The sequence below is a fragment of the Cuculus canorus genome, chromosome 9 (assembly GCF_017976375.1).
Source record: "Cuculus canorus isolate bCucCan1 chromosome 9, bCucCan1.pri, whole genome shotgun sequence".
Classification (NCBI taxonomy): Eukaryota; Metazoa; Chordata; class Aves; order Cuculiformes; family Cuculidae; genus Cuculus; species Cuculus canorus.
Window position 1 is genome coordinate 11,918,255 of NC_071409.1, and position 272,046 is coordinate 12,190,300.

A 272,046-nucleotide genomic window follows, 5' to 3' on the forward strand; every position below is an offset into this window, starting at 1 on the left:
CCAACGCAGCGATGCTGAAGACTCAATGGGGATGAACAGCTGCAGGCGGGGCTGATGTGGGATCCTGGGCCATGGGCAAGGAAGGGAATTCCAGTTGGAGCTGCTTAGATCCTAATGATCCATCAGGGAGTAAGATCCTTTTCAGTTATTTTTAAACTCATTACAGATCCAGAGGTGACATGCCAACACCCAAAGTTTCTGTTGAACCAGTCTGTAATTTTTCCCGTTCTCTTCTTCAAATCAGTTATACTTTCAGTTTTGTGACAACAGATACACCCTTTTCACCATGTTGAGGATCGGGTACTAGAAAGGTTTTCCATAATACCTCCAAGATTGCACGATAGGGGAAGCAGTGAACACTCACTCTGTGTTCACAGGTACAACAGAAACTGTTTTCTGCACAAGCAATGCCCAGCCCTGGGTGGGCTGATTCACCGGCAGCATTCTGACTACAAAGGCCTGAAAAACTGGCTGGAAGTCGCTGTGGCAACATGTTATCTCACAAGATTTACGATCCATCCTGCTCCAGGCGAAGTCAGAAATAACACCATAGCCATCACTCCGGATATTACTGCATTTTTTTACTCTACTGCTCTGACATTCACAGCTGAGAGAGAAATGAAGACGGTGACATTTACACTTTTACCCCCAGCTCTGACAAGGAGCTTTCTGGGGGTTTGGTGTGTGGGGATTCGGGGACGGGGAGTGCAGGCTCTTGTTAATTCCCAACTTGCAATTCTGTCTGGAAAATAAAGTAAGCTTGTGCGCATGGATGAATACCTGTGCAAGCCCAGGAGTGGAATTTCAGTATCCTATGTCCTCTTTCCCCTTGGGAGAGACATGACCCCTCATTAGTGCCTGGCCCTGCACGCTTATGGAGAGGTTAGCAGTGATGGGAGCCAACACCCCAGAGACCGGCATGTTGAAGCTTGTCAGAAATGCCAAGGGCTGCAAGTGTCTGGGGTGGCTGCAGTGAGGCTGTGGTTCCCAAAGCACAGCTCTTTGGCACCATAGCCTGATCCCAACCGGTTTGCAGGTGGGATGACCTGCTTCCTGCATGCCTGTGAAACCAGAGCACCCCCATTTTGGGAGAGTTCTGTTTCCGCAGGACTCGTGGGAGGTGAGGACAGGTCCCCCAAGCTTTTCTACTAAAGATGTCCCACATCACACAAATAATTACACAATCTAGTGCAGGGGAAGGGAAGGGAGAGGATGACAGGAGGAACCTGCAGACAGGTCTGGTCTCCCTTCTAGTTCATTGTGGTGGCAGAGCCCCAGAAAGAGTGAGAGATGCATTTGTGACTGGGGACAGATGCTGACGAAAAGCCATCTTCAAATAACCATACTCAGTAGCAAACAAAACACTGTGTTAGCAAAAACTCTTTTAACATTGCAACCTACATTTCCTCAACCCTACGCTTTCCGCAGACCACTGTGAGCTGCCTTCTGGCTATGGAGTCAGAGCAGTCAGACTGGCCATTTTGCAGGCAGTCCTGAAGTCCTGGGGCCCTTGGAAGGTAGAAGGGTGGTAGATGACTCCCTCTGCCTGGCCCTTGCTGGCTGCAGGGGAGCTGCAGAATGGCAGCTCTGCCACTGCATGTCCCTCTCTGCGTGGTGGTGGGTGGAAGTCTCCAGTAACACAGACCAAGCTGGGACTCCCTGTTTGCCATCACAACCCTCACTGCTCTGCTGGCAGCTTGTGGTGGTGAGCCTGCTCCAGGCAGTCAGTCTGTCCAGCTGACAGAGTGCGGTACCCAAGCTGACTGACAAAATTTGGGCACAACCACAGCATCCCTTTCACCACCACCCAGTGAGGGCTGCAATGGCCAGGTGACAGCTGGTGATGAGCAGGGGGTGGCACTGCCATCTATGTGACCCGTGCATAGGCTGCTCCTGGTCCTGGCATCTCCCACTTCTTGCACTCATGTACCGTAAGGAAGAACCCACTGCTCGGTGCTTTGGTGGTACCAGGCCAGCACTTACATCCAGCACAGGGAAGCACCACTTTAAGTCTGCAGCACCCTAAGGCTGCACAGCAAGCCCCACATCACTGTTGGGAAAGAAGGAAGAGAAACCAGTGCTGTGCTCCTGAGTGTTACCTCCCCAAGGAGGCATCACCAGATCGTGTGTGAGTTGTGCTTAGGATTCCCTTCTTGTTTGCTGGGAAGATGTTTTCTTTTCGAAGCTATAGTCTACTAAGTGCCAGCAGCTGCACATATGCTTTGCTGCAAGGCTCCTTGTCTTCAGTCCAATCTCAGTACAAACAGGGTTTGACTTTGTAGCTCAGCAACTAAGCCACTCCAATACTGAGTATCTCTTTAATTGTTATATTTAATCCAAATGGGTGAGAAGCCCCATGCTCAGCTATTTAACACTGCATGGACAGGAGTGGTCCTTTCCTCTTTTCTGAGCAGTTCTGTTTCCGAATTGCCAGGCCAGGACCGCAAGACTCAGCCAGACTCACAGGGCTGAGATGTGAGAGGGAGCCTGGGCCAGACCTCTGCCAGGACATGGGAGCGGAGGCATGGGCTTGGGACCACCTGTCCCAAAGCTGTGCGAGTTCCTGGCTGACAAATGAATTCATTTACCCAGGAAACCCCTGCACACTTCACACAGACAATACGGCAATAAAGGGTTACTCAATGCTGGTCTCAAATGCAGCATTCACCACCCGCCTCACTAGGAGCAAAAAGTTCTGAAGTGGGTAGGACTTGACTTCCTCATTAAGGCTGAGAACAAGATGTAGCAGATGTAGTTAAAATTACCCCAGCTCTGAGGCCTCCCACCACACCAAAGGAGTTATTTTTAACTTCAGGTTGCCCAACGGATGCTGCCTGGTGAGATCTGTTTTGTCATTGCCAACAATCTCTGCCTGTCAGGAAATTTGGGAAGAGAGCCCTCTCTTCCAGCCCACTGGGATCAGACTAGACCCCAGGGGTGGGTACCCCTGTGAACTGACTCCACAGCTCCCACTGAGGCAGCTCTGGGAGCGCAGAGGGCCAACTCCTTTTTGCTATGCTTTGTTCTTTTTAGTTTTCAAATAAACTTTGTGGGTTGAAGCTATTCCAGGAGCTGCAGTGGCACTGTGCAGGCAGGACCTGGAGTGCACTGAGTGGCAAGCACAGTCATGCAAACCCAGAGGGGATTAGCTTTTAATGCGCTTCTCAGGGTAAACCCTGAAATCGTGGGATTGCCAAGATCCCAGCATGAAAACTAGCCGGCTTCCTGACCTCCTGACCACAGATCAGCTACCAAACTCTCCTGCTGTAAGGAAAACTTGCACAGAAACCTAGGAACAGCCGTGATGCACAGGAGCACCCTAGCCATTGCCTCCCCACTGTACACAGCCACACAGTTCCCTACAAATCACACTGGAGAGTAGCAGCACCGTTGCACCTCCTCCAGCCCTGACACGGTGGCACAGCTTCAGAGCTCCGTGGGTACTTCATGGAGAAGAGTTCAGACGACTCTAGAAGAGATGCAGTGTAGACATGAATACAGTTATCACTGTTTGGCTTTAGCTTTCTGGCTGGGAATGAATGTGGTACAGTTAAACGTCTGTTACGTTCGCTCTCAGGGGTCTCTGAGCTAGACTGAGATAACTCAGCTGCGCATTCAGTCTTTTCCATATCTAATTTCACTGACATCTGTATTAAGCCCCAGCAGTGTAAAACTGGGAGCTGGCATCCCAAGCAGAATTACATGATTTTTTGTGTTAGCACCTTAGGGCTACATTTTCAGACTACAAGAATTTTTCTTGTAAAGGCTCTTTCTGCTCAGTCACCTGCAGCAAACATTGTTACCCAGGTGTTTTGCTCTGCTTTGTGCGTTAGTCCCTGTGTGTTAGTCCCTGTGCCTGCTGGGTCTCTTGTGGTTCATACGCTTGTGTTTTGTTCCAAAGAGAACTCTGCACGCTGGAAGATGAGGCAACACACCCTGCACCACAAGATGCAGCCACCACCGCTAGGACTCTGGAGAAGCTCACAAAGATCTGGAGGCTGACAAGTCTCTCCAGGGTTTTCTTTGGGGTCTGTCAGTGACTTGTAATCGCCGCCACCTCCCCCGCCTCTTCAGAGCTCAGTTTCTCTTCCTGCTCCCTAGGAATAATCCATAATAATCTTTTGTAATCTGAGGGAGTCCAGTACAGATGCCAGCTTTAGAGCTATGAACACTGTGCAGGGGTTAGGTGTATTTGTCACAAGATGCAGGATACATCTGGTACTCGTGTAGAACTCCTGCACTATCCAATATGGACATGTAAGACCCAAGACTGCAATCAGCCTCTGAATGCAGCCCCATGTAACAGGCATGAACCTCAACAAATTGGTGGGCTTGGGCGAGGCTGTGAGCAACCGGATCCAGTGGGAGGTGTCCCTGCCCATGGCAATGGGGTAGAACTGGATGACCTTCAAGGTCCCTTCCAACTCAAATCATTGTATGATTCTACGAAATTAAAAAATACCACTAAAGAATATGAACTTTTCACCTTAAATATTTTAAAAAACAAAGAGAGGGAGCCTCTGAAGTTTGTTACCACTCCTGCATATGTTCATTAAGCCAAAGGAGTTTGATCACATCACAGTATGTTATTACAGCACATGAGATCCCGTCTTTTTAACTTCACTAACAATGGCTATTTCAATTACTTTTTAGTTTTGCCTTTCAAGCTTAAAAAAAATTAACTCTTTCCAAATTCCCTATGAAAAGCTCTTTTACATTTTTTTCTTTTCTTTTCTTACAGTACAAATCAAATGTTTTTCAGACATGTAAACAACCATCTCAGAAATGAAACTGCTCTTAATGCTATTGTTACAGACATTCTGTTAGATTTATGTCATGTTAGATGTATTTCAGCTCAGTGATTCCTTCGCTGAAAGTTATTATTGCCATTGCCTGCACTGCAAAGGTGCCTGGAGGCCCCGGTCAGGGTTACGGCCCTTCTGTGCCAGGTGCTGTACAAATATTTCACTGTAACTCTGAGGTCCCTGTTAAGAATGGCATTCACTGATGTGACTTTAACCCTCTCTGCTTCCCTCTTCTCAGCAGTGATCCTCACAAATTACAGGAGCTGGAGTGAAACTCTTCTCCAAACTAAATCTGGAGTCAATATTCAGTTACTGTTGAAGAGAAGAGAAATGCTAATGCTACTACAGGCAAATCCTGACACCTGCAGTCCTGTGCACAAAGCTGCTCACACTCATGGGAATGCTTGTAGGAGTAAGAAACTCTTGTGGGAAAGGTCTGCAGGACTGAGTTCCCAGATTGCTGAACTCCTTTGCAAGAAAGAATGCAAGAAAAGCAGACTGGTTCCTTTATTCTAAGGTTTCCTCAGTATAATTCTAAAAAAGAAAGGGACAGGGTTAGTTGCTCAGTTTCAGCATTTTGAGTTCTGATTCCCAAATTAAAGAAGTCTCATTCAGCCTTGGGCTACTATGACCAGGCCCGGAAAAGTCTGTTGGACACTCCGTCATCAGGAGGCAGAGGTTTGCCATTACAGCATGGAGGGCCGCTGTTTTATGGTGTGAAGGCTGCGTCCTAGGCAGGAATTCTGAAGATTGTGTTTCCCCATTGGCATAAATTATTCTGAAAACACTTCAGAGCAATTGCAGTTTAAATAATGACGATGGACGGATATTCAAGGTGAAAAAACCCAAAGGATTATATGAAATAAATAGCAAAGACTCAATGTCCCTGCACAAACATCGTGTATTCCTGCCTAGGAAGCATCCCTTGCAAATTACTGCCCTTTAGGTTATGTCAGATGTTTAAATGAACCTACAGTGCTAAAATACAGTACTCTGAAATGAGGTTAGAAAAATTTAGAAAGGACTAATGGGAGGTGTGTACAACGCTTTCTTTGAAAAAAATTTCCCAGCTGGGTAGCCTGGGAGTGTGAGGCCTCAATAGACATAGAGCCGATCAGAAATGGCAGCAGGCATGTGTGTCATGATCTGCATGCGCAGCCACCAGTAATAATCCATGGGGTGGTAGCGGGTGTAGGGGGCTGTGGAGGTGAGTGCGTGGGCAACGCTTTCGATGACTGGCGAGGTGTCTGTCGAACCGCTGTTGCAGTACGTTTCCATCTTGCTGACCTGCTCATCGAAGTACTTCCTGCCATAGTCTTTGCGCACTATCTCCGGGAGCTCGTCCCACATTTTGTCGGCTATGGCTTTGATCCGCTCGGGGCTGTACAAGTTGGTGGCAGCTATGAAGTTGCCAGGCTCCACAATGCTGACCATCACTCCCTGGGGCTGCATTTCGTACCGCAGGCAGTCGGAGAAGGCTTCCACACCAAACTTGGTGATGCAGTACGGTGAGCGGGCAGGACTGCCCATCCGACCCATCATGCTACTGATGTTCACCACGCGACCTAGGTAGAGGCCAGGCAAAGCACAGCTGAGCTGCGGTTCCTGATCCAGAGCAGCACCTGACACCCCTCACAACAGATTCCCAAATGTGCATCTACCCGCCCGCTGCACACGCCTGAAGGCTGTCTGGCAGACCTGCTCGTGGCTCTGTCCCACCACTGCTGTCCTATGCAACAGCCTTCAGGCAGGAGAACAACACCACTGCTTGTGCTCCCTGGCTCGTTATACCTGAGGGAACAGGCAAAGCTCAGTGCCTCAGGAAAAACAGGAGGAGCTGGAAAGAGCCTGCCCGGTGGGAAAAAGGATGGCTCAGCAGCACAGGACAACATTCTTAATGTCTGTAGATGTCTCAAAAGCAAAAAACACTCTGATTTAGCTGGGTAGATGGCCCCAGTACAGGAAAGCTTTTGCCTCCTTGTGCCAAGACCCGTGCAAGCTTCCGGGTCTCTGCTCCCTTGCTGTATAAACCCCACTTCCAGTAATTACAAGCTCCTCAGGCAACACAGCACACAGCTGACAACTTTCCTCCAAGAAGCACATCATAGCACACTGCTGCTGCCCACCCTGCCAGCACTGGCACAGTTGGCTTTTGTATAGAGGAGAAGACTGCTCCTGGCACTGGGATTTATGGTGAACCGCAACTTCTGAACAGGTAAATGAAGGCATGATGGATTAGATCTTGCACACAATGTTGCAGGAGAAGGCAGGACAGATAGGAAAAGAGAAACCATAACTGGATTTCAGGATTGCTGCCTCACTATGTGACTCAGAGTGGTTAGGAAAACTGTCACTTTTGTGTATGCTGTAGGTCATGTTCTGTCTGCAAAGGTGTGAAGGTGACCAATGGTGCAGAGAGAAATGTAATAGACCTCCTGACCTCTAACACAGCAGGAGATGGGACAGGATAAGGGACCTGCTCCAAGAAGTGCCAGTCGGGAGGAGATCACTCACCCTTTGACCTCCGTATGAGCGGGAGGAAAGCCTTGGTGGTTCGCACAGTTCCCCACAGGTTCACTTCAGCTACCTCCATGTAGGTGTCCATGCTGGTGAACTCAACTTCCCCGAATGTGGAGATCCCAGCATTGTTAACCAGCCCCCAGAGCCCTAGAAGACAAGATCAAGCAGAAAGCTTTTTCTCTGTGAGACTAATAACAGCAGCTTGAGGCCTTGCTCATAGATTATTGAACCACACAACAGAGCTTTTCGTTATAGTTTGTAGTGATGGAAGCCAGACAGAAGAGAGTCCAGAGTGAAATTCAGTCTCCTGAGCAAATATAACCACAGTCAGGATCTGCCTGTACTGCCCAACGCTGAAGTCACAAAGTACCATGAATAAGGGTTCCTGGGAAATTCTGAGCCAGCAAACAGAGAACAGCAGCCTCATCTAAGCTGTTCTCCTTGCCATTCGCTTTTTATCCATCATAGTTTTTTAAAAGAAGCAAAATAAAGTCTCTAAGTGCAAATAATAAGAATAGGAAAGACCTTGTAAAAAACGAGTAACTCTTTCAAAGTAAAATTCCTTGTGTCACCATAAGAATCAGAATATCTGCAATGCTTGTAAGGGGGATGTGGGCATGGGTGGACACGTGTGGGCACTTACGCCATGGGCTCTCCATTTTATTCTGCTGCAACCGAGATGGCAATAACTTAAGCTACCAATTCATTTGGCAGGGAAAACAGAGACTTAAAAGGAATTTGGAATAAAACGAACTCAAGTCATATAATATTCTAATTGCACAGGAAACAGACTGAGAAAGGTCTGGGATGGCTTATCTCTGCTGTTTAGAAAAACTCACTGTTATCTGTTGACTGTGTCCAGATCTGTGTTCTCAGAAGTAGCTCAGAAAAGGCAACTTCATGCTAGCCTATGCTTGAGAATACAGGGCTAAAAACTTAATTTACACACAAATTCCATATATAAATATTAAAGATAAAGAAAAATGAAAGAAAAATATTTATGCAAAATCCGAAATAAAACATTAGTGGTTGTTCTGCTTTTAAACAACTTTCATGTGTTGAAGTGTGAATGTTCTTTAGGGGAAGAATGTAGTTCATCAAAGGGTGGAATGGTTTCAGGAACGCATGAGCAACCAGTATTTTCACAGTACTGAGCAGAATTTGCTGTCATCACCTCAGCAGAATGAGGTTGGCTAAAAAAGTCAGTTACAGTTACCCCTGAACTCTGAAATCTGTACTATATAGTGATATCTCTAGTGGCATTCATGACACTCAGCTGGCTTCATAGGAAATCCTTTGCAACACCTCTCCATTTCTTTTGCAAAAGTTTCAGGGAGACATTTCCATTGTTAATGCTCAACCTCTGGGCACTGGCCAGGTTTTACAACATAAACGAAGTCACAATAAACATCAGGGCACAGGAGTAAAGCACTAATCCCAAGGCCTTGAACACCACCCTGATTTCTGCTAATGTCCCTATAGGAGCTAGGGGAGAAGCAGTTTTCTTTGTAGATGCTGCCTTAGAATCATAGAATCACTAAGTTGGAAAAGACCTTTGAGATCATCAAGCCCAACCGTACCTGTCCACTACTTAATCATCTCCCTAAGCACTTCATCTCCTCGTCTTTTAAACACCTGCAGGGATGGTGACTCAACCACCTGCCTGGGCAGCCTCTGTCAGTGCCCAATAACCCTTTAGCAGAAGAAATTTTTCCTAATACCCAATCTGAAACTCCGCTGGTGCAGCTTGAGGCCATTCCCTCTTGTCCCACCACCTATCACTTGTGCGAACAGATCAATACCCACCTCACTACAACCTCCTTTCAGGCAGCTGTAGACAGTGATAATGTCTCCCCTCAGCCTCCTCTTCTCAAGGCTAAACAAACCCAGTTCTCTCAGCCGCTTCTCACAAGACTCGTTCTCCAGCCCCTTCACCAGCTTCGTCGCTCTTCTCTGGACACGCTCCAGGACCAAAATGTCTTTCTTACAGTGAGGGGCCCAAAACTGAACACAGTATTTGAGATGCAGCTTCACCAATGCTGAGTACAGGGGCAGAATCACTTCCCTGGTCCTACTGGCCACGCTGTTTCTGATACAAGCCAAGATGCTATCGGCCTTCCTGGCTGTTGACCAACACCCCCAGGTCCTTCTCTGCCAGGCAGCTTTCCAGCCACTCTTCCCCAAACCCATAGCGCTGCATGGGGTTGTTGTGTCATAAGCGGGAATATGCTTTCTGACACAGCACAACGCTGAAACAGGCCATCTGCTCAGCACTGCTGCTCCTCAAAGCTTTGTGCCTTTCAATCGTATATGCTCAGCTCTTGAAACATGCCTTGAAAATGCTCTCAGAGCCCAGCTGGGGGAGCTCCTGCCACTGTGTGACCTCGACGCCCCCGGCATCCACCTACCTTTCTCTGAGTCCTCCAGGCTGCTATTCACGTGCTCTACTGCTCGGTCCACTTCTTTGCTGTCACAGACGTTCAGCTGGATAGTTCTCATTCGATCACTGTTCATGCTGTCCAGATCCTTGGAGCCACCCACTCCCTTGTCCTAGAGGGGAAGAAAGTGCTGGTTTGAATCTGGCCTAAGAGCTGTGAGTAGTATCAAACGCATGGCAGTCATCAAATCAAGTAAAAAAGTGCACAGGGCAGTCACAGAATAATCAGGACAATAAGGAAGGGGAACAGACAGGGCTGCTCCTATAGAACAAACACCATTGCTCGAGCATCTCCCTCTGACCATGAGCCCTGCCACTGAGTCCGCTGCTTCAACCACCAAGAAAGCAGCCAGAGCTGGATCTGCCCCAGCAAGGCAACTCCTGCCCAGTACAAGCTCCAGAGATCAAGCACTGCTGCAGTGTGGCAATGTGCTGCCATCCTCATTTTGGCTTGTACACACAGCACAGCAAATAGCTTGGTGGGGGTATGGTATAAAATAGCTGGTGAGTGGCTGCACATGTACGTTGCATGTGCTTCTCAGTCACGTTGCCAGATCTGGGAGCGACAGTCCTAGAAGATGGACTGCCTGCCCACTGCTCTCTCCCTTCAGCTATCTATGCATACAGCTCCCACTGCCTGGAAACCTACCTACTGACACCAACAGACTGCAGAGTCTGATCATCAAGCGCCTGGACAGCTTGCCTGTTAGCAACTCCCCCCAGCATCTTTTCCAGCAGCTTGCTCTCTTCTCTGCCTCTCCCCACGAGCTTTTTCTCATTTCCACTTCCCATGTCCGCTTCTTTTTTCTCAGCTCAGAAGAGCAGATTCCCCCAGAATACACATACCCACTCCCAGCCCAACCAGCTCACTACAGCCGGGCTCTGAGATGCCTTCCACAGGGGCCAGATGCTGCCAGCAATGAGGCTGTCAAACTGAGAGTATGTCCTTTTGCAGCAGTGAAGTCTGGCTATAGTGCTTCCAGGACAGATATGGGATATTAATATCACTTGAGACTATCCTTGAGTCACTCCCATGGTTATAAGCTACTGGACTGTGCTGGCTACTCCAGGGTACTTTTTGTAGAGGATGGTGAAGTCTAGCTCTGAAAACAGTCACTTTTTGGGAAAACTTCTCTGTCTTCACTGTAAGAAGCACCCTATGTCTCCTCAATATCATCCCTCATTAGACGTCTTTTCGTCCTCATTATCAGCCTAGCTATGGAGTGTGTCCCACAGGATTATCTGACGGCCACTCAGCCGTTCTTCCCCCACCACTGAACCCCCCAGTTCCACTCAGTGTCTCAGCACCAGCAGTCGGAGTGCTCTTCGTTCCTGACTGATGAGGCTTTTTTGGATAGCTTTTTTCCTCTAACCTGGAATGGGCCAGATCTTCACAGCAGGGCTGGTTTTTTGTCTTCCAAATGACATTACATTGTTCTAAACACCTCCAACCACAGGTACTCCCTGTCAGAATCCTCCAGCAGTCAGCTGCCAGTGAGATGGTGCTCATCTCTGCAGCCTGAATCCCAAGCAAGAATTCCCTTCAGACACCACGTTTTATATACCACACGAGGTGGCCTCACATCCCCCTGTCTCTCTGCCACCTGCCTTTGAAAAAACCTTCTCCTGGCTGCTCTCATCCTTGGGCTTATCCACTGTGCTCAGACAGTTCAGTAACTTAAGTACCTGATGTCTCCTCTGTCTTTTTCTCCACCCTTCCTTATTCCACTGCAGACTAATACCCATTAGTGTCTGTCCTTAGGAGAAAGCATCTACTGCACTCTCTTCACACGGAAGCACATTGCATACAAAATGGAGCAGTCAGCTCCATACACAGCTTAGCAGGTTATTTTTCCACATTGATTGAAATCAGGGTTTTGTGCTAAGTTTGTTGCTCACTCAAAAGCACTGTGGTGCCCAAGCCACTCTGCACAGCAAAACCTTGAAAAGCACACAAGTGGCACTGTGGGAATGCCGACAGGGAATCAGCAAATGTAATCATGCAAGTCCACTGGAAATAGCAGATATGACTAAAGGGAAGAGGAAGAACAATAAAGCCAAGGCTTTTCTTCCCCTGATCAGAGGTCTGCGAGGTGCTACAAAATCTCTGGGCCATAACAACACACCAGCCTCAGAGGCCTCATAAGCTCTGCTGGGACCTTCACACCATCCTCTTCTTCCTCCCTTACAGGGTTGGCTCAGCAAGCCAATGTCCATCCTGCCTTACCACCAACACACCGCTGGGGGCTCAGACACGGACCCTTGGAGCTGTGACGCTGGCCAAGAGTTGGACTCTGGGTATTAACCCAGACCCATAAGGCCATTCCCTCAGCTCTTCAGAAAGGATAGATGGGCAGTGTCTAAGTCAGGCACACTGTAATTTTGTCATGCTCTCCTGTCATGGGATGCAGCCTATCGACAACCCTTAGCCCTACAGGCAGCAGCAGAGCTACCTTCTCATGCTACACCAAGAGACCAGTACATCTCTGCTGTCAGCCCCACGGTCCGCTGTCCACTGTCCCCACAGCAAGAGGGCCCAGCTCTTGCATACTGAAAAAGCATGTCTCTGCCTCACCTTCCTCTTCCACGGTCACCCCTTGGGGGCCAATGGCTTCAGCTTGTTATCTTTATCAGTGTGCTCCTGAAGTGGTAACACCCTGTGGCTCTCAGCACTGTTGCTCAGCCTTACAATAACTGGCCTGCACGCTGGCTTGCTCAGATGTCTACCTTCTCATCCTCCTGCAAGCCTCAAGAGGCCTGAGTACACAAAGCAAAGCAAACAGGGGGTCTACCACGCTCCTGACAGCCGTGACAAACATCGCATATGTCCACTGGTAACAAATACTAATGGAAAAATACCTTCTTCATCTTATGTCAGCTGGCTCCCCAGGCTACTAACTAAAGAGGAAAACATAAGACAGCTGCAGCGTGATCATTCATTGGATCCAACCTACCACTGTCTTTTGACAATGAAGCATCAACACAACTCTCACATGAATATACTTGCCAGTGAAAATTTTAGGAAGAAATAGCACACTGTTCACATAGATCCAGCCTTGGGCTCGCCTCAGTCATGACTCTAAACACCTTTCTCAGGTTTCCTTCAGTAAAAATACAGTCAGGCACTCAGGATCGGGCCCCTCTCGGAAACCTTTTCCAATGAAGAGTCAGCACTGCACATATTTTTAGTCTGCAGTAAGGATGTGACACTCCTAAAAACAGTGCACACTCTGAGGACACGATGGCTCCCCAACCTGGAGTACGCTTCCATGTGCAGGTGTGCTGTGAAAAACAGTCCCGTGAAAAATAACACTGACATTTCACAGTCATTTCCTCTCTGTTCGGGCTAGGTCAAATACACCCAAACAAAGGATGATGCTTCTTATTTCTACCTCTGCTTTTACCTAGTATCTAAAAACACAACACATTTTTTGTACCCCTAAAATCTGCACGAGCAGCAATTACACTCTGATCCGAACTCCGCTTATGGTTTTGCTAGCATAACCTGTGGTACTATGAAAAATCAGCTCAGTCTCCTGGAGTTGTTTTAGTCCTACAGAGCAGTTCTACATAAAGTATAGGGCCCGAAGACACATAAGAGGCCAAGCTGTTAACTACGGAGCTCTGGCTTTGTATAGTGTTTTTTGGATGAGAACTGCTGTTACCAGTCTTGCTGTAGTCACACGGGGTTTGGAATATCAGATGTGAGTCCAGCTAAAGAAGCAATATCTATTTACACAGTGATACAGCAAAGCTTTCTGTCGACTTTTGGTGAGGAGATAAACATTGATCAAAGCCTAAAAAGTTCTGGCATGCTGCTGCATGTCAGCTTACGCTAAATTTCTCAGAGGCCAAGATTTTCCACTAACATGTATTCAGCAGAATGAGTGCCGAAGACACTGAAACGGAAGAGAGGATTCAGTGACAGTTAAAGACATGCTCACTGAAAATCAGGTCTTTCTGGCAGCTGAGACAGAAGAAGTTAAACCCAAAAGTAAATTTGCAGCTCTGAAATTTATGGCTCCTTTCAACACAGAGATATTTTTCTAAAAGCTATTTTTCTAAAAAGTGTTTTTTAAGTCTTCAACTTCTTATATTCTCTAATGTTGATCTTCAGTTACAAAAGCTGAGTAGAAACATCTGCCAAAAAAAGTACTCATCTACTCTCTCTCTTCTTGACACCGTTAGAAAAGCAGCATTTTATAAGATGTGCCTTGTTCTTCTGCGAAGCCTGTAGAGGGAGCCCAGCTTTACAAACAAACCCTTGACCCAAAGCTGGGACTCCACAAGGGGCAGAACTGTCGAAACACAAACTTGTCTTTCGAAAAAACGCAGCAGAAAAAAAAAATAAAATTTAAGCAAAACTTAGTAATAATGGAAAAATTAACAGCAGAAAGATAACACTGAACATTAATAACATTAAAAAACACCTGGCAAATTCCCTTTAAGTATCTATCAGATACATGAGCTAAAAGATTAGGATCAAAATAACTGACACACCCCAGGATATCCTGAGGAGTAAGTTTGTTTCTGTTGGGAAATGGCCACGTAGCTCAAAAAGGTTAAGGCTTCACAAGGAGAGGCTAAAGCTCTCTCCTATTCTTCATGACCAGGCATCTCTGACTGCCACACAGAGCACTCCTGGAAAGCATTCCAAGCTCCATTGCTAAGCTAGTTGTGGCCCAATTTTGCACTCATTTGCACAAGCAGAACTCTATGGCCTTCACAGCAATTTCAAGAGACCCTCAGAACACTCTGAGGCACAGTTGTACTCATGAACATATGAAAAATACGCTCATAGCACGTGCAATAAAATCACTGGTGGCTTGGTATACATCAAGGCCAAAGGTCCAGGTTCAACCTGATCCCAAAATTTGCTTATGGATAAGCCTATAAAATTAGATTTGGGGTTCCAGTCCATCAGATATGGAATAGACTACAATGTTGTGATTCAAATAAGAATTTCCCTAGACGCTGTTAAGACCTGATTCTGGTCTAGACCAGGTTATGCTCTACGAAATTCCAGCACTCGTGTCTTTCCCTTTGGATTACTAACCATCCTCCCTGTCCTTGGCAGAAAGCTGTGCAGAGCGGAGACAAAGATTGGATTTGCTATGTGTCTGTGCACACACCACAGGTGAAGAATAGTTTTTGTTTTCCCTACCTTTTGCAGGCAGCCAGCGTAGATAATGAAGCCTTTGGAATGCAGGTGCTTGGCCAAAGCAAATCCAAACCCTGAGTCACAACCTGTTATAAGCACCGCTCTGCTGCCAATCTGCAAAATAAATCAGAACAAAAAGCACTGAAATTGAGTATTTGAAATCAGTGATTGGGAGCACACAGAACAAAACTATGCCCTTGGCCAGGAGCAGTCTGTTCTAGGGACGTTCTCTACTCTCCTTGCCAGCTACTGCCACCCAGTGCCTTCTGAAGAAAAGAAACAGTTTCATACCAAAATCACCCCAGTGAGGCAGGATCCCTGTCTTCTAACACAAAGACAAGTTCAGCACCTCTGGCAACGGGTTCCCAAGGCAAAGAGACCAAGCAAACCACCATTCTCTGGCAGTTCACATCCATCTTGAAATCTGCAAATATACCAGACAGTTCCCAAGACACGTTTTCCCTTCAGTATGAATGGTTCCTGTATGTTTAAAGCAGGCAGGAGCTCACTCTTCTGTTCCATGCAGCCTGTGGGGCATGGGGGAGATAGCTTGACTGAAGAAAAGATGAGTTAACCTTACTGACTGCTCCTGCATCATTCTCTAGCACGTAAACTACCTAGCGCTGGGTTTTAAAAGCTAAACAGAATCAATTTGGTTCCATATTTGAAATTAAGACCAGTTGGTCATCAGTCTTTTTGTTTCGTTGTTTTTTCTTTTTCTCATTTTTCAACTTACAATTTAAATAGAAGTATATCTCTTTCCTTCCCCAAATCCCTTCTTTTAAGCCAAAGAGAGGCAGCAGTTAAGCAACATGTTAAAAACTGCATGGTGTATCAGACATTCCAGCAGCAACAAGTGCATGTGCAGCAACATAGCTACAGCTAAGCAACACACTGAGCACTTGCAATTCATTCCAATTTGTCTTTTTTAATAAACTAGAAACTTGGCTTTCCCCAGCACACACAGGGACTGACCAGGGTCACACTAGAGGCCCAGCAGTGATGCAAGGGCCGTATCTGAATTCCTCTGAGACTGTGTCCCAGAGTTATAAAGCAAGATGTGCATGCTTTAGCACTGCTACAGTGCTGAGCTCTGTGCCACAGGGCAGGCAAGAGGGCAAAACATTCCCCTTTCTTTTGCCTGGCACTGTTCATGGAACGCTAGCACCTTCAAGGAGGGCTGTTACAGAAGAGACACTCTCCAGATCAGGAGGTGAGGACACACCAATTTATTCATGTCTCTTTACACAACCCTTGTACAGAAAGACTGCTTTATTGAGAAATGGTCATGCAAATTGCCTCTGCTCTAAGGTGGAAGATTTCATCTGCTGAGTGAGTTCCAAAAATAGAAAAAAACCCACTAGTCTGATTGTTTATTTCCATCCTTAGCAGCATGTATCGTGCTACGTCAATGGAAGCTCTGTGCTCGGAAAGAATGTAGAGTATGCTGGAGAGGTCCAGCTTGGAGTCTTTCTAGCAAATCAGAAAGAAGTATTTGGTCAGCAGGCATCAGGGATTTTAAAACCCCAGCTCAGCAGAACCAGTTCCTGGAAACCACAGTCACACTCACCTGATCGACTTCACTGGCATAAGAGCGGCTGCCACATGAAGACAGGAGAGGGAAGCAAAATCTTTGCACAGGTCTGTTAAGTAAAAAAAAAACAAGCAGAACAATCAGGCATGGAACATCTTGTCCGTTTCCTGGTGCTGCAGTATATACATGAAAAGGAAAGTAGTGTTGCCTATGTACATTATGTAGATTGTCATTTGAGAAGACAGAATTCACTCTACAGTTCTCCTTAGTCTGAGCCTGTTTCCTACAGTATGAAACATTTGTTTCTCAAAAGACCTTGATGCTATTTCCAGCTATAGAAGCTGTCTGGATACTACCAAGAATTCTAAAATAGTTCCTGGTTTGGAGGAACAGAGCTGCTTCCACCCACAAAATGGGCAGTACAGTGTTTTCATTTCCAACAGCAACAACACTCTCACTTAAAGAGTTACACAAAGCTGGGGTATAGGAAGTTATTTATTTGTCTGATGAAAGTATTCTGCTGTGGCATTGCCTAAGGTCACATTTGCTTGGATCCATCTCACTGCTTTATGCACATCTCCACCCTTCTGTCATTTTGAATGACACTTCCTCCTCTGCAGTGACTACCCATTAGATACTCCTATGTCTTATATCCTCTCTTTTCAACTGTTTAAAGTAAGTGACACTGTGTCTTTGAGCAACACCTGCCAAGCAGATCTGAAGCTCCTCTATACACTATGCCTGACTCAAACCATGTTCACAAAGACAGACCAGAGCAAAGGGTGTAAGTAGTTATTTAGAAAAACTACACTACCAGCAGCAGCACACTGTCTCGGGTCTTGCCACCATTCATCGCAACTGAGCCTAGACAAGACACCGGAGTGACCCTCACCTCTGTTCTTGCCAGCCACCTCTCTGGACTGTATCGGCTTTTTCATTTTCATTTTGGACACTGATTATACCCCCCCAAACCTTCTGGCCTGCCCCTAGACTTGCTGAAATTCATCTGCCCTCTGCCACTTCTAACAACATCTGTCCTTCAGGGAGAGCTTATCTTCCAGGCTGCTCTTCCATCTTCTAAGTGAATTTGCATAATCATTAAAAATTATCTCCTGCCCAGACATCACAGGCGTTCACAGGGTGACCTGTGCTATACTGAATCACAATCTCTGGCCTCAGAGCTGTATCTTGGGAAAACAAGGCTAGAAAAAGGGTCTGCTAGGGCAGAAGCTTTGAACAAGATGGGAAAGGAGCTGATTTATATTCAGGCAATGGTGTCCCCTTACCTTACTGCAAAAGTTTAGCTCTTATTCTAACTTGGAGTGTCACAAGTTAAATTAGCTCTTGAAATAGCTACAGCCAATTTAATTGCTCCAGAAGTCAGTCCCCAGGCAAAGTCTGTATTAACATCACTGACCTACAATCCTAGCCTGGAGCTTTTATCTCAACAATAAGCTTCTCGGTGCGTCTCAAAGTGCCCAGAGACATTTATAACATTTCTTTTAGTTACATGAGCTCATTTTTTGTTTTACAGTGTCATGTCTGGTCCTGTTGTTTCACTGCAGAGCATTGATTTGTTGCCCTCTATTCACAATAACCTGTAGACAATAACTACCTGACATTCTGCCTACCTTGACCTGAAGGCAAGGCCATAAAACAGATGCCAGCTGCTGATCAGCAGGAATGTCATCAGAGGAAACAGCTATGATGCGTGTGTGATATGAGGCCCCCCCCCCAGTACATTAATGCACCGTGAGCCATTTTTGTCATTCCACATGACTGAATTCTAGAAACCACAACTGAAACTTTTAAAATGCACAGATGGCCCTCAAATTGAATCTGGGCTTGTAACCATGCATTCGCTTTTGTTCAGTTACACCAAAACAGGCCATCCTCAGCTTGAAGAAATAAGTATATAAATGCTACCTCAGTGCATTAGGATACCAGTATAGTGACAACACTGCCTGTTAGATGAACAGTTGGATTTCCATTTCAGGTTTAGCATCTTGTGCGGACTTCAAAAAACACAACACGTTTTTGCCCTGAGCACAAAATGCACAGATACAGAGTAAGCAAAATAAAAGAAGAAAAAAAGAACATGCTGAAATTTCTTTTCTCAAAAATCAATGCATTGAGTTTTTAAGGCTACAGCAGACTCCTGCTGGTCCAGCTTTGGTTTGTGTGGAACAAACAGGAGATAAAAGGCCTATGTCTGTTTGCACAGGAAATCTCTAACAGCTCAGCTATCTTCAGGCTCTATAATTACCTGTTACAGAAGCCACCTTTGACACTGATGGTGTGGACACCACTATCAACAGCAGTAGAACAACACTGGAGGCGGCAGTTCCTGCTTAGCAGGCCATGAGCCAATTTTAAATGGCTTATATACAATTAGTGGTGCATACATCATTGTTTGGGAACTCCACTCTAAAGCAAAAACAGTGAAAGTACTCAATTTGCTCTGGATTTGGACTAGTAGAGTTCTTATCATATATCAACACTAAAGGTGGGGTTTTTCTCAGAGCTAGGAATTGGAATCAGAGAGGCACTTTTCTGTTCATGTTCAGAAAAAAAGAGCTTTATTACTCAGCCCACCTCCAGTTCTCACTAAAACCCACCCTCTCAACTTTCTCTCATTTCATGTGATTCATTGCCTCTTCAATGAAGTCATAGAAATACACAACAGTTCCTTGCACTGCAACAAGGCCTACTTGCTGATACTCAGAAGTAAACCCTTGTTTGACACTGAATTAATGCTCTACTCAACCCTCTTTCGACTGCAGATGATTGTCCAAGTAAAATAAAACACATTGCAAACCTTTTCTTGCACACAGAGTCCATGTCCTCTGTGCTCAGCTCAATGACTGGGCACTGGAAGAGAAGCCAGGCAGGCTGTGGAGTCTCTGTCCTTAGAGATAGTCAAAACCCACCTGGACACAGTCTTAGGCAGCCAGCTCTAGAGAGGCCTACTTGAGCAGGGCCAGATGGCCTCCAGAGGTCCCTTCCAACCTCAATCATCCGAGGATTTCGTAAAGAGTTCCACTGAAATCAAACGAGCCCTCGATGTGTGCTTTACTCAAGATCTCACTCTTTCTTCACCAAGTTTCTTACCTGAAGCAATTCCCTGGGTCCTTGAAATTCAGGGCTTTCACAGAGAAACTCAAGAGAGGCCGGGACAGCTTGGTAGCCAACATGTTTGCAATCAGCAAACTCTACCAACACCAAAACTGTTCTCCCTTAGCTCTGCAATACAAGATAGCACCTCTGTTTTAGTTACTCAATTATTTTGTAAGTCATGCTGATTCCACGTGTTTTGACAAGAAAATAAAGTCCAAAGGAACTCATCTTTCCCCCTTGCAGTTCCTCCTAGTGAGATAAATAGCTCAACCTTCAAACATCTTAAGACGCTTTTAAATAAAGAAAAAGATTCTAAGTAAACTGACAAGCAGAGAGGCAATGTCAACTTCAATGCATCTTTAAGTGCATTCTTTGAAACAGATAAAAACTAAGGTACTCACATGAAATATATCATTTCAAGTGAGCTATGCAAAATAATTTTAAACTAAAACACAACTTCAAGTCACAGGTGATGTTATGTTACATGTTCCCAAAGTAATCCTTGGGCTTTACAGCTGGTTCAGCCATGTTATTAAAAATATATTTCTCTGTAATTAAGTACTGGTGGTGCTGGACTGTGCACTAGGCATCGTCGTTAAACTCACTATGGGCTGAAAACACCTCGAGAACAAGAGTTAGTACAGAAAGTTAATTTCAGTCATATTGATAGAAACATAGAATGGTTTGGGTTGGAAGGGACCTTAAAGCTCACCCAGTTCCACTTCTCCCACTATGGGCAGGGACACCTTCCACTCTATGAGGTTGCTCAAAAGCCTCATCCAGCCTGGCCTTGAACACCTCCAGGGAAGGGGCATCCACAATTTCTTTGGGCAACCTGGTCCAGTGCCTCACCACCCTCACAGTAAAAAAATTCTTAATAAAATCTAATCTAAATCTACTCTCTTTCAGCTTAAACCCCTTTCCTTTCATCCTATCCCTACACTTCCTGATGAAGAGTCCCCCTCCAGCTTCCCTGTAGCACCCTTTAGGTACTGGAAGGCTGCTCGAAGGTCTCCCTGGAGCCTTCTCTTCTCCAGGCTGAACAAACCCAACTCTCAACCTGTCCTGGTATGGGAGGTGCTCTAGCCCTTGGATCATCCTCGTGGCCTTCTCTGGACTCGCTCTGACAGATCCCTGTCCTTGCTGCGCTGAGGGCTCCAGGGCACAAAAAATGATCCCCAGCTAAACCACGACCTCCTTTATTACAGCAGGAACCCAGCACCCACCAGAAAGCTGGGGAAGGACTTTTTACAAGGGCATGGAGTGATAGGACAAGAGGGAATGGCTTTAAGTTGGAAGGGGGAAGATTTAGAGTGGATATTAGGAAGAAATTCTTCCCGATGAGGGCGGTGAGGCACAAGTTGCCGAGGGAAGCTGTGTCTGCCCCTCCCTGGAGGTGCTCAAGGCCTGGTGGATGGGCTGTGGGCGGCCTGGTCCCACGGGAGGGGGTGGAACTGGATGATCTCCAAGGTCCCTTCCACCCCAATCATCCCGTGACGCCCAGTGTGGGGCAGGGCCGGGCTCCATCCGCGCCACCGCGGCCACTGGGGGGGTTTGATCCGATCCGGAAGCTCGGCCACCGCCCCCGCCGCTCTCTCTCGGTGAGGGATCCCGCAGGGAGGGCCGCGGGGCTCCCGGCCCCGCCCGCATCGCCCCCTCCCGCCGGGCCCCGGCAGCAGCGACCCCGCCCGCGCGTTACCTGGGCCCGCCGCGCGCCGCCGCCGTTTGAATGGCGCTGGGGCCCGGCAGCGGCGCGAGACGCGGGGCGCGGCGGGGGCGGGCGCGGGGCGGGCGCGGGCGGCCGTCGCCATTGGCTGCGGCGCGGGCGGCGGCGGCCACGGGCGGCGCCTATTGGCTGGTGGAGGCGGGGGCGGCCATTGGCTGCTGGGGCGGTGGGGGAAGCGGTGACTGGCCGATGCGGGGGCGGGGGCGCTGGCCATTGGCTGCTGCTGGGGCGCTGATTGGCTGCTGGCGGGCAGGGGCAGCAACCATTGGCTGAGTCGGCGGCGGTGGTTGGCTGCTGGAGGGAGGGGCGGGTCCACTGGCTGCGGCGGGGCCATTGGCTGCAGCGAGGTCGCTGATTGGCTGAGGTGGGGTGGCCATGTTGGCGCTGGTGCTGGGCGCAGCGGTGCTGCTGGCGGGCGGCGGGCGCTGTCTCGCCTTGGGCCTCCGCCGCCTTCTCCGGCGGGCCCTGCCCGTGAGTACCGGCCCTCGGGGCCCCCGGAGGCTGAGGGCCGCGCTCCGGACCTGGGAGCGGGTGTGCGGGGTAAAGCGGCCCTTAGAGCCGCAGGGTCCTAGAGTGGGTTGGGCTGGAAGGGACCGTGAGGCCCGTCGTGTCCGATCGCTCTGCAGCGAGCAGGGACCGCTTCACCCTGATCAGGTTGCTCAGAGCCCCGTCCAACCTGAGCGTGAATGTCCCAGGGATGGGGCCTCCAACGCCCCTGGCCTACCCGGGACAGGATTTCACTGCCCTCTGTGAAAAACTTACTCTTAATATCTGGTCTAAACTTATTTTCTTATAGTTTAAAACCATTATTCCTTGTCTTATTGCTACAGGCCCTGCTAAAAAGTTTTTTCCCATCTCTCTTAAAAGCCCCCTTTAATTGCAGGTAACAATTTGACACAGCGCTGAGACGAGTAGTGAAGTTTAGCTGCCACCTCTTGAACGGGCACCACAGCAGCTTTGATCAGTGTTTTGAGGAACTCCAGGTGTCTCTGAAAGGCTTTAATAAAGTCTCCTTGGAGTCTTCTCCAGGCTGAACAGTGGAGCAGAGCTGCATAACTGGTCTCTTGTATGTTTTGGAAAAGCAACACAAAGTGCTTGGGCTTCTCTCACTGGGTCAGAAGTAGCAGCTCTGGTGTGTGCCCCAGGCAGCCTTTCTGCAGGCAACGGGAGGAACTTGGAAGTGAATGTGGTGTTGCTCCAGGGCCTCCATCTCAGTCCTGCCCCTCTGAAATGGCCAGAGTACAGCTTTGGCCCCTTTGGAACCTCCAGCTTCACTCATCTTCCTTCTGATCTGCTCCTCTGATGTTTCCCATCCCTATCTCACATGAGAAAATACCTTCCCTTTTAGGGAATGTTTTCAGTTCTCATGGGATTGAAAACCTTAACTTCCTGGCTCTGGGAAAGCAGAACAAGCAGAGTTCACAGTGTGATTGCTCTCATCTTCTAATTAGTCTGATAGTAAGGATTGGGGAGGGTATGAAAGGGAACAGGATTCAGGAAACAAGTGACACCATGGAAGACGAAGTTCAGGCAAGCATGGTGGGTTCCCATGTTGTCCAGAGAGACTGAGGCTGAAAAGCAGATTCTTTTTCCTTAGCTTCTTTTGCAATAAATGTATATAGTTTTTACAGATCATGTGCATGCATAAAATAAATTCTGCTGTTTAAAGTAACAATAGTATCCTACTAGGAAACACTAGTGAGTTGTGTGCACCTAAGGTGGCTACAGGCTGAAATCAGGCTGACTGGCTGGGGCTGTTTGAACTATGTGGAGCGTGTATTACAATGTTCTGGATTGCGCAGCGAGGATACAGATGGTGTTACCCTGCAGCATCTCCGGTACAGGAAATTACACTCCTGGCAGGTTTCAGATGCCCTGCAGCGCTGTATGTGAATGCCATCCCCTGTGTAGTGTTTCCTGAGGGCACTCTATGACCATTAGTGAGTGGGGCACCTGAAGTTCCTCAAAAAGCTGATCAAGGCTGCTGTGATGCCTGTTGGAGAGATGGCAGCTAATCCTCTCTGCCCATCTCAGCACTGTGTTGTAGTTAACTGCAGACTGACTTACCGTATTCCAGGAATCAGGCCCATTGGGCCTTATCTTGGGACTTTCGGAAAATAAGGATGATCAGGCTTTTCCCTGTTCAGAGGGGTTTTGGGGTAGAATTTTTTTGGCTGGGAATGCAGTAGCTTCCTGCTTTCATCCTTGGCAGCACTCTGTCCATCTGACATACAGCAAAGATGGAGGTGGCTACTAGTGTGATATCTGTTACATCCCTTGGGAATTTGGGACGCTTGTTAGTGCTCCTGGGGCCTTAGTCTGTTATGAACCATGTTGCTGGATGGTTTTATTACTAGCAATTAGGGTAATAGCAGATAATCACAGGTAATTCTCATACTGGAAATCGTTCTTCACTTTTCTCCCCATTATAGATACCTGAGAGGATACGTATTTTGATGGTATGGTTGGTTGGTTTATTTTTTTTTGTTTGTCTGTTTTTCAACCTGAGATAGCAAACCACCTGCTGGGAGCTGGAACTGGATGCACACACTAGATGCTTTTATTTCCTGCAGCTGATGGCGGAACTAGTTATGGCTGAGGATTGGTCATCCTCTCGGTTTGCATGTTCTGGGCTCTGAAAGTAGTCACAACTCCTTATTTTTTGCTCAGTTAGAGCCCTTTATAGGTAAACTTTCCTTCAGGATTCAGAGGCAAAGGATCCAGGTTGATGAGGCAGAGAAAGAAGTAAAATCCTTTGTTCTCCAGGGGCTGGGTTGCTGGATTAATGCGGGAGGTAACCTTGGCAAATTCTGTGATCTGATTCATACTTGATCCTCATCTCCCTTGGAGTTGTGTCACTGTAAATTAGATTAAGACTGAGTGCAGTGTATTTGATTCTTACTTACCATATGTCCTTTAGCTGGAGCTACCGTCAAGGCTCTGTTAGAGCTAGCCTGTTCTTTGTCTAGGTGTACAAATCAGTGTTAATGTGGGTGTTTGTATGATAGACTTTTCATCAGTTCTTATTTCAACTTCATGTTGTGACTCCCCTTTGAAAGCAATAGCTTCAACATGAAATATAGGGCAGGACAGGGTGTAGCTTGTTTGCTTATTGCACTCTGCACATATTGAGTTTGTGTAGTAATGCTCTGATTGCTATCACCCTGCAATTATTCCTTATTGCCATTTGATTACCATGCATGTCAGCAAAACAGGAGATCAGAGAGCACTGGTGATTGCCCGATTTCTGTCTGGAAAAAGGGTCTGCACAAGCTAGTGCAATTCATATGGAACAAGTATAAAATCAAATGTTCATATTCTAGCTGTTGTTAATACAGTAAGAGGGAATATTAGTTGCAGATAACTCCATAGAGGGGGAAATCATCTCACTTCCGTATTGCACTCTGTAGAACTTTATCGAGTTACTGCGTCATGGATATGGTTTCAGTTTGGAGCAGTGTGCAGCACTGCAGGTGGGTGCCTGCAAGCTGGGCTAAATCTTGATTTCATTGCTTCACAGCTGTGTTGAGGAGAGGGGGGAGAGATGGTTTTCAAGCAAAGAAAGAGAGTGAAGGTGTAGTGTTTCAGTAGAGGCTTCTCTTCAGGATTTGGGATTCTGTTTTCAGATCTATCACAAGCCTGTTGTGTCATACCATATGAAGTATCATATCTTCTCTCAATTTATCCATCAGTCAAAAGGTAATAATAATGTAGGATTTGATAAGTTGTTCCTGCTAAGATTGCAGTGTTTCAGAAGGAAACCCTAACCAGTAGTCACGTTCCTGCATGCTAAAATATAGCATGGAAAATACTGCATAGAGTGGGAGTAGGTAGGAAACGGGCATTGGAGTCACTCTGCAGTCAAAATTGCTGCTGTATGACTAAAGCAGGTGACATATTATCATTTGGATGTTTTCTGTGCTGCTCTTTCTTAAAATGCCAATGAGCTGGTAGATCACCATCTTCTTTTGAAATGTTTCTGTTCTGCTTTGGCCACTGATACTTGAAAGAAAGAGCTACTGTTATAGCTTGGGTATCAAGGCGGCACAACTTGTTACAAGCCAACAATTGAATAAATTTAGGGTTTTACCCTAGTTGTGAGCCGATTGTCCCAACAGTTGAAGAATCTTGTTTACACTGGCTAACCCAGCAGAGGCTTTGCTGAAATTGCTGGGTTTAGACTGTGGTTAGGTTAGTGTGTAGATCAGAACCAGCCTCCTGTGACTTGCAGCTGGAATTTTACCTCCTGAACACTAGCCCTGGCTGCAGGGCTGCAAGCTGCTCCCGTGGTGTGTTACTTGGTAGTGATGGTGTCTGCAGCATTGCAATATCTGGTGATATCATATTACTGTTTTTCCCCCACACAGGCTGAAGGGAAGGCAGTGCTAATAACAGGCTGTGACAAAGGTTTTGGACATGCCTTGGCAAAGCAGCTTCACACAAAGGGATTTACTGTTTTTGCTGGATGCTTGCTAGCGGTGAGTAGTAATATTGATCAAAATTCTTCTCTGATTGGAAAAAATGCTTCTCAAATGATACTCTTTTCATCTGCAGCTTCCATTTACCCTATTCCAAGACATGAGGGAGGTGCAGCAGACAGAGATCGTGACATCTTCCATTGCTTCATCTGCCTGTGTCATCTTGTCATTCCTGTAATTCCGAGCTCCTTAGAGCAGGAGCTGTTTTGTCAACTGCATGTCTGTGCAGTAGCTTGCACAGTAGGATGCTGTCCACTGCTGGGAGCCTCTCAGTGATACCTCAACACACTCAGTAAATCTGATAATCCAAGATGGCACATTGGCTTTCTGTCTTCCCTGGCGTCTCTGTTGTTGTCTTTCCTTCTGCCACTTTCCTTTGGGGGCACTCTCATCAAACTCACTCCAAGCTGCCTCACCTATCTTGTTCAGGCTCTGTTTCCAAAGTGTTTTCTAACTGTGCTTCTACAGAAAGCAGTTTAGTTTCTAGATAGCTGAATAAAGAAATTTACTGTACATTTCTGATATCCATAGGTCTCGCCCTCTGCTACCTGTGTTTGTCTGATTACTTGTTGTAAGAGATGAGTTTGAGGACATTGAACCAGAAGGGGTTGCAGACCCATCTCCCAGGCCCCTATGTTGTGTAATCCTCTTTATAAACGAGACCAGCTCAACTTCATTTTCAGCAGGGGTTTTACCCTTACTATTTTTTTTTTTGCTATTTTGATAGTCGAGACTCATGTAATTTCCAAGCTGAATGGTTCAAAATCAGTTCATACACACTTGTTTCACCATTTGAAGATGGCTGTTCCAGCACAGGTGCCCAGGAAGGGAGTACCACGAGTAGCGTGGAAGGTGAGAACGAGCAAAAAAAAGATGGCCCTCATTGCCTATGTGATCTCAGTGGAGGTTACGTTCTTCCACTGCACCAGAACGGAAAGTTATTATCAGCTGATATATTGTGTAACTTGAGAACAAGAGAGTCCTGTTGGAAATTTCCAAATAGTGGCAATTTTCCATGTGGAGGCTCTGTGAATCCTTCAGTAATCATGTCATGTGCTGCTTTGGGATGCCTGTCTCTGTGGTGATAGCAAATTGGGTACTCACTTTGCAGAGCAGCCGGTGAAGGGAACAGAAAGGAGGAGGAGATAGAGTGGTCTGAGAGGGCTGTTCAGAAGGTAGCACACTAGTGCGGAGCAGAGAGGGCCAGGCTCTGTTTGAAGTCTCGTAAACAAAAGAAATGCTCCCGAAGTGAGCCCTGCTTGCTTGTTTTATTGATTAAAAAGCAAACGTACTCCTTGATAACAGATTATTACCTGTCCCAGAATGGCTGGGCAGCTCTCAGCCTCCCCTCTGGCCTGGCAACTTCTTACTTGGAGCCAAAACTTCTGTGGTTCAATACTCTTATTCTGTGTGGAAGTGGAAAATGCATCAGTAATCACAGTTGATCTGCAGGTGACTTTCAGGACATTGACTGAGTGTTTGACCCTGAATGGGCAGAGAGTGGAAGAATGTGGTTTTTCTTGTTCCGTGTGTTAATAAATTTTCAGATCTGGACTCGCTGCCCTAGGATTTCACTTGTGGGTAGTTTGTTCTTTTTCCCCTGGATTGTTAGTGTTCTTTTGTCTGCCGTTAGGTGTGTCTGAAGGTCAGGATCTAGTGGTAACACAGTTATCTGGGTAGCTGTTGCAGAAGTAATACAGCTTTTTATGGTTCTTGGGACAGCCAGCATCCTCGTGGAACAGTCTTGTGTTGGTGAAAGAACGTAATAGGCTGGGAATTTAAAATTCGATGAGCAAGAGCTTACTGAAAATCTAATGGTAGAATGCCCTTGGGATGAAAATGGTTGTAAATCTAGAGCTGACTGCTCTGAGAAAAGGAAGTATACAATGGCTGCAGAGGAAGATGACCAAAAGAAGCAGGAAACATCAGTGAAGGCAGGGAGCTGTTGGGTCAGATCACTTGTGAAGAACAAAGTGTGAGCATATGAGTGACTTGCTGGTAGGTGAAGGAGGGCACATGCAGTGTGGCTGCGGATGCAGCTGCCCCATGGCAACAGGCAGTGTGCACATAATGGCTCATGGCAACTGCAAGGAAACTTACCCTGTCATGAGAGGACGTTGAGCTTCTGTAGGTTCACTGCGGAGTCAGAGCAGGTATAGGGGCAGTTGTTGTAGAGCAGATGCCAGGCTATTAGTTCACGCTTGGTTATGCCATCATCACTTACTTGCATGCTTTTATACTGAGAATTAAAGGATCTCCGAAGTACTAGCCACCACAGAAAGCTCTTGCATTAAATACAAGACAATACAGTCAGTTGCATCAGGGGCTTTTAAATGATAAGACAGTCAGAAACAAAACTACAGGAACAACAAGAATACTGCAAGCAGGCTGAGGTAGAATTGGAGAGCATCAAGTGCAGAAGGGATTAATATGTTAATATATTAGGATTAAGATAGAAAAACAAACAGAAATTGATTACAAAATAACCTGAAAAGTAGAAAGTACAGAAAAAGTTGAAATAATCATTGTCTTTGATCTTACTGAAAAAAAGTTAAATTGTTTTCAGATGCCTGCTGCCAGCAGTTTTCATGAGGACTGCAGGCAAGAAAAGGCAAAGAACAGGGAATGTTTACGTACATGGTTGTGCTGAAGTTCACCAGGCCTGTCAAAATGTACTGAAGAGCATTTAAAGGATGAGCCATTGTGATTTCTACTCCATGGGTGATATTTGCAGGAGCACCTGGAGGCCAGAAGATTTCCAGAAGGCTGGAAGAGGGTAGATATGCTTTCCTTCCCAAAGGAAAGGAAAAGGAGACCGACCTCTAAAATTATCATCCAGGCAGCTGGTTGCAACCACTGATCAGTCAGTTGTACAAATGTCCAGATCATAGTGTGATACACACTACCTGTGGAAGTTTACCAGGAACAGCCTGTGCCTTGTCCATCGAATTTAATTCTGGCAAAGCAGCAGAGTGGTTAAAGGGGAAGGAATGAATGTGTCCTGGGTAATGGTTTTCACACAGTCCCTTATGATAGTCTCATGAGCCAACGTACGCTCTAAGCCTATGACTGCTGTTCAGCCCCAGGGAAGTTTTCTTGGAAATGCTCCCTGGAATAGAGTTCCCTTGGAAAGAAATGTGCATGGCATAAAGCAGGGGGGATTTTAGACCCTTTGGGGATTAGGGTTCAAAGTGGTCCTGATAGATCAAATAAAGTCTGAAATCAATTAGTTGGAAACCTGTAATGACAAATACGAGGTGTTCTGCCTAGGAAACACAGAAAGGGAGCAGGTGGATAGGCAGCAGTGGGACAGCGGGGGAACTGACGCAGATGAAGTGAGTCAGCCGGATCCATGGGTGTTGAACATTGTGTTTGTGGCTTCCTAATTCCCTCCGACATCTCGCTGCGGGTGCCCAAGTGTTTGACAGCATCTAATCCTGAATCTCGCAGACTTCCCTGAGAAAAGACTGTGGCTGGGTCTGTTACAGATGGGTTCTCTGCTAGCAAGCCCCAGTGTGACCTGCCTGTGCCTAGACACCAGCTGTATCAGGATCCAAACCAGAACAGAGGAGAGGAGCAAGCAAGGAGAAGCAAGGCAGCCAAAAACTGGAGCGAGGCTCTTCGGCTGAGTGGGAAGGGCTTGCGTGGCTGTTGAGCTCCCTGCCCAGGAGCAGCCCGTGTTAGGAGGAGGGTGGGGTCAGCCACCAGAACCACACAAGACTGCAAGGGCAGGATAACTGGGGGAAATGAGATAGCTGGGAGGAAATGCGGAGAGTCTCACTGGAGGCCTCTCTGGAGAGTACTTGGGTAGCAGGCTGGGCTGGAGCAGGGCAGCTTTCAACACTGATGAAACTGGAAAGGGAAAACTGGGAGGTTCTTTGAGAGGAGAAAAATCAGACTAAAAATTGACGGCAAAAGGAGGGGGAGAGAGATTTTGTAGGAACAATTGGGCCAGCACTGCCAGAATCAACCCAGGGATCCTGTTTTGCTTGCGGTGCGATATGGCTTCTGCTGCTGCCTCCCAAGGCCACAAGGGCCATCCCAGAGAGAACAGCCTGGCTGCTTCTACAGGAACTGCTCCAGGTGTCATTCCAGCTAGAAAATCCTCTGTTTAAAAAACAAAGAGGAAGTACCATTGAGTATCTGAACGGGGAATATGCTTCCAGCCTCTGAAGGCCACAACGAAAATATATGGCTTCTTTATTTGTGAAGATGTTTTCTGGACATAAGAGTTAAGCAATTTATTTTAATAGTGGCTGAGGTGATGTCTACAACTGTGAAAAGTGGTTCCAATTGATATTGCATGTTGAAGTCAGTCTTCCAAAATCAATATGTTTTGTCAACAGTGAGTAAATTGTAGCTGGGAAGGTAACTTTGCAGGTTGAGTTGCATTTCTGATGGGGGAAAATTCATTTCAATATGAATAATACAAACCATTCTTACTGGACTTCTAACTTGCTGGCCTATGACTTTGTTTCTCAAAAAACAGTGGAAATATTTCTTGTTTGGTTTATAAGCATTACAAAAGATTAAAAACACATAGGGAAAGACATTTTCAATGATCTGAAATTACAGCTGGTACTTGAGTAGAGATATAGTTAGGTTTTGATTTCTATATAGGTATACCTCTTTACAAGGTGAATTAGCTCCATGTTATTCACTGTTAAGTAGCTAAAAGTTGCTTTGTATAACTCGGTGGGATGCAGGAGCATCTTCCAGAAACCGAGAGTGCGGCATCACACAACCCTCACCCATTTCAAAGGGGCTATACTACTTTGGTGACTATGTTATTAACTACCTATAATACCACCTTTAGAGATTCTTTTTGTGGCTAGGTAAGAAGACTAGACACAGCATGTCACTGTGTTTGATGTGCATTAGAAAGCTTCAAATCTTTATTTTCTGGTTTGGTGATTCCTGGAAATAAGTCAATTTTTAAATACTATGCAGTCACAGGGCCAGAAACTCTTTCCTACTATTGTCATAACCCCAATGTAATTATGTACTGATTTTTAAGAGAGCTGCTTTGTCTTGCTCAAAGGCTGAATGGGTATTTTGGGTCTTTTCCTTCATTACACATTGTTGTTCACTGGGCTGAAGGTAGAGGTGGGATGTTGTGTACTGTATGCATTAAATAGCCTGAGATATGTATAGAAAAAAATAAGTGGTTCCACGGTTTTTACACCAGCCTGGCTGCAGAAGCAGATGAACAGGTGACTGTGGGCGGGTTACTCGCCTTGTTTGCCCTTGTACTGTGGGAGTTGATATCAGGTGGTAAAGAAAGAGTGGCAGCCTGGCATGATGACTCACCAATTCATTACTTCTTCCTCCCAAGCAAGGCAGAGCCTGTGATTCAGGGAGTATTAAATCTCGAGCCTGCTGTGGAACGGCATGGCTCATCTGTGCTCTATTGCCTCGTATTTGTTGTATAGCACCTGAACAAGGCTTAAGGCTTAGGCAGCAATCCTGTCTGGGAGTGACCAGGTAAAATTTTGATTTTGAACTCTGTTAAGGTTTGACTAAACAAAAGCCCCTACCACAGCAGTAATAGAATCTCTAATGAAAGCAGCAGGGTGGAGGGAGGTGGAGGAAAAGGACAGAAAGAAAAGCAAAGCCATCGCATTCTTATTACCTGTAGTGTGAAAGAAAAGAGTTTTTCTTGCTTCCTCAGCCAGTATCTCCTCCTTTCATGCCTTATGTCTGTAATTTTTTTGTTGTGTGGCAGATCTCCACTGTGCACATATTCCTATGCATCCTGTTCTGTGTAGTTAGAGCAAAATATTATTATTCTGTAAGTTTAGCTGTAAATGTTTCCTGCTGTATCCTGTAGCATCATGTCATTTGCTGTCAGGCAAGCCAAAGGTATCCCTGCTGTCTTGTTTTCTGAGTAGTCTGGCAATACTGTTTCATTAGAAGCCAGGCAATATATTGGAATTAGATGAGTACAGTGCCTAATTAGCTGTTTGCTTTTAAGCCTAGAAAATCTGACTCTGATTTGTGTACAAGCGTTTGCTATGTTCTTGCAGAACGTAGAGACTGAGGAACCAGGGAGTCAGCCAGGCTTATCCCAGACTGGCACAGTATTTGACTGCGGTGGGGACATGAAACCCTTCCTGGGAGGAGCTAACAGCACAGGCTTTGTGGCCTTTCAGAGCAGGGGGTCACTGAAGCAGATAGAGGGGCTGTGCTGGGGGGTTGGTGTGCTGTTGGTTTTTGTGGCTTATGTGTCTATTTGTGCAAATTTACACTTCTGTCTGCAATTTCAGTAGTTTACATGTCCTGTCCATGTGAACGTGGCTGGCCCCAAGCTGCATTACTGTTCCTTGTCTGCCTTAATGGAACATCTTTCTTTTCTGCTGAGCAGGACAAGAATGGAGATGGAGCCAGGGAGCTGAAGAACATGAAGTCGGATCGCATGCAAGTGCTGCAGGTGGATGTATGCAGTGACGAGGAGGTAGCTCAGGCTGTGGATTTTGTGAAGAGGACCCTGAAGGAGCCAGAAGAAGGTTCGTGGGGATCTTTATATTTCCAGCACAGCTGTTACTTTGCTGTTTCCTTCCTACAGAGCAGGGCGTGTGCTGGCCAGGTCGTTCCCTCTCTGCATCTCCAAAGTAGGGTTAACGAGCCTGGAGGCCTGTTACAGTGTGTGGCTGGCAGTCAGGCAGCACTCTGCCTGGGCCAGTGAGAACTGTATTGCCATTGATGTCACATCCACTTGGGAAGAGACCAGGACTGGCTAGAGGGTGAGACTTAACCCTGCACCCTGTAATAAGTGACGAGGCAAGCCCACTCTGCCCTTGAATGTCTGTGAAGGGCTTAGGATGGGCAGAGCCTGATCCCCTCCTGGTGCTTCTGCTGCACCCTGGCTCCCACAGCCCTTGCTGTTGTGGCCCTGCTAGCGAAGAGGCGACAGGCCTTGGCTGCTTACTGCCATTCCCTGTGCTGTGCTGGTACTACTTGTTTGTGTAACTGAGTGCTGAACTGGAGCACAAAATCGACCTCCCTCGAAACCTAGATTATTGACTAGCCATGTCAATCCATGTTTTCAGTTTGCCATGCAGCATCTCAAAGGTGATGTGAGACAATATCCAGGATGGGCTCAGCATAGACCACCTTGATCCATACACCACTAAAGTATGAGTCCAACTCAACAGGCCCTAGGAGCATGTGAAGGAAGGTAGGAGTCCCTTCTGCATGCTTCCTTTCTTCTTGGAAAAGTGCATGAGACGGGGAAGGTAGGCGAGTGCTTGTTGTATGGGAGTACGAGCAGCTCAAGATGCTGCTGGTGCCAACGTGCTTCCTGTCGACTCTTGAACTGACCTCTGGGATTGAGTGGAGCAGAGGTACGTGGGGGAGGGAATGGCTGATTGCATCGCTTCAAGGCTTGGCTCCAGGATGGAGTGTCAGGCAGCGCCTGGTGTGAGTGGCAATGGGATGTTGACTTACTGCCAGAGCCTGGTCTGGCACCACCTCATCTCTTCACACATGGTGAGGTCATGAGGCTTCTTGCCCTGCACGGGTGTCTCTGCAGCCTCAGTGCAAGTAGCAAGCTGGATGGCAGCTGTAGGCCCCAATGAAGATGCATAGGTTTCACATCTGTGGGTCCAGGACTTGTGGGTTATATGGCTAGAGGGTGGTTGCGCTTCTTGAAGTGTGGATGAGACTGCCATGGGCCTGTTGTTCACAGCACGTACAAAGCTAGTAAATGACAGCAGCTCTAATCTTCATGCAAATTATGTGAGCACACCCTTCTTCTCAAACAACCATGTGAAATGTAAGTGAGTGACGTACAAGCCCTGTTCCCACACATGTTCTTTCTGCATGATTTTTCTTCCTACACATTCACCCAGCCCTCATCACACATTTTGCAGCTTCTCAAAGCTTTTCCTGAAGAGCCTAGCAACATCAGTGGTGGCACAGAGCCATTTCCTGCTGAGTGAAAGCTTGTAAGAGAGCAGCTCTGTTGCTTCTGTAAATGCAGCAGTGTTTGCAAAGCCTTGTATGTAGCAGGGACAGAGAAGTCTTGCATCCTTCATGAGCAAGTTGGACTGGTTCGTCCTCTTCAGAGCCTTATCCTGTATCTCTTTGCTGCAGCACAGTGGATAAAGCAGCAAAAGCTCCTTTTGAGACGCATTAATGTATCTGAGATTTGGGGCTTGCCAATAAATAGTGCTCAATAAAAAGTGCTGGAATGTAGGGACCAGTGAGGCTGAGGTGCCTTGCAGAGAGATGCTTGTTGCACACCAACTGTGGTCCCGGAGGAGCTAATGCAGAGCAGTACTTGTGCTATACATTTATACGTCTTCTCACTGTGCTGTGTACACAAGGCTAAACTCGTTTAGATAAGAGTGCCCCTGTTTGTTTTCAATGTTACGCAGTTCCCACTGTATTGTTGACTCTAAAGAAGTAATAGTGATAAGGCTGTGCTCAGTAAATATGTCACTGTCCAGCAAGCAGCCTTGTGACTGGGTACCTATCAGCACTTTGTTCTGTACATAACATGACCTGATCAGTGAACAACAGTGTTCCAAGAGTGATCTATTGTAAATAATATTTGCATGAACGTCCCTGACTCTAACCTCATAACCCAAGAAACTGGAAATTGTAGAGAAATTTAGAATCGGGAATACTCTACAGATGTCTGTTTTGGACGGACGGTTTGTAGTCTTTGGTAAATTCCTGCCAAATTTGCTCTGCATAGATTTGTTACTGGTGAAAATAGATCATCAGATGTCGTGGTCCTCCTGCTAGTGATTAAAGCCTGCTTTGCAGCAGTGCAGGAGACCCCATGCAGGCTACAATACTGTGCTGGCTGCTAGATGAGTGAGAATTTTGAAGTTAAAGCTGGCAGCCTCAGTAGGTGCAGTAGCAACAGACAGAGGATCTTGGGCAGAGCAGGATTAGAACCTGACTGCAGCATTTAGAAACTTGAATTAAGGAAAACAAAAGTAAGGTTAGGTGAGCAAGATGGGGTTTTTTTTGCTTTTGCTGCAGGCCATGACTTAGTTGTTATTCCATACAGCCCCTGGGACTGTTGTGGCCCTGTGGGCATTGGGAAAGGGTTGCTCTGGAGGAGGATAGAGCTGTAGGTCAGTGAACTGGAGCAATATTCACTCTGTCGGACACTAACATGCAGGGCAAAAGGGGTGCTGGGATCACCATGTGAGAGCTGGGATTTGCAGGAATGGTGGCAGCTGTGCCAGGCAAATAGGCAATACATTCTGGGCAGACTGTAAGGGAATGGTTACTGCACTGTTTTCACCAGGTAGGACTTGACCTTTACTGATCTGCTGTACACAGCTGGGCAGCAGCTGTCAGGGAAAACAAACTCAGCTGGAAACAGGGTAGGGTACCTAGGGCTGGTGTGAGAGTAGAGGGGGAGTCTGGCAAGGGCATGCCAGTGTCTTTAAATGCAGGGTTAAGGTTATGAGGGTAAATTCAGTTTTATTTATGTGGCAATGGTAGAATACTGCAGTTTGTGTAGAGGGCTGGTTTTGGTGCAATGCAACTATCTGGCCATGGATAAATATAGGCTGGAAGTTATTAAAAGACCTTCATACATCAGGGCAGGGAAGCTATGGAGCAGAGGCAGGGCAAACAGCCCACACATTTTTGAAAGCATGCTTGATAAGTTTTATCAACAGGGTGGCATGACGTGGATGCTTTTGATAGCAATAGCAGAGCTCCCTGGACATGAAGATTCCTTCTTAGCCTTGTGTGCGTTCTTGATGGTAAAAGAAAGGCCAGGGAATAGAAAGGGGCCCAGACTCCAACTTGGTGCTTGCACAGTGGAAAATAACTGTGGCAAGGCATTTAATGAGGAGCAGCTCGGTTATCTTGTTCCAGCTTTACTGTTTGTTCCTCCTGCAGTTTGTAGCCATGTGCTTCAACAAATTCACAAAGTACGGACTCAGTCCTACAAGTGTTTGCCACTGGGACTCCTGCAGTAATCACTTTGAAGGGCCAAGTCCTCAGTGACCTTCACCTTGACATGTAAAGGGCCTAGTGCAGAAGCTCTTGGTAAGTGCAGACTGCATGCACAAAAGATGTTCACTTTTAAATTCTAATAGTTTTAAGGGTTGGGTTTAAGTTTGCCATGTCCTGCTATAGTTAGGGTTTAGGGAAACCAAATACCTCAGCTGAGATATAGGAGCTGTTAACCAGGCCATGAACCTGCAGATCAGTACCGTGCACTCCCCAAAGTTGTGGAGGGGATATAGAAATCCAAGATATTTGATTTCTTTCCATTTTTTTTTCAATTGAAGGAAAGTCCAGCCCCCTCCAAATGGCAAAAGCCTTGACAAAGTCACTAAGTGGAGACAAACCTGGGACTAATAGAAGGCATAAAAGAGGGTCAGCCAGATCCAGCCATGCAAAGCCCCAGGAACTTAGAGTAGGCATTCCCAAGAGGCAATGCTTGTGCGACCCCATCACTTTCCCTGGTGCACTAAACAAGCCCCACTGGCTTCACTTCTGGCATATCAAAAGTGTCTGTCACCTCCTTGCTTTTTCTCTACAGCTTTTTTTTACAGAAGAGCCCAGTTCTTTGTCAAGGGATTGGGTTACTTTGAACAGCAAGGGAGGTTACTTCTCTGTGACAATCTTCCTTGTTCCACTCATAACAATGTTTTTCTTGGCAGGTCTATGGGGCTTGGTAAACAATGCTGGCGTCTCCACCTTTGGAGAGGTGGAATTTGCAAGTTTAGACAACTACAAGAATGTGGCAGAGATCAACCTGTGGGGCACCGTGAGGGTGACGAAGGCTTTCCTACCCCTCATTCGGAGAGCTAAAGGTACAGCCTGAGTCATGTGGCAAGACTCAAGAGAGCTTTTACAGCACAGCAAAGAGAGGTAGCTAAAAATCATTACTTGGAGTGTGCTTTGAGGAGTGCCTGTGCAGCCTGTGGAGGGTGTCTGAGGCACGCAGGCAAGCTAGACAGCAGGGTTGAAAATGCTTCATGTTTGGTAGTGCAAGCCCCTCTTGGGGCAGTCCAGGCACCTACACTGCAGGTGCTATCTTAAACATCCCAGGAATCGGAGACCCTTGTGCAGTGCTGACAGATAAGACACAGGACTCCAAGACACCTTTAGGAAAAGTGACTGGAGGCCAGACAAAGTAACTCTGGCCTCCAGAGTCCACCAAGGGCTTATGTTTAGATAACCGAATCTTCTCCCTTCATGTTACTCACTTGACAGATGATTGCAGAGTGGTAGTGGTTGACAGCCATTTTAGTTATCTTGCAAAACAACAGTATTATCAAAAGTCTTCATTTTATATTTTAAAAAAATACATATATGTAAGTAGAACTCCAAAGAGCTTCCTTATTTAGCCTGTGTGAGAGAAAGCTGTCACAGCTGTGTGTTCTGTAAGGACAGAAAGGGGTTATATAGAGAAGATTGCTCAGACACTGTTTCCGGAAAGTAAGTACCCAGTAAACAAACCCCATCTCCCTATGAGAGGTAACTTGCCCATCAGGTCAGCAGGTGGTTCTCACAGTCCCTCCAAGCTGCACTTAGGTCTGCATTGAGACAGTAGAGCCACTTGTTTCTCAGCTAAAATTTCAAGCTATGGAAGGGTGTCACGCTCCACGACTGTGAAAATCCTCTCTGTAAAAATAGATGGCAAGATCTCAAGGGCCTCTTTGTAGTTGCATCTGAAACCATAACTGCACACATCTTATCTTTGGGAAGGGCAGAGCCACCCACAGAGGAGTGGCCACTGCTGTCACTGCCCCTAGGCAGTGCGTGATCTAACACAAGCTGCCAGAGCCCTCAGTCAGGCAGGCATGGGCTGCTGGTAGGGGGTAGGACAGCTGCTCTTTCATAGAATCATAGAATCAGTAGGTTGGAAAAGACCTCTTGGATCATTGAGTACAACCATTCCTATCAACCACTAAACCATGTCCCTGAGCACCTCATCTACCCATCTTTTAAATACCTCCAGGGATGGTGTCTCAACCACCTCCCTGGGCAGTCTCTGGCAGTGCCCAGTGACCCTTTCGGTGAAAATTTTTTTTTCTGATGTCCAGCCTGAACCTCCCCTGGCACAGCTTGAGGCCATTCCCCCTTGTCCTGTCCCCTGTCACTTGGGAGAAGAGGCCAGCTCCCTCCTCTCTACAACCTCCTTTCAGGTAGTTGTAGAGAGCAATAAGAGGTCTCCTCTCAGCCTCCTCTTCTCAAGGCTAAACAACCCCAGTTGTTCCTCGTAAGACTTGTTCTCCAGCCCCTTCACCAGCTTCGTTGCTCTTCTCTGGACATGCTCTAGAGCTTCAACATCCTTCTTGTAGCGAGGGGCCCAGAACTGAACACAGTATTCCGGGTGCAGTCTCACCAGTGCCGAGTACAGGGGCAGAATAACCTTCCTGGACCTGCTGGCTATGCCATTTCTGATACAAGCCAAGATGCCATTGGCCTTCTTAGCCACCTTGGCATGCTGCTGGCTCACGTTCAGTCGGCTGTCCACCAAGACCCCCAAGTCCTTCTCCTCTGGGCAGCTTTCTAGCCACTCGTCTCCTAGTCTGTAGCACTGCATAGGGTTGTTGGGCCCCAAGTGCAGGACCCAGCATTTGGCCTTGTTAAACCTCATGCCATTGGTCTCAGCCCAGCAGTCCAGCCTGGTCAGATCGCTTTGAAGAGCCTCCCTACCCTCCAGCAGATCGACACTTCCACCCAGCTTAGTGTCATCCACAAACTTACTTAGGGTACATTTGATCACCTTATCCAGGTCATTGATAAAGACCAGATAAAGATGGGACTGGACCCAGCACTGAGCCCTGGGGGACACCACTTCTAACCGGCCTCCAGCTGGAGTTAACTCCATTTACCACAACTCTTTGGGCCTGGCCATCCAACCAGTTTTCCACCCAGGAGAGTGTGCGCCTGTCCAGGCCAGAGGCAGACAGTTTCCTAAGCAGAATGCTATGAGAAGCTGTGTCAAAGGCTTTACTGAAGTCCAAGAAGGCTACATCCACAGCTTTTCCCTCGTCCCGTAGGCAGGTCACTTTGTCATAGAAGGCGATCAGGTTAGTTTGGCAAGACCTGCCTTTCATGAACCCATGTTGACTGTGCCTAGTCACCCAGTTCTCTTGCGTGTGCTTCATGATAGCACTCAAGATCACCTGTTCCATGACTTTCCCCAGCACTAAGGTCAGATTGACAGGCCTGTAGTTTCCTGGATCCTCCCTCCAACGCTTCTTGTAGATGGGCACAACATCAGCCATGCTCCAGTCAAGTGGAACAGTCAGGTCTCCTCTCTGTTTGTCCCAGTTATGTAGCACACTAGGCACTCCTGGCCAGCCAGCTGGGGGAGCAGGCTGTGCTGCTCATGCTGAAGGTTCAGAGAAACCTCCACTTGTTCTTTGCCATCCAGCTCAGGTCTAAAAGCATGTAGCTGTTTTAAGCAGAATGGCTGCAGGTGAGCTGCTGTGCTTCCAGAAAGAACCAGAACGCTTATATGGCAGCACAGTGTGTTGTGTGCTTTCCAGCTCATAACACAGCTAGCCGGGAGGTTGAACACTTCTCTAGCTAGATGCAGGAGTGAGGCACACTGATGTGAGAGCTCACAGCTGCTAGATTCAGTTCTTGGTACTTCCCCACTTGCAGATTAGGAGGGAAATGTACGCTGTGTAAATCCTTTTAAATACAGAAGCAGGCATGTGTACCATCTGTAGAGGACGTCAGCGCAGGGGCTAGTCTTGCTTGTGCCAGGAGAGAAAGGCTTCTCGACAGGAGGTTTTGGCTCCTCTTCAATGTTTAGATCTTAGAAATCAGCATCATCCCACAAAGCAGGGATGTTCTGGCTGCTTCTTCTGCAACCCAGCATCTCTCCTTGCTCTTTTATCCATAGGCCGTGTGGTGAATATCACAAGCATGTTGGGACGGATGGCGAGTCCGTCTCGCTCCTGCTATTGCGTTTCCAAGTTTGGGGTGGCAGCCTTCTCTGACTGCCTCCGGCAGGAGATGTACCGCTGGGGTGTCAGAGTCATCCTTATTGAGCCCAGCAACTTCGTGGCAGCAACGGGCATCCTGACGGCAGATGGCATCGACAAGCAGGCTGAGGCACTGTGGAGTGGAGCCAGCGATGCTGTGCGGGAGGACTATGGGAGGGAGTATTTCACTCACCATGTGGCGATGATGAAGTCCTTTGTAAACAGTGGCCTGAAGGATATGTCTCTAGTCTTGAATGACATCACCGATGCACTCACTTCCACACACCCCAAGAACCGTTACAATCCCATGGAGACCTACTGGTGGTTGAGGCTGCAAGTCATGACTCACCTGCCCACTGCCATTGCAGACTGGCTTTACATCCCGGGAGCTGCCCTGTAAATGGCCATCCTTCGGGGATCCTTCCAGCGCTCAGACATACGCAGAGGTTGGAACTGGCTTAGTCAGGGCTATCTGCGCCCGTTGCTGTTCCATCTCCCCTGTAGACGTGTGCTTTCACTTTGGGTTATGGCTTCAAGTCTTACGTTGTGGGATGCTGAGAACAGCATAGCTTTTTGAGTTTTGTTTTTGGTTTTCCTAATTCTTGTTCTTTGTATTCCTTGCTGTCCTGATTAAAGTTGAAAGGTGTTTTCCTTTTAACTGTGCAGGACACAGGAAAGCTAACATAATGGGTCAAATATGTGGTCAGTGTAATTAGGTCAGCAGATTTCCACCAGTGATAAATTTGGCTTGTTAACGGGCTCTTGCTTTTCCTTACAAGGACAAGCTGCTAGTAGCAGAGCAAAGCTGTTGCTATGAGATGTCTCAAAGGGAGAAACTGAAATGGGAGCAAAAGCAGTTTTCCATTGGATTCAAAATGGGTCAGTCACAGCCATCAGTTGTTTTCGTGATACTGCTAGGAAACTCTACTGCGCTGTGACTGCCTGCTCTTTCCTGGAAAACAGCAGCACTGCCTCTGAGCAGCCTCATTACCCAGCCTGGGGCGGTCCGATCACCGCAAAGAAGGGCTCTTCCCTCCCACTGTGGCCTGGAGCTGGCAGAGCCAGTGACTGCAGACAGACTGGATGGGGAAAAGCACTTCTAAAAATGAGTGAGGTCTGAGCCATCCCTCAGTCAGTCCCTGTGGGTGCGGGGACTTGCAGCCTCTCTCCACCGGTTACTGATGAGCTTTGCAGGATAGGCTTGAATCTGATGTAGCAAACAAATTTGGCTTCTCTGGCTGCTACATCAGCTACCGGTGCCTGAACTGTTGCACAGCCACTGTCCAGCTGTGCTTCATCCACATCACTGCCCCATGTAAGGCTTCCTCTTGCTGGTGAGGAAGCTGCTTTTGCTTTTTTGCCTTTTGGTTTCATCCTCTCTGCACTTGGAACAGTGACGGGACGCTGTGCTGTTGGTGTGGCCTGGCTGTGAGCTCTGGAAGGGTGCTTGAAGTGACACGTTCCCTTTTTTTATTAGTATTACACAATGAGATTTTCATGTCACACGTGATTGTTTCCTCAGAACTTCCTGATAACTGATATGAGCCACTTGTGCACAGTATTCCCAAGAATGTTGGTCATATGCAGAGATTTCAATTGTTTTTCCAAGTGCTGGGCTGGCCTGGCTTCAGCCCCGTCCCTCTGCCCCAGTGGTGACCACTAGTGGAGCAGCTGGTGGGCTGTGGGTGCTGCTAGCCAGGTTAGGACGCTAGAGCCTTACTCTAGGGACCAGCTTTCCTTTCTACTGCTGAACTTCATTCTGTTTTCTCCTATGGGAGATTAAGTGACTACAAGAAGAGCTTATTGTTTGCTCTTTCCTCATGTGTCTCTCCTAGCTCTGACTTGGAAACTGTGCCATAAACTTTCTGTGCCACTGGCGATAAATGTTTGGAATCTGCATTGCAGTCGTGGATGCTGTGATGCCTGAGGAGGAAAGCAGGCTCCCTTGGAGATGCTGTGATGGTAGCCTGTATTACAGGTAACAGCTACTGAAAATGCGGCCTGTGCAGATCTTTTCTATTCCAGATCATCAGCACGTGGAAATTGCCTGGGATCCTGGACTGTGAATGATCCCACTGAAGTGCAACTTAATCAGTATTGTAATCACTTCTGCCCTCCTGCACTGTGAAATGAGTGATGTTAAGTAGCACTGATTTGCACAGAGAGAAATATAAACTGAGATTTATAAAGCACATGTCTATGTCTCCAGTGCTCATTTCTACATTGTTTTTTCCACCCCCTTTGAATCTGAAGTTGGAATTTAATTGGACTCAGTAATTAAGGAGGTGGCAGGTAGTGGGACTGTGGAGGCTCAGTGAGAACTGCTTGGAGCAGAATAGGCAGCGTGATGTTTCATCTGCGGAAGGCAGCTAGGGAGACGCCTCTCTGCAAACACATACATCATCAGTGTTTGTCTTATATGATTTCCATCAAGTGACACCGTGGTGCTGTGCATTATTCATTGCCTCTGCACTCTGCATATAACTAATCCAAATGCTACAGCTGCCCCCTAATGAGGATTAGCTCTTCTCACAGACAGAATGGAGACTTGGAAGCCAAGAAGTATCTTGAGGGCACGCAAGGACCTCATGGCCAAGTCAGGGTTAGGATTTCACACTCTGTGAGCCCCAGTCCCTTCCTCTGCCTCTGAGAAGAGCTCAGGTGAGCTGTCAGTGCCTGATCTGGTTTCTGCCTGGGTGGGAAGCTCTGGGTGGGTGTCTGGGGTGACAGGAGCAGATCCTGGTACAGAAAGAGCAAGTATCAAGTGTTTCTGTATGGTGCAGATGGTCACCTGAACTCTGAGCCAGCAGAGCAAAGCCATGATGACTGAGCAGGTCCTTTCCCATCTTAAGCTTCCAACAGCTGCTCTGTATCCAGTAAAACCTTGTTCTGAAATCCATTCCCTGGGGCAGCCAGACCCTTGTTTTGCAACTTACTATTGCATTAATGCGGACACTGAGGGTGGATTGTCATCTTGCTGGTGAGTAGCAGAGGGAAGAAATCTTAATTCCATTTGACAGTAACCTTCAAAGCTGGGGAATGGAGGAGATAGAAGGAAATTCAGTGAAATCCCTGGAAGCCCATGCTCGTTGCTGCTGTGGTACCTTATGAGGAGTTACAATGCTGGAGGTGCCTGTGACTTTTTTTCTCCCAGGGTCAGCTGCTGCAGCCATGACAGTGTCCTCCCTTTTTCTGCATGTTTCTCACGATGCTTTGGAAGACAGCAATGGTGCACCTTTTAGCCTTTGTAAGGTGTTTCTGTTTTCCCTTTATGATCAGTGTGGGTCTTTACAACACCACAAGGAACTAAGAGGTTGTCGTCTGCATGTCATATTTGCTCTGGTTCAGCTTAACATAGGAAGGGGCCTCCTGGGGTCTCCCAAGTAAGTGCTGTGAGGGGATATTCCAGATAGCTTTGAGTTCTATTTTGACCAGAAACCAAGTCCCAAAACAGTGGCAAGTCCCAGTGTGTGTCCCAGACCTCTTGGGACCAGTGGTTCCTGGGTTAGCCCCAGTGTGAAACCGTCACTAACACCAAAGGGAAAGTTTAGAAGACAGAAGTTCTTTGAAGGTAAAGTGAATAAAGATCATCTCTAAAAGTCAAGAGAAATCAGCAGTCTCTTCCAAATGGCAAGAGCTGCAGAGGAAGTGGTTCATTTTGGGCAGAGGCAAGAAGCAGCAAGTTGCTATGGAGATCCCTCATAGATAGTGGGGTGCCAGAGCGTTAGCAAAGCAGCTGCTCTCCCCTGCCTCATGGGCCCAAGCTCATGGATACTCCTGTTTCTGACCAGATGATGCATATGATTGACTCATGGAGTATTGGCACTGACTGCTCCGTAACCTTTTGCTTTGACACCTAGGATGAAATCAAATAGGTAGTAGGGAAAAGTTCAGGATTTGAAAAGCACTTTTTGCATGCCTGCTGTTGCATGAAGCCACAGCTGAGAAACTGTGCCACAGACAGAAGTGTTATTGGGCAAAAAAGGTCAGAGATTGCAGTGCTTTCATACACAGCAACAGCCCTGAAGACAGCATGGGAGGTTACCCCGGGCAGCTCTCCTCTGCCCCAGGTCAGGGCTTTACTTCTGCTACCCCAGTAGTGTTTACCCTGCTCCCGAAGGTCTCCACGTGGGGATTTAGTGTCTTGGGCAGGCTGTGTCCCCCTGAGCTCCTTGTCTTCCTTGGGAAGAAATCAAAGGAAAAGTGTTAACCTGTCAAATGAAGATTAGGAAACTGTGCTAAAGACTTCTACAACAGGTCAGAAAGCCACAGGTCCAGCCTTGCACAGCGAGATGCTGTCCCAGCCACTCTGCTGGCAGTCAGGGCCACGTGGGAGAGCAGGACACCTTGGCTTGCCTACTGCTTCTGCAGGGAGCTCTGCTCATCGGCACTCAGCTCTGCAACAGTGCCACCCAGTGCACCCTGAACAGGAGCCTCGCTTAGCATTTTAGAAACTGGGACCTGGGAAGCGAAGGATGAGTTTATCTTTCTAGCTTGGAGACCCCCTGCTCCGAACATGGTGGTGCTGTGTAAACAGCAGTGGCAGCACCTGTCTTTCTGGCTGGGGTTTTGAAACAGGAGGTTTCAGCTTCTTGTGCAACCACACTGCTGAAAAATGTCTTAGAAACAAATCAAAACCGATACCAGCAGGTTTCTCAGCCAGCAGCCTGAGCCCTAGGGACTGGAGAGATGCTACAAATAGCAGGAGAATTTGTAAGAGAGCCAGCTCCACCTCCAGATCCTGGCGTGGAGCCAGACACAGTTAATTCATTCTTAGCAGTGCTGGCAGGGCCACGGGGATGCTACTCATACAGCCCTATCATCCTCTCCCCTGGCACTCTTCGAGGAAGGGAGCAGACCTGTGTCTTCACCGCAAAACAATGATGTGAGATAATAGTTTTGCCCTGACAGAAGCTTACCAGGAGGCACAAAGCTGCCATGCGCACCGGTCTCCTGCAGCATGCAGTGCCTTCTCTTACAGTGTCTGATACGAAACCAGCTCTTCAGAGCACTCAGCAGGATGTGGGGAGAGGTGTGCACTGACGTGCTGTGAGCACATCTGCTCCAGGCACACAGACAGCAGGACCGGATGGTGGTGGCAGTGGCTCGATGGTGGTAGCTCCAGACACAGTCCTTGACCAACCCAGAGGTCAGGTGTATTTGTCGTGCATGTGCTCCAATGAAAATGCAGTAATTCACTTTCCTCGGGGTAGTTTAATTTGGTTCCCTGTGGGTGGTTTGCCACACAGCACTTTCCATCACAGGGTGGAGGCAAAGATGGCTGGGATGGTAAGGGAGCTTTGGACAGGCAGAGTGATTTGTTCAGAGCAGGGCCAGGACCAGAAGTGCTGGATCTCAGTCCTAGGCAGGAGTCTTTCTGTTATTAAAACTGACCAGCTCTTACCTGGTTACTCCCCAAAATGCCTTCAGTACAGTCAAAGCAGAGATTCTTTCATTTCTGTGTTTCTGCTTTTATTGGTATCTTCACAAATAGTGAAGAAGATCTGCCAGAGTTTCAGGTGACCAGACCTGCTCTGACTGTGCTGGAACTAGCGAGCACTGAGAAACTTCACTACTCTTCACAACTTCATCTGCCAGGTCCTGCACAAGAAAGAGATTTCATACACGGACCCGAACACCTGATACAACATGTTTGGGGGATGGACAAACTTGTGCCATGCTGACTGGGAACTGGCAGGCACAGGGGAAGGCAAGAGTGAGGAATGGGTAAGCAGACCGGATGTCACCATGTGCTCTTCAAAGCAAACCCCTAAGTCTCACAGTATTTGGGCAAATTTCATGATGCAAGGTCTATGAATCTGAAAGATGGCAATGGCAGAGCAGTACCTCTGAGTCTTAGAAAACCTTACTCTTAAAAATACATATATTTTTCAAACAAAGCTGGAAATAGACATCAGTTCCTGGGGGTCAAAGCTGCCTGGTGGCAGAAGCTCCTTCATTAAGGATAATCTGATAATGATTTGCTTCACCAGAAAAGAGACCAGAAAAATGCCTCCCTGACTAAAACACAAACAGCTTCTGGGTTAAGGACAGAGGAAGCAATACCACAAGTCTGCAGGCAATGGGGTGGGCAGAGACTTGTCTGTTACTGCTCTGTTGCCAAAAAGGTGGTGTGCGGCAAACCACAAAAAGTGGTTTGAACAAAATGTATACACTGTTTGTAAATGCAGAGATGTTTGTCTCACTCTGTTGTTATAACTGATGTCAGATTAAGTGCTATCCCCCTTTCCATAGGCTGAATAACTTTTTGTTGTAGAATAAAAAAATGTGGCATCTCTAGTCTTCCATGTGACAGCTGCTACCAGTGGCTTACAAAGTCCTCTGAACTTTTATAGCTGCAGGGAGAAAGGTACCAGAGTTGAGGGCAGACATTAACGCTGTTGTGCTGCTTTTAAATGGGCATCGAGGTTAACCATCACCCTACAGGGACCTTGAACTGAAGCTTGAGGGGCGGATCTACATTGCCTTTTCCTGCACAACTCCAGCACCTCCGTACCAGAGTGATTATGCTCCCACGGGTGCTGCTGGTATCCCTCAGCTTGTGGGGTCAAGTGCTGTAAGAGAAGTCATTTTCCTGGTGGGACTTTAACCAGGGTTACTGTGATAATCAGTAAGCAGGCTGCCAGCACTGTGTGTCCTTGTGTCTCTTTCCTGATTTCTGCCTGCTCCAGGGTGTTGAGGCATTCAGAGCAGAAGGAAGAACCTTCCCTTTCCACCACTAATGAGTTGCAACTGTTGCTCCAGGAAGCGTGACTAAGGAGGGCACAGGGAGTGCACCCTGCTAAGCCTGGGCAACTCCATCATCTACTGCAGGGAGAGACATGGCAGTCCCTGCGTCCCACTGGAGACATCCAGTGGGTGTCCGGAGTATGGCCACACAGCTCCTCTTCTCACAGAAAGCAGTGCCAGAACACTCGTGCAGGTACTTACCCCTGCAGCTCTCCAGAGAAGAAGGTGGAGATCAAGAGCTCCACTACAGACGAGGTGCACTTCGATATTGGGCAAGTGCCTGCAGAAAATCTACCTGCTCACTAGGGAAAGACTTTGAGGTGGCAGTGACCATCTTCAGAAAGGGCAAGATAGTGCAGTAGCTTGGATCTGTGGCAAGAGGTGGCTTGGACGAGGTGCAGGACGGAGTCATTCGGTGGCTGCAGTGGTCTGTCTGTCCCAACCAGTGGTACGGCATTGAATTTTCTCAGGGCTAGCACTGGTGTGGGGACAGTGCTGGTGCGTTTACTGGGAGTTGCTGCTGCACTACATGCACACACAAGAAGCATCTCTCCTCCCCATTTTCCTCACATACTCTTAGCCCCAACACTAAGCCCCAGCCTCATTCCCTCCCTGCACATACCCTGTTCCTGCACACCTTTGTGGACAAGCAAGTCCCTGAGACCGTGTATCCCCTGGAGCACATCTGCTGGCACTTTTCCACTTCCTGAGCCACCTGTGAGATTCCTGGTTCCCTCAAGCTTTGGGAACACCTCTGCCCACCTGCGGCACTAACAGGAGCAGGGCTGGCATGGCACTCAGCACAGCCAGGTCCTGCTCCTGGTTCAGACAGCTCTCCTGCCTGCAAGCGTGGGCAGGGGCCAGGAGCTGGATTCCAGCTGTCTGTGCATTGGCACTTACAAACTCAGAAACATCCAAGGTTGCCCCATTGCTTCCCAAGGAAGTGTCTACACTCCTGTGCATCTGTCCTGGTGAAGGAAGCTTTTGTTCTGGTCCATATGAAACACCCATTTTGCCAGAATAGTTATGGCTGGGAATGTCAGGTAAGACATCGATTTCCAAAAAAATGCAGATCAATTGGATAAAGCATCCACTGTCCTTCCCCAACTCTCTCCACACTGAAATACACACGTGGTTAGTATCCCCAGGGTGCAGCACAGATAAAAGCTTTTTCAACACCATCTAAACTAATCATTCCTAAAATGTAACTTGTTTGAAGGAAGCTTGCTATGAATGGTGTCTTTGTGCTGTTTCAGACTGTAACCATGCATTGAAACAAAATCAGAGCATTGATTAGTGAATTTATGTTATTTATTTTCCATATAATGTAAACTCCAGTCTAGCAAACACTTAGGCCTGTGTTTCAATGCAAGGCATGTGTGCTGGGGCTCGGCGGCCTCAGTGCAGCTATTCATGGGCAAATCCAAACACATATGCCAGTGTCTGCGCTCTGTAGCCTGTGTGGAGGAATATGACTTGTTCTTTCAGAAAAGAGGTTCTTTAGAATTCTCCTCAGACCTGTGGTGTGAGATTGGGTGCTCCGAGATGGGGGTTGGAGACACTGTCCTGGCTGCTGGAGAAGTCCATCAGGGCCCAAGTGCGTCCCTCAGATCCAGATCTTCCTGGAGGATATATAAAACAGCCTTGCAGCATAGGAACAGGGGATATCTCTGGGTCCGAGGCCACTTCCGAACCCCGTGCATGATTCCTGTGCTCCTGTTAGCTGATGCAAGTTGCTGCCTTGAGGGTGGCTCCAAAGTGCTTCCTGCATCCCTGCTGAAGGGCTCCCCGCTCAGCTTGGGAAGGCGTAATCTGCAGAAGAGTTATGAATTGCATTTTTAACGCACTAAAATCTCTTCTCTTTTTCTGTGAGTGGAGCTGTGGTTACCCATGTGTTATAAATCTATGTTGCTAGGAAGATGTAGGTTGTCTTTAGGCCATAGAAAATACAGTTGTGTAACTGTATTAACGCATTCCTGAGCTAAGGTGCTGAAATATGGTTTAGCTGCAGAAAATAGGGCTGTGGGCTTTAAATAGCCTTACTTCAGCATCTCTTGGACAGATCTGGGAGTGCCGTGGGCAGATCACTGTGCCTCCTCCAGGAGAACAGAAAGTCCCCTTGCAGAAGGCACTCTCCAAGTTATGTTTGATGACATTCTTTAAAGCTTTTAAAACAGGTTTCAGTATGCTGGGGGTCACTTCAGGAGTCCAGCAAAAAGCATCATGAATCCATGGGAGAACGTGGGAGCTATCATCTGAAAAGCGGGATGCAGAGCGTGGCAGCAAGCACCAGGGTGCCCGTTTGGGGTTGGCTCGGCAGGGTGCAGACCCACCTGTGTGAGGGGGAGCAGCAACCAGGGTCCCACAGGACCTGCAGCACTCACAGCCCAGCTGGTGGTCACTGCCAAGGCCGTGGGAGTTTGGGACTGTGGGATCTGCTCCCGGATCCCTGGAGAAATCCTACTCTGCCTCCTTCCGCTGTGCACTTCCTTGCTCCTCTCAGTGCCTGCCCTGCCCAGTCCCCAGTGTGTGCTGTGGTGTCTCAGCAGCACAATAAAAGAAAAGAAACATTCACCTTATTTAGCAGTTTAAGGCTGACCCCGGTGCAGGGTATTTTTGGGACATACCGAAAAGCCAGGACTAAATGCACCACTTGAATTCTGGTTTTTATGGTAAGCACATCCACAGGGGTGAGAGGCCTCCAGGCCAAAGCTTTGTTGCTGGTCCAGCTCCAGCTCTGCAGTGTAGTCCTGCCTGTTGAGATTTGCCTGCTGTCTCTTTTGTATCTCTTTGCCCTTGTTTTGCTTTGGTTGGTTTTCTTTTTTCCCTTTCAGAAAAGTAGGGATTCCTCTTGCTCTTCCCTCCAGGAACTCAGACCTTGGCAGCAGTGCCAAGCAGGTCAGGGAGCCTTCCTTGGAGCCCAGCAGAACATCTGCTGGTCCTGCACAACGGGGTTGTACCTTAAGTAATAATGTCTTTTTTAGTTTTCCCACTTCTTAAATCTCTTCCTTTGGTTTCTTGTGTTTTGAATACATAATCGGCTAATTTCCAGGGTGGAGAGCTACTCACTGATTGTATATACAGGAATCACATCTTTAGCGCACTTGCCTTGGACCGAGTTCCCATTTTCCAGAGGCCAGTTCACACTTCCAGAGTCTGTTTATTCCCTTTGGTGTCATAACATAATTTGAGATTTCACGCCATTTTGCATTAACTGATTTCAAAGCACTTTCTGCCGCTCCTAGAAACAGAGGAAAATTCCCACCTGCCTTCCCTTGTCTCCTGCAAGTTCATTTCTGTTTCTATATCGTGTCTCCGCTTGCCTGGCCAGCCTAAAACCCCATTTCCTTTAGAGGAGGGAGAAAAACAACAAAAACAAACTTGAGGGAGAAAAGGTAAAGGGAAGGCACCTCTTGTGTCAGGAAGAGCTATTCATGCAAACAACAGCATCTCTGTGGCAGGAGTCTCAAGATTCCCAGAATATCCTTGGTCCTGGGATATGATGCCCCAACACTGCAGGTCATAGAATCCTAGAATCACAGAATCATAGAATCACAGAATCATAGAATGGTTTGAGTTGGAAGGGACCATAAAAGATCACCTAATTCCAATCCTCCTGCCATGGGCAGGGACACCTCCCACTAGATGAGGCTGCTCAAGGCCCCATCCAACCTGGCCTTGAACATTTCCTGCCCATGGTAGTGGTGTTGGAACTGGATGATCTTTAAGGTCTCTTCCAACCCTAACTATTGTATGATTTCCAAGGAGGGGGCAGCCACAACTTCCCTGGGTACATCCACAGGGGGTCCTCCAGAGAGGCTGCAGCCCCAGGGCTTCAAAGGCAGCAGGCATGAAGGCACAATCTACTTGTGCAAAGTAGTGCAAAATGGCCATGACTGTGGCAGCACCCCAGCCCTGTGCTTTTGGGTTGCTCAGATGTCATCTGGAGATTAAATCTGCCTCACAGGGACAGGCAGGGAGCCCTGGACTAGTGGCTCCCAGGACTGGAGATGGTGGTGTCCTACAAGCAAAGAGTATGCCTGACACTCCTGGTCCCTGCAGTGTCTCCACCAGAGGATTTGCCCACCAGTGAGAGCCTGGGCAGTTTCTAGGCTGTCCTAAGTAATGTCAAGACTCAGACCAGATCTCATCACAAAGTTGAGGTGATGGTGTTACTCCGACTGCTCTCCTATCCCATGGCATGTGCAAAGCTGCTGGGGGCTTCTCTGTTGCTGCTGAAATCGCAGCTGCGGGACACAGCATAGCAAGACAGCCTTTCCCTGGGGAGCCAGGAGCTGATTTCAGAGTGACCTGGTGTGTGCAATGGGACAATCTCACCTCTGCACTAAACCAGGTTACCTGCAGGCAGAGCCCCATGGGCAGTGTGGTGCTGCCCTGTCCCAGCCCTCAGCTGGCTGAGTTTTACCTGCAGCTTCGACTTATTCTGTCAAGGGATTTTCTTTGCTAGCAGAACTCAGTGCCATTGCCTCCTCTCCTCTGGGCCAGCCAAGCCTCGTGTCTGCAACAAACAACTGGGTAACATGAGAATATCCCAGCTGGTGTAGCCCATCCATATATGCCCCAAACACAGTGCTGCTTGAGACAATGGTGCCCAGCGCTGCCTCACCCCATGCACACCCTGTCTGTGCTCCACATGCAGGGCTGCCTTGCCTGCCCACCCCTGGCTATGCTGTGTAGCTCGTGCCACCTCACCTTGTGTATGCTTTGCACCCACTCCTGCGTCCTCGTGTGCGCACACTGCCCATCGACCCATCCTCACCCACATGTGCCTCCTGGGCAGCGCTGCTGTGTCCTCCAACCCCTGCCCCGTTTCACCCCCACGTGCTGTGCACGCATCCCATACGCCTGCCTTGCATCTGTCTCATCACCCAGAAATGCGGGGGAGGCTTCATTCCTGCATGAAGCATTCAGAGCGTGTCTGGTACCCCCTCTTTGTCCTGGTTTTCCCCCCCAGATCTCCTCCTTCCTGTCCTCGCACCCCTGCTTCAGCTTCCTGCCTTTTGATGTGTCTCCCCTCCTTCGCTCCAGGGCACAAACGGCTTACAAGGTGGAGATGACTTCTCCCCACCCCACAATTAGGCGCAATTACAAGGTTATGCTTTTCCCTGAATCCTTGCTCTGGTGCTCACTGAAGGTGGATGGGCTCAGGAGCAGGGTCCTGGTCAAATTAATGACCAGTGGGACATAGAGCAGCGCTCTGGTCTGTGTGGGCAAGTGGTGCAAGTGAGTGCTGAAGGTGGGATGACGGGAGGATCCTGGCAGTACTGGGGATGGGGTGGGTGCTGAACACATCCTGGCCTGGTGGCCTGAGCAGGGACTCGTCTGCAGAAGCCCAAGCCCGCTGCATTCTAACACAAGAGCAGCCGATACCTGAGTGCTTCCTGCTGTGGCCAAGCAGAGCCCAGAAATGTGCCCCTGGGGAGGGCGCAGCTAGCACATATGTGGAGACAGGTCCCAGCAGCCAGCAACAAGCTCGACTGTCAGCTCCCATCATCTGTGCTTCAAGAGCCGTGCTGCCTCGGCACCATGGGATACCCCTTGCCTGGCAGCAGGGAAGCAGAGGAGCGAGAAGCAGGGCTTCACGCACTGCAGCCCCGTATCTTCTGCAGGTGCTGCCCTCAGCTGGAGGTGGGACCCCTGATCTCCTACCAAGACACCGGTTTGCTTCCACTGATGGTGTTTCTGACTGCAAGGGAGCTAATGGCTACAGCAAAGCCCACCCCACTTGCTGTCCTTCTCTCAATGGGGCTCATGAAGAGTCAGCTCTTGGTGGCTCCAAACCCCTCATCACCTCCTGGCCCTGGCCATGTCCCAGGTGAATGCATATTCCTGCAGTAAGTTTCGTGGAGCATGGCTGGGTGCATGCCTTGCTGCTCCGGTGTGACCTTAGCCACAGTGTACTGGGGCCAAAACTGCAGTGCCTGGGCACAGCGTGAGCAGGGCCAGGGCAGCAGGAGAGCCCCTGGGTGCTGGGTAGTGTCTGGAGGTCAGAGCGAGCATGAGCCAGAGCAAGCTGAAAAGCTTCATCGGAGCCGCTCCATCTAAGGGCAAAATGCTGCCCTCATTGCCAAGGAGTCCTCACTCCATCTTGCAGGAGAATGCTCCATGTGCAGATGTGGATACGTGCACAGACACACCTCCATGTGCTTGCCCTCAAAGACGCAGGGCAAATGCTCCGCTGTGGTCAAGGCTGGATGTTCTGCAGTGCCTTGCAGCCAAGGCAGGAGCCAAGCGCAAGAGAAAAACTGAGCTTGCTGATCTGCTGTGTGTGGGATCCCACATTCACAGTGAACTGTGGCATGGCAGCACTTGTACTACTCAGATCAGGGTGTCTGTCCAAGGTTTTTCTGATGTCTAATCCATTTGTGTCACAAGAGGTGCAGATGAACATGGGGCTTATGGAGGGTCTGCAGGACTCCTCTGACTTTGACATGGGGAGCTGGAGTAATCCCATCAGAGAGACACACATAGTGGCTGGCAAACCACTGGGTGCAGACAATGGTTTGCACCTCTGTGTGTTTCCCTGCGCCATGCCCAATCCTGCTGGCAGGGCCATGGGGTGGGTACTCCCCATAAGCTCTTCACCCCAGCTGGCACTGAAGAGTCTGTGTTGGATGAGCCACACTCAGCTGTGATGACCATCGAAGCCTGGGAACACCTCAGCTGTGGCTGTGTTTCACAGAATCACAGAATCATTCATTTCGGAAAAGACCTTTAAGATTGTTGAGTCCAACCATAAACCTAACACTTGCAAGTGCACCAGGCACACCTCAGCAGCACAAGCCTGGTAAGGGACAGGAGAGAGCTATTAGTGGCTCTTGGGGTGGCATTTGGGCATCCAGGGGCTCTAGAGTGCATGTGCGCACATGTGTGAGTAAGGCATGCAGCGCAGCATGTAAAAACACACCTAGAGAGAAATTCTCAGTGGAGATTAGATTAAAAAAAAATGTAATTAAACACAGAGAGCATCCTGTCTGTTATTCAGCTCTCCTTGCATAACTCTTGGGACTGGCTGCCTTCACAGATGGCTGCTCTGCTGTCAAAGTCATTTGCTGGGCACTTGTTGGAAAAACTGCCAGGTCAGCACAGAACTATTGCCCAGGCATCTCTCCTCTTAGTGAGATTTAAAAGTCTAGTGGAAAATATGCTGAGAGTTCTTGCAGCTCCCCAGAGGAGCATACAATACCTTCTGCTAATTAATCCTTCCCCAGGTACTCCTGTGGGTGATTATGGTGGGGATGAGGACATTGCAGTGGCCTGGAGGGTCTCCAGGGCTCAAGTGGTCCCTGGCAGAGGAGGATGCACACACCCCCGGGAGCTGCTGGGGGCCAGCGGGGGCTGCCCTCAGCCCCTCTCAAAGGCTGTAGCACTTCTCCCCTTTCCCTGCTGTTTGCAGCAGGGTCCGAGGCTCTTGTGGGCGGCTGGACCACTGAGAGCTCTGCAGCTGTGGAGAGACGCACAGACATGTGGGATGCCCTTGTTTGCCTGGGTGAGCAGCCAAGTTGCAGCCCATCTCCAGCTTCGTACCAGCTGCAGATCTAAGGCAGCTGACTGCCCTGCCAAAAAAACAAAACACGTCGAGGACCGGGGAGTGGCTTGTGCTAGTGCTGAATAATGATGATCCCAGCACGCCTATAAAACAATGGGGAGCAGAGCTCACCCCATAGCTGTTTCCTTCGGCCCTAGTCCTCCGCAGAGCATCACTCCACCTCACCCGCCAAGGTATGTTTCTGAACTATGAGATTCAAAATGGGAGCTGTGTTTCTGGTAGCAGCGAGGGCCTATGCTCTGCAGCAGGGGACATCCTGGGCTTTTCTTTTACACTTGGGGAAAATACTAGTGCTGCCCTTGTGGAGGAGTTTCTGGCAAAGGAAGCAGAGCAGCCTCCTACCGCGGAGTCTGTAGGTGCCAACTTGCCCCAGCAGAGCCCAAAGCACATAGGCAGCATCCTGGCACCAGGGGCTGCTTGGGGGTGAGCAGCACAGCTCCTGCCTGCTCTGCCACTGGTGACCCTGTAGCAGAGGGGGTGTCATATGGTGCCTGTGGGGCACAGAGCTGTGCTGTGTCCTCTCCCTCCTCACAGCATGTCTTTGGGAAGCTAATTCATTTTTTATTTGGGTCTCCACCAACTTCCTCACCCTGCAGTGCTGTTTTCATCCCAACACATGAAGACGGGCTGCGCTGTCCCCACTTCTGTCTTGCGGGGTCAGGCATCCCTGGCACATGTGGGGATGTCCCACTCACCCAGGGGCGTCTGTTGTGGTGTACACGTTCACTTCTATGCCTTGGGGCCCTGGCTCTTCCCGACTCTGGAGCACGTTCCTTCTAAAAATAGCATTTTATAGCAAATATCTCTGCGTTTTCCCTTGCCTCAGCTTTGCACAAAGGACGATGGTCCTGAGTGTCCTTGGGTGTTTGTCACCCCTGCATCTTGCTAGTTGTCAGGTGTGAGTGATGGGTACAAGTGCTCTCACTGGGCACTGCCTTGCTACCTGTGGAGCTGCTGGGCACAGCTGGAGCACAGGCAGGCTTGAAACTGGTTTGGACTAGGGACTTACTTTGCACTGTCCCTTTGTGCTCTTCTGATGATCCTTTTCTCCTCGCTGTGCCCCAAGGTGCCCTGCTTCAGACCTCCAGTCTTTCTTTCTGTATTTCACACAAATTTCTGCTCCAGGGAGGCCTCACCTCAGCTCTTTTCCTCCTCCCCAGGTCCACTTCCCACCTGCATCCCAGCACAGCCATGCTGGGCATAGCAGTGAGGTTCTCAGTCCTGCTCGGCCTCCTCGGCTTTGGGAAAGGCCAGATGTTTCACATGGGACCATGCCCAGATCCATCAGTCCAAGAAGACTTCGATATCAACAAGGTGTGAAGAGCTTTCTCTAAATGTGATGGCAGATAGGATGTTAGGCTAAGGGGGCATGGGAGCAACAGCAAACCGCCTGGGTGTGGGCAGGGAGTTTGGAAGGTCTGGTCTCAATGCCTTGTGCTGGAGCTGCCGGTGTGGGTCTGCAGCCCCGCTGACCCCCGCAGCCTCCTGTGCTACAGAGGTGGGGGTTTGGATGAACTGAGCAGGTGAAACCCTGCCAGCAAATGAGCCAGGATGCTCTGCCTCAGCCCTCCTGCGCTAAAACCTTCTCTCTGGACTTTCTTTCATCAGTATTTGGGAAAATGGTATGAGATAGAGAAGCTGCCATCAAGTTTTGAGAAAGGAAGATGCATCCAGGCAAACTACTCGCTGAAGGAGAATGGGAAGTTCAAGGTGATCAACAAGGAGCTGCTGTAAGTGTTTGCAACGTCACCGCAGCACTCTTGTCACCTCTCCTGCTGTTCTGGGTGGTCACTTTTCTCCTAATTGCTTATTTCTGGGCTTAGGGGTGCTGAGGGAGGCACCCTGTGATTGCAATGACTCTGCTGGGATAATGGCCTTCACTGCCATTACAGCAGAGGTGTGGGTCTCTGGTTTCGCTGGTGCTTCCCTGGGGCTCACCAGGTATCTGCCTCATTGTCCAAGGTGAGTAGTGAGAAAATAGAGCAAATGCACATAGTTACTGCAGTGTGAAATAGTGCGGGTCTCCCCCTGAGTGGTCTCTGATCCCCAGTGATGACTGAGAAGCTGGATTCCCCGGGACCTGTCCTACGAGGGGGTTACAGGGCTGGTTATGGGATGGCAGCCACCACCTTGGGCCCCTGTATGTTGAGACATACCTCTGCTCTGTGCTCCTCTCTGCTCCAGAGTGAAGGGACATGACAAAAAAGGGCAGGGAAGGTGGAGAACACAGGTCATTTTTACTTCAGCAAATATTTGTCACCCTTTTTCTGGAGCATTTACCTTGCACTGCTAGTAACTGCTGTGTAAGGGGATTGGCGGATGCTGCCCATTTAAATCAGTGAGCAAAATGAATGCACTAGTTGTTCCCTTTATTATTCTTCATAGAATACAATTGTTCAGAGCCCTCCTGGCCTTTTGCAAGGACCATGCAGATATTAACTCCTCTGTTTCCATCACCAGCCCCGGCTGTCGCTGGGTGTTGTTCTGAGTGGTTGAATGAATGAGAGGGAGCGAGTGGCAAATGCAGCACTGTCCCCTGCACTCCCTGGCATGGCATGCGGACTTTGTTCTAGCTCACAATAACAACAACGCAGCAACACATCCCTTGTGTCTGGCAGAGACCTGCGTCCATGTCACTTGCTGACCACCCAGCACTGTCTCTGCAGCTCAACTGCTAGGGCAGCGCCTGGCAAGCAGCTGGCTGTTTATTTGCGCCTGCATTAATCTGCAGGAGATGAATCTGACCATTGGCATCACCACTGAAATAACCATTGGCAGGACCCTGAAATATCAGGAATATTTTGGATCACGTGTACACTGTACATGACTTCAGCATCAGCCCCTCAAACCTCTGCTGCTGGCAGTATTAGCTTCTGCCTCCTCAGGTGTTCCTCTTTCACAGGCAAGCATGAAACTTTCCTGATTCACTGGCAGCATTCAGGTCTTGAGGCATCTGGGGAAAAATGCAATTGTAAGACGGGCAGCCCGAACTGTGGTGCTTACTGCCAGTGGGGCAGTGCTCTGAACCACCAGTGAAACAAACCCTGACTCACCAAGCAGGGACCGGTAATTTATGTGTGGAGGAATGTGCTGTGACCTGGAAAAAAGGTGATTAAACAGATGTGAACACATCTTTCACAATTAGCAGGAGTTGAGCTGCTCCGTGGCACATGCAAGATCAGTGGTGGGATTGTCCTACCCCATGCAGAAGGGGTCTCTGTCACCATCCCCATGGCACTGAAGAGCACCCCGCTGGCAGGGGCATTTGGAGAGGGGCACCCTGAGGTGCTGGGGTGGTTTAACCAGGGACAGCATCTGCCCCGTTGTGCCTGTCTCAGAGCCTGATGTGCCTGCTGCAACTGTCCCTAGGGGAGAGCTGTTCCTGCAGAGGCACTGTGTTACCTGGTGTGTGTTTCAGTCACTTCTTGGCAGGTGGATGCTTTCAGGAGGGCTGATTTAGTGGAAATGAAAAAAACCTGTGATTTCAAACTCACCTGATTTTATTTCTCATCTTGGCATTCTCCCCTTAGTTCCAATGGCAAAGTCAATGAAGTTGAAGGAGAAATCATGCATTTGGATGTAAAGGAGCCAGCCAAGATGGGTGTCCGCTTTAACTGGTGTAAGTGTGTGACTGGAAAGTAAGTGTGTGCTGTGGTCCAGGCATCACAGGAGGGCAGCGCCTGCACGCAGGAGGCACCGTTGTCATGTCATCAGTGCAAAATTAGCAAAACAAGAGGGGAACTTGCCCTGGTAACTTCACAATGGGGCAATGGTGAAAGGTTAGGACAGAGGGTTTGACCAGCAGGCAGTGATTTGGTGATCTTTATACTGTAGTTACAGCAACAGCCCCTGTAGTGGGAAGGCACCCTTCACCAGCTGATCTCAAAGCAAGAAAGACTAGCAGCATTACTGTCCCTCCAGGTCGTGTCACAGATGGGGAGAGGGAGAGGGGAGGGTGGAGGAGGCAGTCCCACAGCTGCTGCAAGGGCCAGGAGTAGGCTTGTTTTCCTGAACACAGCGGTATAGCTACTAGCCCCCTCTGCCTCTGCTTACAAGTGCCTTTGAAAAACCATTAATAATATGGGTTTGTTTGCTTTTTATTCCCTTGTAAAGCAACACACGACAGGGCCCTGCTGCGGTGCAGCACATTTTGTTCACGTTGTGCAGTGCTTTCCTTTCTCCTTAGCAACACTTAGAAAGCAAACATAGGTCTCCCCTTGGCTGCCTTTTTATTCTGCTCCCTCACACCTTTTCCTCAGCTGTTTCATAGCTTTCACATACATGAGTTATTTGTAGAAATGGGTGGAGCAGTGGTACTTGGAAATGAGCTACAATTATTGTTTATGAACACAGCCAGGCTTAACCATGTGTTGTTAAGGCATTGCCCGCAGCTATTTTGCCCACAGAGTGTGCAACCCTAACCATCCTCACCCAGAGAAGAGCACCTGGCACTCCTAAGTGCATCAGAAATAAATTCCAGGGCACTTCAGCCTGCCTGCTGGACCCATCCCTGCTTTCTGCCTGATGGTTTGAAGCTGGAGTGGCTGTCCTTCATCAGAGCAGCCTGATGGAGAACAGAATTTGCCCTGGTTGATGGTGCGATGGGCTCAGCCATGCTGATTCCCAGCGCCTGGGCTCCAGCTGGGTCCATGAGGCAGGGCACCCTGGGGCAGTGAGTGGTGAGTGGTGGGGAGGGAAGTGGTGGTGTTTGTGCTCCTCAGATCACTGGTGTCAGCTCCCAGGCCTACTGCTCCTTCCCACCCGCAAGCACCCTCAGGCGGGTTTGAGCTGGGCTGGCTTTCAGAGGCCCAGATGAGCTGTTCAGGTCCTACTGTTAACTTTCCAGCAGGACCTTCCTAGTCTGGGCTTTGTGACTTTCTCGACCCCCTCTGGAGAGAATAAGGAGTCCTGTCAGGCTTTTATAAATTTCAGTTCCCATTACCGATCGCAATTATGTGGCTCAGGAGCAGCAGAAGCAGGAGCAGCACCGGGAGAGGTGGCTTTAGTGTTGCAAAGAAGTTCAGAGTTGGTTACCCATGGCATTCATGGTGCTCTTCTTTCTCCTAGTCATGCCTTCTGCCCCGTACTGGGTCATCTCCACTGACTATGAAAATTACTCACTGGTGTACTCCTGCACTAACATCCTCTGGCTCTTCCATGTTGACTATGCCTGGATTTTATCAAGAGCTCCTGAGATGCACCCAGAAACTGTGGAGCACCTGAAGAGTGTTCTCCAGTCCTACAAGATTGACACCGATAAAATGATGGCCACGGATCAACTTGACTGTCCTGCTGAGATGTAACTCCTGCCATGCAATGACACAGCGCCAGACCAGTGCTGAACTTTGTTGCTTTCTTTATTATCCATTAGAATTTCTCTATGTAACAGAGAAACGTAATAATCCTTTCACTAACGGTAGTTTGCCAGCCCTGAGTTACTCCTTGCTGTTGTTCCCTCTGTCGCTTTCCCACCTTTTTCATCTCACTCTGACATTCTTAGAGTAACTGACTGACTGAAAGCTCGTGGGTGAAGAAAAGAAACCCTGAAATGCAGACATGAAGCTCTGCTGTTGCTGTGAGTCCTCCAGTGCGTGGATGCAAAAGGGTATGAGATGTGATGTAGAAGCGTTAGTCCTCGAGAAAAACCTTTCATCATGTGCCCCCAGATTTGTTTCCCGGTTTTGTCTTGACACTTCTGGGTCTGCTCGAAGTCTACAGAGTCTGAGATACAGTGTGGGCACTGCCCTCCCAACAGCAACACAAACACAGGGTTGGGGGGAGTCGATCCTGCAGCCTGAGAACTGAAACTGGGGGTCTTTCATGTGTTCTGGTGCAGGCCTGTGGGTGCCAGCAAACCTCCTCACTAGAAATCAGATCTGTCCCTTTGTATTCAAAGTCTAAGAAGTCTAAAAATGTCCAGAAATTCAGCATGACCCCATTCCCAGTGTCTGCACGTGACCTGCCTCAAGTGAGGCTGGTCCTGCACTCCCAAGGGGTTAGCCAAGCAGTACTGCCAAGCAGGCGGAAAGAGATGGGGCTGCTCCCTTGTCTTCTCCTCCCAAGGCTTTTCCCTGAACACAGAGAGATGGCTGGCTCTGCCTGACATCTCGCTCACTGCTTTTGTATGTGCTGAGAGCCTGCTGGCACTGCATCTGCCCTGGCAGGTGTTCACCAGGCACCACGACAACTCTGCTTGAATAGCATTGATGCAACTCATTAAAAATTAAATCAAAATATCCGCTTCAGGGTGTTTGTACCTTTCCAGCTGCAGAACCATTTCGAGCAGGCTGTGGGGCTCAGTGTGCGGCACCTTTCCCTCCTCTGAGGCCGCGGCACAGCCAGAGCAGAGGTGCAATGCAATGTGAGCAACCACATCTGAGGTTAAACGGTTTGCTCCAGGAGCCTGGAGGTCTTTCCAGCTCTCTGGGGTCAGAAGTGTGGGCTTCCTCCAGCATCTGAGCCATGCCAGCAAACCTGTGTTGTGGCTTTGGCTGACAGTGTCCCCTATTGACATGAAGAAGCACGGATGTGGATGTAGGATGCTGCAAGTGTGCAGGAAATGTTCTCTCCTCACTGTGGTGGAACCCTGATCCATGTAGGTGTGCAGGAAAGCCCTTCCTTGCCCTGGCAGGGCTACAGCACTTGTCAGGGAGCCAAAGTTTCACTAATCCCTGTGGTTGGAGGAGGCTGCAATGTGAAGGAGGCCAGTGGGAGTCAGAAGCAACTTGTCAGGGAACCAACGTTGCACTAATATCTGTGGTCAGAGGAGGCTGAGATGGGGTGGAGGCCTGTCGGAATCAGAAACAACTGCCATGTTTAAGCCATTATCCCGTTAAAATTTTAAATCCTGATGCCACAGTTCCTGTAGCACAAGTCAAACTCTTCTCCCACTTCTTCAGGCTGTAGGCATGGTAGAGGGATGCGCCAGGGTGCTGCCAGCTGCACAATGTTTTGGTTTTGTCTATTCTACACTCTCGTGACTGTTTTCAGTCACATCCCCAATTCACTTACTCCCAGGTGGTTTTTTTCCAGCCTAGCCCTCTCACACATTCAAGATTCGTTATCCTACATGTTCAGCTTGGAACACCTGGTCTTTTTAATAACGTTTATCCTAATATGCTTGGTACCAGCTTCATGGTTTATCTTAGTTCCAATTAATCTTCCATACTTGGCGTTGCTCCCACACCCAGGCATGTTAGATTTTTGGTGCAGACCATTTTGCTGCTGCTTCAACTGACTCCTGTTTTCCTCCTCATGTGGATGGTGATGGCACAGTGGGTGGCGATGGTGGCACTGAGCCCTTGGGGTGGGAACCTGTGGGTACCCACAGGAGAGGTGGCCACTAGCACTGGATCCATCTGGGAACTGTGATCTGTGGGTCCAAATGAGAAATGTGAGTGTTCATGGAATCACAGAGTCAAAGAATGGTTTGGGCTGGAAGGGACCACGAAGCCCATCGTGTCTGACCCCCCTGCAGTGAGCAGGACATCTTCAAATCAATCAGGTTGCTCAGAGCCACATCCAACCTTGTGAGAATTAATTGACAAGTTTTGCTGCAGCTGGTTTGTATGTTTAATTATCTTCTCATGTAAATCTGTCTTGTATGAAGAGATAATATGCAGACAATCTCCAGACACGGATAAATAACCTGAAAGAATAAACACTTAGAGAGTTGCAAGAATTTATTGATATGCTTAATTGCTATAAAATACAGCTCTTTTAGGTCAAGAGAGAACTTGTCTTAGGGCTGCCAGAATTTATTGATATGCCTCATTGATTCGTGAGATGCAGTTGTCTTGGGTCAGGAGAGAACCTGATGAGAATCTCCAGACACGGTTGGATAACCTAAAATAACCATTCTTTGAGGACTTACACGGTCCTTTGTCTCCAACTAGTGTCTATACCCACCGCTTTTGCAAGACGGGGATGCCTTTTTCAGAAGGGCATCCAATGCAGCGCTGAATTGTAAAGTAAAAAAATTATTGCCTTTGCTTCGAAGAGTTTTTCCTTTTCAATATTTTACCAGTGGATGTTTCTCACACGTCCGACCCCCCCGCAGCGAGCACGGACACCCGCACCGCGCTCAGGCCGCTCAGAGTCCCCCCACCCCCGGGCAACCGGGACGGGGTGTCACCCCCCCGCGATGCCCCACGTGTGCCGCGGCCGCCGGGCTGTGCGGGCCTCCGGCCGACAGGGGGCGCGCGGCGCGGCGCTGGGCGGGGCGGAAGCGCTGGGCGGGGCAGGGCGGAAGCGCGGGGCAGGAAGGGCGGAAGCGCGCGCGGGCGGCCATGGAGGCGGCGTCGGTGCCGGCCGCCTCGGCGTCGGGCGCGGCGGTGCGCGGGCCCATCAAGGGTATCCTCAAGAAGGGCGGCAGCGGCGGCAGCAAGATATCGACGGGGGGAGCGGCTCCCGGGGCGCGGCGGGCCAGCCCGGCCCGCGAGGAGGACGAGCACGGGTGAGGGCGGGGAGGGGTCCGCGCTCTCGCGGTTTGAGGGAGGCAGCGACGGGGTGACGGCGCAGCGGGGCGCTCCCGGGTGCTGCCCGTGCTGGGGGCGGCAGCGAGGGGGAGCGGGGGGGACAAGAGAGGCGGGGGAAAGCTGGGGGGGGGGCAGCGAGGTGGGGCGGAGGGGCAGCGAAGGGCAGCGGGGAGTAGCGAGGGGGGGTGGGGGAAGAAGCTGGGGAGACAGCGACGGGGAGCAGAGGGGCAGCAGGAGGAGGAGTGAGGGGGGACGTGGGGGAAACTGGGGGGGGGGCAGCGAGGGGGAGGAGGCGGGGGAGAAGCTAGGGGAGCAGCGAGGGGCCAGCGGGGGTGGGGGGGCGGGAGGAGAGATAGAGGAAGCTGGAGAGGTAGCGAGGGGGTAAGGGGGCGGTGGGGGGACAAGGGAGGGGCAGCAGTGGGGAGCAGAGGGGCAGCGCGGCAGAGCAGGAGGGTGGGGGGAGCAGTGGGGGCAGCGAGAGAGAAAGGAGGGCGGTGGGGGCAGGGCGAGCAGCGAGGTGGAGCTGGGGGACGCAGGCAAGGGGAGGGGGCAGGCAGGGAAAGCATCCAGCTGGGGCTGGATTCTCCCCACAGAGCAGGGTCGGTGTGAGGGAAGGACAGCATAGGACTGGGGCAGTGCCTGAATGAGGGGAACAAAGGAACCGCAGTTGTGGCTCTGGCCCTGAGAGCAGTGTGGCAGCTGAAAGAGCTGGTGCGATTCTTTGCTGCTTATGAAATATTAGCAGAAGCAGCATTGTCTTTAAATGCTCATTCAGAATGGCCAGCAGAAGTTTGGGAAATATGCTTTGCCAAAATTATTCTCGGTCCTCTCCTCAAAGGCAGCTTATTTTTCTGTAACCAGTGTGTCCCTGGAGAGAGAGCATCTCTTGTGTTGAAACATAAGTAAGATGTAGTCTCAGTTGTACAAGATTCACCTGTAAAGATCTTGCACTTGGGAATAAGCAATGGCTGTATGGTTTGTATTTTGAATGATGAGAACATCTTACTCTAGTTGTAACACACGGCGTTAATCTAAATATGCAAGAAGTGGGTTTTAGCCAGCCAGGATACACTGCCTAACATTGCTCCGAGACTCCATCACATTGCGATGACCAGAGTTTGGTCAGAACGCTGTTTATAAAATTGCTTTTGATGGTTTCCTTCATTTGGCCCTCTCTCAGTATTGCAAGGAGAGAAATAATGATAAAATAAAGTGGACATGCAGTTTGTTTTTGGTTTTTTGTATTATGACATTGTAGTATTCTATTCCTCTTTGCTAACTTAAGTCATGAATAGAGTCTGAAGTCAGCAAGGTAGGAATGAAAAGTTTTTGGTTTGTTGTGTTGCTTGTGTTAGCTGCTGCTGCTTTCCAGAGAGAAATTATTGCAACTGAAGGAATGAGGTGATGTTTTTGAAGAAGGTGAATGTAAGTACAATGAGCTACATAAATGCTGTGATTTCTTTCCTGTTCTCTAGTATGAACGTAGTGTAGCACAAAGTGTTTGGCACCGCACCAGACATGAAGTAAAAATGGCTGTTGGTGGCCACTTCTTATTTTCCTGCAGTCTTTTTTATACCATCTTGATGACTGATCAGAAATTAGAATACAGTCTGGTGAGCTCGGTGTCTTATATATTGGTTATAGTACAGAGTAATTTCTTGCGAAGCAGTTGAGTGGGCAACAGTCCAGCTGCTGTTTCCTCTTTACTTATGGAGTCAATAAAGATGATTAGATTAATTCTGAAATTGTCTTGCAAGATAAAGGATGTTGTCTGAACTTGGCAGGCTGCATTAGAAGGTTTCCTGGAAAGATCAGCATAGGATATTTAAAGCTGGTTTTTTTGTAGGTATTACTTTTTGGTTGGCAATGCTTCATTAAATCAGGGTTACTTCTGACTTTTATACTTAAAAGAATGCTAAGCAGTGATTTGCTTTGAAGAATTAAAAATCATTTTATTCAGATTTGTTTCCTTTGTGCACCTCCATCAGCAGTCTCTCTGCTTATTTCTAGTATTGAAATTCAGATCTGAATACCTTTAAAAATAGCTGCGGATGAAAGAGCTCATTGTGTCAGCTGTCATCTTTTAAAGCACCATGTTCAGCAGAGCTGTTGCTTATTTGCATCATTGTTGACCTCGTGCTGTTGTTAGTGATGATAAAAATCTTTGGAAAACTTCTTTGATGAAAATATGATGCAAGAGGGAAGCTTGTGAAACTGGGACACCACTGGAAGTGCATCCTAAGAGCTGAGATCATGGTTTAGTGGTGGATACGCTCTTGACTTTCCTGGTATATAGTATTTTTTGCCTTAAGGCTCTTGTAAGAGCCTGTGATTTTTCAAAGCTGATTTTCCTAAGAAAGATTAGGTTTCATATGTCTCTATCCGAAGGGATGTCAGGCAGCATTTTCCTGTGATGGTCCTAAGCTCTGTTATTAATGTTGTGCTGTTCAGGCATGCCTAAGCATACTAAATTGGAGGCAGCCAAGGAAGATGCGTTTTCAGAGCACTTAGTTACTCTCCTGTGATGTCTTTTTACATGGAGGAGTGAAACGACATGTTTGTCTGTTTGCCACTAATGCTAATTTTTTTCTTAGTTGAATTTTAAATTGTGCTTTGGGAGACATTCCCTGGACAAGTCTTTTAGTGTTGCAATTGGAGTTTAAAGAAATGAGTGCAAAAAACCTAAACCATGAAGATCCTCCTGAGTCTTGTTTGTGTTACTGGATTGCTAATTGTGGGCTGTCTCACTTCGAGAGCAGTGTGTGCCAAAGAGGTGCTTCTAAGGTTGCCTTTATAATTATTAGGTATCGAGTTGTGAGCCCAGGCAATAAACCTTGATGTGCTCTGGGCAACTGCAGTGAGCATAAAGCATGTGATGGGAGTTTCTCCCATCTGTTGTATTTCCCTCTCATCTGAGCACTCTCTTTGTGGGTGCTGCGTACCGTTGTTCAACTGCTATGGCTAATGAAAATTCTCATGCGCTTATTACATAACCTTATGATTGTCTCATATTAGTCATCGAGGAGTTTTAAGCAGGTGTTTATATGATATTTCGCTGGTGATTTTTTGACTGCTGAATAGATAGGTTTGAATAACAGGCATTCCTAGACTAGAGCTCCTGCTTTGTCATCATGAAGCTCATGACTCTCCACCCTGCCAGCACAGGCAATCTGACTCACGTGTTGTCTGCTTAGGTTGCAGTCCTTGTGTTACAGTTTGAACAAAATGATTAAATAGATCTAAAATCACAGACATGGGAATTTGGCATTGGTTACTATATGCTAAGGGGATTAAGCTCGTTTAATTTGTATTAATTTTAGAGTTTAAAGTCTGTGGCATGTCAGATTCAGTATGAACTCCATCTATTTTTTTCTTATCCCTTTAGTTTTTTTCCCCCATTGTATTATGCAGTGCTCTCCATAAACATGAAATTTAGTTTGTGCTTGGAATTTGGCTTTGTCAGTTTTGTTTTGCTGATTTTGCTGATTACATTCTGCTTAAAAGCAGTTGTGTTATTGAGATGGAATTACTTCCCAAATTTATTATTGGAATGGTCCGAGTTTAAATAAGAGTAGGTAAGTTACAGCCTTCCAGCCAACTGCCCCCTCTCCCTCTGAAGAACCCAACAACCCCAAACCCAACAAAGTCTAAGTGAAAGACCACCTTGTCTGAAGCTTGCAATGACCTTCTTAGAGACAATGTGGAACCTGGTAGGTTCTGTTGATTAAACTTTTCTGTGGCTTTTGGATCAGCGGAGGGATGAATTCCTCTGGCTGCATGGCAAGTGCTCTCCTCATGGCTTATGTATTTTATCTGGGTGGGCTTTTGTTTACACAAATAAACATAAAATATATATATGTTTTATGATTAACTGAGGAATTCTAAATAATGTAACATCACTGGTGCCTGTCTGTGTAAAATATGAAACTCCCTCGGCTTGCTTACAGTGGTGAATCAGTTCTGTTTTATGCTTCCAATTTAGGATTACAAAAGCCGTATTAATAACCAGCTTGTTCAGTTCTATTTATTTTACAGCAGGAAGTTATTTTTTGGTTTGTACTGTTCATGCAATAGTTTCACTAATAATTGTAGCAGTTCCCAAAGCAGAGGTGAGGTGGAAGTTACTTGTTTTTCTTGAAGGGTTGCTGATTGTAATAAGAGGAGGAATGGTTTTACAGTAACTTGTAGTGGCAGCAAACAGTTAATGGGACAGTGACTCAACAAGAAAGTTTTGAGTCTGTTGAGAAAAAGTATGTATGTATATGTATAAGAATATATTTATAGATCATTGAGTTTATTGAGCTATTGTGAATTGTTGGGGAAATCAAGTTGCACTGATAATTTGTCATGACTTAACTAATGTATGTATAGAACGGTGTTTAGTAGCTGTACTTTGTACATGCCTGTGTGTCATAACAATGTTCTGTGTGTGTAGTATGTAGTAGAGGTCAAAAGACATTCTAAACATTCCTTTTCTGTGGCCAAACTGAACTAATTGTCTTTAGAAAATTTAACTTGGTTTTCTTATTTCAGTAAAAAATCCCAGAAGTGGGATGAAATGAACATCATAGCTACCTACCACCCAGCAGGCAAAGATTATGGCTTGATGAAAATAGATGAGCCAAGTACTCCTTATCACAGGTAGGCTTCCTAAACTAATAGTAAATGGTAATAGTTCTATGGCAAAATTGACTTTGTGGATGGTGTAGTATTTACTATAGCTGATTGCCTGCCAGACTATGCAGTACTATTGGATATATGCAACATATTCAGATTTACCAAGCTGATAAATAAAGACTTATAAGTATCAAGGACAACTGTCAAAAAGGACAAAGTCAATTTTAGAAGGTCTCTGTCTGGCAAGCTTTAGGCTTTGAGTGGCATAAATAACTTCGACTTTTAAAGATTTTGGATTTTTTTCAGTCAACATATATGTGCTAGAATATAACGTCATTCATGTCAATATTTAAGTTAATTTGGAAAGCTTTTAAAGTATTAAAGGAGTCCTTTAGGTGATGAGTGTTTTAAGGTTGAGACAGTTTTATTAGGCAAATGTTAAGTAGCACATTATTTATAAAGGCTATTTTTTTTGTTTGTCTACAAGCATGGTGGGAGAAGATGATGAGGATGCAGTGAGCGATTCAGAATCAAATGAGCCTTTAAAAGCAGATGTGTTAAGTAAAAAGTAAGTATTGTCATAGAAAATTGACTAAATCTTATAATGATTTTCTGTTTTCTGGAGTAGTTTTCTTTTTGGGAAGGTGTTGCTGTTTTCCATAGAAGTCCAATTTTTGCTGTTGTCAAATTAAATAGATTTTGGTGTTTGATTGTGTGCCACTAGTACTTAAAACCTCTTATAGGTTGTTAGTACACACAAATATGGCAAAAATAGTGGACAAAGCAGCTCTTATGAGTGTTCTGAAATGTCATATCTTTTAAATAGTAAAGAACTTCCTGCTTCAGCGTTTTGTATTTCATGTTTTATGTAGACTGGCAGCTGCAGCTGAAGGTAAAGGACCCAAGATTATTGCAAGGCAAGAAGAAAGCAGTGAGGAGGAGGAAGAGGACGAAGAACTAACACCCGAAGAACGAGGTAGGAATAATTTGCTTTCTTTGCATTGTTTTTACTTTGTACAATAGTTTCGGTTTTGCAGTAAGAAATATTTGGAAAGAAAAAATACTATCTAAGAGAAAGATGTCATTTGAAAATGGAGATATATGGTCTTTGACAGGTAAGTAAGAGATTGAATAAATATGTTGTTTGTAACTGGGAGTGTTTGGTTTGGGATCTACACACAAGGAGGAGGTTGCTGATACTGGCTGCCCCCTTGTATTGGGAGCTTTAAGTGGTGATATTGCTCTCAGGAAACCTAGAATTCTCAAATAAGAAACTCTTCTGGTTTTGGGGAGAGGGAGTTCTGCTTAATCTGAACGTATTTCGGGTAGACTTAACAATTCAACGAGTACCCCTGCAATCAGGATGCTACTAATTGCTTGCAAACGTACAGATGATATTTCTGTTGCTTTCAAAGCAATTAGTAGATGGATCCAACAGGAAATCTACATTTATGCCAAAGCAAATTGCATCTTTAGCAGAGATGTTTTGTGTTACCTTGGAATAGGATGTTTTGAGGAAACAGTCAAACAATAATACTTCTAAAGTTTCGGGCTTGTGTTCCCTAGCTGTTGCTTCTCATCTTTCCTAGCTCCAGCTTTCACTGTGTAACCTTACTATTCTAAAGGAAGGAAGTAAAAAACAGTGTTGGGGCTGCCAATAAGCAAAGTTTAATTGAATTATAATGCGTTACTGCTAGACCTGCTAATGCTTGATATATAGAGCAAAGTTAGGTTTCAGGCCATGGGGAAAGTAGAAAATATTTCCCTCTGCATGTGGTAAATATATCTCACAACTGGCCTTTGGCAGCTAGCCGAGAGTCAAGTTGGACATCTGCAAAAGTAGTTCTGTCCCACCAGTATGTCTCACTTTGTCCTTAAGTTTACTTAGAAACAAGGTTTGTGAAATGTTTGAATTTCTTATGCTGTTACTAGGTGCTTCACTGCATTAAGATGTGCTCTTGCTTGCAGACAGGTTCTTTTACTAGTGCTTCAGGATTTCCAGTCCATTTATTACTAGCCTTTTTGTAAATCAGACGATTTAAAATAACTTTCTGCTGCTTGAAAGTAATTGCAGTTCAGCGACTGCTTGACCATATAAACAATGGACTTTAGAGGTAGCAATAAAATTGACCTAGGAAGCAGTGGGTGCCTCTCAGAAGAGGAAATAAGCTGATTTTTTTCTTTTTTAAGAAAAGGAAGAAAGACGTATTTGCATTTGTTTGTCCACAGAGAAAAAGAAACAGTTTGAAATGAAGAGAAAAATGCACTATAACGAAGGACGAAACATCAAACTGGCAAGACAGCTCATTGCGAAGGAGCTGCATGGTGAAGAAGAGGATGATGATGAAGATGAAGAGATGCATGATGCTGCAGATGTAGAAACAATGAATACAGAAGCTGCCGAACATGGTGAGCTACTAATTATAAAAAATAATCAAAAATCATATTTAATTACTCGTGGTCCTTCTGGCTTTTGGGAAATGGATACGCTCAAGTGTGAGAATGAATAGGAAGGGAATGTGTGTAGGAAGGGTATGTGTGTAACGTTCAATGTGTGATACTGTTTGCTGGCTTTTAGATTTGTAGCGTGGTACCAAAACCATCAGTGCTGCAAAATAGCTTGTGGGCTTTTGTTGTGGCACAACAGAAAAGCAAACACCTCTGCCTCTTAGTAGTTCCCTAGAATAACTAACTCTTAGTAGCAAAGTCACCAGCATCCTTTGTTTAAAGGAAGAGTTGCACAGAACTGCTGTGGCCACATGGGAGAGCCTGGCCTTTTGTTGTTCGGTTCCCGTTCTGCTCCCAAACCATTCTGTAGGCAGCAGTGGGAAACTAACAGGAATGCTGCCTCCTTGATGAGAGGAGTGTCTGCAACTTCCTAAGTAAAAACTTTTCCCTTTCATACTGTAATGTAAACCTGCCGTTAGGACTTGAGTACACGCTTGTCCTTAAGCAGTAATGTTCATTTCTATAGTGTGGAATAAGGCCCTCAGCTTTGTTTTTAGTGCAGCTACTGGAAGATAGTCTGGGACTTTTAGCTGGGAGCTGTTTCTGTAACCTGCTTCAGGACTGTCCCTTGATAGGAAACTCATCAAATGATAGAGGCTGACAACTTCTCTTTCATGTTTAATCTTCATTCTGGGTGAAAAGGGCAGACTGTATAATAAGTGTCTTATATTTTTGTGGTGGCCTTCTGGTTACAGCTCCGTACTACCCATCTCTCTGTAACAGAACTTCAAACAAGTTTTTGGCATTAAAAAACCCAGACATCTCTTTCTCATGAGCTGAGTAGCAATGAAGTGTGTAAGTCTCATTGATCTGTTGCTTGGCCAAGCTATGAGGCGTAAGCACAGTCTGCAGACTTGGGAAGATGCTGCATGGGTTTAACTTGGTTCACATTTGCTTTTCACAACTGTGTGAACTAGGAACTGCTCAAAAGTTAGTTTAAATTCCACACAATAAAAAGGTGATCTGCAAAGTTGCGTGGTTTTAAGTTCTGTGGCTTGCACATTTTAGTCCTGTTATTACAGGATGACTAATGCCTTAATTGCTCTGAAAGGGTCATTTGTTATGTGGCTGAGACCCACTAATGGAGTGACTTTATCCAGTAACTTTAATATACGCCTTATAATGGCTATTTACTAGACCTTCACTCTCCAGGGGAACGGAGGGCTCCAGTAGGCATGACCTTTCTCCATGGTTTGAAGCTGCCATCTCTCTGCTCTCTGCTGTAAAACAGAGGCAACTCCGCTCCCCAGCTGCATTCGCCAGTGGAAGGAAGGCACACCTTTGCAGCATTTTTCCATTTCTGTTGTTGAAGCCCATTCCACCTTGCCTCATAACCAGCTTCAGAGCCACAACTGGTAATTATCTACTTTAGACTGCTCATGGCCAGTAGATTCCATAAATTTGTTTCCCAGTTCATCAACCCATTCACCTCTACACCATGACATACAGAAATACTATCCGTTAACTTGATGTAATTCTCAATTCTTCAGTTATGTTTCGTATCATTCTGCTTAACAAACCTTGATGTCTTGTTATCTCCTAATCTGTGTCGACTGTCATATCTTTTGGTCTCTGTACTTGATCAGTTGTCCTGGGGTTAAGTACAGGTCTGACTTTCTTAACAGCTTGTACATTGAATGCCCTCAAACTGACCATGTGTGATTCTTTGTGGCAGGGTTGATCAAAAGATAGAGAAGTATTGTCAAAACTGTTAATAAACCTCTGTCATCTGCCACTATCCACATTTTAAGAAATTCCTACATTGAGATGACAAATGTTCAGCGTCATAGCTGTGTCAAAGTAATGTCAGTTCTAAATAAATTCTTTGAGATGACTTCTCTATTACTTTCTTGCTCCAGAGAGCACACAAGAATCTCCTTATAAATGTTAGTTAAACAGATATTAAAGCAACTGAATGTTTCTCGCTGATTTTAACACTTGCTAATTGGATTCTTTGCTGGTCTGTGCTTTTGGTCATGCCATGGGTTATATTAAGCAATTGGGTATTTAACGCAGTATTTCAGTTTGGTTGCTTCCTTCATGGAAGTGAATCAAAATGCTATTAGTATTCTTGCTCCTGAGATTAACCTGTTAGGACTGTAAACGTGTGGAAGGATTAATCATCTGTATAGCTTTCAAAGGGCTCTTTGACTTCAAAATGTTGCATTGTAAAGTGCCTTCTTAGAGAGTAGAGAAGTTTTCTTTACTCAGTGGATTTGGTGATGCAGGAGCTGATTTTTTTGATGGCTTGTTTTAGCTCTCACACTTAACTGCAAAGGAAACTGCTGTTTTTTTCTGCATGTTGTAGCTACGTTTGGGTAATTTCTTCCATTTGACTTCAGTTCTTCTGAAGTTGCAGAGATTATCTGGTCATGCGGCTACCACTTGCTTAGACTGAGGCTGCCAGACTATGTATGTGAGAGCTGGCATACAGTATGTTTTTATTCTGGTGGAATAACGTAACTTCTATAGTACTGATCATCATTCCAGGTAAAGATGTGACATAACAGGCATTTTTTAGTGGTCTGATGTGACTCTAGGGCTCCACTGGCTGCTGGGTTGTTTTTCAGGCAATTTGAAGCCCTCTTCTTGCTTGGAATTTTTTTTGGCCTTGAAGATCCCTTAAAGGTTCTGTGCCTCTCTTATCTGATGCTTCTTTCTGCCCCTAATCCTGTCTGGTTTTTATGTGAGTAAAACTAACAGTACTCTTGTAATCTCTACACTCTTCTTTTGAAGAACGGGCTTAGGTTTTTAAGAAGGCTTCTGTCAGATACCACCAGGTCTGCTAATGAGTCACGCTTCTTGGTTACAGACTGAGATTTCTTGCGGATTGAGATGAAGATGGCTAGGCCAGTCAGTGATGGTGAGCACTGTTTCTGTTTTTTTGCCTCTGCCTTCGTTGTGGGCTACTGAGTGTTTAAAATGGTTGGGTCATTTCTTTCTTGCCTTGAGCAGCTGTAACTTACCCCATGCGTATGGATTGTAGCAGCAAAGTTTTTTTGTGGAAAAGAAAGTTCAGGTTGTAATAGACTGCGTTAGGATTGTTTGCTTCAGCATTTCAGCTTCTCTGGAATTTCTCTGACTACTCCTTCCTTATGACTCCGTGAATGATAAAAATAGGCTTTGCCAGCAAAATAGCGATCTTTGTTCCTCTCTGAAGAATTTCCTTTAAAAACTCTTTGAACTCATTAAAGGAAAGATTTCTGATGTAGGTAGATTTAAGCATGATGATTTCAATACAGGCCTTCTGCTACACAAAAGTATCACATTAGGAGGGTGTGATCCATAGCAGTTCAATCGACAAGCAGTAAAACTATTGTTCTCTCCTTATGGTTCATTTAGCATTCATTGCTTGATAATCCTGCTCAGATACTGCTGATCAGTTTAGCTGACTGGGTGTGCTCCTTTGATACAGAATACAGATACAGAATACATTGTGTATTCTTAACCACAGTGAGCATCACCCTGAAGATGACTTAAGTGAGAAGGCTGGGAGCACGCAAAAATTGGTTCTGTGCTGTTCACTTGTTAAATTGCACTTCTTAAACTGCTTGAGGAAAAACTTCCTTACTGTGAGGGTGACAGAGTACTGGAACAGGCTGCTCAGAGGTTGTTCAGTCTCCTCTGGAGATGTGGAAAAACTGCCCGGATATGCTCCTGTGCAACCTGCTCCAGGTAAACCTGCTTTAGCTGGGGGATTGACTGAATGATCTCCAGAGGTCCCTTCCAACCCTGACCATTATGTGATTCTCTTACCAAGTCTAACTTGTGCTGAAACCTAACTGGCCTTTTTTAAAGATGATTATCATCTGGATATGGTTTTCTCTGATCTTTGCTTTATGCCGCTGAATTTTCAGATGTGCATATATGTAACTATAGAGAGAGACAGTGGGCTTTTTAATATGAAAAGCACTAATAAGGAGCTTTCTCTGATTTGTTTTTGTTCTTTTGATCAAAACCACAAGTTTAATGACTTCTTGAAAAAGACAACAGACTGTGCTCCTTCATTTATAAGCTTTAAAGTGTCTCACCTGGAATTGAAAAGTACCATGCTTGCTTGTGTTTCAGGAACCTCATATGTTAGTTCTGCAAATTGATCTCTCTCAACTCCTGGGTTAAATCCTCCCAGTGGTGAGCAGTCAGTCCTTGGTATGCTTGGTGTTAGCTGTTTCTTCGGAACATGAAGGTGAAATAACAACTATTTAGGAAGCTTCTGTGCTCTCAAACTAAAAGCTTGTAGGCTGCTAAAATGTATTGTCCACATTACCTTTGAAGAAGCAAGGATAATTTTGGGATGATTATGTATGTGTTTTGAAAATATTCCACGAGTGTGAAGAATTATTTATTTTTTTGTGATTTTTCTTACGCAGCACATGCTACTCGTGACCAGCGGGAAAGTAGAGCACACAGCATAGAAGAAATCTGTCCAGAACTGTAACTGCTTGTCAAAGACACAAATATAAACATCGCTTCATGATTTTTGCAATTAAGGCTCTTGCATATTGAGAAGCATATCAGTTACAATGTTGTATTGCCAAGAATTTTAATTTTAGACTTGTCCATTAGGCAGAAAAAATCCTGTCTAATTGATTTATTCTTGTGCCTAGTATTTCAAGGAGAATACTGCTTCATAATCTGTTCAACCACAATGGCGTTCCCTGTATGTATTATGCTGATAAACTTGCATAATGTACTGTTATTCTTCATGCTTTGAAACAGTATCTTTTGGTTTTTCACTATTTATTTGACGGTGTTCTAGGTGTGGTATCTCTTGTGGAAAGGTTTGGGCTTCAAGAGCAAAACGGTACAGCATATATCAGACTTACATGCGGGCTATTTAACAGATGTGTTAAGCAGTTTAAAAAGGGATTATTTAAGTCTTACAACCTTTTTGTAAAATGTTGACTTGTTTATCTAGATTTCAGCACGTTATTACATGTACTTTCCCAGTCTTTAGAAGAACAGCTGTATCTTTTTAAGAGTGGTGTTTGGAATCAGTTTCTGACTAAGGCAGTACTAATGGTGGAGTGAATGTTTTTACACTGGAAATGTGCTAACTTGAACTTTGCATTTAACTGTCATTCTTTATTCCATTGGGACTGGATGTTTTGTGGAGCCTTCTGGTTTATCACAAGAATATAGAAGCTCCCTCCAACTGTTCTCTTAAAACAACATCCACTGTCACTCCTCTGGCTCTTTTTCAAAGTTTTGGTCCTTTCCAGTTGCATGAAGAGTGCTTGTGCTACTAGCACCTTAGGGAGAACACCCAATTTAACCAAATCTACATCAGGACTGTGACAATGAGTTTAGGCTTTTGCTGTTCTTCATACAAAGAGAACTGATGGTGATCTTCTGTCCATTTGGGGTTAGTAACCTGCATACTGAAAACCACTGGTCTAAATCTTCCTATATCCATTGCAACTTACAGCAGCTGCTTTTGTAGAATGAAGGCTGTTTGAAAGAACAGAAAGGAAACTGCCTAATTCAAGTACTTGTTTACAGCCCCTGTAAAGATGAAATCTGAACCTCCAAATCGTTATGAACAACTTCCCACTCGATGGAATTTGACTGGTGAATGTTTCGGTATTCAGATTAGTTCCTGATTTTTGTTACACAAATGAAGTATACACTTACACTTCAGTTTGGTTATGGAATACAGTGTATATCTTAATTTTGATCTGAATATGATATGTTTAAAAAAATCCATATAATTATATGGATCTATTTTAAAATATCTCTTTGTCAACTGTATATGTGAAGTTTGAATAAAGGAATGAAAGTTATTTTCCAGTTTCACATTTTCAAGTGTGAGCTTTCATGAAATCCCAGAGAGATTGAGAGTAAGGCAATAGGATGATGTCCTTTGAAAGGTTTATACAGAAATGATTCATTGGAATGGACGCATTACCAAAGATACCTGTGAGTTGTGCTAATTGGGTGTTGCAGTGTGCCTTTCCCATCTATCTCCCCTCCTTAGTAGGTAACAGGGTTGGCAGTTGTGGGATATTTAGTCCTCTAAGGGCCTGAATCAGGATCAGTAGCGTCTTTTCAGAAGGAAGAGTTGAACTTTGGATTCAGTCCAGTGTGTCGGTGCTGATTTTTCCAAGATGGAGAATGCTGTTTCTTGTATTGAGCATGGTCACTTCTAGAGAATAAATAGGGCCAAAGAGTAAGCATTTAGATACTTCTGACTTCTAAGGTCACTTACTGTAGCATTAGATTTGGCTCCCAAGAATAGGATTTCAAAATGTAAAGTTTGCACCGTTTCTGTACCAGCTTGCGGTGTTCAGCCCATTGGAACATCTGCGCTGACTTGTATTGCAGCCCAGCCTGTCTGCCCCAGTGAAGGCAGTGGAGTCCTGCTGAGAGTGTGGCAGCATTTGGCAGAGCTGTGTTGTTTTCAGGCTGGAGCACTAATGGGTCAAGATTTGACCAGTTGGTATGGGTAATGCAGATGTCTTCTATGATGCTGTTAAACAGATCACTTGTACTTTGTGGTAAGTACAAGTAGGTACTTCGTACCCACAATTAAAGCTGAATCCCTCAGAAGCAGCTCTTATATGAGCTAATGTCCTGCTCTCCTTTGTTCCACGCTTCTGGTGTCCAGGACCTCATTTTCATTTTGGCATTGAGTGGGGTAATTTTGTAACCTACAATGCCTGCAAAGCATTTTGTTTAACAAACAAAAAAAGCCTTTGCTATCTTCCAGTAAAGACCTTTCCTGGAATTGCTCCCAAAATCTTGGATGAAATAGGTGTGCAACTTTGAGGGAGCTACAGTAGATGTAAATCTGTTTTATCTCAGAATGTGTAGTAGGTATTTTCATCAGTCAGATGATTGTGAGCTGTCTGGGTGGTGTCCCTTCTTCTGTGCCATCAAACCCCCAAGTGATATTTAGATGCTGGTTTGGAACTTTGCTTTTAGTGGTGGGTTTTATTCAAGGTTTTGTTCTCATCTCTTTTCAATGCTAGCAAAAATTCTGTTATTGCTTCATCTTGGTCACCTGGAGTGCAACCCAATGCTGCTTTTAATGGAAAGTCTGGTTTACTTGATTTTATCCAGGCTTACACCTTCGTGGTTTTAAAAAGCTAAAGTAGGCAAGTTTACTCCACAGTGACGAGAGATGCTCTATATTGCTTTTTTTTTACAAAGGGATGTCTGATTTCCTTCTACTGTGGAAATATCAATTATAGTTCCTCACTGAATGGGGATGAGAGAAGAAATGCATTTTCGTTTTTTACATTTGATGGGGACTTAGCCTGCGTGCAGGTCTTGATGAGTGCAAATGGCAAAAGCTTATTCAAGAGGAAACAAGCCACGCAGCCCTTACTGATGGGGACATGGAGCTCCACAGCATCATCACAGTAAAGCTTCTTGCACAGGTCTAAGTCCTCACACTGCATCCTGTTTATAGAGAAAATAATTTCAGTATGCTTCCACTAGGAAGATGACTTGGGAATAAGAGCCTTAACTCCATCTTTGAAGTTTTTTCCTATCCTTATGAGTTTCTTTCAGGCCGGGTTGCCGAAGATTCATGGAAACTGCAAATACTTTTTTTCACAGCTTGCTCTCCTCTGTTGAATTTGTGTATCTTGCCAGAACTTCTGTAACATGCTTTTTGAGGTGTTTATTACCATACCTCCTCACAACTGTAATTACTCTGTTTGAAACCAGTGTTAAGTGTCACAATGTAAATAAAACCATTGTTTTCATTTCTGCCTTATGGCACTGATGCCGGGTGAGGGGAGCTCTGGGGAAGAAAGCGGCAGCTACGGTGCCCTTTGCAGGTGCGTGCAGCAAAGAGCGCTGCCAGCGGCCCTTGCCCCTTCGTGCTGTCCGTGTTGTGGAATGGGCGGTAGTGCAGCCGCGGTGACGGAACGGGCCGAGGGGCCGCACTTGGCCCGCCCCGTGGTCCCTCCAGGGCGCCGAGGAGGAAGTGCTTCCCGCTGCGCAGCCCATTGGCTGCCGCCTCTGTTCCGCCCGCTCCCGCGCCTTGCCATGGGCTAGCGCCATGCCCCCTGCAGCGACTGGATGGGCCACAGCACCTCCCCCGCCTTTCACCGCCGCCCGTTGGCTGTGCGTGCCGCGATCCCCGCCCATTGGCTGTGCGTGCTTCTAGCCCCGCCCCTTGGCTGTGCGTGCCACCTCCCATTGGCTGTGCGTGCCTCTAGCCCCGCCCCTTGGCTGTGCGTGCCTCCTCCCGTTGGCTGTGCGTGCCTCTAGCCCCGCCCCTTGGCTGTGCGTGCCACCTCCCGTTGGCTCTGCGTGCCTCTAGCCCCGCCCCTTGGCTGTGCGTGCCACCTCCCACTGCCTGTGCGTGCCTCTTGCCCCGCCCCTTGGCTGTGCGTGCCTCCTCCCGTTGTCTGTGCGTTCCTCTAGCCCCGCCCCCCGCTTGTGTGTGCCGCCTCCCATTGGCTGTGCGTGCCTCTAGCCCAGCCCCTTGGCTGTACGTGACACCTCCTATTGGCTGTGCTTTCCTCTAGCCCCGCCCTCCGTTTGTGTGTGCCTCCTCCCATTGGCTGTGCGTGCCGTGTGCGGCCGCGCATTGGCCGGACGGCGCGGGGGGCGGGCAGAGCGGGCGCCGATCGCAGCTCTCCCGCAGCGGCCGCCGCGCCCCGCCCCCGGTTAGCACCGCCCCGGCCCCGCCAGCAGCAGCGGAGCGAGCGGCGCGCCCGCCGCCGCCGAGGATGAAGGTGACCGTAGACTTCGAGGAGTGCCTGAAGGACTCGCCGCGCTTCAGGTATGGCCGGGAGCGGTGGGGGCGGCTCCGAGCGGGGCAGGGGGGCTGCGGGGATTCCGGAGGCCCGGGTGGTGCCTGCTTGGGCTCCAGAGCGAGAGCTGCCGCTGCCGTGTGTGCCTTCGGCTCCCGGTGTCTCCCGCTCGCCGCTGGGTGCGGAGCTAAACGAGCTCAGCATAATCTTATTTCCCGTGGCCGGAGCGAGGCGTGCGCTCTTCTGCCTCTCCCGACTCGGGTGCCCTCTTGTCGGTCGTTGCTGCGGGCTGACTTCTGCTTATGGCTTTCCCCTTCACCTTTGCCAGTGCTTTTATCCATTCTGTGTGTATGTGCCGAGCTCAGCGTTGTCTCTGCTCGGCATAACTCCGCCTGTGTTGGGTGCCGCGCCGCTCCGTGCGGGTGAGCCCGCGTTCCGTCCCGGGTATCGCCTGCTGGCGGGCAGAGGCTCCGTCCCTCGGTGTGATGTGTCAGGGCTGGGCCCCTCCTGTCCTGGGCTGAACCGTGTTTGGGGCGCCTGTGGCTCTGCGGTTGGCACGGGCTGGGGCAGCTCTGGCTGTTGAGGGAAGTAGTCCTGCTCTTCCTCTGGTCTCTGGGTGTGTGTTCGCGCCTCCTCTTTGCGTCACCTTTAGCAATTGTGTAGTTCTGGGACGTGGAGGAATTTGGAGAAGGTTTAAATGGTTTACCCCGGCAGAAGTTGGAGTTCCTGTTCTCCTCTCCTTTGCTGCTGTCTCTGCTGCCAGCTTGTCCTTGGCTGCTTCTGATGACTGTGACTCGTGTTGTTGGATCCTTCAATCCTAGCTGCCCTGCCAGAAGAAGCTGAATGGCTTTCTGCTGGGTTAGCGAGTTGAGTCAGCCTTGCAAGGAGTGTGAAACCTATCAAAGCTGTTGGGGAGGAGGAAGAGGAAACTTTGCTGCAAGAAGCAAGAGGAGAGGAATGCAGTGGGGAGTGAGAGCTCCCCGGGGGCAGCAGGGACCTTTTACATTGGCTTAGCAGTTCCACAAAACCTTCCCCTGAGATGGACATGTTTGCTGGTATGTGTGCTTTCTGGGACAGCTGTATTTGATGTGGGTCCATTCTGTCTGGTGACAATGCAGTCTTAGTTTGGCTTAATTTAACCACAGAGCTATACAGTTAAATGTAATTTTGTGTTTTGTTTTAGGTTTTTTTTTTTTTTTTTTGATAACTGATACCTGCTGGAGTGTAGAATACACTTGAGAAAGTGAGAAGTTGTGACCAAAGTTTGTGAACAGAAGTGTACCATTGTCCCTTCAAGTTAACACGTACTAGTTCATCTGAACTCACTTCGTATCTTGCAGGGAGAGGAACTGTGGAAAACAGTTTGTCAGGGTTGCCTAGCACATTGCGGTCTTTCTGACAGTCTCTGACACTGCTGCCTTTGAAGAAATTGCAGAAGACCTTATAGTGTAATCACTTGATATCACCAAAATGCTCTTCTAACCTTTTCCTGATAAGAAGTTGTTAAAATCTTGAAAGAAAAATCTGTAATGTTTCTGAAAAATGTTCATATCTTTCATTATGAGCCGTTAGTATTTGCTGCTATCACTTTGGTCATTCTTAGTGTTCATATGAATTGCCTAAGCTGAATACTAGAGAACTTCATTTAGAAATTTGCTGCAGTGGTTTTACTAAAGAATGGTAGAGCACGATCATCACCAAGTCCTAGCATTCATGCAGGGAGTAGCATGGATATAAAGCACCTTCCTGTGCTGTGTTCCTTATCTTATAGCAAAGCAGAGCTGCAGCTTTCTACTGACCTTGCTGAGCAGGTGGGTGTTGTCTCTGTCCTTCCCATCAGTGTACCTGTTGGAGCAGTTAAATAAACCTGTTGGGAGGCATGTAGTCTATAGAAATGTCATAGTTTACTTTCTTATAGTCGTGGCAAGAATGGGGAGGATGTGGGTGAATTCCTGAGTCACCAAATCCCTGTCTTCACAGGGAGCCGATTAAATGATTTAAAACATGCTACTACACACACAGTTTCAGCTGCATGGGTTTCTTGTTTCTCATGATGTTCATGTTGATCTTTTTTGGCTTTGAGGTGTAATTTGGAATATCATAGTTACCTGAATCAAAGAAATAAACGTTTTCTTCCTTGCTTAAAATTCATATAAAGGGAATGTGGGTTTTCACGGTTGGGTTGCTGATGTGTAATGGATAATGGCTCTAAAGTTTCACGACAGAAGTATGGTGGATTATTTCATAGTAAGGCATGTTTGTTTGGTTTTTTTTTTCCTGCCCAGTAGATAAAGAAATCTTTGTATTATAAAACCTGAAGCAATGATGGTCTGTTGCATCATTAGGTTTGTAAACTTACCATGTGCCAGATCAGTTTGAGATTTAGAAACTGATTTCAAAAAGGGTAGTGGAACAGGCTATGAATTCAGACGCTCTTTTGCAAATTCCCAATCTTGTTTTTTTTTAAACCTTTGAAAATAATCTCACTGAAATCACATGCTTTTCCTTCATGACTCTCTCTCTTAAAGTACGGACAGACTGACAATGTAGCAAGGAAATGCGTTTGCAGTTCTCTTGCAGTGTGTTGATGACTTTCCATCAAATGAAGAAGTTGTTTGGGGAGTGGTCTTGGAGCAGTAGAAACTGAGCAGTGCTGGCAAGTTCTGTATACAATCAGGAATTCCTAGAGTGGTTTTTGGTATGCAAATAGTATCATGGAGTAACACTTTCTTCTTATGTTACCTTCTTATTTCAGTTTCAGAGTTCAATGATAAAAGCTTCTACATTGATGTTCCATTTTCATTTTTTCTTCTGGTAACTAAAGAACATTTTCTCTTAATGAGCGAGGTAAGTGCTGGAGCAGCTGCACGAATCACTCTGAACCTAAATTTTTAGAAAGGAGAAGCAAGTGATGTGGAAGTATGTTTGATGTAAGTAACAGTTAACAGTTGTTGCTTGCATTGTGTGCAGTTGTAAGAACTCAGTGGAAAAAACTCATCTGTTCCAGTCTTTAAAAATGCATCAGGAAAAGGCTCTGTATTCTTGAGATAATTTCTTTGTCCTTATCTGTCACTGTTGCTGAAGTTAATTTGGTTTTATTCAATTTTGTATTCACTTCCTGAGACCTCAGCTGCAAAACAGATGATGGATGAAGGGGGTAGATGAATGCAACTGTTGCCAATTACCATTCTTAGTAAAAGGGCATCATGGTTAGTTTCTGGGTAGAACTGGTCCTTGTAGCCTGTTCCCTTCAAAGGGACTTCTCTGAGGAGTCTTCCACTGAGACCGAACCAAAGCATGGCTTTGTGCAGGCAGGCCTGTGCTGCTGGTGAGACTGGCTTGTCACTGAGGTTTCCTTGGTACATGCATTGGTTTTCTTCTGTGGCTTTGGTTCTCGTCTGTCTAAACAGGGCCAGCTGAGATGCTCCATGCTTAATGGAGGGTGCAGTGCCTCTTGATGGCTTTCTAGATTTTAGGGTTTTTTTAATCTTTTTAGTACTATGCAACCAAAGTTTAGTCAGTACGCATCTGTTTCCCAGGGAACAGGGAGTGTTCTGTCACTTATTAAAATATCAGTAATACAAGAAAGTGGCTGATTTAACCTATTTGAAATTGGTCTTGTTCAGTAGTCAGCAAAATTGGCATATGTGCCTAGCCCATATACTCTGCTCTGCTTATGACTTCCTAAGAAAATGTGGAAGTCAGAATTTTACCAAACTTCGTCCCTTCTGTGTTGACTTCCAGTGGCTGCAGTGCTGTGGTGCAGGCTGCTTCCTGAACTGCTCTGCTGTGTGTGCTGCGAGTAGTGAGCAAACCTTGGTCAGCACAGGTTTATAGTGAGCAAACCCCTCTTGTTCAGCATAGGTTTGTAGCGCAGGTGATCTGTGTGTGGTTATGGTACCGTTTAAATCACTGAGGCTGCTCCTGTTGGTAAACTCAGCCACATTTAAGGTGTTAAGAGGTATGTGACCAAGCACGCTGTTGGCATGCAGTCTGTTTGTTTTGCTCACTTACCTAGCTGTTGTAGGAGGAATTTCCAAAGAAATGTTTAGTCTGGGCTTTCTGCCCTTGCTGTTTAGGGCTGAAAAGCAAGTGTGTAACTTAGTTGGCAAGGCAGGGTGGAAAGTATTGCAGAAAGACAGAACAGGAACGATAGAGTAACTCGAAAGAGAAAGCTGCTGAACACGTCTTTAAATTTGCATTCACCATTTTTCATACCTGTGAGGTTGCAGTGTTTATAATTTCCAGTATTTGATTGTAGAACAGCACTTTTCATAGCTGAAGTGTGGTGACATGGGAGGACGGTCTTAGAGCAGTGCTGGTGAGTTAGACGTTTCTCTGTACTGCTTGAAGGCTGATGGAGTTACTTAAACAGTGTGTCTAGATCTCTAATTCTTTACTTTTGTGGAGATTACAGTGAACGTGCTGGTCTACTCAGCTTCTGGTCAGTGATTTATTTATTTTTAAATCTGTGATGATGTCTTTCAAATGTACATTAAGAAAATAATTGACCTAAAGAAAGTGGAATGTGTTGGAAGATAGGACCCAATGTTAGAGCATTTTCTTCTAGTGTGATCAGACTAGAGTAAAGAAATTTCGTTCAAGATCCCTCTCAAATACATTTCATCAAAATCTCTCACACTGAAATCTGTTAAAGCCTTTTCAAATTTAATAGTGAGTTGTAGATTACAGAAATGTGTCCTGAAATCAGGTTGTCTTGATTAGGGTAGTGCACCTAAATTGTTTTAATTAAAAATAAAAGTTGGCTGTCATAATTATGGATCACAAAGGTCAGAGGGTTTAATGGTGTTTCTGATCCTGTTTCTTTGTCGTTTGATTATGATTTATGTTAAGCAACAGCAAAGTGAAAAATCTTAGCTATGTCTCAAATTGGTGATAGGAACTTAAGAAGTTAATTTCCTTGGTGTTGTCCATCTTCAGTTTTTATCTGGGAACGTTTAAAAGAAGGAATTTGACAGTGAAGTAGTAACAATCTGGTAGCTATCATAATGTTGTCGTAGCACAGCAGCAAGATGAAGAACTGATATTAATTAAGCCATGCAACTGATCTTTAATGAGTACTTGCAGAATTAGGACAGATTATTTGTGCATGTGTGTGAGCAGTGTAACTGTAATTATAGTCATTCAAGTTTTAAATATAGATTTGAAGAGGTTTGGCTCTTCATCCTGGAGTGTCTCATTTGTGTTGGCCTAGCACATCTCATGTAATTTCATTAAGAATGAAAGTTGTGAATATGATAGTTTTGTATTTTGGGTGGGGGGAGGACTATCAATGTCAAAATCCCTGGAAAGCAGGGTTAGTAGATGGAATATTCATTAAGAAGATGACAGCTTGAAATCAGACTCCTGCCTGTGTTGGGGTAGGTGGGCTTTGGGTTGCTTTTTTGCCCCCCCGCGTATGCATCTGTGAAATCATTGGCCACCAAGTAGCAAGTGTGCTGATTTAACTGTGTTAGCAGTGTCCTGTGTTCTTTTTTTCAGGCCTAGCTTCTTGACAACCTGGTTTTCAGAACTTTATTATATAGAGTCAGCGGTTTTCTTGTTCTTACTCCGTGACTTAAACTTAAGTTATTGGTAATTTTTTACTAGAGTAAATCATGCTAAAAAGTCCCCAAAGCAAACTCTATCATGATAACCTGCTTTAGGGGAGAAAGGAAAATACCTAATTTTCATTGGTGACTACAGAAAAAATCCTATTGAAATTATAGTTTATAGAGACAAGAACCATTTACCTGGGTCTTGATGCAGGCTCTTCTGGCTGAATCAATTACTGTAGTATCTCAAGGAGATGCAAATACAAAAGTGTCATGAGGGAGTGGAAAAAAAACTCAATCCCCATGTGTTTACTTAATGTTCTGTCTTGCAGCAACTCATATTTGTGTGGACAGGAAATAGAAAAATAAGCTCTGACTAATTTACGTACTTTTTTTCCCCCCCCTCCCTTGTAGATACAGGATTTGGTTTAAAAACATGTGCAGGCGATCAGTGTGTTCAGCCTTTGTGATCTTTATGAGCAGGTACTGTGCTGCTTGTTTGAGATTTAAATAACCCAGAGAGTTTAGGTAATAATTTTGTTGGTTTGCTTTTTGACAGCGCCAGATCTGTAACAAAAATAAAAGCAAAAGTAGCTGTCTGGAATGGAAGACCATTACGAGGAAACTCAGATTAGTATGTGGACTGTACCTTTATTTTAATAAATTCAGGAATTTTCCATAGTTCTCTGTGTGACAATATAAATCCTGGTTTTGTTGCCACTCTTTCATTGGTTCTCATATTAGATTGAGAACATGACAAACAGTAGCCATTGTCATTATGATCGTAAATTAGACAAGTTTAAGCGGTCCAATAAAGTAGACAATAATATTGTTTTGCTTTCCCAATGATCTCTCCAAGAAGTGTCCTTGAATATGTAGCAGAAGAGTTGCCCTATGGTTAACACTTACTTTGTGAACATTTGAAGTAGCCAGGCCTCAGACCTATGGTAAATCAGTTGTTTTGTTTTGATGCGCTGTGAAGAACTTATGCCTGTGTACAGGAGAAATTATGCCACAATATCCTACATACATTTTCAAGCTGACAGGACACAAGGGCAGACTAAGAAAATAATTTGCTGCAAAGTAGTTCCTTTAAGTGTTTTATGAATGAGATGAGGTACTGAACAGAGAAAATGCCTGTCAGGTGGTTGGCAAACTTGCTGGAGTGTCATGAATCTGTGAATCAGGCTTTCTGTTTGGTAGTCTGTTTTCTGTTTGAAATGCTGATGCTCTACAGTGTGCAGGCATGGTGCTCTTGAGAAATTTTTAGAGCTCATATGTCTATAATAATGAGGATTTAAATAGTTGTATTGTGGTTTTGCATGAGAGAGTCTTAACAGTAGTCAGCGCAAATGCACAAATTATCTTTCCTTCTCATAAATTTGATATGCCTTCAGTAACAGTTCTTAAAGGAATGCCTGCCTCTGCTGACAATGTTGTATAAATAAACATAAAGTAGAAATAGTGATCAGTTTGCATGGTAGGATTTTAGATGTTTCTAAACTTTCAACGTGTATTTTTATATTTTAAGCTGCATATTACACAAAGAAATGGGAGAAACTGTATGTAGTGAAATGTAGTCTGTCTGACAAAATTTTAAACAGGCTCTTTGTTCCAGAGAATTTCCAGATTTTCATCTTACTGGGCACCAGATGTTAATTTAAGTAGGAACACCTGGATATCAAACATACCAAAGATTCTGTGCATTTTAAATATCCTTTATTTATTAGTCTTGAGTTATTAGTGATTTTGTAATTATTTTTAAAAATGTGTAATTTATGCAATGCTGCAGATCAGGTAACAGATTTCTCTGTACTGTTGTTTAGAATGATAGTTTGTGGATGGAAATTTGAATCAAATTCACTCCTGATATACAAAAGAAAGGCATGTTGTATTTGGAATCTGACTTCTGACTATGAATGTTATCCCTCTGTCCGACAAGAAAGGAATGGAATTTGAGCTGGGAAATGGGATTTGTGTTTCTGCTCTGTGGTCTCTGCCCAGGGATGCACTGGGTCTCTTCCTTTCCTTGCTGCCACAGTGATCTGAGCTGGGTTCGGGGCTCCCTTGACTGCTTTGCACGACATTAGTGACTGGTGTGAGTTGGTGCTGGGAGACCTGTCCCACTCTGCTGCCCTCCTAGACTCCAGCTCTCCAGTGACTGCCTTGCTTCTCTTGTTCCTCCTCAGTGGGCGGTAATGGGAGACTGAACGTTGCTTATTTTTGAGATAGAAAGGTACAGCTTGTATGTGTTTTTTGTGGTTTTTATTTTTTTTGTTTTATTTTTGACTACTTAGGAAACTCAGTACTCCAAACTACTTAGTGAAAGTAGTCATGCTCTGCATTTGGCTGGATGCTTCTGGTGAACTTTAATGTAAAGAACATATGGTGTTATTACAGCATCATTTGGTTTACATAATATGCTGTTCCTAATATGCTCTAGGTTTAAGATGACTGAAGGAAGGACTGAGTGGGTGAAGAAGAAAAATGTAGAGCAGTGTTGGTATTTGTGACCTTAACTGGGATCAGCAAAATGGTTTTAAAAGACTTACTGCTGACCTGGAAATGTGGGCAATTTCCATATTTCAGTCCACTAAGCTCATAGAAAATCTGTAAGATTTTGGGTTGAGGGTGAAGAGAATGTCACTCTTCTGATTCCAAGTAGTACCGTCCAGATTGTGAAGCTTTTCCAAGGTATGAATAAAATGTTACATGGCAGCAGCTGAAGACTTAATAATGTAAGGCGTACTGGCATGACAGAGGAAGTTCATCTTGGCGTGTCAGAGAGCATTCATCATCTGTTCCTCAACGTGGAGGGGCTCTGTGCCAGCAGGGAAAAATCATCATGGTGCCAAACCAGGACTTCAGTGGGCTCTAGGACAGGCTGTAACAGCATTTTCTTCAGACCACATTCATCATTATGACACATCTCATAAGTTATAAAGCTCTTCTTGTATGTATCTGTGCCATTATCCAAGGCCTTATTGTTCAGTGTATGACTTGTCTTCCCTCAATATGTCATGTTTCTTATTTAATCTGTGATTATCTAATGCCATTATACATGTACCAAAGGTATTTGTCAGAATGTTGGTTAAGATGCCTCTAGATACGTTTTACTATCTAACTATAGGTGAAAGAAATGAAACGAAGTACACCATGATTAGATGGAGCTGTTGTTACACTGGAGGGTTGATCTGCCATTCAGAAGGATCTCAGCAAGGTGGAGAAAAACGCTGGTAGACTCTCCTGAAGTTTGAGCAACGAATGTGAAGAATTCCTCTGAAAAGAAACAACTCTGTGCAGCTGTGCTGGCAAACAGGGATCACTGTGTCCTGGGGAACAGCAAATGGACCGTTGGTCAGCAGTGTGCCTGTGCAGTGAGAAAAACTGGCCGTGTTAGGCTCCATTAGCAAAAAGGCGTAGCTGGCAAGTTGAGGAAAGAGATGATTACCCTGTAGATAGCAGCCGCGAGGCTATCTGGAGTGTTACGACAATTTGGGGGCTCTGCCAGTACAAGAAAGCTATTGCCAAAATGAAAGACATGCAGCTAAGGGCAACTGAAATCAGAGTACGTGGAGTTCAAGTAGAAGATGAGGGCTATGGCCTTCTTCAGGCTAAGAAGGCTCATGGAGGATCTAATTGCTGTCTTCAGTTACCCAGTAGGAGGTTGTAGATTCATGTAATAGGTTTAGATGTGGGTGTTTGTTTTTAAATGCACAGTAGAAAAAAACGGTGTTTGAAAGATGCTGCAATGCAAATGACATGCACTGAGGGTTGAGCATAGGAGCAGGTTGTTCAGAAGGTTGTGTTGCTTCCATCCTCCATTCTCAATCAAAATGGAGACGATCAGAAGTGTTGGTTATGAAGAGGTTACAACTTGGTTTGGGTGCAGCATGATCATGTAATTATTCCATTTTTCGTGTTTTTGCCATAGCTGTGTTATGTTATGGCCTCTTGTAGGTGAAATGACTTGAACCTTGTGTTCAGCCTTGGTGAGGGCGTACGGCATACAGAGGCTTGAAACTTGTCTCTATTAGAACTGACTGTTTACTTGTTCGGTAGAGTATTCCTATTTTGTCTTTTCTGTGACATTCGCAACAGATTTCTGTTTGGAGGACTTTGCTATCAGCATTGTATCTTTCTGTACAGTGGCATTAAACACGGTGCCGTGTGTGTCCCTGGCCTGATTTTACCCTCAGCAGTCTGTGACTCTTTCTGAACTAATCTGTAAGTAGCTGCTTAGCATCTGAAGCGTGATACCAAGCTGTAACTGCTGTGTGGGGGGGGAGAGAGAGAGTGAGCAGACCAAATGAGGTGAGCAAGTATAGTATCTTGTGTGGTATACTTGCATTTTAATTTGCCTTTACATCATAGTTATGGCTTGTAGTCCACCCACTGATTAGTGTCTGCTGGCCTTCTTGCTGTCTGGCACCTGATAGGCTCTGGCATAGAGGAGGAGACATTGCTGTGAATCATCAGGTGCATATTCTTATCTTGCGCTTCTATCTCTTCCTATTTCCAGTTCTTCACGTTCACTAGTACTTCTTTTTCAAGTTATCTTTAAGGTGTTTTGAAGCTCTCTTGCTTTGAGGACTCATACAATTATAAGAAAATTAGTGACTGATTTATTCCTGTTTCCCTCTGTCCCTGAGGAAGCTGAATGCAAGCACTGTGGGGAGCAGGCCATTAACAACTCTATTGCTGATTTTGTTTCAGTCTGGTAATTGGGATCAGAAGGATTGCAGTCACAGTCTTGCTGGCCTTTTCATCTGAATCTAGGCGACAGGTTGAAACCAAGGTCGGATATCACATAGAGCCATAGCATCAGTGTTTGGTAATTTTGATACAATTTGTTTATCACACACATCTAGAACTGTGATAGCACTGTGGGATGCACAGATAGTTTGCAGCTTCTCTCTGCTGGTGCCTGTGTTGAGTTTGTGTTTAATGTGAGAGTTGGAATGATGGATCGCTTTTGCTTTCACCAGTTACAAACCAGCTTTATCGAGCTTTGGCCCTTGCAATTAGTGACCTGTACATATCTTTGTAAGTACTTTCCAATTTTCCTAATGTCCTTAAAATTTAAAATGAAATGCTGTTGAAGAGGACAAAGGGGAGTTGAACACAGTACCATTTGCTTCTTGGTTCATGTTCAATATTCTCTGTCCCTCTGAGGCTGAATTGTTCTCCCTTGGCAGTGGAACATGGTAATGCTGCTTTATTTACTCTTCTTATACACAGCTGGTCTCATGAAATTATACTGCAGTAAATGAAGGAAAACGTCAACACAGTCATACTTGAATAGGTATACTCAAATACTTTGATTTACCTATTGATAATTTATGGCTAATCTTGCACTTCAACCTTATGCGATTGAACTGTGGTGTATGTTTGCTGAAAGGACGTCAGCAGTGAAGTCAAAGTTGTGCGGTAAGGGGCCCTTCTGCATAGAATATGTGCAAGTAAGAGAGCTGTGTCTTTCCAAGATTTGAAGGCAAGACTTTAATATTATTGAAATTGTGATGATGAGTATCTGTTATTACCATTTCAAGTCCAAATACATGAATGTATTCAGAATTTCCAATCTGAACAGCAGTTCATTTTTGTGCACTTGTTACCATTCTTCTGAAAGTATGTTGCAGAGGTGAATCTAGGATTTAAGCTTTAAACTTCCCTCAGTTAAAATTAGAAACCAAGAAAAACCTATGGGAAATTACTTCATTAATGGGATTTTATTATTTTGAGGTTTTTTTATAGTGAAATGTGTTAATTCTAGAATTACCAGTAATTAATTATTAATTATCTGTAGCACCTCTGACTTCTCCAGTTGGTTGTTCGTCAGCATCTAATTTATGATGACTACTCATTCCAGCCTCCTCACTTTCAGGAGCACAATCTAAAAATACAAGCTAGAACGCGATGAGTGAGTGAAAGACTAAAGGCAGGATGTGGCTTCGATGGCAGTTAGATATCATTTGAAGAATACTGACTTTAACAGTGTTGACCACTGCCCCCTTTTGCACTGTAAGAGTAAAGAGGCTCAGCAGACAAATTTGTCTGTGGCCACAGTCTGCTTGGCGTTATGGTTTGAAGCGTGGTGATAGTGTAGTCCAGACTAAGTTATTTCCTTAGCTCATGGCCTAAGAGTGGCTGATTCTCTTTTTAGAGGAGAATTTAGCTGTCATCTTTGTTTGGTTCCTGGGATTCTTGGAGATCCATAGTACCGTAACCTGGAAGCAAGTCTTTCACTGGTCACTTGAGGGGAGTGCTGTGACAGACACCAGAGTTTTCCACATTCCTTCGTTGTATGCTGGGATGTGAACCAGTGACATTATCCTCTTTTAAAAATGCTGTTAAGTCAGGTGTTTTTTTCCATCATCTCTTATATTCCTCCTGTACTGCAGCTGTGGCTGCGCAGGAAGCTGCATCTAGCAAAATGAACTGTGTTTTAGGAGGGGAAGTTGAGGAAAAGAGGAACAGCAGAGAGGAGAAACACATTCCTGAGAGTCCTCATTACAGAGCATGAAGAGTAAGGGAGACCACTCATTTAAAAAAGTTGTGCTCCACCCTTAAGCAGCTGTTCTGGTTTTGTGCATTGCCATGCAGTGTTTGAACATCTCGGGAAGCCACAGCTGTTTGACTTTGATTCATATACTGAGGCAGATTTGATCCTTATTCCTAATGTGAAAGCCTTCTGGCTATGATTACTCTGATGCAAACCATGCTCCCAGCTCCTACTTCACTAAGGAGCAACATTTTTGGTACATGTTAGGTCTGGCAGTTGGTCCTCAGCTGTTTTATGACCAATTCCTGTGTTTATAGCTGGAGATGGGATCTTGGCTGTGGACATGACATTTGCTTGGAATTATGACAATTTTCCATGAACTTGGAGTAATTCCTGACAGATGTTTTAGAGAAATGCACCTTTGTATCCCATGGCTTTCAAAAAGTATTAAAGGAAGAAAAACAAGGATAGCATTAACGTAATTCAGATCAGCTGTTCTTAATGTATTCCCTAGTGTGGTATGAAAACAAATTTGTAGCTAGATGGTGTTAATACATTATTAGATATATGTGTCTGTATTCTGAGCCTGAGGGCATCTTCTCCGTTGTGTTTACGCTTGTAATCCAGTGTTGGTCTAACACTGTATACGTTTGAATGAGAATAACTTTTCTACTAGTTTTTATATGATGGAAACAGTGGAAGTAGACAGTTCTATGCAAAGAAACTAGGAACTGAAATGGAGTTTGGCTAGAACAAACAGCTGTTCAGTCCATATCCAGCTGTAGGGTTCAGATGTGCCTTCCCTCCAATCATATGGCAGTGACAGGAAACAGCCTGGACAACCAACCTGGTGCTTCAGGAGCCTATAGTTGTTCCAAGCTGATCTGCAATGAATCAGGTGGTACAGGGGCTGTATGACTCCGTTCTCCCATGCTACTTCTTTCTGCTTTGCTTTATACTTCTTTCTTGACCTGTCCCTCATCTTTTCAGTCTTTTGATGTTGTTATTTCTTGTTCAGTTGAGCTTATTCTGTCTCAATTTTTCCCTTGGAATAGAGCTGTAATTACTGAGCAGATGTGTTGCTTGCATTCTGCCTGCTTTAACTGCCTTTATCTTTCCTCTTCATCTTAAATCTTAGACTTTTTAGCTCATTAAGTCCTGTGGAGCTAGAACTCTTTGCTAGTTAAAGACACTAAACCAAAATATTCTTACCAGATCTTGCCGGGGTTCTGTAAACAAGGTTCTTAATCATGCTTTTATGTTAATGCCAAAGAAACAAATATGAATTGGTTGCACTGTGATGATAAACAAACAGTTACAAAATTGCAGTCTAAATATTGAGATAGTTTTCCTTCCTTTGTTTTGTTGCTTTTTCAGGTTTTTTTTTTTGTTTTGGGTTTTTTGTGTGTTTGTTTTTTCTTTTTAATCTGTAATGCTCCTGAAACAAGATTTAACTCTGGAGACTTAAATGAAAGTTAATCAGTTATGAAAGAAAATTCAGAAAGTAGAAGAGAAATTGATATTGCCTGAAATCCTTCCTGGTCTGAAGCTAGAGAAGAGGCAGAAGCCAACATGTAACTGCTCAGGAATGTGCTTAGATATAAAACCTAGGATGTAACTGTGGGAATGCCTTTATAATACGAAAACTGGAATGCAACTCTGTGTTAGTGAAATCTTCAAGAAGCTGGGAATGTCATGCTCAGTGTTTGAGAACTGCAGGCAATTGGCAGTGGTTTTCAGAACTATTCTTGTAAAAACTGCTCTTCCCGAGTTTGGGGCCTGATCCAGTCTTTTTTTTTTTTTTGTTTTGTTCTTGGCTTGAACTCATGTGAACTAGAACAGAATTAGCGAGAGACAGCAACGCTGCGGTTCTGTGTACTCGTTCCTCAGTGCTAAAGCTGGCTTAAGAAATTACTGCTCCAAATTGTACTTCCTTGCCCAGCTCACTTTTTCCAGGAAGAGTTTTTTTGTAGAAGTGAAATGTGAATGTATCTGATCCAATTTTCCAAAAAGTATTACAGAGATTGTCCTGTTACTTTTATTTTCCAAGGCGGATTACCACTGGTGAACAGTGTGGCTCCGTGAACAGCTATGCTGGAATGATTGAAAGAATGAGGCACCCTGTGATGGGAGCAAGGGATGGGAATACAGCTGTTCCTTACCAGCCTCTGTGTAATGTTAAATCCCAGCCTCGCTGACTATTTTTTTGTAGTGTAGCATTTGTTGGCAGGAATAGGTACATTCAGCCTCCCAAGGCTGAGGAAACAGAAATGTTCATGAACTTTCTGAACGAAGTGTCATCCTTTCTCAGTCTTCTGTTTTTCTCAGGTAACAGTAAGCAAGGAAGAAGGTACCAAAGAAAACTTCAGTTCTCAAACAAAAAAAAAAGTTAGGCTTTAGAAATGCTTCATGAAAGTAACTTTTACTGGCAAGGAAATTTGCAACTAGTCTAGACTAGTTCAAATTTCACTTGAACTTTTAGTTTCTTTCCTTTGTTGTTACCTTCAAACATATAGACTATTGGCTATACAAGACTAGAGGAAACCCATTTTAACGTGACAAACATTAGGATTAATAAAATTTCATTTCAGTCTTAATACTAAGCTATATGTGTTGTCAGTGATGTTCTTTTTTCTGCAGTTCTTGTGGTTTGCTAAAATCTATGCTGTTTTATAGTTGAAATTTAAGTGAAACTGATGGGAGTAAGTGGGTTAAATTAACATGTCCCTGCCCCTTTTTCCCCAGTCCAAGAGTATATGTGTATTGGTTTACAGAAAAATTTTTTTTTTAACCATGCAGGGCAGCTTTAGAAGAAGTAGAAGGAGATGTGACAGAACTGGAACTGAAACTTGACAAGGTAAGCTCTTTAAATTCAGCAATGTCTGTTCTGAAAAATTTAAAAAGGTACGTTTAGGTTTTGTTTTAATATTCGTAGCTGGGAAGTGGCAGTGGCTGCGGACCAAGTGTTTTAGTTTTGCAGAGGGAATGGGGCTGGGTTGAGTGCACATCTGGGCAATGGACACTCAAGCTTGAGTAACAGCAGCGGCAGCAGCCAGTGTGAACTCGCTTTCTCCCCCAGCTGAGAGCTTGGATTGTGCAATACCCCAGTGCCTCTCTGGCCCCGCGCACTTGTGACTCAGCCCCACAGTGGGAGCTGCATGCAAACTAGTTGAGCTTTCATGTGAGTAAAAGCCAGAGATTGCCCATCCCTGCATGGGGAGCTTATGTTTTATGACAGCTGCACACTGTGAAGACATCTGGATACTCTTAATTTTAGAGTTTTAAAGTCAACGCTTTCTGTCTTTGGTAATCTATGGCATAGCCATAGCAAGGTAGAGGTATCCTTCACTTTTGCGTGGAGGACAGCTATCATAAAATTCATCCTGTTTTGTGTTGTGCTTTGTGTATATATGTAAAGTTTATATGTAGCTTCTTTTCATTGTTTTAAAATCCATTTATTGATTTCTAACCAGCAGTGTTTGGAAGCTTTTGTTCTCTCTTTGCTAGTATTTTGAGGTGGCTTATTTCTGTTTTACATTTGTAGTAAGTCTCCTTTCTTTAGCTTTTCATGCTGTCTCCTTTCCTTTGCATTTCATGCTAAATGTTTAAAATTATTTTTTGCCTATTTTTAATGCGGTAGGCAGATGGCATTTGTTCACCTCCACAGCTACTTTTTGTATACAAACTTTTGTTCCTGCTGCTGTGAGTTGGTTGCAGAAATTTAGAGACAAAGTCGGTGTCAAATGTAAAGTCTGAAGACTTTTTGTTTCTACTTGTGATAATATTTCTAGCTTTTATAGTTAATAACGTAATTATTTGCACTTTAAAAATAAATTTAAGATCTTAAGTTTTTGGTTGGTGTGAATTTTGTTGAAACTGACGGATATGACGTTTTTACTGTAGAGGTAATCAATCTGTTGTAGTAGATTAAACAATTAAAGTATTTTCCAGGATAGATTTTCTCATATCCTTTATTTTGTGTTTTCCACCATTCTAAAAGGAATTGGTTTTTGGGAAAAGAACTCTCAAGTTAATTTCAGGGGGTTTATTCAGGGCCTTGCCTCCAGCCCCTTTGCAGGAGGCCAATGCCAAATATATCATTCTGTCATGTCACAGCTGTGAGTGTAGTATTAATCATTGCCCCAAGACAAGAAAGCAAGTACATGAGGTAACTATTTTAAGTAGTTTAATTGTAATGTGAAGTATAATTGATCCAGTATAATGCTTAAGTTGAAAGCCAGCCTTCTTGTGTGAGCTGAAGTAATTAAGGCCTGGGGGTAATGATTTGCCTAGACTTGGCTGGTAACTTTTTGCATTCAGTTACTCATACTAAACTTAGTTTTATTGTCACAATAAAATAATTGTGACTTTGGGCTGCATTATCTGCATTGCTGGAAGGATGCTGTGTTCAGAACATGAACCATAAGCAAAAGTGAATGGGGGAAAAAAAGGGTCATGTTGGTAGTGATTTTTCTGTCTGTTGTTCAACCAACTTGGCCATTCGTCAGAATGTGGGAGATGATGCTCAGATTCCGTTTTTTCCCCAAGTGGATCTGAGTCAACATAACAACTGGGTGGATAAAGCGGAAAAGTCACTTGGATGGTTTCCTTATCCCAATGTAGGATCAAATACTTCTGTGTTGTTGTTTCTGAAAACGTGTCTAACATTCTTGAAAAATCCTTCAGAGACAAAGTTTCAATGTTTTGATTTTTTTATCAGTTTGGTTTAAGGTAGGGAGCTCAGTAGTGATACACCTTCTCTCAGGAGAGCATCCTAGTGATCACGCTAATCATTCTTTCTTTAATGGCCCAGTGTATACATGGTTCAAAAAGTGTGAAAATATCTTTCTCGAGATATTGATGGCCTTCCTGTCAGACTCTGCACTACCATGCTAGCTCAGGTGTTGGCCTAAGCAGTGAGTAGTAGGGATGGAAACCCTTCAGAGAAAGGCTAGTCTGTTGCATGAGTGAAAACATTGATGGACGTCACCTTCTGAGATGTAACCATCTCTCTTCAGCTATGCTTTGTGCAGGTGGCCTTTTGCTTTCCTGTGCCTGCATTCCAAGTGTCTCAAGATGAAACAGCTGGTGTGGCTTTCCTCTGGGACTTTGTGGCTCAGAAAACACAAATGCCTATGATTTGCTTGGGTTCTAGCCAGTTGTGTTTTAGTTACTCCACTTTTTCCCCACATACATCCCTCTTTTGAAATATGTGCAAAATCTCAATTAACAATCGAACACATAAATAATAAAATTTTTAGGAGTAGTAACCATCTCAATGACACTTCAGGTGAGCTAGAGTAGTGTTTTTATAGCTATCTCTATACAGTAGAAAGCATTTCATAGAATGTGGGGCTCTGCAAATTCAGAATTTTACTCATGAAATATTTGTTTCTTAACTAAGCTCAGAGTGTTTCATTTTTATATGGTGGTATGAAAACCAGAAAACTTCCACATTGACAATTTTTTTTCTCTTTTTAGCTGGTGAAGCTTTGTATTGCAATGATTGATACTGGGAAAGCGTTCTGTACAGCCAACAAGCAGTTCATGAATGGAATTCGAGACCTTGCACAATATTCCTGTAAAGATGTGTTGGTTGAGGTAAGTTCTTTGTGAGGTGAAAATGGAAGGAGAAAAGGATAATTTAAGAGTTAAATTTAACAGTTGGCAAGAGAAGTAGCTGAAGTTTATACTATTATTTGCCTTTTTGCTCCTTTTTCTTTGAGATGTCTTGAAAGTGAGGTTTTTGACTGGCTTACTGTGTGTGTTTGTGCTGCTTAGTTTCAGCTTTGACATGTGAGGGTAAGGGTTTTCCGTATTCCAGAAGATATGCAGTAGATTAGGAATCGTCATCTTGGTGTAGTAGTGGCAAAAGTCAAGTTGAAGCTGTGAACAGCTGCCCTCTTTGCTTTGCTAAATAAAGGGATTCTAGACAGGAGCTCCTAAGACACAGTTATCTGAAACTAAATTCCCTGAGCTGATCTCTTGGGTCCTAGAACTGGCACTCTAATACACAGAAATATAATTTTTGAAATGTACAGAGCCCACATTGGTGTAACCTCGGGCTGATGTCTTATTAGGCTAATTTAGAACATCTTGTATTTCCTGTCTTTCAAAGGAGGTATGAAATTGTGTAATAAGCAGGTGTAAGTATGTGCACATCTCTGTGTATCTCATTGATATTTAATGTGTGCAATGTAATAGAGCATCAATTGCAGTAAGTGTCTTCACACAACACTTAAAATGGGTAATTATGTGAACTTCAGTACAGTCTGCCTGCAGCTGGAACTGTTGTCTGGAAACTTACTTGCTAGAAATGTAGTGGCAAACTATGAAAACTTACGTTATTTGGTTCCAAGTAGGTATTTGTAATGCTTGTTGTGCAAGAGGTAAGCAGCCATCCAAATATACTAAGGGTCGTTGTTTTCTAAGTGTTTGAGATGTTGATTCGACAGATGGATGTTGATGTTGCTAAGCATATCAGCTGTGAGGCAGTAGTTCCTGCAGTAAATGTGTGTGTACTGATGATTACAACGTGTTAAACAGGTTTTTGGAGTTCGAGTAAATATTAAGTAGTGTAATATTAAATGTCATAAATTAACATACTAAATTACGTGAACTTAGTCAACTTAATTTGAATTTTTCCTGCTTTGCTTCAGTTTGGCCCTTTATAAGTGGTAGCAGTAGCATTTTTGTTGGTTGTAGCTTTAATAGATTTGCTTGTTACTACCTCCATGTTCTCCTTCTAGAATAATGGTTTAGATTAATAATCATACGAAGGAAAATCAGTTCCCAAGTTCTTTACTGAAAAGCTCTAGTCCTCTGAAACATTGCTTTTCTGCTGTGTATTTCGAAGAGTTTAACTTAAAGAGTTTAACTTTGGTTTTCTTTTTGCAGACCAGCTTGACAAAGTTCTCTGATACCTTACAGGAAATGATCAATTATCACAATGTAAGTGGTTCTCCCTGGAATGTAGGTGGCACTGATCACTTGCTACCAGTTGGATTTGATAACAGAATAGTGATAAAGCTTTTCTTGTTGATAGTATTCGTAAAATCATGGTTTAAGTGGTATTAAACACTATCTTATTTAAATTTCTTTTGAGGTATTTATGAATATCCCCTCTTCTGCAGATTTTTATCTTGCCTTTTTTTTAAGTTTGTATTAGTAAACATTGCTAGAACCCAGTGCTGTCAGGCAGACTAAATACTGCATTGTTTCATCTTTCTTAATGGAACTGATGGGCAGCAGTAACAAACTGTGAGCATGTTTCTTTGCTGGAATGAAATAATGAGTAACTCTTCTGTAACTTCTACTTTTTTTCCTGTCTTCTATAATGCGCAAAATGAGGCAACTCTGATCAGTATGTAGTTTTCTTTTTAGAAGTATGACAGATATAGAGGATTGTAGAGAAAGTGCTAGGGTTTAAGCCTAGTAGTGATTTTTTAGCATGTCAGACTTCATCAGACAACTTAGTTTTGCTTAGATTGAAAACTGATATTTTTTCTTTTTTTGCCTTCTAAATAATTTAGTCTTGTATCGTGAAAGCCAAAGGAATGTGTTCATTCTTCAGTTTTCTTCCTCTTCCCTTGGCCCTTGTTACTTCTCTTTCGTTTTCCAGCAAATTGCTGGAAAGTAGCTGAAGTGTCTCCAAACTGCTGAAAATATGCAGGTCACTTAAAATTAATTTTTTTATACCACTAGGAGCTTAAAATGTAGTAAAATACAGAGACTGCAGTTCAAACAGCTTTAGCCGAAATTCAGTTTGACACTAATGTAGCTTCCTAAACCTGTCTTTTTTAGGCAATTTTTGAAAATGCTTGCTTTTAGAAGAGAAGAGAAGCAGGTTAATAGTGTTGGCTTGGATTTCCTTTCCTTTATATAAAGTGTGTGTACCTGCTCGTAGTATAATGAAAACTGTAAAGAGGGGAGTAAGTGGATAGTGATACTTTGGTGGTAGAGAAGCTGGTGCAAAGGTTCAAAGCAGCAGTAGTGGGAGAAAGTGTTACTTTGATGTCAGTGGTTTATGCAGATTAGATTGAGCAGATGAATCCGGTTGGCTGTCCTGTTTTACAGTTTTCATCTCACTTCTTGGTGCTAGTTACGCTCTTAACCGTGTCTTTGCTATATGGTATGCTCTTTTTGACATATCTGACTTAGGTCCTGTGTTCTCATTGCTGTTATTCTGCATGATTGTGGCTTACAGTGCCTCAGTAGAATTTGGCACAGCACAACTCTTCCTTTAGGACAGTTTGAAGACACAAAGCAAAAAGCCATATTAAAAGAAGATTTCTTTGCAGATCTAAGTAGGACCTCTCCAAGTTCTGTCCTACTTGTTTTCCCCCTTCCACTTCCTTACTGTGCTCAAGCATACTGAGTAGAACAGTGGCTTTTACCAAAAGGCATGAACAGCAAAAGTGAGCCATGTTATGGGGTTCTGATGTAGAACTTTGCCAGACGTGTTGTAGTCCGGTGTTGCTTTTCTGAATGTGCTTAGTTCAGCAGGACTCGCTGGCTTGGTGTGTCAGTTCTGTTGTTAACCAGGTTGGTAGAAGACCCATCATGAGTGAGAAGAAGATAGAGGCAGAAAGAGAAGAGGCAAGAGATCTGGATGACCCAGTTTTCTTAGATGAGGCTTTGCTACAAAAAAGGCTAGGAGCCAGACTAATGCAGCATTTTCGCTGATTCGACAGTGGAACAGTAGCCTTCACAGCTTATGGCAAATAGCAGCTTTCTTAGTCTTGAAGTGTTTAAAAGGTAGTGTGTTGGAAAGGCCATTAAGTGTAGTCTGATTATGGTCTAGGCACTTTTTTCCTGTTCATTTAGGGGGAAAATGTGTATATATTTTTCTGCCTACCACTTTTTTTCCTCTTTGTTACTGTAAGCAGAATTGCAAGGCTCATATTTCTGGGAGTCCACTAATCAGTTGAGTTCCCATCTGGTTATACTCTTTCTGTATTGATCTTGATTGGTGCACTCCTCAGGTACTGGCAAGCTTAAATGTCAGTGGTGGGAGTAGTCCCAGCATGACTTCCAGCTTATCAAGAAGTTCTTTATTCTAGTTGTCTGTTTTTCTGGTTTTCCAAAGTGAGAATACAAACAAGATCTTCCATGTGTTAGTGTTAGATGTAGGTTTATTCAGGTTGGAAGGGGGCTCGAGATATCTAGTTCAGCTGCTTGCCTAAATCAGGGTCACCTCTGAGGTTGGTGCAGGCTGCTTAGGGGCTAATCCCTGGTTTTAGGTATTGAAAACCTCCAAAAATGGAGACCAGCTGGAGAATATAGTACCACTGTTAATGGGTGACCTAAACTCAGTCATGTTTTCCTCCCTTCGCTGCTTCTAGAAAAGAGAAACAAGCTGGTAAGGGGCTTGCTGTCAGTGCTTGGCATTGCATGGCATTTCCTAATTTTGTGAAAAGGGAAACTAAGATTGAGAACATTTAAAGAAAACATTATTTTACCTGAAACTTTGAGTTCTTGACTTGCTTTTACAATAAAGTCATTTAACACTTAAAGTTCTTTAGCTTTTGGAAGAGATTCTGTTCAGCTGGGACAGCAACTCCTTACTTATATTCTTCCATCTTTTTTTTTTTTTTTTTGTAACTGTGCCTTGGTTATTTCCATAATGCAGAATGGGAGGTATAGTGGAATTGGAGGTTAAGGCATCGTTTGTGGTCTTCACAATGATAAGTGGCAAAAGGATTTATCCCATAGCATCAACCTGTTCCATTCTGTCTGAAAACTCAAGAGGGCAGATGTGAAGCTGAGAGAATGCACATTTTCATTCCTTAGTTTGAATTTCTGGGGTCATAAGAGAAAATGTGAGTTGTCTAACGTTCAGATGTGCTTTGGCCCTAGAAACTTAACACATTTCTCAAACATTACCATTTAAATGGGAAGGTTATATTCTGCCCCCAGCCTCCCCAAATGATAAGAAATCTGAGAAGCATGGCTTGGAACACTTAATCTTGGAAGAAGCAGTAGCCGTTCATCTTAGCAGTTCAACAGTGGGTGTGTTTTTACAAACGTATTATGTAAAGGAGATGGTGCTAATTACTCATGTATGTTACATTTTCAGCATTAATTAATGTGGGGCTTTTTGCCAGAAGTTAAAGGCATTTTCATTCTACAGTTTCATGTCTCTTTCAGTTGTTGCTTTAATTGTGAAAGTCTGTAGGAAAAAAAAAAGTTAATTAACATTCAAAGTTGTTTCTTCAAGGCTGTTTTTAAGGCAATATTTTTGACTGTTTAATAATCATAATAAACATGTTCTATGAAAGCCAGGCATGTCTTACATTGTCAGGATGAGAGAATAAGATGCCAAGAGCTCTCTGCCTATAACTACAGTCTTTAAGAATTCTTAAAGACCAGCAAAAGGTCTTTGGTTTGTGTTATTTTTCCTTATTTTATTCCTTTTTTTTAAATTTGTTTTTAAAGTAATTTGAAGGTATTTGTATTTTTATATTAAGACATATCAGTTTAATAGTAGTTCTCATTTAACTGCATAATAACCATGTGTATGTCTGAAATGAAAAGTTTTGAATACCTCTAAGTTATTGACCTATGTAATAATGCTTTTCTTTCAGATCCTGTTTGACCAAACCCAAAGATCAATTAAAGCACAGCTTCAGACTTTTGTTAAAGAGTAAGTTGATTTGCACATGTAATGAGAAAATTATAGGTAAAAGAGAATCTTATTTCAGTGAGTTGGTGGAACATATTTCCTGAAAAACACCAGTCATAAATTGAGAAGTGTGTATTTCAACTTGTCAAAAATCACCCCAAATCAATGAGTCTTTAGATCCAGCTGCAGAAATGTTGAGAGTATGAATTGCTGATCTTAATTACGTGTAGTCGTTGTCTTAGCTTAGTGAAAAAAGTGCTTACCAGGCCTTTTCTCCAGGGAGCATGAGATGTATTCAAATTTCATTTTGTCTTTCCCTCAGAAGAGAAAGACAGAAGCTTCTATCATACGTGTATGATTTTGAGTTGATCCAAGCATTCATTGAAGAATATGAAAACAAAGAAACTAGCTGTAACAATCACAAACATGGTCTGTCTCATGTATCTTTAAACACTTTTTCATGTTTTGGAATTAGTATGTTATATATCTTTACTTTTTATTTAGAGATATTAGGAAATTTAAAGATGCAAAGAAACAGTTTGAAAAAGTTAGTGAAGAGAAAGAGAACGCTCTAGTAAAAAATGCTCAAGTTCAAAGAAATAAGCAACATGAAGTAGAGGAAGCAACCAATATTTTGACTGCAACACGGAAATGTTTTCGACATATAGCTCTGGACTATGTTCTTCAGGTAAGTGCAGCAATAAAAGTTGTTTTTCAAACCTATCTGTTACAAATAGTTAGAGATCTGTCCTTAGTGTCAGATTCTTGGAAGCTGTGAAGGTTCAGGGAAAAAGGAATAACTTTGCAAATAATTTTTCTTAATGAAACCTGAGCAAAATGTATTTGCTTGATGTGTTCTTATTGCTTAATGCTTTGGTATTCAGTGCTGTAATGGCACAGTTTAATTTTCAACTTGAACATTAATTTTGAAAAAACAGTATTTGCCTGATACTTACCTAAATGTGTTCTGTGAGTTGTCTGTGCTGTAGTTCCTTATAGATTTGAAGTAAAAACTGTAACCTAGTGTAGGAAGTACAAATTACGTGAATAATTCTGCTGTAGGATGTTGACCACTACTACAGTTTCAGCTGCTTGCTTTGAGTTTTATTTAACAAACCTTCCTTGTCCAGAAGCCTCAGAGTTTGGCGTTGTGCCACAGGGGAAATCAGGAATATAACTGCTGTTTTGCATTATAGCAAAGACCTCCTGTAGAGAGCATTGAGAGGTGTTCTTTGTCATACTAATCTGAATCCTGTGAAATAATAGTACATTTTCTGTCAGTACTTCCCATTCATCTGTTTCATAGTTACCCACAACCCCCACAAAACAGGATTATTGCAATTCAGATGATACAAGGGGTTGGGAGCTCCTAAATAGGTCTGGAATTCTCCTGTGATCAAACAGAGAGTACCCTTTAAAATTATGTTGATTTTATATTAGTTGTTATCATCTCAATTTGCCACAGTCCACTTATTTAAACTTATTTAAACTCTTCTTTAAACTACATGTACTATATTTGAAGTGGAATCAGTCTGATCAGCCTGGACGTGTGCACCAGTGTGGTGGTCAGTGGTGAAGCACTGAGTTCCTGTGTTTGGAAGACTAAGGACAAAATTCATTTTGATGTTTAAAAAGTCACGTGAATTATATACCACTTGATTATTTGTCCTAACATCAAATAGTATCAGTGCGGGGAAGCTGGCAGTCCTTACGTGTGCCTTATAGGCCAGTTCCTTATGTGTGCATCAAACTGTAGATCGCTTGCCTCCTGGAATTCGTCCTGTGATAAAGATGCGTTTAAAGTAACAGGGAAAAATTTCAGCATCTTTTAATTAATGTGAGCAAAAATGGATTCAGATTTAGGAATTCTTTCTACTTGGGTGACCCTTTTCTTCTGGAAAAGTGGCTTCACAGCTGTGGTCTCTTTGTAGCGCTATTGGCTTTAAACTGTATATCAAAACCTTTGCTTTCCTGTTATTTTTTTTGCCTTGCAAGTTAAGGTTTTGTTCTATGCAAACAAATCTTAATTATTTTCGCTGCAGAAGATTTTCCAAAACACTGACTATTTAAGTATAGAAGTACAATCTGGTTTTGATTATGACTTCAGTAGGTTTATTTCTTTTACTGGTATTTCAAACTGACATAGAGGTGTTAAATTACAAAATCACGCATGTTTCTTTTAAATGGGGCTTTGAAAGTAAAATCTGTAGTTCACGATGACAGATCTTAAAGATTAGGGGACAAAGAGGATAGGGGAACTAGGTGAATGTGAGGAATCGTTAGTTTTTCTTTATAATGTGGAATTATTCAAGTTCTAGGGCACACTGTTGGTCAGTGACTTCAGATAGCTCAAAAGTGCGAGTATGTATGAAAAATTACTTATTGAAGCTATTATGATCTTACTTGTTTCAGAGGCTGGGGCTAAATCCCAGCTTAGGGATATTTCAGACAATGTCAGCCTGAGGGGAAACCAAACATACTACTGTCCTTTCCTCTCCTCTAACAGGAGACAGCAGTGGTGCAGAGTGCAGCTCCTTTAAGAACCTGGTGGGCTGGGTTAGCTCATACTCTCAGGAAGGGTATTTGAAACATGTTGAATTCAATCTTTTGAAAATGGGTACCAGTTTTCCTTGCTTAAAGCGTGTATTGTATTACTTCTAGCAATATATAAAGCTTTTTCTGATTGCATCACTTTAATATCATCACAAAACTAACGTGTCTTTTTTTAAAAGAAGTGTGTTGTGAAGTCTGATAGTGAGTTATGTTCTTCTGGTGTCTTAAGCTTTGATATGATTAATTGGAAGTAATTTGAAGTTTATAATTCTGTGGGGGAAATTTGTAAGTAAAATAAAATTAGTTGCTTGTTTGTTGTTGTTTTTCCCTAGATCAACGTTCTTCAGTCTAAACGGAGAGCAGAAATCTTAAAATCGGTAAGATATGCTTTATTTTCTGTATAGCAAATACTTAAATACCTCTAAAAGTAAAAATGTGACTGCAAAGTACTATATTAGAAATTTAGTCCTTTTGCCCATTGAAACATTATCAGAACATATGGCACACTGGTGACAGTTTTACCCTTGCTGTCACTGGGAATAGAGGGTTAGCTGGTTTTGGCAATCCTTTTGATTCAGATTTGAACATTAAGCATTTCACTGCTGTTGACCCTTTGGTATGTGTTTCATAGTTAAAATCAAACTTTGCCAAGAATTCTGCTGTTTAGATTTGCTATATTAATTTATAAACAATCAGTACTTCTTAGTACTTAGATCAGTACTTGGATTCAGCTGTTACATAAAGAGATACCATTTTTGTAGAAAATGGCATATTGTGAAGTAAATATATGGTATGCTGTAGTGTGGTGTCTACTAAATTAATATACAGCTATATGTGCATGCTAAGGTTTTTTTTGTGATTGTATTGCATTTTCTGCTTCACCTTATCTCATAAAAATTTTTCTGAGATAGAGGCTACCAAATCAAATGTTGTCTTTCTTTCAAAAGTCTGAAGTTGCACTCCCATAATTTTCTTAATTTCTTTAAATAGCAAAAACAGCTTTAGAGCTGCTTGCCATTCTACTCTGCATCTTCCCTGCTTGTTTTCTTATTTAAGAACAGACAGGCTTCTCAGCTGTGTTCGTAAAGGTTATGGTTTTGGATTATTAGTAAATATATTCTGTAGCCCCTCTCTGATTTACATGTCCTAATTAAACTGGAGATAACAGAAGTTTCAGGTGACATGAATTAAAGTAATTTTCTACCCTTGAATAGGTTTGTTTTGTTAGTGGGATTAATGCCATTAACTAATTTCTGAGATTTTTGGCTTGGTTGTTTGCCTTGCATGTTTATTTAGAACATGGGAAGCTTTATGGGATATTGATGTAAAATTGCTAGGACACGAGAGAACGAGAAATTGACCCTAGAATTGTATTTTAAATTTATTGATGTGGATTAGTTAAGTGACATCATGTAAATTTATCTGATAAATTTATCCTTTTTTACCTTCTAGATGTTATCCTTTATGTATGCCCATCTGGCTTTTTTCCATCAAGGCTATGATCTTTTTGGTGAAATTGAGCCCTATATGAAAGATCTTGGTGCACAGGTAAGAAATTGCTTAAAAAAAACCCTTATGTGCTGTAATGGATGAAAAGTCGGTATACGTGTTCATATCAGGTGGATCATAGCTTTATTCAACAAAAAGGGAACTGTAGTGCGATAAAGGCAAAGCATAAAAATGCACCAAGTGCTTTGAATGAAAATAGGAATTGAAAGTTATCTGTTCACTGAACTTAATACTACCTTTAGGATTTACCTGCTTAACCGTAGCCACGTAGTGCGTTTGGAGGTGCTCTATGGTACTCAGGACACTGGATTATTTTGTTTTAAAAATATTTGTGTATGATCCATGTTATAAATATATTTAACAAGAGAAACTAGATTAGGTTTTTAGAAGTATATTACTTGTTGTTTTATTCTACTTGTAGACATTATGTACTGTATAAATTATGTAATATGCCGAAAATAAAATTGATGTTAGCTACTTAGGCTTTAAAACAGAAGTCTGTTAGTAAGTAGTGCTGAACTGACTTCATACATAGAATCCTTCTTGCCCAGTTTTGTTATTTAAGTCTAAGAAAACACAACTACAACTTCTGGGTTTTCAGTGAGGGACTCATGAAAATGTTGGATGGACCACAGTCAACTGCACACAGGAGATATTGAAAATGATGATGTAAACTAGATCAAGAATATACAATATTCAGCTGAAGATATGTCTGTGGTGCAGGGAGAAGACTTGGCAGTGTCTTGACTTGTTTTCAGTGCAATTTAAATGTGTCTGGAAATACTTCTAGAACACTGTTTTTTATGTGCCTCTGTCTGAGGACTTGCAACAACTGCACTGAGGCAAAACCCTCTATTGCCACTCTCAACCTGATCCACAAAACAAAGCCGACCTATGAAAGCAAATAGATGGCAGCGAATGTTTATTTGCATTCATCTCAAGCAGATGTGACATTGAATGTCTTTAAGAAATTACATTGTTCTGAGCTGGTTATTCCTGCCCCAGCGCTGTTGTCATCTGTGCCCTTCATCCTGCTTCTGTGTCTGTGCAGTGAAGCAGATTGGGGACTGTAGAAAATAACTGCTTAGACATTTGATTGGAGTTATTTTTCTGCTACACTAGTCCCCAATAAAGTTACTGTGCGTTTTAATTACTTGTGCAAACACACATCAGGGAGATGGATGCTTACGTGTGTGCTTCTGTGTGGCGAGCAACTAATGGAGCCAAGAGAGACAGGCTGCTTGAGCTGACACTGCCATCAAAGGGGGAAGTGACTTTACAGCTAAACTCCTCTGTTTGGTGTAATAGCAGCACTTGAAAGATTCAGATGCACAGGATTGTCCTTAGCTGTGCCTTTTATTCTTTTATTCTTTCATCCTTATATTTTAGGTTGTAATTGTTCAACTGTAGTGTTTTGATAGTATAGGATGTGTGTCCTGTACCTCTGCTGAAGAAGGCATGGGGAAAGGAGGCAAAAACTGTGGAGCTGGTAGTAGTTTATGCTGCCAGCTGGGCTTTAATGTTCCCATTTCATTATTTTTGAGTGTCTGGTCATCTTTTTGCTTGATCTGGAAAGGAGCATTGTGTAACGTTCATCTTGGTGCTGGTATCTTAGTGACTGAAGGAGTTAAATTCGGAAAATCTGAAGCCGAGCATGTTTAAAATAAGTTGCATGGAATGATGCAATGCTGTCTTTATAATTAAAAACATAAATAATGAAATGAGCGGCTGTTAAGAACTCTTGTTTTGGCTCTTATGCTGTGGGAAATGTATCCTCAAATACTTGTATTTCAGATAAATTAGAGGTGGCTACCTTCTGTTTCATCTGTCACAGGAGGAGGAAGAATTTTGTGGGGGCCATGTGCAGATTCCTGAATCTGAGGTTTTAGCAAGACACTTGATTCTCATAAAGCCTTGCCCAGCCCTTGGGCCAGTTCTCATCTTTACCACAAAAGAATGGCTTTTTCAGAGTTCTTGGTGCAAAACAGTCTTTGAGCATGGTGGCAGCCCAGCCTCTGTTTTAGACACTCTTCTGTCATTTTTAAGTTATATAGCTACATAAATATGATGTCTGAATGCTTCAGTCTTTAAGTGTTCATGCTCACATATATCTGCAAGGTGTGACGGTGCTGGTTTAGCCATTTGAGCCGGAGAGGAAGCCAGGCAGAGAAGAGTTAAGAAAAGTAACAGAACATAGATTTGGATGCAGATGTCCCAGCTATCTGATGGCTCCTTAATTGTTGGAAACTGTCTAGCACAAGGGTGTAATAGCCAATTATTGTCCCTTTTTTCTCTCAGTTATATCATTTTAAGCAGGGAAATAGAACACTGAGGAAAATAACCAGAGTTGGCAAGGATTCTCACTTGTGGTTATGAGAGTGGGCGGAGGCGATCCTATTTGTGTGTGAATTAGAGGTTCTGTTAGTCACGCTGTGTCCTCTGCCACGTGACTGACTTCAGCTGGAAAACGAGTGTTGCACTCTTTCTGGTCTCTTCATTCTAGTTCTGGAATAGAATGAGGTCTGTCCCACAGATGTAAAGCTGCAGGCTGTATCTCTGTGTTCAGTATTGCATTTGCTTTGTTATTTGATAAGATGCTGTGACTGGGGTTAACGGCAGTCGTGTGTTACAGACTGGATAAAGGAGGGGTTCATCAGATTCCATTGCGTTTCACATTAAGTACCAAGGTACCTGGTCTTTCAGATGGCATCTTTTCCTACACTTCACACTTCTTATTTAAACACTGAAGTCTGTAAAACAAATGGAACCCCTTCTCTTAAAGGATATCTTAAATTTCCTGCCTTTTTTTCCCCCTTCTGTTTTAAAAGGAAGAAGTTTATATAGTAGTGCTATAGACTTGCTTGCAGCAAGTCTTTGGTAGTGTCTTTTTTACTGTCACAGACATTGTAAGGATGTTAACTTAAATCCTCTCTGTGACAGTCTTTCTTCTTTGCAAAATCATACTGTTGTTTCTGAAACTAGAATCAGTTTGGATGGTTCTGCATGGGATTCCAAGGAACCATGCTCAAATACTGCTGGTGCCCTGATCAAAACTATCTATACAAAAGCCTAGTTGAGTCAATTCCCGCTTCGTGGAGGGCAAGAATCACTAACGTTTGCTCCTTCTAGTTTTTGCTGCTAATGCCAGCGCTGCTGCATAGGCCAGTCAGCCAGCAAGAGCAGCTACAGCATGAGTCATTCTCTTTGGAGACTGAGCACCAATGCGGTATAGAGTCGCATATGCTTGGCACCATGCTGTTCTTTGAAACATTTCTTCTAGGGCTTGCAAGAAATGTACACATTTTGTAGAGGTTAATTCGGGATGGTAGTGCAGTGCTTTAAACAAGGCTTCAGTGGTTATTCAAGGTAAACACTTTATGACCAGAGAAGTAATTAAATACTATGCAAATAAAATGAAAGTCATGCAATGTCTAGACATAATGTTCTTTTTTTGTCAGCATTATGAAATCTACTGATCCAAATTTCTCTTGAAATCTAAAGATTCAATTTTCTGTTTCTCTTTACAGCTGGATCAGTTGGCTGTAGATGCTGCAAAGGAGAAGAGAGATATGGAGCAAAAGCACTCCACTATTCAACAAAAGGTACTTGAGAGAATGTAAGAGGCAGGCTGCACACACATTTTCCTCTCTCCCCAGCAATGCATCTCTGTGTTGGAACTGTGAGGGATGGTATCTTTAGTGCAGAGATACACTGCATGTTATTAAGTGTAGGGTTAAATTGCAGATACTCGTATCACAGAGCAGAATATTATGTTTAGTTTTGAGTGAAACATAAATACAACAGTAGAATTCGTGAATGCTGGGACTCTTAACATTTCATTAGAACTCTTAATTCAATAATATCTTAGATTCAATTTGGCTTTAAAAGTTGCTGGGTTTCCCTCCTGTGTATCTGTAGAAGAGGTGTATATGTTGCACAGTGCTGTGTTGCTTTCTGGACTGCGCCAGATATGAGTGCAGCACTTTGAGGTGGAGTGTGACAGCTGCTATTGCATATTCCATCACCCCTGCAGGAGTTGATGGGAAATATTAGGATTGCTGTAACTGAAACTGAGCAGACACAATGATGGGCTTTAGGGCAGTGCTGGTGTGCTGTGTTTGGAGGCAGACAGAGAATAACTACAGGCAAAGAAGGGGAAGAAAGGGGAAAGAGATGGAACTTGTGAACTAGTGTCGATGTACAAATTTCAGTTTCTTTGGGCTCAGTAGGCCTGTTTTCAGGAGTGGGTGGTAGATAGGGGTTTTAGTGTTAGAGAACAGCAGTGCTTGGTGAATGATGTAAGTTATGGACAATTATCTTTTAATTGGCCATGGAAATAAAAACTTGTTACTGTGAATTGTGATCATTGCTGTTGCTGATGGTGTTTACAGTCTTTGTTTTTTCTTCAAATGCTGCTTAAGGCTGCCTTACAGGTAAACTATTTCTAATAGTATCAATGGTTACTGAAAATTCTAAGCTTCATGAGGCTCAATAAGCTATATCTGTATGTAATATAAATATTCTTGGTTTCTAGTACAAAATACAATTATAATGAGGTTATTTATATCCTGTTCTTTATTTTAATTGAATGCCAATTTTACGCTGTGTCTAAAATGTAATCAGGGCGGTTGTATTGTATTGTATGTTGTCCTCTAAAGTTCTGTGTTTCAAGTTGTATGTGTTGTCTCCTGTCCTTTTCAGTGAAGTCATTGATGCATTTTTGTGATGATAACGCCTAGGTTAATGCATCTAGGCTTTGGAAGGCATGCTTTTTTGGAAGGGCATGCTTTATTGGAAGGCCATCTGGTCAACCTGACCAGAATGGCAACCTTGTTCTCTCCTTATGGCTTGTCATGTCGTGTTCCACTCAGCTGCCCCCTAGATATACGTTTCCGAATCTTCTAGTTCCAAGTCCTTCCATGTTTTTATAGCTATTGAAACTTCTGCTTCTTGCATTGAATATTCCGTGAGGTATATATGCGTTTAATATACTGAAGTTTTAATCTAATGCTTCAGAATGATGCCTTTTCTTCATTGTGTGGATAAAGGACAATTCCTTTTCTGAAATGTATAGGTAAGTGCACATGTGCACACACCTACCCACCCACTACCTGTGTTTGCATATATGTGCATATGCATGCAGAATAATTGCACTAATGACTCATCTCACTTTACTTTATAATCATCACCGTTTTTAATTAGGCCATTGCCTGAGAGGCTAATAGAAAAGTCGTGGAAGGTCTTGGTCACCACTATAGTTTGAGTTCTAGCTGAAGAGAACTGATGTCTGATGTTTTGGTTTTTTTAACTTTTGTGTTCTATTTACTCAACAAATATACAGGAAACATTTTTTTTTTGTTAGCTTAATAAATTTTGTTCCATATTAATCTGGAGTAACATGCACTATGAATTAGTCTAGAAACATCGTGATCACCCTGTGACCTATTTTGCAATGTGTTTTATAGGGAAAGAGTAATACCAGAAGAGTGGTGTCGCAGTGTCAGTGTCGCTTCAGACTTAAAACTGTTTTCTTGGATGCAGCCTGTTGCTGTAGTAACATGTTGTATTAAATAATTCAAAGATTGGTTGAACCTGTGAACTGCTGTGGTTTTTTTTTTGTTTGCTTTTTTTTTTTTTTTGGCAAGAGCTAATATTTTGCTCTAGAATGAGGGAAATGATACAGGAAAAACATTTGCATTGAACTTATTGAACTTCAAATAGTTTTCAGATCCCCTTTTCATTTTTTTAAAAAAAAACCCTTTACATTGGAAGAACTGCTCAGGAAACAGCTGGGGAATGATTTGAAAGTTTTTAACATCTTGAGTAAGCCAGATGCTGCCACAGGCATAAAGCTGGCATAAACCAGAGCTGCTGCTGGGATGTAATGCAGACTAATTCCTGGCTCAAAAACCAGATGTGCCAGTATTTGAAGTGGCTTGTTTGCTCAGTTACTGTGTTGCCTTCTTTCACTTTGTCTTGGACTGTAAACCTTGTTACTTGTTGTGTTTGTTGTTTTAAGCCCTTCCTCAAGAGACTTAAGCATGACAAACTTCTTGTTTGCTGATGGGATGGGAATGGAAGCAACTTTCTAAATGGGGAGGTTGCACAGTTAGTGTCTTCTATGCTGGAGTAACTTTTCACATTAGTGTTTTCTTTGGTACTCATGCTCCTACTGCGTTTTTAAAAACTTTGAAAATTCTGCTTCTCTAAAGTAAAAAAACATATTGAATACTTATTCAGTTTTAAAGTGCTGGTGCTCACACTCCAAGATTTACAGGTAAAATGGCTTCAATAGCTTTCATGACCTGCTAGCAATCTTCATATTAAACATCAGTCATGAACTCTGCTGCTGAAAAGTGTGTTTATGTTTTGGAACTAGAAAATTATATGTAGAGAAACAGAAACACGCAAGCTATGAAACAAATCCATTATGTATGATAAATAAGTTTGTATGAAAATGCATTTACTGCAACGCTATCAAGAATAGTAAGTTTGCTGTGATAATTGTGGAAATGAAAGTTGTTTTTCCATTGCCAGCTGGTTTGCTATCCCTCATGGACATTTAAAGAAAGAAAAAAAGGCATGAAAGCACACTGTCCACTTTACTTACATAACCCATTTCTACGTGTTTCTCTCCCAGTAACTGGCCAGCCATGAAAAATGAGTATCAGAATAGAAACTCTAGATGTTCCTTCCTTCAGATCTGAATGAAGTGTGCAGTATAGCATGTCAGCGTAACTTTAATAATACTGACTTAAGTTTCTTAGTTCTTGTTAGGTAATATGTAGTTGAGTCCGAACTGACACCTAATTAGTAAATGAATTATGTTTAAAATTCAGTCTTTATCAGCTGCGTGTTTGATTAAGGAATAGAAAATTCTGAATCACGCAAAGTGACTGAGTTTATTAACATGTGATTCTCTTATGTGGGACACTGGAAAGATATGGATGTATTTCTCTCCACCTCCTGATTATTATTTGTGATTCACTGAACTTTTCCATATCCCAGGATAAAAATAAACTATAACATGACTGCCTTTCTCCTGTTCTTTAATTATAAAATAGTAGAGACTATAAGATCAGACTCAGCTTTTCTAGTTCTTTTTTCTACTTTTTTCCTTTTAATTGAAATGAAATGTGGGTCTTTGTTCATCTTTTTCCTGACCACAGCTTTATCAATTATTTTTTGTGGATAACGCATGTGGGAGCTTTAGTCATCCCGCCTGGCCACTGCAGCTGGTCATCTGCTATGTACACTTAGGAAAACACTAAGCATTTGTCTGAATGCTCTTGTGTCTTTATCTGCTCTGTAAAGGTGGAAGTCAATCAGGGCCCTAAGTGCACTTCCTGATGAGGGCTGAGTATTGTGGACTGTTTGCACCGAATGTAGCGTGATAAATGATCCACAGGAGTTTTCCTGTCATGCTTGTCTATGTCTTCGAAGTGTAAATCTAGATTAATTGGAAAAAACAGTTGCATTTTCTGCCACAGCTCTCCAAACCTGGTGGAAAATGTGATTACATAGTAGTTTGGACAGAAAAGACTGAGGAAATGTATGTTGTCTTTCACTGGACAAGGAATTGCAGGCATCACTGAGACAGGAAGATGCAAGTCTTTAGCAGGTTTCATTATGTTTGGGAGCTGGTAAGTTAGAGTAATTTGTCAGTTTTTTGAGGAGTGGGAGAATGGTTTAAGTCTGTGCTTATAGAAGTATTTTGGGTTTTTTTGTTTTTTTTGAGGAGCTAAGAAATAAACAGGAAATACTTTGAACACTTTGAGAGTGTTTGTATTTGTCATAAGTTGTGAAATACAAAGTTAAAATTGTACTGTGGTATTTGGCCATTTGAGCTTAAATGAAGTCTTTAACATTCAGCATGTTTTGGTCTGGGAAACAGGCAGAAAGGCTGAATAATAAGTGCACAAGTTTGTCATTTTTTAGGAGCTTTTATATGCAACATGTATGTATTCAGATCAGATATGACAGTTCCATTTTCTTTTGGAACTCTTTTGTGCTTATCTTCTGCTAATGAATTAACAAAAATCTAGATTTAACATTTCCAATAATCTGTTCAGATTGGTAGTAGCTGAAAATACTGAGCAATTGTATGGGAGAGTGCTGTGCTGGCCTTGGGAATGTACTGATCTTGTATTTTTAACCACTTCTCTGTCTTGTTTAATTAACCTTGAATTGTACCAAATCATTCACACGTATAAGCATAAACATCATGTGTAGCAGAAAAATTGTGTGCAGGCTGGAATTTTATGTAGGGCTAATGGTATTGTTTGTGAAGCTGGTTTTTTATAGCCTCTTTTCTCCAATGTATAGACAAATTCCTAAGGAGGGGAAAGCACAAAAGAGATTTACAGACGTACTTTTTACAGAGAGCTGATGTTTGCCATTTACAAGAAGTGTCTGCTGAAAGTATGGGAGAGTGACATGAAAGGTCCCACGTCTTATGGGTTACACCTGTTTTTTGTTCTGAAACTTAATTTTCAGTGATGTTTCTTCTGCCTTAGTTAAGTGAAAGAAACCGTATGTTACTAGTTGATTTTAATGATGTGTTTTACTAACAGTGAAACTAAACGATAGCATGTATATTATTTTCATCTCTGGACATAGCTTATGATAAGTGATGTTGTCCATGTGCAGTTTTTCATGCACACCTAGTAGCTATTAGCCTCCCACTCTCTGAATGCCTGAGCTCTGTAGTTCCCTGGGAATTTTGTGCTGTTTCATATGAGGTACGGAAGCAAACAATCACCACGGGCATTACTACTTAGTCTGTCCTGCCTTTGCTGGTTATGTGAAGCAGTTAGCTTTTCTGAAATTTGTAAAGCTGTTATAAACCATTATTGCCTGTTATTGTTATTTTATTGGTTAGAATATATATTCTCTTATCCTGCTTCTAGCTTTGTCTTTCTGTCAAAGATCATAAAAAAGGCAACATACCACTGCTAAGTTTTTGTCATCATAGCCAGCACCCTGACTGCTTTAGTTTAGGGGTGCCTGATAGCATCATCTTTATTTGGTTACTTGTCATCGAAGTTTTGATCCAGCTCACTTGTCAAGATGACAGAGCTGAAGAAAATGCTAAAAACACGGACTGTCCTCTACAATTGTCTGCAAAGCCTGCAATTGCTTTTCAGTTATTACTCTGAAATCTTATTGTCCCTTTTCTCTAACCTTACTTTGCCTTTTTTTGGAATATATATGAGACCATTTGAGCAGACAGTTGAAGCATCAGAGCTCTGTCAGTTTATGTTTTGCCGCTCCACTTCCCTCTACCTGAGCAAGAAGTTCCCTTGTGTGCAGGTAAAGTAAATATTTTGAACATTTTGTTCTCCTAAAAATACTTTTAAAACAGCGTCAGGGTCTGAGAGTCATAAGCCTGACTAGGCTAGCAAGCAAAACATCATTCTTGGGCCTGTTTTAGATTAATGCTGTCCGTATTTCAAGTTTCATTTGAAACTGCAATGTCTCTTTCTTGTCTTGTTCCTTTATACTAGGATTATTCCAGTGATGATACTAAACTGGAATACAATGTAGATGCAGCCAATGGTATTGTTATGGAAGGTTATCTGTTTAAGCGAGCCAGCAATGCCTTCAAGACTTGGAACAGGTAATTATTCACAACCTCTGTTTACTGGCTTATACTGCTTGTGAAGTTAAATTCTTGTCTGATATAATCTATGCAATTCACTGATTTCACAATTCTGATGAAGCACTTGGATGACTCTGTTAATTATCATGGAGATAAAACTTCAAAGCCATTTTTCCTTATTTTCTGTCCTAGTTGTTTACAAGCCTTGTCTGTGTATCTTAGGATCTGGAGAAGTCGTATTTATGGAAAGCTTGCTTATTGTGTGTAAACCTCTCTGTAATTGCATTTTAGCTTTCTTTTAGCCTTGCTCTTGAAACAGAGCAATCCTTATGACTGTTTTATTGTTTTTTCTGTTTGTCACAGGAGTAGTCAACAAAGCTAAACCTTTAACTCTTTTTCATTTTAGACTTTTACTTCATCCCTATTCATCATGATAGGCTGGTTGGATGCTTATTCTTGGGCATAGAATAGCATTGGATATGCTATCTGTAACCACTATGTAGAAACTGCATCAGTGATTTACATTTTGTACTTCACAGTCACAAACTGTTACTAATTGTTGTGAAACTGCTATTACTATCATCATACATGAATTATAGGTTTAAGACCTTCCTAATGAAGACAACTATTAGTTTCTGAATCTAGCTCCATTTTTTGTCTTTTGATAAAAATGGAGAAGTATTTTTATCTTTTTATTTCTGGATACATTTGTTATTACTTGCTACCTTGTAGGCATTGAAGTGCTCATTGCCACTTTCTCTGCCTGTTTCCAGCCATGGAATGCTTTTCTTATGTAGTGTTGCAGTTTCAGCTGCAGGGACATAATACCGATCAGATTATACCATATATTAGAGGTGAGAGTGTTTTCCAGTCACTAGTTAGTGTACAAGAAGGGACTATGTCACTGCATTAAACTGTTTTGCGTGTATAAATGTACAGTGAAATACCAAACGTGTATAGAATTATGTATTTTATATGAGGGGATTCAGGGCTGAGGTCAGAGACCCCAAGATAGACAAGATGTTTTCAGTGCTTTTATCTGATAAGTAATTTGCTGTTTCATTATGTGCCCAACTTTGGGGGAGGTGGGTAGAAAATCAGCCAGGTGAAACAAAACCAGAAGAATTTGCTGGGAAAGAGATACTGGAGTTTCCTGATGTTCTGAACCAAGAGCAGCAGCAATGGTATTCTCTGCTAGTTGCTGATTGCACTGTCAGTTGTGATATGTATTTTAAAAGGTACCCTCTCATTTCCCTCTGGTTATCAGTTGGTATTTTGGTGGTTTTAGGTCTTTTAAAGTACTTGTTTACCACCAAAACCCATTGCAGTTATCATGATTAATGTAGACTTGCCAGCATTAAAAGCAGAAGAGATAAGGAAATGGTACAGTGGGTCTTGTCTGGATTTGACAGACATCAGTGTGATTCTAGCTAACAAATTAGATAATTGTGATGCCTTTGTGTGCATGTCTTTGTCAATGAATCCCTGAACTTCGTAGTGGATTATTCTGGAAAAGCTCGGTTTGCTGGGGGACAAAGAAATCAAAAGCATGTAGTGGAGGGGGTTGAATCTGCCCTAGCGAATGAAAATTGTTTTTTAATCTAAAATTTCTTGCTAAGCTGATGTATTTTCTTCCTGGGGCAGCTCACAGCTCAGGTTTAGTTATCCAAAGACTTTAGTTATTTGCGCTTTTGCATCAAGTTCTTGGGCTAGTTCTGCATGATGCCATTCAAGAAACAACTAGCAGGTTACAGAGTAAACCATAAGAGTTATTTGCAATTCAATGTTTTTGTGTTTTGAAAGAGCTGGAGATTTTGCAATCTTCTTTACCATGACTATGTGGATATTGTATAGTGTACATGAGTATTTGAGGAAATATACTCTAGTGGAATCAGAATTTTTTCTTTACGCTGGGAAGTTTTACAGTAGCACATGTAGAGACACATTTTTGGAACCTATCTTTACCTGTAAATGATTTATCTTATTGTACCCAATTTTTCTTTAAGACATCGGGAACTGAAGTCAGGTGCATTTATTATTGTGAAGCAGTAGGTGGAAATCTGTTTTGGTTCCTAGAGACTCGAATGAAAAATAGGTCCATGTCGTGAAGAAAGATATGTGTAGGAAAAAAGCCTTTATCAAACACTGGTATGTTATGGATAGATTTTAGGTGGATGCATTAAATGTTTTCCTTTTTAATTCTGCTGTATTTTCAGATCATGCTAATTCTTTGCTTATTTTGCTCATTTTGCATTTTTCATTCCTTCTCCTTTCCCCTATGTTTTAACCCTACCCCATTTTTTCACATGACAGGAAAAAGCCAGATCACATCAGGTACCAACCAGCTTCTTTTATACCTTCCCAGTATTTCTTTGGCACGCAAAAAGCTCTTAATTAACCCTGCACTTAATTTCAATTACTTGCAATGGATGTGTAAGTGGCTCAGTCTGAGAAAATAACAGAAGGATTCTGCCTGGGATGCCTGTATATCTGATACTCAACACCTTTAAAAGAATTAAAAAAGATTGAGCTAGTTTTAGCTAAAAAGGAATTAAAGCAAAGTTTATGCACTCAAACTTCTGAGCATACAAGATCAGTGTTTTGACTTTTTCCCTGGTGAAGTTGGTGAGGTTTTTCTCATCAACTGCATTGGAAATAGAGATGTAACTTTTAAATGTTGTGCTTTCTTATTCATTCCGTTTTATTTGCGTGCTGATAGCAGCTAGTGAAAATCAATTAAGCCTGATTTGATTTTTATCTAAACTCAATTTAAATTTTATTTTTAGTATTACTTTTCTCAGAAATTTGGAATGTTTTTAAATGAATTTTGTATTGTTTCCTATTTAACAAATACTTTTTGAATTGTGTAGCTATAAATGATGGGAAATGTTGTTTCTAACCCCAAACAGCTATATTTAAGCACTACCCAGCAGGGCAGTGCAAATTGCTCCTAAGATTTCCATAAGTATGTTTTCTCCTTCACGGTGCTTCTCTCTTATTTTTGGCAGAATGTCATGCTTAAAGAAACTTTGATAACAGTCAGTACTTAGTGCACACCTTGCCTAAAAATTTATGGACATTTATCCATAGAACAGTGTAGATTTGGTGTTCCCTGTAGTAGCACCCTCAGTACATATATTGTACCTCAGTTTCCTGGCTGCTCCTGCTGTAGACCCCCAGTAATCTCTTTCCTACAGTAATGAGTAGAGTTTATTGATGATACTTCATTAATTTGAGATGAATCTCAAAGTTTTTGGCTTGAATAAAAGGGCTGTCATTAGAGAGGTGGCTGCCACTTTTATTTTTCCAAGCATATGATAAAGTGTATTGGCTTCATTTTCCATTGCCATCCACTTCAAAAGTGTGATCTGCAAGTTATACTGCATTCAAAATTGTTGATCTCAATTAATAAAAGTTTCTCTTAAATAAATAAATCCTCCCGACTCACCTGTGGCTGTGTTGGAAAATTCTTGTAAAGATTTGATTTCTCTGCCAGGAGAAAAGGGACTGGAATGCCTTAAACTTCTAGACTAGACTTTAAAGATGACAGAAATTTGTTGTACAATTTGTGTGCTTACTTGTATCCAGTTATCAGATTGGACCTTGTTTACTTAAGTGACTCATTAAATATTTAGCTGTAGAACAAATGAAGCATTGTATTAATTAATTATACTACCTAGGGCTGTTATTAGGGAATTGCTCCATTGCATGTTATCTTGGGGCAAGGCTGCTTTTTTTTTCCCCTTTATCATTAGGCACTGCTTTTCATATTTTTCTGTTTGGTGTTATGTGCACAAAAAAATCCTGACTTTATTTTCCTTTTCTAGTTCACTTTTTTGTTATGTTACCTGTTTCAACATTAGCGATGACTTGCCTTGTGCTCATGTTTGAGGCTCAGTTACTGCATCTCTTTGTTTTTATAAATAAGTGGTAAAGATGATAGCTTTTAAATAGCAGTGACCAAAACTACTGCTGTTAATAAATTATAGTAGTAGTTAACTTTTTGCATTATTCTGTTCCATTATCTTAGTCTGAAAAGATGACTTATTATATTGGAAATCTAGTATTAGAAGAAGATCCTTTTGTTGCTTTTTAAATTAGATAAACCTGCACAACATTTTAAAAGAGTAATTGTTAAAAGGTAGAATCTCATCTGTCTCAGTACTAACTTTTCTAACAAATACTAAATTTTCTGATTTGAATCTAACTTTTTTGGTATCTTAGTTTTCCTTAACAGTCTATGTGCTTCTTTTCATGAATGGCTTTTGGTGGTTGAATAATACATGGAGCCCTCTTGTTACTAATTGTAGTAAACTGTAGCTTGAAGTTACAGCCTGTGGAGAGTAACAAGATATGTTGCAATACAATATTTTGTATATTGTTACTCGTCAAACTAATTGGCAGTGCAGAAAAATGTGATTTGCAATATAAGGGGGATGTTTGAGATAATTGAGGATTTATGCTGTGATAAACACAGATGCACATGATAAGCCTCAGCCAAACAAATAAGTCTAAATTTCACTGCAGTACTAAATTATTTTTTTATATTCGCTTCTTTCGTGTCAGTTCAAAACCAGTGATGAATGGTTGGCTTTTATTTGGTGCATCCTCAGAAGGACTAGAAAGGAAAGGTTATATTTGCTGCTTTTTTTTTTTAATTTAGTGATCTGAAAAAACACAGTTATTACAGATCTGAGGCATTTGTAATTTTTTACAAAACATCTTTCCGTTCTCGAGGAATATATCTGATCTGGACAGTGAGTTTGACAAGAAAGGATACAGTTCAGAGGAGTTTTTTAAGCAATTATGTTATCTTTGGATTTATAGGATGCCGTCATTAAATCTTTTATTTAGTATTTTCCTACAAAGCTAAGGCTTAAGTTTGGATCCTCCTTAGAAGGTTTTTCCTTGGTTTGCTATTGGTTTTGTATGCAGTCCTTTTACTCAGCATCTGAAATTTTAAAAAGTGTCAAATATAGACAGACATTAAACTTGCATGGATGGCAACTCTGTAGTATTTTAGTGCCTTAGTAAGTTATTTCTAGTTCTACTCCCAAAAATATTTCATGAGTAGTTTACAGAGTTTAAGTATTTTTGTTATTCAAACTATGAATTTGTTATCCAACAATTACTGAAAATGTGTATGCTAAAATACAGAAGTAAAATGCTTTTGAAATGAAGATGTTTAGGTGTGATAGCTTAACTAATGTTGATCATAACATGAAATGTGATTTGTTTTAGGACTCAAATTATTTGAACCTTGCTTTCTTTTTTCTGTTTTTCTCTTTGCTTTCTTTTTTTTTTTTTTTATTTTTCTCATTAAATACTTGCCAAAACTGACTGCAGCATTACTTGTGTGAATTCTTTTATGCAGTCTCTCTATACACTGTATGTTAGCACAGTTTACAGGTCAAGCACTGTAAAATCAGTTATGTATTCTCTGGATGTCTCTTTATTTGAATAGGCGCTGGTTCTCAATACAAAATAACCAACTTGTATACCAGAAGAAATTTAAGGTAGGTATCAAAAACTGTCTTGGATAGTTTGGGATGGGTGTAATGGTTTTCCTGACTGAGCAGAGGGAAGGAGCAAGTGCCGACATAGGCATGTTCTCTGATCTTCACCCTACTGCATTTTCTAAATTAGTTTCTCCCTTTGTAAACTGAGGCCAAGAGCTGCACTTCACAGATTCTAAGATTCCCCCACAGTCACTCATAAGCATATGCTGTATTTACTGTGGGGTTTGTGCCCTTGTTGCAGAGAAGGTTTGTTAAAAACTTAAAAAGTTGTTGGTCCCAAAGAGCTTCTACACTCTTGCTGGCAGGGAAATATTCCATGCTGTTCTTTGAGCTGTTGTGTTTAACTCTTTCAGGACTTGCTCCCTCCAGTTTCTTACTGGACTCGGGTACCCAATTTAGCAGCTGGCAGGGGCAAGGCATGAAAGAGTCAGGGATGCTATGTACATTTATTTAATACTGAAAATGTAAGGTGGTTCAGCAGTCAATATCTGTCTTTTGCTAGTGAGAACGTACAGTTGTGTGTTACAGCAGGGAGGGTAGCTCTGACCCAAGCTGCAGGAGCCAGCCTTTCCCATTGATGTTGGGGTGCTCCTCTGTTTACTGTTCTAGAATCTGCTTTTGCATCACATAGCTGTAACTGGTTTTCATGTTGGAAAAAAACAGAGAACTGAATGGAAATGGAAGGGAAAAAAAAATAGGGAAGAACTTAAGACAATTCATGTGTCTCCAGTATTAACAGACCAGGCTGTTCTTTGTTACCTGACGCTGTCAAATCAGGGAGCTTTGTTTTTGTGATTGGAAAGGAAACACACAGTTGAGTGTGTGTGAGCACGTTTGAGTTGGTCATTTTGTGAAGTCCAGTAAGCATTTCATGTTTGAAATTTTGAAAAATGCACGTTTAAAGTACTGTTGGCTTAGAAGAGGTGCCTTATGAATTGAATCAAATTTCAAAACTACTGCCTTCAGCTTCTGATTTTTTACATGGCACTTAAGGTACTGCTGATTTAGCTATAATGCTTGATTTGTGTCAGTTACTTGCATCTCTTAGAAGGTATCTTTGAACTCCGCTGACTAATGTTGTTTAAATTTAAGGTGTCGATTGGATTGTAAGTGAAAAGGAATTTTCCAAAATTCTTTTTAAATTTTCATTAAATATAATTAAACATTAAATCTAAATCTTTCCTGCCAAGTATCTCTAATTCAGTCTATTTAAAGAACTTCTTTTTGGAGGAAAAAGTTGTGTAAATAGAATCAAGTGCTAAATAACTTAGGAATATTAGCAATTATGTAACATTTTGTTAATTTTTGTCTCTTAGGATAATCCCACAGTAGTTGTTGAAGATTTGCGGCTTTGCACAGTTAAGCACTGTGAAGACATAGAAAGGCGTTTCTGTTTTGAGGTGGTTTCTCCAACAAAGTAAGAAGTGCTAGAGCACATTTATTAAAAAGAAGCCAAAACCATTGCATTCAGTTGTCTTGAAATTAAAGATTAACACTTCTCTTGTGATAGATCAAAACAGGAAAAGTATCTGAACAATTCTGTTCTCTGAAATTTTGGCTAAGTGATGCTGTGAAATGTGTACCTAATATTTAGTTTACTTTTGGCATTAAAACAAACATGCACTCTTGTGCTTTATGCATAAATGGCTTGTGATGGTGGAGATATTGTGTCTTACTAGTAGTTGATACTGTCAAGCTGCTTAGCAACATAGAAAATAAACCTTGTTTCTCTGAACTTCTGATTAATGTAATGAGAAAGAAACATACTAATAAGTTGTTGTCTCAGTAGCGTTAAATTACATTCCAGAATGCACCTAATGAACATACCAAATAATAATGTTTTTCAGCTCTAGTAGTGCAGTGTATGAGTTTTATTTGGAGAAGTAGGGCAGGTCTGCCACAGTAAGGACAGTACATGGGCTTCTTCTTCATGGCTTTAATATGTGACCATATTTAAGTTTTTGATAGGTCAATTTACTTTTAGATTTAGATGTGATCTATGCACCCCACTCCTACTTAGGTTTCTCTTTTTAATAGATTATGTCCTAACGTTTGCATCCTCAGTTGTGAGTCACTTTAACATGCATTTTGTTCCTGCTTGCCAATACTTTCTCAACCCCTAAGTGTTGGAACAGTTTTGTACTTCCATGACCAGTTGCCTTTGACACTTGGTGTGAAATTCATTCTTTGTCAGAGAGCTTTAAAATAATTTTTTCTTGATCTCAGTGAATGAAACTGTTTTCAGGGACCGATACCTGTAATTAGTCATAGAGTTAAATTGTATGCAAGGATATAAAAACTGGAAGTTTGGAATGAGAAAAGAAAGGGAATATGAAGCTAAGCCAATCCCTGGGTTATTTGAGGAGTTATATCTGTATGTTTTAGCATTATCTGTGCATGGGTTTGAAACAAGGAGTTTGCAATTCATAAAGGGTCAGCTGCTTTGTTGTCTCAAAATAAATCGGTTTATTAGGTGATACCTACTAAACAATGTACTTATGGTCACAGCAGGAAACTTTCTCAAGAGTCTGCATTTCATTGAACAGTGTGTTGTTTGATGTTGGCTGTTTGATCAGTGTCTCTGACTCTGAGTACGCATGTGATTTCTCACAGAAGCTGCATGCTTCAGGCTGACTCGGAAAAGCTGCGGCAGGCATGGATTAAGGCTGTTCAGACCAGCATTGCTACGGCATATAGGGAGAAAGGGGATGAATCTGAGGTGAGTTTGAAAACCAACCAAACAATCACCCCCTGTTTAGATCCTGAAAGTTAAAAATGGAGTAAGACTGGTTTGGAGAGGGGAGGAAAAGGTGAACCCATTGTTTGTCTTCCAATGGAAGTGCAATAAAATTTTGATGGTTATGATTTATAGCTATTCTTTTGCTCCACTCCTGCCAATGTTACTTCGGCCTATGTGATTTGATGTGATTTTTCTGTAGTGTGACTAAAATTCACAGGATGTTCCTATATTCAGAGCTATATTTCTTCTAAAAAGCTAAACATTTTTTTCATTGTACAGCTTTCCTTGGCCTTAAATACAGAAGTTTATTTTCTAGGTTTCCAGTGCACAGTCAGTATCTATAAGACTTTTACTTTTTAATTTAATGTGTGTTGTCTGTTTGTTTTTTTTTTCTTTTTTAGAAACAGGAAAAGAAATCATCCCCTTCTACTGGAAGCCTGGAATCTGGCAGCGAGACAAAAGAGAAGTTGTTAAAGGGAGAAAGTGCTCTACAGCGAGTTCAGTGTATTCCTGGTAATGCCGCCTGCTGTGATTGTGGTTTGGCAGATCCTCGCTGGGCCAGTATCAACCTAGGAATCACCCTGTGCATTGAGTGCTCTGGGATACACAGGTTGGGGAACTCTTCAGAACTGTATGCGATTTGTGTGTTGACTTAATTAGGAAGGGTGGTGTTTGCCTCTTCAAATGTGTATTGAAGCAAAATTAGAGACTGGTGTTTATAAACAGAACTAAGTTAACTGCTTCGTTTGCAGAAATTAGTTGCAAAGCTGCCTGAGGTAAGACATGGCATGTACTTGCAGGTTAATCTTTTTTTCCTGCTGTTTAGGAGCTTGGGAGTCCACTTTTCAAAAGTAAGATCTTTAACACTGAGATTCATGGGAACCTGAACTTCTAAAGGTATGGTAATATTTTTGGAATAAGCTTCTATTTGTTACTTTGTTTTTCTACAGCATCTGCATCAGAAAGCTCAATGCAGGAAACGCTTGCATTTATATCTATGCATGTCTTGCACTTCTTTGTGGAAAATGTTTATAGTTGTGTCGTGTTTTTTTGATTCACACTCTTATAACACATGCAGTAGCAATAGTCATTCTTGTTGCAAACTTGCAAGTCAGAACAACTTATGACACCTTCAGGTTTGCAAATGCACTTTGAGTAGTAAATTTAATCAGATGCTTTCAGCCCGTAAGAAGGGAGATCTATTTACAGACCATAATATAGTAGGCTGAAGAATTTTGGAAGTGCTGTATCAGCCTGAAGTGTGATCATGCTTAAAAATTCAAATGCCAGCTCTTCCAGCGAGACTTTGATTTCATACCCTTGCTGGCTTATAGGAGAACACTCGTGCAACTGCTCGTGTGCTCTTTGTGTGCCAAAATTCTAGCCTGAAACATGGTTTTGAAAATCATGTGACATTGGAATACTGAAATAGCAACTTACACGTGGATGCCTGCGTGCAGCTGGATAACTGATGCAAAGCATTTATTTCTAGCTGTGACACTCCGGTACTTAGATATTGCTTCTCAGTTCTGAAACAAATCCAAAAGTCAATGTGAGTAGGGTGGTGTTTCTCTTCTGGTTTGACATTAAATAATTTATAACTACCAATGTGGTGATTGCTGAGGAAACAAACTAAAATATCCCAAAAACTACCACCCCTTGTTCCTGTCATGTAAATACCAGAAGAGACGAATATTCTGGTCTGGTGTTAGAAGTCTGGTTGCCACCAGTAGCAGGATGTCATGGACCAAAATTCTCCTTCAAATTAGGTATTTGAGGCTGATTTTTGTCTTTGATCTTTTTTATATAGGACATAGCAGATGTATGGCTTTATCTAAAATTTCTGTTGGACATAGCATAGAAATTGAGTGATTTTTCTCTCACCAATCGGAAAAGAGGTAGCTATTAGGAAAAGCCTGGTGTTGAAAGAGTAACCTTTGTTACTGATTGCATAAAGATTTTGAGTGGACAGATGGTCCTTTTGCAGTCCGTTTTCAGAGAGGAATGGAACTTTAAAAGAGTGACTGTTTTTTGCTATCTCACTCAGAATTTGATGTCTCTGTTCACTGATTGTTTTCAACATTGTGCTATAAAACCCGTGTTTATTTCTGTAAGTGTACTTTTACCAGTGAAAATGCTAATTTGTAAAGGTAGACAGAGTGAGGTTAAAAACAATGAAATAGGATAGATAAGACTTTTTGCCAACTGTATTTGAATTTGTTTATTTTGCTTCATAGCTTATGTGTGAATTGGGAAATGGTGTTATAAATAGAATATATGAAGCGAGGTTGGAAAAAGTGGGAGTAAAGAAGCCACAGCCTGGAAGCCAAAGGTAGTAATTTACTAGCAGTGCCTCTTACTTCCTTTCCTTGTTGCTTTCTTCAGCCTCCAGCTTTAAAGGATGCTGCCAGTTAACTGTAGCACTCCTTTGATTTACTTCTTCCTCTTGTCACTTGTCTCCCCCTTTTCTCACTCTGTCTTCATTGGGGATTCCATTTGTTGATCCCTTTCAGCTTCTCTCCTTCATTTGTTCTTTTTCTGATCTCACTTCCTCCTTTTGATGACAATGCTGTGCCATCCTGTTCAGTCTCATCAACATGGGCCTGTTGGTTTTGTTTTTCTGTCCTCCTCTGAAACCTCTCAGCTGCACTTAGTGAGTGCTGACTGGAAGTAGCCATGTGGCTGTGCCTTTTGTTTACAATGACTTTGTTCTTGTTTGACTTTTGTTCCCTGACCCCCAGAATGCTCTCTTCTTTCTGCCTACATTGTACATGAGGCATGCTGCGTTACAGCAACCTTATAATGATTGTACTGCTGTCTTTTATTTCTGTGATGCTAATTCGAGTTTGAAGGTAGTTTCCTAATGTTTTGTTCTGCTGTATGAGATGTCTTTTAAAACTGGGTTTTTATACAAGCTTTCCAGTTTCTGTTCTGCTTGCTGTCAGGCAGTTTTATGGTATAGAAAATAGCATTTTATAATGTGTTGTCAATTTGGAGACAGTGATAATAATATAAATAATGTAGGAGGTAGTCCTTCTACTGGTAACTTCTTTTCAGTAGTTTCAATAGTAATACTTTTACAGCTCCTTTCATCAGTTTGTCCCAGCTGGGGGATGTGTTTTAAGATGATAACCTCAGGTTACAAGAAAAAATATTTCAGTGTGCATGATGGAACTGGTGGCTATATCTACCTGAGGCTTGTTATTGTTGTTGTTCTCTTGTGAAATCTTGGTCTTCCTTTAACAAATGTTGCAATTTATATTTGCCTAAGAAACTAAATATATGCTATATTAATTGGTTATTAACAATGTAAATATGTACAAGGGATTAATACCAAGAAGTAACACACAGTAACTAACGCTTATTTATTCCACATACCACTTTCTAAAATCTTTGCCTGAAAGAAAATAAACATATATGACCTTAGCAAAATTACTTTCGTATAAGCTTTATGCAAAATTTAACCAAAAATCAAAAAAAAGCTAGTGTGATTTTTTTCATCCTTCAGAAAATGTGCTGTAAGTGTGTCTTATGTGTGATCCCAAACTAGAGTTTTGGTTACTGGCTTTAGTATGAAATAGATGTTATTTTAATACATGAAAATACTAAAATATTAGCTTACTAACTCCAGGGATTTTGTATATGACAGGCAGGAGAAGGAGGCATACATCAAAGCAAAATATGTAGAAAGAAAGTTTGTAGAGAAGCAGCCTGCATCAGTATCTCTGCCTGAATCTGGAACAAAAGTTTTGCCTCAAAGTCAGGAGGAGAAAAGGCACAGTGGCCCTGAAAAGTCCCATTTGGCAGGGGAACAAAGTGCGGCATCCCAAAAAGGTATTTACATGCTTCTCTCCCTAGCTATATTAAAAAGTACATGTGTAAAGTAACACGGTTTTGTAGTAATTTATTTCCTGCCTCATGCAGAGAAATTGGAATCTGTCTTTTAATGGGTCGTAGAAGGTTCAGAAGTATAGGAGAGAGAAGAATTGTTCAGAGATGTGAATTTTTAGGTGGGGAAGAATTTGGAGTGGGGATGCTTATCATTCAGAAACATATTAACCACCTTCTTTCCTCCGTATTTTCATCCTTCTTAATTTTTCCAATAACGTTCTTTCCTGCCCTATCCCTTCCTTACTGCCTGCTTTTGCTTTGCTAACTTGCATGTCCCAGCGGTTGCTGTAAGTAGCGACGAGGCGAGGCGGGAGTCTCTGTTCTGTCCTGATGAACTAGATTCACTCTTCTCCTACTTTGATACCTCTTCAAAGCTACGTAGTAGTAAGTACTACAGCCCTGGCGTGTTCCATATTTGCACTAGTGATCCATTGTGTGTTGTGGCCACGTCCCTGCCTTTAATCTATTGTCTCCAGGCTACTGCATTGCTTAGTGTTTTCATGAAATAATTTAAGCTTTTTTACTTATCCTGATATTTGCCTTTCTAATCATCTTTGAGATTTGTTATTGTGATAGATGTTATGGTTGCAATATGTGACTTAATGTTTGTTCTATGGATGCATTAAGAATATTGAATAATTACTAGTCATTTAAAAAAAGCCAACTGTATTCAGGACCAAGTATAAGAGCTTGCTTTATTATCATGGTATCTGTGAAGAGTAGGTAACTTACGGTCTGCATAGTAATTACAGCTTCTCCCCAAAACAGTGCGAAGCAGTGACAGTGGGATCCCACAGTGTGCTGATGACAGCAGAGAACACCTTGCTTCTACTATATCAGCTAACAGTTTGTATGAACCAGGTGTGTTAGGCTTTGCACTTTAAGATGAAAATATATTCACTTCTTAGTAGCATGTTCTTATCTTGGTGATACAATTCATCTCTCTTCCATCCTGGTAGGCTGAAGCATTTTAACAGGGTAAACAATTGCTTGAATGACCTTTCTCTTCTCTAGGCTTAGTAGCTAGAATGATAATGAATCCTTCTGTATGAGTTCAGAGAATTCCTTTTTTTCCAGTCCTGAGCAGAACTTTGTTTCTCAGTAGATAGAGTAATGCTGCATTTTGATACAGACAAGTCTCCACAGAAATTGTTTTATAAATACTTAAATCCTTGGAGATAGAATTCCTGTTAAGTCACAGATGGGAGGCTTTTATGTCTTGTTAGACCATTCTTACTTAATTTTCTGTTTTCTGCTATGTGGAATTGACTGTGTCTTTTAACATTCCCGTCTCTTTACTCGAGCTTTTGTAAATAGATTGATGACGTTACTTGCTATCTAATATTAGCAACTTGGGCTGACAGATGTATTGAGTATGGCTTATCAAAATTGCCTAAGCATTTATTTATGGCAAACTTGCTCTTCTCAGAGCACTGTTCTGAGGTATGCTTTTAAATCCAGTCATTCATAGTTTTGTTTTGGAGGCAAGCGGCATGTGGCCAGGATCCTTTATTTGACTGCATGGTAGAAACACTTGCGTAAGGTGCTTGTATATAATAATGTCTTTATCTCCCAGACTTCACTCTGTATAACTCTTAATGAGATGAAAAGAGAGATGATGCTTTAGACAAAAAGGTTATAGTGAATCACAATAATATCTTTGAATGAAAACTATGTCAGAACAGTTATTAGCCTCATACTCAAGAGGTTTCAAGCTGTTACAGATAAACATAATTTGTATGACTACATCTCCACAGGAAATTAGTTTTATTCATATCTTGCAGTATAGGATAGAAAACATTTCCAATTTAAAATGGTTTCATAGTAGTGACATGGAATAGGTAGACTGAAAAATATTCATGTATGCCTGTAATGTGGAGAGAATGCTTTCTGGGCAGTAATAATTCTATGAAGTGGCCGTGTCTGAATGCTGGAACAAGCTAAAGGAATCTGTGACTTCTGGCAGAATGGAGCAACACCGCACAGCATTCTGCAAAACCTGAGCTACTTTGTGCCAAAGAAATGACATTTTGGGGCAGAATTCCATGAGGTACCTTATAAAAATAGGGATTAGATAAGCATTTTTTTTTCTTTTCAGAAGGAGACAAGCAAGAGTCTTCTGTGTTCTGTGACTCCAAACAGCCTAGTCCAGGACTGCAGCTGTATCGAGCTGCCTTTGAGAAGAATCTTCCTGATATGGCAGAAGCATTGGCCCATGGAGCTGAAGTAAACTGGGTCAACATAGAAGAAAACAAAGCAACACCGCTCATTCAGGCAGTGCGAGGGGTATGTCATACACAGCACTGGCCGATGTGGGAAGAGGGGAAGGGGAATAATAGGGATATTTCTGTGTCAGTGTTCTTTAGAACTGCTTGCTTCACTAATGAGTGATAATGTGGTGCTGCAGTCGTCTTTACAATGTTCTCTCAGAGTTGTTTCTGAACTATTTTTTCCTGTTATATGCTTTGTTTTGCAGTTATATAACCTAGTAGTATTTAAATTTGATATGGAAGCAAATCCTTTTTGTTTCCTTTGCCATGTGACTCAGTGGCGAGAAGGCAGAGCAGGTTTGGCTCTTATTCTAGAGATCTGGTGCTGAATTGTTTGTTTGCTTTTATTCCACAGGGTTCATTGGTTACTTGTGAATTCTTGCTGCAGAATGGGGCCAATGTGAACATCAGGGACATGAAAGGAAGAGGACCTCTGCATCATGCCACAGTTCTGGGACACACTGGGTAACTCACTGCTCCATAATTCATGGATGGTCAACTTTTACTACAGCTCTTAATGTGTTAATAATTGTCTTTGTTTCCCCAAATATTCTGGCATTTTAACATAATCCATGTGCTGTAGGTTTTTCATAACTCTTGCAGTGAGAGAGGATTTGAATTATCAGTCTCATCTGCTAGCAAAACACACCTGTAAACACTTTGATCCATTTTATAAAAATGTGTGTTTAATAATGCTTTGAAATAGCACAAACTTTTGGTGAAGACTCATCAGATTTCTTTAATTTTCATAAGGAATATAATACAAGTAGGAGAAATAGGTGGTGCATGAGGGCTGAGGCCTCTTCTGACTCATCCTACCTGTGTGTTGCACTGAGAGTGTATTTCATTTGGAGAATATACTGCATTACATCTTTAGTTTTAGAATCAGGGCTTTTAACTGAAACCCTGTACCAGCTCAATTCAAATGAGGACAATAATTTGGTTGGTGGTGCCCAAACTCTGCATGCATGAGTTCTAAATAGAGTGCAAGTTGACAGGTTGGGACAGTTGAAGACTTAAGCTTAGTCAGTATGCCCTATTTATAAATATGAAGAGTTATAAAAGCAGAGCAAAATGAGTTCAATTTCTGTTCGGTAAATCGCGTACCTGTGAAGTGTGGTCTTTACAGTAGTGATTTATCATACCCATTGGTTCTTGTCTGTCATTGTAAAAGGGATGAAGTGTTTTGTTTCTACAACCTAAAATGAAACAGGACATTAGTCTTGCTTCTAAAGGGTTCAACTCCTCACTGCAGTAGTGTGTTTTGACTTAGGCTATCTTTCTGATGCGGATGAAATAATTAAAGGTTTTACTTATGCTGTGTTAGCGTCTTAGTTGTTCTAGGTGAATAGCACTGTTTTGATACATTAAGAGACTTTGGAGTTTTAAGCCAAATATTTATTTGCCTTTTCCCTTTATTGTTGTAAAATTTTTTCTTAAATGCTTTTTTTGAACAGACAAGTGTGTTTATTCCTAAAACGAGGAGCAAACCAGCATGCCACTGATGAAGATGGGAAAGATCCGTTGAGTATAGCAGTAGAAGCTGCAAATGCAGATATTGTAACATTGTAAGTTGTATGTTCTGTTTTTAACTAGGTCACTAGGTTTTCCTTTCTATTTCAAGTTAAAATTATAAGACATGTCAAAATTCCTTTGCATAAAAATTAGGGAGAGCAGAATTAAGATCAAAGCTAGTGCACTATCCATAGTCAACCTCTCTGGTGTGAGGTTCAGGAGTGCATTGTAGGTCTTGAATTGCAGTCATTTTTCATGCTTTATAGATTACATTTTTCTTTTTGTTTCTTAAATCATAGGTTGCGTTTAGCAAGGATGAATGAAGAAATGCGTGAATCGGAAGGACTCTATGGACAGCCAGGTCAATACTCTACTAATAACCATACTGAAATGCAGTACAAAAAGTGCATTCAGGAATTTATCAGTTTACAATTAGATTCTTAGGATCTAAGGGAAATTTAAGATACATAGAATAATGGTTTTTTTTATAAACAGTGGACATATGTTAAAGCTTCATTGAAATTCACTAGTTTGACTTTGTCAGAGTATTTAAGGGACCTTCAAGGAGAGTGTTTAATGTACATTATTATAGTAGTGTATGTTAGTACAGCCATTACCAACCTTTTTTGCTGGTAGTTGTCCAGAGTTTTCTCCTATTGACGTCCCGTTGAAACTCATAATGTTAGGATTCACCTGACGTTATTTAATAGCAGCCTTCTGATCGGGGTTGCTCAGAGACAGTTGGGGAGTTCATCTTATTATAGGACACCATTCTCCTTCCTGTGGAATGGTCCTCTTTTTTCTTTAAGAAAAAATGCTTGCACACAAATGTAAAAATGTATATCAAATATTTCAGAATAACTAGACAGAAGTAGGGAAGTACTATTTCCTCAAATTTTACTGTAAAATATTGTTATTTGTAAGGTACAAATAAGAAACAATCCAGTAATTTTCCAGTATGTGGGTTTGTATGCATAGTATCTTACCAATTGGTTAGGAAAAAAAAATAAATTGGCAGACATTTCAGCCAACTGGTACAAGAAAGAAACAAATTATATTTAATGAATATGTTCAACTTTATCCTCAGGCACTCGGTTCCAATTTACACTATGTTCTGTTGTGATATTTATGCAAGCCATTTCTTCTATCATGTTATGCATCCAAAGGAACCTAATTTAATATCATGTAAATATCAATAATGAAGTTGCACTTGATTGTCAAGTTAACTAAAAACACGCTGCTATACTTGGCAGTGGTGAATGGTAAACCTTATCTTTAAGGTAGTGCTGAGTACTTTTCTCTCACTCCTTTAAAGCCCTTATGTATTTTCCACTGATTTATAAGGACTGTGTGCTTATGTCTTTATCAGTTGGGACTGGAATATACTCAAGGGGCAACATTGAGTCTCATGTCAATATCCCAGATGAACTCTATTAAATAAACCAAATTTATTTATTTCATAAAGTTTCTCCTTAAGGATAGATGCTTTTCAAATTTATTTTTAAACAAATCTCCTAGGAAATTTAAACAATAATAGTGTTTTAGGTGCTCAGATGTTCAAATTCTTCCTTTGGCAGAGCAACAGATAACTTGAAAGTATGTACGTGACTATGAGCTTAATTGAGGAAGAATTCCTCACTCAGAAAATGCAGCAGGCTACGTGTATGCAAAATCTTTTGCCAGCGTGGCTGTTTTTAATACTAAGCCGTTTTCTGACACAATGCATACTACTTCACTGACAGGATGACGGTAACAAATACTGAGTTATTTTTGAGTCTTCTCATCTGTATTTTAAGAGGTAAACCCAATAACTGGCAGTTTCAAATATTAAAATGTGCCGGTTTTAAGGGAGGTAGGTATTTTGATTCAAAAGCTCTGTGCTAAATTATAAATGAGCATTTCGGATCATTTAATGGATCTGTCACAAATCCAAAAAGATTTTAAAGCAGAAAATGGTTCTGTAGTTTGTACAAAATGCCTCAGTTGGTTACGGAATGTTTCAAAAGTATAGTGAAATGTTTCGTTCACAACAAATACAGGCACTGCTCTAAGGAAAATGAGTGTGTTTAAACTGGAGGTGAGGCAGACTGTTTTCCATTATATCTTCTTTAAAGTAGTTTATTTTAGACTCTTCAATTAGGTAGGTGAAATAAAAAGCTGGCTGAGTCTTTCATTGAAAATATCCTGAACTTTTTATCAATTTGTATTACAGTAGGATCTGGAGAATGCAGTTGATACAATCTGATCCAGATATTTCCCAGACAGTATGTGATCCTTGTAAACAGGGGAGATGGACAATAGAAAGTAGAGCTGCCACAAGGGATAGAGTTTGCCCCACATCAGGGGGTGACTGTCGTTAAAGTAATTTTTGGAATTCAGGCCACAAGCTGCACCCCAGTGCCCTAGCCAGGAGATTTTGTTGTGTCTTCGGTTAGCATAGCTCTGCTCTCCTCGATCCTTTACTTGCTGAAGTCTCTTTCAAAAGGTGAAGTAAATACTTGAGTGTTTTAAATGTTAATATCTGCTAGCCTGCTAGAAGGATTGTTTAAATGTGTAAGTGTAAGCACAAAACCTGTCTGCTGTCACAAGGTACGGTACCTTTACATGGTTGTAACAGAGGCAGGTCTTTTTCACTGCATATACATGTGAAATTATCTGCGCTGCCCTTATTTTAGAACCTCTCTTTTCCTTAATTGCGATTCTACAAGAAAATAAGGATTTTCAAGAGAATTGTATGTTTGCTGGGAGCTACAGCAAGGGTAAATATCGATGTACAAGTTTGCTGTCATCAGAATGAAGCCAACTGCATATTTCTCTGCTTTAGTAATGTGATTGATAATCAGTAATTACTGTAGCTAATGGCATCAACGTTTCTAATTTAAGTATAGCTGGTTGGTTTGAGCTACTGAGAGAATGTATATATTGCTTTGCAAGTACATTTGGTCTTCCAAAGTATTCCTGGAAAGGGAATTAGCTGAAACTAGCTTGTTCCTTAGAGAGTTCATTTCCGGTGGTAGAAGCCATATGCACCATTGTACTGTTTCTTGTATAATACTTGAGTGCTCATCTTCTGGTGCTACAGTATGTCTGCTAACTATTTGATGTTAGTATTGCTATCTTTTCTTCCTGTCTTCTCTTGAATGTATGATGTGTGCCTTTTGAGTTACTCTGGTGTTAAATGGTAAAGCAGTGTTATAGTATTTTTGTACATAAAACCTGCACTTTAGGGAAAACATTGCTTGGAAAGGGAATTTCCAGAATTCAATTTTAAAGTAGGATTTAAAAATAATTATGAGGTTTACAGTATTAAATATTTTAATGCAGCATACAAACTAAAGGGGCACTTTATTTTAGTCTATTTTTGTATCTAGTATTTTTTGTTATGCAATAGACCCAAAACCAGAGCCACAACGTCTTTTGCAAAAACAGGTTTTGTTTTTTCTTTCAAGTTAATTTGAAAGAACAAAATATGGCAACTTGAACTACAGTATTGGTTTACTAGTGGAACCTGCTTCTGTATTAAAAATAATTGTGCTTTTATTGTACAAGCTTGATTCCAATTTGTGCTCTTCATAGCTGTCTTTTTGATGAACGATAGAACACCCTTCTTTGTTTGCTTATCTCCCAGGGCAGGCAGTTATCAGAAACGGTTACAATAAAACATGTCCTGTAACTATTTCATCTCTAGAACTTACTTGAAACTACATCTGAAAACCAAAAGGGAATTTCACTAGAACTGACTTTTCCTAGTAAAGCAGTATTGAATGTATTTATCTTTGGACATCTGGGAAGAACTTTGTCATTATATTTACAGAAAACCACATACCATCTATGTTAAATATTTCTGGAAGGTCATTTATTTCCGGAAGTGTTTTCAAATGAATGCAGTCTCATCTCCAAAAGAATAGTAGTTCTAATATTGGAAATGTGCATTAAAAGACAGAAAACTAAAACAGTGTAACTTTTCAGTGTAGTGACAACTTTAAAACATACAAAAAAAGTCCTTTTTAAAGCTGCCCTTTGGAAAAAAAAAAAAAAAGTAGTGGAATAATGCTTTTCTTCCACAATTGTATTGAGGAAAAAAATATCTTCATGTTCAGCATAAATGACAAAGAGAGACTTTGGGTTGATCTCTCTGTCATGCTGTTAATAAAGCTATCAGCAAGAACAGTAGTGCTGGGGTCTTGTGTCCTGTGTGGTCATCTGTGTTGGGAAGATATTAAAATTTGGACGGCTGCATAGTTCCTGACCAAACCAAATGTTTTATGCATTTAATTCCCTTTGAAGGCAATAGGGTATGGTTAATGTTTTAAAATGAAACCTGAAGTTAAGGCCCGAAATGCTGCAGCAGATGAAAGAATGTGCAAATGTCCATTTTTAAAGTGGCAGAAGAATGAGTTGGCAAGGAATCAAGAAGTAATCATTCCTGAATGTGTTTTCCTGTGTAAACAGGGAAGGGTAGGGAGACAGGGCTGGTTGAAATTGCTGCCATCCATCCTTTTGGAATATTTGCTTGTAGTTGGATTGTGTTTAAGCACAAAGGGTGAAGATTAAAAAAAGAAAAAGATGTTTCAGGAATGTGTCATAACTCTTCTAGATAAAACTGAAAGATGTAATGAATGTTCAGTAATGTGTGTAAAAATTTGTATTTTCTGAAGTAATAGACCAAAAGCATTTATGAAGAATATTTTCTCTGCTTAGGATTGCTTTTTATGCTATTGTTTGCTGATTTTTTTTCTGTCATGGAGGGTTCTCTCTGGCTGTAAGACTTCTGACCTCTGTTTCCAAGTAAATCTTGATTTATGCCATAATTCTACCTTCTGAAGAGAATCTTGGTTAGCATTTCCTTGCAAAACCAAAGATTTTATTCTTTAATGGCTAATAAACATTTTTCTTTTTACATTGCTTTAAAATGCTTTCATTTTTCCTTTCTAACTCTGAACTTTCCTCTATGTGGCTGCCTGTGAGGGTACTGTTTCAGGTATAGTTTGATTTTGTTTAATTTGCTTCTACAGAACATGCATGCAAGTAAACAGTCTCTAAGAGTTCATATCAGCATCATTCCATCTATAAGCAATCTTTATACATAAATAAGTGTTTTACAGTAATTGGTAGCAAGTAGGATGTTTGTGCATTGGTGGGCAATGTTAACTATCACAAATGTTTAAAACTGTCTCCCTTTTCTTTTCTACCTAGGAGATGAAATTTATCAGGACATTTTTCGTGACTTTTCTCAAATGGCATCAAATAATCCAGAGAAGCTAAACCGTTTCCAGCAGTCAGATTCCCAGAAGTCTTAAGTGTCAAGAAGGAAAAGCATCTGATGTCTATAGTGCAAGTCTTTTTGTACTTCAACAGAATGAATTATGTGCATTTTGTTAGGTAGTTTGGATAAAATGACCACTGTAATGTAGCTTTAGACTGTGGTAGCTGGGGAAATGTATGAGTTGTTTTATGTTCTACAGTACCAATACCTCAGCAGCTGAAGAAAATGTTTAAAAAAAAAAAAAAGTACCTGCTAGGTCAGTATAAAACTAGTACCTGCTAGCAAGTACACAGTGTCTCTGCGGTTCCTACATAAAGTTAGCGGAGCACAGCTGTATGCGCTGCAGATGCTGGATGGCAGGATTGTCAGACCAGCTTTGCTATTTAGTATCCACTACTGTCATCTGTCTGCTATTGCCATAAAGAATGTGCCTCTGACAAGAAGGTCTGAGTTGCATTTTCTGGGACTGCTTGGAAGGGAAATCAGGTAATTACTTACTGAATTGTCCTTCTGTTTGTGGGCCTATAACTTGACAGATTCTCTTGTTCCTATGCTGACTCTCGTTAGTGGTAGGCTGTTAATTACAAGATGTGATAACTCCTGCTCTTTTCAAGCTCTTTAGCAGCGGAAGCTTTAACACCAGGCTGGCCTTTATGCTCGTGACTGCGGGTCAGTCACATAGGTGTATATCCTGGAGGACCAAACTTCAAAAAGCAGACTATTTTCCTTTTTTATCCCTTAAATTAAACTTTCTGTGCAGTGAGTATACTCTAAATGAGCATGTAGAACCTTTCATGTAAAATAAACTTAATCCTACTGGACACGATGTGGGGTTTGTTCATAACATTTTGACACCAAAACTTGAAATTTGAGACGTGAAAGTAAATATTGAGCCAATGGAGTTTGTGTAGAACACTTGTATGAAGGCTGTTTGTTGCCTTTTCTTTTTTGCTGTTCTCACTACTATCCATAAGCAGAATATATTAAATCTCATGCAATGCAGCCACCCTAAATTTAGATCAATCAATCCTTTATATCAGAAAGCAGTATCCTTTATTTAATCTGCAAAGATGTGTGTGTATGTGTTGTCTCAACTAAGTTGTGCACAAGAAAACCTGGGAATTTCACTGCACATTTTTGCAACGTAACAAATGAGCATAGTCTCCAGCTGTGTTCTTAGGGCTGCCTCACAACTTCAGTGGTGCACTTCACTCTGATGCGTGTGTACAAGCATTGTCTGTAGATACACGCTTATGTGTCGGGTTATTTAATACCTAGATAATCACATGAAGTCCCAGACAGCAGATGCAATTCTTTATGCTCTGTTTGCCTTATGGACAACTTAAGCATAATTTTTAGGTAACATAGTATCAATGCAATTTTTTTTAACGATCTTAACAGCCATGGCGTTGTGCTAATCTGCTGTTTGAATGTATTTAGGAAATGAATTGGCCTTTTTCCAAGCTGGTTAAGATCAGCAAAACCGTGTAAAAAAAATTCTGTAAACTATGGTAAAATTAACCTCCTGGCTTGTTAAATATTAACAAGGTATTTCAAATATCTATCATTTTGCATCAAATGTATAATAATACATCAAATCTGGATGATTCTTGCTGCAAAGCTAACAGCATTTTAGAATTGTCCAATGGACTCTTTATTTCCAAGCAGAAGAGTGTTGCAATACAGTTCTTGCTTCATGTGTTGTCTAATTATTGCTAGGAAGAGCAGACTCTGCACATTTAAAGAGTGCATTTCATCTGAATAATAAGAAACTTAGGAACAGCACCTGTAAGCAGTAATTTCTAATATGTTGGTTTTTAAGTAGCTGTCTATGAAATTATGATATTCTCCCTAATCTGCAGTATTTAACAGCAGTAGATGTTTTAGTAGATCTTAGAGAAAGTAAAATTCCCAGTGTACAGGTGGGACACTGTAAGATATGGCCATGTAGAGTATATACTTTAGACATAGTTTTTTCTAAGGATTTGTCTTTTGCAGCCTGCATGACAGGCACTGTATATAGTGTGATTAGCTGTAATGTAAAGCTACCTAAAGCTTAACGGCATAATCACTGTCTCGGTCTATGCTGCTGGAAAAATATCTGACACTTATTTCAAATCTCCAGTGGTATTTTCCATCCTAGCCACAAAAATCTCCGTGACAAATTTTGCAGGATGGCTTCCTGTATACAAAAAAAAATTCTTCCCTGTAGCTTTGCAGATCCATTTGCTGCATTCCCAACTCTCATCTGCCTGGGAAGCAGTATCAGTCTATTTATGCTAAAGGACTTACCTGACCCACAGGTTGCATTACTCCTTTTGGGAGCTCCAGAGTTTTAATGGTTCAGGGAGTAGGTATGTCGCTTCTGATCCTGCAGCCCCATTCCCCAGTCATCTTAGGTACGCTAGGATGTTCTGTATAACTGCACACAGTTAAAGCCTTTTTTTCAGGTCAGGTGCAATACGTATGTTTGGATGTTGCTCATCAGCAAAAATGAATATGCCCTTAAGTTGCATGAAATGTATTGAGGGCTTAGTCCTACCAGACACTGGCAGGCTTTTGGTGTTCCAGGTCCTCTGTAACTTGCAGGATTCAGGCCTCAGTAATACGAGGTACGATGTCTCGAGTACTCTGAAGATCTGGATTTCCATATTGAGTTCTGACACCAAGTGTTAATTAATCTTCTGCTCAGTAATATCAGGAAACTTCCTTTTTTGATGCAGTGAATCTAACTAGGATAGCAGACAGTAGGGCTCTGTTATGGGTTAACATCATGTGCTCTGTACCAGGTCATGGAAAGCTTCGATTCTTGTTTGTTTCTCCGTAGGTATGAAATATAATGGCTCTTAATCAATAGGGTGTAAAGCAGTAGACTCCTAACACAGTATAAAATCACCTTTCATGTGGATTTTTAGTAACTTACTAAGATAGCCCATTGAAAGATTTCTATCATTTTTCCTAGCCAGGATTAGATCACATGTTCAAAAAATGTCTTGGAATGACAAATGTCAAGGAGCTCAGCATGTATTTTAATCCCTCTTGTTTTCAAAAGTGTAATTTACTTACGTTGCATGTTAATTAAAATGCTGTCTGTGGTGTCTCCTTAATGGTCTGTATTGTTTTGATTGTTCATAAGTTTAATATTTTATGTTGATGTCAGTACAGTGTATATAAACTTACATTTTTGGATTGTTATACTGAATCATGCCACTGAATTATGCTGCATAGGCTGGAACTTGTTCCTGTAAATTTGGGTGAATGCATTAGATGGTAGAAGTCTTTTTTTGCTTTCACAACCTGTACACGTTACAGTCTGAACACATATTTTAATTATTCATTAGTACGTTGTAGACTTCAGCCTCCTTACCAACTAATCCAGGAAGTTGCTGAAATGGGTGGCAGTCTTTCTGCTGGCTTCAGAAGCTTTGGATTGTACAGTATTAGTAGTGTATTCTTCACTCTGTGGGGCTTTATACTTTGTCTGTTTATGTACTGAGCTGAAATAGTAGAGAAAATGCAACCAGACCTTCCAGCTGCTGTCAGTAAATAGAAAAGGGAGTTTCTCCTGTTTTGCATATGGCATCAGTACACACGTGTTGTCCAAATCATTAGACTTCTCCTGGACAGAACAAAAACTTTTCATCTTTTTCCTTTACTGCTACAAACAAGAACAAGCTTAGGGGTTGGCTGTGATGTTTCCAGGACTTTGGTGCTTCTCTGCAGCCATCTTTGTTAAAGTATGGATGTTTACTCTGCGTTTTGATCCTGAATCTCCAATGACACAGTGAATATAAAAGGACCATTTGATGGAATTACAAATAACGTGTAAGTACTATGGATGTATTTTTACACTGCCGAAAGGACTGAGCTGATTATTTAATGCACCAAATGAATTTTGAGAGTCAATTTTGCAACCTTACCTGCTCTGCCACTCACAGCTGGGACACCTTTTCCTAAGTTAATGTCACTAGTTTGTGCAGGCTGAGAGCCAGAGCGCCTTGCAGTTGTGTTGGCACAAGAGAACACCTTGGGGGGAAGGGGGGGGGGGGGGGCGCATCTTTTGGGAGACAGGGGGACATCTCTGAGAGAGAGGGGGCATCTTTTAAACAAGGTTCATCTTCAGAAAGGCGATAGTGGGGATTCTGATGTTCAAGGCCAGGTCGGAAGGAGCCCTGGGCAGCCTGGTCCCCACCAGGGAGGTGTCGCTGCCCATGGCAGGGGAGTCGGAGCTGGATGATCTCTAAGGTCCCTTTCACCCCGAACTAGTCTATGATTAGAGGACGACCGCCCCTATTCTCTCTCTCCCCTTTCACTCGCTTGCTTTATCCCTCTGCATAAGCTGGTTTCTTGTTTTCCCTTCCCGTGGAAGAACAGGAGGAAAAGCCGTCTGGCGGTTGGTTTTTCTCTGCCAGGCCCCCAGCCTCTCCTGTTTCGATGGCAACCGTGTTTCGCCGCGTTCCCTCACGCCCCTCCCTGCCCGCGGGCCTCAGGGCGGGGCGGCCGCTCGGGTCCCGCCCCCGGGATGGCGGCGGCGGCGGCTGCGGGCGGCCGGTCTCGGTCTCGGTCCCGCGGGCGGCCGCGCTCGCAGCCCTGGGCGCTGGCCGTGGCCGCCGGGCTGGCCGTGTGCGCCTTCTACTACCTCGGGGGCGGCGGCGGGCAGAGCGCGGCCCGCGCCTCGCCCCGCGCCTCGGCGGCCCCGCCGCGCGCGCTGCACCTCCTGGCCATGCTGACCCGCGCCGAGCGCGCCCCCGCCCTGCGCGACAAGGCGCGCGCCGCCCTGCGCTCGCTGCTGCGCCACGGGCGGCCGCGGGGGGGCGCCGCGCTGCACCTGCACCTCGTCACCGACGGCGCCAGCAGGGAGCTGGGGTTGGCGCTGCTGCGGGACCTGCTGCGCGGCGCCGCCCTCCGGCACCAGGTGCGGGGCGGGGGGGGCGGGGGTCTGCGCTGGAACCCTGCTGGGGCTCCGTGCGGAGGGGGCGAAGGGGCTCTCTACGCTAGAACCGTTGCTCCGGCGCCTGCAGAGGGTGTGGAGGAGTTCTCTGCCCTAGGACCCTTGCTCCAGGTGTTCCAGAGGGTGTGGTGGAGCTCTCCTCACTGGCAGCCTTTCTCCAGGTCTATGCAAAGGGTGTGAAGGACCCTTGCTCCAGCTCCGTGTACAGAGCGTGAAGGAGCTCTCTGCACTAAGACCCTCACTTCACCTCCCTGCAGAGGGTGTGAAGGAGCTTTCTCCGCTAGGACCCTTACTCCAGGTCTTGATAGGGTGTGAAGGAGCTCTATCCACTAGGACCTTTGCTCCACGTCCATACAGAGGGTGTGATGGAGCTCCCTCCGCTAGGACCCTTGCTCCAGCTCCTACAGAGGGTGTTTCCTTCCTCCCTGCACGGAACAGGGCTGCTTCTCTCCCCACTCTTTTGAATCTTTGGAAGGGTTTGTCCTGTGTGAGCACAGACCCCGCGCTCCCTGCTGTTGGCTGCTGGGACAGGTGCTGGGCAGCCCATGGTCACCCTGCCCAGGACTGTGTGCCTGCCCGGACTGGGAGCGCCTCTGGCCAACTTCTGCTGCTGGAGAAGCGGTTGCTCTGAGCAACACGGCTCCTCTTCTAGACACCCTTTTGTCAGTGCTAGTTCAGCATCTCAGCGCAAGGACCGTGTGTGTGCATGTGTGTAGATGGTCTTTCAAATGATCCTGTAGGACTGTATCAGAAAAGGCTGTTACCTTGCTGGTGGCTATTGGAAAAGGGAGTGGAGAGCCTGAAAAGACTGGAGTGCTTCCACATGTAAGCGTTCACCCTGCTGCCTGCCACAGGTACGGTTCTGCCTCCTAAAAAGGTAGTCAGTGTGGTCCGTTCAGAGTCAGGTTTTATTTATCACAAACAGTTGTCCAAAAACTGGAAGAGTGTTAAGCTCAGAGACTCAAGGTATCCTAACTTCCCTGCCTTGGGGTGTTGCTCAGAGTACTGCTTAAAAGAATCCTCTGCTTCTGCTGTATCTTTTCATTCCTTATGTTTCAGGTCCTTAGTATTAGCTGAACTCTGCTAGAGTGACTAGAGATGAGACCATAATGTTCATACACATGACTTGTTGGTAAATAATTCCATCTCCTCTTATTCTTAAACAGCACTTTGCAGGTGTGGGGGCTCAGTCAGGCCACATATCCGTGGTGGGTAACGTGCACTGTGCCAGCAGTGCTCAGCTGTCTGCAGGGAGTGTGCATAGCTCTGTCTTCAGGAGGGACCCTCCTTGCTGCAGTGAGTTAGGCTAGTGATGCCCCACAATGGTGCAGTGCAACAGCCTGGCTTGGATTTGTTGTGTTCTGTCCCCTTGAGTGGAGACCTCTGGGCCACCATGGCATGTAGGTCCCTTGTGGGTTCCCTTGTGTGCCTGTGGCTGCCTTGCTGCCTTCTGTTCTTCTCAGAAACCAAATTCCTCTGTGGGCAGCCTTGCCAGCATCACTTCTCCAAGGAGATCATAGGCTTGTGAGTGAAACATTGCGTGAGGGGGGAGCGAGATAGTGGCCTGCAGCAACAGGTCTGTTGTGGCATGCGCTATTTGTAGGCACTTGTGCATTCACAATAAAGTCTGGCTCATGCTGTGGTGGGTAGCTCTTATGCCAGAACTGATGTTACTTGGATGTGAGCAAGCAGTGTGGTCTGGAAGGCTCAGATGAGATCTCACTGGGATCTGCTTCATGGGACAGCCTCTTCCCTTTCTCCCGGCAGAGTATCCTGGTTTCATTACCTAGCTAGCAGTTGACAGCACGCTTCGGATCTCTTTGCTTCTCTGCTTTTTGGTCAAGAATTCTTAGAGAGTAGGGGCTGTTGTTTGCTTCTGAAGTGTACAGCCTTGGCCTTAATGATGTGACAGGGTCTGGTAGGCTAGCGGTGACACTGCCTTTTTGTTCTTGCTGTAGCCTACCCCACTTCTCTTTATCAGCAGGAAATGTCAGTGTCACTTGGACCTCTTACGCTGCTAAACATTGCAGGTAGGTGATCCCCAGCCTGGTCCTCAGATATCTCCACCTGGAGACAAGGCTTGGTAAAGTGCTCAGAGGGCATCTTGAGCTGCTGAGGCAGGATTGGTGACAGCCATGAACATAACTTTTTCTTCACAAAGATGTGATTTGAGCTCTGCTTTTGGAGCTATCCTTGTCCTCCCCTCTAGTACAGCTGGGATCAGCCAGGTCCTCTCTCAGTGAAGCTCAGGAATCAGACCTTGATCCTAGCCCTTGGGGAAGGTCATGGGTCAGCCCTCACCTCTCCCTGAGCTACTGGCTGCAACCTGACAGGGTAAGGACATAGAGGGGAAGGGCAGGGGGACTTTAGGCAGCACCACAGTGGGGTGTGTGGGAGCAGCTTAGGCAGAGGACCCTCCCGGCTGGGCAGGGCAGATGGGGCTGTCCCAGTCACGCGGCAGTCGTGATGTGGTGTCCCCCATCCCACAGTGCCTGTACGGATGTGTCCCAGATATGGACTGGGAGTGCAGCATGCTGACAGCGAGCGGCAGATGGAGCTGGTGCTCTGCGATGGGGTGCCTGCGTGGCGCTTTTCTGTGGGACACGGAAGAAGTTAGCGGGAAGGACCTGCAAGAAGCAGGGATGAAGGAAGGAGTCGCTACATGCCGGCACCCAGGCAGGACGTGGCCTTCCCCACACGCCTTGTCCTCCAAGCCCTGGCTTGTGGCAGTTCTGCTGGGCTTTTACCAGGGGCTTTATGCTCGCAATTGCAGAGACCGTGTCCTGTCCCGTGGGCCGTAGCGTGATCTCAGCAGCATCTTCTGCTTCCCGGCTAGCGGGAAGTGCCTAGGAGCAAGCCTGAGCGTGTCTCCGCAGCTGATAGAGTGCTTACAAAGAGCCCCGACTCGCCCCGTTTCCTGCAGCTCTGGGCTGCACAGTCTGACTCCTTCTGCTGATTCATATCGCTTATTTATTCCGTTCCCCTCTGAGAATGTAATTAACCATGCACTCCCCTTGTAGCTCTTCCTGGTTTCTTGCTTAGATCAGCCCGGTGGAGGATGCTGCTGAACGCCGACTCCTCCGTGGGTCTGGCGCTCTGTGAAGACATGCTGGGGTGAATGAAACCGAGCTGCCCTGACCCCGTGCTTGCAAGAGAGCTGCAAAGATATCCAGCGTGAGAAGGAGGGAAAGTTAAAGAGAAAACGTGGGTTGTTTTTCCCTAGTGAATCTATTGAAAGGGTCTTTTCTCAGCGTAGGACGTGTGTTTATAAAACTCTGCTTGTACAGAAAACCCCTAGAACTTAATTTTCTCAGTGTCCTCAGCAAGCGTGGTCAGATTTAGCTACAGGGATTTACTGAAAGCTGCTACACAAATAAATAACGAAGAACAAAATTAGCAGCAGATCAACAAGCTGTGCTAAAGTCAGCAGTGCAGAGGGGAGAAGCCCTTGCAGTCCTGGAGCAGCGGCTGGCCTGTGGCTGCAGAAGGAAGATTCAGCTGCTCAGGAGTTTGCTTTGCAGAAGTGCCTAACCAAAGGATGGGCAAAACCCACAGGTTTTCTGATTTTCTTTGGCATGGGAAGGAAGGCAGATGATGCTCTCTGGAGTTTCAGGAGTATTTTTCCCATGACTTTTTGGCCACTGGTGCTTGGCACTCTGCTCTGAAATTAGTTTGACTTTCTTTTCCCCTTACTCAGCTGTTTCCTATGTGCCGTGCAGGCCTCAGGCTGCCTTTACTGGATGCAGAAGGGTGGTTACAGGTGCTGTGTTTCTCCTCTGTGCTTTTCCAGTCCAGCCAGACCACGAAGCTGCCCTGCCGATCTGAGCTGGGAGCATAGCATTGTGTATCCCAGTGGTGGGGGGTGCTTGTGGTGCTCAGCTCCATGCACAGGCAGTCAGTGCCTTGTGCCTGCGGGATAGTGGTGTTTTGCTGCGTTTGGTCACCTGCGATCGCTGACAGCAGCAGTTTTAGATGCTGCCAGTCTGCTCCCCGCAGCCGTGCTGCTCTCCCGCCTGTTCCTGCAGCACTCTTGGTGATAACCACTGTGGCAAAACCGGCCACGCAGCTTGGCAGGGCTGCAGCGAGATGCTGCCATAAAGTTACTGATAACGGGTCTCCTCCCCTGCAGTGTGTGGGGAAATATACTGTGCTCTCCAAAGCCAGGTGTGGCTGCTGATGAGCTCTCCCAATGCACTTTCCTGGTACGCGTTGTTCTGTGTTTTTCCTGCTGTCCTCCTGCAGGCAGCTGGCCCTGAGCCCAGCAGCTGGGACTCCAGCAGCGTGGCCGCCCTGCTGAGGGATGTGCTGGTTAGAGAGTCTGCGCAGGGGCTCCTGTATAGCGCTCAGCTGACGGCAGGGGCCAGTGGATGAGTTTTTGGGGTGCTCTCCCCAGGAGAGGGGCCTTGGGAACTCTGCCGTGACAGTTCTCCGGTGGTACCTGACAGTGGGCTTAGCTGTTGTGCCCATGATCAGGATGGGCCCATAACCTTGCCTTGTTTGACATATTGTGGATCCCGTGACTGGCTCCCCACCTCTGGTGAGCTCTGGTGTCATGTGAAAGTGCTTTGTTTCTGGGTAACGTTTCTTGCAAGAAGATGTGGGAGGAAGAAGCTCCAGACTGCTCACTGCCTCCATCTCTCTGCTAGGCTTGGCTTCAGAGCAGCCACTTGTTCATCCCACGGAGAGGACAGTCATTGCGCCAGCTCAGGCTCCAGAGCCGCCTTTCCCTCTGAAGCACTTGACTTGGTTTAGTGGCTTTTTTTAAAAAACAAAACAAGTGCTCTAAGTGCTCTGTCCTGCACGTTTAAGTGTACAGTGCAGGGCTCCTTGTGCTTAAGCAGATGGAGTTTTAGTAGGGAAAAGGATTGAAACTATAGAACCATTGAATAGTTTAGTTTGGAAGGGACGTATGGAGATCATGAGGTTGAGTTCCCTCCTGAAGGCAGGGTCAGTTTGGGGAATTGTCTCAGTATCCCTTAAACAAGGGGTATAGGCTCCCCTTTCTGAAATTCAAGTACTGCTGGCCTTCAGTTCCTGCCGGGCTCTTCCTGTTTTCCCTGGCCTGAGGAAGGCAACGTGACCTCGAGTCTCCACACTCAAGTTCCTGCACTCCCCCTTATCCGCACTGAGGTCGTGTCCCTCATCTCTCTTAATTACCCTGAAAATCCCTCTGGTTATCTTGCACGATTTGGTGACCTGCGTCCTGTGTGTATAATGAGCATCAGGCTGTATGAAAGTTCCTGTTCATCGGACTCGGACCAAAATTATTTATAAACTTGCAAAATTTCAGTAGATGACAAAGTACGTTTGCAGTTGCTCCTGGTTCTGGCTCATAGCCCTGACGTGCGCAGGTGTGCCAGGATTGGTGCTGGCGCATGGACTCCATCACAGCTGAGGAGTGCAGAGCATGGCTGGCTGAGTGCGAGCAAAACTCCAGCACAAGAAGGCTGAGATCCATCTAGAGAAGCTGCTCGGCTCTGGTGATGCTTGTTATCCAAATCCTGGTGTTTGGATTTTCATCAGTGTACTGTGGCCCGTCCTCCCTTTCCCCGCTCCCGCCCCGGCAGGACGTGCTGCAGAGCTTGCCTTCCATGCTGGGCTGAGGTTCAGGAAATCTGGGCTGCGTCCCTGGCCCTGTCACAGCCTGCCTCTGTAGCAGGGAGCAAGTCTTGGTCCTCAGGGTAAGTGACGCCGTCTGGCTTGCCTCAAACTAGCAGGATGCCGGAGCCTGAGCGAACAGTTGCCTCTTCTGATGGACTCCATGTGAGAGACCAGATATGTGGTTGCATTAGGCAGTGGAAACAGACCAGAAAAATAAAACACAGAACACTGAGAACACTTGATTGTGTGAATGGATTTGAGTTTCTGCTCATCTCACAGTTATGAAATGGCTGTAAAAATCCTTTTTTCCTTCCTCTGCCGCACTTAGCTGGCTCTTGTGGCAGGGTGATGTGCAGGAGCCAGGGCAGTTGGGTCCCTTTATGCAGCTGCAGTGTCAAGCAACAGAATCTGTGCTTTAACAACCTCCCTTTTCTTGCCCTGTGCTGCTGCAAGCTGAGCAAAGGCTGCCAGCGCTGGGCCAGTCCCCAGAGGCGGCAGCTGAGTGGTGTTTCTGATGTCTCTCCTAGGTAATAGTCCATGATGTGAATGAGCTGACAGAAAAGCTGTTTCCAATCGTTGAAGCCATGCAGAAACACTTCAGTGCTGGGTTGGGGACCTACTACAGCGACTCAATCTTCTTCTTGTCAGTTGCAATGCATCGCATCATGCCCAAAGGTAAGCCTTCACCGAGCCGCTGCAACAGCTGCCTCCAGCAACACAGACTTTCTTTCTGGATGTTATCCAGTGCTATTTGAAATGCAAAGGAAATTAACAAACTTTTGGGGTGAACTCGGGGGGTTTTGCTCCTTCTTGCAGAGTGATGGACCCTTTGATACAAGTCTGCCTGCATCCAGGTCGCTGCTGGCATGAGTGGCAGGAGGTTATCCATGCTGCAGAGCAGCTGGCCTTGCCTTTACACTCTGAGATGGTAGGAGAGGTGAGACAGGAGCAAGTGTGCTTGCCCTGCGTGTGTTTACAGCCCTCTTCCCCACGGGGTGTCAGCAGAACAAGGTGCCTCCTGTTCGTGGCAGAGCTGCCTGGCTGTGCAATAGCAAACATCACCAGAGGGCAGTTGTTGAACCTTTCCTCTTGGCTTGGGTGAGCTCTGCTGATTAGCAGCTGCTGATCACTTCAGTTTCCTTATTGTGCCTGTGCTCTACTCTTATTGAGTTCAGGAACAACAATAAATCTACAGGAAAACAAGGCAGCTGTCAGAAAGGCCGTGGCTCAGTTGATGCCATGTTTTCCTTCCCCAGATGCACGTGAGTGCTTCTCCTGGGTCCAGCATGCTTTCTAGCCTTGGACTGGTAGCATGAGGAGGGTGTTACACCCTTGGATTCCAAACTTTTTCCCTGGAGCTCTCACAGCCCTGCCTGTCCCTTCCCAGCACTGGTCCCCAGGCTCTCTGAGCTGGCTGCCTCACTGGCCTCACACACTGATGATGACAGCATCCTCCTCCTGGCTGGCCACATGCCCTCCCTGTGCCATGACAGATGCGAGTAGCAGGGAGCCCCATGGTCCTGCCTAGTTATACAGCTGCCCTGGAAGGAGAGAGGATGCTTCTCAAAGCTGCTTGTGGGTGGCACGCAGTGGTGGCCCATTCCCCACGTGTGTGTTGCTGAAGTAACTGTTCCTATGGTTAGCACCACCAGCACTGGCAGCTTCCTTGGCAACTGGAGCCTCTGCCCAGTGTCCTCCTGGCACTCCCATCCCTTGCTGGCTCATTAGGTGGTAGGGCAGTGGTCTTTAATTTGCGTGGGCAGACATTAGGGAAGTGCAGGGGGGAGGTGGCCTGCTTTGGCCCCACTGGGGCTGTGGGCAAGGTGTCCCCGAGGGTCCCATCCAGCCCTGCTGATCATTAGTCCGTGTGCTCCAGCCACTGTGCTGTGCTTTGCTCTCCTTTAGACTTGGGTAAATTTTTTTTTTTGTCTGGTGCTATCTGCATTGTGAGGGCTTTGAAGTACGGTGAATACAAATGACAGCATTAATGCTGGCTAATTCACTCCTCCTGATTCCCAGCCCTCTTTACCGTGTGTTAAAGATACCTGTGTCGTACTGCCTACCAGCAGGAAGCTGCTCAGTCCGAAATGTCTTTTCTCAGTTCATCAACCCCCAGGTCGTCTTGTCTCTTCTTGGAAAACTTATTAGCTCTCTCTCAGCCTGACAGGGTTTTGAATGGTCTGTTCGGGGCACAGGATGTTTAAAGAGGCATTTTTACAGTTTCACGAGCTCAGTTTTTGTTTCAGAAGCTGCTAGTAAAGCTGATTTATATTTCCCTTGCAAGGGAGGTCAGATTTACTGCGCTGGGTGCCTCGTGATTTATGGGGCTGGTGGAGCTTCCCAGCCCCTTGCCTGTCTCCTGACACGCAGCCAGCACTGGATGGAAGGCAGCAGGGAGGGCTGCAGCTCTGCTGCCCACTTGGAGGTGACCTGGGAATGGCACTGGTTTCCTGCCACTCTCCTGGCTCTGAGAAAGCAGCCTCTACTGTTGTTAAGTAGGCGCTTTGCTATGGTGGAGGAGGGTGGACTAAACCTTCCTTCTCAGGCAGTATTAGCATTTTTCCTGGTGCGTTTCCTAGCCATTGCATCTGCCCTGAACGCTGCATCTTTTGGTGCACCTTTGCGGGCACATCTGGCTCCATGGTAGTAGCACCAATTTTTTCTGGAAGCCAGATTAAGCATCCTGCAGCAGAAATAAAGGTCCTGATCTGAATATTGAGCCTTCTTATGTGTTTGCTTGCATTTGTGTTTATGGGTTTTTTTCAATAGTCACCTTTGCATTAAAGCTTCCTGGCTTTATTTTCCCAAATGTATAACTTTCTGAAGGGAGGTGTTTCTGTAGTATCCTGACTTAGTGATCTGTTTGGAGCCTTGGGGCTGTAATGAGGCACTGGTTTTGCAGACTGATGGCACTCAGAACTGAACACCAGGGTTGGTTTTTATTTTTTTAAAAAGACTTGTGGAACACATGCTGTTTGCATGCGTATTGCACTGCGACTAAATGAGTTTTGCCACTCAGCTGCTCTGTCTTTCACTGCTGCTTGGGGTCCTTGCCCAAAAAACTTCAGATCTAAAACCTGCAGCTGCCAAACTATAATATAACAGCTTCTTAGATGGTGTAAATCATTAAATCATGGAACTCTCCTGCCTTAAATGTCTTACATCAGCGGAGTTAATCTGATTTAAACCAGCTGGGGACTTGGTATGCAGCGTGCAGAAGTGCCGACTGTATAACTCTTGTCTGTGCTCAAGGCTCATAAATCCTGGTTTAATGTGGTGTGGGCAGGACTGAGGAGCTGGAGGAGGGCTTGATGCATCGCCATGGTTTTGCAAGGGAGAAGTGATGGGAAAGTTACACAGAGAGAGGATGAGCAGGGTTCAAGCTTAGGAGGAGCTGCCAGGGTGAGGATAATGCCAGCATGAAGTAATCTGGGGACTTGTGCTAGGAAGAGAAGGGAAGTCAAGGACTCAGACCCTTTTACTTTCCTTTTCAGTATGCTAATCCAGCGGTGGCCTCTCACTTCCCGGCTGCCTCCAATTCCTCTAATTACTTGTCATTTTAGTCGTGTAACTTCAGAGGTCCTGGCAAGCTTTTTAAAACACTCCTTATGTGAAGGGGTAATGTCTGGGCGAGTCTGCCTGGCAGGCAGGTTCAAGACACAGACTCCTGATGCCATGGGTGAAGGGAGGAGACGGCCAGGGGAATCCGCGGGCTTTCCGAGGAGTTCTTAGCCCCCATCCTTGGCTGAAGTCAGGTAATTTTCAGGGAAGATTAGTTTAGCGACTAGGTACCCCTAACAGCTGATGGGCTGAGAGAGCAATATCAACATCCAGCAGCTCAGGCAGAGCTTTGAAGGCTGCCATTGGTATTTGACTCCATTGATTTTACTGACTGTGCTGCAGTTTTCTGTGGGAGAAAAGAGGGAGCAAGGGGAAGATGGGATGGGACAGAGGCAGGTAGAAACCAGAGAGCGCAGTGCTTATTCACACAGGTGCAGTGATCCTTGGAGTTTCTTGCTGTGGGATGTTGTAGATGCTGCCTCATGGAAGAGGAAATCATGGCAAGCTGCTGTCTGATTGGCACTGCCTCTGCTGTGGCGGCTCCCTGAGCTGCAAGTTGTGCTGGTGTGCATCGCGAGGGATGTGGCTGTGTGTGGCAATGATAAGCTGTTGCAGGTGAATAAGCAGCACTGTGTCCAGAGAAGCGGCTGCCAACAGGCAGCTTTGTAGCTGCTGTGTGGACCTAATGACTGTGACACACCAGGATCGAATGGGAGGTCCAGTGATCTCCCTGGCCTCAGGCTCTGAGTGGGGTATTTTATACAACTCATTATCAAATGGTTCTGCTGATTATTAAGTGTAGACCAGATTATAATGGTGTTTGTCCAAGCTGATTGTTAATGACCAAGCCTCAGGCTGCTTGGGGTTTGGTGTTGCTTGCAGCAGGCTCCAGCTGCTGGCTCTGGCTTGGTCTCCCACGAAACTGATATCAGCTTTTGTCTGCTCTGGGAGTCCCAGTCCAGAGACAGTGACCTCTGTGAGCATCAGCATATGCCTTTCCCACTGAGTGGAGCTGCGTGGATGGCAAAGGCCAGGGAGGAGATGTGTTGAAGTGAGTGCTGAGCTCCACTCTGCCTTCTCAGGACACCTTGCCTGCTCTGAGGCCAGGTACCTGGAGCACTCCTGTTGCTGACTGTGGAGGTGGAGAGCCTGGGAGCTAGGGGAAAGTGTTAAGCAGAGGAATCAGGAAAATAGCCTGTTTGCTGGAACAGTGCCTTGACAAGTCTTCTGTTAGTGTGCTTCTGTAAAAGCAGGCAGGCAGCGTCCTGCAAATGTGATCTTTTGCATTTGGGAAACTGGGAATCTGTAGTTGTGTGTGCGTGAGGGTTTGTCATGGCAGCTGCAGTGTTCAAATCCATAATGTCAGGCTGCCTGGGGTGGACTCCTGTTTGCCCACAGGGTGCCAGGTGACTGCACACAATGTCTCCCCTCAGCATTGCCTGTGTGCAGTGAGTTATGGTGCATCAATCCTGTGTCATACCGTGAACAAAGAAATGTGCATCAGAGGTCTGTAAGGTGGAGCCCAATGGAAAGAGATGGGGGAGCACCACCTCCTCTTCTTCCTCCTGTAAGCTGCAGAGCAATTCCTAGTGCACAGTGCAGCTACCCACAAAATTCAGCAGCTTGCATTGTAATAAATAAGTGCAGCACTCCTGATCCTTTCCTGCTGGCTGGGTGTTGCCGAGCCCCAGCACATCAGGGGTACGCTGGGATGCAGTGGGCTGGGAGAGTGCTAGGAGGAAAGCACCTCTGTCCCAGATGCTCTAGGCCCGATTGTTCATTATCAAAGTGGAGATGTTGTGAAGAGGCACAGAAGGTTGGGGTCTGCAGTGGAGTCATGGGCGATGACTCCCGAGCCGCATGCTCCTGAGCCACAATTCTCATGGGATGCTGCAGTAGCTGAAGGGTTTATTTTCTGGCAAAAATGTTTCCATCTTTACAGGGATGGAGGGACCTTTAAGAGTGTCTAGTGTGCTCTCATAACCTCCCTCCCTGCTCTGCTCTGCAGCCAGGTGAAAAACAGCCTTGTTCCTTCTCCATCCTGTCTCTGAGCTGCACTCACTAATGTCAGATCCTGCGAGAAGAGGCTGAAGTGAGGGATTTGTGAGCTATAGGGAGAGTAGTACCAGCCATTGTTCCTTACTGGGGTGAGCTGTTGTGCTATGGGAGTTGTTTCCATGGTGCTTTTGGGGAGCAGGCAGCAGCAGACCTTAATAAGCCAGGTAAAAGCTGGAGACTGTGGCCTTGCAGTGAAGCCCTCACCTGCTGCAATGGGACACTAAGCCGTCCATCTGCCTGTGGGACATGCCTCTCCTGGCAAGAATGCCCCTTGGCCGCAGCCCTTCTCTGGAGGGGCTGTTGGGAGGAGCTGCTGCAATGAGGGGGATGTGGATGCTGCTCAGCAGGTACCTGGAAGCCCCCTGGTAGCTTTGCCACAGCAGAGGCCCCTTCCTCATGGCGCTGGTGCTGCTGGAGGCCAGGGCGACCCGCCGTCCCCAGGGATGGTGTCAGTTCTCATCATTTCCACTGGCCGCCCCTTGCTGCAGTGCCACCATTGATTATTTTTGGATGTCCTAGATCTGTCAGGCCAGGGCAGGCACAGGCTGCTGTTTTCCCCCCCGCCCCTTCCCATGGAGCAGTTGGTTCTCCGTGCCCAGTGCTGTGGGTGGGTGCTGCCTCCCTCCCTCCCCAGCCAGCCCCGAAAGGGTGGAAGCTGCTGGAGGTTACCTGGCATTGATGCTGGGGCTGCTTTCCCCCACAGCCTTGCTCCCTGCTCTGCTCTAGCTCGTTAGAGCTTAGCAGGAAGAAACAAGGACAAAATCTGCCTGCAGCTCCTTCCCCAGTTAATCGGGATGTGACATCATCTACCTTAATGCATTTATTTTCCTGTATCTCTTTTTGGTCTCCCTTTCCTCTCACCCGCTCGGTATTTCACAGCTTTCCCTCTGCACTGCTTTGTAATTTATGGCAACTTGGAATTAAACTTTATTTTGTCTGATTATAAGGTTTCCTGCTGCTCTTCCTGCAGCTCCAAAAAGTGTCTTCACACTCCTCCCCCAGCGACACTGTATATTAAATACATACCAAATAGCACTTACAGCTCCATCCTGAAAGCTGTCGCATGCTCAGCAACGTCTCTGCCTTGGAGTCCAGTTAAGAGCCAAAGTGTTGAGCATCATTAAATATTAGGCCCTCAGACCTTGATGAATTATCAGGAGATGCTTGGATGCACAGGAAAAATTAATTTCCTGGAACAAAACATATCCATCTCCTGCCAAGTGTTCCCCATCCTTCTGGAGATGGCTGTGGAGTGTGGAACAAGGCAGGCAGAGCAATGCTGCCGTCAGCACTTGGGGCTATTGCTGTTATACCAGACCCCTAAGCTCACCCAGGTGCCTGCCTGGCGTGGATGGTAGCGATGATTTGTCATCTGTATCTGGCAGGCAGCCTAATTTTTTAATTAACTGATAGGCTGAATTGCTGTGCAGAAGCCGCTGCTCTGCTCCACTGTGTGCCTAATGAGCGGTGCAGAAACCTGCGTTGTGGTGTGATTAGAGACCAGGGTGCTTGGACATGTGCTCCCCTTGCCTCCTGCCTTCCCCTGGCACCCTGTTTGCAGCGTGGGAGGCTGCATGGTGGAGAGGGGGCTGCTAGGCTGGCCCAGGGAGCAGAGAGGACTCTAGGCTGCACAGCACAGGCAAGGACCTGTGTCTAAGTAGGCAGCTGGAAGGCACCTTGGCAAGTCCCACCAGCGCAGGGCTTTGTAGGATTGTCTTCTCTTGAGAATGGGGGCTCTGGAGCAGCAACAGGTCCTGGGGAGGAGGACTGCAGTCCCCTGCAGTCACTAGAGTGCTGGCAGTGAGCTCTGCAGCACACGCATGTCTGTGCCCCTGCCTTGGGTGCCTTCCTCTGGGTGAGGCTCTCTGGGGTCAGCTGTGTGGGCAGTGGTGATTAATCCTGGAAGCAGAGGGGTGACTTTATCTGTGGAGAAATTAAGGCCTGGCAGGAGGAGTGCGCAACTGGAGAGGAAGCTGCTCACAGGCCTGCTGACAGCAGAAGGGAGAGCAGCCAGGGTCAGCCAGCAGTGTGGTGGGGCGAGCCAAACACAGGGAGCCTCTAATGCAGGGCAGGATGGAGAACCCGGTGTGTTTGTGTAAATAAACTGCATATTCACTCTGGGCTGGCATGGCCTCCTGGCAGTGCAGCTGTATTTATGCTGCAGCTCAGGCTTTTGAGGTTGGCCAGACGCTGTTACTGGGCAGCACCCTCTGGGTTGCACAGGGACCCTCTGGAACCTGTTGCCTGCCCTGTGCCCACGCCTGGCCTTGGTGCCGGCCATAGGAGTGGTGTTTGTCTTGGCCACTTGTCCCTGAAAGCTGGCAAGGGAGGAGAATCCTGGTTTCACAACCAGCATGGGTGGCTTTGCAGAGCTGCATGTTGCTGCTGGCAGGCATGCTGTCCACTTGAGAAAGGCTGCTGCCAGTCTGCTTCAGGAGGTTTCTTGCCCAGGGCAATGATCTGAAAGTAATTGCTGCCCTTCCCAGCTCCTTGTTTCTTTGAGATGTCCCCCTGTTGGGATGAGGACAGCTAAAAACTATCAGTAGTAGTCAGAGCCAGACTGAAAGCGGCGGACAGAGGTGGAAGGGAAGCATCCAGGTGTGTCCAGCATTTGCAGACCAGCAGACCTGAGCCTTCCAGCGCTGCTGACCCTGACTCGGACAGCTTGGGCTGTCCAGCCCTCCTCCTTCTGATGGTTCAAGTCAAGTGGCAAAATGCACAGCACCCCCAGCCCTTCTCAAGGCCCCCAACTGCAGCCACGCAACACCCAGAGCTGCAGCCAGCAGGGGACACTCCCGTCCCTTCGCTGCATACACCCATGCTGGCTGCAGCCACTGCTGTCCCTGCAGAGGGTCTCTGAGCCACTATCTGTAGCCCATGTGAGGCTGTGTCCTCCCCCCAGCCCAGTCTCCAGAAGGATGCAGGGGGCTCCAGGGGTGCAGGGGAGCGTCAAATCGCCACCGGCACTGGTGACAGGTGTCTGCCTCAGGAATGTGTCTGACGTTTGGGCTTACTGCAGCCTGGCAGGGTGGTGGCCTGTCCCCTCCTGCCATCCCACCACTCCCTGCAGCAGCTCTGCTGCCAGACCAGCTGCAGACAGGATTTTGTACTTTGAGGGGGGAGCTGAGCTCCTGCCAACAGGAACCCATCGAGAGGATGGAGAGCTGTGCTGCGTTCAAGAAGTTTCAATTCTTGCTTCTTCCAGTCTAAAGCTGTTAAACCACTGATCAACTAATAGTGATTAAGACCATGCCATTTTCTGGAGAGCTTCAGCCCTTTGCATTGTGATGGCAGCTCTCTATATTGCTATTTGTTCCTGGGCACAAGTTGTTACTCTTCTCATTCCTTTCACCTCTCCGCAGAGTGAGAGCAGCTGCTGGTTGTGGCATCCTCTGCCCCAGATCTGTCCTGGTTTGTGTGGAAGATGAGGGTTTGGAGCTGAGACTAGCACTTAAGCCCAATCCCTGTGCTTGCTGTCTGGGCTCAGCTTTGCCAGGGCAGCAATCCTTGTACTGGGAAAGTTGTTGGGATGAGTGTACATGAGTTTGCCTGCTGAACAGCCTGTGCTGCCTGCAGAGGCCAGGCTGCGGAGCTGCAGTGTCTTGCTTTTCTGCCTTGTCTCTTAGACCCCGATGCATGGTTGGTGAACCACCCTGGGCTCACCACACCTGTGTTCAGTGGTGTCTGGGATCCAGGAGGTTTGTAGCTCACTTGGGAGCCACTCAAATCACATGTCGTATTTTAGAGACAAGTTTTGGTCTTCACTAGGTGACCTGTAGATGTCCATGGAGGGTGTCGGCATCATCCACCCCATGGGGAGTATGGGGTGCTGCTGCTGCCTGCCTCTGCCCTAGCTGCCTGCAGTGCCAGGGAGGCAGTGGCTCACTGTTGTGAAAGTGGTTGGAGCAGGAGAAGGCAAAGAGCCAAGAAGGGGATCTCCTTTACTTTCATCAGATTTCTAGCTGGCAGCTGGTGTTCTTGGAGCAGTCAAGGGAGTTGTGCATGCAGGCTTATGTGCTTGGCAGCTTCCCCCAGGCTCCATGCAGGCTCCTAATCATTCATCTATCATTCATCTACTTTTCTGTAGTTTTAAATTCACGATTTTAAATGTCTTGCAGGCCATCCCCTCAACTCAGGCCAGGGGAAAGTAGTCCTAGCCTACAGGCAGGCTCAAGGCTGCCTGTCCGTAGTCTGCCTTGAGCAGTGGCTGTGATTCAGAAAGGGCTGGAGGTCTAATAGCTGCTGCAGGGTTGCTTACTGTGCAGCATCCCCACAGCCCTGGCTGGGTCAGCCAAAGCAGTGTTTCTCCTCCCCATACCATTCCCCTGCTGCTCACACTCCTGCCTGCTCTTGTGAGAAGAGTGATTTACTCCCAAGGCTCATACTGCGTTTCAGTGGGGTGGTCCAGCCCACTGCATGTCCACCTGCTCCTGTCCCACTCTGTCCCACATCCTGACAACCCACCAGGCCCCTTGTTGCACACACCTGGGGTGCCTGCACACCTGTTGGCATAGCTCTCCTGGGTCCTGGCAGAGGATGCCAGGCAGCAGGGAAGTGGCCTCTGCCCCCCACCTTGCTGGGCTGAGTCTCTTGGGGAAAAGAAGGAGCGCCTGCACGACCAGAGGTCTGCTCTTCTCCAGAGTCCTGCTGTTGGATAGCCTTGATTCTCCCTCTCTTTGGCAGCTGAGCCCTAGTGCAAGGCAGCTTGGATACGGGTGTAACTTCCATACAAACCAGGTTTCTCTCCTGGTTTCCAAACCCTATCATGTGATTGTGCATCCCTGAAGCTCGTCTTTCTTCTCTGGATGTGGCTGGAGGGAGGGTTTGAGCTGGGCCCAGAAAGCAGCCCTTCTGTGTCTGCTAGTACGAGGCTGCAGTAAAATATTATGAGCGTTAAATGGGGCCAGCCTGTGCCATAAAGCTGTCACTGCTAATGGAGATCACCTCGCTTTGGGTGGCGTAACTCCCCTTTACACATCGTGGCTGGAAGAGCTGGACTTAAATGGTGCAGAGGGTGAAATGCAGTATGGCAAAGTTAGAAAATTCACTTGCTGAGCAAAACAGACTCAAGCTTTTCCCACATTTCCAGCTGGACCCCTCAAAGCTGTTTGTGCCTAAGAGAGCACGCGATTCCTCCACCTCCACATGGCAGCCAGGACAAAGCATTTGGTAAAAGAGCAAATGAGTATGATAAATCGTAAATACTAGAGCCTGGCTGCTTGCCAGTCACAGGCAGAGAAATCATTTTGGCCATTAATTTATCCGTGCAAGCTGCATCTGGCAATATGGCGTTTAATGTCACCCATGCTCATATTTGTCTGTATTGCAGTTCATGCCTCCTTTAAAAAAAAAAAGCTGCCCAAAAGCAACAAGAAAAGTACTTTGCGCTTTTGGGGTGTAATTTGTCAGTGAGTTTTTCCTGGGGGGCTCTGCCAGCACAGCATGGAGCAGCGCTGGTGCTGGGTCAGGCAGGGCTGGGATTAGAGCTTCCCCCAAGCTCAGCTTTCATTCTCTGCTGTGATTAATTGCAGTTAGCTCTCATCTGTAATTGTAGAGAACAATCGGATGACGTGCCTTGCGGTTGATTTAATTGAAACCTGATGAAGCATCGGAAGGCTGCTGTGCACTAGGGTGAGCTGTGCTGGCATCCTTCTGGGCACTTCAGCCCCTCTCTCTTTTCTTGGCAGCGCCTTGGAAGGCTCAGGCTCCCCTCCTGTTTTCCTTGGGCTGGTCTTGTGTGAGAAGTCCAGGTCCTCTCAACCTGGAGGTCTGGGTATCCTCACCATGGAGTTTTGTGACCAGTCTGGATATCCTCAAGTGCAGTAGCATTAAGGATTTGGAGTTTTGCACTGCTGTGGTATGGACCACTGAGGAGGTTTGACATATTTGGGATACACGTCTACTTCCCTATTACAGCAATCCTCAGCTCTGCCTGTTCATCTGCTTGAGTTGTGCTAGCAATTTCAAAGGCAGTTGGGAAGGCTGAGGGAAATTGCTTTCAGGTCAAGACCTGCTTTAGCCTGTAATGAATTACTACGCCTGGGTTTTAAATCTTTGCAAACAGAGGATTATGGTGGTGGTAAATACTAGGCAGGCCTGGGGATTGCCGTACGGCCAGCTGAAGGGAACAAGGCCTTTCCTTTAGCAGATAGGGAGTGATGGATGTTAGAAAAATAAATTGAGATACAGCCTGGGTTGTAGCTTAGATGCTGTTTCTGCTTGATTTATATTTCTGCCTGGATGCTTCACAGAGTAAGCAGTATATTTCTTGCTTAACCTCACGGGCCTTTTCCTTTGGAAATGAGGACAGTTTAGTAGACACAACCAATTGCCAAGAGCTCCAGATTAGTGCAGGATCTGCAGAAAATTCAGAGCTGCTCTACATCCCAGTGTCTGCTTGGAACACAAACACCAAGTGACAAATGCATTTGAAATGGCAAAGCTGCATTCCTGTGCCAGAGGATGGCTGCCCATGTCTGGCTGCTCTGTGTCCCTGGGTCTCTAGTCCCAACGGTGGCTTTGGGGGCTGAAAACAGCAATTGCCTTCTGCTCTCAGCAGACCGGGGGTAGCCAGCAGCCTGTCCCAAGCACAGCGAGGTGAGGGGGTGAGAAATCGCTGTGGTGTGAGGGCTGGAGTGTGGGCAGCAGCCCAGAGATGCCAGCCTGATGGGGAAGCCCTGTCGTAGCCATGGAGGATGCAGACAGCATGGGTGAGGGGAGGCTGGGCTGGTCCTCCTGCATGCAGGGAGGAAGGCTGAGGGGCCGCCTTTGCTGACTGCTGTGAAAGCAATGGTGGCACACACATCTAACCTGCAGACAGCTGTAACGTCACCTGTGTGTGATGCGTGCAGCCAAAACGGGTGACACAGTCTTTATAATCCATTTAGCGCTGAGTGCTAAGCAACCTGGCCATTTGCTGTTGGCTTTTATAACATATATAAATAGCGTGGCATTACACAACCCCATTGGGGATGGCTCCACTCCACTTGCAGTCATTGAGCAGGATTGAGCTTGGCTGGCCAGAAGATGACCATGGCTTTGCTTGGAGCTGGGGGAACCTATCCGATCTCTCGTAGCGTTTGCTGCATTCCACTTAGCCTGCTGCAGTCCCTACAACATCCTCAGATCTGCCCGGGACAGTCTTGACGAGGTATATCTCCTGCACCCTCTCCAAAGCAACATCTCCATCAATTGGTCTCATGTGCTGCAGAGACGATGACAAATGCAGACAGGGACTTCACCCTGGTGACAAGCTCAGGCCTGGCCTTCATAGTGGTGTCCTCCAGACTCTCCTCGCTCTCAACTTTTCCACTGCAAGTAGAAGATGCTTCCATATCTACATGACCCTACTTGTCTCTGACAGAACACCACCAGCAATCATAAAGTTTCCCAGGCCGTGGGCAGTTCTGTGTAGGCCCGGGGCTGTAATCCCTGCCCTCAGGGAAGCCCGCGTCAGGCTGCTGGCAGCTAACGAGCTTGTGTAGAGTTACTGAGGGTGTCACGTGGCTGACTGAATTATTGGTGTTGTTGATGATGGGAATTGCTTTGATACTTCTATCCAGGGATGCTCTGTGGTCTGGAGCTGGGAAATGCTCATGGGGTTGGTTACTTTTCCAAGAAGTAGGTAGCAGAAAGTATGCATGGGGTTTTGTGTGGCTGCTTCTGCAGAAGGTCTTCCAGAAAGGGAGAGACTAGGTTGAAGTTACCTCTTGCTTTTGTCAGTTGTATGGAAAACCAATCTTCAGGAAGGGAGGGAAGGAGGGAGGGAGGGTTGGATAGAAGCAGGAGGTCACCAGAAATGGCTTCTGAAGTGAATCATGCCGAAAATACACAATAGTAACTACTGTCATGGTGATTGAAGGAGGGTAGCTGTACGTAGGGGTTGCAGCTGGATTGTGTTTGCCCTGAACTGGCCAAGTCTCGCCCACAGGGCTGATTGCACCAAGTCCTCATTGGGTGTAGTTCATCAAGTAGCTGTTGGTAATCAGCGGTTACACTTTTGTCTTATATAGCTGACTTTTCTTCTTGTGCTTTCAGAAATAACACAGATCATCCAAGTAGACTTGGACCTGAAGTACAAGGCCAACATCCAAGACCTGTTTGATGAGTTTGACAACTTCCCGGAGGGAGCAGTCATTGGGATTGCCAGGGAAATGCAGCCAGTGTACAGGTACAGCTATGTCCCGTCGGGAGCAGGAGGTGGGCAGCGGGCAGCTGGTATGGCTTCTCTTCAACTCACATTGGTTTTTGGAAGAAAATCTAGGGGGAAACAGTCTCCTTGCTTTAATCCCTGCAGGGGGACTTAATCTGAAATTTGTAAGTCAGTATGAACACATTGTACAGTGTTGCTGTGGCTTCTTTTTTCTCATGCACAATCGCAAGGCTTCTGAAGCCAAGTTCCTGATCATCAGTGCCAAAATCCGTACCTAGATTGTAGCACATCCAGTAGAGGTGTGTGTTTGCCCAGCTGTGCCTGCTGAGGTGCTGTGATTGCATTCTGGAGCATCAGTTTGTATGTTGGGTCTCAGAAGTTTTGGTTGTGAATACTGTAGAGAGTGGGGGTTGATTTTGGGCAGCAGTGAGGTTTTCGGTCACTGGAGTGTCTGTGCACCTTCTGTTGAAGAAATATGCCCCCAGGGAAGAGTGAGTGGGCAACTGTGTTGGTGACTTGGGCATGCAAGCCTGACAGCCCCGTGGTCACTTGCTCTTCAGACCTTTTGTCCACCAGCTGGCTTCACTCTTCCCACTCACAGGCCACCAGTGGGCTTCAGGCACACAGATATTTCCAGGCTGATGCTTAAAGAAAGTGGTTTAGTTTGGCCTGCATTGTTCCGAGGATGGACCTTGGACTTTGTTTTAATGCAAGGTATGAACCAGATCACCTACTCAGGATGCCTTAAAGGCTTCTCTGCTGATTTTAAGCATCTGGGATGGTTTGGCTAGATTTGCTAATCCTAATGGAAATGTTCTTGGAGAAAGAAAGAAAAGCTGAAGAGCTCTGTATGTATTTTCCTTTCCTAATGGAAGCCTTAGTAATGAGATCAATAACTGAACCTCCTACAACATGTCCAGCAGCACTCTTGGGCAAAGGCTGAGCTCGAAGATCTGGAGCAGCCATTCATGTTGCATGTGCATCTGGATTGGATGAGGGTGGAGACAGAGAAAAGTTCACCAGCAGGGGATTGATGGTCGTTAATCACCAGTGATTGTTTCCTAGAAGTCCAAGCCAGCTGAGAGCATGCTCTCATTTCTGGTTACACAAAATGCAGAAGTCACCATGGTGACTTCTCCCCGTTCTTGGAGCATGAAGGGCTCCTGTATCCGCTTTGGGTCTCCCAGCAGGATTTTGGTGCCCAGAATGGTAAATCCAGCCCCAGTTAATCATATCCAATTGCTAGAGCTTAAAGTGGGGTGGAGGGAGCAGTGCCAGCCGAGTGCAGCCGCAGCGCTGTGTTGGATTGTCAGCCTCAGTGCTGCCTGGCAGGGCAGATCTCCTTCATTAGCAGTGCAGTCAGTAATGGGATGAATTAAGCATTTGTTTGCCTGCAATTAGTCCCCAGTGGAATCGTTCCATGTTTCTGTCTCTGAGAGGATCGTGTCTGCATTATTTTCACACATAGCTGGAGAGCAGGGATGGTGTTCTGCTGCCTGGATGTGGTTTGTGGGACCTGGCATGCCTGGAAGGGACTGAGTTCAGCTTTGGGTTGCTCCCTTGGAGGGAGAGGTCTCTGGCACGGCAGGGAATCAGGCATGGGACAGAGGGGCTGAGCACTGAATATCTGACTCAAGCTGAAGCCTTGCTCTCTCTGCTCCTGCCACCTGTGGTGGGGACAAACAAGCCAAGCAATAGCAGCCTTCACAGGCTGCATTTTTGGGCTGAACTTTCTGTTGTTGCAGTTTTGACGTTCTGGGTCACTTTGGGCTATGTTGTGCTTTTCTTCTTGTGCTGTTTTGATCTTCATGTGAAAACAAGTTCCTGATCCTTCTTGTTGCCAGGTCACCTGGTGCGGGGTGAGCTATGCAAACGCCAGCCTGCCCTCCAGCTGAGCCCGCCGCCCCACGGGGCTCACACCTTGCTGCTAAAAGGGCTTCCAGATGAAAATGCGAGCTGACAAAGCCTAAGTGTCGTGTTAAAAAAAAAAAATTACTATTTTTATGTTTTTAGCAAGATAAAAATGCATTCTAGGTCTGAAATAAGAGGTGCCAGATTCAGCTGTGTGACTTGCCATATGTGCAGTCTTGAAGCATCAGTTGGGAAAGTGGTGGTGGAAGAGGGTTATTGGGCAGTGGTGGGGTCTCTCCATTGGCACTTGTGTTTTCCTCCCCACTCGACACGGCTCTCTGACACACCAGCACTGCCCAAATGGATTTATCTCAGAATAGTTCAAAGCATTCCCAGCAAAGGCAGCAAGGTGTTGTCGTTCGATTTGCAGCTGAAGGAGATGCCAGCATCATGGTGCCTGCTCCCACGGCAGAGCAGGAGGTGTTTTCCAGACAGGACATGGTGTCTGGGACTGTGCCTGGGGCTGTGACTGCAGCACTGTTGGCGCACCCTCGCCTAGTGGTTGTGCTAATGTGACCCGTGGCTGCACCAGCACGCGGTCAGCACTGAGGCCTTAAAAGCAGGGTAGCCAGCGTGAGGCAAAACATTAGAGGTGAGTCAGCAAAACTTTCCTGAGCTTGCTCACAGAGCTGAGGACTGGCACCATTGGGGCAGGATAAGCCAGTGGCTGGGGAAGGTCTAGGTGCCATTTTCCCCTCTCTGTAGCAGTGGAGAGGATGGATGGAGATCAATCTGCTTGACTGTGTTGGGTCCTTGTTACCTCCCTAGCCCATCAGAAGAGGTAAATGGGTACAGACTGGTGTATTTTGTACATGATGCACTGGGTTTTGGGAGATGATGCTGTTCGTACTGGCTGCCTCTTGGCTCTCTGGTTGTAGGCTGCACTATCCACATATGAGCCAGGAGTGCGCAGTGCTCGGCTGCTGCCCTGGTGCGCTGAGCACACTGTGCACTGGTGCACTGGGTACAGACACTTGTGGGAAGCAGAGGAGTAAGAGAACAGCAAATAGGAAATGTCTCGGAGCCTGCCTGCACATCCTGAAGCTATGGGGAAACCTCCAGATAGCAAAACAGGATGGCACGGGAGTGTTTCCACTTGCTTGACTCATGCTGAAACAATGCCCGGCCACTGTTTGTCTTGGACAAGCGCATATTTCTGAGCAACAGGATCTCCTGGACCTCCTGCGAGGCAAACGCAGGGGTTTAACTGTTGTGCATCCTAGCGCTGTCCTGTGCTTTTGAGGTTGGTCGAGGTGGGGGGGTTGGAGTGGACTGTGGAAAGCAGTAGCTCCTGCTGAAGCTCTACCTGGATTGCCCTGGGTCCGTCTCCCCGCTGTGCCCCAAAGAGTGGTATCAGCAGAGGATCCTAGGTGCAGAGCGGGAGGTTGCAGAAGCCTATGCCAAGTGCAGCAGTCGGTCAGAGGTCCAAGGCTGTCAGCATGAGATTTGCTTCTCTCCAGCTGCAGTGGAGGAAGCAGCACTCTGTCCGTGAGTCAGACACATTTTCCTTCCTGCGGTGTTTGGATCCAATATGTGACATGGGGTATGGCAAACCTCTCTGTGGATGGGGTCACAGGCAGAGCTTTGTCCCACAAGAGGCTGCCTCTGCTGCCACGGTTGTTGAGGGGATACACACTACTGCGCACTAGGTTCTTAGATGCTTTTGGGCTTCCCGTGGAAGCACTGGATGCCTCCTGCCAGGTTGACATTTACGTGCTGGCCTGCAGGCAGAGCCTCTTCCCAGTGCTGACATATGTCTGCTCATGTGTCTGCCTGCATAAGACCCACATCACAGCCAAGACTGAGAGCTCCTGGTTCAGCAAGAATGGTTTAGATGGAAAGATTAAAATCTGCATCTGAAGCTTGCCTGGTCCAAAAGGCTTTCCATTAAGGGAAGAGTTTCTGCAGAGTCATAACCTTAATTAAAAATCCTGTTGTCCCCTGCAGCATTTCAGCTACTCAGGCCTGCTGTCAGTGTCCTGTTCACCACGCTACAGAGGGCAGGTAATAATGCTCTGTATAAATATTTATGTCACACTGGGGCTTCCATGCCAGATCCTGGCCAGACTAAGAAGTCCAGGCCCTCATATGCTTTGCCCTGCTAAGGAATATGCAGGCAGGTGTTGCAGATGCAGTCTCCAAGCCATTTACCGGGTGGGCAGGCAAAGTCACCACCCCAGGGCCTGCACAGGGTACATGCTTGGCCTGGGGAGTGGCGTAGCTGTGGTCCCTTCTGTAGCGGGGCTGAGGGGTGGCCAAGGGAAGCAGGGCTTGCTATGGGTCAGCCTCCAGACTAGGCAAGAGCAGTAGGGGCTGTGACTGGGCCCTCAGTGAAAGTCTCCATCAGGGCATGGCGAGGGCATCTGCATGCAGCTGCTGCTGCAGCCTGGAACTCCTCGTGGGCCCGCGTGACAGCCTGTCTCAGCTCCGTGCTGCTGGGTGCCAAAGGGAGAAGCCTCCCTATTTGGAAGCAGCCCCACAGCTGAGATGAACAGAGTGGGGAAACACTGTGGCACTCCCCAAAATGCCCTGAAAACTCTCTGATTACAGAAGGCAGAGCTTAAACCCTCTTCTTACTGAGTTTCCTGGTCATAGATCCCTCCGATCATGCTGGTGGCATGCGAGAGGAAGCAGAACAGGGCTATTGATTTCATAGCTGCTCTTGGCAGCCTTGGGCTGACCCTGGGCCAGCGCATCACACCACATTCCTTACTTACATTTCCACTGCCATTCCTGCCTCTTCACTTCCTCCTACATGGTGCCTGTGCTGCTCCTGACACTGCCACATTGCAGTGGGCTCTGGGTGCTCTGTGGTCCTTAGTGCTGCCCCTGCATCGCTTGCCTTGGAAGTCTAATTGGGGATGACCTAACCCACAAGTCCTCAGGCTTTTACCCCCTTTCTCCAGCTGGGAGCAGGTTATCTGCTGTTTCTGTGGACCTCAGGAGAGGTCCCAGACCTTCTGAAGTCCAAAGGTGCACAAACCTTAGGCTGAAAGGGTGGCTGCTGCCTCTGTTCCTGCTGTTGGGTGAGATCTTCACTGCTGCTTCCATGACAAGCTTCTAACAAAAGTTGAAGGCGTCTTGGGAATCCACAGTGCTGAAAATGGTAAAAATTTGTCCTGCAGGAAAGGATATCTACATCAAAGGGATATCTACAGACTACAAAGGGCCAACACTTGAGTCATTGTCTAGCATTACAGAACTGTTTGCCTTTGCCTCTGCCTAAAACCTAGAGAGAGCTTGGACAGGACATTATTTTGTGGAAAAGAAAAGCTTTGTTTCCACTTGTGATTGTGTGGGAGCTGCCATAGGTGTGCTGCATCCTCCATCACGCAGGTACTGTTTGAGAGATGGTAAAATAACCCTGAGAAGTCCATCAGTGAGTGGAAGCAAGGCTGTGCAACCTCTGGGCCCAGAGGCACAGTACTTGCAGAGTTCAGTGTTTGCTGGGAACTCAATGGCAGCCGTGCTAACTCAGTTTGTCAGATGTTTGGAAGAGGAGTGGAGTTATCCTGGGCTGTAAGCAGGCTAATGCTGAATCCGCAGCCAGGCCAGGCTGTCGGCACATCTGGGCTGAGACAGTACATCCTGTACCTTCTCTTGGGATTTAAAAAAAACCCCCAAAGTACTGCTGACAGCTGCAAGCAAGGAGGAGCAGCTGGATTCCCTGAGCCTCAGCTGAGGCAGTGGTGGTGGTTGTAGGGTACAGCAGTGCAAGTGAGGTGTTGCCCGGGATGGAGCTTTCCAGAATTGGAGGTAACTGTTGCCTGGTTTCCTGGGCTCCTTCTGCAGGCAGGTTGCCCAGATTTGGAGACTTTGCTCTTTCCCAGGTGCTTTTGTCCTGAGGGATCAGGGAGCTACAAGGGCTCTGCATTTTCCAAGCCCCTCAGCCAGTGAAGGCAGGAGAATTTGCCTTGCCTGTGCCCCACCAGGCATGGTGATGCTGCTGCCAACCCGCAGTCCTGCAAGCCTGACCCTGTGCACTTTGGATTTTAAACCGTTTCAAGACTTTGGCTTGATTTGTGGCAAGTGCTGCTGCTCAATGCACGCGGGGAACAATTCTAGGAATTCTTTTGCAATGGCTGCCAAGAACCAGACAAAATTACAAAACAAGCGTAACCTGCAAGGAACTGACAGTGGAATTGATTTCAGGAATTCAGCATTATTTTCTGATTGAAAAATTATCTGAGAAGGTGGAGAGGTTTATTGCTTACCTCTGCACATCATTAATATGTAGGACCCGTTGCACTAATTCCCTTTACCAACCCAAACTGAAATGTCATTTGAAAACAATAAATAAATTGGACATCATCTGACAGCCACAACTGTGCATCAATTAGTACAAATGCTATTAATAATACTAATTCTGTTAACTGTCCCTTTTCAGATGTTGGACGTTACAAACATTATTTTTTCCAACAACCAAGACATTTGTGTATGTTTGAGTAAGGCAGTCAGGACTCTTCAAGGATTAGGTTCAGGCTTTCCCTCTGAGGCCTTTGCTGTCATGCCAAGAGCTTGTGTGTGTAGTGGTCATCCTCGTTTACAGGGGCTGCATGAAAAGTTTGCCTTGAATTTGCTATATGTTTTTGGTTTTGTTCACAGCACACAAGCCCAGGACATGTGTGTCAGGTGAGCAGGTATCAGTTACCATACCTGTGCTTGTCTTCAGATTCTGAAATTCTTAGTTTCCATTCCTGAACTTCTCAGTGTTATACATCTTCTGGAGCTGCTGTGCTTGTCACAGGACTTTCAAGAAAGGCTTTTTCTAGGAGTGAGATTGTGGTGCAGTTTGCACAGCATGAATTCTCAGCATGGCCACCTATGCTCCTGGGCAGCTTCACTGCTCTCTCTCCAACCTCTGCACCCGCCCCGACCCCATGATCTCAAAGCACTTGGACTGGATTCATGGTGTTGGGGAAAAAGGCAAACCCAAGTGTTCTTCTGCAGGAAACTGATGTTTCCAGGCAGATCAGGAAATCCCTGCTTGTTTGGACATTTTGAGAATTGCAGCCCAGTTTGCCACAGTGGGTTTATGTTACCTTTGCCATGGCACCATGCTGCTGGCTCTGTGAGCTCCTGGACCAGTTTCTTCACGCCCAGTAGGACAGCTTTTTGCTGGGTCTGCATCAGCAGTCTCTTTTGCCCCTGCTCCTCTGAAGCTTCTGCGGTTTCCCAGCTGTTTGGGCTGTCCTGGTTGCTCTCTCTGGTAGCCAGAGCAGGAAGGAGCAAGCAGGTGTTAACAAAACTGATGTGAGCAGGGTCTCTGAGTGTTTCCATGTTCCAGGAAACACACTGAGGGGATTCCTGGAGTACCTGCACTAGCAGATCATCAAACAACCAAACAAGCAGCAGGAAATTGAGAGGCTTTGCTGCATAGTTGGGATGCCTTCTGGAATGGTGCTGGGGTCACATGTGGAAGCTCCCAGTAATCCTCTGGAAGGGCTCCCACAACACTCTTGCTCTCTGAGGCTCAGTGGCGGTTCCCCTTCAGGTCAGGATTTCCCCACAGCAGCACAGCATCCCACAGCCAGGACTCCTGAATGGGGATGAAGGGATGGAGGCCTTTTATTTCTACTTTCCACAGCAGCAGGTGCACGTGTCTGAAGGGAGGACATCTCCCCTGTTCCTGGGAGCCCTGCTGGTGGCAAGGGTGGCCTGGGGTAGGCTGCCTGCACCTCTGAGGCAGACCCACAGGAGAGTGCTGCTGGAGCAGCATCTGCTCGTGGCTGTTACAGAAATCTGCCATTTGGGCAATAATTAGGCGTGCAGTGTTTGAGTGTGCCCCTCAACGGGCTGCCCCTGTCCATCCCTGGCGCTAAATGAGCAGGTGGGCTGATGTGCAGAGACGACCGCTCTGTGCTACCACTTGTGCCACTGGCATTTGATCTATAGAGGGAAGGAAACCAATGCGACCCAGACAGTGATTTATGTTCCCATGTCTACTCAGGGTGATTTTAGCACTGGAATGGGGTGCAAAAATTGTAGATGTGAGAGGAGCCTAGCCTTGAAAATCTGTCTCACAGGGAAGCATTCCACTTGTGAGCTGCATCCCTGTGTTGCTACTAATCATCTTATTTACATGTACCTGTTTTTGAACTGCTAAATCCATGCAGAAATGTAATCATTGAGAATCAATTTGCTGCTCCAAATAGAGGCCTTTTAAAAGTCTGGCGTGCAGACCACGCTTTAGTAGAGACCAGAGCTGTAAAGACATAATTTGTGCATTATGTGAGAAGTTTATTAAGAAAATACTGATGTCTTCACTGAAGAGCTCAGTCCCTCAGTTTGTCAGCATTTTCTAGGGGAGGGCTGGAGGTTCTGCCTGAGCTGGACCCTTGCCCTGAACCCATTGGAGGTGGGGAAGGCAATCTTGCTGTGCAGACCAACACATCCTACGCATTGTCCCAGGCTGGGAATTAGGGTTGCTTTGCCTTGGGGTGACATTTTCCCCTGCAGACGGTGGGTACTGCTGCGTTCGTGATGCCATTGCACATCATACATCGTGCTCCTGAGAAGTGCGGAGCTGGGATTTCCTGGGTTACACAAGCTGCTCAGCTACAACTAAAGCGCTCTGGGCTAGGCTGGTACTGAACATGCTGCCCCAGCTCCTTAAGGAGTTTAGCATTTGCACATGGGAAATAAGCAATTAGCAACAATAGGTGCTTTGTTGCAATGCATCAGGCTGCATCAGGGCTGAGCTTTCCCGGCTGAGGTCCAGCAGCGCGGAGCGAGAGGGAAGCGTGGGTTGGATGCTACTCTGGGTGCAGCCCCGGGGCAGCTGCCTCGCTCTGGCTGCAGCAGAAACGTGGGAAGGCCCATTTTCACTCTAGCGATGCCTTTTGAAGGGAGAGAGGAGATGGAAAAAGGGGCAACAGCCTTCTCCTGAGGGTTAATGTTGGTTGAATGGGATGGTGGTAAGGGGCTGGCAGCTGCCTGCCACGGTGAGGTTTGGCCCTGAGGAAAAGAAGGTGGCAGAGAGGTTTCATGGCTGTGCTCTTACTTCTTGCTGAGAATTAGGGTGAAAGCCACCATCATCGCTGTGCCACCACTCTTTCCTCACCATCACCCACACCATTTGCTTCAAACAGGACAGAGGCCACTGTCAGGGGGTCCTCCAGGCTGCTGTGGGGGCTGGGTAGCTTTTAAGCCCGTATCTGTTCTTCCCAGAAGCCTTTACAATTATTTACCCCCACTGTTGGCTCTCTCCCCCTCCATTTCAAACACGTCCCATTGGGATGCTTCATATTTAGCACTGGGGCTCCCATCCCATCCACATACTCAACTGGCTCTCTGGGGCCCTGCAGGTACTGGGCAGACGGGCAGTTCAGCCAGGGATTGCTTGGTGGGACCACAGCCATGTGCTGTGTCCTCCTGCCTGCCCTGGGGCAGTGCTGGCATTAGCATGGAGCAGAGGAGCATGGCACGCTTGCACCTTGTTGCTTACTGCACAGGAACAGTGGTGTTTGCCAGCAACTGCAGCTGGGGATAATGCTGCCAGCCATCTGTTTTCTGACTCAGGCACCAAAAAGCGTGATTAGAGATAGCAAGAGCATGTACTTGTTTTAGTTGGTGTTTGGGCTGGCAGGGCTGCTGTTGGAGCAGCGTAGAGAGAGATGGCCGGCAGCCCATGCTTTCCTTCTTCCATGAAGCCCTGTGCCCAGCTGGATTGAGCTCAGGGTCCCCCTCCCCGACTCCCTGACCCCCCAGGCTCAGTGACAAAGTGTGTCCTCAAGCTTTTGGCTCACCACTGCTCCCCATCCTGCCCTCCCTGGCAGCTGGCCCAAACTGCCAGTGCTGGCAAGAGGTGGTAGCAAAGCAGTGATCTCCAGCAAGGAGTTTACTGGTCCAGCGATGTTTATTCCATCTAGAATCTTGCAGACCCCTTATTTTTATGGGTATTGGCTTTGCTTCCCCCTTCGGTGAGGGAGAGGCCATTCCTCTTTTTTCCCTGAACACCACACTGCTCGGGCTCCCTGCAGCCTTCCAGGAGCATCCTCTGACTGCAGCTGCTCTGAGGCTGGCCTGGCATCTGGTTTCACTTCACTTCTTTTTGACCTGGCTCCTCCTTTCCCTGGCTGTGGTGCCTGGAGGAGATCCTGCAGGCTGTCTGCATTTCTGGAGACGTGACCACGTGGGGAGGATCCACATCCTCATCAGCAAGGCCAGTGGAAGCTGCATAGCTGATGTGGCAGAGTTGCAGCCTCTTGAACATCTCAGGTGAGTATTTCCTGCCTCTGGGACCAGTGCTTCTGGATTGCTGCTGGTCACCCAGCTGATGACTCCTTTACCCTGCCTTTCCTGCTTGGCAAGGGCTTAACCTGCTTTACCAGCAGCTTTCAGCTTTTCCTACGAGGTTGTCCGATAACCCAGAGCTGAAGTAAATGAATGGAAGTCCACGGCTTTGGGCAAAGTCTTACCCCACCCACTGCTTGCTCCTTGCTGTGCATGAAAGCAAGACAATGACCTGCAAAATTTAGCTGACAGGTGTAGCTGTCAGCTACTTCTTTTTCAGCCTTTCTGCCCCAGTAGCTGTTCCCAGCGAGGCATTTTAAAGCGTGTGATGGCAGGTCTGCAAGCCAGTGCTCGTGACCGCTGGCTTTTGAGGCAGGGGAGGTGTGCCCAGAGCACCCTGCGCTGGGCCAGCAAGGGAAGTCCTGGTGGAAATGGAGGTTTTTTATCTGGGCTGCCTGGGCCTGGTGTTTGAATGCTTGGAAATGCTCTTCTCCAGATGTTTCCTAGCACACGCCGGCTCTGTTTATAAACAGCTCCTCAAAGCAAAGCCAGTTGGGGCTGCAGGCGGGCGCTTGCAGCAGTGGCCCCACATGGCTCCCCCACACCCTGCTATGGGGTCGGGGGCCCAGGGTCATCTCTTTTCCCTCCCGTCTGGAGGGGCCAGAGTGGTTAACAAAAGCCCGAAATGCCTCTTCTTCCTTTCTCCTCCCAGCTAGCAGCTTCCTGCCCTGTTGCATCCTGGTGGTGGCCGGCATCTCTGGACTGCCCTCCTACCATGGCTTTTGCTGCCACAGGAACAGGGACGAGGGCACCCCAGAGCCAAGGCAGCACACGGCCCTGCCTGAACTGCCTGTCCCAAGGGAGATTCTGGCTGTGCTAGGGACTTGGGACAGGGAGATATTTGCATTGCATCCAACCAGGGTTTCAGTTTCTCAGTGGAAAGTGTCTGTCTTGGGGGTCCCACACTGCCAGCAGTCCATCCCCCTCCCTGGATCCTGGCAGCACATTCATCAAGCCCTTGTGATTTTCTTCCTGGTTTTTTGCCAAAATTTAAGCCAGGTGCCAAAGGGCAATGTCAGGCAGGACAGAGCAGCTTGGGGCACAGGCTAGCTTAGCTGTTCAGCTGGTTGCTGTGCTTCCCCAGCCCTGTCTTCTCAAAAAAAATTATGCTCCCATACCTACCACTCCTTCCGCTTCCAGGTAGTTAAAGGTGCCTTTCAACCACACTCTTCTCTGCCCTGTCTGCTGTAGAAGGAGAGAACCAAAAGCCTCTGTTAGAAGGACAAAAGCTGAGCAGAATCTTGGCTAAACTTGCTGCCATTGGCCCTTCCAGAATACCTTTCCCTCCGTTGGCTCAGGCCCAGCACGGGAAGGGCTGCGATGCTGCGAGCAGGTTCCTGAGCTGCTGGCATTGCAGAGCTGCCCACAGCTCACTGCGTCCTGGATCTGACCCCAGGGAGATCTCCCCTGGAGACAGCCTGTTTTCTCCCCGGCCCCTGTAGTCTCCGCACGTGGCTAGGGGAGGATTGCTCCATCATGCCAGTACCAGGAGGAAGAGCTGAATGATTGCTGCATGTTAGCCTGCCTCCTCCCTGCAGGAAAGGGCACATTGCTCCCTTCTTGTTGCTAGCCGTCACCAAGTAATCCACTGGGGAATGGCATTGCTCAAAAATTGAGTCATTTGACACAGATGTGTTTTCTCCCCACTATGGCCTGGCTGCTGCAGCAGGGTGATGCCGAAGTTTTGGGCACTGGCATTTTTCCTGTTCTTCCTGCTTGCAAGTGTTGTAATTTTGTCCTTTAGTTTGGGCAGCATGTGCTTGTGGAGGTGAAAACATGAAAGGAGTAGTCGACTCCGCTGCTGTGGATTGGGAAAGAGGCCTCACTCCCTGGCACTGCTCCCCTCTTCCTTCCTGCCAGCTTCCAGCATCATTTTTTGGCCATGAGGATGGCATTCCTGGGAGAAGTAGAGAGCGCAGAGTATGCAGAGGAGGGCTTGAGCCAGTCTCTGGTCAGACCCCTGGACGTGAGCACCTTGGGAGACTGATTGGTGCAAGGTGTGGTCTTTGCAGTTTGAACTTCCTTCTAATGCTGCATGAAGAGTGCTTTGCCTTCCATTTCTCATGAGGATCCATGAGTTGTCTTTGTGGTAGCCTGGTGCCTGTGTTCAAGATTTAACTGCTCATTGCAGGAGCAGAGCCCTCTTATCCCTTCCCTGTCTTGTAGATCAAATGAGCACTGGAGGCTCCCGTGAGGCAGCCAGTCCTCTACTCCCTCTCACTGGGAGGCATGGAGATGGCTGCTGGAAAACTGAGCCCTCCTTCCATGGGAAAATGTTAACTTGGAAAAATCTTTCTGTTCTGAATTAGGTGAAAGGGAGTGGTGTCAAGACCCTGAATGGAGTGAGAAGTAGGAAAGCCTTGGATCTGAAGTGGCAAGTTGTGAGGAAGTGATGCTGCATCCTGGTTATGGTTCTGCGGGTCAGGAAATTTAAAAAAAAAAAGCTGCTCATGGTTGACATTACTCATAGATCCACATTTTCTACTGGGATAATTCTGTGGTGGCTACTGAATCCCAGCTCTCACCTTGGCTGCTTTCTCCTGGGCGAGGCTCCTTGCAGTCCCGTGCTGTCCTGTCTTCTCTCAGGATCCAGGGGATCCAGAGGACAGGCCAGAAAGGTGGATTTCATAGTCTGATTTCTGCATAAGCCATAGAATTCTCTAAGCTAGTGCTTTTTTGAGCTGAACACAACTTCTTACAAGAAAAATTTCAATGTTTGCAGTGGGCGAATACCCACCATGCCTCTGGAGTTGTCCCAAGCGCTGATGTCCTTGCATCTTCTTGCGTCTGAATTAGCTCAGCTTCAGTTTCCAAGCATGGGACCACTTCAAATATTTAGATGCTAGATCCATGCTATCTACCAACAAATTCTTGTTTCCTGGAGGTACACCGAGACTTTTTTTGCTGTCTGACAGATTCAGAGAGGAAGCAGTGGCAGGCTTGGCTTATTCTTTCTAACAGTGTTTCTCCCTGACTTCTTCACAGTGAGGTGTCAAAAAAACCCAACAAACCTGTTGTAGCTTTGCCTTAAGTGTTAGGGCTGAAGGAGAGCACAGGGCTCACACCCCTGGGCTGTCAGATGGCGGTGTTGGGGGCCATGGGTCCCTCCTGCCCTCCTCCAAAGCCCAGGCTTGGCCAGCTCCCAGCTCCTTCTGCTTTGCAGCAGAGGATGATGCTTGCAAGCAGACTTTTAATCTGAATGGGAGTGACTGTTTGGGGATGGATTCAACTCCAGCTGCTTGGGTAATAGTATGGGATCAATTAAATTCCTGTGTGTGGGAGCAGCTGATGTGTGTATGGTGGGATGTGCTCACTGTCCCAGGACTGAGGAAGGAGCCTAAGACCTTTTTGGGCTGCTTGCTTAGGTAATCTAATTTTTTCCTATTTGAATCACCCTCTGTAGTTGGTTTTGTGTGTTGCTGGACTTGTACCACTCTCCTCCTTGGCAGTTAGAAATTAGCTGGTGAAGACTGGATCTGCCAGAGCTGCTACAGCTAAGCCTTCCTAAGGCTGCAGATGCTGAAAGGAGTGCTTATTTAGCGAATGAGAAGTTGCCATTGGATTTCTTTTTTTTGATTTTCATTTTGAAGAAATGTTTCTGCCATTTGGATTTATTTCAAGCCACCTTTTTGCAGAACCTCAATCTGAGACCCGTCTTTTATTTGAAGCTTCCTGGTAATCAAATAATAATGACTATGCAGCTCTGCTGCTGAGATCCCATCAACTGCAGGACATTTCCTGGCGGATACCAGCTGTAGTGGCACTCCTGGTAGTTCGCCTTCAGCACTGGGGATGTGGTTTTGTCTCCCCACACAGCCATGTGGGCAGTCATGCAATCCTGTGTCCTGCTGGCTCACCAGAGTGATGCTGGTAGAAACAAAAGGGGCTTTGGGAAAGAGCAAGAAGTGTGGTTTCAGGTCTGGGCAATATCCTGTGCATGGGAATGAGAGAGCCGCAGCCTGTCAAGCACCAGGCTGCTCTTGGAGGCTGAGTGCCTCCAGCCAGCAGAAGACAAGCACTGCAAGATCCCTTGGGTGGGTGGTAGATCCTGTGCTGTGATCCAGACCTGCCCAGACTTGAGATGGCTGCTCTTCGGGCTGTACTCTCTGACTCCTCTGTTCCTGTTTTTCCTCTCTTTGCAGACACACATTCTGGCAGTATCGCCGTGAGAACCCCCAAACCAAAGTAGGGGACCCACCTCCTGACGGTCTGCCGGGCTTCAACAGCGGTGTCCTGCTCCTGAACTTGGAAGCCATGAGGCAATCCAAGCTCTACAACCAGCTGCTGGAGCCTGCCATGGTGCAGAAGTTGACAGAGAAGTACCACTTCAAGGGCCACCTTGGGGACCAGGATTTCTTCACCATGGTGGGGATGGAGCACCCAGAGCTCTTTCATGTGCTTGATTGCACATGGAACCGGCAGCTTTGCACATGGTGGAGGGACCATGGCTACAGCGACGTGTTTGACCAGTACTTCCAGTGCGAGGGTGAGGTAAAAATTTACCATGGGAACTGCAACACCCCAATCCCTGAAGACTAAGGCTCCCACCACCCCCAGGAGCAGTTCTGACTGCAGCAAGCCTTGCAAACCCATAGTGGCTGCACCAGCAGTCCCTCGTTAAGGGCGGCCAGCCCTGATCCATTGCATCCCAGGGGCATTCACTATCCCACTGCCTGTAAACTCATCCCTCCAGGAGGAAGTGCAGTCCAGTAGTTGGAACAGGACATCCACGGTCACCATGCCTGGGGCTCAGCTTCTGGCTCTGCTTGAGGTGAGACCATGGTGTCTGTCTGTGCCACAGCCACCAGGGCATGGTGACAGCCAAGGGGCCATAAGGTGACTGCTACTGTTGCAGGTGGCTGGGTGCTGCTCCCTGGGTGCTGTGCAGCCTTGCCTTCTCTAATGATCAGCAGGAGACCATGGCCAGGCAGTTGGGTTTCATTTTAGCATTCCTTGGTGGCCTGTTTCTGCGCCTCATGCAGAGCATCTGTCTGGTCCCTCTGGACAGCAGACACTGTCCTCAGGTCATCTTCCTTTTCAAGCATTCCAGAAAGACGAGGGGGTTTTAAAGACAGAAAAGCTGCTTTAAATTGGGTTGCTTACAAACAAAAATTGAATGCTAGATGAGCTTTAAAGCCTCCTGTTTGTTCTTCTTAGCAATAAAAGCTTTACTCCCCTGTCTTGTCTGAAAAGTGTTCAGTGAGCGTGTACCAATAGGTTTATGTTTCTAGTGTTGCCTTTAACCTTTTGTACAAGAATAAAGCAGCAGATGTAAGAAACACTCAGCTGTTTTTCTGCAGCACAATTGAAGTCCTGTGCAGTAGGAGGTTTCATGCTCTTCTTATTATGATGAAAAAGTAGTTGATGTGTATCTGTTGGGCAGTTGAATGTGGTGCCCCAGGTAGTTTATCACTGCAATTATCCCACACCTGTCCTGAGCGAGTGATGCAAATAAATGGGCTGGCACGTGAACCAGATTTAAAAAAATATCACCATCAGCATTGCTGGGGCTGGTTTGGAAGGAGCTGGGAACTGCTGGTGCTGCGAATGGGCAGGTTTTAGGCATGAGCACTCATTAGGCATGAGTACTCAGCACCCTATATAAGCCCTGTCTCGGCTGGCCCAGCTGTCTGTGCAAGCCCCTGCGCAGGTCTGTCGGAGGAGGTGCACACACGCATTAACCCACCTTCGGCCCCACTTTTCTTACACCGAGTCAGCGAGTGCCTCTGTGTGCGACGTGCGTGTGCAAAAGAGAGGGGTGGGGACTTAATTATGGCTTAACCTAATAATGGCCCACACCGTGTGTGTCAGGAGTTTCCTGGGCTCCTTCCCCTGTGTCCATGAATGAATGTTTATCTTCACTGAGGGAGAGGTTCTCCTCCCTCTAACTGATGTAAGGGAACGGCAGGCTGAGATGCAGGCTGCAGCCTTAACCCTGCCCTTTGTTTTCCTGAACTGATCCATTTCCAAATATCACACAAGCTCTGCTTTAAGTGTTTTCACATGCCCAGGGAAGGAACCGTGAAGAGGTGATTAAAGGCTAGTGAAAGAAGCAATAGCCTGCTGTATTAGTCTCACATTTTAGCAAAACACAGGGTGGTCAGACCTTGCTGTGCAAGGCGAGGCAAGCAGCCAGGATGCTGGAGGCTGCAGCGGGCAGGATTCAGGGCAGGCAACACGCTGTCATGATGCACCCTGAAGGATGAGGAGGGTTTGCAGCAGCTCAGCCAGCCAGAGCTGCTGCTGTGCCTGGAGAGCATGTGCCCTTCCAGGGACTCTGGAGGGAGACTTTGCTCAGTCGGTGCCCATCTGATTTAGGTGTGAGGTGGGTGGGGATGCCCCTCCTTGACCGGGAGCAGCCCTTGGAGCCATCCACCTCGCCACTACCCTGGCACTGCCTCAAGGCTTTCCCAGGCTCGCTGGGCAAAATGGAGAGAGGGCAGGGTTTCCCAGTGGAGTGTCACAGTCTCATAGTGGGTATCAGCACTTCATCACCACCCTGGCGTGTCCCAAGACCCCTGTGATTGTCCTGAGCAGCTCCTGGGACTGTCCCATGTGCACAACCACTGCTGTGCCCAGAGTGCTGCTGTGGGGGCTCTGCACACACCGGCTGGGGCATACCAGTAGCACCAGTGACACATGGGGCTTTGCGTGCCAGGGCAGGACTTGGCTGTTGGTTTGGAAATGGCCATGCTGGAAATACAGGCCAGGCAGCTCGTGTCACTGGCCCTGGGGAGTGGCAGGAGATGAGCAAATGTGGGTTTTCCCTGGGTTCAAGCAGCCTTGGAGGGGCTCTGGGTTTCAGGGCTGGCCCAAAGCACCGTGGTGGGCTTGGGATGGTTCCACCACAGGTTGACACCAAGGCAGGCAGCCTAGGGAGCCAGGGCTGTGTGAGTGTGGGGCCAGGTGACTCTTGCCCCACAGCTGCTCCTGGAGCTGGGCTCCCTGCACCTGCAGCCAGGGGATGGATCCCCTGCACAGGGTTGGAAGCCCCTTTCACTGTTTGTGAGGTCCTGGGGGCTGTGAGGGGGGATACACCTTCATGTGGCCTCCAGGCTCCCAGGCTGAATTTTTTTGCTTAGGTATTTAAAAAAAAAAAAAAGTTTCAATTTTTTTTTCTGCAAAATGGCAGTCCCCTGGGAAACTTTTGGCAGCTGAAAAGCTGGGAAAAACATAGTAAATGAAACGTTTAATTCAACTCGGGGTGGTTTTCCCCAGGCACCACAGAGGGCCCGGTAAGTGCAGCTTCCCATGCAACGAGTGCCTGCACCCCTGACCCACACGGTCCCCGGGGCCATGACTAAGCACCACAGCCAGCAGGGACCCGTGCGGTGCTATATATAGACCCTGCACGCAGCCGGGGCCGTGCTGCCTGTGTAATTATCTCCCCTTCATGCCCTGCTGATTGCAGGCACTAATGAGCTCAGCTGCAGAAGCCACCGCCGCAGCAGGCTGGGGCCAGCCGGCATGGGGCTGCTGGCTCAGCCTTTTTGGAAGGTGCTGCCGCTGGGTCCACTTTAGGGCTGAGGCACAGCTTGCTGTGCTTGCCTGGGGTGGCAGTACCCCTGTGGGCACCCCACAGCCAGTTCCTGCACTTGGTCTGGCATCCACTAACAGGCTGAGCACCATCCTGTCTCCTTCCATGACAATTCCTGGAAGAATGGGGACTTTCCCCTCCATACTTCTTCACCCTCCAATCCGTCCTACTGCCCAGCTCAGCCTTGGGCAGATGCTGCTCCAAGCGTATGAGATCAAACTTGAGCATCCCCTCCTGGTTCCCCGTGACAGTGGCCTGGGGCCATCGCAAACAGCACTAGCAACTGCTAGCACAAGCACTCTTAAGGGTGCTCAGGAAGCATTAAGCTGCACTGGTTTGCTGCTGGGCACTGGGGGTTTGCAGCACTGACCCAGCAGCAGGGACCTTGGGGCTGACCAGCACCTCCTGCTCCCCAGGGGCTGGTGCCATGTCCTTGGGCCAGCGCTGGTCCCCTGCCTAGCTGAGGGGATCTGAGGACTCCAGACCCTAGTTGCAGGTTGGTCAGGGCCCGTCTGAAGATGTGGTGGGTGAAAGGCACCCCTGGGCATGAGGCACATAGGACAGCTGCCGTGGCACACAGTGATGGGGGGACACAGCTGCAGGGAGCAGGGGACAGCACTGCCAGCACAGGTGTGCTGCAGGGGACAGGGCTGTGCCCCGCGGGATTTGCACCCTATGGGAGAGCTGCAGTGGCCCTGGCCAGGGCCTGTGAGAGGGGACAGGGGGTTATACACCAAGGTTACTCATCTCAGCTTCTCCGTCATGCCTGTGGGCTACCTGCTTGTCTTCTCACCTACTTGCTCATAGCAAAGCGCTGCTCATGCTGATAGCCCCGTGTTTTTCTGGAGAAGGGAGAGCAGAGAGGTCTCCTTGAACTTTTTGTAGAAGATTAGGCTGTAGAAAGTAGTTGTGTCAGTTGAGCTGAAGGAGAAAATTCAATTTCTCTCAATTGTTCAGCATTCATGAACAATTGCCCGTAGAGCAAACGGGATCACCTATTTTCTGGCCAGCTTTGCTTTCAGCCCCACACTTGAGCTGCATGGGATTTTTGCTTTCCTCTCCTCAGTTTCGTAATGTTGTCAGTGTTTATTCTCTTATTCATTTGTGCTTCTTTCCCATTTGAAATTGTCAGTTGTTGGTATAAACTCACCTAGGGAGCAATTACTGTAAGCCTAACCCAAACAGGCGCTGGGGTGCTCCATTAGGCAATATAACCACCCTTCCCTCTCTGCTGCTCCCAGAGGATACAATATTTACTTTTTAGCTCTCTGCTATTCATACCAAGCGGGCTCCTTTCAGCTGCCAAGAATAACACAAACCATAACAACAGGCTTAAGCGCTAAGATGGAGTTCCTGACTTTGCAAACACTCCCCCCTCCAAAAAAAAAAAAACCCAACGTATTTTTTTTACCTCTGCTAAGAAATGCTCGACTACAGCAGGGCGAGCGGGCACCCAACCCACCCCTCTGCCTTCAGCAGAGCCACGGGTAGCATGAAATCTGCCCCAAGGGAAGAAAAGAGGCAGTAAAGAGTAGTAAGCCTGGGACAGGAGTTGGTGACCACTGTTTTTTCTGTTTTAACGCAGACTTTTATTAGGTTATTGCATTTTTTGTTAGCATTCCCTCAAAAGCTTTGCAGAGCTGTGGAGGAATGCGTTCCACAGCACCTCACTTGTGAATAACTCAGCCAGGTTTTTAGCAGCTCCATCTCTGACCATCATGAGCCTCCGTGGCTTTAATTACTAATAGCGAGGAAATTGCTGCCCGGTCCTGTTAGTCTTTTCAGTGCTGTCAGGGTTCGGTTTGTGCAGTTCTCCTCTGGAAATTATTTATTCACTAACCAGCTGCTAATGGGGGAAGCACGTGCAGCAAATTGCCTTGCAGAGATAGTTCATGGGAATTAGCTGCACTGTACCTAAAGTCTTAATTTGAGTTTCGGCAATTTGCTTGTCGGAATGAAAAGCTCAAACAAAGCAGAGTCTGGAGCTGCCAGAATGGGCCACAGGTCTGGCCCTGGCAGAAGGATTTGGTGTTGCCCACCTTGGGAAGGAGACGCTCAGCAGTTTGTGGGGCATTCCTAAAGGCCAGATGTGTTTTTCCTGAGGCAGGTATTGCTCACACTGCTGTTTTGGCGGGTAGGAAACCATTCCCTGCGGTTCTAGCTTCTCTCTGAACAGATAGGCATCTCCAGGCCCTTTCTCCCAGCTCCCTCCAGATGGATTTGGCACTCTGCAGCCATGGCAGGTGATTTGTCCCCGGTGCCAGCCTTTGCTAGCATAGCACCAGTGCCAGCTTCTCCTCCAGCTCCCACCTGCTCATTGTTTGGCAGCAATTGGTGACCGTGCTGGTGACAATCCTAAAGCTGTTCAAGCCACGAACTGCACACAGAGCCACATTCACTGAAGGCACTGCATGAAGTATCCCCATTTATTGCTTATAGATTGCTTGATCTCAGTGCATTGGGCAGCTACTGGGAAAGGTTCAGAGCCTCTGTCATAATGCATCCCCTCCTTGGAGCTGGTCAGGATAAACAGACCTTTTTAAGTACTGAAGACAATCTCAGTTTAGGGAGCAAAATGCTTGCAGGTGCCCCATGGCACATGGACCTCTAGGCAATGCGTTGGAAAGAAAAGGTGTATTTTTTTTTCCTGAATGCTTTTTACTTTCAAATTCATCTCTTTTCTATGCTGGAGGACTTCTTTGGCTACCCAGGGATCACAGCAAAGATATAGCCTTCCAGCAAGATCTGCCGTGCTCAAGAGAGATGGAGGTTTTATACAGAGTACTTAAAAATACCAGCAACAGTAGGGAGAAAATGAACAGGCATGAGAGATGGAGCCCCTCGGCCATGGAATTGGGGCATGGAGAGCTGTCCAGGTAAAGGATGCTCGGTTGAACTGACAGGCTCTATGGTTCTGTAGCAAAACCAGCCAAAAATCATTATCTGGAAAAAGAGGATAATGGTAACGTGGCAGAACCTGCCACTGATGCTGATGTTCAGGCGAGGAAAACGCAGAGCCAATGTGAAGAGCTGCACAAAATGTGTGGCAGGTAATGGAATGTGAACAAAATTCATTTTCAATAGATGCTGGGTGTTGCAGATGTAGAAGGGCACAACCTGAGGGTGCAAGGAAGAGCCGTGGAGAGCAGGAAGGTGTTGTGGGAGGCGGCATGCATGGAATTTTAATTAATTAATTTTTGCAATTAATGTAGAATCTCTGCTCAGTGGTCTGCGAAACTCTTAGTGCTACAGAAAAGGCGGGGGTGTCTAAGCAGCAATTTTTGTCTTGTAATTGGAAAAGATGTCCTGGCACTATAAACCACTGCACACAGCAGAAGGGAAACAGCAGTGCCTGGAGTCCAGCAGGGCTGGGGCGTATTGCAGTTAAATACAGGAATAAACTGTAATGCCTGTGCAGAAGGCAAGGAGGATTCTATTCCTATGGCAGGTCAAAGGAGAAGGCTGGCAACTCCAGGCTAGCAGCTTGATTCCCAGACTGGGCAAAAGGATGGAAAAAATGGTCTAAGATTTGCTGATACAGTAAATTTTCTGGGTCAAAATGACTTTACCTGGGGCAGGAGAGCAGTCAATGGGGCTTTGGAAGTCACATTTTTAAAACCTACAGTAATTGATCTAAAGGAAAATGCCATTTAGTGGAAGAGAAGCTGGAGGCCAGCGCGTTGTGCCCATGCTGATGCACCAGTGTTTCCTATTTTCAAAGCAGCAGATATTGCAAAACTAGGAAATACAAGAAGTCAGCGCTATTAAACCTGATGCAATGAAATATCCTATCATGAGTCATTTACTTGTAAGCCTCAAAAATCAGCAGATGCCACTAAATTTCTATTGCCAGTCATTGCTCTGGTGAAGTTTTTCCAGCGAAGAATGAGAAAGATATAAAATGTTCAGTGTTTCATCTTCTCCTTCACTCAAGAGCTGTGTGTAATAGGAAGCATTATCAAATAATAATAAGAGGGGAAGCATTTAAATAATGCTGGGCTGCGTAGGGAGTGCCAAGGCAGTCATACACTTGTCATAAAAACAGAGTACCAGGTTCTTAATGAATAAATGTGTCAGCTAAATTTGGGCAGGAGCGTCAGGCAGGCTGAGTGGGTGCCAGCAGCATCACATACAGATCCTGAAAATGACTCTGTGGTCTCCAGTATCAACTTACTGGTGTTCGTGATTCTGCAGCTCCTCCTGCCCGCAGGTTTCTGCAACCAGTGCTCAGCCAGGCCCCCCTGCAAAGGGACCAGATTGTCCCGATTTCAGAGGGCAAAAAAAGGAGCAGAGGCTAAGAACCCACTGTCTGACATGGAGCTCGGAGGGAATCTCTAGGTTTTCTGGCTTTCCTTTCAGCTGCCAGTACCAAATGTCCTGGACAAGAGTGGCCAGGATGCTGACCTGGAACCAGGTGTCCTGGGGTAATGTGACTCGTTTTCCATTTCATTCATCTTCTTCACAGAGGAGTGATGCCCACGCTGCTCTGGTGGGATGGGCTGGCTCAGCAGGTACCCAGAGCATCACGTGCACCCAGGGGAGCGAGCGGTGCAGGGTGCTGGGGACGTGCCGTGCGTCAGGGCTGTGGCAGGGGGGTGTGTGGACAGCTGCAGGAGGGTGGGAGGATGGCAGGGCACACTGTGGAGGAACCTTTTGCCATCAGAAGTCGTCCTGGGGAAGCACAGGCACTGAAAAATGGAGTCTCTCTGCCCCAAAGTCACATCTCGGGCAAGACATGGAGTTCGAAGTGCCACTGTGCTCAGAAGAGCAGAAATGCTGTGGGCGGGCATGAATTATATATATAATGGCCTCAGCTACATTTATCCTTCTCAAAATAACTTTGGGGTTTTGTGGATCAGTTGTCTGAAAACCATAATTTATACTCTCTGATCCCTTTATAGTTGCTTGTAGAATAGCAACCTTCTGGTAATGTAAGAGAAGGCGTGGACCTGACCAAAGCTAAATCAGTGCTGAGGCCAGCAGCGGGGACCAGGCTGAGGGAGAGGATGATTGTAGCTGCCCCACATCCACCCAGGGAAGGCATTTGTCCTGTGGGTTTGTCCCGCAGGCGCTTTCAGTGGCTGCAGGGAGGGTGCTAGGACATTAACGATATCCTATGGGTCCTGGCATTGCAGCCAGGACTGCCTACCTGCACGGTGCCCATCGTGTAGGCACGCACAGGGTTCCTCCCACAGACCACCCAGGGTCAGGCTGCTGTCAAATTTCAACACAGTTAAGATGCACTCTAATTCCTCTAAGTTCCAGGTGTGGGGAGCATGGGTGAACCTGTTCATTTTGCTTGCAGAAGCCAGAGACCTGAGAGCTCTGTGGTGCCATTATAGGAGATCCCTGGCAGAGCAGTGTGCTCCACTGCTGTCTGGTTTTAGTTAAGAGCCAAGTTCATTTGCTTTTTTCTAATTTCCCCTTCAGAGAACAGATGTCACGGGTTTTGTCTTCTGTGTAGAAGATCAAACTGTGTTATTTTTAACCAGGCCTTGTAAAAAAAAAAAAATGAACAGTGCACTGTGGAAGAAATTATGCATCGTGTAAAGCCAATGGGGAGTTAAGAAGCTCGACTTTGTAAGGGAGGAGGCAAGCACTCGAGGACATCTGCCTGGGACAGTGCAAACAGAGCTGCTGCGTTAGGTTGAGGTAGCATTTATGCTGGAATGATACATTATGCTGAAAAAGATAAATCAGTGACTCCTGAGGTTTGTAGCACAGGAGTAATTCATTGCCAAGGTTGCCTATGCAGTGGTTCAGCAGTAGTGAGACTGCACAGTGGGTAATGCCAAGAGGAGATGCTGTCCCTCACTCGGGGGCAGGGGCTCAGGGAGCCACACCAGACTCATTTTCTTTAAAGCTGTGTTCAGCCGGAATGGGTGTCCTGGGTGACACCCAAAGCCTCTTTGCTTCCCACTGCCCGGTTTTTGGGAGCATGCCTATCGCAGGGTGTGGGCTGAGCAGCAGCACCAGGGAGGATCCAGTCTTTGGCAGCTTCTCTGCCCCATTCCCACCATCCCTACCCTGAACGGTGCAGCTCAGCAGCCCTCACTTCACGCATGAGGGAATCTCTGAGCTGAGAAGCATCTCAAGATCGTTGCAGATGGCAAAGCAGAAAGATAACTGGCTTGTCAGGACATGCCTCTGCATTTCCATGCACTCAGAAGTGAAAAAATGAAATCTCTTTGTATTCCCAAAATTCTTTTGATGATGAGAAAAGACAATTGAAAAGTTTTGTTGCACAACTTTCAAGATCAAATGATAATTTGTTTATAATGCACTTTGTGTTATTACACGACATAAAGGCTCAGCAATATTCCTCCTCATTTTGCATGAGTGTGTCATTAGGATAGTGTCTCACCAGTTTAATATTGCCACTATCAGCTGCAAAGATTGTTGGAGTTCAATCCATTTGCTTGTAGTTTACTTTGTGTATTGTCAAATAGTTTTAATTCAGTTGAATTTCTGCCTTGGAAATAATCAGATGATGGTTTCTTCTACTTTCAAGCAGCCGTTAAGAAACGACTGTTGGAAATACTCTGATATTTCTACAGCTGGAAGTGTCAATGGCAATCAGAGAAAATGTTGCTTTTAAGCAAAACTTTAGCAGTTTATTTTCCATATGAAAGAAGAACTAAACTATTGTATCCAATGCATGTAACTCTATGGCCTTCACAGCTGCTCAGAGCCACCAGCAGTGTGCCCAGCCCTGAGACAAAACGTGACTTGATATTCCTTTCCAGCCCTTTGATAAAGCTCTGCAACAAAAGGGTGGATTTTAAGGGGCAGATATATGTTTTTTCCATAGTTTTGAATGAATATTAATCTTTACTCTGCTATTTCCCTGCCTGAATTGGCAATGTGAAGAGCAGAAACCATGGGTAACCTCAGTGGGTAAGCCCCATCCTGAGCCCATTACCATGTGGGCTGTCCCTGTGGAGAGTAGCGTGGGGCGGTGGTAGAACCGTGCAGAAGGAAAACTTCTGCCAGGGTTTGTGCTGGGCTTGTGTGCAAGGGTTTGGATTTTCCAGCTTGACTTCTACACTGAGCGTGAGATTCCCCCCCTGTGCTATTCATGCTTGCTCTCTGATTGTTCCTCTGCTTGTGCCAGCTTTCTCCTTGTTCAAACAACGCAAGTTAGAGGAGTGTTTTAGGAAAGCACCTTCCCACGTTTTTAGCCTGTTGCCTGTGGCCAGTGTGGTGTGGGGAAGGCTGTGGGGCCGCTTGCCTTCCCTCTGCAGCATCACTCCACGGGGCAGAGGCACGTGGCAGGGCTGTCCCTCCCCCTTGCAAATGGGCTGTGAGTATTTTGCTGTTTTAGGAGAAAATTTGATCTCAGAACTTTTAGTTTGTTCCCACGCCTTCAGTGCCAGTGCCAAGCCTGTGGGAACTCTGCTGAGCACCGCTCTTAGAAAAGGGAGCAGGTAGGCTCCTGGTGTGCAGGAGCATCTCCTGGGAAGGTCCATGATGCCTGCCTGGCCCGTGGAGCGCCTTTTGATGGGGAGCATTGCAAACCAAGGCTGAGGGTGAGCAGAGGAGCTCCCACACCTGGGACCCTTCTCCTGGAGCTGGGCTCCTCAGGGTTCTGTGGAGGAGGATGGAGGCATCACCCCTCACTGCGCCCATGTCCTACCCTTGCTTTGGCCTCTCCTCTGAGAACATCATGTTGTGCCATACAGAGTATATTGGACCAGCAAAATTCCTTCCCAAGTTGATCTGGAGACAGTAATTTTCTAGCAGGATAAATCTATATGTGTGGGAACATTGCACGATCTGTGTTTGATGGGAAAGAAATGCTTTCAGATAGGGCAAAGATCTTGGGTCACAGGCATTTGATAGAAATAAAGATTGTGGAAAGTTGTATGAACAGTGATAAATGTTTCTCACAGAAAGAGCTGTTAAGCCCAGAGGCCTCCACTATTTTACCTTTTTCAGAACGATGCTAGGTGAAAACACATGCCAAGAGTGTCATCTTTAAAGCCCTGAGAGCTTGAGAGGAAACTAAAGACCTGCTGCTGGTCATATTAAGTCAAATAAATGATTTCAGCCCCGAAGAAACACTTCCCATCCCTGTTGCATGGGAGGCTTTTCATCAAGAGTCTTTAACTGTAAATCAGAAAGCAAAATAAATCAAGATGTGATACTTTATTCTGCCTGTTTAGTTGAAGGCCCCAAACATTTGCTATTCTTTGCTCCCAGGCCATGCTGTAGCCAAGCCTCCTGTTCCCACACTGTATTCTGCACCAGAAGAACATCAGCTGGGCTTTCTGCATGGATTTATGTTCACACCTTGCAAACCTATGCCTCCAGAAGGAAAAATGATAGTGTGAAAGATAATATCTGCTGGCAGCTTTTGCACCCGCCAGGAAGAGGCATGAATTATCTCCAGTCATTATTGATCACAGTTATAATGCAAGAGGCTTTTTTCAAGATGTGGTGGGAGATGGGCTTTTTGCACATTAAATGTTAAAAGGTAGTGTCAGCTTTCACAGTAATTTAAGGCTGGCATTTCTTCCTGCCTTATTCTTGCTTCCAAAGCGCACCAAAGGGCGTCTTTTCATCTTTTTAGGAGGCTTATCATTATTAGACATCATAGGCAAGAAGGCTTTAAACGCTCTCGCTGTCTGTCATTGGCTGCCTTCATTCAACACCAGACCCGAAATGCACGATGTCCCTTTTGTCTGCCCTACCGGACTTTCACCAAGGGGAATGAGTACCTGAGGGAGGGCGAGCGCACGTGGGTGTACACTTGTGCATGTGCACGTGGGTACATGAGAGTCTTCATGTCATCCTCTCCAGTCTTTAAAGCCCAAGCAGTGTCCTGCAGAAGGGTGGGACCTTGCTTTTGCTGGCGCATGGGCACATGTAGCTGCCTAGCAGAACAGGAGCCTGGGTGTTTGCACGTGCACACAGGCGTTTTTGCTCGGGGGAAGCTGAGGCAGAAGCCCCAGGGCAGAGCTGCAGGTGATTTGGGAAAATCAAATTAAAAAAACAGTTTAAAATTGAGGAGGGTGGTGCTGGTTGCTGTTAAACACAGCGACAAGCAGCAACTCACCTCACAGTTATGGCCCTGTTTCTCACCTTGGAGAAACTTTTTGGATATTGTGGTCTTGTCTTTGTTTTGTTTCTACATGTGTGATGCAGATTGAAATTTTGAAGGATTTGCTGGTTCTTTTTTTCAAAACCTGTGTCAATCTATGAAGTTTAAAGGGGAACCGCCCTCCAGCAGCAGGTGTTTTCCAGCCCTGAAATGTGTAGGACCCTTTCTCCCCAAGAAGGGCTCAAACCCTATCCCACTTAACTGAGCCCGTCCCGTGTGGAGGCTGCCCTGACCTACCTCCTGTGCTGGGCTTCCTGGTAATTAGCAACCAGCCAAGCTAATCAGCACCTCCGGGCAGAGAACTGCTGCAGCCAGGAAAATGGACCATGTGCTTGATCCAGTGCTGGAAAGCACCATGAGCTCTGGCCAAGTGGGCACTTTGCAGAGCAGACTGCCTGCGGACGGTGATGTCCTGAGCCCCCCAAGAGCAGCAGCCAGGGTGAGGAAAGCCCTCATGGTTTGCAGCACATGAGGGCTTTGCAAGCTTTTCGGCTATGTAGCACAGGGAGTGGGATTGTTATGTGGCTTCTGGGAAGTGACAAGCAGCTGCGTATGGGTCTTGCGTAATGTCACAGCCTGATTTCCAGCACGGCTCAGCAACTCCATTGGGAAGAGGAGCCACCGAGACCAGGCCGTGGGCCAGCCTGTGCCCTGTTGCTCATGGAGCACAAAGTCTTCTGCCCTTGAGTGTGAAAATACGCACAGCACCTTCCTGTCCCCATGGGGATCTCCCGTATCTTTGCACCTATCAGTGCTGCTCTTGGTTTGTGCTGGAGCTGGGACGAGCAGAGCTGGGCCAAGTCCCTTTGCCCCTACTTTGCCATCCTACTGGCCTCATGGTGTGGGCAGAGCATCAGCAGCAGTCACTGTGGGCAGGGCAGAAACATCCCTTCCAGCCACTGCATCCCCCATGCCGATGGCATTCAGAACTGCAAGCTCCATGGTGTCCTCTGCAAAACACGCTCCTTGGCTAATGTTCCTGAGGCGGCGAATAAATGTCCTTGCGTTCTCTTGGCTGGTTCACAGCTTTACCCACGATGCTGTGCCAGGAGACGGGGCTGTGGCCCTTTGCCCAGCTGCCCTGTGGCTCACATGTGGGTACCTGGATAGGGTTGATGGAGAGGTTTGCCAGTTGGGAGCACCCAGCGTCTGGCCAGGCTGAGAGGCAGGGCTTGCTGCAGGCTTGCTGTACCCATGGAGCTTGGCTGAGGACTGGCCACCACTGGGAACTCCAGGGCAGTAATCCATGGACTGATATGTGGGCTTCCCATAGTGACGTACCTTGGCAGACTCCATTCAAATGAGAGGGCATCACTGCACCACTGAGAGTTGCTCTGTGCTGAGCGGTGGCACACCTCTGCCCTGCCAGGAAGAGGCAGCCAGTGCAGGAGGCTGTTTAGGAGATATGTGCCAAAGCTGGAGCAGGGGGAAAGGACGAGGAAAGGCAGTTGCCTACTGGAAGGGATTAGGTACAGCTCTGAATGCAGGACAGAGAGTACGGGCAGCCTACCAACCTGTGCTGATGTGGAGGACTGAGGGGAGCATGAATTACATGACGTCTGGGCAATGACTTTCTGGGCAATATCTCTGTTGCCAGGTGCAATGCTCTGGGGAACACTTTCTCCCTTCCCACAGGCTGGGTGCAGGGGCCAGCACAGCCTGCTTAGCTGTGGCCCCAGTGCATGATGAAGGTGGCACAGAGCTGTCCTGCCCACAGCCAGCTCCTTCAGCATCACACCCAGGTACTTCAGAGTGATTTACAAGGAGCTGCCACATCACCAGAGAGAGAAACAACCTGACTCAATGTTCTACTATGCTCCTTAGAGTGAGCTCTGAGTCATTACTCCAATTACACACTGAATTACAGAGAAGCCAGCGTCCTCCATGAGAAAAGGTTGCAGGATCTATCTCTAATCGAGGCTCAAGTGTTGTGCTGTGCTGCTTCCAATTTGAAGTACATGTTCATTTCCCCTTGTGGGTCTCTACTCATGCTGTTTATCATCACCTTTTTGTCCACTCTTCTATTTCTAGCATGCATGTCAAAGAAGACAGTATATTAATCAACCAAGTTTTCTTCATTGCTTCTTGTGAGCAGCAAACTGTCTTCTAAAAAGGAACAACCAGGTGCCTTCACCTGAACTTGCCTAGGAGAGACGTCCATCAAAACCCAGCAAGTGACAAGCCCATGGGAACCATGATTTATTGCTCTAGGTAAATGATGAAGGCCTGGGCTCAGCCTGGCAAGGAGAGACCAGCCATAAATCCAGATCCCTCCTTGAGGCTGCCTTTATGCCAATGTTTTATGAAAGCTCATCAATAGCCTCTTCATCTGCCTGCAGCCCCAGTGCAACCTGCCAAGCTTGCTGGCACAAAGGTGAGTCCCACGGCAGGGGGCTGGTGTGTAAGCATGGATTTTGTCCATAGTGGAGCTGCAGGGCTGTATCATGCTCCTTGCCCCACCTAAAACCTGTTCATCCCAGTTTAACCTAAGCTCAGACCAATGAAAGCACTTGTGCTGGGGTCCACCGTGGTGCAGGAATGAGTGACCTATGTCTCCCAGGAGCTCATCACTGTGTACATCTGATTGCTTCACCACATCCTTCCCAAGATGCCCAAGTGTTGGTGGCTGCATCACTCCAGCTGCAGTCCTGCCCTCTGACCACACGCCCTCTATCACCTGACACGTGGAGGTGATGTATTCCCATCTGCAAGGAAACAGCTGCATCCCTGGTGTGATAGCAACAGGCCAGAGTTTCCATACAAGCTGTGGCACCTGAGCGTGGCTGAGTGGGACATTCCCTGAGGGCTGGGGCTGCTAGGGCACCGCAGGATCCTGCTGTGGTGGAAGTGGTCCCAGTCCTCAATTCTCTGTAGCACATCTCTGATGAAGACCTGTCTCACGCATTGGACCTTACGCAGCTTTGGAGACAAGCTGGCAGGACAGCCAGGTCAAGGGCACACAGATTGAGCCTACCCAAACCTCAATTACAACATTTCCAGGGATGAGAAACTCATTACAGGCACTGGCAGAGCATTTCAGGGGCCAGCAACCCTCACCTATTGAAATCCACTTATTTCCAACAACAGCCTTCTTTCATCATTGACTGCCAAACAGAGGCACCACCAAAGGTTTAATCACATCAGGAAGAGCTTTAATAAGCTGGGATCAAGTTAGCCCTTTAACCTCTTTTTCTAGACCACATGGATGGCACCCTGAGAATTTATCTCCATGAAGAGTCTGTCTTTCCACCCCTCCGTCACTCCCTGGCTTCTTTGAGCTTTATCCAGGTCTCCTGCCTCCTCCTGAAACACTGAACGCTCTCTAGGCACAGCTCTGCAGGGGAGCTGCAAACAGCTGGCGCCTGGGGCTGTATCTGTGCCAGGAGCACTTCACCAGGGTTTCAGCATCCTCTGCCTTCACTGAGAAACTGAGAAGGTGTTAAGTGGTGGAGGGATTAGGATCACTCATAGACTCATAGAATACTCTGGGTTGGAAGGGACCTTAAAGATCATCCAGTTCCAACCCCCCTGCTATGAGCAGGGACACATCCCACTGGATCAGGCTGCCCAAGGCCCCATCCAACCGGGCCTTGAACACCTCCAGGGCTGGGGCATCCACAGCTTCCCTGTGTGACCTGTGCCAGTGTCTCACCACTCTCACAGTGAAGAAATTCTTCCTTATGTCTAGTCTAAATCTGCCCCTCTCCAGTTTACACCCATTGCCCCTTGTCCTGTCACCACAAGCCTTTGTTAAAAATCCCTCCCCAGCTTTCTTGTAGCCTCTTCAGGTACCAGAAGGTCGCTAAGTGCCCATTGGAGGCTCCTGGAATGCCTCAGCTGCACAGCAGCAGCACGGCTCTGGGACCTCTGGAGCATTTGGCTTTCCAATGCACTATCTCCACACGCTTGCTCCAAGCAGTTGGAACTGCCAAACACCTTACGTAAGCTTCTTAGGTCAGCGCCATCACAAGTTTGACTGATGGGGATAATCTCAACAACTTATTGTGCCAAGTTCTCTTTTTCATAAAATGGTGTTAATTGACACTAATGATATGTCCCCACTTCAGATCTTTATTGATCAAACCCAATTGTGGCCTTTTTGCCCCTCAGCACAGGACTGATGTCAGCTAGGCTGGCCGGGACATCCTGTTTACTCCTTGGAGGTCAGGGCAGTGCGCCAGCACCAGCGCTGGGACCCTGGGGGAAGTCCCAGGGACCCGCCGGCGCTAATTAGGCAGCTCCTTACCCGGCTCCTTTACACTTGCCAATGTGTCAGACCTGCTGATTTGAAAATCTAACCTCAGTCACTATTGTTTAACATCTTCCTGAAGACCTCATAGGATGGAAAGTATTTTATAGCTATTTTTTTATTTTATAACGTGCTGTATTGTTTAGCCTTTGCCTCCCAAATGCTGAACAGAAATATTTATCAAATACCTCTCCTTTTCTGGGTTGCTGTCTACATGATTTGTCACCTTCTGCCTTTTTGGGCCGGGCAGAGATTCCTCCTTGTGTTCACTGCTTATTTCATCAGTCTTGTGGGCTCCTGATGTATATGCAGTTTGTCATAAACTTATGCTCCTTATTCTGGTCTTTATTTTGGTAGCTGCCTTCAACTCTTGCGAAGCTTGTGACATGCAGACCTGCACCTTCTCACAGCTGCAGCTTTGGGGACCTGGACGACGTGCGCTGGGGCAGCTCTCAGCCACCGCTCCAGGGTTTCTATTTGCATTCCCTGTTCCTGGCCAATCATGTTTTCCAACCCACCAACTGCTCAGCTGGGCTGTGGCAGCTGTAGCAGCATCCTGCTCCCCATCTCTTCTGTGTGGGCACTGCCCAGTGGGTGCTGCTCCCCTCAGGCTCTCCAGTCATCGCCCTAAGGCAGTGCCTGGCAGAACTCTGGTTCCTGCTGGGTGGGTGCTTCATCCTCACAAAAGGCAGATACACCTTTCATGCAACCCCCACACATGCTTAAAAGCACAGGAGCCAACACCCCAAACCTGCCCTGATGTAAAGCATGCGGAGAGGGCTCCTCTGGGAGCGGGAACATAGGCACCTTGTGAGGTGATGCTCCAAAGAGGCAGCCCCATAGTGGGATGAGTGATTCCTCTCTGGTGTTATATGGCAACAGGGCCCCTGCACACCCCTCCCTGGGGAGCTTGGCTGCTGAGTTGCTAGGACTTTGCACGGTAGCATGTTTTGGCTCCAGTAGCAGTGAGAATACACAAGGAAACCTGCTTTCAAGGGTGTGTTGTGACAGCCTGAAGAGCCAAGGCCTCAGCATGGTCTCAAGCTGGGACCTATTCCAGCTCCATCCTGCCCCAAAAAAACCAGCACAGCTGGAGCAGGCTGGCAGTTCCCTGACAGGGGCTGTGGCAAAGGTGAGGAGCTCTCTGCATTTGGCATATAGCAGGGTCCTACCCCCTGCTGCAGAGAACGGGCAGTATGATCTGAATGTCTTTAACTGCAGTGTGCTCGATGCACATGTGAGCATGGCCATGGCTGAGGCCGTAAAGCAAGAGACATCTCCCATCGGTTTGCCGGGCTCATGCATTTCCCTCCCTCTGTAATTAGCCTTCCCAGGAGCTCCTGAACCAGCGTGTGCGCCAGTCATCACAGCAGGCAGACAGAGGCAAGATAAAGGTAGCAATTAATTTCTTCTCTACAAATTATCAAATTGCAAACTTGCTTTTTCATTGTACACACTTTGAAGGAGGCCACTGAGTGGCTGCAACATATTTTGGCCTATGGCTCACTGAAGAGCTATTTTTGGTGGCTGGAGAATGGCAAGCTCTCAAGCCAGGCTAAACACCTGCACCACCCTGCCTTGGCTGCCTTCACTCCAGCAGAAGGGTGGGTTGCTTTGTACCCCAAATGCCTCTTTCCACCTCCTCGAGCAGAGCCTCATGCAGAAGCAGAGCCTGGTACAATCCATGGGCTGTCTGTCAGCAGAGTAGAGACCCTGCTGTGCGGCACCCCCTGGGCCATGCATCCAGCATCACTTGTTTCCCAGCCTTCTACTCCACACCCCAAAAAGGCTCACCACCCATCCCAGCCCCAAGGGACTTTCTGCAGAGCTAGAGGCCCTGTGTGAGAGCTCACGTGCCTGGTTTGCTGTCATCGTGCTGGGCTTGCACGGGACTGACTCAGTCATAACAAGGGGGAAGGAAACAGGAAGATGCCCATAGGAAGGGCAGCATCCCAGAGCACAGGGTGCTGCTCCCCACACCTACATTCAAGAAAGCTGAAATTACAAATGCCTGTAGGTATGAGAAGGACAAAAAAGCTAAGAGAGGTATGTATGATGGAAGGCTGATTTAGCTGGTGCAGAGCCTTCCCACAGTGCATGTCAGCAGCTGCCTTGAGAGAGCTGTGACAGCTGAGTGAGATTGACAGCTCTCCTGGCACCCAACACAATCCCATAGCACAATACACCTGTGTGTTGCCCTCGCTTGTTTTTTTTTGTTGGCCATCCATGGGCTTCATGCACCCCAGCTGGTCCTGGTTAGGCTATTTAGGGAATGAGAGCAGTCCTAGGCTCTTTCTCAAGTGTGGTGGATGGTTTGATCTTCATGCTTAAGACCTGCAGCAGCAGTTGGCTTCCCCCAGCTCCTGGTAAGCTAGTCGGTGTTTGACCTACCTCACTGTAGAAAACCTGCTAGTGATTTTAAGATGGCTTTTGTTGTGTCACGTTTTAGCCCTGATGTGCTGTTTTGCCTCCCCTCGCAGACAGGGAGGGCTCGAGTCCTATTCCAATGTGATTGTGCCCACCAACTGTGCCTGTGATGTCTTGCCTTTCATATCATTCTCTTTGAAGGCTTGTTTTGCTGGTCAGGCAGCTTTCTCCCATCTCTTTGTGCCAAGAGGCTGGTATGGCGTTGGACCAGGTCACTAGAGAAGTGCCTGTGAAGGGTCTTTGTTCTTGTAGGTTTCAAAAGCTTTAATTACTTCATCCGCTGTTTGCACTAGTTGAACTAGAGACCTCCACAGGACCTTTCCAACCTGTAATTTATTATTCACTAGATGCTGTGCCCAGCACAGGATAGGGATATATCAATGGTCTTGCCATTGTGGCACATAGTAGCCTCGTTGCTTTTTTTAACTGTGACCCCCAGGTCATTGCATTCTCAGTCATTTCTTCCCTGTAACGAGTCTCTGAGTCTCTCGTCCTTGGTATCACCTGCGCCTTCAGGTCCCAGTCTGACCTTGTGTTCACATTTTCAAGGTGTATTTGGGGCTGTGGCTGTTCCCTGCGTGATTCAGATCACTGGCACTAGCAGAATGTGTTCCTTGCTGTTTATGGCACCATCAGCCTGTGTCATCTGCTTGTCTTACCAGGAAAGATTTTTCTAGTCATTTAGTTAATTGGTTAAAATATTAAATTACGCAACACCAGGAGCTGATCCCCTGGGAGCTGCTCGTAACAGCCTAATGGCATCTCTAATTCTCTCTTGCACCTCAGACTTGGTCAGAGCATCTGTTTGCATGTGATGATTTTGCTCAGATTGTCAGGTAGTATTAAAAACCTCAAGGAAACCCTATTGCAAGGCAGCAGCCCAGCCTGTCACGTAGGGCTGTAGTATTCACAAACAAGCAAACATACACCCCAAAAAACCCCACCAAAAATACCAAGGAGAGTGGTTCTGTTTTGCAAATCTCTCAAGAAGCACGCCAGCAGAGAGCATAAGGTGTCTTGGCTGTTTGGTAGTGGGGGGAAACTGGTGGCATTGAGATGTTCCTTGCCCTGTCCTTCTCCCATCCACCTGGATAAAGGCTCTTAGGCAAGGCCCCAGGCTCTGCCTGGTGCTGGGTTTGCAGCTGTCCTTCCCGCAGCTCCTGGGTACCACACTGCATCGGTTCCTTGGTTGCACAGCCTTCTATGTGGCCAAAGTCAGTGGTAATCAATTGAAAATATTAACAGGAGAAGCAAGATCCCTCTGGGGGTGGCAAGAACTGTTTGCTGTCTGCCATTGTTTCCTGGAGATGCCTCGCGAGCATCACTGCGTCATGAGAAGCTCTGGAGGTAGATGGTGATTAAAGAGGCTGTGTCAGGGCTCAGTGATGGTGTGTGCACACAGGGCAGCTGCTGTGCCATTGGGTGAAATCGGGTGGGCAATGACCATTGGCAGTGCTGTGCCTCTGCCCTGCCCCAGGCACAGCTGCATCTCCCCTCCCTGATGCGTAGGTCCCATAGCTGGATATGTGTTGCCTCGGTGAAGGCTGGAGGCTCTGGGGCTGGGACAGTGTCATCATTCCGGGGCCTGATAGACTCATTTTCAGATTAAACAGCTGAGTGGGTTGGTGCGGGAAGTCCTGCTGTGCCTGTAAAACTCATCACCCTGGCAGCCTGTGGGAGAGGCAAGAGACGCCTGCCGCCTCAGTGCGAGGGAGGATGCAGGCTGGAGCCGGCCATCCTGCCGCTGGTGGGATGAGAGCAGCGGCTTGTGGGATGAGCTGAGTTATTGGATCCCAGTGAAATCCTATCTGCCAAGGACAGAGAGCTGCAGCTGGGACTGCACTGGGAGCGCAGGGCAGGAGTGCAGGGCAGAGGTCCAGGCAGTGTGTGTCCCGGGACAGGCTAAGCCCTGTCCTCCCAGCAGGCAGAGGAGGCAGAAAGGCATTGTACGTGCAGCTAGTCCCATGGGAGGTGTGGGGGCACTGCAAGGGTCATGGCCCCCAGACCCCCTCCTTGTAGCACCTTCTGGGAAATGAGCCTTTGCACCATAATTCCTGCTGCTCCACACGTGTTTTCTGGATGGTTCAGTTTGACTGTAGCTGTGTTTAACGCTCCTCTGGGAGGATGCTAGTCCAGCAAACTTTGGCTTGCTTGGCTCTGCCCGCGGCTCTGCAGGTGGGCCAGGTAGCACCTTTTGTGGTTGCCTCTTTCTATGTCTTTGGTCAGCATGTAAGGGAGCACTGGAAAAGCAGCAGGCTGTTCAGGAAAGTCTCTGCTGAGGGACTTTCTGGTGCCCTGTGGTTAGACCAGCGTGCCAGGGACCTGTGCAAGGTCTGGCACGTGCATGATGCAGGAAGGGGATTCCATCTCTGCACTCCTGTGCCGCCCAAGGTCTGCTCTGAACTTAGACCATGGTCTTTGTGCAACTCAATTCGCTTGCGTGCTATGGAATAGGAACTCTCAGGGTCTGTTCTCAACTCTAAAAGCTTTTTCTGACATAAAGGCTGTTTGCAAGGCTGCAACTTGGGGCCTCCCAAAGTCAATTCTTCAGTGGAGAAAACCCCTTGCAAGCACTTCTTATCTCTTCTTCCTGGCAGCTCCAAGACCCAGAGGAATAAGCTACACAAAGATGGCCCCAATCTCGATGTAACATGATAAATTATGTAACGCAATGTCACAATTATGCATTTATGAAAGAAAAGTAGGGCAGGGATCTGCCAGAGACGGCTCTGCTCTCTGGGTGAGCAACAACCACGTGCCACTGCTGAATGAACTGTGGAGTCACCTCACTCTGCATCCCTAATGCCAGAGGTCACTGCAGAATTGGTGGGAGCTTTCAAGACCCACTCTTTTTCTCCAGAGGCTGGTGTGTGTGTGTGTGTGTGTGTGTGAACTAACAAAACGAATAAGCAGGTCATTTTTGGAACAGCCAGCAGGCTGCCTTACATGATGCTTACACAGCCCCTCAACAGCCCTTGGTAAATTGTTTAACCAGCCTTTCTTGATCTTCTGACCAGCCATCATATTTGCAAAGCCTCCTTTCACAGTTTCTGTAACAATGAACTAAGCACTCATGTTTCATCTTCCTCACTGCTCCAGAAAAGTAAATACGTCGTCTTCTTTGCAGAGCTTGTCAGCAGTGGGCAAAGAAATGCAGAGGCTGAACTGAATTGACTGGTTTGGGCGATTTGGAGCCTGCAGGAAAAGTCAGCAGCCTGTGTTTCATCTCCGCTTCCTCTGCTCCAAACACAGATGGGAAAAACAGGAGGGGGAGGGAGGAGAGGCAAAGAAAAAGTGAGAAACAGGAGGAGTGTGATCTGGTACAATACCAACAGTGTTGTTGGAGAAAGCTAAATATTTTAGAGCAAAACATTGCTTTGGATTAATGCAGAAGTAAGGAAACACGTTTTTGTATGTGCTGTTCTGACTGTCTTGATCTGAGGGACTGGAGTCAATTGCAAAGTAAATTATTCAAATATTTCTTTTTCTTCCTCTAAGAGTAAAGAATGAGTACTCTGGCTGTCACTGGCTCCAGTGGCGGTCTGGGAGGGAGGCTGGGCTCCTGTGGTGGGCACTTGGCTGTGCGGGATTGCAGAGGTGCCAGGTTGGTATGTGAAGGTGTCTGGAAGGGAGTAGAGCCCAGGGCACAGTGCAGCTGCCTGGTGTCCCTGCAGGTAGTGATGTCCCCCACAATGTGCTCTGGAATGGGTGTCTGGGTTACACACCACAGAAAGTGCATTACTTAGAAATGAGGTATCTGAGATGAGAAAGAAACCAGTACCTGCACTGGGAGACATTGGGGAGATTCTTTTGCTCTTGGGAATAACAAGTGGAAAACTAAGCTCTTTCCCAGCAGCTCTGCACCATCATCCATGTCACTGCCCCTGGGAGCTACAGACTGGGTTGTGGATGGGTTTGGAGGAGCAGAGCTGAGCACAGCGCACACCCTATCATGTGCCTTCCCCATGGCCCTCTGCACGCCTGGGGAGGAGGAAATCCTGCCAGGGCTCACCGGACACAGAGGGGAATGACCCAGACCTCCAGCCGACATGGCCCGTTCCCATCCCGCAGAGGCACACAGGGCTGCGCCGTGCAGCTGAGCACTTGTGTGATGGCAGCAGAAGAGCAGAGGCACTGATGCGCGTAGGTGTGTCAGATCAAGCCCTGAGAGCATTTTTTTGGGGTGGAAGAGCCTGAGCCACACTACTACTTTTCTGACTCCTCCAAAGGCTCTCAAAGTCCTCCAGGTAAAGCAGGGAAGTCAGGACATGACAGTTCTAATGTAAAACTGCAGCAGGAGGAGACAGCTGCTTTCAAAAACAACCTTTGCAAGGTCATCTCTGAGCAAAGCGAGGCAGCAGCAGAGGACTTGAGCTCTTTTCTGCAATTCAGCTCAAAAAGACTGGATATTGCCTTTTCTTTATGGGAAGGAAAGCATGTCATGACAGGTCCCCAGAGCTTTTATTTTGAAGCCAAATGCTTAGAGTGCATGAAGACAGCAAAAGCATTTTCCTTCAGGCAATACAAATCAAATAAATGGAGACAGCGCACTGCAATTCTATGCAACAGTTGACACAAGCTGTGCTCCTGTCTCCGTGTCATGAAGGCATTGATGACAGGAGGTGCCTGGGACTGGCAGTGTCAGCAGCCCTTTACCCTAGACATTTCCTACCTGCTTGAGCCTGCATCTCTGCCGTGGTGTAACTTTGTCCTAGAGTTTTTACAGCTGCGTTTTCCTGCCTCCTTGTTAAAGACGGGCGCATGAAGCTGTTGGTAGGGTTTGATTATACCATACAAAATAAGCTGCAGGAGAAGCTGTCTGGTTTAATTGACTCCCCATTCAATGTGTGAAGCTGAATGGAGTTCCTATGGGAATATATGCCTTTTTTTTATTGTAGAAGAGGGACTAGGCTTGGGATGGGGCACTGCCCCACTCTTCCTGTCATCGGTGTTATCATACACATAGTCCAGGCTGCTGCCTCATACAAGAGAGTAGTTGCAAACGGACCTGCCTTCATTGGGTTGGGTATTGCAAGGTGCTCTGTGGATGTGGGGAGGTAAAGCCCAAAAGATGATGGTGAGACTCTGCAGGGCTGCCCCAGGCACCTACGAGCACTGCTGGGTAGGGGTGGGCTGCAGAGGGCCAGCTGCCTGCTGTGAGCCAGTGGAGAGCCCAGCGAGCAGCAGCTGGGACCATGTGCACCAGTGCTTGCGGTGGGGAGAGGCTGTGGGCTGGCCCTGTCCCAGCACAGGGGTCACAGCTGCACCCTGTGGGTCGTGCAGATGGACTTTGGGGAGCATGTGGTTGTGCCTTGGGAGTGAAGGAGTGCTGCATGCAATTTACTAGCATTTGCTGTAGTAACGTCTGCTAAATAAATGATCCTGAGTGCAAATTGAATTGTAAGCAACACTAAAGTCAAGAAATGAGCCAGTAGATTTTGTAAGAGCTCTAGAGCGCTTATCCTCTCATTAATGGGGTTTAACAGCTGTCATAAGTAAGCCATCTCCCTGAAAATAAAACATTTTATTTACAAACAGCCCTTTAAGTGTTTCAGGCTGTTTAATAGATAGGGCTTGTTTCTAATTAAAAGAATCATTCCCTTAGCTTGTGTGGTTTGTGGCTGGACTACCTGCCGCAGCTGCAAGCTGGAGCGGTCCAGTGGAAGCCACCAGGTCTTTCACAATTCTGCTGGGCGAGGAGGATGGGAGCTCCCCTCCCACACCGGTTTGGAGTAGTTCAGCCTGATGTCTTCCCCATTTCATGGAAGCTGGTGTGCAGCACGGGTGCTAGGTGCTGCCTTCCCATCCTTTCAGACAGGAGTTGGTGTTTTGTTTACTCATGTTGCAAGGAGTGCAGGGAAGAAGCTTTTATTTAAAGCTCCTGGAAATGAGATTGAGATGAAGCAAGGCTTGATGGCATTGGCATAATACCAGCAAGAAATCCATTTAATCCCACCACGATCAGTTTACTATATCTCCCCATTTGATTTACAGGGCCACTGCAATGTAGACTTTGAAACAACCAGCGTCTCTGCTCTCCATCCTAGCCAGCTCCTGTCACAGCTGCTGGAGCTTCTGCCAGAAGCTATAAACCAGCTCCCCACATCACCTGGCCCAGGTGGCTTTGCTGCAGGGGTCCCTCTCCTGCCTGATCTCTGCTCTGCCTCACTGAGGAGCAAGAATTTGGCTGTTCCACAGGTGGCTGTGACCATGCCACGTTGTGTGACACTGTCTTCAGGTATAAAGGCCAGGGGTAGTGTGCTCCAGGGTGGTCCCTGCCCAAGCTGAGGTCCTACGAGTCCATTTCAGTGTCTTAGAACTGAGAGACATGGGTTTGGTTTTGAACCTCTGACTTCCTTAACACGTCTTCCTTTGCATTGGGTTGGACTGCATCCAGATAATGCTTATCTTCCTTCCCACTGGAAGCTGTGCAGGCTCATATCGGTTGCTGTCTGAGGAACTGCTCTCCATTTCAAAAGGAATCAAGCCAGCTTTGTTTCCAAAACTCTATTCATCATCTTTTCCAACTCTTCTTGTCTTCTGGCAGCAGGCTCTGCTTGGCTATTTGAACTGGAGGATATGGGAACTTTCACCCTGGTCTAGCCCTGCTGTCCAAGCTCCCTCCTCCTGATCCTTGTTCTTGGCAGAAAACCCTGCCAGGTAGGCTGGGTGGCATCAATCTGGGCAGATGGCTGGTAAGGACCCAAAGTCACTCCAAAGCATTCACAGTATGAGTTTAAAGACTACACTTGACTCCAAATCTGTACCTGGCTATCTGGCATGGCTGTCATCCCCCACCATGGGTGTGTTCTGTTTCTGTGTGGAGATCAGAGGAGTGTTTTAAAAAGCAGAAGTGACCATCCTGCCCCTGTACAGCAGGTGTGTCCTCCACAGCTGCCAATGCTCACAGCAAGAGCTCGTGTGGCACCTCCGCTTTATCGCTGGGGATTCATCTGTGCCAGCAGCGCTCCAGATTCAGAAAAGTCATTGGTCCTCCCTCTGAAGCTGATGCATGAGAAAGGCTGATGTAGCTGTAAGAAACTGGTGTTAATTAGCGAAGGCACTTAAAGCTCAACTGTACCTCGAGGACATGAAATCTGTTCAGTCCCACAAGCTTGTTGGCTGCAGAACAGCCCCTGCCGCGTCCTATCCTCTGTCAACATCTGCAGTACATCTGGTTTCATTGAGAAATAGCCTTGCTCTTTGCACAGCCCTGTGGCTCCACTCCTTGAAGCCCCTTCCCTTGTGCTGAGAGATGTCCTGCCCGGTTCAGTGCTGTTGATCTCGCTGCACTTGTCTTGGCACTATCGGCGGTACCCAGCGTGCTTGATGGTGTCCACATGCTCATTCTTGCATCAGCTGCCACCACGCAGTAGGGCATTTACCTGCTTAAAGCTGTGGTGCACCCATGTCCTGACTGCTGTGAGTGGTTCCCTTCTGCCCTGCAAGAAGGACCAAGGAGAGTAAGAGAGGATCCAGCAAAGGGTAACTGAAACAAGCCTCTCCTAGATACTGCAGATTTGACGTGCTTGCCTGGAGCTGCCAGACCCAATGTGCTTTGTGCTGTGGAGCTGAGAGGGCAGGAATCCTTCAAAAGGGCCTGGCCCTGTGTGTGAAGAGTTAAATCAAGGTTGACATCCAGTCCTGCTGTGATTTGTCAGCCTGGACACATGTAGTCTATGGAGAAAAACAGGCAAGGTAATTTCCTGATCTAAATGAATTTCAGAGACCACCACAGGAAGGAACTTGGGATGTGTCCAAAAGGTAACCAGGCCATGGAAAAATACCAGGGAGGAGAAAGGGACAGGGGAACCGTGACTTGAATTTTCCCCTTTGTCACTACAGAGGTGGTAGCCACCACTACATTTTCCAGTTATGAATCCAGTTAGAGGAATTTAGGACACTTCAAATGTCAGATTGTAGAAGAATCAGCTCTTCTAAAGGGGAAGCTTCTCTGGGACCCTGAGCCCTTCCTGGATGGCATTTCATTTTATCTACTGAATTGCTTTTTATACCTGTGTCCTGAGTATAAATCAGAAAAGCTCTTCAGTGCTGCTTTTCTTGTCCATAGACTAGTAACTGTGTTTTGACAACGCTTTGTTAGTAACCACTGCACTTGCACAGCAATGCCGGGGACCAGTCTACCCTGTTCCTCCTCTCCATGGCATGCCACAGACATGGAGGACAGTGGCTTTCTGCTCCTCGCCTACTATCTCCTGTGGCCCTGCTCTTGCAAGACATAGCTGCCGAGTCAGTTCTTAGTCCCCACAAGGCTCCCCCCTACTTTTCCCCTTGAGTGTCTTTGGGGGAAGATGGCTCTGCTGGGTGGGCATGAACTGTAGATAAGACTTGTTCCTTTTCTCCTAACTGGATCATTTCCCAGATCAGCACGTGGTTTTGGAGAAACATCCGGGGAGTACTGGGAACAGATGAACTGCTGTGGTGTGTGCTGGGGGTGGGGAGTCCATGCCGTGCTCAGCTCCCATCCAGAGCTTGTCTAAAACCATGTCTGTCTGCCTTCCTCAGCCTCTCCACTCATTGCTGTGGTGTTGCTGACATAGGGACTGAGGTCCAGGGGAGGCTTTGCTGTTTGCAAAACACACTGCAAACAAAAGGACCTTGTTGGTGTCCCTCACCAGTGCTGAATGCCAGAGGCAGGCAGCTGACCCTGCTCTCTGCTGAAGCCTAGAAAGACAAGATATCACCTCTAGCTCAAAGTCCTAAGACCACAAATTCTTGATTACTGGTGGCACGTCCTGGGATGTACCATTACTCACTTTCTTACATCCTTCTTTGGGAGTCTTCTGTAAGCCACAGCTGGAATTAGGACGCTGGGTGAGATGGGATTCTGAGCAGGATAGCCCTTACTGTGACCCAGGGTAACGGATGCAGTAATTTTTATTTCTTTGTCACTCCGAACAGCAAGTCATTCTCTTTTTTTTTCTTTTCCCCCATAGTAGCCTCCAAGGGTCCCAGAGATAGGAGGGTCCTCAGGATGCTGGTGGCTGTGCAATGAAGTAATGCCTTGTGGTTCCTACTCTCAGTAGCCTCGCTTGGCAGCATGTGTCCTTGTTATCCTTGCAGCAATCCTGATGCAAACTTGGTGACAGACCAGATGTGGGATATAAATGACAGTTTAGGGAGTCAAGATATTCCTAAAATGTGAGGTGGTCTGAAATTAGAGAGGAGAAATGAAGCTGAACTAGAGACCAGAAGGCTAGGATTGCAAATGTGCTGGTCCATGTCCTGGGGGATTTAGGGATGTTTCTGTAGAAAAAAAACTGGCAAAGTGCAGAGCAGTGAAACATAAGGGCATATCCCATTTATTTTCCTCCCAGGGACCAAAACTTCCCCTGCAGAAAAGCTTCTTAGTCATTAAAAGTTAGTTGAATAGAAAGGCTTTTTGCAAGTGCTCTCGGCACAAGCCCAGGCTGGGTTCCAGAGATGGTATCTGCAGAAAAAAAGCTACAAGAAAAAGTGCTAATTGACCGCTACTGAGTGAATTTATCATCCTGCTTAAGATGTAGGAGTTAATAGAATAAAAACCTTGTAGACAGAATGGAGGTTATTATTTCAGGCTATCATCAGCCTTAATTCAAAATTCTCATTCCAAGGATGCCTGACTGAACACTTGTGCTACATTAAAAGCTGAGTAAGTCTGGCTTTTTTTATAAACTCTTGCTGTTTTCCCATCTCTCGTGATGTAATTGCGTGGTTATTATTTAAATAGAGTCGTAATCAGTTGCTTTTTTTAGGTTTAGAAATTTATATGAACTGTGGTAAAAGATTCATTTTGCTGCTCTGGGTTTGGATTTTGTTTAAAGGAACTGTGAAATAAACGTGAGAATCTTTCAACACAAAAGTTACATTGGCCTTAGGAAAATGTATCTCCCAGCATTTTCTGTGCTGGGGTCTCAGGGTGCCTCAGGCTGTGACTGAGTTGGGGAGCAGGGCTGCTTACAGGGAGAGAGGAATAGGTGGTGTTGTGAGCAGTACGCTGCAGATGCCTCCTTCCTGTTCCAGCAGCAGAATTCATGGGGAGCAGCACTTTTTGGGATGAGAACTGCAGGTGTGTCCCCATCCGCAGAGTCTGAGTCTCGTAGCGGCAGCAAGGGAGCGAGCATCATGAGCATGCTGCTGCAGGTTTCTGCTGGAAGGGCCCGGAGCATCTCTGGCAATGCGGTACCGAACTGGGGCGTGCAAGCATTCATCCTGCATGCAAAATAAATCTGCATATGGAAAGTGTGGAAACGGGTGTTTATAGGCTCTCCTACCAAGTCTATATTCATGAGTGTACTTTTCATGTTAGCATCATACTGCAGCTCCCTGTTTCTTCCCAAGTTGATTCCATTTTTTGTATGGAAATCCTCTCATCCTGCCAAATATATTTTCACACATGCTGGGCTCCTGGGGCTGGTGCAAGGTTTTCTCAGAGATCTGGGCCCTTAGCTGAAGGAAGCAAATGTCCTCTGGTGACCTGGGGAGTCTGAGGTGGCTGCCTGAACCCTGGGAATGCTCTGTGCTGATCCACATCAAAGTGCTTGGCTGCCTTCTCCACTTTCTTTATGTCTCCGCATTGAGTTAAAAGCTATGAAAGACCCAATAGTAGATTCTCATGCCTGTCACGGGGCTAAAAGTGATGATCCATCACATGCTGGCCATCCCTCCCTCCTGTGGTGCAGAGCTGGGGATGTGTCTGCCAGAGCATTTTCCAGGCTGGACTTCAGAGGGAGCAGTGTTACGGGTAACATTGGTCACAACTGGTGGTTGTATCGTCTCCTTGCAAAAGCTGGGAAGCTTATAAGATGCCTTTTATGGGTCATTTTAGATCAGGAGCAGAATGGCTGCAGGCATGGCATCCCTGCACTGGATGGGATGCTATGATTGGAAGGTGGCTTGGGCTGGAGAGGATGCTGAAAAGGATGCATGCGGGTGTCAAATCACGTGACTGAATGTGGCGTTTCTTGTGTCAAATTGAAACACTCATTTGCTTTGCTTTAAATTCGCAAGGCCTGGGTGCTTCATTTGGTGTTTATCTCAGCAAAGTTAAATAGCAAACTGAAGGCTGATGCTGTAGAAATAGATATTCCTAAAAGTAAATGAGGAGTCTGAGAGGAAGACCTGCTCCAAGGCAGGCAGCTCCAGGAAGGTGTTCCTGCCCCATGGAAGTACATGTGAAACGCTGGGCCAGAAGCATGCACTGAGTTAATGGAGTCTGGGGAGGGAAATGACCATGAGTGCGGGGCTGAAGCCCAGCTGGTGAGCATCTCATGACCAGGGTCCTGTCTTGGGCTGATGTACAGCCTGAACAAGAGAGCTCAGTTTGTTCCCATACCAAACCCAAACATGTAGGAACACAAGACTTGGAAGGGAGACAGACAGCAAGGCTTTTCTCATAGTTCTTCAGAGAAAAGAAGAGCAGATACCTGCAATAACTTGCCATATTAAGCTTAAGGGCAGCTTCAGCATCTTGGAAGTAAGTGAAGTAATTTGCGGTATCTTTTTACTGCAAATATGCTTCTCTGCAACCAGAAGGGACGAGTCGTTAGTGACACTGAGAAACCACTTGAGAAAAATCTGTGTGGATTGATCCGCTGTTGTGAACGAGATATATTCTGCTGTCTGTTTTCAAGAGGACATATTTGTGACAGACTCCTATTTAGTGTTTATTAAAGATCCCACTGAAACCTCTAGATTTATTTATGAAAACACTCCTGGGGCACCAACTGTGCTCTGTGCAATTTCATTGAGGCTTTTCCGTGGGTAGAGCCGGAATTAAGCTCATAACTGCCCACAAAAAAACACTTGTTTTATTACTCTCCTGATGAGAGGGAGCAGAAGACGTGGCTGGGGTTTGGAGGGCTGCATATCAAATCCACTGGTGTCTAGACAGAAAATAAATAAGGTGCTGGAAGGGATGTGGTGACCTGACCCTTCACTGTGCCAACGCTGTCTAAGGAGGATGATGAGGATGGAGAGATGGGCTGGAGCAGGGGTGAAACAGCCCCAGGGAGTCCTGATCACCCTGGAGGGCTGCTCTGCCAGGACAGCTTCTTGCCGGGGAATTCCCTCTGGCCTGGCTGTGACACTGTGAGAGCTTACAGCAGTTTAAACATTTACCTGCCTTAAGCTTTTAAGACCCCTTTGATGGCCTCAAGTGTTCATCTACATGAAAGAGCTTAGGGTGTCCTAAGCAGCCTTACATCCTTTGGGAAGCTCAGGGCTTGAAGCCGCTGGTCAGCACTGTGGAGCATTTAACGGGATTTGTGATCGGGAGTATGACTCTGCTGCATCCCTGCCTCATGAGGAAGGCGAGGCTGGTACAGGTCCTGTCCAGACACCCCTGACATGGCCACCCTATGATGTCAGGAGAGAAAGGGGAAGGGTGGCACAGCCTGTCAGCTTCCCTGTGGTGTACGAGAAAATTCCCAAGAGCAGCTAGGTATCATCAGGAGCAAGGGCCAAGGATTTTCCTGAAGGTTTGTGTTGGCCTGGCAGGGCTGGTCCAGCTGTGGCACAGCAAGGACCCAGCCCAGAGACTGCACAATCCCCAGCAACCGCAACTCCATCTCTTCTGCCTACAGCTCTGGCAGTGCCTCTGCTAACCCTGCATCCCTTCTGCCAAGGAAAAGGTTAAGAAGCTGATACAAAACAGCCGGAGCTTGGGCTGAGCTTGCCAGTCAAAACAGCTCCCAAGCAGTGAAGTCAGTGTGCATTGATCACTCGAGCAGGTGTGCCTGGAAGTGAGGAGATCTCTGCTGTGAGTTTCACAGAAACCACAGTGTTTCATGGCAAGCATTTAACAAACTTCCCACACCCCAACAACCTCCAGCCCCAACTGCAGCCTTCCCTGCCCCAGTCCTGCTGATGGTTCCTGGCAGCCTGGCCAGCTGTGCGTGGTGTGGCTTTGTGCCGGCAGCAGGATGGAGAAACCTGCTGTTCCTTCTGCCCTTGCTCATCGGAGGTGTAAAGCTGGCCAGTGGGCATCACACATTGTGCTTTGCACTTCCAGTTACTGCCTGCTGCAGCCACCAACAGCACTCTAGGGATGGGTAAACGAGCAGCAGAGCTGTAAGCACAACCCAACACTTACAGCTCTGGCCACTTTTGGGAAGAGCTGCCAGCCCCCTCCTTGCAGACAAGAGCAGACAGGGAATTGTGGTGCAGCCCATCTGCCTCCAGGCTGTGTTCTGAGGGACAGAGACTGGCTAGTTCAAATCTGCACAGAATGGTACAGCTGCTGTAGCCATTGCAGGGCTGTCCTCTCCCAGTGGGGCCAGGCAACAGCCCCTGGCACTGTTTCCTGCCTCTTCCAGCAAGTCCCATCCTTACTTCCATCTGTTTGGGCAGAAATAGGGCTGCTGTTTTCCTGGTATCCTAAGGAAACAAGGCTTATGCAACTATGGATGCCTGTCTGGTTATCTCCTCCCCTTCCAGGGATGTTCACTGACTTGTTTCATTTTGGGTACTCTTCCTCAGCCATATGAGCTTGGCATTTCTTGCCTTGGGTGCACCTTTCTGGGAAAATTTTAACTTCCGTATTTAGTTTAAGAACTGATTAATGGACTTAATGAAATGCTATGGTCTATGTGAGAGTTTTCTGGGGTTCTCGGAAGTGCTGTAACACGGAAATGCAGGCAGGACTGGGAAAAGCAGGATCATCACCTCCTCTTACCCTATGTCTTCCTGCTCTACCTGGGACAGGGAGAGTGTCAGTGGGAGGGGAGTGGGTCCAGTCTCTCCCATCTGCACATGCACTGCATGAGGGAAGGAGACCTTTTGCATGGTGCATTGTCCAAATTCTGTTCCTGTTCCTTGCCACAGCCTGCAAAGATTGCCTTCCCCACTTAGAACTGATGTCTCTGAAGATCTGAATCCTCTGTTGCCCCTGGAGCAGCCTGTGCCTGCTGAGTGCACCCAATGCAGCGAGCTCCTTGCTCTTCCTACCTGCATCGCTGCCTTCTTCCCAGGGCTTCCTGACTATCTTCCAGACCACGCTGACCTATGGTGATTACCTTGGCCGTAATGGCACGTCTCTGCTGATCAGCACTAATTAAACACCCTGTGGGGAAAAAGCCCTCCCCGATGGAGATAGCCACCTGCATCCCGTGCTGTTGCCACTGTGTATAAAAGGGAGTCACAGCTAAAGGTGGCTCTTGAGCAATGAGCCCTCAGCTGTGCTGGAACAGGCTGGCTTGGAAATCCCACTCCAAAGGGCAAAGACACCAGTGTATTAATAGACATGGCTCCATCTTTGTTCTCAGTCTGCATGCTATTAGTGTTTCTATTTAGCAGTAAGGCTAAACCTAATTTTACATTGTCTGAGTATCTTGGGCAAAACTAGAAGGGCCCCAAAATGGCCCTGGATGTCAGCAACTTGCCAGCTGTTATCAGGTCTCTTTGGGTGTCCCTGTGCTGGTGCTGGTTTCGCATGGCAGCAGAGCCCAGTGGTGGGGACTGAGCAGATGCAGAGGAAAGGGGCTGTGACAGTGGGCAGCGGGAGCAGCTTTTCCCCTCTCTGCTACTGGGAGATGTCAGTGCTGGGCCTTTTCCAACCTGAGGCTCCCAGTGGAACAGCCAGGGTCAGTGGTGCTGCTACTGCTTGAAAATGAGATTTATCCAGTCAAACATACTGGTTTCTGTATCCCTTCTCAAGGCCAGAGTCCTGCCCGCTGTCCTCCCTGCACTGGGGAATCCTCTGGGAGAAACGCAGCCTGGCTGTCCCTGTACTGGGGAGTACCCTCCTCTTCCTCGCCTCCCAGCAGAAGTCCTGGCATTGCTCACAGCTTTTCCAGCAATGGCACATTGTGCCCAGAAAAAGCAGGGGCGATCTGTCCCCTCCCCAGCAGTGCCACGGGTCCTGAAGGCACAAGCCCTTTGCCTCATTAGCAGCCACAGCTATGAAGCCAGTCTTGCCTGCCCAGATTACCTGCCTGCTTGGCAGGATAAAACAACTTCTGGCAAAAACACAGAGGAGAAATCACATCTCCGTGCTGGAAGTCAAAAACACTAATTAAACCTGCAGTATCATTGATAGCTATCGCGGGGGAGAGGCAGAGGGTGAGAAAAAGCTCTGGGGGCGGATTTGCTAGGAGTTTTCCTAACCTCTAAAAATGGGCTGGTTATTTCTGGGACGTTGGCATCTTCCTACGAGGAGGCCCTTGGAGCAGGTGAACCTTGAGCTGGGCATGTGCAGGGCACGCAGCCCCCTTAGGGCAGCGGGGCACACATGGACTGGTATCCCACGACCCTCTCCAGCTAAATATTTGATACTGCCCAGGCAGGAGCCTTAAACACACTGTAAGACCTGTCTGGTCCTCCTGTGGCAGACACTGCAGCAGCAGCAGTTGGATCTCAGGGGAAGGCAGCCCTTTCTGTCTGGGGGTGGAAAGTGGGCACCCTGAGAGCTGGGCCAGGAGCACTGTCACCAGGCACTGAGCTCTCTGCTCCCTCTGTTATGAGATGGCACGAACCCATTTAGGCTGCCTCTGTTATCAGGCAAAGCTGCAATTACTCCAGAAATACTCATCCAGCTAAACTCCCTCATTACGAAGCCATTTGCGCCTCATGGCTTTATCTAAGCACAGTTGCTTCAGCTGGATCAAGCCGTGCCAGAGGCTTTCCTCTTGGACTGCAAATATCCAGCCCTCAAATGGCACGTGAGGTCTGCTGCTTGTAAACCTCCATCAGCCTCTCCTTTTCCATGGATCCTGCTCATCTCCCTGCTAATGAAGAGGGGGTCTGTGTGGTGTCTGAGTTCCCCTTTCTCTGGTGCTTTGTGTGTGCCCAGGGCTGTGGGCACAGCCCTGCCTACCTGCCTGTGCCCAGGAATGTCCTGCTTTACCACCTGGAAATAGCTAACCTGCTTTACCGGCTAACCTGCTTTACCAACACTAGCTAACACCCCTGTCCTTGCAGCGTGTCCCGGTGGTGACAATGCCTTTGGGGTGGGTGCTGTCCCCATGCCCACGCATGCTCTTAGGTACACCCCGAGAGGAGCTGAGGAGTGGTGGCTGATGATCCCTATCCCTCCCCCTGGGGACAGTCAGTGGCCTGGTGCTTGTGATGGCCACTGGGCATGCATCATGCCCTCCAGTGCCAGCTCTTTGCTGGTGGTCCTCCTGCTGCTGCCCTCCATCCCCCCTGCCCGCCGTGCTGCCCTGCTGCACGCATGGGCAGGGCATCAACAGCCCTTCCCTTCCCAGGGACCTGTCTTCCAGCTACGTGCTCATTCATCCTGCTAGGTCTGCAGTGCACTGCTCAGAGCTGGCTTTGCTCTTTTAGTGGGAGCTTGGAAACAGAGACGCAGGAGCAGGACAAGGTGACAGGACTGAGCACGAGGCTGTGGGGCAGGATTAGGTGTTGGGCAATGGGCTGGGTGAGGGGTTGCGCAGAGCCCAGGCGATGCCAGCAGCTGTTGAGCTGACTGGACAGCGTGTACCATTTTTTTTCTAGTGGCACTGAAAGATCAGGTAGCCCTCTGGGAGCCAGGTGAAGGGGAAGGTAGATTATCTGCCAAAGCCAGTGTGGAGAAGAGCCTCTGCTCGCTCCAGTCCTGTGCCTGCGTGAGCATGATGAGCACAGGAGTGGGAAAAGCGCAGTGGCATTTGTAGGCAGTGGTTCCTGCCAGCTGGTCCTTTCATCCTGGTGTGTCTAACATGAAAAGGTGTGAACAAACCTCCCTGCTTGCTTTGATTGCTTCCCAGGGATTCCTCCATTTGCATTGTAATGAAGTGATATTTTGCTGTATAAATAAACCTGAAAGTTGACATAGAAAGAACTTACCAGCTCTAAAGGTATTTGTGTGCCCCGTAGAAGCAGAGAAAGAGCTACACCGGGAGTAAGTTAAGTAGGGACAAACTTCTAGTGCTAGCAAGGACAGGGAAGGTTTACAGCAAGATGCTCTCTTGGCACTTAATAAAAGAAGGCGCGCCTAGGACTGTCATGGAGCAGCAAGATAGGGATTGCTACTGGAGTAAGTGTTTTAAATACTCACCTGAGCCACCTCTTTTAGCATGGGCCTCATCCTGCATCTGCACTCCTCTGGCTGGGTGTGTTCCTGTCTGTACCCAAAAATGGGATGAGGCAGTGAAAAATGTGATGTATTCTGAGTAGGCAGTGCCTAACAATTTATTTTCTCTTGACATGATCCCAGTTTCCCACTCACAACCTGGCTATGGTTTAGAGAGGCAACATGAGCAAAGCACAGACCACACTGGTGCCCACCATGGCAGACACGTTGTCAGAGGTCAGGGTATGGTTCAGATTCTCTGGGCAGGCAGATACTGATGTTTCTGCTTGTACTACCTGAACTCTTTGCTTTCTACCAACACTAAGGAGGGTAGAAGAGCCAGATGCAGGGTCCAGTTAAGCCGTGTTGGGGGTGAGGCGGGAGGAGAAGGTTTGAACCCTTCCCTTGCCTTGTAGGTGTGTGTTCAGCCTTCCTGCATCCCCATGCAGGTCAGGTTCATGCTCACTGGATGCGGCAGTCACACCAACCTGCTTTGCATCCTTTATAGAACCCTTGCTCGACTCCCTCCATGAAGTAACACCAGTGGCTTTGTGGTCAGACATAGTGGTATATTGAAAACCACAAATACCTGAGTGGCGGGTGCTTGCCTGTGCTGAGCCATGTCTACAAGTGATTTTTTTTTTTGAGCCTCTCTGCAAGGAAATCAAAGTGTAGGGTACGATGTCTGGCAGGCACACAGCTCTGAGCTCTGTCTGGTGTCTGCAAAAGCTGCTTTCCTGACCCACTTGCTCTGCAGCTGCACATCTTGCCAGAGAGACCAGCTTCCGCTAGTGCTGACAGACCTGTGTTTAATCCATAAAAAGCAGAATCCAGCTTTTGCTAAAGCACTTGATAGGACTATGGTATTGGAAAGCAATTTGCAAATGAATTAGCAAAGCACAGCTGCACACTGACAGCTCCCAGGGTGAGGACAGAGGCATGGCTGCCCTGGCACAGCTGCGGGTCCAGCCTGCCCAGCTCCTGCTGCTGCCATCCTGGCTGCTGGAGAGTTGTCCATGCACTGACCCTTGTCGATCTTACAGATTCACAGACAAACAGTAGGGGAAAACGTTTGTGTGAGGAGCAGGGTGCAGTAGGGAGTGAACGTCTCCTCTCCTGGGCAGCAATGAGGCTGCTTCTGGCCAGCCTTGGGCTCTCCAGCTCGGAGGGAGGCAGGGGAACTGGAAAGCATTGGAGGAGAGCTGGCATACTGGTCAGGGCTGGAGAGAGAGGATGAGAGGCTGCAGAAGCTGGGCTGCTCTGAGGAAGGGCAGGCTATGGGAGGACGCAGGCACAGATGCTGGTACTTTGCGGCAGGTGGGTGACAGAGGATGGAGTTGGCTGCTCCTGGCAGTTGGGCATCAAGGGACAGAGCCCCGGACTAGGGTGTGATGGGGTCTGGCTGGGCATTAGCACAGTGGCTGAGACACCTTTTTTCTCCCTTGGAGACTGCTGTCACCCAGTCCCCTGTTGGGCTGTGCGCAGGTGACCCACATCTCTACAGCAGCCCCGCCATGCCCAGGAGAGCCAGCCAACACTGGCTGGTGTGTTGTGTAACACTGCTGCAGCCCACTGCCTGTACACTACAATAGGCACTATTTTTATTCCCTTTCTGGTTGTCACAGGCAGCACAAAAGTCCTTGGGGTGGAGGCTCTCCTCCCCCTGTGTTATGTAGGTCATTTCAGCCATTTGTCCTCATGCCCTGCTTGTGCCTGTCCGTGCCAGCCCAGCACACCACGACCAGCAGAGACAGGACACCAGGTCAGCACCCTGCAGGGAACGAAGCCCCCGGTTTAGGCGCTGCTCCGAGCCTGCTCTGCCCGCTCTACCTGGAGGAGAACCATACTGCTGGGGAGACATGTTTTTGCCCCTACTCCATGCACGTGATAGCGTCACTCTCCAGAGTGGCAGAAAGCAGGAGAGCACCAAGATGCTCTGCCTGCCCAGCCAAGGGCCCTGCTAGTCTAGACCTGCAGGTGGGCTTCCCACCCCGACCTCAGCCATGGGGCTGCCCAGGGCCCTGCGTGCTGTGAGGTCCTGCCCTGTGGGGTAAAGCCCCTGGCCCTGCAGCGCCTACACTGCCTGATGTTCCTAAGAAGCTGCTGTCAGTGGTGGGTCTGGCCACTGGTGACAGTTACTCAGAGCAAAAATTCCTCATGGGCATGACGTGGATGGAGCAATTTTCTGCACAATTACTCCAGTTTATTCAGGGTGATAAATGAGTATTAAAGAGGGAGGAGATGAGACATGGGAGCGATGTGTCTTCTGAACCTAATTCCTGCCATATAACACAGCCTGAACGTTTCCTAATGAGGCTGTAAGAAGCAGGAACATGCAGCACAGGGATTAGTTCAGACTAGGAATAGAATTCCTGCACTTCCCAGGTTAGAGATACATGCACTGTGCCTTCAGACTTCTCAGGCTGAACAAAGTTATCTGTCCCCATGTGCTTCATGCAAGTACCAGGTGAGGGGAAAGCAAAAGGTGCTGCCACACAAATAAATTTGTTAAGGAGGAGGACGTGGAAAATTAACCTCTCTCGGCAGACAACAGTGATGCTTTGTTGTAAGCAGGAGATGCCAGGGGATGAAGGTGCAGTGTGAGTGCAGTGTGAGATGCCAGGGGATGAAGGTGCAGTGTGAGTGGCAATGGTGGCACACAACCAGAGTGAGCAGAGAGGCAGGCAATGTCTATGTGGTACTCTCCTGTTGTGCGCATGTCGTGAAGCCACTTACCAGCAGTGCAGATCTCCCCCTGAGGAAAAGATGATGAGGCTGTAATTCCAGGTGGCTGAGATGACATCAAAGTGCTTCTCCACACCAGCACTGCCTGCTAAGTCATGTTTTGTATGGTATGATCCTGCATCACCACATTCACAAGCTCTGGGTGAGTTCTTGCATCCCCGGCACGATGCCAGGTGTGTCCCCTTGGTGTCCCCAGATAGTGGGCTGGCAGCACTCCTTTGAATAGACCTTCTTCCTCAGCTTCCCTGCTTCCTGTGGAGTCCCTTGTTTTCTTCCTCCTCTGGCTGAAGGGCAGAGGCCAATGTGCACCTTGGAGTGGGCACTGGGCCGGCAGCTTCCTGGGGAGAGCCCACAGTAAAATGCCCTCAGGGCATGCTGAGGGAGAAATGGGACTATGATTTCATTGCCAGCTGGATGGACCTCACCTTGTTGGTGAGGGAGCCAAGCCGAGGATGAAGATGAGCAGAAGACAAATCCCAGTGGCTGCAGAAGCACAAGATGCTCTCAGAGGCATGCTGCTAGCCTCCTGCCTAGCTTTCCTACCACTGCCTCCTCGCTCTGCTCCACTTCCTGGACTCTCTTCCCTGTTTTTTCTCCTTAAGTCTGGATCTCCCTGAAGCCTCTCCTTCCCAGGGGCTCCCTGCACCTTGCCCTTCCCAGGGGCCTGTTGCAGCCTCTTGTGGCACGGAGCCTTGCTGTGCTCAGCAGGAGTTATTCCTCTTTACCCCTTGATGTGCTGCACTCCACCGCTTGGGACCTCTGATGGGGATGATCCCTGGCCGATGATCAAAGTCTCCTGGTGGAGCTCTGCCACAGCAGCCTGGCTGGGTCCCTGGGATTCCCAGGTGGGAAATCCCTTGATGTTGCTCTGGGTGATAGCATGAAACACAGCATGGTGAGCGCTGGGACCACAGCCAGTGTGGCACAGCACCGGCTACTGATAATTGGGCATAGAAGAGAAAATGGATACTTAAAAAATAGCAAGCCACTGCAGCCAAAACCAGCTACTGGAAAAAATCCAAATGTGTCAATGTTACTTCGGCATCTACCAGGCAAACCAGCCAGGAACAACACGATCGGCCCTTGGGTTGTTTGCCAGCGCTTGCTGCCTGCCGAGGCGGGCTGTGCCTGTGCAAACCTGGCTGTGCTGCAAGCTGTCGCAGGGGCATCGGCAGCGTGCAGTTCATGGCCTTCTTGGTGAAGGCCAAGTTCAATAACAACCCTGCTAAATTGTTCCACTTCCAGTGTTGCATTCCGAGCCAGCTGAGAGCGACCTGCTCTAGAAACTCAACCTTGCTGTGTTTGTGGGGAAAGTGACCCCTTCGCCTGCCCTTGCTGCTGGTGTGGGGCTGGTGGAGTACTGGCCCTGTCTGGCAGGTGCCGAAGCTTCCTGAACAGCGGGCACCGAGGGCAGGAGCTCCCTGCGGGGAGAGGGCTGTGCCACTGCCAGCTGCCTTTGAGCCCAGGAGGTCCCTAGGTCCCCAAGGCTGGTGTAGGGAGCAGCACGTGGTGCTTCTGTGCCAGTGGCGCAGCTGGTGGCACCCATGGGTTTGCTCACATCCTGCTGGGTGTCTCATGGATTTCCAGTGGGGTAAACCACCCACTTAACTAAACAGCAGTAACAAGATTGGTATAGCCAGCCATGCCTGAGCATGCCGTAAACTCCAATGACACTTAAAATGGGAAATGTGCTGCCTTCCGGGTCTCTCTGCTAATATTTAGAAGGCTGGCAGCTGTGTCCTGAGCCCAGTCAGTACAAGGTATAATTAGAGAAGCTGTTTGAATAATGTTGTTATAAAAGTGATGTTAAAATAATGATGTGAAAGGCAATGCTGTGGCTGTATGTTTCTTGGGTATGCATGCTACACTGGGCACCGTGCCCAGTACGCTGCAGTGATACATTCAAGGCAGCTTCTGCTGAGAGAAATTAGCATCTTTGTGCTGTACATGAGGTACACACTGTTCTTTGAATGCAAGTTGAGAGTCACATTTAAAACGATCCAATAGAACTTTTTCCAATTTTTATTTATCAACAAGCATCTACACGTATTCCTGGATAATGAAATATTTATCTATAGACACACACATGAATGTGAGAGTGCCAATGTATTATTTATCGCAGCTTCCCTCCTGTAGCTTATGAATAACTCATGAAGCCTGGTTACCCAGCACAGCACTCGGCCAGCTGTCTGAAGCAGTTCCAGATGCCATGGCACGCCAGCTCAGAGCATCTCCTGCCTCCAGCCCCTGCCAAGGAGAGGGCTGGCAGAGGGTGGCAATGCAGCGATGGCATTGGTGTTGCTATGGGATGCTCACGTCCCTGCAAGTCCTGTTGTCTCTTCCCATGGCATCTGGTGTGGGTTGTGGTTCCCTGCCTGTAGGCAGAGTGATAGGACTGAGGAGCTGAAGGGAAAGTGCATGAGCAGGAGGATCTTTGCTGTGTTTGGAAGGAGCATGGAGGGCTGCAGGTGCCAACTTCTGGCTTGGCCACCAAGAAGGGAAACAGAGGCAGCACTAGAGGTGAGCCAAACGTGCTGTGATGATCTCTGTGCAAAGGTTGTCATCTCACTGCAAATGTCAGACGAGAGTTGTTGTGTAAATAGCATCCCCTGATATGAGATGCGTCATTTCTAATGAAGCTATGAGAGCTGCAATGGAACAAAACATGTTGTCTGGCAGGGAGGGATCAGATAGTGACAACTTAATTAGCTTCCCGAATGGTAGGTAGGCTGAGGCAGGGAGCCCTGCTGTGGGGCCGGAGCCTGGGTCAGAAGCCAGGCTGTTCACATGCAACCTTTATCTCCCCGACCACCAGGAGCAAGACCTCATGGATAGCATACTGGGGAGGAAAGCACCCAGAGACTATTCTGGGGTCTTTGGGGATCTGTGGGTGCAAATCAGGCCCTCATGGTGCTGACATGGGACCCTGAATTTCAAAGATGCTGTGGGTGATCAAGAGCAGATGTGTGCCAGGCACAGTTTATGGCTTTGTACGTATAAAGCTAGTTCAAATCATGTAAAAATGAAAAAAAAACCACCAAACCCAAAACCCAAACAACCCTTCTGCTGAGCTCAAACAACGCCTTTCTCCAGTGCTTAAGATGGATGCAGATAAAACAGATATCAGGGATCATTTTCTTTCCCCTGCAGAGTGACTGCAGACGAATCTGTGCTGCTGAGTGAGCTTAGGGCCATGAACTGGGGCAGTTTATGGAGGTTGGGCTGTTCCTACTGCACTGCAAGGTACAGTTTGGGGTCCGGTGCTGAAGAAAGGAGGAGAGGTGATCCCCTTGACAGGGCCACGCAGCAGCTAAGGAGTGCTAACGCGGTGCACAGCTCTGACTCTCTGGGGTAACATGAATCAGAGCAGGGGGAAGATTATGCAAGACCTAAAAGAAATAGAGAGCACAGTATTAGTAACTAAGAATTGCACTAAATGATTTGACAAGTGAATTATCCTCCCTACATTGCCTGCTGGCAGCGGGAGCATCCCTGCCTTCTCTGCAGAGAGAACATGGCTGGCTGGGAGTGTGTCTTTCTTGAATTCGACCCTCTAGTGCTGCTGGTCACTTGCTCTATACAGAAATGCTTGTGAACAGTGCTCACATGTGTGAGAATTGAATTCATTCATTGATAAATAGTGGCTGCTTGGGAAATGAAGCATGGTAGTTGTTCAACTTTGCACAGCAGCTGAGAGCTTACATCTGGCTGGAGTGGCGGGAGGAACTCTGCTGTCTGTCTGCAGTTGCCTTTGCTGTTGTCTGTACAGGGCTGAGCAACCACACCACTCTTGGCAGGGGTCAGGGCTTCTCCAGCAGCTGCTGGACTGGAGGGACTTGGAAGGTAGCCACCCCTTGGCCAGCTCAGGGGAGTAGCAGCATCGAGCTGGGTATGTAGATGGTGGTGAATAGGTCTGGAGTGGCCATGGGTCTCATTGCTGGAGCATCCCTTGTCCTGCAGAGTCCAGTGGGGTGTGCAGCCTGAGGCTGAGCAGGACTCCCTGACACTAGGAGGGCACTGCTGGCATTGTAGGGATGCGCCTGCTGAATGCCGACATCTTCCCAGCTAGAGGAGCTGCCAGAGCTCAGTCGCCTCCCAGAGCCACATCTCCAAAGAGAAATGGAAACACCATTCTGGCAGCTCTGTGCATTGGATTTGGTCACAGAGGCAGAGCCCTAGGGGAGGCCAATGTGCCTGCATGATTTGCAGGATGAGAGATGTTTTCTTTCCATCCCAAGAGAGGAGCAGCTCGCCTGGCCAGCCAAGCAAAGCTCAACACTCATCAGACATGGGTGCTCCAGGTGCTTGAGCCAGGTCCTTGATGCTGGTGAGCTTAGGGGCAGTGCAGCCAGATGGGAGCCAGCCGCCAGGCTGCTGCTAAAAGTCAGCATCCATCAGCCTCCTACAAGCATCACCTAGCACAGAGTTATTTCTGGGCAATGGTGGTTATTGGGAAGGCATTACAAGGCTGTGAAGTACAGCATGTCTCTCAGCTGGAGCTGCACTCATTGGCTTGGGAGCAGCACACGCCAGCTATCCTTCAGGGGTTTGCTGGCTTTTGACTTCACTCCACTTCAAAGCCCGGGCTCCTTATGTGTGTTTTAGCGATGCTCACATACTTCAGGTTTCTAGGCCAAACGAAAGCTTTGATTCCATGCTGCACTCAGCAGCTCTGCATGAAGGTAGCCTGTGGTTAAGTAAGGTGAGAGGCTGAAAGTAGTTCAATTTTGCAACAATAGCTGAGAACAAAGTACAGTTTTTACCATTTAAAACTGGGACAAAACAGAGCTGGAAGGTTTCGGTGGGGTTACTTTTTTTTCATTTTCCTTTTAACACTCAGTAGCCTTTTTTGAGTTGAATTCAATTTCTGGTGTTCATGGCCTTTACCTCATGCTGGAGCATTCCCCTTCTCATCCAAATGGCAAAGCCAGGGCAGGACAGCAGCACACGGGGAGGGAGGGAAGCAGAAGAAGAGGTGGAGAGGCATTTCAGCTCAGGCTTGCCCTCCTGGCCAGGGCTCATCCTGGTCTCTACTGCTGGTTCCTCTCCACACTACTATTTTTTTCTTCTTTTTTTGCCCTGCACCTAGTACATCCAGCTCACATCTGGGCCTGGGGTGATACCAAGGGATGACATCAAGGCAAGCAATTAATCCTAAGTAAATGTGGGCTGTTACACAGCTCTGGAGTTGTCTTGGTGGCTTTTGCTCTCACTCCACCCTGGGCTGACCTGCAGAGCATCTCTTCACCTTGCCAAAGAGAATTTTATGTTAAATGGCTAAAAATCACTATTACTATAATGGTTCTTATGGCAACCCAGCGATGTGAGCTCTTAAAAGCTCTTCTTGCTTAAAGTATCTCTTGTACGTGGACCTTTACGCTTTCCTTAGCCTTGGTAGCCCCAAAACGACAGAGGGGGGCTCGCCTGTGCTCATAGGGAGCACTGAGGAGCAAAGCAAGTGCAATCACTGCTTCTTCAATCTCCCACCCCTGTGTTCCTTATGGATACCGCATGGGTCCATGACAGCCTCAGAATCATCTCCCTCCTTACAGTCTGAATTTTCACTCACACCACAGCCTCCTCCTGCAAACCTGCCGAGCTGGAGCCACAGCAGGTCACGTTTTGCAATTTGCTGTTGCAAGACAAAGAAAACAAGTTCTTCTTTTTTACAATTACCAAACCACTTCATCGAGCAATTTCGCTGTCTCTGCACTTCAGTTTCAGTTAACAGTATTCCTCAGGGAAGGAAAGTCTAGAGGCACCTCCGAGTGTTTTACTGCTGGTTCTGCTATTACAGATGATCGTGAAAGGTTGCCTAAAGTGCCATAACTGCTGGCAGCAGCTTTTCTGTGCCTGCCACTAGAGACGAGCCTGGATGAGGCTCGCTGGGATTGCAGGCAGATGCTGGCCACTGGCCGGAGGACCCCACACAACCTCACCTCATGTACCAACCCTCCAGCTTTCGGCTGCCTCTCCCGAAGGTTGAAACCCATTTGTCTGTCTCAGTATGGCTCTCACTGGGGGCTCTGCCTTTGTGTGTAAAAGCCCCAGACGCTGATGAAATAGCTTCCCCCTGGGGTCCCAGCACAGCCCTGGGTGCTTGGCACCAGCCTGGGAGGGGGAATGCCACCCTGCTCCGAGGCAGAAGGCAGAGAGGGGGCTGTCCTTGTAGTGCTCAGCTGATACAGGGAAACCGCAAGCCTCCCTGTGAAGCAACTCCCTGCAGCAGCTACTCGGCATCCGCAGTGTCCCCGTCACACCAGGCACAGTGCAGCAGGAGCATGGCTCCCGCGCCCAAGTGAGTAGTGATGCCAGTGGTGAAGCTTGGCTGCACTGAACTGGGAGACACTGGTTTCCTCCCCATTGCCTCCCAGCAGGAGCAGGCCTTGGGGCTGTTCAGGCTGGTGGGCACTCTCGGTGGGCTGCCACTGCCCAGGGAGCTGGCAGCATCACCTGCTCCTAGGACTGAGCCATGCCAGGTCCTGCTGGCGTGCAGGGTCTGTGTCTCTGCTCCACGTCTTGCATCAAGCCTCATTCTTCAGGGCTGCCCCACCGGTGTCTCCCCAGGGCCAGGGGGCAATACCAGGGCCTGACATGGGGACTGAGGGCCAGGAGACCCCATATCTGCTCTTAAGGAGTGCAAGGGCAGCATTCCTGTTTCATGTGATGTGCAGGAGCCTGGGTCTTGGCTTGCTGCTGCTCAGCTGCCTGCCCCTTGAAGCCCCCACAGTCCTGGGGAGCACGTGGGGTGCCTGGGCTCCTGGCTGGCCACAGCCCGGCTTCAACCTCTCCAAACTTCCTGCATTTGTTTCACTCGAGCTATTTGGGGGAAGTAGGGTGTTGTTATGTCTTCAGCTCAGCGTCTATTTAGAGAAGGATAATGCCATTGTGGGGCAGACAATAAGAAATTTAAATGCCTAGAATTCTTTGTCTCTCCCTATTTTGACTATTTCATTTTTTTTTCTTCTTCTTCAAATGGTATTTCCTTGGAAAACTGCAGTGAGATTTGATGGGGCCCCATGGAGAGGGTGTGCATGGATGACCCCCACCAAAATGAGCCCAGAGTGATCCCTGCTTTAGTCCTACTGCAGGCAGGTGAATCCTGTCCACTGCCTGTTCAGGTCTGGGTCAGCAGAAGGTCAGGTTCCAAAAGAGAGGGGAGGGCCAGCACAGGATAAGACTTCCCTAGGATAAGACTTCCCCAGGAGACTTCTGTGAGGAGGACAGCAGCCACCCCCTCCTGCCACTTTCCCAGGGCTATGTTTATCTTCTGGTTTGCTCTAGGAACCCAGATGAGCACCTGAGATGTCTTAATGTCATTGTCCCAACAGAGCTGGCTTTAGGGGACTTTTTATTCCCTTGCAGGATATAACTAATTGGACCTGACATGAGGGAGAGTCATGTTGGGTCCTTAAATAGCTTTCTGCATGGTGCTACTTGCAAAGGTGCCACAAGGAAAAGTGAATGTTAAGTGTCCTGGGAGCTGCCTTTGCAGGCACTGGGATACTGCGTGCACTTGAGGACAGGTTTTGTCTCAAGTCCTGGCAGCCCAAACTGGGGAGCGGGACTAATGACTGCCATGGCCTGGCTGATGAACACCAAGTCTGGGTTAGCGATACTCTGTCTTCTTACTGCTGCGCACCAGATCCTTGCAATACCCTGTGCCTGCAGTGGTCCTCACTCTTCTGTCTCATTCACTGGTGGGAGCCCTGGGGAGTCTGGTTTCCTTGGCATTTTGTTCTTCAGTAACAGCTGTGAAAGCTGGGCAGAAGAAGCGGGTTCAGCAGACTTCAAAGCAGCAGTTATGGAAAGGACTCTGTGAGACTGGGGTAGGAGTCCAAAGAGGGAGAAGGCAGATCTTCTGGTGCCCTTACCTAGCAGTGGCTGTGTACCTCCCGACTGTCAGCTCCCGATGGACTTCAGGGTCTCCCACGTGGCTGTATCATACTGTATGCTCTGCTAGAAATCTGCTGAGACCTTGCTCCAGACACAGCTGGAGCCAGAGGTTTTTTGCAGCAAAAGCAAAATTGTGCAAGGGGGGGTGTGTAACTGCTGTACTGATGTGTGTAACTGTTGTACCAAGGAGGTAACTGCTGTACTGGTGCGGAGAATCACCTTGTTGCCGTGCTGTGTTGTGAGACACTCTCTAGAGCTTGGCCATTCTTAAGAAAGTAAAATTAGATCAGAACAGCACTAAGGATAAGCGGCTCAGTTCTCATCCGCACTTTGCTGGAGCCATGTGGCAGGTGGAAGGCAGGATGGGACACAGTGTCACCTGCAGGGACAGTGGCAGACTGCCCCAAGGGAGCTTGAGCTCATGGACGACCCATCCTGGCCCTGCACTGATCAGAGCTGGATGTGGGGAGGTATTGGGGATTCTGGGAGGAACTCGGGACATGGACACGGGGTCTTGTTGCTGCTACCAAGTCAGGGCAGGGCAGGGCAAGGACCTGCCCGCTGTTCCTGCACTGAGGATGCTTCCAGGTGAGTCAGGCTATGTCCCAGACAAAGACAGATGGTGAGATGAGGAAGGGCTTCTCATGGCCCTGCCTGCTCCTCAGGGTTCTGTGCGCGATGGTGGTGCAGCATGTCTTCTGCTCTCTGTGGTTACATCCTCCCCTCGCTTGCATTGCCTCCTGGCCGCTGTGCCTGTTGCTGCCAGGGCCCTGGAGGGCCTATTACTGTCTTCAGTTTGGGCTCTCCTGGAATGTCCAGAAGAGGTGGTGGGCTGCCCCATGGTAGGGCACAGACCCCAGGACAGGGAAGCCTCTGTATCTTCCCCCAGGTGGGCAAAGGCAGGAGCAGGCTGCAGGGCAAACATGCTCCCAAAAGCCATCATCGCTAACATTCAGCTTTAATTAGCGATCCCCAGTGAATGTTCCTGGCAGAGGTTGGCTCTCTGCTCGCACTGGTCTCATCTCCTGGGCCACTGCAGACATGGATGGAGATGTCCCTGGGGGTCAGCAGCCACAGCCTGCACAGAGAAAGCACAGGTCTCCCTGCTCAGAAACACGTATTTCCAGACTATTCTTCTCCACTTCCAGGAGGAGAGAAGATGTTTTTGCACCAAAGTGGTCTGCTTTCAGGTGATCCCATTGCTGATTCTGGAGCTGATAAGCAAATCCCTGTGCCAGGCACAGGGGAATCAGGCTTCCCAATGCCCAAAACAAGATGCTGGGGAAATACCGCATCCCTACCTGCCATCCCTGCCAGCTGCCTCACCAGTCCCTGTGGACCTGTTTCAAGCGGCAGAATGAGAAGTGTCTGGTAGGGAAAGCAGGCGGCTGCATTCACGTTTCGCTCTATTGTTTCATAATTATTAGTAGAGAGACTGAAAATATAATCATGATAATTAAGCTAAATCACAATTTTCCTACAGGAGCTACCAAATTATTCATATCAACTTTTCATCCTAATTCCCTTAACAGTTCCCTGCCCAGAGGAAGAGGAGCCCTCACTGCTTCAGGCTGCCCACACTGTGAGCCGGAGCAGGCAATCCTCACTGGCACTTGCTGAAACAGCAGTGAGTAGCAGCTCTTACTCAGCATGAAACTGGGATGGGAAAAGAGCCATGTGAGAGACAGTGGCCTCGAGGGCTGGAGTTATCCAGGGGCCAAGAGCTACAGCAAGAAGAGAGCCAGAAGGAAGAGTGCAGAGCTGGGAAAAGCAGCACCCAGCTGCAGGCAGGGCTGGCTGGAAAGGGCAGCATGATGCTGGGCAGTCACTCAGCAGGAGGTGGCTGCCAGGGCTGGATTCAATCACCATATCTCCTGTCCCTCGGGGCTGCGGGTGTACCTGCCATCCCTGATTTTTGGAGCCAAAGTGAGCACAGAGCTCAGCGTAGCAGGACTCGAGGGCCATGGCATGCTCAGGCTGGCCTGCTGCACAGCGCAGGTCTCAGCACAGTGTGGGTGATCTTCATCCCTCAGCAGCAACGGCTTCAGTGCTGTCGCGCTGCCAGCTCCCTCCAGGAATGCTGTCAGCTCTAATTAATGTCACAGTTTAGCTTGCTCATGCATCCGAGCAGACTGTGTGCAACTTCACGGTGCCGCAGGAAGAGCAATGGATCCCATCCCACAGCCTTTTCCTTGTGTACCCTGGGATCTGCGAAGCACCTATGCCAGAGCAGTGGGGATTTCCAGATGCGGACGTGACATCAACTGTGTCACCCCTCTGTACAGGCTGGCAGCAGGACCAGCCGCAGGAGGCAGCTGCTGGCTGCCCCCCATGTCAGAGCAGGAGAGCATCAGAGGAACTCTATCGGCAGAGCCCTTTGCTGGAGCCAGTTCTTCAGGGAAAAGTTATCCTTCCCATTTTTCTGAGGACACGTTCAGGGCATGAGGTCATATTTTGATAGGACCTTGAGCAGCCTGGTCTAGTGGGAGGTGCCCCTGTCCATGGCAGGGGGGTGGAACTAGATGATCTTTATGGTCCCTGCCAACCCAAACCATTCTATGATTCTGTGCTGTGCCACCGCTGGCTTTGGGTCCCCTGGGACAGAGCTGAAGGGCAGTAAAGTGAAGTGAAAGCCCAAATGCCTGCAGCAAGCAGCCCCTGCCCCTTGGCAGTCCTGGGCTGTCCTGTTCCAGACCTTGCCCAGCTCCTGCTACCAATAGGGCTCGATTTAAGCCCATGGGGTCTGTCTTACTGATGCTAAGTGTGCAGAGCATCTCCCAGCTTGTGAAAAAAAAAGCATTGTGCTGCCTTTCTCCTGCCTCCCCCCTCAGCAGTGGCACGGAGTGCATTTACCAAGGCCAGATCCTGGAGGGTGCTGGGCAGCTGTAGCCCAGAGCTCAGCTCCTTGCAGACTTGCCATGTCAAGCCAAAAGCAGGATTGGGCCCATGCCCTTCATTATATAACTGTTTCTCCAAGTGTTTCGTAGCACTCAGCCCTCCTGCCAGGCAGAACCCCCACTGGCAAAGGGGAATGTCAATGTTTTTTTGAATGCATAGCTTTGATTTTTACACCAGCTTGTAGCAGAGGCCAATTCGCCTCCCCCAAGCTCATGCACTTTGCAGGACATTAACTGAGATGCAGATCCCTACAAGCCACCAGCCAGCAAACTGGAGGTGTCACCTTGTCTGCGGAGGGTGATGGAGCTGTGGGGAGAAGCAGGACCCCAGGGGCCAGGTCAGGTCAGTTCAGCTGTGGGGCTTGTGGCTGAACTGACCTAACCTGGCCTCTGGGACCCCATGCTGTCCATGCTCTGCCCCAGATGCCTGCCCTCGCATTCCTGTCCCTGCATATCATTCCTCTCCAGCTGCTGGGGAAAACAGCCCCTGCTGCCACCAGCGGTTGGGGTGATGAGAGGGAGCCGCCCTCGCCGCACGCAGGCTCTGTGGGAGCTAGGGCTGTTGCTGGCCTTGGAAATGCAGGATTTTTTTTCCTCTTGACTCCAAGAGAAGCAGAAGATGAGGTGCAGGAAGTGAGGCACAGCAGGCTGGCACTGTGCAGTGCTTGCGGCCCTGCAGGTTTTTTCCATCACTGATGGGACCCTGGCCGCCACCCTCACCCAGGAAACATACTCACTGGGGCAGTGCATTGCTGTCACCCACACCCCTTTGGAAGGTATGAAGGCAGGAGATCTGGCCCCACACCTCCTTTGCAGGCTGAGATTTGGGGGCTTTCCCCCTAATTAATGGAGAGTTTTGATGTGATGGCTGCAATTGACAATGGGCAGTAGGACAGTTGCTGTGTCTTGGAGATGACTAACAGTGGGACAGGTCAGCTGCTCTTCTCCAACACATTGCTGAGAAGGAAATCCTCATGCCTTCCTTCCTCCATGTGAGAGTTGCAGTGTGTGTGTTGAAGGTGACTTGGAACTGCCCCAGGGGCTGGAGCTGTACTTGACACTGGGTATTGCCTGTAAAACCCACAAAAGCAAGAGGGTTTACACCACTGGCTTGGTGACTTGCAACCAGACCTTGCACCAGCCCCTCAGCCAGCAATTCAGGCAGCGTCACCCCTGGCCAGACAAACTGGATGTCACCCATACAGGCATGTCTCCAGACTGACTACAAATAGTTCTGGATCTAAATCAGTACTGCAGTCTGGGCTAAAAGTCATATCGTGAGCTGGCTTGCTCCACTTGACCACTGGCTAATTTTTCTGGTTGTAAATGATATTTTTTCCCGTTGTGGATGAGGAAGACATAAGGACAGGAGGAAGGCATGCTGAGAGTGGAGAAAAACAAGGAGCTGCATGTGGGATCCTGCAAACACTTCCACATTTGTGTGTCCCCCCTTCACCCCCCGCCTCATTACCTATGTGCAGGAGCAAGTCTGGAGTACACCAGCAAATACATAAAGTCAACAAACTGTACTAGCAACAAGTGCGCTTCTTCCCTTAATCTCTGCATATTCAGGGAATCATCATTGCCTGGAATAATCACATGCTTTGTTTAGCCATAACATGCTCTGGAAATCTCAGGCACCTGGTGGGGTGCCTAAGGTGACTTGCCAAAGCATCAGCCCCATGTGGCAGATTTGAACCAGCAGCTGAAGCCTTTGGAACAGGATCACTGCTTTTCCTGTTGTTGTAGCATTTTTACGGATATTTTCTGGCCAATTCATCACATGCTATCTGCTAGATTGGTGCTGTGTGGAGCTCAGTGTTCAAGCTTGCTGGGCTGGATACCTTCAAGGGCTGCCCGAGCCCAAGCAGGAGCATGGCCTGCCGAGCCCCGGCTGATGGGTCAGTGAGCAGGGCAGTGATTTGAACCAGTGGCACACAGCAATGCTTGTCTCGTAATTCTGCAAACAACTGTTCCTATATTTGACTTCTCCCCACTCAGTCCAAAGGCACCGCCAGAGCAATCAGGCTGCTTTGGCTCTCCCTTTGCAGGTTCGACCCTGGGAAAGCAGGGCTGGGAAGGGGATGCTGGCTGGTGGGGAGCACCAGGGTGTCAGAGCCTGTGCTGCTCTTTACACAGCCCACACGCCTCAGCTGCATCAGGGGCTGATTCACTGTCCCCAGCTGTAGAGCTGAGTTAGTTCTGATGGATGGAGCCTGATCAACGGGAGAATACGCATCTCTGCCGGCAGCCTGAGCAGGGGCTGTGACGAACAGAGACCACAGAACAGTTTGTCCTCTGTAAAAGCACTGCCTGGAACAAGAATGGCCTCAGCAGTTAGCAGAGCCTGCGTGTCCCACAGAGGTCTTTTCCCAAAGCCCTGCGCTTCTCCTGGGCTGCCTTCCCATCAGCCAGCAGCAAGCTTTCAAGCTCAGAAAGAAACTACTTGTTTGGAAGAAAAAATCTTAGCAGCTCAGCCCTTTACTTGAACCTGTTGCAGAGGAGGTCTTGCTCTCTTCTCCTCTCCTTATTGCAGGGAGATGGTCTTTCAAACTGTGCAGAAGATACAATGACCTTCTTCTCATGTGCACTTATTCCCGTTTGCAGGCCCATGCACGCTGTGATAGGGAGGGCACAGCATTTAAGCACACATGAATAACTTCGCACTAGCGGTCCAGACCAACTATATGATTTTTTCCAATGGTTCTAATACCAAAATATCCCAGGCATAAAGGGATTTGGACCCTACATTTACATCTAATGATCTATACAAGCCTCTAAGGAAACGGCACTGTAGCCCTGCTAAAGGGTTCAAGGGGAAATGCTTCAGGCCCTGGCTGCTGCTGCTGCTGCTGCTGCTGCTCAGGGAATTCTGCTTTCAGCTCCGACACACAATAAAAACTCACTGTTGCAGGCACGATGGCTTTTCTAGAGAGAGGAAAGGCATTGACTGAGCTAATGCCATTAACCGCCTTTAAGCACACACAGAGAATGTAAAAGTGAATGCCACCCGGTCATTCAGCACAGGGGTTAGCTGAAACCACCTGTGGATCCCCTGGCATGCCCTGCTCTTGGGATGCTTTATCACTGCTCAGGAAAGAGCAGCAGTGACAGAGAGCCCTGGGTGTACGCCTGGAGCATTCATGATCTCCAGGGCACCTGAAGGTTCCCAATGCAGGCAAGACAGCCTCACAGTCCTCACCCTAGGAGACAGCACTGCAGGACAAGCTGTCCTGCTGCCTCATTTCTCCCTCATCACCTACCCCATCCATCCCCGGGAAAGGAAAGGGGAGCTTTGCCTGTGAAAGAGCTGCAAGACACACTTTTTCTTTTCCCAGGTGTGTCCCAGCAGTGCCAGACTGAGTGTGCTCAAATCCAGACATGGGTATTGTCCTCTGTTGCATCTCAGTGCCCATCACGGGGCTGAGTGTGACACGGGCAAGAAGAAGGTGCCCACTCTAAGGGGAGGGTTCTTCCTCTCCTCATTCCCCCTCCCCATACAAACCACCCGGCCGTGCCTCCCTCCTCAGACTGACTTACACCTAGGCGGGCAATTGTAAAAGCAGCTTGCTGCTGCGGTGGCAAATTTTGCAATCAGTTTTAATGAAGTATTTATAAGTTCAGAGGCTGGCTCCTTGCACAAGGAGTGTGGCCTGGCCTCAGCAGCCAGTTGGGCTTTCCATTGACATTCCTGCAGCTCGCTCGATTGCAGCACAGGCACAGTGGAAAAGATTTAGACATCACAAATGCCAGATTAATTATCTCTTAATTGATACCTCCACCTGGGGACAAATGAAACCGGAACATTTCTCCTGCCCTGGGATCCCACCACTTACAAACAGATTTACAGCTAAAAATACCACGGCAGTCCCACCGCTAATCAACTGCGCTGCTTACCCTGGGTAAGGTTATGAAATTGTCTTGGGCTGGCGCTGCAAGCGGCGAGCGACCAGCTGCAGCAGAAGGGCTGCACCGTGCTCTCAGCACCCACCAGCACCCGGCCAGGCAAGGAGCGGTCTACCCCACAACAGCCTCAGAACGATGCAGTTAACATTTCTCAAGCCTATGATCCAGCCGGAGAACCCTGACACAAGGCTTCTCCCCTATTCCTGCCCCTGTTCTTTCCCTGCAGTCTAAGATTTCCACTTGGGTCAGGAAACCCGCTCGGTGCTTGCGAGAGCCTTTCTGCACAGTGTTCTCCTGCAGCTACAACCCATCCCCTGCATCATCTCCTTGCAGGAACGCACACACAGAGACAAATGCCACAGCGACCCCAGTTTTTTTAAATTACTGTCATCTTTATTTTCTTCACGTATGTGCAACAGAGGAGATTGCAATGGTGGTGTTCTTAAAAATAACAAAAATGTATTTGCATACATTTCCCTATGTACAGGTGAACAGCCACGAGTAGAGTCTTCTTTTGCACAGCAAAAGATCTAGAGCGTCGGGACCGGGGACAGGACCAGGGCCCCCAGAAACGGGTCTAACTTAAAAATAATAATAATTAAAAAAAAAAAAATTCACACAGTGCAAACCTCTGGACACGACAGCACGATGGAGTGACTTTAATGGAGAAACCGGCGGAGGGGCCTCTCGGATGTGAGATTTCTGACTGTAAACAAGGCGCAAACACCTCCCTCCCGCCGCCCTCCCGGGGAAAGCTATTCCAGGAATTTGGCAGATCTTCAAGGGCTGAGCCGGAGGTAAACAGCCGGCGGCGCCTCCCGCTCCGAGGGATGCTGCGGGCTCCCGGAGGGGCCCCGCGTGGGACCGACGCGGTCCCAGAGGGGTCAGAGGGGTCCCGGTGGGACGCTGCAAGCCCGAAAGGACCGCGCACACCCAGAAGGGTCGGAGGGACCCCGGTGCGCCGCGGTGGGAACCGCGCAGCCCCGGAGGGGAGCCGGTGGGACCGTGCACGCTCAGAAGGGTCGGAGGGGACCCCGGTGCACCACGGTGGGACCGCGCAGCCCCGGAAGGGTACCCCCGTAGGACCGTGCACGCCCTAAGGGACAGCGCAGCGCCCGGAGAGGACCCGGTGGGACCGTGCAGCCCCGCGCAGCTCCGCAGGGCTCAAAGGGGCTCCGGTGCGCCACGGCAGGCACCGCGCAGCCCCGGCGCCGAGCGCTCAGCCCGTGTCGGGGTCGCCGGGGGGCGGCTTGCTCGGCGCCGTCGCAGGGCGGGGCGGCGCCGTCGGGGCCGTTGCTTCTCCAGGGAAGACTCGCTGCCCGTGCTCTCGCCCGAGAGCAGCCGGCGGACGTCGGAGGTCAGCCCGCAGCGAGCGCAGGGTCGTTGCCCAGGCTGAGCTCGCCCAGGTCGCGGAGAAGCTGCCCCAGCTCCGGGCCGTCCCCCGCGACCGGCGCCCTCAGGCTCGCCCAGCGCCTCCAGGATGTCCTCGCAGTCGCAGTGCATGGCCCGCTCCTCCTGCTCCTCGCCCAGCAGGTCCTCCGTGATGGAGCCCAGCTTGGGCGCGCTGCGGCTCCGCTCCACCGGCGGCTTATAGCAGCACTGCCCGTTGAGCAGCTTGCGCAGCGGCACCAGCGGGATGCTCTGCTCGCCCACCAGCTGCTGCTGCTGGTGCCGCGCGTCGTCCCCGCTTCTTCAGCCGGCGGAACTCCGCCAGCGCCGTAGCCGAGGTCTGGTAGAGCAGCAGGGCCATGGCCTTCGCCTTCTCGGGCTTGGAGACCAGCACGGCGTGGCAGCGCAGCATCACCGCCTTGTGCTTCAGCTCGTGGCGGTAGATCCAGGCGAAGACGCGCGGCAGGCGCGGGTCCGCCACGCAGTAGGTGACCCGGTGCAGCAGGTAGAGGTGGCCGGGCCGGCGCAGCCCCTTGTCCTCGGCGTGGGCCATGCGGATGCCCTGCGCGCTGATGGTCAGCTTCATCTTGGTGCCCTGCCGGCCCGCCTCGCTCTTGCTCCAGATCTTGCAGACGGGCCAGGTCGGTGCAGCCCTCGCCCTTGGACTGGATGGTGGTGGCGTTGCCCAGGTAGAGCACGGTGTACGTCGGGTCCCTCGCTGGTCACGCGGAATTTCCGCCGCTTGGAGCGGAACATGCTGCCCACGCGGTGCAGGGCGCTCTCGGGGCAGGCGCGGGCCAGCGAGGTGAGCGCCGAGTAGTGCACGCTCACCGCGTACCCCTTGGGCTTGCTCTGCCGCCGCGCCTCGCCCGCCACCAGCTCCACCTTGCTCCGCTTCCAGGGCAGCATCGCCCGCGGAGCCGCGGCTCAGGCGCCGCGCCGACGGCCTCGGGGCGCGGGGCGGCAATCGCAGGGCGGCGGCGCTGCCCGCCCGCCTCACATCCTTGCGGGGCGGCGGCGGCCGCCGCGGCCCTAGATATAGGCGGGCGCCGGGGCTCCGCGGGCGCGGAGAGGGGAGGCCCCCGCGCACCGAGGGCGGAGCGCCCGCTGCCCGCCGAGCCGGCGGAGCCCCTGCTCACCGCCCGCCCGCCGCCGCCGCTCTGCGCCGCCCGCCGCGGCGCCCCGGCCCCGCCGAGCCCGGCCGGGGCGGGACGGGGCGGGACGGGGCGGGGAACACACCGGCAGCACCGCCCCCGTGTGCCCAGCGCGGCCCCCGGCGGGGGAGCGGCCGTGGGTAGCGGGGGAGCTAGGGGGGCAGGAGGGTGGAGAAGGGGAGCGTGGAGAGGGCAGGTGATGGGGCAGGGAGGGGGGAGCGGGGCGGGGAGGAGGGAGAGGGGCAATGAGGATGGAGAAGGGGCAGGGAGAGTGGAAAGCGGCGATGAGGATGGAGAGGGCAGGGAGGATGAGGGGGCAGGAAGAGTGGAAGGGGCAGGGAGGATGGAGAGGGGACAGAGACTGGCAAAAGGCAGGGAGGATGGAGAGGGGAAGGAGGATGGAGGAAGGCAGGGAGGATGTAGAGGGCAGGGAGGATGGAGAAGGGCAGGGAGAATGGAGAGGGCAGCTCAAACCTTCTTGAACTAATAATAATCCCGAGGCCACAGCCGGGCCCCCACACTCCAGGAGTCCCCACACCCGGGAGAACCCAAACCTCAACAGCCTTCCCGACCAGGGCGTGCCGTGAAGGAGTCCCACTCTTGCAACATAATCTTCCCTTTGATTTGGTTAGTCTGGCTCTGGGAGCTGAGGGCCTGCAGCAAATAAAAGCTATTATGTATGAGTAATGCTTTGCTCTTTTATTTGTGTGCAGCAGCTGAATAACAAGAAACTGTCTTGTAATTTCTTGCTGGGGTTGCTTGAATACAGTCACAGACATAATGAGAGCTTTGGAAAGTTGGTCTCTGTGTCGTTGCTATAGCTTCTCGTGTCATGTATCATATCCTGTGCCAGGAAGAATAGAAGTTCCAGGGTTGCAGAAAACAGCACATTGTCAGGATTTGGATGAACACTCAACAAAAGGGGAGTAGTATGTACTTGTGCAGAAAAATATGTAAACACCTTCTGAAATTATTTGACGAATCATTTCTAGAGTTTGGATCAATTAAAACAAACCCGTGCATCATTATCATTATTATCATTATTATTATGCCATCTAGCAGATTACTTGGGAACTGCAAGTGACCACAGCGACCAGCGTCAAATTATGAAAAGTGCTTGCCCATCCCAAAAATACCCCCTGGCCGGAGGGCAGCGTCGTTGGTCCTGTCCCCCAAGGCTGCTCTGCCACGGTTGGTGCCAGGAGACATCTGACCACATCTATGGTTTCCAGAGGCCAGTGGTGGGTGTGGATGTGTACCATGCTGTGTTTCCTCGTCTTCGGTGGCTTCTAGATGCAAGCACTTTTGGACATTAGGAAGGCTGTTGATGGCACTGAGGGACGTGAACTGTGTGAACGCTCTGGTTTTCGTACAGGAAACTGCAGTTGGAGAGCCTGCCACAGGCTGTGGCATACGCCACTCAGGCTCACACAAGCTCTCGTGATGGCAGGGGTATTAAGCTGGCCTGGACCCCTTGTGGTAAAGTTCAATTGCTCAAACTCCTTCTGGGGTCAAGCACTGTGCTGAACTGAGCCCTTCGGCCTCCCTGTGCCAAAGTCCCGCTGGGATGCCGCAGGAGAGCAGTGCCTGGAAGCAGCCGCCCCAGCTGCGGGTCCCTGCTTTTGGCCCTGCCCGGCCTGTCGCACACTGGGTGCCCAACACCCAGCGGGAGCCCCCGGTCCCTGCGCTGAGAAGGAGGGGCTGTGGGCCACGCTGCAACTCATGGTAGGCAGCTCCTGCCAGCCTGCAGGACCGTCCTGCCCCACTGCAGAGAGGGAAAGCCTTTAGTTTATATAGTCAGTTCATTTCACCTCCATAGGCATCCAATATGCTTTTCCTTTGTCTCCTTTGTCTTGCAAGGTGAAAAGAGAAGATGCTGCTGTGCACATAAAATAAATCCAACGGCTTAGGGTGACATGTGACACCCACACGTGGTGTGGCATCCACAGAGCTGCCTTCTCCCCTCGAGGTGTCCTGTTGAACCACTGCGCTGAGAGCCCACAGCTTCTGGCTTGTGCCCCAAGACACATTCCTGCGCTGTGCTCAGTGGCTGCCACCTCCCTGAATGATGCCTGCAAGCTGCAAGGCCAGGAGCATTCCCGGCTGCTCCTCTGGGACGTGTGGGTATGGCAGCCTCTCCGTGGGAGCAGGACTTGCCTTGCCAAAGTCCTGCCTGCCTCAGACTGTGGAAGGGGAGCCTGTCATGGGTCTCAGGATGTTGGCTTTGCCAGCAGGTGTTTGATCCAGCTGGGATGGAGCAGACAAGGACTCCCCTATGCCTCCCTGCAGCACTGCCTCCGGAGAGTGGTGAGTGCCGGCGGCCTGGTGCTGGTGCATGGACACTTCTGGTAATTTCTGTGCTGCCTTCTTGCAGCGAAGATCTTCTTACCAGCTCCTCAGAGAGACCTGCTGGGGACTCCAGGTGGTGACTGGGGAGCAGCAGCACCCACAGCATAGCTGCCTCTGGGCCAGGTGGAACTGCACTGGCTGGAAAGTGTCTTGTGGTTAGAGCCTTGTTGGAGGATGGAAACTCTCTCAGCTCAGCTCCTCACTGTGCCTGCTCACCCTGGTGTGCCAGGGACCATTGCAGCCCTCCTTGCTTCATTAATGGGCCCACTTGCTGTGATGTTTTATGTCCATATTTCACTGCTGGAAGGGGAAGCTGTGGCACAGTGAGATGGGAGCCAGGGCCAGCGCCACCTGTGCTGTGTAGGACATGCACACTGGAGGCTTATCTGCACGGCCCTGTAGCCTCAAGGAAGCAAAGCAGCCTGCTCTCTATTTGTGTAATACTCCAGCAGCTACTGAGCATCACCTGCCTGTGTGTGCCTGCCTGGAGAGCTTGTGTGAGGCGTGGGAAAGTCTGTAAGATACAATCTCTCCACGATAGCCCAGCCTGCCTCGTGCTGGCAGCGCAGCGAGTGCTGTACTTCAGCCCTTGGCAGAACCTCCTCCCTGCCCCACTCCATCCTCTTCCTCTCGTGCCCACTCTGGTCTGTGCTGGAGCCCATAGCTGCATGCCACCATGAGCCCATAGGCTCTGGGATGCACGTTGCCCTGCTGGGATGCAGGCAGTCAGGCAGCTGCCCTCTGCCTCTGTTGGAGGGGGATGCCAGGCTGCCTGTGCTGGCTGCCCTGCTGTGGCATCGGGAGATGCCAGCGGCTGCCCCATGGGACAGGGTAAAGCCCTTCAGTGAGCAGCCCTGCTTCAGGCATGGCTTTTATGCCCAGCAGTGGGAACTGGAGCCTATCTAGGTCTCTGGTTAGGGAGAGTAGTGGGAAGAGATGCTGGGAAAAGGTGACATGACAAGTCCAAAATAATTCATGCGAATGTATTGATTTTGTCAGTGTATGGAAATGTCTCAGGCTTTCTCCTCTCAGACAGCAATGAAGCTCGTCGCACTGCAGCAGCCGAAGTGACACAGTCAAAGTGAAACTTTCAAACTGGCATTTCGGTATTTTCCAAAACAAAGTATTTCAGAGGCTCTGTACTATGCTAAATGTTTAAGTTTTCATTCTTTGTTCTGAACCAGGAGAAAGGAAATGCTGAACTGTCAGGATTTTCCATGAAACGGAAAGGCAGAGCAGCACCTGTGCCCCACAAGTCATCGATGGGGGCAGGCAGGGCACCATGACCCCAGCCCCACCGGACACTATACAGGTCTCATCGGCAGTGGCAGCAGATGGTTGTCTGCTGCCAGGAACTGGGGCAGCCTGAGAAGAGTTGGCAGAGCAGGGGACAGGCTCATGTCTCATGCTGCCCCTGCTGCTCTCCTACCTCCAGCACCCCATCCCACCAGTGGCCTGTCCTGGCGGGGGTCCAGGAGTTGGAACTGGGGGCACAGGCAATGCTGTGTTGTGTGAGGACCACGGAAGGTCCATGTGGCCAACAGCCCTGCATCTCCTGGGTGCACTCAGCGTGATGCTGGTGCAGCTCCGGGTGCCAGAGCCTAGGGTCAGCCCTGGGACAGGGGCTGTGCGGCTCGTGGGGCTGTGCTGGTGGCGGCACACCTCTGGTGTGGTTGTTTTTCAGTCACTGAGGGCGGCACACCCCGCTTCCTGCACAGGCAGCCCTGGTGCTTCCTGCGCCCGCAGCTATAATTAGAAGGGCAGCCGGCAGCCAGGGGTGCAGAGCCCTCCCTCAGGGGTCACGGCACCCTTGGGGGGGTTTGCTGGGCTGTGCAAGGCACCCTTCCTCCTGCCATGCTGCCAGCAAAGGGTTGCAGAAGTCATGTCAGGGTGATATCTTCTGCTTGATGCCCTGTCCTGGCAGCTGCCACCATGGAGCCATCCCAGCCCATGTGGAGGGGGAGCCAGCGCAGGCAGTAGTGGGAAGCATAGACGAGCCTGCCCAGGCAGACCTGGCGCACTGAGAGCTAGAGAAATCCCCTGCTGACATCCTACCCAGCACTTTGTGCCTTCAAAGGTGCTTGCAGCTCTCTCTAATTAACCTTCCCCCACTCTGCCAGGCAGGGAAGCGATTTTATCTTCGTAGGGCTGGTGGAAGGAGCAGAGTCTAAAAAAGTCACTCAAAGGCCCTGGTGGGGTCAGTGTCTTCTCAGTGCTCAGCTTTGGCCAGGCAGCTCTGTTTCAGAGCCTCCCTGGGATGCTGTGCTTCCTAGAGGGGACCAAGACCTTCACCAAAAGGTGACAGAACTTGCAAAGTGGGCTTCCCCTTTTCCTACAATGCTGGCATGCTTCTGAGTATGGCTGGAAAAAAGGGGGTTCTAGCAGCTGCAGTACACAGAGCAAAATTGTCTTGGTGTTCTTGCAGGGGTGCTTTGGTGGGGTTTCTTAATGGGTCTGCTTGTCAGGCTGAGGCTGGCAGTACCACTGAATTGAGCATTGTGAGCCTACATGAATAATGAATAGCCGTCACATGAATATTTTAGAGACACAGTCCTGAGATCTCCCAGTACTGCCTTAGAGGAAAATGGAGGAAAAGTTGTCCAGAAAGAACAATGTTTCCTTTAGGCAAAAATGCACTGGTGGTGTTGATTTCTGAAAGAAAACTGCTGCTGCTAAATAATTCTCAGGATTTGCATCAAAAACTGGAGCAGCGGTTTGGCTCCAAGGCAGAAGAAGTTGGGAGGGGTGCCAGCCCTTTTGACACAAGTCAATGATTACAGTGCACTAGAAGGACAGCAGATTTTACTTTGTCTATGCAATGTTTTTTTGTGAGAAGTCCCAGAGCCACAGGCACCCTCCAAAGACCTACGGTGCTGGGCATTCAGTTAATGCATTTCAAAGAAGCAGCGAGAGGTTAGGTGGTGTGTCCTCACTGCCCTGGGACAGCATTGCACACCAGCCCAAGCACTGCTGTCGAAGAGCTGAGTTGTAAAAACAAGGCCCAGCAGCAAAAGTTGTGTTCATTTTGCATACAGTGGTAGCTGCTGTATTGTACAGAAGTAGGCTGCAAACCAACACTTTTATCAGCCCTCGCAGCGGCGTGCCCCTCTCCTCCGTGCTCTCCTTGGCTGTCAGCACTCTTGGTGTGCACACATGGGTGCCAAAGCACCTCTGTACAGCTCCTGTGACAGCATCTCTTCCTTGGTGGCCCTTTTTACCACGTGCAAGTAATGCATGCATACATGTCTTCTAGGAGAAACAGATTGTCATGTTTTGGTAAAACCAGAAGCAGCCTGTCTCACTCAGGTGGTCACAGCAGAGCAATAGGAGTAGGATGAGAAGCATTTCAATTAGAAATAGACAATTAAGACTCTAGCCAAGACTCTGATGTCTTTGTCACTTGGATCACCCAATCTGTATCTCCTTCAGCATTGCTCTGCTCAAGGCCATCCTTGCTGTGCTGCTGGCATCAGCGGACAGAAATAATTCCTTAGTGTTTATGAAGCACCCAGAAATGTACCTGTTTGCAGCATAAGGGCAGTTTGGGCATTTCTTCAGCAGCTCCCGCAAAGGTGGCAGAAAGTATCTGCAGTGATGTGCCTGGAGTGCTTCAGTCTGGAAATGGGGAACAGCGTGGAAGAAAAGGCCAATATGCAGGAAAAATATCTCAGTCAAAATGCACAGATCTTGGCTCTTCAGAATGCACAGAGGATTGCAGACAGCGGAGCGAGCCTGAGCCTCCTTCTCCCACTGCACCAGCACTTCTGCCAGTCCTCTGCTCCCAGCTCATGCCACCAGCTGCCACTGCCTGCGTCCCATGGAGACACATTGGGCTCTGCACATCACAGTGCCGGCTGTATCCCTAGCCAAGAACTCCAGCAGTGCTGAGGCCATGCTGCCAGGGCTGTGCTGGTGGGATTATTAAAGTGTTTTGCCCCTGGTTGGGCAGCCTGGGAGCGGCGTTGCGCGTGCCTTGGCTGTAGGGTTAGAAGTGCTGCCAGACCCAAGGCGTGGGGAAAGGCCGGGCTGGCTGGCTGCTCTGGCTGGTGATTATGCAGTGCAGAAGGAAGGTAACTTTCAACTGAAGTATAAAAGAAATACAATAATGAGTGGTTATATTGCTGCCTTAGTGCCCACATAAAGACGTGAGATGGTTTTATTAAAGATGACTTGATTAAAAATGAATTTACTACATGGCTGCATGCTGTCTGCAGCCCACCAGCCTTCCACCGAAGTATCTCCTGTAAATGAAAAGGCGAACACCAAGTCTCTTTTCATCTGCCTTATTTGCCTTTAGGAAGCAAAGGAGGGGCTGGGCCAAGCGGGTGATGGTGGCAGAGCCTGGGATGAGCATGGCAAGGGTTCAGACGTACTCGGGAAATTTATGCTGTACGATTGCTGGCTTTGAAAAAGAGAAGAAAGGAAAAACTGTCTCTCCCTAGCAAGTGTTTATCGTTGGGAGGCATCACGTAGTGCTGAGCGTGAGAAAAGACCACTCCTGCCCACGGGGTTTTGCACGCTCCCATGCTGTTGGCGGCCGGCACCTGCAGCTGAGCTTTGCCTGCCTTTGTAGGCAGTGTTGCCAGTTTCCAGGGATTAGCCAGGTTATTCTCCGATTACAGCTGATAGACATTGCAGAGTTATAATCAAAAATGTCTGGCCTTAACCCAATACCCATAAACGAGAAATGGTTCATAAATCAGTTCACTGTGCAAGAACAGGTCAAGTTGTTTATTAATTTAACCTTCTCTCCCATCTTGTCCCGGATCAGCCACAGCAGCTGCTGCCAAAACCCATTTGCTGGTTCCTCGGCTGTGCGAGCAATGTCCCCTCCATCCCTTTAAGCTGAAAGAGGGAAGATTTAGATTAGACATTAGGAAGAAATGTTTTCCTGTGAGGGTAGTGAGACACTCAAATGGGTTGCCCAGAGAAGCTGTGGATGCCCCCTCCCTGGGGGTGTTCAAGGCCAGGCTGGATGAGGCTGTGAGCAGCCTGATCCAGTAGAAGGTGTCCCTGCCCATCACAGGGCGGTTGGAACTGGATGATCTTTAAAGTCCCTTCTGACCCAAACCGTTCTATGATTCTGTGATTCTGCAGAGATGCCTGGACTTAGCTAAATTTTGGCAGCTGCCTCATAGCACATCTTCCCCCTTCTCTGCATTCAGGATCCCTCTTTCTTGTCGAGGTTCCTCCTCATATGCACTGTTTGCTGTGCAGGGATGACTGAGACTGGGAACAGGATCCTATGCGGAGCTGGATGTGTTACAGGGCACAGGGGCAACCTCAGCTTTGCAAGCTTGTGGCTTCCCCCAGAGAGACACAGCAAACCCCTGCCTCATTGCCAGCTGCCAGGACAGGGTTTGGCACACCTCACTGCCAGCACTGTTTGCCTCCCAAAGACAGAATCCGTGCCAGGCTAGACCAGGGAGCAAAACCAGCCCCCACAGCTGTCAGTGCTGCCGCGGGCTCTGCTGGGCTTGTACCTCTGTTCGTCGGGTTCTGCAGAGCAGCATGAACCTTGGGCATTGTGTTTAGATGTGTCCCATGTTTTCTTGGTGCTATCTGTTAATGATGGGGCTGGTGGCTGCTGTGGGAGTAAGAGGGTGAGAGCTGGGCTTGCGGAGGGGAGCGTTGGAGACACGGGTGTCCTTACTGAGTGCCACTGGGATAGACTGATGGATGCGCAGGGCAGCATGGGAATAGATGGAGGGACAGACAGGGTAGTGCCAGGGGTGTGGGCAGGGCAGTGTTGGGGTGAACAGAGGGACAGGTGGTGTAGAGTGGAGATGATTGGATGGATGGGCAGGGTGTGTGGGGATGGATGGATGGATGCATGTATGGATGAATGTATGTATGTATGTATGGATGGATGGATGGACGGACAGTGTAGGGTGAGGATGGGCAGATGGAGGGAATATGGGGAGGGAGAGAGGCATGGATGGATGGAGAGACGGATGGATGGACTGACGGATGGGCAGGGTACTGTGAGGATGGATGTGCGGACAATGTACTGTGGTGACAGATGGGCGGGCAGGGCAGCATGAACACGGACAGACGGACACGCATGGGTCTGGATGGACGGCCGGACGGGCTGTAGGGGGCGTGCGGGCGGGTGCGGGCGGATGGGCTGTGGGCACATGGAGGGGGCAGCCGTGTATCCGGAGGGTCCCGGGGGCGGTGGGTCCGTGTCGGTGGCGCCGCCCGGCGGCGGGCGCGGGGGGAGCGGGGTGCAGTCCGCCCCGGAACGCTGCTGCGCGGGCGAGGGGCGCGGCGGGGCCGGGCGCTGACCGGAAGCGCGGCGGCTTCGCCCGCCCCTTCCGGCAGCGGCGAGGCCATGGGGAAGAAGCGCAGCGTGGGGCTCGGGCGTTCTCTGCAGCGGCAGCGCGGCCCGGGGCGGCGCGGCCCCTCCTCATGGGTACGGGGCTGGGGCAGGAAGCGGGGAGCGGGGAGCGGCGCGGCCTCTCGTCCCGCACTGACGCGGTCTCTCATCCCGGCAGCTCCATGCCAGCGAGGTCCTGGGCGACGAGCGCGGCCCGGAGCTGCGGTCGACGGCGGAGCAGAGCTCGCTGGAGGAGTTCCTGGCCACGGCCGAGCTAGCCGGCACCCGCTTCATGGCCGGTAAGGGGTCGGGCCGGGACGTATTGGGGAGGCGAGGGGCCGGATCTCCGAGGCTGGTGGGGTGGGAATCCCAAGGCCGGAGGGCGGCAGGGATGGTGCTGGGCAGGGACTGCTGGCTCTGTGAGTGACCGTCTCGCACTTCCTGCAGAGCGTCTGAACATCCAGATCGTGTCTGCCCAGAGCCGCACCGGCCTGCTCACGGCCCAGGAGGCCCAGCGTGTGCAGCAGCTGCATGAAGAGAACCGACAGTTCCTGCGCATCCCACGGAGGTGAGACCTGCAAAACCACGCCCTTGCTATGTGGGCTCAGCCCCTCGGTAGCTGCAAGCCTGGGGACGACAGCCCTCTGCTTTGTCAATACTCTGTTTCTGGGGAAGCCACTTCCTGGCCTGCGCGAGCCTGATGTAGCCCACAGCACAGATGCCTGCCTGCTACACCAGTGCTGCCAGCCCCAGCCCATCTGTCCTTGTTTTGTGGGTTTCCTGTTCAAAGCCTGGCACTGCTGCAGCTGATGGATCCAGGCCATATGGGAAGCCTTTCCATCTCTCTCTCTGTGGTGATGAATCCTGCATCTTAAATGCCCTACAAGTAGTAGCCTGAAGAAACAGATTTGTGAGATCTATTGTGCTTAGGATAGTGCCCTCTTAGCTAGTGAAGTTTAGAAGAAGCAAGGAAAAAAACATATTTACGTACACCTGTTTTCAGCAGCTTTGTGTCTGAACTAGAACCATCTCAGTGTCACTGAATGTGTGGTGCCTGCATTCTTTATGGGTGTTTATTGCAGTAGTGTATCTGTTCTAGCTGCTGCTTCTGACCACTCACTCCAGCATGGGCTTGTTACAGGCCACAGTGGGATAGGACAACCAGTGCAGAGGACTTAAAGCAAGCAGAGAACGAGAGCTTTCTTGATTGGAGGCGACAACTTGCCCAGTGAGTATGTCCCTTGTGTCTGGGTAAGTAGCTGGTGATGTGTGGAGACACAGGAAGCAGTGGATTATATTTATCCTTGTTGGACTGAAAAATTAACATCTGGTCAGTAGTTCTGTATACTCCTTCTGGAAGGCTGGACATACCAGCCACAGTCCAGACAAATCTTTGTAGTGGGCTCTGCAAAGCTGTCTTGTGTGTGCAAGTTCTTGTTAAGTTAACATTCTTGAGGATGGAATGTGATGTTTGGCTTTTGCCTTTGAAGTGGAAGAGTGGTGAATGTGTCTTCTAACAACAGTGCTGTTCTGTATAAGAGTGCAGGGCTGCCAGCCTGTGTACAGCAGCTTCTGCTCACCCAGCACTGCATCTGCTGGCCTGTAGAGTTAAGTAGTATCTGCTTACACTCTCTGAGCCCATGCTTGTCCGGAGTGAAGTCATTTGAGTGATGGTAACAGGGAGTTGAGGGTTGTCTAGAGCTGTTTTGGGTATCGTGCCCAAATTCATTATTATTTTCCAGGTGGTTCTTGACTGAGTAATAACTGCTGACATTTGGGATAACTTCTCCGGTAATTATTGTGGCTCTGAAATTCACAGGCAGACTTCAGATGTGTCATCTCTGAACCAGTGCCACTGACACCAGTTTGCCCGGGTGTTTGGTCTATTTCCAATACTAGCAGAAATAGTACCTGCTACATGAGTCTGATTTGATAGCTCTCTCTGAAACTAAAGCTTCTGGGATCTAAGGAATAAGTGCTGATGTGGTTATTGCCTCATGTGGGCCAAATATGATGTCTTTTTTCTCTTTTGCCTTAGTCTTGAGGAAGAAAAAAAGTTAATTCTGACCCCATTTGAACGAAACTTGGAATTTTGGCGTCAGCTTTGGAGAGTCATTGAAAGAAGGTAAAGTATATCACTGTTTGCTTTTTAAAAGTAATGGTTAATGTGTTTTCCTGAACTGAAGCTTTTGAGCCAGGCTTCAAGTGTCTGAGCAGAGGAAAAACAGTTATAGTTAGTAATGTTTTATTATCAACCTGAAGTGTTTTTGTTTTGATGTGATCAAAGGGTAGGCGCTTAGTGGTGCGCACTTGCTCTTAGCACTGTGATTCTGCAGGCAGTTTGCTGTGAGTCTCTGATTCTTCAGATGCTGTTTCTCTTGGCTTTTTCCAGTAACTGTGTGGGAGGCCTCTTTTGAGAATGTGTCTTCGAGATCTTCTGCCAAGATTAACCCTCTCCCCTCTCTCAGCTGTGCAGCTGCAGCCTGACATTTAGGGGCAGGAGGCAAAGGAAATCAACTAAAAAATGCTGAGAAAGAAAGGGCCTCATGGTCATTGGCCTCCTGCCATGCAGAGAAATGGCAGCAGTGCACAAAAGACAACAGCCTGACAAATAACAGAAATAGCTTTGTTTGCTCTAGTGAACTGTCATACAATAGGAGTGCTCTTTGCTACGTTAATCCAACTGGGGCATTTAATTTCAGTAGTAATTAAGTTTGAGATCATCTCGTCTGATTTTCGTAAAATAATTCACCAGTGAGGTCACGGTGAACTGCTCCTTCCACAGAAGTGGCTTTGTGCTGGGTGCTGCTGGGCCTTTGGCTGGGAGAGCAGTGGGTCGGGAGCATCCACTATAGGGTTTCATGATGTGCAATGCGAGTGTATTCTGTGTTTTGAGGTGGCTGGGTTGTATTATTAGTGCCTTTTTGCTCTTGGAGCTTTTTATTTCCTGTAGTCTTGTCTCAGAATCAAATGGAAAAGTCGTACAGTCCCTTACCTTGCCAGATAATTTAATTTGTTGTCAGCCTTTCCTTGTGTTTGCTTCAAACTAGCTCCGAGCGGTGTGATCCAATAACTTCTCTGTATCCCGTCCCAGTACCATGGTGTCGGCTTTCTCTTGTATTGATCTTTGAATTTCTGTAACTGTTCGGTACCTCTTTCTACCCATGTGGTTTATTGAATGACTCCCTTGGGGGGTTATTGATTTTTTTGTATCTGCAACCAACTGCCTAGTGAGGCTTGAAATTCTTTTCAATCTGTGGTGTCCTGAAGCTGTCCTGAGCTAACAGAAATCTCTGTCAAACAAATACAATCAGCCCGTGCCAGTATTTTAAATTACCTGCCTGGAGAAGTTGTAATGGAACAGGTTGTAGTTAAATTTTCCCACTTGTTCTGCAAAAAGAAGCATGGATGCCTCACATATCCAAAGCCAGTGCATTTAATTTGTGCGCAGATTGACTTTATCATATATGTGGTGGTAATCTGGTGTCTGGGTTTGGCAGACTTTTCCTGAAAGTGTGCTTGCAAGGCCATGCTTGCATGGAGGAGCAACATATTTTACTAGAGTCTAAGGCTATTCTTTCACCGTTCTGTGCTTCTTGTGACAAGAAGAGTATAAAGGAAGTTCTGGAAATGCCCAATAGTGAATGCTGAGAATCTGCAGGTCATTTGTGGGAGACTTTGTACATCTTGTTCCATGCCAAGTAGACAAGAGTGTTCCAGCTTATCTCTCAGTGTAGGAAAACCACCTCTTCTTCCTCTCTGTAGTCACCCCACTGCAGTTTGGGGATGAGAACAGACAGAAATAAAGTTGGGTTATCGCAGTTTTTACTAACGTTCTAAGGGATAGAATACCACTGTTCTGGTTCTTGCTTTGTGAGCATTTCTGAAGGGTAGTTGGATTGGAAAAACTTACGTGCTTCCTTTCCCCTTGCTGACTGCACAGGAGAATTAGCCAAGAGAAGCAAAGATACCGTGCTGCAGTACTGGCTTGTAACATAAGCATGGCTTTGTTAATTCAGTAAAGGTACTTCGTAGGATAATAAAGTTAAAACAATTACAATTCCAAGCAAAACCTAAAAATGAGTAATGTGCTGTGCCTTGCTGCTTTCTTTGAGGCAAGGCGAGAGAGAATATTTTATATGGCTTTCTTTTATTTTTGCAGTGATATCGTAGTCCAGATAGTAGATGCTAGAAACCCGCTTCTGTTTAGATGCCAAGATCTGGTAAGTAAACCACTTTCTTGAATGTTGTCTTAATTTTATTTCTTAGAGTTTATACTTTAGTTTATTTCTTAGAGTTTTTTTGTTTGACACCTTCATCCACCTTGAAGCTGTTCTACTGTTGTGCCTAACTGGATATCTTTATGCAAGTATTTTGGCATCAAATTCTTTTTCTTCAAAGTTTTCTTATATGTCACGCAGAGTGGTGTGGATTTAGAGGCAGTTCTGCAGGTGTTAGGTTGCAGATATTACAGTGCTCCTCATTACCCCCTAGAGGTGTCTGCACTTAAAGGAATTGTTCTGTTTAAAACGTAGTGGAATAAAAATGGGTGAGGATTACTGCACTAAAAGCAAAGGATTGAGCATTGAAGTGACAACATTGTAATGATAGACTACAGAACGCTGTGCATCAGTGAGATACAAAATTGCTCAAAGAGTTGATCTTGGGAGTTCCTGCTATGAGGTGTTGATTAATATCTTGTAGCTCTAAGCAGGCAGGGTGTGTACACGTGTGGCCAGAAATTACTTGTATCACAGTAACTGGGTGCTTCAAATTGTTCTTGTAGCTCTCAGCTAAACACCAGTTCCATATAGCCATGGGGCTGGTGAGCTTAGCTGTGCATGTGTTTGGAGCTGCATGGGGTAACTTGAATTGCCTTGGGGAGGAAGAGGGGGAATACAACTGGAGTACCAACTGATCCTTCTCTCTTTCTCTTCAGGAAAGTTACGTTAAGGAAATCAGCAATGACAAGGAGAACATGATCCTGATAAACAAAGCAGACTTTCTGAGTGAGGAGCAGCGGGCTGCTTGGGCACAGTTCTTTGAGAAAGAGGGCGTTAAGGTGGTGTTCTGGTCAGCTTTGGCAGAGTGCAAACGGTTGTCCGGAGAAATAAAGGTACTGTAGATGACCAGTTCCAACTAGATGTGTGCTGGCTGCCTTGGATAAGTTGCTTTTCTAGGAAAGACGTAGTTCTTGTCTTAAGGAAGGATTATTCTAAAGGCCTATGCTGCTGTAAAGGACCATTTTAATTCAGAGACAAAAGTGAGGAGAATAAGATGGTGAACAAAGTAGTATGCCCTTCAGTTGCTGTTTAGGGTGCCTGCAGTTGCTCTTTCAAGGTTAATGACATGATAAACAACACTGAACTAGAATGTAAATTTGTTCCTTAAGGCTCTTGATGAATAGCTACAGAAACAGCCCTTGTAGATCTGTTTGCAAGCTCTTAACTCATTGACAGAATTGGAATCCTTTCCAAGAGGGATGCTGGGGGAGCTTGTTTATCTGTATAGAGGGCTTATCTCCCCGCTCCAGGGGAGAAGTGTCTTAAAAAACCTGAAGTACCTGAGAGCCTTTCTTTGTCCAGTGGAACAAACTGTGCTGCTGCTGCAAGTTATCAGTTATCAATAGATGCCACTTCCAGGTTTCACTGGGTTCATCTGTTGCAGTCGTCACTGTTCAGCTATGAAATCTCATATCTCCTTCCAAAAATACCTAGTCTGTTCAGCTGATGTACAGTCTTTGGATGAAATGTTTTTTACAGATTGACTTAAAAGTGAGACGGGAAGCGTTAGTTCTGTTTTACAAAGAAGGGTCAAAAAGTACTATGGTTATTAACATGTCTTTTAATGTGAACCGTTTCAGTCCAACAAAGAATTGGACTGTCAAGACAGCTTGAAATTATTTAAATGAAATATTTAAACCTGAAATAAAGTGGCTTTGTGTTCTGAAAACTTTGAAATATTTACATTCATTCCTGTTACTAGGAACTCGTGATAATTTAAAAAGTATTCACTGGGTGCTGCTGCTGTGTGTAAGGATTCTGTGGGTAGGCATGTATTCAGGGTTGTGCTTCTGGAAAGAAACCTCTTGACTTCACAGTGAAGCTAACAATAGTCTTGGAATACTTCTGTCATTCTCCTAAAACGGGCTAGTTGTTTCTACATCCTGCTTAAGACCCCTGAAAAACCTGCGTGATGTAAGCAGTGAGTTTTCAGTCCTTGGTATCTGGCTGGTGAAGATGTGGTTGACTACACTGCAGTGACTGCAGTCAGCATCAAGAGTTGATGTTGTCTTTACATTTCAGCTGTGAAATACTGTTCACACAGGAACTGGATACTGAAGATGTAGCAGAGGACTCAAATGATTCTGAGGATGAAAGCTCCAGTCAAGAAGACAGCACAGCACAAGATAGTGCGGAAAGAACATCCACAAGCAATGCTTTGCAGGCTGTAAATCAGGTTCTGGTTAGTGATGATGAGAGTAGTGATGAATATGAAGACTGTGAAGACGATGAAGAGGAGGCCTGGCAAACCTGTTCTGAAGATGAAGACTGGGACAAAATAAATGCTATTGCCCCAGAAAAGATGGAGAGCAGGACTTGTGGTGCTGCGGTGCAGCATGTAGTGCCAGAGCAGAACAGGAACATCAGAAACTTCAGCCATCTGGTAACGAGAGATGAGCTGCTGGAAATATTCAAAACCATGCATGATGGACCAAGGGTGAAGGATGGGGAAGTAAACGTTGGACTGGTGAGTTGGACTTTGTGCTTAAATGGAACCTAATTAATCTAAATTTTAATTACATATGTCTTCTGTGGGAGAAATTCATCCTATAGCCTCGCTTCCTATAAGGATAAAAAAACCCTATCAAGAACAAGTCTCCTAGGTTTTTATATAGAGATTAATTCTGAAGTTCCTGGAGCTCAGCATTCCCCGCTGCTTGTCTTAACTTTTTTAGTATGTTTTATTAATGTACTTTTGTGTCAGAGCTCTGCCAGTCCTCTGGCATTGGCCCTGCCTGGTATTGCTGTTACCATTCCACTGTTTTGCCATCTAGGTGGGTTACCCTAATGTTGGCAAAAGTTCAACCATCAACACAATACTTGGAAATAAGAAGGTATCAGTGTCTGCAACACCAGGCCGTACGAAACACTTTCAGGTATGGCTGAGAATGAGCATTGATCTTCTGTATTTACCCGCCCCAGGATAAAAGAGCTTCATTATGAACTAGTTTTAAGTGAGCTCACTGACAACTGTTAAGAAGGGTGGGCTTGCTGTATGTAGTTCTAGAACTATAGGTCTTGCTTTCAAACTCTCACTGCCGTTTGAGAATCACCTGTGAGAACTTCTGTGCAATGGGAGATATTTTTTATCTCCTTTAAGTAGCTTGGCCCTTTTTCAACACCAATCATAAGGAGGGAACCTCTGAAAAGTGAATGCTCCTCTGAATAGCCTGTACAGACGAGCTTTCAAACCATCTGTCTTGTCCACAGTTGTTGCTGTGAATAAATTAGTCTAACAGCCACTGTTTTCATATTGAATGAGCTCTTAATTTTGAGGTAGCAACACTCATGACCACTGTGAGATTTGTTCCTTTGCAGTCTTCTACCTGCTTCAAAAGGTCCAAGTAGGTATAGGTTTCTGGAGTGCTTTCTTCTCTCCCATTAGATTGCAGAGCTGAAGATCTTGCTGCCCCCATCTGGACAGCTTGTTTGTGAACCTTGAAAAGACTGCTGTCTTCCACATCGGATTTCTTTAATTCATTGGTGGGGGCCAGTAGGACAGATGTCTGTGTTAGTGGAATTTCTGCTTATTCTCATTTGCATCCTTGCTTTTCATTTTTTTTTTCTTTTGTTCCTTTTTCCTCCATGGACACTGACTTGCCTTGGTGAACTCATCGGTTATTTATTGTGTAGACCCTGTATGTGGAGCCTGGCCTGTGCCTATGTGATTGCCCTGGTCTGGTGATGCCATCTTTCGTCTCTACCAAGGCAGAAATGATTTGTTCTGGAATTCTGCCTATAGACCAGATGAGGGACCATGTCCCACCCATTTCTCTAATATCCTTTGTGTGGGTTTTGTGAGAGCGTCTGCAAATGTTGACTCTGGAGTATTCAATATAGCATGTTCCAGCCCTCCTAAGGGCCATGTGCTCATGTGTTGAGGGCAGTGGGGACACATACTGGATAAAGCAGCCCTGCTGTGCTGCTCTTCCCCCAGCTCATTTCAAGTTTGTCTTGTTGTCAGACTTGCATTGTTTTTCTGGTTTGTGACAATATCCAAGTCATTCTTAATGTGTGCCCTTGGAGCAACTGGGGCAAGATTACTTGTGTACCTAAAAATTCACCAGGTGGTTTCCTTCACTAGCTTACGTTTGCCAGCATATCCCACGAAACATTTTGGAAGCAACCTATGGAATAAATATCATAAGGCCAAGGGAAGATGAGGATCCAGATCGAAAGCCAACAGCTGAAGAGTTGCTAACAGCATATGGATGTGAGTGATGATCCCTTTAAAACAGTCGCCTACTCTGTGTGCTTGGTCTGGAACATGGCCTTAGGAGAGCTGTTTAAAGTTAGACCCAACTCAGGTTTGTCATACATTGAACATCCCATCCCCATTAGGACTTGCCCTCCTCTCAGGAAAGGCCTTCGGTAACACCTAATCCCACGTGTGTGTTCAGTGGTGATTTGCTGGTTTTATATGACAGATATACTGATAGTGTTGAGGATGTTGGTGAAATGCCCTGCCAGGCTATGTAGCGTGGTGCTCTCATCCTTTTAGATAATTCCTATCAGCTGTGTCTTGAATTAGACTTTGAAGAGTGCAGTGAAGGTATATGTCCCTTGCTTGATTCTCTGCTGCAGTTAATCTTCTCTGGCCTTAAAACAAAAATTAAAAATGACAGTAGGTTTTCTGGTGGTTGGATGATGTCAGCTCTTGTCATTCCTTCCAGGTCAGGATGCTTCTGCATTGCCTCTGTAGTCAACGTTACCTTTTCTCTCTGCTTTCCCCAACAGAAGACCCTTTCTAAGGGAGTTTCTTTGAGAAACGATATAAATGTGCAATTAGGCCACAGAGAAGTCTGTATTATTTCTTTTGTCATTCTGACAGAGAATGTACTTTGTATTTGTCTTCCAGATATGAGAGGCTTTATGACAGCTCATGGACAGCCAGACCAGCCGAGATCAGCTCGATACGTGTTAAAAGACTATGTCAATGTAAGTGCTTCCTGCATCTGGGTTTTATTTCCTGCTGGAAGGTGAATTGAAGGTTTCACTGGAGCATGAAGAAATACAATAAGTGAATTCTCTTTCTCTAGGTCAGATCACCAAAACACTCTTTAAATTGGGCTGGTTTTATATTTTCAAAGAATAAATGGAATTTCTCAAGCTGCTTAATCTTAAAAACATGACTGCATAAAAATGTGGTGCTAGCTAACTAACTAATCACATCTCTAAAATAGGCAGCAGATATTCAGGAAACAAACATGTTTGGCAATCAGAACTGTAGTTCTGGGTGTTGCAATGCTGTGTGCTTCTACAGCACCTTTTGGCAACTTACTATTGAGTATTTCTTAATAAGATCCTCCAGTACTCCTTAGAGTTTTGCACTGTATTGTTTGTAGCTGGACACTGCAGTTGGAAGTCTTGCTTTGAAGTAGAGGTGGAACAGTACTTTCACTTAGAAGTTGAGCCAGTTGTTGCTTAGGGGGAGAAATAAAGTATACTCATAGTTAGTCTGCCAGTGTGAGTCCCTGGACTTCCAGGGCCTTTCTTAGCTTTGGAGTTGTTTTCGTTCCTCTCTGGGTCTCTGAAGTTTTTTGTTAATAACTGCATACCATTACTTTCACAGGGGAAGCTGTTGTATTGCCATCCACCACCTGGCATTGACCCAGATGATTTTCAGCACCAGCATCGAAGGTGCCCAGAGAACAGAACTGTGCAGAGCAGTGGACAGGTGAAGCCTGAGAAGAATACCAAAGCAAAACAGATTGAAAATGTGGTGGACAAAACATTTTTCCATCAGGTAAATTCTGGAGGAGGTTTATTCTAGGATTTTTTACTGCAGCACTGGTACTGGTGTGTTACAGTTAGCGAGAAAAATAGCTTTGAGGAGGGGGGGGCGCTGGGTTGGGTTAATGGTGTTAAATGCTGTGGGATCTGCAGGTAATTTCTACCCAAGAGCTCTCTGTTGTTTCTATCACCTAAATCACTGGCAGTGTCCTAGGTGACTGAACAGTAGCTAACAAGGTGCGTGTAGTTGATTTTTAAAATGTAGAGGAATGACCCTCATCATCACAGGCCTAACATCAGTCTTGAGCAAACAGGAGAGCAACTGAGAAGAAAGACAAAGGAGGAGGATGGTGTCACACAGCAGTTGGTGAAGAATGTGGTTTTGGACTTGGTAGTCCTTCAAACTAAGTTTCCTTTCTAGACATGATATATTTAGGGGATTTGATAATCTTCTTTGACAACTGATGTAGTACTCTATGGTTGTTTTGACACAGAACCTGAAATCAGATGAAAAGAACACAAATTGATTTAAAATCTAATGGAGAAATCTTAGAATGAAGTGGAAAATGGGATTTCTCTTAGCTCGTATGTTTTTTGTTAGATCCCACGGGGATTTGTTTTGGCCCTACAAGACTGAAAAAAAATTATTAATCATTTGTAATGAAATGTCAAATCCGTAATTGATAATGTCTGCATAGCTGACAAAGATCAGAACAAGGTGTTAAGCAGTGAAGAGGATGGGTCAGAGATAGCATGGTCCATTCTGTTTGGTTAGCTGTATATGGACACTACTTGTTTTGGGACAGCTGAAGATTGTCATGCACTTTGAAAACAAGAACTTTTCAACAAACAGTGAGCTGTTTTGGAAAACTGCAACCTGAAAAGAATTCTTTGGATTACCAGACTCTTCCTCTGGCTGCCCAAACTGCTGGCACGAGCTGTGAGCCCTAGCAGTGCTACCCACGCTCCAGACTTGAGCAAGTTATTTTAGTCTCTGGTTTTCACAGGCGCCAGATGTATTTGCAGAAATTTGTTGTTTGCAAGGCAGAGACTGAGAATCAATCCTAGAGCTGCAGCTAATGTCTGTCGGAGCTCAGTGTCCCGTCAATGCTCTGCCTCTGCTTGTAGATGCTGAAGGCCTGGTGCAGCGAGGCGTGTCTGCCGACAGAACTGGAGTGTGCTGGCAGGCTTTGACTCAGCTGTGGTGTGACCTTTCCTGCAGCTCTGGAGCTGGGGGCTGAGCAGGTCTTGATGGGTTTGAGCTTGCTAGTGTCTGTTTTTATTAACATCATAGTTCCTTGTGCTTAACTATCTTCTCATCGGTCACTTGTGATTATGTCCCTTCTTCCAGGAGAATGTCCGTGCCCTGATGAAAGGAGTCCGGGCTGCAATGGGATACCGGCCTGGCAGTGGCCTTGTGACTGCACCAAATCATGAGAATATGGTAGGAAAACCCTGGAAAAAGCATGGAAACAGAAATAAGAAGGAGAAAATTCGCAGAATCACTAAGCACCTGGAGGCTTAGCTGTGGCACCGATATCTGACCTTTCCACGGTAAAGGCTATACTGTCCTGCAGGCCTGAACTGTGAAGGAAAGAATGGAAAAGTGGGCATTGCTAGCTCACCCAGGAGCTCCATGCTATGGATTGGCCTGGGCAGGGAACAAGAGTGGTCTCTGATAGTTGGAGCTCATCTCTTCTCAGAACAAAAGAAACCTGCCTAGTTGTGTTATCTGGAAGCTGGCCCAGATGTTTGACTGCTGCTGAAACATCCTTTCAATGGGAGCAGATGGAACTGTACGGGAATGTTTTTTTCCTTCCATTAAGGATGTATTTTATAGCTGTTGGGATCAAAGCAAGCCCTGTAAAACTGACTAAAATCTTTAAACAGTTGAATTTCAGTGAGTGATTTTTGGCTTTTGAGATGCTATTGCTCATCTTTTGGTTTTTCAAAGCTTATTTGTTGATTTGACAGAACACTTTAGTGTGTTGAAAAATGAGATAAGAGGATCTTTATCACCCTCTTCCTTCTCTGCTATACCAGCCCTATTCTGTAGAATCTGGCATTGAAACCACTTCCTATTTCCCAGCTTAAGGCAGAGCACAGCACACCATGCAAGGAAAATGCTGCTTTTACATGCTTCACACTGTGCTGGTACCAGTTGTTTTTCTGTGTGACCTCCTATTGGTATATTAAAACACTAGCTCCTTGTGACTGGCCAAAAATCTGGTACTAATTTGTCCTAAAATATATTTGAGATTTTACTTCCTGTACGGCATCAAGTTCTGTCTCACTGACCTGTTGGGCACTGACCTCATCACAGAAGTGTCACAATGAGAGATTGTAATGAGTACATTTGTATTTGATGTTTAAAAGACTGTACTTGAGGTCATATTTAGGTGAGATTTACTCCTTGGCTGCCCTGCTGAGAAAATATTTGTGCACTTGGTCAGTGCTCTTCATTCCTAGTCCAGCACAGGGACTAATGATAGCACTGGAAAGGCTTGCAAGCATAAGTTGTGCTTTGTTTTTAGGTGGTGAAACAGATGACACGGGTCTCTGATACTAAAAAAGGGATTGCTGTCTTGTAATTTTGTACTTTCTAGGCCTTAATTGTAGATGGAGATAAAAAAACAGGTGCTGAGCAAAGCCGCAGCAGATGTTGGGTGTGCAACCAAGATGGTTTTGTGACCCATTATGTGCTTGTCCTGTGCAGCCAGTTCGCACTGTGTATGCCAAGAGTCCCCTGACAGCAGAGCTGTCGCCTCAGCTTCTGTTTCCCCCAGAGTCCTTGCTCTCAAGTCCTTACTTACATCACTGCAGAGAAGAGATTCCCCTGCCACTTGTACAACTAAAGCGTAATTATACTGAATGAATATGGTAAATGCTATTTTAAGTCAGTGCTTTCCAACATAGTGCAAAGTAGACCAGAAGAGTATATAATCTGCTTCTCTTGGAGAAGCTGATATTTGCCTTTGTTTCCTGAAGGTGTTGTGCTGTAACCAAATCTGTCTCCGATCAGACTTTCCCACCTTCCTTGGAGGGATGGTTTCTGCTTTTGTCCCTTTTCATACTTATGGGACCTGATTGCTCAGTAACGCCCATTTATTTTTGTCCTCCCTTGTGTGAAGCTATTATTTGTTAAATCACTTGTTCAGTTGAAGTTGGGGTATCCTTTATTGAAGCTTAAAAATATTTTTTTCTATTCTATTTCTTTCCTTTCAAAGTATTTTGAGTTCTTATTTTTTGTTATGTGTATCTGAGTGTTTTTTCTTATGCGTTCTCAGCTCTTTCCTCCCAGCTGGGTCTCCATGGGCTTCCATGCTAAACAGGCTGTGTCCTGGTGGAGACCCTTCCAAATTTAGTGAAGAACAGAAATTGAGCAGGACCTGAGGATTGGGACAATGCTGCTTGTTGCTTGCAAAAACCTTTAGCCACAAGACCTGCCGAACCACTTGCAGTGCTTGTGTGAGTGAATGGAGGATAATGTAAATATGACCGAGCAATTAATGTTTACTCAGGTTTGTTAAATGCAGGCTGCTCCTTGCTCTGCTAAAGGACTCTTACTTTGATAGAAAAAAGGACCATAAAGAAGAGTTGTGGACCTAAGGGCTTATTAATATTTTACACTGCTATTGAGCAGTGGGCAAACTAGGTGATAGGTGAGATCATGGTTAAATTAATGCTTTCCTGTGTTGGTTTGGTCTGTTGCTGAGCTGCATCCGCCCTGCCCTACCCGTGCCAGGGAATGCTGGCCAGGCCACGTTGATAGCTCAGCACAGCACATACGAGCAGCTGGCAGGCGTGAGACAACATGGGACTGTGCTGGTGTCAGGAGCCTGGACAAAGGAGACATTGTGCTTTGCCCTGGCCACCTGCTGAGTGAGCCTCTCCACTGTTCCCATTGCTTTGTGCAGAAGGCAAGTTTCCACTTCTAAGTGCTGTTTTCTTACAGCGCAGTGTGCCTTTAAGTGGGGGCATGCAGGCTGCAACTGGTTCCAGTCTGTTCTTTGGGATCCACAGCACTTCTAGCACCCCAGCAACCTGCCTCCCTTTCTAGATGGCTTTGCTTCAAAATGCTAGCAGTTTCTTTTCCTGGCTGATGCTGTTACCTACTGTACTGATACCTGCAGCAGAAAAGCGGAACCAGTTTTGGAAGATGGTTTGGAGCTGAACTTCTCTTGTGATATCTTGTGCTTGCATTGCAAGCTCCAATTCTCCCAGCGGGGCAGGAGCTGGAGCTGGAGCTGCCATTCTCCTCCAGGTTTCTTCTGCCCAGTATGGGGCAACCTAGTCCGACCTGGAGTCCGCTACCAGTGGCAAGTGGTGCTTTCTGCCCCAGGGGAGCTGCTGGATGCTGTACCATGGGCAGAGCGTGGTGTTGGGTGCCATACTTGTGGTGCTTGCAGCCTGCAGTGACACTCTCTGCCCAGGATGCTCAGAGCCAACCGTTGGTTCTGCCCAAGCTGGCATCTCTGCTTTCCGGGGCTTCCTGTCCCTGGAGTGCCCCAGACAGGTGCAGGGGTCCCCAAGGACCCACACCAGCACCTGCACCCCTGGAGGTGGGGACTGGAAGCAGCAGTGCCGCGCAGCACTGCTGGCCTGGCAGGAGGAAGAGTCCCTGTCCATGGCCACTCCTGAAAAGGCTGGAGGCAGAGTGAGATCCAAGCTCACTCAAAGGTCTTCTTGCTCTGGCTGAGCTGCAGCTGGCACAGCCCTGTGGAGAAGCCACTGCGAAATGAGGGGATTTCACAGGGCTCCTGTTGGTGGTGTTACATTGGCCCTTTTCTTTCCTGTCTGCCTATTGGAGATTTATAATCAGGAGAAGGAGAAGACTCGTACCTCTTCAGAGCTTCCCTTCTGCCTTCTGTAGTCTTGCTTTTCCCGCTCAGACTGCTGCTGTTGGCTGCAACCAGGTTTCAGTTCAGGTCTTCCCAGTGCAACACTGACTCCAGTTCTGCTCTGGGGATCCAGAAGACTGGGACTTGCTGCTGTAAGTCAGAGCTGCTGCCCAGGCCATCTGCCTACTAGAAAACGTGCTTTGCAAGGTCTGCTTCAGGAGAGAGCAATATTTTGTACTCTGTCTCTGAAAATGCAAGCGTTGTAGTGAGCAAATGAGGGGCTGCAAGGGTGCGTGCACTGACTGCAGATCCCTGAGCTCCTCTGTTGTGAGGAGCTATGGCTCTTTTAATGCTGTGGTCCATGGCAGGTGATGTATAAGCCCCATTCCCCTCAGGTTTGCAGAGCCAGCACTCTCTACAAAAGTTCTTTTCCCATCTGCAGACCACATGATGAGGCCGGACAGGGGCAAGGTTAGGTTTCTTTGATCTTTCCTTGATGTCTCAGCACAAGCATCCGTGGGACGATGACTTTTAGAGCAAGGAGTCCCACAGCCGGGGACTGCTGTGTGTGCATCTCAACAGCTTTCTGCAGCCACAGCCTGGTCCAAAAATATTTCATTATTTCTGGGGAGGAGGCTGAAATCCTTCTCTCCTGCCGTTAGGGGCCGGCCTTTCCAAGGCAGAGAGTGAGCAGCCCTGGCCACGCAGGCAGTGTCCCAGCGCAGCAGTGGTGGGACTCGTTCCAGTTTGGGATCCCAGCAGAGGCGCAGGTCCCCGGGGGCTCCCCCCAGGCAGCAGCTCACGAACTAGCAGCTCCCAGCCAGCCTGCTCCAGAAGGGGTTAAGAGGACCACGGTGGGCGAGGTGGCTCTTGCCCTGGCCAGATGAGAAGCTGGGTCAAGGGCCTTGCAGGCTGCCTCTGCTGAAGTTCAGCAGCTTTTTCCGGGTTGTTCTGAAAAACTATTGCTTTCAAGTAAGAAGCATCATTTTTCCCTGCCCCTCTGCTCACAGCTCCTTCCCTGCTCCTAGAGCTTTTTACGTGGCCCCAGCAGGTTCTTCTACCTAGTGTGTCTGCAAGGAGCAGCATTGTGCTTTGTCACCCTGTGTGTTGGCTCTACTTCATTAGTTCATCTATTTTCCTAAGTTTGGCTTGGTTTTTTTTTGTTTTTTTTTTTTTTTATTATTACTTTTGCAGAAAAAAATTTGGGAAGAATACCACTAGGCTCCTAGGAGAGAGGCAGGGAGCAGATCCTCAGGGCATCTCAGAGTATAATCTCTCAGGGTTTTTGAGGTGCCCAGGACATCCCGGGACATGAAGCAAGGTCATGGTGAGGACAAGAGGAAAAGAAACGGCTCCTGAGTCAGAGGAACTCTGCCCCAGTGTATTTTCTTGCTGAGGTTGTGGGAAAAGGATCTGTCCTGTGGGTGGTGTCAGGGTGGGAGGACTGTGTGTTTGCTGGGTGGAGCAGATTTGGGTTTGCACTCCTGGAAATGTCCCACTCTGATCCTCAGCCCCTTGCCACTTGGGAGTCAACTTAGCAGTTGAGGCAAAGAGACAAACATCATCATGTCCCTAACGGGAAGTTCCCTCAGTTTAGCCAGGCTTTTGCTGCCTGGAGCAAAGGGAAGCTGGAAGCCTTGCAGAGCCCCTTTGTGTTGGTGAACGAGCCTGAACTTCATCTGCAACTTCACAGGGTTATCAGCAAGGGTTGTCTCTGGTGGCTTGTGGCAACAGCTGTGCTTGCGGCAGCATAGAGGGATGTTCAGGAACTGTGGCTGTGGAGGTCCCAGGGGAAAGGGATTCTCCCTCTCTTGACTCGCTCCATGCCTTGTTCAGCCACCATCTCATGTGCTTCTGAGCCCTCTCCTCACACTGCCTGGGTGGGGAGGGAAGTGTATGAGAAGAATGGAAACCAGTGTTTCTGCTTTGAGCTTGGGTTGTGTTTAAAGGAGAAAGGGAGAACTGAGTAGTTTCTAGTTTCAAATGTAGTGAATTCCACTTTCTGGGAAGGTGGTGCCTGCAGGGAGCCATCCTGCCTGAAGAGCCGTGCTGCCCAGGGCTCCCTTGCACCCGGCTGGCTGTGACACCACCCAATCCTTTCTCTTCACAGTAAGACAGCGGAACCTGCCCAGTGTTGCTCCTCAGCCTCAGTCCGTGCTGTGCCCAAGCACCTTGGGGCAACCTGCAGCCCCTCCACGGTGCCCCAAGCACCCATCTGCCCAGCCAAGCAAGCAGTAAACAGCAAAAGGCGCTTCCTTGGAACTCCCCTGGGAGAGGTGATAAGCTCTGGGGTGCCGTGCCTGGAAAGCTGCCTGGGTCGAATGGTGATCAATTCCAACATCTCCTTTCACCCTTGCCTTGCTGCAGTGGGGTGCGAGGGTCTCCCTTCCCAATGGCTCTTGGCTGCACTCCCTGGGATTGGGGCTGTGGGAGAGGTACAGCCTCACAGCTGGGTTAAACCCAGCAGCCTCATCTTTTAGTTGGTATTTTCCCCAGCGTTGGGGATTACAAGCCCTGCATGCCCGGGTCATGCTCTGCAGCCTCTGGAATTGAAGCCTGCTGATCTGCCCAGGAAAACGGGAGATAAGGACACTCCCTGACTGCTGAACACTAGCACTGCAATCCAGGGACCAGAGAGAGAAACCCACCTGGAAGGTTATGTATGTCTTAAGTGGGAGACTCACCCATTTCTCATGGGCTGCCTGGCAGGTACTGTCTGCTGCTGTAAGGGAGAGGGCTGCCAATTCCTGCCATGGGAAGGTAAATTTCTTGCCTTGGGATGATTTTGTGCCTCAAAATATGTGTGTTGCAGGAAGCTGCAGAAACATTGGAGCCCATGCAAAGTTTAAGAGGCAGCAGCCAGTTCACAGCGCTGAGTGCAGTCAAGTGCCATGGACCCCCAGGACGCTGCAGCCCACGCTGATAGATTTGTTGCACATGAAGCATTGCTTTGTCTCAAACCTTTTCTGTATCTTTCAACTCCATGTGCTGTGTCCTGCTGCCCCAGCCTCAGGGTGCTGGGAGGGGAAGCCCTAGGCATGATGGACACACAGCTGGAGCAAGAGGATCCAGACCAACAACTTGGGGACCTGCTGGCTTACTCTCCTGCTTATCTCTGTTATTGAGGATGGGGTAAGAGAAGAGCTTTCTGCACAGGAGGGTGATGGAGAATATAGTTGGGACCAGTTTGCTCCCTGCAGCCGTAATTTAGCTCTGTCCCAGTACCGGTGGTGGTGGCAGCTCCTGCAAGGAGCACATCAGGGAAAGAGACTTTGCTGTAGTCCTGGGACAGGACAGTGAATCCCATGGTCTTTTCTGAGGTGCTGGTAGCTTCTAGCTGTAGTTCTTCCCAATGACACACATCCTGCTTTGGCTTCCAGCCTCTACTCCAGCTAAATAAACTGGAAGGAAGAAAGAAAGAGACCAGAGTGTTTCAATGCTGTAGTCAAATCTCATTAAGCCATGCTTCCTGGCACTGCCATCACTCCAGATGAATGGCTGAGCTGGCACCTGTCTTTGGCAGTTGAAAATACACAGCTTATTAAGAGGGTGAGGATGGGGTCCGGGGGAGGGCAGACCCTGCCTGGTTTGCCCACAACTGCAAAAGAAGCCTTTGCAGAGCTCCTGCTGATAACAAGCGCCTGCACTCATGTTTCCAAAGGCCGGAGCGAATTGCTGAGTGGCGAGGCTCAGAAGTCCAGACACCAGACAATGGAAAGGCTGGAAACATAAAGGAAAGGAAATTCTTCTGCTGTATTGCCTTTCCTATGGCGATAAGATAAGCCAAAGTGAAACAAAAGTCTCTGCTGCAGACTGGGGGGTGAACACCCCACCTGCTTTTGAAAGCGGAGGGAGAATATCTGCACCAGCCGTGATCTCCTGTGCTAGTGGGACACAGACTGCGTGTGTTGCATGGGTGCACAGCAGGCAGCGGCATTTGTGGTGCCTTGCAAAGAGTCTTGAAGCAGCAGGCAACCTGCCCTGTTCATGCTCCATACCATGGGCCCATCCTTGTCCTTCATTTAGACACTGGTGAGATGAATCTTAGTTTAAATGCTCTAGGAGAGTTGAGAAAAGTCAGGCTACAACACATGCTAGCAATAATGTAATTATTTGGTGCATGAAATCCCAAAACTGGTGCCAGATTGCCTTGAACAGTTTTAGCACTGGGGAGACTGACAGGTTCTGTCGCATGTCACACTGGTGGCGACTGGGACAAAGAGAGCATCCGTGCAGGCAGGGCTGGGAGCAGGGTTAGCTGCTGCCGTAGGGGAGCCTGGTTGTGAGAGTGTGGTGCCGTAGGGGAGTCTCTAGGGTGTGGAATGCAAGTGAATCTATGTCGTGCTGGTGTGTACGGTGTGTTGGGTGTTCCTCACAACACCCAGAGCTGTGTAGGCCATAAGAAGTGAGGCAAAGACAAGTAAGGGGCATGGATGGCATCCAAATAAGGAACAATTAGATGGAGCGAGCATCTGAAGAGTTGTCAGGTCATAAGGAGGGAATGTGGTAGGGTCAATATTGTTGGGGCACCAGAGGAATGGAAAAGATTAATGCCTCTGCTGTAATCCTAAACACAATTACAGGCTGGGAGGGGAATAGTTTGAGAGCAGCCCTGAAGAAGAGGACTTGGGGGTGGGGGTGCATGAGAAGCTCAACATGAGCCAGCAATGTGTTTGCTGCCCAGAAAGCCAACTGTATCCTGGACTGCATCAAAAGAAGTGTGACCAGCAGGGTGAGGGAGGTGATTCTGCCCCTCTACTCTGTTCTCGTGAGACCTCACCTGGAGAACTGTGTCCAGCTCTGGAGTCCTCAGCACAAGGAAGACATGGATCTGTTAAAGCAATTCCAGAGGAGGGCAACAAAGATGATCTGAGTGCTGTAGTACCTCCCATATGAGGACAGGCTGAGAAAGTCAGACTTGCTCAGCCCGGAGAAGAGAAGGCTCTAGGGAGACCTTAGAGCAGCTTTCCAGTACTGAAAGAGGCCTACAGGAAAGCTAAGGAGGGGCTTTTTTTATCATGGAGCACAGAGACAGGATGAGGGGGAATGGTTTTAAGCTGAAAGAGGGGAGATTTAGATTAGATATTAGAAAGAAAAATTTTACTGTGAGTGTGGTGAGGCACTGGACCAGGTAGTCCAGAGAAGCTGTAGATGCCGCATTCCTGGAGGTGTTCGAGACCTAGTGGCCCATCTGTCAATTCCATATCTCTCCAATTTAGATACCAGTATGTTGTGTGCGATCTTTGAGATCGTTAATGATCTGTAATGTCCCTTCCAACTCAAACCATTCTATCATTCTGGAGCACAGGGACAGGGAGCTCTGAAATTAAAGCGGCCAGAGATAAGTTCAGACTACAGTCTGCACACTCTGAGAAAGCCCAAATTAACTGCGGAAATCATTGTGGGCTATTTTAGGCAGTGAGACTGGGATGAATGATGACGGGAGTTCAAGGAGACAGGCCAGGGCTGCCCCTCTGGCTCAGGAAGCCTCGGGCTGTGGCTGCTGGGAGCAGCAGGGTGGGCTGCGGGAGGTCACCCTGTGCCACCCTGCTTTGTCTCCAGAGGTGAGCCTCTGGTCTGCTTTTTTATTCCATCGTTAACAGCTGAACTTCAGACAACAGTGGGATGGGTGCTGTACCCGGTGGGGAAGCGCCTGCTGCCTTCTCATAAGAGGTCCTGAGATGGGACCTGTGAAGGGGCGCGATGGTATTTACTAAGGCTGTGGGAAGGGACGTTGCAGACTGCAGGGACCTGGGCAAAAGCAGGAACTGCACAGGAGGGTGCTGGGTCTTGGACACATCACACATTACTGTAGTTTGCAGCTCTGTACTCGCTTTCTGCTCTGGGAGCAGCATGGAGATATCAGTAGTCTCAGCCCTTTGAGATCTTGTATTCAGCCCACCTGGGCTTTTCCCTTTGGTTTAACTCTGACAGCCCAGCTCTGGAACGTGATGGGCAGAGCTGTAGGCATAGGGAGAGGTGCAGGAATCAGGACAGCAGCAGCTTTGGTCAGATGGTTGTGCTGTTTGCAGTGCCTGGCCGCCTGTCCCTTCATCCTGCCTTGGGAAGCAGGACCACAGAGCACCATAACACAGGGCAGGTGTTGCACATCTGTGCAATGCACTTTGCTGTGAACTCTCTGCCCACTCCGTGTAGCCCTCAGTGGCTGCTTCTGCTGGGGTACTTGGGGAGCTGCCTCTGGCATCAGCATACCTGGTGGAGATCAGCCACAGTCATCTTGGGGGATGAAGAGCTCTTCCCAATGCAGGGCACATTGGAGCGTTCCCATCTGTGGGGTTGTGCTGGCTGTCCTGATGGCCATCACAGTTGCCTTTTGGGTCTTCTCTTGCCCTGTGGCTTGCAGCAGGTGAACAGAGCACCTGCCGCTTCTTGCTGTGCAAGGGCACAGGGTTTGTGGGGTATCTGGATGCCCTCAAGAGGTTCTTTTGGCCCTCCCACCCCTGCTGTGGAAGGTCCCCAGGTGGCCTCACAGCAGCAAGAGGTGGAGAGATGGCAGGAGTGACCTGCTGTCCCGTCGGCGGGGATGAGCTCGTGGGTTGCTCTTCGGCTTGTGGGTAAGATGACATAGGCTCTTCGGGAAAGGATCCTCTTTGCGCTGGGATTGGCAGCAACGTGTCTCCTGTTGCAGCTGGTGTTTCAGGGACTGAACTGTCCCTGGGGTCAGGCTGAGCGGCTCAGGGACAGGAGAGCCACTGGCTGTGCTGGGTGACCGGTGCTGTGGCAACCCAGAGGCTTTGAAGTGCCCTGCCCCGCACGCTGCATTGCTGTTGGACAGGATCTGAGCAGTCATTGTGCAAAGCAAAACAAACCCTTCCTCTTGTGTCAAAGGCTTGGATGGTAGCTCTGCTTCCAGCTGCGGGACTGAAGAGCGCAGCCCTGCCAGAGCCTGCTGATAACCATCTGCCCTGGCAAAAGAGGTGAAGTCCCTGCTCCCACTGGATGATGTCACTGTATCAGCACTTGAAGACTCTTGATAAAGGGATCAATCTAACTCTGACTGCATCCCCAGGAGGACTGCAAACACAATGTACAGGGTGCAGCCAAAGTGAGCGTGGCCGAGGCCCCATGTGCTCTTTTACCTTTGGGAGCATCGCGGCTGCCCGGACCCTGCACGGCACAGTGCTGGTGCCGGGAACAATAGCGGCTGCAGCATTGCCGTGGCCAGGGGGAGCGATTACCAAAAATCATGTGCTTACCCCGGCTGCGACAGAGACAATTTGTCAAAGTCCCATTCTCCTTTCCCTGATAAGATAGGGCTCATGGAGTACAATAATGCTTTCCTGAGATACAATTGTGCCTCTTCTAGCCAGCACACAGGCAGGAGAGGCTAATTTTGGCCTTGCTGGGCTGGCAGTGGCTGAGAGGAGGCTTCTGTCTGTGCTGAGACTGTGATCTGAGGGACAGAGCATCTCTCTGAGCCCTGAGAATCAGGGCAGCCTGGGGGGCTGCAGGGTCCCACCACCTTCCAGGGGCTGGCATGCTCCGTGCTTCCTGCTGGCACTCCTAGATGCTGCCATGGCCGCAGAAGGAGTTGTTGCCACTGGCTTTGTGATACGGCACTGATACGATGTGGCATGATACTTCAGTCCTGCCAACACCTGGTAAACCCTGCCTGAGGCTGGGGCAGCCAGGATCAGCAGTGTTCCCCCTTATCCTTGCAGGCACCCAAAGCATGTAGCTGCACCCTCATACCCTCTTCCCTTCCAAGCTTTGAATGTTCTCCCCTCCCAAAGGTGACATCTTGATGCAAAGCCAGTGTTCGTACTCTGGCCAACAGGAGCTACTGGCCCCATCCCCAGCGGTCCGTACTGCAGCTGACGGGCCAAGGCTGGGCAGGAAGGCGATGTCAGCTGCCTGCTGCAATCTAGTCCCTCTGCAGGCAGCTCTGGTGCCACCACAATCTCAAGAAGAAAGAAGCAAATGGCACCATTGACAAAGCCAAACCTTATGAAAACCACAGCCTTCCTGAGAACCAGATCTTTGTAATAACATACATGTAATATTTGTAACTGCTGCATCTGGCCTTCCTCAAGCGGGTGACGTGCAGACTGCTGAGCAGCACAGCCCTCCAGTGGAACCAGCGTTTCCAGTTCGGCATATTGCTCGGGATGCACTTTCTGCACAGTTTGAAATGTGAGCATAATACTATCTTCATGAACCACATTCACCAGTCTGATAATGTGACCTGACAGAAGGTCAATGGAAAAGTTAATATAATTTATTGGCTGATTTAAAAAAAAATCTAATCATCTGTTTTTCCTTTTTCCTGACCCCCCACCCGCACCCAGCGCCCTGCTGACATTTTCCAGCCATTCCCAAAACAATGGCCAGGGTGGGAATTCTCCACTAAGGTACAGCTTTGGAGGAGGCCTTTCCTGAGGGGCTGCAGCAGCCTCTGCTCACTCTCCCACTCTCGCTCCCCATGAAATGTACGTAGGATACTGTGCTCAGCTGAGGTCACCAGCCTGGCATGGGATTTTGCTGGCACCAGGCTGGCTTTGGGAAGACGTAGTGGCTTTGCTGTGTTTGCTGGACATCGTCTGCTCCATGGAGTGATGTTTGAGCTCAAAGGGGGATCTTCATATCCGCTGGTTTTGTAGCTTTGGACAGGAGGAAGGGAGTGTCCAGCCTGGGGGCCAAGCACAGCTACTGGAGCAGTTTGGCCAGATGTCTTGGATGAAGCTCTCAAGGGCCCCAAGAACATCCTCTCCACGGACACAGCCCTTTGGGAGGTCTCCATCAGCATGTGCTACGCTGCCTGTCAGGAAGGCTGCAGGCGGTCCCAGTGCTGTGTCGGCGTGTGCGTGTCTTTGCATGTGCATGCGAACAGGTGGGACATGCCGTCACGCAAGCATCTCTCTTCATTGCACTGTCCTCCCTTTGGGTTTTCCAGCCACTGAGAGCGTGCTGCTGCTCGCCCAGCCCACGGCAGGGAGTTGAGAGCTGCTTCACCCCACAGCTACTCAACAACCACTTGTCTCCTCATGCCTTGGAGCCTGCACAGTCTGCAAAGCCCCAAGAGGTGTCTGGAGCAGCCAGATGGTTGTCAGGGCATGGCCTGTCTAGGGGAAGGCAGGTGAGCTTGCTTCATTAGGGTGGAGCTGCAAAAGTAATTAGTGGTTTCTTACTGTAATACCTTAGAGATGCAAAAGAAAGGATCCTGGAGGGCAAGGGATGGTGGAGAGGATCCAGCAGCTTTTCATTCAGCGTTAGCTGCTGCTTAGAAGTGGTGGCTATGGAGCTGCAACCCTGCTCAGACACGGGAGGGAGAGCCCCAGGGATGCTGTTTGGGGAAGGGAAGGAGAAAGTTCAGAGCTGCCCATTTCTGTCAGACTGCAGTACTGCTGAGCTCTGGCATGGTATTACCATGGCTGGGCATGGAAAACTGGCTCCTGCCAGCAAGTGACTGTCCTTGCTGGCTTCTTTGCAGCTCCGTCTCCAGGCCTGGCTGTTGCTGAGGAGAGTATGGAGAGGTGCAAGGAGCCTGAGCAGCACCGCTTGGAAAGAAGAATCAAAGGAAAACTAGGTAACTCACAGAATGTACAGTTTCAGAAAAGCAACAAAGATCTCACGTGGTGTTTTGTAAAGCTGGTCCGTGCATGTTTGTGTAGGGGGCTGGCTGTAACCTTGGGGCTCCCCGGCTGAGCAGTTTCTGCCTGCTGCTCACCCTGCCCGGCGCTCTAGGGTGCTGCTGCCTGCCAGCAGACCCAGGCTCCCGTGCCTCCTTTGGGGAGCTCACATAGGAGGAGAGCTGGTGGCAGGAGCCCTGGGCCTGGGCTTTGTGGCCGGTAGCTCTGGGTTTCTCCAAGCCTCTCATAAGCAGAAGCCTTTGGATGATGCTGTGCTAAATAGCGCAGCGTGCAGGTACCCCTCACCAAGGCCGACAGAAGGCATCCCTCGTGCAGAGCTGCCTGCCTCTTGTCACTCTACTGTCACCAGACTGTGCTGATTGTGTTTCCAAGGCATGTTGCCCATCCTGAAAACTGCTTTTCAGTGTCTTGTGGGTGAGCGGATCTTCTCTGTCCCAAGATGTTCTTTGTCCATCAGCACTTTTAGTTCCTGCTCTGTTCTAGCTGGTGCTGGACCCCGTGGCGCTGGGCATGTCAGTCCTGATGGCAGCAATGCTGCCAGTCTGCAGGAAAAAAGGGGGGACACCAGGGCGGCACAGGCATTGCAGAAGCATAGCTTCTCAGACCAGAATAAACTTGTGGACTTTGCCTGTTTAGTTGAAATAACAGAGATGAAAAAGTTATTAGTGAGGACAACTGAAGGTGGGCCAAATGATCAGACAGCATAACCTGCTTAGCTTCATTCTGCAAGGCCCCGTGCCAAGGAGAGGGGATGCATGCAGGCTCCAAGCCCAGCCGTGCTCTGGGCACGAAGCAGAAGAAAGGCATCCTTGCCCTCTGCTTTGTTGTAACAGCACCGACTGTGGGTCTGCTGAGTGATTTCTCAGGAAGTGCTGTGAGAACAAGTTTGCGTAAGTCACTTCAGCAATAACTGCTTGCTCTGCCCTATTATAATCGTGTCCTGTCTCCAGGTACGGAAGGGGTTAGGAGTTGTTCTTTAACCTGGCATGACAGGAGTATCTTTGGTTTGAGATCTATGATAAACCCCTGGAGAAGATGTGGATGCCAAACGCTCCCTCTCCTGCCCATTTTGCAGTCCCCAGGAACACGGTAGTAAAAGAGAGAATTGTGTTTGACCCCCTGATTGGAAGGTATGCAAGCTGTCTCCTCACCCTGGGCTTCACTGCGCTTCAGCTCCATACTGCACACTTGCCTGCTCTGGTCCAGCTCCCACTGGAGATGGATGGATCGGTGGTCTGCATGGACCTTCAGCCTGGCATGGGATGGCTGCAAGGTCTACTGCTTCTCTGCAATTGATGTCAAAGGACAGAAGGTGAAAGCAAAGGTTGCAGATGCCATAAAAATCAAATCCTTTTTTTTGTTGTTGTTGTTCAGTAGGAGAACTTTGCAATGATAAATATGTCTTGGAAACTGGGAACCCAAATATTTCAAAGACATTTTTCTGCTGCTGCAAATCTAAAGCTGCTCATCACAGCACAGCCCTTGTTGGGCCAAGTGTAACGAGATCGCATCCTTGCTTCCCACCAAGGGTATAAAAGCAAGGCGCTAATTCGCAGATCTTAAAGAATGTGCCAGTGGTATTTCAGTGGCTGTAATGCTCTGCAGCCTGTGAAGGCGGCACAGTAACTGAAAGGAAATATCTTTGTTTTTATTCACTTGGCTTTATTCCTAATTCACCCTTTGATGCCATCAGCCTGGGATAATACATTTTCAGAGATATGCTTGAAATTAAGGAAATGGGTCTGATTAAGTTCTTTAAACATACTTTGAGGGAGAAACGTACAACAATAGAGGTATTAAAGGCCCTATTTTCAAGCAATTCTAGTATGAAGTCAAAACATCACACTGCTAGATGGCAAGGTCAATTAGCAGTGTGTGTGCATTCTTCAGCTGGAGAGGATATCTCCTTTTCCAACTAGGACAGTTGCCAGAGAGCTTGAATCTGTCCTCTGTGCTGGGTGGGCAGCAAAAGGCAGATTCATTACAGAGTCCCCTTACTTGCAGCCAAATAAGTGCATGACCACTTGCCCTTTGCCAATTATGCTCCTCCAGGTAAATGTGATAGTTTCTCAGGAGTCTCACATTTGAGGTTTGTCTTGTTGCGATAGGGTTTATCGCTTCATTTTTCTTAGCTGTCCTGGGGTAGTTTACCTGTAAATAGATTACCCAGTACTGCATTTATGCCATCCATTGATGCGGGTGGTGTTCCTCCATTTACTGGAACACTTCCCAGTAAAGTCAGTAGCTTTGCAGGTACCTGCTGAGTCCCCTTGACAGTTTTTCCATCTGGCTGGGATAACTGCTACCGAACTCAACCCTCCCTCATAGTGTGGCAGCCTTTGTTCTGCTGTTACCATCACCAGTGCTGATGTGGTACTCAAAGGTTTCGGCCCAGCCTTGGGGTTGGATGTAACAAGCAGTTTGAGCTAAATTAAAGTTTGAGCTAAATTAAAGTCAGTTTTCTATCTCTAACTCAGTTACATTAAGTAACTTCATTTTCTGAAAGCTAACTGCATGTTTTTGAGACAATGTTCCTCGCTAAAAGTGAGGCTAACACAAGGCATTGGTGTGCAAAAAAGCCAATGCTTGTACTTTATCCCTAGAATAACCAAGGCCATCCTCAAGCTGGCAGAAAAAGGCTGCGCCTGCAGGGAGGAGTAGACAGGACAGGTGACCAACAGAGAGTATTCCATCCCATATATGTCATACTTAGTATAAAATTGAGAGACCACAAAGGTCTGCCTCTTCTGCAATGGCTGACGTCCAGTAAGGACCTTGTCTGTCTCATTGTTCCCGGTCCCTGAACTGTGCATTCCTGAATCCAGTTCCTGAGCTCAGCTTCTTCCTAGCCGTGGACCCATTCCCTCGTATCTGCTGTACAGTATTTGTGGTGATGTATGGTCATCGAGGGGTGAGCTGGGGGTGCAATCTCGTAAGTTTTTATGTATTTTATTACTTTCTAATTATTTTCATCATCATTATTATTTAATTAAAGCTGTAGTTTTAGTTTCCAAACCCTCAACTCTTCTTCCTCTCTTTTTCCTTTCCCCTTTCTCTGAGAGTGGGTGGAGGAGGGAATTAGGAGTCCAACTGCATGCTTTTAGCTGCAGGAATTAGTTGTGTCAGGGCTAAGCTTGACACAAGCTCTGTGCAAAGCCATCAGCAGACTGGTGTCCTTGGTGGACATGATCCATCAGTGAGCTTTTATGTGTGTGTTGCATGGGGGTGTTAAGAAAAAATACAGTGGAGGTGCTAAACAGGTAGAGGTGCTGAGATCCCACTTTTCATTAGGTATGATACAGGCTAGGCAAAGCCTGACAGTCCTATTGACTGAAAGGCTTCTGCATTATTTAAAATAAAGAGGAAAGGGAGGAAAAGGACAAGTACCAACAGAAAGGACACACCAAGTAGCTGCACGGTTACGCCTTTGTGGCAGCAGGGAGCCAGAAGAAGAGAGGGGATGGTAACTTCTGGGAAGGGAATAGTCTTTAAAGGGCCTGAGAAGTAACCTGGAGACAGGCATGACCTCCAATACTGCTTCCCATGGCAGTTGTAAGGCTAGCAAGAGGAATGGGAAAGCACAACATTATTTATTCCATCTACTATAAAAAGCGAATATTTAAGATCTTTTTCTAGTAAGGGGAGCAATGAATTCCCTTTTCACTCTGACTGCGGCTGAAGGCATGTGCCCTAATAGATATACTGCTGTTGTAATGGAAATAACTATCCAGGCTATTTTAAACCAAGAAGAACTGGATGTCTAGGGACAGGGGGGAAAAAAGGATTGGGTGGCACAAAAGAAAAGAGAGGCTTCCTCTGTGACAATCTTGGTCACCTTGTATAGTTTGCTCTTTCAGCGGTTCCACAGGCTGTTCTGGCAGAGAACTGATAATAGATTGTTTAACAACTCGGGCTTGCCAAAGTAGTTTAAGGAGCCTTCAAAGGAGACTTAAAGACTTGTAGCTTTCAACTGAGTGTGACTCATCTTCTTGAAGAGTGAAACTGTAATTGCAGATTGCTAATCACCATTTCAAGGGTCACAATATACCAGTCTGTGCGTTCTGAGCTCTGGCACTCAGTTGAAGAGTTAGATATTCTTGTGCAGATCCCATGCCCTCGTCTGAAAACCCTGGCATGGCAGTGATGCCAGTGCTGTTGCCAACCTACTCCAATTGAAAACTTCAGCTGGCAGAGCCTGCAGGCAACTGAGGTCAGGGAAGACAAATAAAGGTAGGAGGAATATCATATCTGCTCACAGCCAACTCCTTCCCCTCTGTGATTCGGGGAAGTCAGGGAGCTTGAGCCACTCTCAGCTACTTCTTTTATGAGGCCCTTTTTATTTGTATAAGGATGTATGCGGATTAGAAAGAGTGGGCCTTCATCCACTAAATATGTAACAACCTTGCCAGAAAAGTCAAACAGGGCCAGAGGCATCCCACAGGGGGCCCCACGGCTGTACCCAGGGAGGGCTTGGTGGCACAGGGCTAGCAGAGGTGTCTGGGAGCAGATATGGCCAGCTGAGTGCCTGTGCCCTGCGCAGGTAGGTCCCACAACCTCCTCTAAGCGAAGGCACATATTTATACAGCACTACCAGAAAAGGCAGGGTGGAACAGGCTAATATATACACATTCAAGAGACTGAATAAATAAACAGTAGGTTTTGATTTATTTTCTCTGCTACTTGGATATCTTAGTTTTGGCTCGAAAGATATTTTGTACACAAATGTGATCTCCAGCTAGGTTCCTGTCCTGGCTGATAGGAAATGATGTGCAAAGGAGAAAAAGTTTTTAGACGTTCTTTAAGCAAAATTATATTTATGCTGTGTATTGCCAAAGCATGCAAACCCCTTGGCCCTGTCAGCTAGGTAAAATACAACAGGTAACAAAGCTGATCTCTGCCCTGAAGGATTTGCAGTTTGAGATGAGAGATAACAGTGGATACAGTCAGACTGGGAAAACACATAAAATGTGATTAGTCAGCCTGAGACTCACCTAGTACACTTAATGAGCATTGTTCTCTCTGTGCCTTGCCTGCTAGAGAGTGTAGGGTTTGGTGGGGCAAACCCAGACATGGAAAACTGTGTATGACCTTGACACTGGGGAAAAGGTGGTGGGAAGGAGCAACTGAGGAAGGTCACCTGTGAAAAATGTTCTAGTCACAGAAAGTTGTAAAGGAGCTGATAAGTTTTACTGTGGGACATGTACCCAGTTCAGGTTCAGGTGGAACGTATTTAACTATGAAATCAAAATAGTCATGTGAAGCCTGTTAAGAAAGGCTGCAGGACTTCCTGCTCCTTGGGTCCTCAAGCCCCAGGCTGCTTTCCTGCTCCCATGCCCCAGAGTGGGAAAGTCTCAAGGAATTACACTGGCTGTGAGTGGCTGTAACATTTCCAGAAACAGTGACAGTGCTGCACTATGTGCTCTGGCTCGTTGCCTCCTGTCAACCAGTCTCACCGAGATGAACTGAATGGAGAAAAACTGCTGTTGTTTTTGTAAGTTCATGTATTTTTTCTACCAGGTTGAACCTGATGCTTTAAAAGCACTGAATATGGAGATTTTTAGCTGTATACCAAGAAATAACTTGCGATGTCTGTGACTCGTCTCTTCCCTAAAGAAGCTTCAGCCAGCGATGCTGTGGGAGAGTGGAGCTTGCCAGGCATTTCCACCAGTACAAACCAGCATGACGCCAAGAGAGTTGGAAAGCAGCTGAGAAACAACTTAAAGGAGGTGGGTGGAGGGAATGTGCCAACCACAAAATTAATCTCTGATTTAATAAAAGCCTGCAAGGTTTGAGGTTTGTGAAGCAATAACTGATTTCAAATGTGCCAGCGAGTGAAAAAGAAAAGCAATTAGGTGTTAACGGAAACCTTGTAATGGGGATAAAGATGATACATTAGAATATGCAATGTGTTGAAAAATGTGCTGAGAAATTAATCTTTAATTGAAAATGACTATAAAAGAATTTTGATGAAGAACATAGAAATGTATGTATCAAAGCAAATCTTTTTACTCATTATTAATAGGGAATGACAGAATCAGAGCTTCTGTTTAATAGTGCTAACAACTTAATAATATTATTAACTTTGAGTCATGTGGTTGGCTCTTTTTAACAGTCATTACTTAGTCCAAAAACCAAATCTTCTCCTTGGCTACTACTCGTCAGAGTCATATTTCTAGGTCTGTATGGTGTTCGCTGTTTATGCATTTTGCCTCCGTTTTCTCTTTCCGTCAATATCCAGGCAGAACAGTACTCATTTCTATGTCTGTGCCTTCCTATGACCCTAATGGGGGCACTACTGCCAAGTTTGCAGGGCTAAAAGCAGTTATGAGCAAAAATGAGCCTGAGGAAACACTTCAGCATGATCCAAATGAAAACTGGGGGAGTTCTTCACCAATGTGTTATTAGATGACTCAAACATTCACAATATCAATGTCACCAATGGAGGCTCTTCTGGTTCTAAAGTGAAACAAAACATCCTGCTCAAAAGAGTGGGAGGTATAGGCAACAATAGAGATGTATCTAGGTGGAAATTTGGCAGTGATAGCAATGGGTAGATCAACAGTTTGCAAACAGGAGTAATGAATTAGGGAAACACGGTGAAAATATACACAGCCGATCCCAATTGCTGTCACCAAACCCTTAGTACTGATCTCTTAGCAAATACTGCATTGCTATGAATTTCCAGAGAATCAAGGGAAGTAATATTTGAGTCATTATATAAAACTGATGTGTCCCAGGAAAGCGGGAACCAAAGCTTGGCTAGGCTGACACCAGCCTTTTACAAAAGTGGTAAGGAGGTTGCTGAAGCATGCAGCCAACACAGAAATAAACTGCAACAGAACTAGAGTTAACTGAAAATAGACAGTTTTAATATTTTTTTGCTTAGAGGAAGGCGATCATTCCGATTTGAGTCTGAGCATCTCAGTATTATGCCAGATGTGCTTGCAGCTGCCAAAAGGGGCAGTTTTGTTTCTCTGTTCCTTTTCCTCTCATTTCGTTAAATAGTGGTCACATGCATGCCTGGTGAATCAATTGTGCACACTGGGCCAACAAAAAAACATCTTTTCTTTTATTTTTACTATTGGCAGAATTTCCTACTAGATTCCTGTGCCAGGCTGACTCACCTCAGTGCTATGAGGGTCACTGGAGCTGGGTGGGGTGCTGAGAGCACTGCTGGGGTGATGAGATGTTCTGCCAGACAGATGTAGTCCCTGTTCAGTCACTGCTGGGGTTATGTGTGATGAGGTATAACCATCAGTGTCTCCCTTAATCTGCAATGGAAGAGAACTATTGGAAAAAACCCCAGTACCACATGAAAACAAATATAGCCCTTATTGTGGTTTACAGACTCTCTACATGGTTTGCAGCGATCTTGAAGATCTGTAACTGAAGTATCTGAAAACCTAACCTGTCATCCACCTGAGGGCATGCTTCGTGAAGTCCCACAGGTGTCCCATTGGCCCCTACAGCATTGGTTATCTTTATATGTTACTGGGAAGTAGTAAAAATAGTTTCTGACATGATGTCTGTAACAGAGAGGGCAGGCAGGCATGCCACCACAGCTGCTTTCTTGACTGGGTGTTTCTGTGAAATTCATATTTTATAAAATTAAACGCTGGCTTCTAGGCACTGAGAGCAGAGTGCATGAAGCCCCCGCCGAGCGTGCCAGGGACACTGGAGAGGGCTGCTGGAGAGGAGAATGACAGGCAGCTGTGCGCTAGGCATGTTCTAAGACACCGTGGCATTTCCAGATAAGAGTATCGCTGGCTGAGCAGAGGCAGATGACAGAGGCAGAGGCGAGTTACTAATGGCAGGTGTGCATCTGACGGTGGGGGGGTGGGGTGGGAACACCCCTTGGCACTCCTGTCAGGCTCGGGGCAGGAGGAGCTGACTGACCTGTCGGCTCTCTTAAATGGGGACACTGGCTGTGTCTCACACCTGGCCTGGGGTGTGGGAGCGAGCCCCTCAGCCAGTGGTGAGCACATACGTCTCCTACATGGAGGTTCCCATCAGCGCTCCCCTCTCTTACTGCTCTGTAACATATGGAGCAGCTGTACACAGTCATACAGTGAGCTGCTCCTCTCTCAAGCCCAATATAGTGTGAATGCCTGTGCCAGATGGGTCAGTGCCTCCCACAGAGGCTTTAAAGTCCTCAGCCCAGTGCCCCCTGCAGTCCTGCT

At 47.1% G+C, this 272,046-nt stretch overlaps 8 protein-coding genes across 15 annotated transcripts; 6 read left to right on the forward strand and 2 right to left on the reverse strand.

The window, feature by feature from the left end:
• Positions 1–253: 253 nt before the first annotated feature.
• On the reverse strand, positions 254–21,382 carry BDH1 (3-hydroxybutyrate dehydrogenase 1). The gene is made up of 7 exons (XM_054074912.1): positions 21,274–21,382; positions 19,569–19,700; positions 16,494–16,566; positions 14,927–15,037; positions 9,734–9,875; positions 7,320–7,472; positions 254–6,370 (listed from the first exon to the last, which is right to left on the reverse strand). Exons 2-7 carry the CDS (start codon positions 19,649–19,651, stop codon positions 5,901–5,903), a joined length of 1,032 nt encoding a protein of 343 aa, XP_053930887.1. The 5' UTR covers positions 19,652–19,700; positions 21,274–21,382; the 3' UTR covers positions 254–5,900.
• LOC104063450 (D-beta-hydroxybutyrate dehydrogenase, mitochondrial) lies at positions 20,900–41,913 on the forward strand. Of its 2 annotated transcripts, none has more exons than XM_009565626.2 (5): positions 20,900–21,175; positions 25,668–25,778; positions 32,143–32,284; positions 36,419–36,571; positions 39,625–41,913. In XM_009565626.2, the coding sequence occupies exons 1-5, from the start codon at positions 20,915–20,917 to the stop codon at positions 40,104–40,106; spliced, it is 1,149 nt and encodes a 382-aa protein (XP_009563921.2). In that variant the 5' UTR covers positions 20,900–20,914; the 3' UTR covers positions 40,107–41,913. The 2 variants fall into 2 exon arrangements, with proteins under 2 accessions (XP_009563921.2, XP_053930886.1); XM_054074911.1 differs by lacking the exon at positions 20,900–21,175 and adding an exon at positions 21,633–21,771 and having other exon boundaries at positions 39,625–41,912.
• APOD (apolipoprotein D) lies at positions 32,148–60,376 on the forward strand. Of its 2 annotated transcripts, none has more exons than XM_054074914.1 (5): positions 32,148–32,284; positions 55,187–55,340; positions 55,635–55,756; positions 57,557–57,645; positions 59,094–60,376. In XM_054074914.1, exons 2-5 carry the CDS (start codon positions 55,218–55,220, stop codon positions 59,327–59,329), a joined length of 570 nt encoding a protein of 189 aa, XP_053930889.1. In that variant the 5' UTR covers positions 32,148–32,284; positions 55,187–55,217; the 3' UTR covers positions 59,330–60,376. The 2 variants fall into 2 exon arrangements, with proteins under 2 accessions (XP_053930889.1, XP_009563894.2); XM_009565599.2 differs by lacking the exon at positions 32,148–32,284 and adding an exon at positions 53,896–54,199 and having other exon boundaries at positions 59,094–60,361.
• A 1,901-nt stretch (positions 60,377–62,277) lies between these two features.
• Positions 62,278–77,323, forward strand: PPP1R2 (protein phosphatase 1 regulatory inhibitor subunit 2). Of its 5 annotated transcripts, XR_008451286.1 has the most exons (8): positions 62,278–62,481; positions 67,037–67,144; positions 67,608–67,688; positions 67,993–68,096; positions 69,350–69,529; positions 70,781–70,983; positions 72,441–72,491; positions 73,999–77,323. XR_008451286.1 is itself a non-coding variant. In XM_054074637.1 (7 exons), the coding sequence occupies exons 1-6, from the start codon at positions 62,315–62,317 to the stop codon at positions 72,443–72,445; spliced, it is 645 nt and encodes a 214-aa protein (XP_053930612.1). In that variant the 5' UTR covers positions 62,278–62,314; the 3' UTR covers positions 72,446–72,491; positions 73,999–77,323. The 5 variants fall into 5 exon arrangements, 3 of the variants coding, with proteins under 3 accessions (XP_053930612.1, XP_053930611.1, XP_053930610.1); XR_008451287.1 differs by lacking the exon at positions 70,781–70,983 and having other exon boundaries at positions 72,365–72,491; XM_054074637.1 differs by lacking the exon at positions 70,781–70,983.
• Positions 77,324–78,242: 919 nt separating this feature from the next.
• On the forward strand, positions 78,243–136,078 carry ACAP2 (ArfGAP with coiled-coil, ankyrin repeat and PH domains 2). Its single transcript, XM_054073918.1, is given in 25 exon segments — positions 78,243–78,368; positions 93,199–93,256; positions 95,881–96,000; positions 97,297–97,350; positions 100,986–101,044; positions 101,528–101,711; positions 103,909–103,953; positions 105,029–105,124; positions 108,613–108,687; positions 114,592–114,704; positions 117,000–117,020; positions 120,151–120,202; positions 121,522–121,622; positions 122,819–122,924; positions 123,347–123,555; positions 123,772–123,814; positions 123,816–123,842; positions 125,183–125,277; positions 126,595–126,779; positions 127,605–127,697; positions 128,935–129,122; positions 129,462–129,571; positions 130,564–130,674; positions 130,921–130,982; positions 135,818–136,078. Coding segments are annotated over 25 exon segments (2,364 nt in total). The 5' UTR covers positions 78,243–78,315; the 3' UTR covers positions 135,922–136,078.
• Positions 136,079–136,224: 146 nt separating this feature from the next.
• Positions 136,225–175,881, forward strand: XXYLT1 (xyloside xylosyltransferase 1). Of its 2 annotated transcripts, none has more exons than XM_054073920.1 (4): positions 136,225–139,712; positions 146,967–147,114; positions 160,096–160,228; positions 174,559–175,856. In XM_054073920.1, exons 2-4 carry the CDS (start codon positions 147,024–147,026, stop codon positions 174,953–174,955), a joined length of 621 nt encoding a protein of 206 aa, XP_053929895.1. In that variant the 5' UTR covers positions 136,225–139,712; positions 146,967–147,023; the 3' UTR covers positions 174,956–175,856. The 2 variants fall into 2 exon arrangements, with proteins under 2 accessions (XP_053929895.1, XP_053929894.1); XM_054073919.1 differs by lacking the exon at positions 136,225–139,712 and adding an exon at positions 140,397–140,802 and having other exon boundaries at positions 174,559–175,881.
• A 52,951-nt stretch (positions 175,882–228,832) lies between these two features.
• On the reverse strand, positions 228,833–230,746 carry FAM43A (family with sequence similarity 43 member A). Its single transcript, XM_054074436.1, is given in 9 exon segments — positions 228,833–229,436; positions 229,438–229,485; positions 229,487–229,540; positions 229,542–229,565; positions 229,567–229,629; positions 229,631–229,870; positions 229,872–230,210; positions 230,212–230,289; positions 230,291–230,746. Coding segments are annotated over 9 exon segments (1,071 nt in total). The 5' UTR covers positions 230,486–230,746; the 3' UTR covers positions 228,833–229,406.
• Positions 230,747–239,357: 8,611 nt separating this feature from the next.
• On the forward strand, positions 239,358–252,603 carry LSG1 (large 60S subunit nuclear export GTPase 1). Its single transcript, XM_054074819.1, has 14 exons — positions 239,358–239,494; positions 239,577–239,697; positions 239,846–239,966; positions 240,540–240,626; positions 241,437–241,523; positions 243,561–243,621; positions 244,338–244,514; positions 245,726–246,148; positions 246,456–246,557; positions 247,315–247,458; positions 247,771–247,894; positions 248,540–248,619; positions 249,254–249,427; positions 250,766–252,603. The coding sequence occupies exons 1-14, from the start codon at positions 239,414–239,416 to the stop codon at positions 250,937–250,939; spliced, it is 1,956 nt and encodes a 651-aa protein (XP_053930794.1). The 5' UTR covers positions 239,358–239,413; the 3' UTR covers positions 250,940–252,603.
• The last annotated feature ends 19,443 nt before the right edge of the window (positions 252,604–272,046 follow it).

Coding starts and splice junctions, on each gene's coding strand:
- BDH1 (XM_054074912.1), bottom strand. CDS start 19,651: ATGTTGGCTACCAAGCTGTCCCGGCCTCTCTTGAGTTTCTCTGTGAAA. Junction 16,567..19,568: donor GACCCAGGGAATTGCTTCAG/GTAAGAAACTTG, acceptor TTTACTTAACAG/ACCTGTGCAAAGATTTTGCT. Junction 15,038..16,493: donor ATGCCAGTGAAGTCGATCAG/GTGAGTGTGACT, acceptor TTTATTTTGCAG/ATTGGCAGCAGAGCGGTGCT.
- LOC104063450 (XM_009565626.2), top strand. CDS start 20,915: ATGAGGGCGGTGAGGCACAAGTTGCCGAGGGAAGCTGTGTCTGCCCCT. Junction 21,176..25,667: donor GCCCCCGCCGCTCTCTCTCG/GTGAGGGATCCC, acceptor TCCCCCACACAG/GCTGAAGGGAAGGCAGTGCT. Junction 25,779..32,142: donor TTGCTGGATGCTTGCTAGCG/GTGAGTAGTAAT, acceptor TCTGCTGAGCAG/GACAAGAATGGAGATGGAGC.
- APOD (XM_009565599.2), top strand. CDS start 54,120: ATGGGGAGCAGAGCTCACCCCATAGCTGTTTCCTTCGGCCCTAGTCCT. Junction 54,200..55,186: donor ACTCCACCTCACCCGCCAAG/GTATGTTTCTGA, acceptor CCTCCTCCCCAG/GTCCACTTCCCACCTGCATC. Junction 55,341..55,634: donor AAGACTTCGATATCAACAAG/GTGTGAAGAGCT, acceptor TTCTTTCATCAG/TATTTGGGAAAATGGTATGA.
- PPP1R2 (XM_054074635.1), top strand. CDS start 62,315: ATGGAGGCGGCGTCGGTGCCGGCCGCCTCGGCGTCGGGCGCGGCGGTG. Junction 62,482..67,036: donor CGCGAGGAGGACGAGCACGG/GTGAGGGCGGGG, acceptor TTCTTATTTCAG/TAAAAAATCCCAGAAGTGGG. Junction 69,530..70,323: donor TACAGAAGCTGCCGAACATG/GTGAGCTACTAA, acceptor TTCTGGTTACAG/CTCCGTACTACCCATCTCTC.
- XXYLT1 (XM_054073919.1), top strand. CDS start 140,410: ATGGCGGCGGCGGCGGCTGCGGGCGGCCGGTCTCGGTCTCGGTCCCGC. Junction 140,803..146,966: donor GCGCCGCCCTCCGGCACCAG/GTGCGGGGCGGG, acceptor TGTCTCTCCTAG/GTAATAGTCCATGATGTGAA. Junction 160,229..174,558: donor GAAATGCAGCCAGTGTACAG/GTACAGCTATGT, acceptor CTCTCTTTGCAG/ACACACATTCTGGCAGTATC.
- LSG1 (XM_054074819.1), top strand. CDS start 239,414: ATGGGGAAGAAGCGCAGCGTGGGGCTCGGGCGTTCTCTGCAGCGGCAG. Junction 239,967..240,539: donor TTCCTGCGCATCCCACGGAG/GTGAGACCTGCA, acceptor GGCTTGTTACAG/GCCACAGTGGGATAGGACAA. Junction 243,622..244,337: donor TGTTTAGATGCCAAGATCTG/GTAAGTAAACCA, acceptor CTTTCTCTTCAG/GAAAGTTACGTTAAGGAAAT.